Here is a 283,882-nt window from a genome sequence, read left to right as displayed (position 1 = left end):
GGACTAACTTGGCTGCAGGCTTGGGACACTCATAGGTACTAAGATGCTGTTGTTTGAAGGACCCCCCCCCAGAGTAACCCCACCCAGTCCCCCCACTGCCACGCCCACTCCCCCATCACTGGTTTGAGGGCAGTTCTAAATCAGTTCCCATCAGCTCTCAGACTCATGTACAATGGAGTCTTGTTTGTATTTGGTTTCTATTGCCAAGAATGTACATACACTTTCCAGGTTAATATGGGCTCAGAGAGGCTACAGTGTCGCAGTGGGATTTGTTAAAGGTAGTGGACCAACTCAACAGAGAAAACAATCTAACCATAGAACTAACCATAGAAATCAAATGAAACAAGAGCCCTTTGAAAAGTCCTCTGACATTTGTCATTATGGCAGTGCTAGTGCCACAGGAACTCTTCCACCTTCCATGAATCACAAATGCAGTTCAAATACACTGTGGGGTTTTTTGGTTCACAAATGGGGATTAGATGTTGCCACCAGAAAAATTTATAGGATCTTTGTTCTGCTCAGGGGGGTCAGCATGTGATAGCACAGGAACCTGAGCTGGCGATGACAGGATATGCTACAGCCTCAGTGCTGGAGATAAGACCGTAATCGAAAATGAAGACGCTAGTTAGAAATCGTCCCTGCAGGTGTGAACAAGTCACCTTTGAGTGGTAAGGAATATGAGCCTGTGTGCGTGTGCGTGTGCGTGTGCATGTGTGTGTGTGTGTGTGTGTGTGTGTGTGTGTGTGTGTGTGTGTGTGTGTGTGTGTGTGCGTGTGTGTGTGCACAGAGAGTTGACTGGTCTGCACTTTTCCTGTGGGTACACATCTTTTGACAGTATGTCACTCTCCAGGCCAAATCTGTCTTATCTCTTCAGAAGGATTTGGACAAACTGATTACATGAGATTACATGTGTTTGTGCCGTGCAATACAGAGTTCTTTGTATGATATGACAGATCTTGTTGCTGGTGTATTATTCCATTTCTAAAAATCTCTTTTTCTCTCTCACTTTCTTTGGTTTGTCCATAAGCCTCTAGCTTAAATGACTCATCTATGCTACAAAACTACTACCACAGAAATAAATACATCATATGTAAAATTATGCAAGCAAATAAAACAAACCAATGTAAAGTTGTCTACTTCCTATTATAATTTTTTCTTTTTAAACTTCATTAAGCAATGCCTGCTAAAACACGGTCTGCAACAGCCGAGTGATCAACGCCTGTGACCTAAATGGGAGGAGAGACATATGAGACACATGAGATGGGGAGTTGGGTTAGACCTGGGCAATCACTGCAAACACCATGCGCTGCTAACGTGATCAGGGGTCGAGGGTCGGCCAGGCTCAACGCCATGCGTGGAGAACGCAGAATGAACTGCAACTGTGGTAACCCACTTTTATTCACCAACTCACTTGAAAGAGGAGAAAAAAAGGTGGGGGGGTGAGAATCAAGCACCTCTGTTTGCATGAAAACACTTTTAAAATAATTCAGTGTCATGCTCCAGTTGTGAATGCTCATTCTGAAATTTGGAGCACTTTACTGAGGCTTTGGCAACAGCCTTGCTCCAAATAATGGCCTCATACTTGTATTCGCATGCTACAGCACAGGAACAGGAACACAGACACGTAAGCAAAGCCTTCGTGCAAGTTTGTAGGCTTAAAAAAATTACTTTGTCCATATAGTGTGAGGAGTGGAGTTTGGCCACACAGTGTTATTGACACTTATCCACCTGTATATTGAGCTTTCTGTCTGTGCCTTACTCTTTGTCAAGGAAGCAAGTCAAAGCAGAATTCTCCGAATTTAATCAGCAGTGAACTAATGCATCAAGGCCCCAGTAAGTGAATATCAAGGCCAGTTCTTAGAAGTGCAAAAGACCCCTAAAAATGCCATACACATGTTGACAATGCTGTGTCAGTATCAGGGCTCGTATCAGGGCAACGCCAAACACCTTTGCCAAGCTCGAATAGCCCTAATAAATAGCAGTTGTTTCATTTGCGCACTCATTTTCAGTGACAGATGGTGCCAATAACAATGTTTGTGTAGCTGACAGTTTTCCAGAACTCCTAGTATTTCTGCTAGATCAAACCTTAGTGAGTCACTCCTGTGGTGAAACAGACCCACCAGCTTCCTACTAGACTGCATGATCTTCCCAGTAAAAGTCATCTCCATTACTAGACACACTCACCTCCATACTTAGACCTGCCTACTCAAAGATCTACCTCCTTGAGAAGGCTGGTAGCTGTTTGTTTAAGACTTAGGGTTCGTGTTTCACAAGGCACCTAGTCTTACAGTAGGCGTGGTCTCGCGAGATGCAGATATACACCTGGCTGATTTTGGTTCACTTTCAGAAGCAAAAACCCTCTCGAGATTTCAAGTCACTGAGTCCAGTGGGTTTACAGTTTCATTTGACTCATTTGATGTAGGCCTGAGATTCGATGGAAAGGAGCATGTGGATGGGTAACTCACCAGACAGCTTCACTTAATCTCCATGGTAACTTAATAAGTTGCTTGTGATTCAGCCCTGTCTGTATCATGGGTTGAGACTGGAGTCACAGTCATAAAGGAACAAAACTAAAGGAACAAACGACATGGTCATTTGCAAACGATTTGTAACGGACAAAGCACAGAGTATGAAACAAGAGCTTCAAAATAAGGGACAAATTTTCCAGGGTAAGACAAAACCTGGCAAAGGACTACACTTTACTATTAATTCCCTCGATTATTCCAAAACCCTGTTAGTCCTGTAGGATTAGTTTATATCCAGAAACTCAACCAATTATGCTATAAATAGGGCACTTTGGATGAATTTGCATTGTGGCTTAGCAAGCACAGTTACACCAGTTAGTGTGGGAAAATGTACAATATCAGTACAACATTGAACTGACCATTACTGATTATTAAAGCAATACCAATTAGCCTAGGCTTCTATCCAAAAGACTGCACAGGAAACATTGGAGTGGACGAGCTGTGATCGTTAACAACATTGAAGAGATTTCCAGAACTTTACTTTGTTTTTCAAATGATGTACTGGTGTACAGACAAAAGTACAGCCATAAGAGTTTTTGTAGTATCGTCCTGTCACTCTGAAATCTTCCCACAGGTTTGTTGATGGTGCATGTGTCCTGGAGTCCCCATACTCTCTCTGCTAGTCTCTGATGCACCCTTACTAACTTGATGGAGCTGATGGAACCATCTAGTTAATTCCAAACCATATCCTTTGTTTGGTTCTGCACCTGGGGCAAGCTCAGCACTGAAGGAGATGTCCTGCTTGTTGTTCTGTTGGACCAGCCGACCACTCTGGACCCTGCAACCTGACCTAATTGGCTCATCTGTTTGCCTGGACCTATCTATACCCATGTGTGCTAGTGTACTGTCAAAAGGCAAGTTTAATACTCCATGGAATGCACAAATTAAACAGCCTCAATAGCCATATTACTGTCACAAATTCTTCTGCCCCAGTGACACCTTCAAGAAGGACTGTATAAGATCAATTTATTTATTCACCCAGAACTGATCTGTGGTGGCCTGTTGGCCTCCAAGCATCTGAGCTGGAGGTGTTTTATGGCGAGCGCTTGGTTAGATCACAGACGGCCAAATGCACTCCTTGTGAGATCGATGGCTTCCTTTCTCCTCTTCCTCCTCCTCCTCCAGGCATTCTACAGGGTATTTCACTGCCCCGAGGGCCTGATCTGCCTTCCCTTTCCACCTGTGCAAAAGAGAAACAAACTCTGGCCGCAGGTCAGGCTGGGAAGAGTGAGCTCAAATTTAGTCTGTGGTGTGCGGGGGTGGGGACTGCGTAGCAATTGGGCCCCCAGCACCTCCAACTGGGCCCTTTACATCAGGGCTTAAACTACACATCTATAATTCACAAACGGATCTTCTGCCATAAGAACATCCCTCACCAGCCAGCCCAAACAGACACTTATACAGTATCCTGATGTCATTTATACCCTACTTACTCATAATGTGTCTCATCCATGGTAGACAAATAGTTATTTAACTGATCATTCAACTGATCATTCACACTTCATGCAAGAATTATAACTCTGAAATCCTAAAATATGAGTGCAATTCCTTTAAAATATATAAAAAATATATATATTATCAAATGTGTATGTCTTAGTAACGGTTCTTGGGACAGTTCTTCATTGGGCAGAAATATGGCTAAATATGACAAATATTTATTGTGATCCAAATAGGTAGTCTACAGTAAAAGTGTAGTGGGAGGGGGAAGCTTTTATGACTTTGACTTTGACTATTTATGTATTATGTATATCAAAAAGCAAATGGAAAAACACAAGTAGGCTGAATTAAGCAGACTGGATATATGTTTTATATAAAACAAAGCACTTTCAGAGCAACTGACTAGTGGGAAAGAGGCAGTATATTGGTATTCCTCAGTGTGTCTATAGCCTTTTATGGGCCTTATGGCCAGCAGCCCACCAAAGTAGTGTTGGACAAAGAGGGTCCTCACCATGCCAAGAGCATAACTAGGATACACACTGAATCCACAAAATAAGGTGACCGTGGTGCACTGTGGGAAAAAAAAAACAGAGCACCATTTGTTCAGTGTTGTTTTGATAGCAATTTAGATTAATGATAACATATCCCATAGTAAAAGAATATAAATTAGCTGAATGATTTTTCGTGTTTGTGCACCATTTTTTTTTTGTTAAAGGATTACAGAGAGGGTTGTTTAATGAGCAAAGTGGTACGTACAATAACCAAAGAGCCAGTGGAGAACCTATGGTCTATGAGCAATGGGACTGTCTCTGAGGATGTCTCCCATAAGATAAAGCATTTCATTCTGTTGAACTTTCAACAACATTACTTTAGTGACACTAATTCTGACAAATTATTAACCAAAAAAAAAAGCCCACCTAATTCAGTGAACCTTTGAAAGACCAGACCTGCAGATTTTACTACCATGTATCAAAACAATGAAACATGCTTTTACTCTTGTCTCATGAGAAGAAGGGCAAAATAAAATAAATGCCCTCAAAGCAAGTCGCCGAGGTTTGCCAGCAGTGCAAAGGGCACATGTATGCTGGCCATCTCCTTGACATAAGGGATGAACGCAGAGAGATGCCACAGCTGAACCTGTTTGTGCAGATGAGAGCAATTTACTTTTTAAAACGTGATTTCATTGGCCTGACCTTGGGAGAACATTGCACATGGCATCGTAGCCAAACACAACAGAGAATGCAGAAATGTTCTGGGTGATAGCGGGAAGCTGGAGCCCACAGCTTTATCCTCCAATCAGAGTCAAGGCGATTCCTTACACAAGTGTTCCTGAGAACATGCGAAAGCTGGAGAGAAAGTGAAAAGAATCTGTGTTCGGCCTCCTCATCAGTGCCACATAAAAGCTAAATCCATATCTGCCGTGTAACTGAATGTGACTGTAAGTCCTCATACAATGTAAATGACATTACTCATCCTTGCAATATTATTGCCATAACATCTAGATTGACATGATAGTAGTAAAGGACCTCTTTAAAGTCCATGGGCGTTTCATAATCTTCAAAAGGAAAACGTTTTGCGTTTGTGTGACGCAGATGCTTTTTATCCACAGTTACGGCCTTCGCTACTAATTAGGCCAGATGCTGTGATACCAGAACAACATCGTTGCAGTAACACAGAGTCCTAGGAGGGGGGAGGGAGGGGGGGGGTGGGGGGGTTACTGGTTATGAGCAGTACGTTAATCAAAACCAAACCTCTCCTTTAGTAAAAAGCTGCCAGTTTCATGAGCTCCACCACCCCAGAGCCCCGGCGCCGTCAGGCTACGTCAGGCTCAGACCCGGATCAGCTCGTAACTTTCCCCACAAATGCAGCCACGACATGGGGGGACGAGAGGGGCCGGAGAGGCCCCCACACTGGGGACCAGCGGCCAGTGTCTGGAGAGGAAGGCAAAGTTAGGCCCAGCAAATGCGCCCCACCTCTGTTTTGCTCCTGTTTTGTGTGTGTATCGACAGGCCGTAGCCGAGTTCTCATCGGCACATCCGGCCCACGGGTACGTGAATGAATTCACTGATGGTAATCAGTGTTTAGAGAAGTGAGCTTAGATTTCACATCAAATGAAGCAGAATCAACCTGTTTCGTGCAGATCTGACTAGCACGACCCCATATAACCATATATGCTCACTTCATTGGTACATTACTAGACCAGCTACTCTCCCTCAAGCTAATTAAAGCACGATAACCTCTAGTGAATACCTGTTACCTTTTCTATTGGAAAGAAAAAATGTTCCATATCAACCTTAAGCAATTCCTCAGCTCTAAAAAATTCCATTTCAAGCTAAACTTTAAAGTCACTCTCAGATCAGAGCCTAGGTACCTAGGAACTATCTAGGACACAGTGAAGGAAGGAAGGTGTGTGGTCTGAGCTGTCTCTTCCTCTGCTCTGCTAAACACCCCCAGCAGCTCGCAGGTCCTGCGGGCTGTTGGCGCGCGTGTGCACTTGCGTCCACGCCCACGTGAGTCGGCACATGGCTTCCATTGTGGCAAAGAGCACATGCGAAGAGCTTCAAAGGGGCAGCGCGGCCCCGGGCCCCCGGGCCAAAAACCACATCGATGAGACCTCGTGGGCCCGCCACACACATGAGAAGGGGAAGAGTCAGCAAAACGTGCGCACACACAAAAACGTACACGCAATCATACACAGCGCCGCTGGGCCCCTGGCGGGGAGCCTCGCCTGCTGCAGAGTCAGCAAGTGAGGATGCACGCAGTGAGGTAAGCAGGGTTGTATCACATCCTCTCCTTATGATGTTTATGAAGGAGGATTATAAAGGGGAGATGGGGAGTAGGAGGGTCTTCACACACACACACACACACACACACACACACACACACACACACACACACACACGCACACACACAGACTCTGCAGGGAAGGAAAGAATGTTCTTGTCCAGCCAAAACAACTGCACCTAACTAACTCCATCAGTCCACTTCATAAAAATGACTGGTCGAGTATTAAAAAGACGGTTAGTCATGCAAGTAACAGCAACTGCCGTTCCACGTTAACGTCTTGATATGGCAAACGAATCCTGATCTACATAACGGTTTGAAGTGAGCAAGTCGTGGGAGTGAGTTCGACGTAAGTCAATAAAATCCCAGCGAGCGTTGTGTCTGTTGTGTCAGCAAGTCTACAGTGGGCGTGTTTCTCTCGACTGCTTGCGTGTGTGTGTGTGTGTGTGTGTGTGTGTGTGTGTGTGTGTGTGTGTGTGTGTGTGTGTGTGTGTGTGTGTGTGTGCGTGTGTGTGTGTGTGTGTGTGTTTACTTTGCTCTGTGCTGAACCAATGACATTCTCTTTGGGCAACACCTGACTGGGGTCAAGGGACATGAAGGACTGCAGTAAACTATTTCAACCTATTTCATTCAGAACAATCTCGAGTCAGAGTAAAGAATAGCAGACACATGCTAATGTATTTCACCTGGCACTCGTTTTAACAAAGCAAACAAACATGAATCTCGGCTGCTAATTCAGACAGGGCTGTTGCCGGCACCAGTCACAGGGCATTAGCTTGCGCTGAAGGGTACAGCACTAAAGCATCTCTCTCCCCCCACGTGCGCTGAAGGGTACAGCACTAAAGCATCTCTCCCCCCCCCACGTGCACTGAAGGGTACAGCACTAAACCATCTCTCTCCCCCCACGTGCGCTGAAGGGTACAGCACTAAAGCATCTCTCTCCCCCCACGTGCGCTGAAGGGTACAGCACTAAAGCATCTCTCTCCCCCCACGTGCGCTGAAGGGTACAGCACTAAAGCATCTCTCTCCCCCCACGTGCGCTGAAGGGTACAGCACTAAAGCATCTCTCTCCCCCCACGTGCGCTGAAGGGTACAGCACTAAAGCATCTCTCTCCCCCCACGTGCACTGAAGGGTACAGCACTAAACCATCTCTCTCCCCCCACGTGTGCTGAAGGGTACAGCACTAAAGCATCTCTCTCCCCCCACGTGTGCTGCAGGGTACAGCACTAAAGCATCTCTCCCCCCCCACGTGTGCTGCAGGGTACAGCACTAAAGCATCTCTCCCCCCCCACGTGTGCTGCAGGGTACAGCACTAAAGCATCTCTCTCCCCCCACGTGCGCTGAAGGGTACAGCACTAAAGCATCTCTCTCCCCCCACGTGTGCTGCAGGGTACAGTACTAAAGCATCTCTCTCCCCCCACGTGCGCTGAAGGGTACAGCACTAAAGCATCTCTCTCCCCCCACGTGCGCTGAAGGGTACAGCACTAAAGCATCTCTCTCCCCCCACGTGCGCTGAAGGGTACAGCACTAAAGCATCTCTCTCCCCCCACGTGCGCTGAAGGGTACAGCACTAAAGCATCTCTCTCCCCCCACGTGTGCTGAAGGGTACAGCACTAAAGCATCTCTCTCTCCCCACGTGTGCTGCAGGGTACAGCACTAAAGCATCTCTCTCTCCCCACGTGTGCTGAAGGGTACACCACTTATGCATCTCTCTCTCTCCACGTGTGCTGCAGGGTACACCACTTATGCATCTCTCTCTCTCCACGTGTGCTGCAGGGTACAGCACTTAAGCATCTCACTCCCCCCACGTGTGCTGCAGGTAACGGCTCTTAAATATCTCTCTCCCCATGTGTGCTGCTTAAACCCTCGCCTTAATTTAGGCAGAAAACAGATGCTCCGTGTTGGCAGGCCCAAATGTGTTTACCACCTCTACACAGCTAAGAAACACTGGCAGTCCATGTAGCATAACACTGAAGCAAGGCGTTAGAACGGTCCCTGAACTCCTGTCCCCAAAGAGAGGAAGCGGCAGAGATGGAGGGAACGTCTTTCTCATTTCTCTGTTCTGACTAGGGTTGCCAGGTAGTTCATTTATCATCCTAACACCTCCCTAAAATTCCACAAGCATAACTCTGCTGTCGGTGTTCAGAGAGGTGATGGATTGCGCACTCGCACCACAATGACCCAAAGAATGCAGGTGGTCCAAAGAGGGGTTTTGTGTCTGTGTGTGTGTGTGTGTGTGTGTGTGTGTGTGTGTGTGTGTGTGTGTGTGTGTGTGTGTGTGTGTGTGTGTGTGTGTGTGTGTGTGTGAGTGTGTGTGTGTGGTGCTGTGAACATTATAAGAAATTTGGCAATTTATAAATAATTTATGAGGTTACTGGAGACTTTGATCTTGGTTGGATAGAGAGAGATATGTTATTTGAGGTCAACAGCAGTCAAAGAGATCCTACTCACAAATAGCAAAATCTAGACTGCTGTTGTCATATTTTACTGTTTTTTTCCAAATATGGTATCAATAGGCGGTAGAAAACTTTTACCAGTTTCTAGACATTGTATTGCAAAAAGAAAGCTTGTTTGTCTCTCTTTTGTCAAAAGAAGGCTTTCTTTGGAGAGCTGAAGAAAACAGGTGAAGCAAAGCTGGAACATATAGAAAGCAAAACAGAACTGAATTTCACATCACCCATAGAAGTCATTAGTCAACTGTGAATGGCACAGAGGCCCTGCCTCAGGCTCTGAGAAGTGTTAGTACAGCCTTGTTATGCTATAGAGACTTAGCAGGTGAGGGGCTCCAGCCAGAAAGACTGAACACTGAACCCTCTCAGGAGAACCAGTGACACTCACAGAAAGGGGGAAAGTAACCATGGGAAGTGAGTCAACACATATATCTAATGTAAAGAGACATGGTGAAGGGGGAAAATGTGTTTGACAAATGTGCCCCCACAGTGATAAAAAAAAAAAAAAAAAGAATTCTGAATTTGTGGGGGAATACCGCTGCTTCTCATGAGGTGTGTTTTTATTTGAATATTATAAATGAAAAACCTTGAAAGATCAAATAACCTAAAAAAATATGACCACTGATTCAATATTGGTGTAGGTGTATGTATGAGACATCCCACACATCCATGGACTGAATGGACTGAAATGGGTTTGATTAGTCAAAACCAAAACAGGCTTAGAGACCAAATGTAAGTTCTGTGCCAAGGTCAAAGTCTACCTACTCTGTGTCGTTAAAAAGTAAACCAAAACAAAAACCTACCACGGTCTCAGAAGTCCCACCAAAAGATGCAGAAACATCCCGCACCGCTCTGGTTCAGCTTAATTACCTCGTTAACTGTCTGATGACGGGTGGGTACGGGACAGCAACTCTGCTTTGAACCTCGAGACAACTGCTGCATTTGCTCGGTGGTGTTATGATTAGACAAGTGTTGAGGTATGTAAGAGGAGGATTATAAAACCCTGCCTTTGCCATCATGTCTGGGGATCATCATAGTTACATTTGCAAACTTGAGCCTTATTTTTTCCACCATGTTTTCATTGCTCTTAATCAAACGGGTATGGTCTGTAAGTCTCTTACTTGGATAGAGTCATCCTGGCAGTATTCACCCTTAATTGATACAGTCTGTGGGTGTATGTACTTGTATGCATGGCTATATACATGTTGATCCACATGTGTCCACCCAGAAAATTGCGTTCAATAAAGTTCTCCTCTCTAAAAACATCTCTTGGATTTCATTCAAGATCTCAACAGTTATTACTTTAGCTGTTGTATCCACATGAGCAACAATAATTGTTGTACACATTAGGTGTAGGTTTTTTTGAGACACCAGATGTCTGCATTAACATTGTTCTGTCAGTTCAAGTTATCGTTTCGACCTCTGACCTTCCATGCACCCGAGTTTGCTGCCAGGTGACCTGATAGTTCCAGGTAGAATTTACGTGTAGCAGGAAGTCCATCTGTCTTTCTGCCCTTAAACCGAGTCTTTCTAGAATGTTTGGTGGAGCACATTTGCATTTCTTTGAAAGCCAGCAGCATTCATCAGCTGTTCCTCCCCTGTTGCTGCCAGTGAGGTTCAGTGTGACTCTCACCTCTGTCCATTCCATACATTCCTTTCATCTTCTAAGAATCTTTCTTCTCTCGGGAGAATTCTTGTGATGTTCAGAGATATTCTGCTGTTCTGGTCCAACTCTGCGGTTATGCACTCGTTTATGATCTTGTTTCGTCGTTTTCTTTCAAAGGTAAGATAGAGTCTCAGCTTTGATGTGGTTTTACACAAGCACGGAGCCAAGCGCGTGTAAAAGTCCGAGGAACAGCTGCAAATGAAAGACTGGACCCTGTTGTAATTCACAAAACCACAAAAACTGCTTTGGTTTGGTGGTTCATATTTGTTTTGTGACTCCGTGCAGGTACAGATTTGTACACTCTGTGTAAGCTTTACAGCATTGTGTCTGCACTGCATATTATGAGGATTCAATTAAAAGGTCCATATGTATTTATTGCTTGTTTGTTTTTGCAGATGTCTCAGATGTGTCCAGGACTATTCTGTATGGTTATAAATTGTCATCTGAAGCATTTAATCACTATAGTACTACAGATCAGTTTCTCCAAGTGAGAAAAACAGCAGGTACCATTCATCAAGCATGTTATTATCCTCAGCTGGAAAAATGGCAATATTAACCTGGGACATAAATCTAGTCTTAACCTTCAACTGAGATTATCACTTATGGGAAGAGGGAGACAAAACAAACTTGCTATATCACCCCAGGCCTGTATTTCAACATTCCCATTCATCTTATCCACCTTCTCAATACAAACCCATCCATCGACACTGAAGACTCCAGGAACTTTTTTTCACTTTCTAACCATGTTAATACCAAAACATAAATAAACATCAAAGATCACCGCAAACAAGTCACATGGTTTAAGTTATATCGTCGGTTTACCCATAAAGAGGTCTTGTGGTTGGTTTAAAAGTGAACTTGGAGGGGTTGGGTCTGGGACACCAGACCACTGTTGAGTCTTCTGTAGGAGTCTTGGGCTTAAATCAGTGAAACGCAGATAAAGGGAGGTGCCTACATGATGACCCCTGTGAAGAGCTTGTGGAGTCGTGAGGTTGTGGGTTCTTTCATAAAGTGAGAGGGCTGGGCCCTATGCGAATCTTTAATGGTTTTGCACATAATGTCTGACATCTTATGCTGTGTATAATTACAATTATCAGCTGCCAGACTGCCAGACAAGATGACCTGCAGCTCATATTGAGCAAATTGCAGCAATCTGCAATCGAACCATAAAAAAACCTCTACTGGCCTACTGTAATAAAATGTTCCACATTAAACTTGATGAAACCATAAATGTTAAATAAATAAATAAATAACATTTAAAAATGCAAATATTTCATTGCATCACTGAACACACGCAAAAACAATAATCACCTAACAGAATTTCCCATTGTCACGTTGAGGACCCCGGCCCCTCCCTTTTGGGCGTGAGTATACGTAGTCCACGTGCTTTGTCTGCGTCTGTGAAACTCCGTGGTGAGGGCTATGTCGCGTGATAATCTGTCTCACCTGTGAATCGTCTCGTAATCACATGGGGCTAATGTGGTCTGTCTATTTAATGTGCGGTCGCGCAGTGTCCTGTGCTCGTCGTTGTCTAATGTTGCACGTCTTTAAGTGTGTTCCTGTTGCTCGTGCGCTATTGCGCTATTCTGTCAGAGAGTAAAAGTGACGTCTGTTGCTAAAAAGGAGGATATTGTGTCTCGTCCTTCGTATCACGCCGAACGTCACACCCATATGCATGCAAGAAGGGCAAAATTCCTACATCTGATATATAATTCTGATATAATTTCCAGAATGCTAGCGAGCTGCAACTATCTTTCACCAAGAGCTGAATGTTACCCTGGCAGTAACATTCCTTTAGGGCTACAGTTACACAACATGCTAACCCAGTTTCTTCACATCATGCTAACCCCGTTTCTTCACATCATGCTAACCCAGTTTCTTCACAACATGCTAACCCAGTTTCTTCACATCATGCTAACCCAGTTCCTTCATATCATGCTAACCCAGTTTCTTCACATCATGCTAACCCAGTTCCTTCACATTATGCTAACCCAGTTCCTTCACAACATGCTAACCCAGTTCCTTCACTTGTCTCAGCCTGCCCCACTGCCTCCAAGCCACCCCAAACATGACATCCCAATCTCAAACACTAAGACGGACCTTCAGTTACTTCTCATATGCAATGCTGCTTGAAGGTTTGTGAACTCATTGAGTAGTTTAGATTTTTCTGTTGTTTTACCATGATTCTCTTATTTTATCATCACCAGTTGAAGCACCTAAAAAATAATAATTCGGATAAAGGCCAACCCACTCCTCATCTCCAGAGAGTTGCAGACCTCTATGGCAGCATCAAGGATAAATGTATATGCATTAGGGATGCAAATGATTAATCGACTTTCGATTAATTGTCGATTAAGACATTACTCGATCAAAATGTATTAATCACGATTAATCATTAGAGAGCGCTCCTGTATTAACTTGAACAGAGCGTAAGAACGAGAGGTGAACACGTGTCGCGAAAGACCAGAGTGGAAAACAAAATGAAGCGGGCGAAAAGACGTGCGGTGTGGTATGGTGTGATTTTTGTTTCAATAGTTCCACAAAACCAAAAGTAAATCCAAGAGCAGAAAGTATATGTTATGAATGCAAAACAGAAAAAAATATATCAAAAGTATATTTTTTTAATATAATTGGTTATTTGAAACTTATTTTCGTTTGCATTTTGACAAGTTTTTGGTTCCATTGTTTTTGTTTTTTTGGATTTTCCCAGTAAGGTCTTTTGCTTCTGGAATCTCTCTTTGCTTCTGCTTTGTTTTTTGCTTCTGGCTTTTGGAACACATTTCACGTGTGGGAGGGTCTTAGATGAAGGCGTTCCTCTGCAATCTCCATTGGTCACTGATTCCGGACTGACACAGAGCTCTGAGACCGCCTCTGGGACCAAGCCACGCCCACCCCACAAGCTTCCCAGCGTTTTCAAACATGGCGGAACGCAGGTGTTCTGTTTCACAGTAGCATGTAAACTGAGTTTTACCATTAAAGTTTATACAAAGGTTTTAGTTAATTGCTAAATGGTCTAGATATTGCAAATGTACACTGTATAATAACTACATTAAGCATGGCGGTTAATATTTAGCACACTTCACCAGCGCAAGCTTTTTAAAATTTTAGTGAACTGGATGCAGGCATGAAAATCTGTCACCTTGCGGCGAAATTCGCCGTTTTGAAGTTTTCATATTTTGCGGTAAAACAAACTCTTATGAAAAATAGGTAGATAGTTAACGGTAAAATAAGAAACAAGATTTTTTTTGTAGTTCTAAATGGTGAACCCTGGTATTTTTACACTCATTTTCGCCGCTATTGTTGAGCCATCTGGAATGGCGAAAGCGGCTTCTCGCATTTACGGATCTGGCTCCATACATTGACAAGACAGGTCAATATTTTTCAGCGCGATATTATCATGAGAGAAGACGACAGGGAAGAGCGTGTTTAAAGCTAGCCTTTAAATTATTTTTAATTTAATCGCTGCTGTAGCTTCTGTCACCGTTTTGCTACATTCACAATAGTAGCGACTAGTTACTCGCTCCTCCAGTAACGTTCGCTCGCGTCCCCGCGGGTCTAAAGTGAGAAGGAAACTAATCCGCACTCTGCGTTTCAATGGACTACTCTTCTTACTCCCACCCCTTCAAGTTAAAATCTTTTTTTTTTTATCTCTGAGTCAGACAGTGTCTGAATGTCATGTCTGACATGTATTATGGTTAGTATCGCTATGTTCAATGGTTCAATGAATATTGTTCACTTCTTAATAAAATATGGACAGCACAAGATGCATCTGATCTGTGTTTGTGTTTGGCATCTGCAGAACACTGAAAAACAGTGTGAGTGAACAAAGCTGGTTGTATATAGGGTGGCCACTTTTCAGTATTGCTTTAATTTTGGTATTTTTTACTATTATGTATTTTACTATATTTGTAAATTTACTATATACAGGGTTGCCAACTTTTGACGTTCGCTTGGAGTGAGATTTTAACCTGGAGCCGGTGGCGAGTGTATTTTGCTGAGCGGGGGGGGGGGGCTTGGTGGCGAACGAAAGTTGTTGGGGGGGGGGGGGGGGGGGGGTTGGCCCCCCCCTGTGTAAAATGGACACAGATTCAGTGTTATATCGCCGGTGGATGGCGCCAGAGCTAGCGAACTAGTAACGTATTGAATCATATATGTCAGGGGTGCCCACAGTTTTCAGCTTGCGAGCTACTTATAAGATGACGAAGTCAGAAAGATCTACCGGGGTGGCGGCGAACGTAATTTGTTGAGCGGGGGGGGGGGGTGGCGAACGTAATTTGTTGAGTGGATTGCAGATTGGCTACCGTGAATGTCAATCAAAATACAACCGTCAGTTGTGCGATTCATCTACTACTATTTTATGTGACGCGATCTACGCACATTCCTTCACGATCGATCGACGTAATGAGCACCCCTGATATATGTGGATCTGAGATAAATAAACTGGATACTTTTTTTTGGCGTGAGATATCGGAAGTGTGGCGTGAGAGCGTGTGAAAACGGTCAAATGCGTGTGTCTCACGCTCAATGCGTGAGAGTTGGCAACCCTGTATATATCCTACACCTGTCCCCATACCAGATATTGCAAATACTCATATTTCTTCCACACATCAATGTTCTCTCCATCCAGTTCACTAAAATTTTAAAAAGCTCGCGCTGGTGAGCATGCTTAATGTAGTTATTATGTACATTTGCAATATCTACAGACCATTTAGCAATTAACTAAAACCTTTGTATAAACTTTAATGGTAAAACTCAGTTTACATGCTACTGTGAAACAGAACCCCCGTTCCGCCATGTTTGAAAACGCTGGGAAGCTGGTGGGGTGGGCGTGGCTTGGTCCCAGAGGCGGTCTCAGAGCTCTGTGTCAGTCCGGAATCAGTGACCAATGGAGATTGCAGAGGAACGCCTTCATCTAAGACCCTCCCACACGTGAAATGTGTTCCAAAAGTCAGAAGCAAAAAACGAAGCAGAAGCAAAGAGAGATTCCAGAAGCAAAAGACCTTACTGGGAAAATCCAAAAAAACAAAAACAATGGAACCAAAAACTTGTCAAAATGCAAACGAAAATAAGTTTCAAATAACCAATTATATTAAAAAAATATACTTTTGATATATTTTTTTCTGTTTTGCATTCATAACATATACTTTCTGCTCTTGGATTTACTTTTGCATTTGTGGAACTATTGAAACAAAAATCACTCCATAGTGTGGGACCATTTTGAAGCGTGTTCGGGAAACGAGGCAGAAACTGCGTAATCCAGAAAATCCCAAGGAGGGAAACTTTATTTTCCACGCAACTCAAACAATAGCACTGTTCTCTTCCCCTCCCCTGGCGCGCGCAGGCGCCGCTCTCCCAGTGTCACTTAAAGGGCCATTCGCTGCGAGGAGTAGTAGTCGCTACAATTTCAACATTGTTAATTTAGGCAAAGAAGTCAAATGTTCTGTGTGTAATGCGGTATTGAAGTACAACAGTTCCACTAGCTCACTCAATTATCATTTGAACACCATGCATGCAGCTGTCCTGCATATCACCAGTGCACCTGATCAACATAAAATCACAGCTACACTAGGAAGGCGAGCGTTTTCGAAGCTCGCTACAAAAAAATACGAGTGAGCTAAAAACAAAGCTATCTACTGCTACTACTGTAGCCCTTACAACAGATTGTTGGACGGCTCTAACAACAGAAAGTTACATTACTGTGACGTGCCACTACACTGACGAGAACTGGCAGCTAAAATCTGCAGTGCTGATTACGACGAACATGTCGGATAGACACACCGCTGACAGTTTAACTGACAAGCTCAATGATGTTGTGGAAACTTGGGCACTCTCCGGTCGCGTTACAGCATGTGTTCACTACAAAGCTAGAAACATTGTCCAAACATGGGCTCAATAATATTCTGTTTGGCTCTCTATTTAATTTCTTCTTTTTTTTAAACATTTTTTTTAATGTCTAATGTTTCAAATTGAACTGAGCCAGTCCTTAATTTCTTCCTTTTTTAAAATGAAAGAATGTATTTTGTTATACCATAAAAATTTCCTCATGCATAATTACTTGAGCAATATATAATATAATACAATATAATTATCATAATATAATATATACTTTTTGAACAAAGTGTTTTAACTACACTGCTCAAAAAAATAAAGGGAACACTTAAACAACACAATGTAACTCCAAGTCATCCACACTTCATGTTCAGATAGGAAGCAACACTGATTGTGAATCAATTTCAACTGCTCTTGTGCAAATGGAACAGACAACAGGTAGAAATGAGAGATTTTCAACTGATTTCAAAGATTTTTATTAATTGAGATCTAGGATGTGTTATTTTAGTGTTCCCTTAATTTTTTTGAGCAGTATATTTAGCTGATATTTTTAAAAGCCCTATTGAAACACTGAAATTCAGGTGAAAAACGCAGCTTATCGATTAATCGAAAGTCGATCGATAAGATCAGTCAACTAACGATTAATGAATTAATCGATAATTTGCATCCCTAATATGCATCTACAATCAATAGTCATGGCATTCATGGGAGAGTTGCTAGAAGGAAGCCTCTGCTCTTAAGAAAGAACGAAATTGCAAGTTTAAACTTTGCCAGAGAGCACAGGACAAACCAGAAGCTTTCTGGAAGTCCATTCTCAGGACAGATGAGGAGAACCTCTTCCCAACAGTGAAGCATGCTGGTGGAAATGTGAAGCTCTGGGCCTGCTGTTCTGCCTCTGGACCTGGACGACTCCATATTATCCAGTGAATCATCCATTTCCAGGCCTATCAACAAATTCTTGACCAGAATCTCCTGCCATCAGTCAGGGAGTTCAAGCTGGGACGGAAATTGATTATGCAACAAGACAACGTTGGGTCGTTGTCTTGTTGCAAAGCTTTCCAGCAAAACTACCAAGGAATGGCAAAACTCACAAGAGCAGATGCGAGACACCCGTTTGTGGTTACAGGAGATGTTTGGTTGAGGTAACTACTACAAAAGAAGGTGCCACAAGCTTCTAAGAGTTCACATACTTTTGCACTTGGCAGATTTTCAGTTTTTGAAGATAGAAGAAAAACATATGAAAACATATTTTTTTCTGTGTCTCTTATTTGGAAAGTCTGCTTTGCAAATAGATATTTGGATGTTGTATAAGGTTATTACATTTTTTTTTAGAAAACAATGATCATGATTGGGTAGTCCTATATCCAATCATTTGGCCCAAGAATTCTGTTAACAATCGAAACAATGAAATAGGATGTGTTTCAAATTGGCCTGTAGAAATGTCCTGAACATTTTACAGCACATAATGTGGAAAATTTAAGCCTAAAACACCACAGTAGTTCTGACTACCCAAACTGCTACACAGCCAAAGCTACATACGTGTAACTCTGCAAATGAACAGTTTTCTAGAAACAGATTATCTTCCATACAAGGCAGCCCTGAACCCATTTCCCATACCCACGCAAATCCACTGCTGTGTGTGTATATGTGTGTATGCATGTGCATGTTTGTGTGTTTGTGGGTGCTTGCATGAGTATTTGTGTCTGCTTTCACACAAAGAAAAAACACACACTGGATGAAGACACTTCCTCAGGTACTGAGTGAGCTGGAAATACAGCTAATTAAACACAGGAAAAGTTCCACTACCTGTCATCAGTGCATGGTTTAACACTCCCGTTCGCCTAGGGTAATATACCTGAGAATGTCCCAGAGACCTGAGCAACACCTGTACAGCATGTGTTAAAACTGCATCTCCTTTCAGCAGCAGAGAAGAAGTGAAAAGGCTGTTCACTGACTGGTTGTGAGGTGACTTTCTTTTTTTGCTTGTTTGTTTTTTTTTTGGTATAATAAGATTTCGATGATTTTGTCATTTTAAGGGACTTTTGGATCCCCCTAATCCAATAAAAGATTTTCACATTATGTTACTGAATGCCTCAGTAATAAAACATGACTAATAAACTGTCATGAGGAGAAGTTACCCCTGGAAGCCAACATTCATATTAGATGGATGAAGATATGAAGGCTCACCCATGTCCCATGACAGCATGGCTCATCTGTCTCCTTTTAGAGTGGTTATTGTTCAAAAAACCTGCAGGATGAAAATAAACTAGCTAGCCAAACGTGTTAAACTTATAACTAGCAAGATCATAATTAAAATCTGTATACAGTAGTAAATGTTTATTGCCTTATTTATTAAGATATTAATCCAATTTGAGTGTTAAATCTGTTTTATACCTGCTCACCAAAACATTTTAGCCCAGTGATTAGCAGAGGGGCTAGAGGGATATAAAGGGAAGAGAAAGTGACGTTGGGGAATGAGAGTGCTGTTTGTCACTTTGTTGTCTCTATCCATTTTTAATTTACTGTTTAGAGTAAGCTTGTTTACTTTTGTATATATTGTCAACATGTTCTAATTACAGCCATTTTGCAATGAAAGAAGCTCAAAGCTTTCGGTCCAGTCTCTAGAAGTACACTAAGACACACACTGAATCACATTCATCATCACACTATAATTTTAAACAAATGCATTTGCGTGTTAAACCTTACAAATCTATCAAAAACATACTGCATGAACATCCATGCTTTACTGAAAGTGTTTTATACACATTATAATGAAGACGTTTATTATTATGCAGCATGTTTATTGGAATATAAACTCAAATGCATTCAACACCATCAAACCTCTCAGACTGGGAGTGAAGATCAAGCAGTAGCGAACCGTGACCATTAAAAAAATTGTTTCCTTTCCTAATTAACTGCAATAAATAAAAAAATTTAAAACTGAGATGACAGTACAGCTTTATAAACGCAATAAACAATAACATCTGTACTAGATAACTTCTTAAGCAAAATAAGGTTCCAACAAAATAAGGTTCACAGCTCCGTGTTCCTCGGGAGCGGAATATGTAAACAACGCGCACGAGGGCATCAAAGGAATGAATCGAAACTAGCTAGCGGTGGTACGCTAACAACAGCTAGCGTCGCCACAGCGGGCGGAAATTATCATACAGTTAAGCCCGCCCACTAAGAGGGAAGATATGATTGGTCAATTGTACTGTCATTTGAAACTGGTATTGCGCTGAATTATAACTGCCAGGCCCTCTGTAAATGAACAGCGGGCATCACAGTCCTGATAGGGGGAGACACAGGCTCACAGGCTTCCTCTTAACCCCTCACCTTCAAACACAGATTGAATAGACACAGGTGAATAATTTATTTGCTTATATTTCTGTAATTGTTTAGATGTCGATTGCCACACTGTAAGTAGATTTTAAAAATTGGATAAATTATATATATTTATATTTTAAGAATATTTTAGGCCCTCTGAGAGGGCGTAGAGGGCCCTGACGGTTCCCCACTGAGATCAAGTCCGTGATCGCCTGGATCACACACTACCCGTCTGACAGACCCCAGTATGTGCAGCTGGGAGCAACTGATCTGAAGTCAGTACCATTGGAGCACAAGAAACGGTACTCTCACCTGTCCTCTTCACCCTGTACACTACTGACTTCCAATACAGGTCAGATCTGTGCCATCTTCAGAAGTTTTCTGATGACTCTGCAGTGGTTAGATGTATCAAGGATGGTCAGGATGGAGAGTACAGCAGACATGTGAACAAGTCACTAAGTTGCAAGTAACAAGTAAGTCTCAAGTCTTCACAATCAAGTCTTGAGTCAAGTCCCAAGTCAATACAATCAAGTCTCGAGTCAAGTCCCGAAGTCTTAAGCTTCAATTTCAACATTTAACACAATTGATGCAGTTGATTAGTAGTATATTAAGTTAGTCAGACTAACTAACGTTAGGTTCTGTTCGCTTGAGTGCGATGTCGTCGCAATTGTCGTCGTAGTAACCTAACCCCCCCCCCCCCCCCCCCCCTAGCTCCACCCCCACCCCCGCTTTCGAATTATCGTTGGTGCGGACCGCTGACGCAAGTTGCTCATGTGGACTCTTGCAAAAGTTAATTTCCGACCCCTGAGTTATCACATCCCAGCTAGCTAGCTAACCGTTATATCATTATGTTAAATATACATAGCAGAGACTTGCTTTTGTTTGTGCAGCCTCAAATGTCGAACAACGTTTGAAGTGGTTGCATCTCCATCTCTTATCCTGACTCCACATGTCTTGCATGTCGCAGTTCTTCTTTTATTCACAATAGCATAATCTTTATAATTGAACAGGATCATTTTTGGGAGCATAAATTCAACGCTGCTGCCCCTCTCCCCCTCTCCCCCTCTCCCCCTCTCCCCGGATCGGCTGCAGAACTTCACCTGTGGCTAGATTACGGATAAACTGAGCTGAGCGGTTCACATTTTACAGCACCATTTAATACAAAATTATCCAGTTATGTGGTTCTATATTACTTATTTATTATGTTAAAATAAGGATTTCAAGTCTTTCAAGTCTTAAAGCTCAAGTCCGATTCCAAGTCCAAGTCAGTAAATGTAAAGTCTAAGTCAAGTCACAAGTCTTCAGTGATGTTGTCCAGTCAAGTCATCTGTTTAGTGACTCGAGTCGGACTCGAGTCCAAGTCATGTGACTCGAGTCCAAACGTCTGGAGTACAGCAATGTGGTGAACAGCTTTGTTGAGTGGTGTCATCTGCCTCTCAACATGAACAACACCAAGGAGGTAGCAGTGGACTTCATGAAGAAGATAACAATGATCAGCCCTATTACAATCAACGGTCAGGGTTTTGAGCAGGTGGAAACATACAAACACCTTGGTGTCATCCTTGACAACAAACTGGACTGGAAGGCCTACATAGAGGTCGAATACAGGAAGGGGATGAGCAGACTTTATTTTCTGAGGAAGTGTGCAGCAAGATGTTTGTGATGTTCTACCAGTCTAGTGTTGCTTCACAGCCCCTTCATAATCTACTGGTCAGACTCATTCAGCTCTGCTGTAGTGAGATTGTTTATACCAACTGTGATCACACAGTTCAACTTTTCTCCTCTGTTTCGGGACATTATTGAGTATTAGATTAGATTGTACCCTGTCCAGTAATATACACTATTATACCAATAACACCACTACCATTGTTTACTGCACTCATCATTTATACAGATGAAACCTGTATACATTGGTCACTGACTGCTTACACCTCACTGACACTTACCTGTTATAACTTACCTGTTGTTTAATCGTACAAGTTTAATCCTAATTTTTTACCTATATATATATATATATATATATATATATATATATATATATATATATATATATATATATATATATATATACATCTATCTTAATACATCTAGATTAATCTATATTAAAATGGCTCATATGCGTGCTACCCAAGTACCCAAGTAATGACTAAAAGTCAGTCATTGAGATAGGGTTTCTTAATACAGAGGGTGCATTAGACCAGGGGCTCATCTCCTGTTTCCAAAACGCATCAATGACTGCTTGAGGAAGCTGTTCTACTTTGATACTTGAAGAAAAAAAACATGCTCAATAAAATGTAGGCTACTCGTGTTCAACGGTTTATTCAGTTAAACATGAATTTGTAAGCCTACATACTGTACATTAAAATGGGTTGATAACATGTTTATTCAGCTAAACATGATATTTGAAATGTAAGCCAACATTTAGTACATTTAACCTCACGGACGTAATTTTCAAAAGTCAGTTTTGGTCCTCTGCAGTTTGAACGGTTAAAAAGAAATATTTAAATAGCGATGAATCTAGCGCTAGGACCATGCAGTGTGACGCTGTGGTGACGGAGGAAGAAGGAGACACTACCAGCGTCTTACGGTGCACACAGAACATTTATTTCATCCACACAACGCAAAGCCCAGCACAAACGGTGCAAGCACGCTGACGCTAGTGCTTACACGGGCATGAACTTTAGACAAAGACGAGCACAAGACACTGCGTGAACGCACATTAAATAGGTGAATTACACGGACCCACGTGACCTCGAGACAAGGCACAGGTGTAACAAACGAACACGCTCACAGACGACCCACGCCCACGGAAGCACAAACATGGACATAACGACACGCAGACAACGTAACGGCACGCCCACAGGGAAGGGTCCGGAGCTGTTCCGTGACATGCAGAAAACGACCGCTCCGAGCTCCGCTCCGGTAACATTTTACGTTCCTAAAAATGAGTTTTCCCTGAAGCAAACCTGGCAACTTTGTGGCCGCATCCATGTAAACACACATACGATTTGTAATTCACAGGTTTGAAAACTCGTTCTCGCCCCTACTGTGCAATTTGGTTAGGAATACAGCCGAGCTAAACTATCAAGTTGAAAGTCATCATAGTTTGCTTAAATAAAAGTCAAATTTCATTCAACAAATGCATGTAATTTGTTTTATAATGAAGTGTTCAACGTGTGCTAAAAAGTGCCCTGAGCACTTGCCCCCCAAAATGTCTGTGCATATAGATTTATATACACATACACACACACACACACTTATCAACCCTTGGGCATGGCACTTAGGCCACCTCCAACAAAGGCAGATAGCTTTTGAAATCTACTAAATAGAACACACTGTGGCTCTTCGTGCAATTCGTATTAACACACGAGTCTGTGTTTATGTCCAGCATGGGTTTACTTTGCTTCTCTGAAGTACTACATAAAGCTGGGATGGCTTGCAAAAGATATTTGTTTTCATGTGTTTATGGGGAACCTAAACCACATGACCAGTGCTAGCCTTATAAAACCTTCCTCTTGGGCAGCCATCTAGACAATGTTTTCCCCTGAAGCTTAATGGCTTAATGCATATTTGGAGGAACAACATAACATCTCTGCAGCCTGTAAAAGCCATCAAAAAACATACAAGACCCCAAAGAAGTGGCGTGGCTGGGCCATGCCCAAAAGCAGACGCAGAGTGTTCGTGTATCTGTGGAACGTTGGAGTATTATGGACAGTAACGAATGACCTGCAGGAAGTCTGTGATGTCATAGGTACTTTCCCCCTCCTTTCACCCTGAGTGCAAAAAGCCACAACAAAACTCAAGCAAAGCAACATATTTGGGACTGAAGACAATCATCTGTGTATGATTTAACTGCTTTAAGCTTTCCCATAAACGTTTTGGCAGCTGCAGTGAGAGACAGGATTAATGAGTGTATCTGAATTTAAGGGTGCTATTTACTTTGTTAGTGATTTTCACAGCCCCGCACCACTATGGTGTTGGACTGTCACGTCCACAAATGCATCTCCTTCAAGTTTAAAAGTCGAAAACAAAGCTGGTCCCAGGTGAAAGATACCAACACGCCATGTTTCAGTGATGTGAGAACAGCAGTACAGGACAGGACGAGGGATCCTAAGAGGCTGATTTTACGTCTTTGATCTTAGCAAAATAAGCAGTTCTGTACTTTGACAGATGTAAACTGCAAAAAATGTATTGCAGCCTGCAGCATTACAATGCTTTTCATGTCATAGGACATTATCTGGGAATGAGAGGAACTTTGTTTGAGAGCGTTGCCTTGGGAACAGCAGTAAATTCTGCATTTGGGCCCATGTATGGCACAGTGCCAGTGTAATTCTGGCTGGTGTGGGAATGTGGGAATGAAACTTTGTGTAGTGTCCCACTGAGAGTTAAAGAACACCAAGAGCAGTGGTGAAATGCCACAAAACCTTTCCCAGGTTGTTGTATGACATCTACGTCTTTTTTTACTTAAATTAAAAAAACTTCTTAAAATATTTTCTTAATTCCTTATATCCCCATTAGCATTCAACTCCCAGCATGCTGCAGACACAAGCTGTTCAGACCTTTCTGTATTCTGTGCAGAGGAACATCCCACCTTTGCACCATGAGAAAGTACCACCATGCATGCATTCTGCCCCACATGGGTCTCCAATTTCCTGACGTGAACTTAACGAACTGGTGTCAGTGCCAAGCAGGACCAAACCATGTCATATAAACCACAGGGGAAGAGGAAAGCTAAGGGTTTTACTGCACACACCTGTCACTTATAGAGGCGCAAAGCCCCTAAAGTTACACTGTTAATGAGTTAAAGGCAATCTTGACTGGATCTAACAAGCACATTATAGCAAACTTTATTGAAGTGATTATGCATACCTCGTTCATTAAGACAACACAGTCAGAGTCCTCTTACTCCCACCTTGTCATATAACCATTACATAACTACCAACAGCATGTAGATTTATACAGACTTAAATGTGTATTTTATAGATATATCCTGGGATACCTTGCATAATACAGAGAAGCAGGACAGAATACTTTTTTACTTTCAATTCTTTTTCAAATAATTATTAAAGTAGATTCCATGAAAAATACTGTATTTGGCTGTAACTCTCAACATATTCTTAAATATGACAAAGACTAGCGATAGACACCCTTAAAGACTTAAACCAACACAATACATGGCCTTCAGGTTAAGGCCTAAAGTGCCTCTTAGTGAAACAGACTTTAGACAGCACAGTCTTTTGTAAAATGGAGATAAATGCAAATGAAACCCATCGGTTAATCATGTCCCAGAGTGCCATGCAGTATGTGCAGTTGTCATGAGAAAGAAAACAAATGACATAATAAAAAATAAACCCAGCAATGTGTGTGGAGAACCAAGTGAACAATGAGATGGAACCATATAGCCGAATCCCATCTGGAGGCTATCAGGACAGACGACTCATTAAAAGAGCATCCAGTCAGACAGGGCTTGCACATGCGGGGGTAAGAACATACCTGAATCCAAGTTATGTTTAACCGTGTTTGGAGCTGACATCATCGAAGGTCTCCATGGCACCAGTTGCTCCAAACATGTGTCACAAGTCTCACTCATGTTCCTTGGTCATATTTTTTTATTTCTTTTATTTTCCCCAGTGTCTTTTTCAAGTTTAGAACACGGTGTACTGTATTTTTTTTACACCGTAATTGGGTCATTGCTAGACTTCCTGCCAAACGACAATAGGGAATCAGAGATGACCCCGAGAAGCAACCCATGAGGATTCTGATTATCAAATGATTGACGTCATCAATGTCACTGTTGCGGATATAAGTCACTATTGTACACCCACAAAGGGGACATTAAGAGTCTTATCACAACTGTTTTTCCAACATTACGTGGGGAAAAAAGACTCATGGTCTGCAGATGAAGTACTGCACTGAAGTTTAAGCATTCCATCAAAAATGGCCTGGTCAGTGGCTACACCGTGCTTATGTCCTGTTAAGACTCTCAACACCATTAAACCCAGATCTCTCGTGAGTGCTGGGCATACTCATTCAGTGCTCTCCCTCTCCCTCCCCCTCCTCCTGTCTCTCTCTCTCTCTCTCTCTGTCACTTTCTCCCTCCGTGGGGCTTTGCCTTGCGTTCCCGTGGTGACAGAGTAGCCACAAAAACAGGAAACCCACAAGCCCTTCCACAGGAGTCCCGTCTGGCTGGGGGCGCCAGCAGATGAGCCACAACGAGCGTGTCCCAAACCTCCCCCTCCAAATCACCCCCCTCGGGCGTCGTAGCATGCATAACCACCGCCCCCCCACCTCACTTGGGTGTCATAGCAAGGATAACCACCGCCCCCCCACCCTCAGGTGTCATTGTGAGCATGACTGCCCAGCCCCGCCCACTTACTCAGGTGTCGTAGTGAGCATGACTGCCCAGCCCCACCCACTTACTCAGGTGTTGTAGTGAGCATAACTGCCCAGCCCCACCCACTTACTCAGGTGTCGTAGTGAGCATGACTGCCCAGCCCCGCCCACTTACTCAGGTGTTGTAGTGAGCATGACTGCCCAGCCCCACCCACTTACTCAGGTGTTGTAGTGAGCATGACTGCCCAGCCCCACCCACTTACTCAGGTGTCGTAGTGAGCATGACTGCCCAGCCCCGCCCACTTACTCAGGTGTTGTAGTGAGCATGACTGCCCAGCCCCACCCACTTACTCAGGTGTTGTAGTGAGCATGACTGCCCAGCCCCACCCACTTACTCAGGTGTTGTAGTGAGCATGACTGCCCAGCCCCACCCACTTACTCAGGTGTTGTAGTGAGCATGACTGCCCAGCCCCGCCCACTTACTCAGGTGTCATAGTGAGCATGACCGCCCAGCCCCGCCCACTCACTCAGGTGTTATAGTGAGCATGGCCGCCCACACAACTCATATACTGTAATATGTTGGTTATAAATATAATATGTAAAAGTAATATGTAATGTATAAAAGGTGAAACAAAAAAGTGAAACATCACTAAGGGAGCCATCATGCTTGTTGCCATGCTACCAATGTCATCATCATCATCATCATTAGAGCCATGTTAAGCTCTACCAGGGAAACCAGGTAGAGGAACCAGGGAAAAAGGTCAACAATAAACAACAGTGTGCACTTAATGCAGCCCAAAAGCCAGTTTGACTGAACATGTTTATAAGGCACAACATTTATTTATTAAATAAACTAGAAGCTCAATCAGACAATTATTATTGGGGGGGCGGGGGGGGGGGGGGGGGGGGGGTAATCGATGACACCAAGAATTTTCTAGAAGATAAAAAACTCTAAGTAGCATACCAGTAATTGAACATATTGACATAATGGAATGTAAAATATGCACAGGTCTTTCAATTAAAGCAGTTTAATTTTCTATATATTCACTGCACTATAATTGACTTCAAGGACTCATGATTTAATTTACATGGAACACAAGAAAATGAGAATCAGTTTAGCATATGGGTACAACAATTACAGTTTATTAAAGATATCTGAAAACATCTGCAGTTTCACAATAGAGCAATAGCCCCAATCAGTCTGTCTATTAACACAAGATAAGAAAAAAACAACATTCTTGTAACAACTGAGAATAAATCCTGGAGTGGCAATGAATTCCTGTTAATCTGGATTTCGTTATAGACCTGGATTAGCAAAATGCCAGTACTGACAGCGTTTTTTCAAGGAATCAATAAGAATCTCCTAATACTGAGTGTTTTCTGAATCTTAAAAATCAACACACTGATGAAGTGTCCTGCTCTGCACGTGTGCATCGTGAAAACTGACCCCAATCGAACACAAAGTTCTCAGCACAGTACATGTATTGGCAGTAACATGTGTTCTGGCCTGTGGGTTAGGAACAACCATAAAACAATAAATTTTCTCTACCAACTAATTTGCTGAAAGGTCCCAGATGACCAGAACAATATTTGAATCTAAAGAATGAGGAACATGGCTGAAATACTTCCTCCTTTAGCGGTCACAGAGTTTCCATAAGAGCCGAATGACTAAGTTGTTTCATCCGTGACCCTAGCCGGTTTGTGCTTATGATAATACAAGTGAAAGATTACGTCAGCATTATAGCGGTTCCAAAAGACAGTCTCTTACAGTGCACTGACTTACATCCCTCGAATCCCTCTAATTTAATCTTTCTTTTATCGTCATAATTGACTTCCAACAGCTGATCTCAATTAAGCAGTAAAAGGTTGTTTCTTGACACCATCAATTTAAGAATCAGGACCTAAAGAGTCAAAGTGTGGCGTCACCAAGAAAGCCTGTGTGGTGTCAATCAGCCATGACAACACATAACAAGCAGATGGAAAATGAACCGTAAGCAGAGGCTCAAACATGAGAATGTTTTGCTGCACAATGACTACACCTATGACATCAACTTGGCCGAGATTCACTTCAACACCAAGATAACAGACCAAGAAAAAGAGCTATTATATCATAATGTCCTCACATAAGAAGTGTGCAAGCATTGTGAAGTTCAGTGGACACAACAAAGTGTAAAGAAATAAACAAAACAATATACCATTGTTGACATTTGTGTGTTTTTAGGGGGTTTTGTTGTTGTTGTTTTTTAGCTGTGGCTAAAAGAAATCTTGGTGTGGCATCAAACTATGCCACATGGGTTTGTCTTTTTCAGAATTTGAACAGAATTTGCATCTTTTGGGGGGTTCCCAGGACTGAACACAAAGGGACAGGCATGGGTATGGCTCCTTGGGTAATTAAAGAGTTATGCAGAGTTGAATAACCACGGCCAGAATTTTTGAGCTCAAATATTGAGAAGATTGTCCCTAATCTTGGGTGTTTCCACTACAGAGCCACAATGTGAAGCAAACAACAGCAGAGAAGAATGATCTCATTAAAATGTACATGAAACACATGCAGGAATCACAGTCCTCTATTCAGTCAGGTGGCCTGAGCATAGGCCAGTTCTGTCTTCTTCCGCCTTCACACATTTCTGTTTTGACAAGGCACTGATCCATCACAAACAAGAATCTGCTGCTGCCCTGCAGAATACCTTCACTTCACGGTATGACAATCAGTAAACCTGGCTCCTAGCTAAACTGTTAGACACTGTGCCTCAAAGCCAAAGGTCAATAGTGATTGAGTACAGAAAACATAAAGGGTCTGTCCCAATAGTGAGCTGGCTACATAGACAGCATTTTATGTCATAGTGTGCGCGCTCCCAACACGTAGCGTGCCCCAATTCTATTCTGAGGATAATTCCACTGCTTGAAGAATAAAAGTCCATACAGTATCTCCAGGGTTGCCAACTCTCACGCATTGAGCGTGAGACACACGCATTTGACCGTTTTCACACGCTCACACATCCAATTTCTCACGCGAAAAAAAAAGAATCTAGTTTATTTACCTCTGATCCATATCTATGATTCAATGAGTTACTAGTTTGCTCTGGCGCCAACCACTCTTAATTTGTGTCCATTTTACGCTAGTGTTTCATCAATGCTAATCCCATAGAGTTTCGAGCCTCATACTACTGTTGTGGATAGCCAGCTAACTAGCTAACAAGCTTCTCAGCACAAGTAGCTTATGAGGTGAGAATTAGAATTTTGATAAAAATGGGAAGAGGAGAATTCATCATACTAGTAACACCGGTTGCATACATAGGGTAAGAATAAATTATGATGAAACTGATCTCTAACTAGAGCATCTCAATAATGTGCTTTCTGAGGACATCGGTTAGGATGCTGCCTACATAAACAATGACTCAGACAGCTCACTGGATCTTGAGACTGACTGAGTGACATTACTTCTACTAGGCATAAAGTCACTGCTTTGGCGAACAACCAAGAAGCCAAATGACTGGATGATAGATGAACCCAAGATAGCAGAAGAAGCATCTGAAGAAGCTTGCCCTTCCTCTCATGTCAAACTACACTTACACATTAAAGGCATAGATAATTATTAGTAGTACAGTTTCAACAAGGTTTCAGATAAAGGCCATGGACATGAAAGACAGGGGAAAGAATATAGCTACTACTGTAGATCAGAAAGGGCATGTGAATGACAATCGGAGAGAGAGAGAAAGAGAGAGAGAGACCTCAACTGACCCTCCAGGGAAGTACACTGATTCTCCTTCTGAAAAGTCAAGGGCTTAATATAACATGGGACATAATACTCTGTGAATGTCAAACGCAGGGAAAAAAAAGAAATACCAAATGTTCAGTGGCCCTAAATACACTGTTGTTTGCAGCCCCACATAGCCAAAGGATGAACACGAGCTTCATCTGTGCAAACAATCTACTTCATACAACCAAAATAATGATTGTTGTAACACTGTGATTTGCAACCTCATGTTGCTTGCAGGCATGCTTAGCAGAATCTCTAAAAAGAGGAGCTTCATTTTTGTCATGTGTGCCTCCAATACACTTACTTCACGCATTGCGATAGGGCTAAAACTTTGGTTGTTTGTCTGGGTTCTCTGGGCCACGTGAGGAGAGATGGGGACAGAGCGATCTTTATTGCTCCAACAGGTACTGGAGACTAGTGTGGGGTTGTAAACGTGACAAATGAGGATGCAGACCCAGGACCCCATCATGGAAAAGTTCAATCCCCATTTCTTAAGCCCTATGGCTGTTCTTTCACACTTGTTTTTCTTGCAAAGTATTATTAACAGAAACACACACATATTCTCCAGAATGTTCCTGATGAGCATTTTAACTTCAAGTCTCCAAACATGTCCAAATGTGTACTTCATACAACTGAAGACCAGAGGAATTACCAAAAGGGATGATGTTCGAAGCATTTGGCATACTCTTGTGTGCTGTCAGGCTGAGTGCTAGCCCAGATTGCTTGTGACATTTTTGTAGTTCGAACTGAGCTCCACAGCATGGTCTATAGTCATGCTGTCAGCAGTGTAGGAGTACAGAAAAAACAAAACACTCCTTCAGTATTTTCAGTTGCAACGTAATTCCTCAAAAATCAAAAATATCTCAAAGTTTATTTTCACCTTGAGAACTACCAACAATACATCAGAGTGAATGAGTTAGCTTGCTTACAATCCAAACCGAACACAGCTTTGTGATCTGTTGTAGTTATGCATCTGGTTTCGCCTGAGGGGCACTGTGCATTTGCCCAAAATTAGCCTGCTGCCTGATATGTGGCAGGAGGTGTAATCACAAACAGCCCCAAAGTCTGCGGCCTTGTTCTTAGAGTGGACGTAATTGTACATGGCAAGGATAGGCCAGATCAATCACTAGTATGGCATGGGGGGGAAAGAGCCTGGTTCACATCCCTTTAAGGATGAACTTAGTATAAAAGTCCCCCTGGCTCCATTAAACAACAACAGATGAAGGTTTGAAACCATCTACTCAGAAAAAAAAAAGGAAAACAACAAAAAAAAACGTGGCCGGGGTTGCAAAACGGCCTTATTTGGCTGACAACATCAATTCCTGGACTCTAAGTTTATTAGGCAGTAAAACACACATGTGTGAGCGAATCTGCATGCGTGTGAGGCAAGATGTCAAGAGGCAGAGAGTGGGAAATTAGGAGTCTGAGTGCCGTCTCTCCCCAGGGCCTTTGGTTAGGTTTCTGTCGATATTGGGAGTGCCACAGGCTGGCAGCACTGGTCTCTTCCAAGTTCAATGCTGAAATCACGGACAATTCCAACATCTCAATGCACAAGTGCTGGACAGGCAAAGGACGAGGTCTGATCCTTTTGGTCTGGAGACGGCGTGCGAAAGATGATGATATACTCGCCTCTCGTGCCACAGCAGGGGTTCACAAACAACAGGCCCCCTTTTTCCGCCGCATTCTCTCCCACAAACTCACTCCGCTTGGTCTATAAATCCTTGGTCTTCGAGCTTACTCATCAGGGACCACACAGCTCAACATCCAGTAGGGATCCAGCCAAAAAAACTCCTACTGACAAAAAGCTCACAGCGATAGACACACACCAAATGTTGTCTTTCTCTGGAGAACGGGTAGACTGATGTAGGATGGGTTTAGGCTCTGGCTCAGGATCTCCCTTTAACCCAGTAAAGCAGAAAACCTCAGTAGGGAGGATTCATAGGAAAATGAGTTTTCTCGACATGCAAGTGCTTTGACCAAATATATATTGGTTTCCCTCAACCAAGTTCATGCTTAAAACTAAACCCTAAGATTCACATACCTGAAAGCCCATAAAAACCTTTAGACCCAAACCTTGAACAAGTGGTATGTGCGAGAATAAAGTTGTGCCACTCTAAGGATATTTTACAGGGCTTAAGTGTAAAAGAGTTAGAGATTGTTTTAGCGAGGTTCTAAGCCATTCACATGTCACCTTTCATAGCATATATGAGCTCAGCAATTCATATATGCAGCATGATTACAACATAAAACTGATACACAGTTGTTAGATAGGGCAGAATATGATTTACTTCTTCAAACAATTCTCATATACCCTCCCATGTTTGCAACATTGGCACATTCCATCCATTAGCATATAGTTTTACCTGACTTTAAGAACTTTAAGAAACATAGTTCCCAAGCTTTGCATCAGCTAACAGTAAACTTCGAGTTGGCTCCCTCTTACCATCACAGCCCCTGTGTAATATAATTACTTACTGTAGCACCACAGGCTTGCAAATAAAAAGTCTTTTCCCCTACATTCAACCTTATCGCACATTTGAATCTCTCCCCCCCCTTCCAGCTCCCGTCCTCACTTTAAATCGTGTGCTTATGGAGGTTTTATGAGCAAAAGCTTGCCGGCAAAATGTCTCCACACACCTGGGCAATAAATCAGGTGGAATCAGCAGTTTTACGCAACCCGGAGCCCAAGAGCAGAGGGGCCGAGATCAAATGAAAGAGACGAAGTAATAGTGATGTGGTGGTGAGGGGGGTGGCAGGGCAGGTTATAACGAGGATGATCTAGAGCTTAGCATGTATCCTGCAAGAGGGAAGATATGAGAATGGGAATGCACTGGAGAAGGCAACATGGGGGTGACGTTAAAAGCGGTGAAAGCGGTCTGATATTGGCAGTCCTTGTATAGGTGCTACCTTAAAGGATGTCTGAAGGTCATGTGACATTAGTTATGGGCCAGCAGACGAGTGGATGAAAGTCTTTCAATTGCCCACAGTACACTTCCGCACCTTGGGTGATGGGAAAATATGAAAGTCTTTGAGATAGTTCTGCAAGAAAATCTCTTGGGTTGATGATTTAGCCAAAAAAATTCTCATGCCAAGGTTTCGGCATGTATGATCTCTCCCATAAGCCTGTGAAACCTTCAAGGGGACCGTCTGGACATAAATCTCAACCACTGTAGGTGGAGGACATTGTATGCCTTTTCCATAACCAATTACATCAGTATTTTTAAGTTTCTGAGCATATCTGAATGCATGTAAATGTGCATGTGTTTCACAGGAGATCTGGGGAAAACAGAGACATCAGTCCAAGCCTTTGTTACTCGATCTGCATGTCAGCACCGAGTGCTGGGACCATTCTACACAAGGCAGTGAAGAGGTGGTGCTGCAGCCATCACCACACAGGGTATCTGACCTGACGGAGCAGTGTGGGAGAAAGGCAACCCCATCCCAGTGGATGGAGACAACTGGAACAGAGGGTATAAGTGAATGAGCTGCAGATGGGACGTGGTTTCTTGGAATCAGCACGAGTCTTTTTTGAGGTCAGAACAATGTTCATGAGGTCAAAACAGAGAGTGTACTGTGAGGACATATGGAAGTCTCTGACTGGGAGGCCTGCAGAGAACTTTGGGAACACATGGAAGTCGGCAGAGATAAACGCTGAATGACTGACCAAATGAGTGAAAGAAGGCCAGATATATAGATAAAGAAAGGATATCTAAGCAATTTCAGCCCTTCAGTTGCACCGTTCTGAGCAGCTCATTCCCCGTTTCCTTATCTTCTGTTTCATCTCTCGCCATGAAGTCTGAGGCAACCCTGCTGTTGTCCCTGACCGTCACGACCAGGCAAGTGAGCGAAGCGCTCACACACTGTGCCGCGAGCTGCCGACACATCATGCTGCTGTGTGGCCTCCACACCAAGAGTGGAAAGGTGAGAGGTTCAAATCCCAGACGACTGAGCACTGAAGGGCCAGGCATTGGTGAGGGGAAGGAGGAGGTTTCAATGTCCTTCAGTTCTTCCAGGGGCATGTCGAGATTGCTTCATGGGGGCTTCAACTCTTCAACTTTCCAATCATGACAGGACTTGAAAAAATTGTGGAGGCCGAACAATAGGTCTACTGTTGGAAGACTATTACGATATGCCTACGTGCCTATAGCCTCCATCTCAAGCTAAAAACTGGAGGGTTATTTTTGTTGAAATTTCGCCCAATACCAATTTTTAGACAAGATAAAATCAAACAAGATAAAAGTGCAAAGAAAAAAATAACGATGACTTTCCTATGATGAGACTGCATGTAGTGTTTCAGTATACAGTACGTCATAAGAATCGCTGCAGACATGTCAAGTTTTCTGTACCCTGAGGGCTAGGAAAACAAGAGTAAGCTCATGTAAGTCCACTAATGCTTGTAAAAATGGTTCAAGGCCAGCGATGTCAATCTTTTTATTTATACCCCAGAGGCTGAACAGGAAGTGACCCACAGACACCCCCATTTATGCTTCAGTGAAAACTAACATCCTGAAAAACTAATGTGGAATGTTAACATATAGACACACTTAACATACATTATCACGCACATACATATATAGATAGACACACACAGCCTTTAGTGTTGTGGGCCCTAAGTTGTGGAACTCTCTACCTTTATCTCTCCGCTCCTGTACATCATTGTCTGTTTTTAAAAAGCTCTTAAAAACACACCTTTTTGAATGTGCTTTTTAGAAGGTTTACATTGTTTCTTTTATTTTATTGATGTTAACTGTTTTATCAATTGTTGTTATTATTTTTTTATTTTTATAAATTTTTTAATTGTTTTAAAATTGATCTTTCGTTTGTCTCTTATTTTTATTCTGTAAGCGCCTTGGGTGGCTTGAAAGGCGTCTTAAATAAAATTCTATTATTATTATATTATAAATGCACATGAACAAACCTTTACCATTCTCTGTGTGGGGACCACTTACCAACTCAAAAGTGGATATTTTAATATGACAATTTATTATTATTATTATTATTATTATTATTATTAGTATTATTGTTACATATTGACATTTAACTATGAAGAAACCCAAAAGAATCCATTTATGAAGCAGAAACACTTTATTTAACACTTGACAAATGCATAATTATCTAATCAAGAAAAAAACGTATTTTTAAAAGCATACCACAACTCAGGGGGGCCAGTCTCTGCTGTAACGTGGCAAAACACACAGAGAGACAGACTGACCTAGAAAAACAGGCCCTCTTGTATTCCAAGTACAGCGGACGACCTGAGCTGATGGAGATATGCTAGTTTTCACAGTGAGCTCATATGCCCCTGAGACAGCAGACTGACATACTCGATGGGTCTTTCATGGGGCTCCGCCAGCTCATGCAGTGGCATTAGTAAACAAACCCACCCCTGGTGCATGCTCAGGGTTCTGGGTGCACAAAATGGGCTGGCTTCAAAAAGACTTGATGTAGTAAGAAAACAAACACCTGTCCCTGCAGCATGGACGTAATTTGGGGGGGGGGGGGGGCATGTCCCCACTTTTTCAAAAGTCCCCTCCAGTTTTTACGGTTAAAACCAAATATTTATATAGCGACGAATCCATGTCCCCCCCACTTTTTAAATCAAAATTACGTCCATGCCCTGCAGAACGTCGGAGGTGAGCTTAGTGCAGCTTACACGGTCCGCACACGTGCAAAACTCACACGTGTCCCTCTGACATCATCGCCACGCCGGCGGCGCGCATGACATAATGGAAATGTGAATTAATTAACTGAAGCTCGGCAAGGTGCCACACTACACGTGTGGTGGTGTCAATTAGCATGAGACACGGTTCACTCAAGCCAGGTGGCTCTGAATGGAGCAGGTCTTTAATGGACCTGTCGATGTCTGTTAAAGGGGAAGCGTTTCGGGGCTCGTAAAACTCAGCAATTTCACCTAATCCTAAATTGCCTCATCTCGTTGATGATCAGATGCTTTAGGACCTTCTTACTAGATCAAGAGGGAAAACAGCATTGTTCATCTCACATGAAAACGTGAGAGTGGGGATACGCAATGCGGAGAGACACCACAATTCATCAGTGTTGTTTGGCTTGTGGGAAATGTTTTGATTTGCGATGTTCACAAGCTTCTAAAGCCTCAACAACAACGACTCCATCCAAACCTCAGTGCATTAAATGAACCCAAACGTACAGTGAGCCTACATGTGAGGAACCCCTAGACCTGGCTGTATGTTATTAGAGATGTAGAGGATCTGTACTCTGATCAGTATTGACCTGGACAAACTAAGTGAAGTGGCATTTCGTATCCTATCCTTCCATTTAGCAGTTTTGAGGCCATATTGGCCAATTTGTTCACAGTGGATTATCATGAGACAAAAGAATAGTTAGGTGCACTGAAATGCGTGACATACGAAAGAAAGCTAACCAGGATGTGACGGCTTGGTTCAAGGCCAGAGATGTCAATCTGTTAATCTATCACTGGGGTTATGGATGTGCAGACATCTCCAACAGATGTTAAGAAAGCCAAATCCCTGGCACATGTTTGCTATTGGTCATGTAATTTCTTTCATTTTTGTGGTATTCCAGTCCTTTTCCATCAAAACATTTGTTTTACAACATTGGCAATGGAACAAATCCCGCTCTGGGGCAAAACTGATGTGTTTGAAAGCGTTCCCGTTTATAGAAACCTGGCCTTGTCTTACCTCTGCTGATAGCCTCTGCCCAGGTGTCCAGGAGTTCAGCTGTCACCCAGGCAGACCTGCTCAGAGGATTATTTTCATCTCTAATCATCTCCCACAGTACATATATGTGAGAGGAACCATGTGAGTTGAAACTCAACTGAAAGGTGAGGAAAAAGTATGAATTTTCACATCTCTCCACAGAGAGTACTGCAGTTTCTCGTATGACTTTCTTTAGTCATAATTCGTGAGGAACAGCATGAGCTAAACAAACTAAATGAGAACCATGTATGAGGTTATTGAAGTGCATGACCACACCATGTTTTACCTGCAAGAAAGGTTTGAGGTTAATACCCTCAGACAGGTTTCAGTAAAATCAGCCCTGGGAGACTCACAAGCTTCCAGGACAGACAGTTAAGCTAACATAACCACATTGAGTGTTCAGGATAACGTCCCAAAACAGAGTATAGCCAGACCTGTTTCACCCCACTAGAGCATCCACATTTCCACGTTACACACCTGAAGCCCACTCACATCACATGTCAGAGAAATATACGACTGGTGAGGTAATAGAAGAGGATTACTCATCAGGTTAATATGAATCAGAAGAAGAAACTTAACAAAATCTTTAGACAACACGTAGAGCACAGACAAGCACATTTACGTCACTGAGTGTAAGTTTCATGTTTTATTTCTGGGAAGCTTCGAAGGAACAATCATTAGAAATAAATCACAGAAACTTACACAAAAGTTAGGCGTCAAGATAATTAGACTCAAAATCCCCTCAAGATCAGTACACAAAATGTTCGCATTCACCTCCCTCACACCACAAAAATTACGAATTGTTTCTTCATAAGATGAACAATCCTAAGAAATAGGCATTAATTCCAGTAGATGATGAATAAAAAAAAACCCTCAGAAACGTGAAAACAAAACTGTAATGAGACACCCTCTATAACATGACGCAGTGTGGCCGGCACATCGGGCCGATCCACTGAACGTCTGGTTCTCACTTCTCTTGGTCAATCTGGAAGTCATAAAATCACTGGAGACCGATGACACGGCCTTAACACCACGGCAGAGACACGAGGCAAACAGTCAACCATCAAAGAGTGCATCTAGTGCAATGACAAAATCAGTTTCACGTGCAGCCAGAGAGCCAGGCTGAGTTCGTCAGGCCTGCAGGGCTCTTCTTCCATGCGGAATATCTAAGCTTTGCTCTAACAGACGTGGGCCATTGCACCAGGAAACCACAAACAATTAGCCAACGACTCCCCTGGAGCCCTGAGGACGAGCATTTGGCTACATGTTTCCAAGCATGCTGCAGTGGGCTGCATTGGGCTGCAGGTGGGCGTCACACGGGGTCCTGGTTACCAAACAAACTAGGTATGAAACTGTGAACAAATGAGATGTTGCAAGTTTTTTGTGAACAAAAACACATCCTTTTACACAAGGCTTTTCTGCCCATATAAGGCACCATGGCGAAACGCTCGGGATCCGTTTGCCGACTTGGAGGGAGTGAGGACATTCGGGCCCAGCCGGCCTATCAGTGCGCGCCTCCAACCGACAGGAAGACAAACGAGCCGCGTGGTTAATGCCGGCCCGTTGAACCCTCTCACTTTCCCTCCCTCCCGAGCTCCCCGCCGGTGCAAACGAAAACAATCGCGAGCCTTCCTGCGCTTGTCCCGTCTGGCTTCCCCCAGGCCACTCTAGGCTGCTTCGTAGCATATCTCCAGATTTATGACATGCCTAGCTGGACAAAGACCAGAGTACTCCCTTCACGTTTTTTTTCCAACTCAAACATGCTTTGGAACAACATGGTAGTATTATTGGGTTTCTGAAACACACCACCTTAGGGTTGGAAGGGGCAATTTGGTAAGAGAGAGACAGAGAGAGAGACAAAGTTGAGTGTTTCATCCTCTAGTGCTCCTATTCCATTTCACAGATAAAGGCCCAAACATATTTTCTGCATATATTTGCACTCTGGTGTGAGTGAGGTTGGTGTTTGTTTTGGAGAACTGGTCCTCATATCTCTTGTGAAGATCCAGGGAACCTTGTGAAGTGTGTTGGTGGTTTGTCTCCTCTGTGTGGATCTCCATTATGGTTGGGGAGGTGCTGGACCCCTGCTGTAGGCCCCAAAATAGTGAGCCTGGAACATCCAAAGAGCAACATTCACATGATCATCCAATGCCTCAGGCGCACGCACATGCACACACACACACACACACACACACACACACACACACACACACACACACACACACACACACACACACACACATCAACATCTGGCAGCTAGAATGTACACACCCTGCTGGAAAAGGAAACAACAGAGGTTTGAGGAGCCTGGACATATGCAGGATATATGGAGGATTTGTGGTTAAAGAGCAAAACTCTGTGTGTGTGTGTGTGTGTGTGTGTGTGTGTGTGTGTGTGTGTGTGTGTGTGTGTGTGTGTGTGTGTGTGTGTGTGTGTGTGTGTGTGTGTGTGTGTGTGTGTGTGTGTGTGTATGCGATTGAGTGCACGTGTGCATGTGCATGTGTGTACCCACACATGTGAATGTACAGCCATAATCAAACTCAATTTAAAAATCTTTTGTCAAAGACAGGCTTCTATCTTCCTCTAAAGTAAAGCGCAGGGCCTACGGTAGTCAACCATTTCAGTAGCACTGGGAACAGTAGACTGGCACGATGACCCTGCCCAGACAGGCCAGGCATGGGCCCCGGTGCCAGTTTCCTGGTGATGTCCTACTTTTCCGCTCAACACCCTTCGTGTCTCATTTTGGTCACTGTGAAGACGTTAAACACCTCCCGGACCGGACCCGAGCACCAGGGTCGAGAGCTGGAAGGGAAGAGTGAAGAATTAGTCCATATTAGATTCTCCCCAGCCAAGCTCAGCCATGCCGTCCTGCCAAAGCACATTTCCCACTGCGCTCAATTACAATCTGTTCCTGGTTGTATCCTCTGAACTTAAAACGCCATCTTCTTGCTCCGTAGCAGACTGGTGATACTGCTCTCACTACAGAGCGTTTTAGGTGGGCAAGAAAGTCAATACTGACTTTGCTTTGGGTCCCATAAGGACATACGGAGGCCTCTAAGAGATTTTGTTATAGTTTCATAACAGAATAAAATGTATATATTATTTTAATGTAAACAAATTTTGAAAATGTCTTTTTGTTGCAGAATTCATGAGCCTTTGAGCTTGGCAGTATGTGTGTAGAAAAAAAAGAAAGTAAGTATGTTGTGGTTATGAGGTTTATCACATCTTCTTCCCCATCAATCATGTGTCTATTTCTTGGCTGGTGGGTTTCTACCTGGCCTCCAGTACCATATATCATATTACAGAGTCTGGCCATCAGTAAGTTAAACCCAATGTGAAGAGTTCTGATTGACAATGGTAACTAATTTGAGTGTGTGCATGTCTATGAGTGTGTGGTATGGTGTGCAAATGAACTTTTAAAAGTTTATGTTAAATACAGCTACAGCTACAAATATTTTCCAACATACAATTAGTGCATCTCCACACTAAAACACATTTATTATGGAAAACATGCAAATTTTAAACACTAGCATTTGATAGTGATGTGGCGGAAACAACAGTGGTTGACTGCTGATTATTCTATTAACTATTATTATTATATTTTTATTCTGTTAATCTACAGATGCATAAAGAACCATGGTCATATGAAAACAAACAAGGAAGGCCATGACACTAATATGCGTAACATTAATAGACTCCAAGCATTTTTTTATGTGCAGTTGCTTAAACTTTGCAGTTCCAGCAGCCAATCTAGAGGCCAGCTAACCAGAATGCCTCAGTACTCTGTACCTCCCATGTCAGGTCAGGTGATGTTTCACGCCAGCCACATGTCAGCATCATTCACCCTCCCTCTCAGCTCAGGATTTCACAACAGCAGTTTAACTGGCTCGACGGACTTTCTCAGAAATATGTTTTCTTTTTCTCATTTAATCGATACTGAGTTTGCCTTCAGCCCGCTCGCTCTACCTGCCGTTAACGGCGAGACGGAATATGGATGCGCGGGACGTGCTGGGCTCGCGGCAGATCACGCACCCGATCAGAATGAAAACAGATGACATAATCCGCCAGCCAGCCCCAATTTTTCTCTTTGCCTTTTTTCCACCAGATTAATGGGAAACATTAATCCCACTGGGAGGTTTTGTTGAGCTATGCCCCTGGATTTCTCTCTCTCTCTTTTTTCTCTCCGTTAGTATTACCTCTCTTCTTTGGTATGCGTGTTTCAGTCTTCATGTACTTTGTTTTGTTTTTTTTTTGTTGTTTTTTTGTTGCTCTTTTATGTGGAGGGCAAAAAAGAGAAAGATGTGAAAACTTGATGGGTATCACCAAATATGGCTCTCACGCCCTTTGAGGATGGATTCTGGACTGCTTGTTTCTTCTTCTTGAGTGTTGCTTGAGCGTAGCTATTAAAGCGCTGAGTCTGGTTCTGTTACATGTCTTCGGTGCCACTCGGTGTCACAATTCAAATGGAACCAGAAGAGTGGGCTGCCCTATGACGTCATGACCTTCTCCAAACATCTCAGCTCCTAGTCTGCAGGCGTACGTCTAATCTTTCAACTGTGAAAATAAACATACAGTATCGACGGCATAGAGTACAATCCATGAATAACTGATGAGTGACACGGGTTCTGTTGTTTTGACTCTGTATGCATCGGATTGGAAATAAAATATTGACTGTGAGGTTAAAGTGCAGACTGTCAGTAATAATTCAAGAGTATTTATACCAACATTAGACCTGTCACTTAGGAATTATAACTGTTTTATACATGGCACCTCCATTACACCATTATTGTGTAACAATGCATACTGCAGCCATGGACTGGAATATATTCCTGTGTTTTTCAGTTTTCTCTCATCAGAACATCTCTGCGGCAGTCATCACACTACTGACAGCTCATCTTACGTTATGGAAAGTTGTGGCCACTTAGATTCCGTAGAAGCTTTGTGGGTCCAGACTCTGGTTCCTGTTTAAGAGTTTAAGAGATTACAAGGGTGACATGTTCTACTCTGTAATCATCACATGCATTAGGTAGGCATGTTCCATGGGGAATGTTTATCACCAAAATCTGCCTCTCCGGTTGAGGAGGGTCACGAAATGAGATTTAGTTTGAAGAGTCTCTGCTGCTAAGTGCTCTGTCCTATGTCTAGGATAGGATCATTAATGATGTTGCTGCATACCTGCTGGTTGTTTCTCTCGTTTTGGGGGTGATCTCATGTGTTTTGTGGGGACACCCCGCTGTGGTGGTATCTGCCGTGTGAGTCATCCGTATGGCTTAGCATATGCCTACATGTGTTTTAGTGTAAGAGAGGCATTCATAGACCTCCAAGGCAGAAATACATAGGCATTCAAGGCACATATTTTTGAGACACCTCTCCTCTTATTAAAAATAATAAAGCATTATAATTATAGTAATTAAAATAAAAGATAGCAGAACAAAAAAAAAATTGCTTAAGGGATAACAGAACATAAAATGTGTCTAAAGCTCAGTAATTGTTGACCTGATCATAGTTTCCCATTGGCTTTCAAAGTTTACTATATATATATATATATATATATATATATATATATATATATATATATATATATATATATATATATATATATAGGTTGATGTAAAGCTTATTCCGTTAGGTAGGTTGCTACCAAGAAGTATGTTAATTGGCACTGCAGCAGTGTGACAGCTCATATAAAGTCCTTGTGCGGTTTTAATTGTGTTGTGCGTTTATGCATGCATGACTTTGAATGAGAGAGAGAGATAGATAGATAGATAGATAGATAGAGAGAGAGAGAGAGAGAGAGAGCACAAATGTCATAACATATGTGCTTCCAGTTTCAATTAACATAAATCTATTATCCTCCATTATAAATAGCAACCGCTACCACAGCCAGCAAAGTCTATGAAGAACTGCAGGATGTTTAGCAAAGGCCATTTTCTTTGGCATTAAGCATGTGCAGCAGAAATCAATCTTACATGCGCGCATAAGGTAAACATTGGACAGGAAGAATGGGGGGAAGAGTGAAATCAGCAGGTCCTGTACAGCACAGACGAGTGCAGCGCAGGGCTGTGGGTCGGGAGGGATGACCACTTATCTGCCACATCTGGGCTGGTAGTCTGTCGTCCAGTGACGGACTATCTGAATATTTGAATAATATTAATAATAATCTGAATATATTATAATATGCAGAAAAACAGAGAAAGTCGCTAATGACGCACGCCTAGCAGAAGAAAACCCAGCTACCAGGAGTTTGTGGTGGGGATTTAGTTTTGATTCATATAATTAAGTACAGTTGATGATCCAGAAAATATGCCACAAGGTTTGGCATGACCTGTTACAATAACAAACCTTATTACAATTTGGTATACTGAAGATGAGTATTTAAACCAGTGCAATAACATTGGCCTCATGCTCCCAAAGACTTCAGTGGTACCGCTGAATAGTAAAATTTTTGTGGATGTGGCCCACCACAGCTCAAGCATCCAAAGAAAGACTTAAATTGGTCTTAGTAGGCTGACCAGAGAATGGTATCGACAGCCCTAAATTGAACACTGCAGTTAAGAGTGAAACCTCTGCCCCGTCGTACCAGTGCGTGGTGGAGTTCTGAGGGGAGTGTTGGAAGGCTCTCACAGATGGAGGTGGATGCCCTTCACCACCATGGTTTCCCCTGCTCCACCACCATCACTTTAACCACACAACGCTTTACCTACCCCAGCACCACATCCCCAAACACACATCCATGTACTGATGCAGTTACAGTCTCTCTCTCTCTCTCTCTCTCTCTCTCTCTCTCTCTCTCTCTCTCTCTCTCTCTCTCTCTCGCTCGCTCGTTCTCACTCCTTCTTCCCTTTCTGCCAACCCTCAGCAGCTTTGACATATAGCTCTAAACGCTCTAAATCAGAGCTAGGAAAATGGCAGACTTAGTGACTTAATTTATTAATGGCATTAAGAAGCTATTAATCTCTCAGAACAAATAAAGAGATGGGTTGTCTTTCACTATGGCGTAAATCGCCATGTCTCTCAGCAAAGGCTTAAGTCCACAAACCGGTGTGTCTGTGGAAACACTGACCCAATGCAGCTTGTCTGCACGTGAGCACAGGTGCTTACATGCAGGACCTCAACACTCACACTCATTGCTTTGTTTATAAAACCTGTTTTGGTCTGATGTCATGAGAAAACATGGCACATGGACAGCATTAGGCCAGCTTGTATGCCATACTACATAAATTCAAAACAAAAATCGCTCCAAACAGCTTTTAAGCTCAATTTTGCAACATTATATTGCCATGTCATCAATCTCGGCCTACAGTGGAGCTATTTGGTTTCTCTGAAATATTCTGTTTGCTCTGGACACTCTAGACTGCCGTGTTCTGCCTCCATAAAGACAACAGAGTGGAGAGACCTGAAATATGGGAACTGTACAGTTTCACACTGACACTCAGGAGCAGTGCTAACATGGTCTTACACCACTGGTCCAAGCTAACCCATGCACTTCTGCTTCAAGAGGATTTATGATACCATTCCATTTATCTTCTGGTTCTCTCTATCCTCTTTCTCATATCTCTCTCTCTCTCTCTCTCTCTCTCTCCCTCTCCCTCTCCTTGTGGTGTTTATCCTGTCCTCTGATCTAGTTCCCTAACAAGATATGAAATACAGATATCAGTCTGACCCAGGAACTTTGGCATAAATATTGCCAATTTATTTTCCTTTCCAGGTAACAAAACGTGAACATAACAAACAAATGAAAAGTAAAATAGGCTAAATTTTTTAAACTCTGTTTAAATTTGTAATTAAAGTAAGAGTTAAAAGCCACAAAGCACAGTTATGTCTACGTAACAGCGTACCACACTGGTCTGGTCTCTGAACTGGTGTGTTCACCTCAGAAATCCAGCTCCTTCTCTACAGGTCTTTTCTGCTGATCAGCCCTTCTATTCTCCGCACGCCTCTCCACGTACCCCCCCCCCCCCCCCCACCAACCACCCCACCCACCAATGGAGCCATTCTAACAGCCTAGCCACACGGCTGGGGGTTCAGCCCCACTTTGGCCCCGAGACCGTAAGTTAATGCGGGTTCTGTAATCAACGCCCCACTCTGGCCAATCCGAGGGGGTAAATGTGGTTGAAAATAAACAAACCTCACTCCATGTGATGCAATGGCCTCTGTCCTCGGTGCGTAGGCAGGTGCACCCGCAAGCGTCCAATTTTCCTATTTAATTACTTGAAAAATGGGGGCAATTAGTGGCTCAACGGTTATATTTCCTGACATTTTGCAAACCACAGGCAGAGCCAGCCGTTTATAGGGAGGGGTTGGACTTAAGCCCCGCAAGTTTTGGTACTGATGGCCCGAATTCCTGGGTATTCTAGGCAGACATTACTGCCGAGCACACATCACTCATCCCCCTGTTGATTCCATCCAGTTTCAAATATATCTATGACTCTTTCAACACCTGAGATTTTTTTCATATGAGTTGTGCATTTACAATTGTGGGTAATCACTGCTGCATTATGCTTGCTGTAAAATAATCTGATTATAATTCATAGTAAGTGATAAAGCATTGGTCTGGCTTTTAATAATACAAAGTCTCACATAATAATAATAATACACATTATTAATAATGTCTCACACACATTCAAGGCCAGACTAGCTTAATTATAGGCTTGTAGTTTACGATGACACAAAGGTGACCATAAGAGGAAAAGGCAGATGAAAAGAGCCAGAGTGGAAGAGGGAATAAGTCTTTGAATTTGACCAGAGTGAGAGAGATGGCTGGACCATTTATCAAAGAGTGAGGTGGGTGGGTCTAGTAATGATCAATGAAAGGTAAGTGGGAGGAGTAGTGATTAGACCGAGAGGAATGTGGGCGGAGTAATGACCAGAGAGAGAGACGGTTATGGGCGGAGTAATGACCACTGGGAACATGGGGGTCCCTACTGCCAAGTGTCCCATTCTCACTGCAGCTCTATTCCCATGGCGACACAGATGTGGGACAGGCCTTAATACACACCACCTGCCAACCCCTCCCTACCGTGCTCTCCTGCTCTCTCACGCTCATGTCTCTCTCTCTCTCTCTCTCTCACACACACACACACACACACACACACACACACACACACACACACACACACACACACACACACACACACACACACACACACACACAAACACACACACACACACACACACACACACAGTTTCCAATGCTCAGCTTCTCATTCAAATTTTTTTAACCTGACATATGGCTTGGTGGAATACAGTGTGGACAGCTGTTCAAGAGTGTTTAAGACTGACATTCCTCTTTCTCTCCCTCTCTCTCTGTCTCCAGTGCTAAGGATGGATCATTATAATCCCTCATTCCCACTTTTCCCCTCCAAATGATTTCAGGAATTTTACTGACACACAATCATGGTAACAAACAATCAAAAGTGATGACATATTTGTCTCTCCTGGGGAAAACAGTCACACTGAATTAATAGTGTAGACAGAAATGGCCATTACCACAGATCCTTATTTCTATCTGCTTCTCACTCACTCACACATGCACACATAGTCTTATTATGTCTGTGGGGTATTTCCATGGACTTGTGTAATAATGTTGCTAAGTGATGCTTAATAATGCTAAAATAAAAAGAAAGATGAAACAAAGCATGATAATCCCATAATAGCAACATGTTTCATGTTTTCATTATTGTGTCCTCGCAAAATGATAAACGCTTGTTTCAATATAAATGCTCAAAAAAAGTGCTCTGCATATATTTTGCTGCATGAAGGTCTGTGAACTCCTTGAGTAGTTTAGATTTTTCTATTGTTTGCCATGATTCTCTTTTATCTTCACCAGCTTTTGTCTAGGAAAATAAAGGTTTATGTTAATCAGTTCCATTCACTTGTTTTTAGGAAAAAGTTTGAGTTGCCAGCAGATTACATGAAACTTGGAATCAGAGAATGTGCAAAAGTAAATGAACCACAACTGCACTGGTAAAGTCAATTAGGTAAAAGACTCATGTGAGTGCTCAAGTAATTAATTGAGCAGACCAATCAAATGAGACATACTTGGGAAAAGATTTAAGCCACACTGATTAAAAGGGAGCTCAAACCAACCAAACCACTGTTGTGCCAGGGCGTAAAGATCACAGATCAACAATGCAGTGAGTAAAGGAGACATCCAAGGACATCAGGAAGAAGGTGGTGACAGCCCATCAGTCTGGAGAAACCTACAAGAACATCTCCAGAAGATTCCAGCACCATCCATCCACTGTAAGACAAATCATTTACAAATGGTTGTCACTCAGCACGACTGCAACTCTGCCAAGAAGTGGACGGCCTTCAAAATTTACACCAAGAAGCACCAGAAAGATAATTCACACATTACAGCACCTCCACAGAGTTGCAGCCCTTTCTGTCAGCATCTGGGATGTACATGTACATGCATCTACAATCAGGCGACATGGTATTCATGGGACAGTTGGTAAAAGGAAGCCTCTGTGCTCAAGAAACAACAAAGTTGCCCATATAAACTTTGCCAGAGAGCACTTGGTCAAACCAGAGGCTTTGTGGACATCCATTCACTGGACAGATGAGTTCAAAATTGAATTAGTTGGCCACAATCATAAGCACCATGTTAGGAGAAAAGTCGACACTGCATAAAAAGAGGAGAGCCTTTTCCCAACAGTGAAGCATGGCGGTGGAAATGTGAAGGTCTGGACCTGCTGTTCTGCCTCTGGACCTGGAGGACTCCATATTATCCAGTGAATCATCCATTTCCAGGCCTATCAACAAATTCTTGACCAGAATCTCCTGCCATCAGTCAGGGAGTTCAAGCTGGGACGGAAATTGATTATGCAACAAGACAACGACCCAAAGTTTTCCAGCAAAACTACCAAGGAATGTCTTAAGAGAAAGAAGATTTGCAATCTGGATTGGCCCAGTCAAAATCCAGACCTCAATCCCATAGAAATGCTGTGGCAATATCTGAAGAGGGTGGAGACCAGCAAGGTGGAGTGGGTAAAAATCCCAAAAAGCAGATGCGAGACACCCATTTGTGGTTACAGGAGACGTTTGGTTGAGGTAACTACTACAAAAGGAGGTGCCAGAAGTTTCTAAGAGTTCACATACTTTTGCATTTGGCAGATTTTCAGTTTTTGGAGATTTGGACGTTAATTTCACAAGATTATTTACATTTTTGTAGAAAATAATTACCATGCTTGGGTTGTTCACAAACCTTCAAGCAGCATAGATTATTGATCTTTTTTTGCATTGTACATTTAAAGTTGCTCATATAGGCCTAGAAAATTAATGGGACAAATTTGTAGCTTTGTACCACGTGTGAACTGCATTTACCCTTTAGATGCACACTTGCCAGCTGATTTATAACCACCTACCAGTTCAACACCATGTTAGCTGGTAACATCCATTGACCACTTTAAATACTGTACATCTGCTTTATTTGTGCATTTTATAAGTTTCCTATTACAGACGTATCAGTCACATGTTGTTCTTGTGCATTCCTGCTCAGTGTCTCACCAGCTGTTACCGAACAATAACTGCCATATCCTAAAAACTGACACTTGGTCTATTTTCACACACCTTAGACAGCACTACAGTCCATGACATTTTATGACGTTACTGTACTTCGCCGGCAGCTTGCCTAGGTAATAGGTGCCTTTTTTCCACTCAGACTGAGTTCATTTATAGAAGGGTTTACTATAGCTCAACTTGTTCTGGCACCTGACATCAGCCAGTCCTGCGTGACCCAGACCCAACCCCCTTCCTCTATGACATCACATAGCAACAGGCTGACTGATGGCCGCATGCAGAGCGATGACAGTTAGCCAGCGCTATGACGACCAGTCAACATTTTTACACAATAGGAACGTGGCTTGGCGGGACTGAGCGAGTCTTTAACCAACCCTCTTTCGGGGGTACTGCCTGATGATTCAAGCTTGCCCTTGTGAAAGTAATCTTGGCTCCATGGCACAAGACCTCGGACAGGTGGACCTTACGTGCCAGGCTAGCCTGAGGCTGCTTGTGACCAAGGTTAGAGGAACCCCAACGCTACGCCAAGTCCGTCCATCACGGAGAAGAAGCCTACAAACTGAACAGGTGCACAAGCGTGTGCCAACCCTGATTCAGGATGTGTAATATGTACAGGATAACAGCATCATGAATCATGTGGATGCTGAAAGCTCATTTGTCTGTGGTAAGCCAGCCCACGCGTAAAGGTTATGACGAAAGGTGCTCTGTGAAATCTGTATGTCAAAGCCCGCCCGCCACACGACTACAGAACTTGCACACTGAAAGAGCACAAAATGTTTCACACAAGACCAAATGGCAAATGTCATGCAACATATTATTCCAAACAATTATAGAATCCTCACATGTCCGTGAGGTGCCTAGTTCACTAGTGTCTAGTTCACTAGTTACTCTGTTGTCAGTTTGATGTTATTACACAACTTTGTTGACTCTCAGACATCTCTTACTCTGAGCTTATGAGGAAAAAGTTGATAACAAAGCTTGTAAGCTTAACATTTTCTGTCATTTTAGCTATACCACTTCATCGATCAAACCATGTGTGTCATCACATTGGGCTATGAATTATGAGTGCCCTGTTACATTCAGCAGCCCTTTCCATAAACACACAGACACACACACTCAAATAGGTCAAAGTTGCATTATACTGAAACCTTGAACACAATGCCATCTCCTACATGAGTTTGTAATGGAGCATGAACATACTTCTTACCTCATCTGCAATTAGCCTATAAATAGCTAAAAGTGTTCCCATAACACGCCCCAGTGTGCATGTAGCCTTCACTCACTCCCCGTGACCCCATTTCACACCACCACTCTCCTCCTGTTTTCCATGGTTTCATTCGCCAATGATCTGAGATCAGTTGAGCACAGATGCGTCTCGAGGACTGCATGACAACAGTGTGTGTGCATGTGTGTTTCTATGTGTGTGTGCCCATAAGACTTTACTGGAGTCATGTAAATCTAATCCAGAGAGCTTGACTCTGCAGGAATTCCCCCATGTGTCACTGTGTGTGTGCAGCCTGAGTGCCGCTCCAGTGCTGACTGCAGTTCTTCTCCTGATACCGCAACGCATCATCAACCCTCTGTTGCTCTTTTTCCGTCTCCCCCTCACCCCTCCTGCCCTACCTCTAACAGCAACGACATCTCCACCCTAAACACTCCATAAACTGGATAGCTGCTATGCTTTTCTTCTTCTTCTTCATGGGCCATTTCCTTTCCCATGATATCATGGGCCTTGGCCAGATACCTCTCTCCCCTCCAGACAGCATTTCGAATTTCTTCTCTTACATCGCTTGCTTACCTCACTGGCATCTTGACTATAGTTCTTCTTCTTCTTCTTCTTCTTCTTCTCTCTCTCTCTCTCTCTCTCTCTCTCTCTCTCTTTCTGTCAGACCCTCTAAGAAAAAAGAAAAGTAGTTATCAGGACATCTGTAATTAAGCATCATAAAATAGAGTTGCAGTTTCATAAGTGGCCATTGGTGGTTTGAGACATATGAGGGGGTCTAAAAGAAATCTTGACCCACCCATAACCAAATCCAGGTCAGCAGAATGTGGAGGGTGTACTTTCGCACTTAGCCACTGCTATTCTGGTCGAAGTACCATGTAATCCTTCAGTTTTCAAGAGACTTCCTGTTCATTTGTTATAGAAACCAACTATTTGGCTGCTGTTCTAGGCTGGGGTCTGGCTCATGCTTGTTACAAACATCTAACAGTTAAAGAGTCATGCATGGCTTAATACACATTGTTTTTTTTCTCTTTGATTCACTTCTATCAAAAGTTCAAGATCACCGTCTAGCCCAGCTGTATCTTGCACATGTAAATGACCCCAGCCATCGGCAAAAGGCCCTAGCAGACATTAACAAGGCTGGTGTCGGAATGACGTGATCAGAACCTGGAGATAGCGGACGCATAAAAACAAGGCATCTGGGCCAGTTAGATAGACTTCACGTCCGGATCCGTGCAGCCAGCCAAACTGAACACAGCGACCCAAACTCCTTTTTGCTGTGGAGTCAAAGACCCTAGTTGAGGGGAAGCACTCTTCCCCTTCGTTCTTCTGTTGTTTGAAATGCTTGACATCTTTATTACAGCTTATGACTTCAGGGGGAGTGCTGTTAATGAATGCTCTGCTTTAGTTGCTTGATTTATTTAATTCTACAGAATGCTTTGACTACAGTAGGCTGTAGTTTTTTCTAATGCAGGAAAACTAAATACTTATGACAAACAGTATTGAAATATATCTTGTGGATTATCAACGGTTTGAATATTGTAAAACTGCAAAAAAAAAAATCCTCAGCTATATTTTATAGATGTTTTCTTTCTTTGTTCAGTGGTGTAAGGTGTTGTAGGGACAGGTATAAATTTATCTGCTATTCTAAAGCTACTCAACAAGGAGTCTGCTGACTACACGTGCAGAAAACAACATACGGGCAGGTTGTGAGCTGGGTAGGTAGACCGTTAGGCAGACAGGTAGGTAGACTGTTAGGCAGACAGGTAGGTAGACAGTTAGGCAGACAGGTAGGTAGACAGTTAAGCAGACGGGTAGATAGACAGTTAGGCAGACGGGTAGATAGACAGTTAGGCAGACGGGTAGGTAGACAGTTAGGCAGACAGGTAGGTAGACTGTTAGGCAGACAGGTAGGTAGACAGTTAAGCAGATGGGTAGATAGACAGTTAGGCAGACGGGTAGGTAGACAGTTAGGCAGACAGGTAGGTAGACTGTTAGACAGACAGGTAGGTAGACTGTTAGGCAGACAGGTAGTTAGATAGTTAGGCAGACAGGTAGGTAGACTGTTAGACAGACAGGTAGGTAGACTGTTAGGCAGACAGGTAGGCAGTTAGATTTTATTCAGTCCAAATGAAATTATTGGATTTTTTTACAGACCTGTCGCTGCCATAGATGATGATCATCATGATCATGATCATGATGATTATCATGATGATGATAATCAGATCATTTGATTTACTGATGAGGAACATCAGGAGCGTGTGAAACTTTGGAGGCATTGGGCAGGGCAAATGTTTTTTGTTATATCTTTTACACCTCTGTCTAGAAGGGTAGCCATTAATAATAGGATTCCATTCTTGTCCAAACATATTTAGGAAGTGAAAGCTTTTTAATAGCTTACCTTTTAATAGACTTCATAGGCACATAATCAATTGTCTTAGTTAATATACGGTCCTAATTTTGACAAGTCCAGTTTCTTCTACAACAGATATTTGAAGGTGACCTGTGTACCCATAAAATTTAGCATTGGATGAGATATGAGTTTAGTACTGGACACAACAGACATTATCAACTCAAGCATCCTTATCCCTGGCAGCAAATACACTAACGAGAGAAATATCAAACATCAGCCTTGTAGATAAAGATGAAAACGTATTCTACTTGCAGACATAGTAGTTGTAAAATAGATTAGTATTGATTTAGTTATAATACTCACAAGTAGATCCCAGAGTGAAAGCATTAATTTCTAGCAAGATCTATTTCAGACCATTCCCCTCTATTGCTATAATAGTAATGTTCCACGAGGGGCTAACCGAAGGAGGTTTAAGACTCGCCTTCTAAGCGATTTAAGTCTGATAATAGGTTCTATATCACAGGTAATTTATTGGGAAACTATGATTTCCTATTCTACATGAAGATGTACAGAGTACTTTTGCATTCCACAGGATTACAAATAAACCAATCAGAAGGGTCCATTGTGCTTCAGAAAATGACTTTCTTTCTCCCTATGCACTTGAGAATGGCTGCCGATTAGTATAACACAATACTACAAGCATGACGTCAAGGCAATGGAGCTGCAAGCTTACCAGATACAGAGACTAGAAGGACAGTCACCACCATTAAACTTACAGATGGAACAATGACCAAGCACCATAAGATAAATCAGCCTTTGAAAGAAAAAGAAAAGAAAAAAATTCTTGAAGCTGCTACAAGTTCACCTACAGGCAGATCGCCTGGGCTAGACTGTTGTCCAATAGATTTTTATCTTCTTGTGGTTTTCTTTAATCTACTATAGTACATTTTTATTTGTATCATAGATGTTGATATATTGGAACAAGTTAGCAATAAATGTGTTGAAGGAAAATTACTTCTTACAACAAACAATAAACCCGTTACATTTCAGTTTTTTTTAGAAATTAATAAGCTGAAAATCTGTTTATTCCAAACACAATTTTGGGGCAGATACAAATGTTACTGGTATTTATAGAACACTCATTACATTTCTTTCTGTCAAAAGTATTGTAAATCAGGCCATGAACAAGCATAACTAATTGTTTCAGAGTAGTTACTACATTTCCCAGTGGAAGAATTTGTGGTTATGTGTAATCAACATAGTCAGAGTTTACAGGCCTTTTACTGTTTTGCTTTAGAATAAAAATGAATGGATAAAACTTGTGAACAATTCTGGTATGAATTTCTCTTGCCAGTCTCATTCTAATTCTCGTATTTTGAGAGTTATGATGCCACTCGGCCTGATCGGGGACATTGTGAAATATTTTAAATGTGGTCAAAACAAGTTGTTTTCTGTTGTTTTATGTACACAGATAAACATTGAAGTTTAGTAAGTGTATTGGGCCTTTTAGTTTGTAATTCTGTTTCGGATCTTGTAAAAGAGTCTGAATCTGGCACAAAAGGTTGCACTGCCATTTATGTTATATGTTCAGTTATATGATCATATAACTATGTTGCTATTTGTTTGACATGTTGTTTAAATGGTTCACTGTTTTTAAGTGCAAAATCACTAACCAACAAAAAGCCACACAGCAGAGTTCTATTATGATAAAAAATAGAGTAGGTAAAAGATAAAGATGACAGCATAATGGCATCATTTACAGTATGTGTTTACACATGTAGGAATGGTAAAAGACATTCTAGAAAACTGCGTCACTATGTTAACTGATGAACTTTCAAGATCTGGGCTGATATGACCTCTGACACTGATGACCTTACGACCTCACATAAGTCCCTAAATCGAGGCGAGCTGTTCATGAGTTATGTACATCATCATTACGTTCTCTGCACGCAGACATCTGGCCAGGTTTTAGGGCCCTGGAGCTTAGCTTCCGGAATTCTGTATGTGCTGCATGTAGAGGTGCAGAACCCAGCCGGAGTGAACACCAGGGAGCGGCGATCCAGAACACACCGTGGGGACTGTAGGGAGATCCAATGAGCCAGACTGCAGCTGCAGAGTGCATATGCAAACACACACACACACACACACACACACTTTAACACACCTCCAAAACAGAGCACTCACACCAGTGGAATAGCACACATTAATTCAAACAAATTCAAACATTTAAGCCTAAATGTGTGCATTTACAGTAAATGTGCACACATTCACATATGCCATGTTAGATACACACACACACACATGCAGACATTCACATGTGCCATATTAAACCAAAGTGCTGTAGCAGCAGGCAAACTCTCATGAGAATGCAAACACACACTGGGGAAAGTTGAACAATGACCTGGAATTCATTAAGGCACATTTACTCCCACACAAACTCAATTTACTCCCACACAAACTCCATCAACACACACAAACTCAATGATGCTTAATTGACAAGTACTACAACCTATCAGTATCTGACCCAAGACAGCTCCCTAGAGGTCACTAGTGAAACAGCTGCAGGACATACTCGTCTACACACACACATACACACACATACACAAAAACACAAGCCCCAACACACACACATGCGTGCCTGTGCCAAAACATACGCACACATGTGCCAAAATGCACATACAAATATACAAAGAAAGCCTGACCCAATATCTATTAAGAAACAACCGCACACACAAGTCTCTCTGGAAAACAAAACACTTCAATCACACTCCAGTTGTGCACACACACAAGCACGGCAATGAGAATGTGCTGTGGTGCATATTCTGGCTGGTCATTCTGTCCCAAGAGAGCGCACAACTGTTAGTCAGGCCGCAGCTGTGGGGAACGCGCGCACGCACACACGCACGCACACACACCAAGATCATATGAGCAACACACAGGCAAACTGCAGCTGCAGCTGGATGAGGAGATGAGGAGACGTTTCCATGTCCGTCTACAGGGGAATTCCAGCATGTGTGCAGGATCGCATACAATACTGCTTTGCTCATCCTGAAAACTGCAGTCATCATATGTCGAGAAATTCAACTAAATCAATCCCCGTTTGGAAAGGTTCAAACCCTATGCGTAAACCTGAAGTAATTCTCATTCATACATCATTATTATTATGTTTTGGATCACAACCGACACAAAATTGATGTGTGGGACCATTAATGCACTGACGAACATGAGAACATCTAACATAACTTCCACAAGCAGCCTCATTCTAGCCTTCAGTCAGTCGTGTCCAAACCTGTGCTAAAGACAGCAGCCAAAACACAGTGTCAAGCTGAGCTGGGATCAGTTCACAATATTCAAGAAAATGTCCATGCAGAACTATAGCAAAAAAAAAGACTGCAGAATCTTGGATCACGGTAAACCAGACTTGTATGACGAAACACTAAACTCAGCTTTGCTAGTAACAGAGAATGCATCTGGTTCATGTTAGTAATAGCATGTGTTCCTCTCAGACTGCGGACGTGCAAGGGTGTGTATACGTGTGTTCTTGTGTCCTAATTCTAGCTGCTTACATATTGGAAGAAATGTCTTTTGCAGGGTGTATGGTAAACCAATGATTTTTCTTCTGATAACAAAATGCCTTTATCCAATTATATGTCTCTCTCTCTCTCTCTCTCTCTCTCTCTCTCTCTCTCTCTGTCAGTCACTTGTGTTTGGACTGAGGGAGAGCAACGTGATGTATGTGTCCTGTGCAATCTCATAGCTGACTGTGAGGACAGATATTTATGGCATCTGGATAGGCTCCACTGCAGGCCTCTGATTAGGAGCCATGGGCCAAGCACAGGGGACTCGACCATGTCCAACATGCCGGACTCTCCAGACTCTCTGAAAATTGAGCCATGTCATACCACATTTGGCTCTTAGAGCCTGACCCTTATTATAAAGGAATGTGCAGAACTGAGGGAATTGTATTTCAGGGCAAAACAAATTAGTTTAATTTGGACATTTAATTCAAACTATTGGCCTAGAATACAAATAATGCTGCATTCAGATGTGAAACAAACCAAACCCTCTCTAACAATGTCTCTGTGTTTACAATTAGCCAGGGGTTTTATTGTGCTAAGTGTTTCTGTCAAAGTGGCTGCAGGTATGTGCAGAAACATCCTGTTGTAAAGCTGTTCATTTATTGGCCCTGCTCCACCTGCTCTTCCCCAGGGTTGGAAGAGGTCAAAAGGTTAAAAATCACGGGTCGCAGGAAGTTTATGCCTACGTGTGAAACGGAGGGAGAGACTGAAAGGGGAGCAGGACAAATTGCGCACACATACTCATCCAGACCTCATCAGCACATTTGGCTCTAATGGAACCCTGTGCCTTCGTCTTGACCTCCTGCCTGCCTTAACCTGTGTGGCCCTCACACGTCTATGCCTCTGTCACCTTCAGTAAGGCCTCGGAACAGTTCTTGCAATCATACAGTATGAGACAGCATCCCTTCCATTTGAATCTCTGCTGAAGTCATGCCCTAAGGCTCTGGAGAAATGTTTAAACCTCCCTGCTCACCGACTCTGCCTTCAGTCATGTACACACGCTGATCTATCGTAAGATGCATCCTCCCTGAATGTATCAGGCCAAGCATTTCTCCCTTTACCTCAGCTGTGGCCCTTGAATCACGGTCCGAATCGCTGCTGAGTACATCCGGCTGACAGAGTCTTGGCAGCAACCAGGGCTGGAAATGAAACATTTCATTTTGATTAAAGATAAGGTGGGAGTGTGAGGAATGGCAATGCACATTTTCTTGGAAAACCTCCTATGTTACATGGAGATGTACTTTGATTCGCCTTTCTGAGCTCAAGTCACTCAGATGGTCTCACTCTTTCAATCACACGCTCTCTCTCTCTCTCTCTCACACACACACACACACACACACACACACACACACACACACACACACACACACACTTCCATGTTGCTTTTCCTCCTTTCACAATATTAAAACGTGATCAAGAATAACGACTAGTTTTGCAGGATCTCTGATTGCAGTTCACTGTGTCCAATAGTGCTTGATATCAGCTTGGCTGACATTACTGGCCAATATTTGTACTTGTATTTACATTTACTCTAATGATGTTGCCAATATTTGGCCGGAAGGATTTTGCTGGCTTTGTTTACTCGTACATGTTTTTATTTATCTTTTGTCTTTGGCCCTGGTGTCTACTTCAGCAACAACAGACAGAAATGTAAATGAAGCCAACAATATCCTACTAATCTAGGTAGAATGTAACATTAGTAATGATTGCTATCATTATATTATCTTGATATAATGAATATATTGATTTACCTAATTAAACCTTTTGTTTTTTTTATTACACAACCCCTGGCAGATATATCAATGACTCAGTGAGCAAAAATCCAGCCAAAAAAAAAGCAGCACTGTGCAGTTCAGTAAAGGAGTTAATGTGACAACAAATGGCACCACTTTCACATGACAAAAGATGACTCAGCTAGTTGGGCTAACGAGCAGGAGGATTAGCTACCACAGAATACTCTCCAGTGGAAGATCCACAAGGCCTTTCACCTCCAGGAATGACTGGGAGAAGAGAGGCACGAGGAAGAGAGTTAGATACAGGCTACACACCATTCGTTTGTTCATTGGACTGCCACAATCCCTCAGCCTTGACCTCCGGTTTCATCTGATGTCCAACACAATGTTGACTGGCCATGCTTTACATACACAGGAAAGGATCTGAATGACGAGGGGACCAAACAACACATCAAGTCAACATTTTTCATTAATCATCACTCCAGGTTTTGCACTGGCTGGTAATGATTGGCACACAGACACACTCCAGGGTCAATGAGACAGAGAGAGATAGAGTGAGAGAGGGAGAGAGAGTGAGAGAGAGGGCAAGAGAGGGAGAGAGAAGGAGAGAGACAGAGACACAAACTGAAGACCTTATCTTGCATGCTCTAATGAAAAATGCTTTTCCTTAGAACGTCTGCACATGTCTGAAATATGCAGGGGATGGATTTTGAAAGATATTTCAAAAGTTATTATTAGAGTTATTTTGACTAAGCTGCAGCTGAATATATCACAAAGAGAAAAATGCCTGGCAACAGGCATCTTGGACTGATGGAGAGTAAATCTTCTTGTTCCAGTGTGACGAGCAAGAAGCAAACTGATCTGGTTCCAGACCTTTCTGAGAAAATCATGCCTGATCAAATCAGTATACAACAGTTGTTGTGTTCAACATGTGCATGAAACTGTGCTGTCCTTATTAATATGGTGTGGACTTATGCAGCTAGCAACACCGTATGAGCACACACAAAGCTTCACAACCAATACGTTTTTTGTGCAATTCAAATGCACAGACAAATGCTGGGGTGATGAAAAGGAAAATATTTATCAATCTCTGAATTGGCGTCCAGTTTTGCACTGTGCACTGTCACCAGCTTGCAAGTCATGAAAATGCTAATTCCCCCTGAACGCAAGCACAGAAATGAAATCCTCCAGACCTGAGAGTTCCTTCCTAGCAGGTTCCCACTGTAACTATACAACATTCCACAAACTGTACAAAGACATTTGATTTCAGGAAACTGGGATCGAGCATCGGATGCACAGACAGGCTGCTTCTCCATTCTAATCTGTTCACTTTCCTTCTCCGTCTTTACTTAAAGTCCAGCAAGGTGAATGATTCCGATCTGAATGGTGTTTATCAGGCTTCGCCTGTTGACTGTTGTTGTGAGAAACAGTGTGATTTTCATCAAGACGAATGGAAAGGAGTCAAACGCTCTTGACGTTCTCGGGTGAGTGAAAACTTGAAGTCCGGCCACAGGAGGTGAAGAGATGCAGGGTTTGTTCTCTGCTGTCCTGGACGTGTCCTGTTTTGTGCAGCTAAAGCAGGGACATGTCAGTAAACTCATCATATTAATGCATAAACCACCATCAACGTCAGAGACCACTGGTGCATCAGTGTTCCATATATATTTGACGAGTACATATACAAAAGTACTGAGTGGAATTATAATCCCTCAAGTACTTAACATGTCACTTTCGGGCCGACAATAAAACGCACGCTGTTTGGTCCAGTGAGCATGTATGACAGATATAGCGAGTCTAATAACTGTAAGTTACAACAGCTGTATGAAACATTTCCAATTGGAAGACATTCTTTTACTTCCAAAATTTTATTTGACTAAAAGAGTTTTAGACTTTAGGTACTGTGCTGATGAATCTGCTTAATCCAGCTATACCAAAGTTATCAAAATTCATTTGAATCTCTGCAGTGTTCTGTTGAGAAGCCCACTGAGTCTGACTAGTCTGACAGCACCATCTCCCGACTGATACATGGTACCATCAAGATTAAAAATAGTACCCACTGGATTTGAGGTAGAAATTAAAGCAACATTATCGCCCTCTGTGGGACTAACAGCAGTACTACACAAATGTGGTACTGCTTTAGCAGATGAACTCGCACAAAGCAACAAAATCTGGATAATGCTTAAATGTATTCCACAGGAAAATATATCTATGAATGTAACATTCATGTCATTAAAACCTTACAAACTCCCACTTCTTAGTAACAGCATTCTATTGCACCATTCTTTCTAAATATAAAAATACCAAGACAAATTAAACTTCTGCTATATATAATTTTTAAAAAGAGTTTTAGGCTTGGTGTACATTACACTGAATCACTTCTTCTTTTCACACAATCAATAAATAACAAAAATAATGTGCTGTACTCTGACCCAAAAGTGTTCTCCTTCTATAGTAAAAACATATGTGTGTAGATAAAACAAGAGAGGGAGGTAAATAACAAAGAAACATCTGGACGTTAAGGACTATATTGCAGGTGTCTTTCACTGCACATAATGTATTCCAAGACAGAAATGAGGTACATAAATCTACCACAATAAGCCCCTATCATTCACTCTATAATACCTGTACAAATCTCTTGAAGACTTAAGAGAAAAGTTGCATCTCAGGAATTTCAAGTATTTAAGATGGCCCTAAAGAAAGATGTGTGTGTGTGTGTGTGTGTGTGTGTGTGTGTGTGTGTGTGTGTGTGTGTGTGTGTGTGTGTGTGTGTGTGTGTGTGTGTGTGTGTGTGTGTGCGCGCACAGAAGAGTAATTTCAAATGGTCACAGGAACCAACTGACAGTACACACATTCTTAAATACATATCCTGCAAACCATCCATTTTAACCTCATTGATTTCTCATTTAATTAGTGTATTAAGCTCTAGTTTGTTCATAGGCTTCAAACCCTTAGTGTTGCGTTATGTTAAATCCAACCACAATATCCACCATTTTGTGTGGAGTCCGTCAGGGACATCCCAGTGTTCCCTAGTGCTGTAGTGTACAGTTAGAAGGAACCAGCCATGTTGGCTGTTACCTGTGTCTTCCTCATGGACGCTGCTTGTTTGGGCCTGCCCATGGCACAGGTACAGAACACAGGTGCCCCCTGGTGGCACCTCCCTGAAAAGGCATGAAAGTTTCTGGTGGAGTGAGAGATGATCAATGGAGAAACTGACATGAAGCTGATGGCTTTCTGACTTTTCATGTGAGAAAACCATCGGCACTTCCTCGTTCACGTTTGCAAGAAAGCAATGACGATAACAAAAAGGAGGAGAAAAAGAAGACCTTAAACAGAAGAAACAGAAGGCCTCAAAAGCTGAACGATGATGTGGGTGACCTGGTGCATGTTAGTCTGTCCAACAGGAGCTTGGGAGCTCAGTTGGCAAGGCAAGTGCCCTTTGAAGACCAGACCTGTGTTCCCTTCGGTTTCACCATTGGCATTCTGGGTATGTGGTGTCACGGTCGTGTTCATTCCTAAGGCCCATTTGAAATACTCTAGATAACCCAAGGGTCATGCTTGAATGTTAAAGCTGGCTCACTGGGCTATTGGGTTAATATTATTGGTTACTGGGCCCTCCAATAATGATTATAATTATATAATTATTATAATGATTATGATGAGTTCTAAGTCTAAGCTGATGGAAAGCAGCATCACAGGTAACACCAACACCCCGTTACCATTAGCCGGGTGGCGGATCATTAGATGAAAATGAACTGTTGAGTGGTTGAGCTGTCAATTTCCAAATTTCCCATTCATCTCGTATCAAATTGTGAAACTATTTCACCAGTCAAAAGTATCAGAGGATTCACACAAGGAGTGAACGCAAATGCATGCTGTTTTTAGTTTGCGTATTCATTGGCTTTGGTTTTCATTGTGCCTCACATTGAGGGTTATATTTTACTAGCTCATCAGTCAGTCATATAAAGCCCACAATGGATTTACAAGCTGCTGCTGCAAGGAGCCTCCAGCCAGTAAATTAGCTTCATATTGTACTGAGTGTTCCATAAGAATGGGAGGCGTGGCCAGTTCTTTCCACCTCTACCTTCCATATGATATGCCAGAGAAGGTCAGGGGTCATCTCTGCTCATGCTCTAATAGGCAGGACCAAGATGTGATTGCTCACATCCATAAAAGGTTTTTTCCTCTGAAAGCAGCGTAATACTCATGACCATTATGGGCATAAATGGAAAGAATGCAGTCTATACTGAATTTATGTGCTTCAGACAGCTCTGCTACAGCTCCTCATTTGGTTAAGAGTGAGTTTTGTCTGAGCACACGTGTGTGTGCACGTGTGTGTGTGTATTTGTGCATGGGAAAACTGGCTGCATGTGAGATACACGTGACATACCTGAGATTCTTCCCCTCATATGACAGCAATTAAAAACGATAAAAAAGTATGCTTCCTGCACTTACCATTACGTAAGAGCCGGGCATAGGTTGAGATATGCTCTCCTTTTGGGACTGTCCACAAGAGGCGTATGGTGCAACCATCGTCAAATGGCTCGGCCGGCCAGTTGGCGGGCCAGCAGCAGCCACAGGCTCGGACGACAAAGCTCCATGTGAACGCCAGAGGTCACGTCCGTGCTAACGCCAGAGGTCACCTTCGTGCTAACACCAGAGGTCACCTTCGTGCTAACGCCAGAGATCATCTTCTTGCTAACGCCAGCAGTCACCTCCATACTAACACCAGCGGTCACCTCCGTGCTAACGCCAGCGGTCACTTCCACAGCCCTCCGTCCCTACGCTCTCGTGGCTGCCATCTGCTCTTCATTATCCCGGATCCAGCATAAGGCTTTCGGGATAATTCTCCGCTCTGTTGAAGTTGGCCTGCAGCATTTAGGGGGGAAAGCTGGATCCAATCGGCAACCTAGAGTTATCCCCAACAGGATGATATTATTGTATGTAATAAAGTGCTTATTTTGCTGGATAAACTGTGCCTAAATGGGCTGTTTAAGTTTCCGCTGGGCTGATTTCAAGTAAAGATGGCAAAGTCCTTAAAATCACCTACCATCAAAGAACTTCAGACAGGGCAAATCTAGTAACTGTACTACAGCTGTACCGAGACATTGAAAAATAGGGTAGTTGCTAAACCATGAGGTCCACAAAGTGGAACACATGACTGCTTAATAATCAAATGACCAAAAGCACGGATGAAGATGAAATTCTTCATCAATTCTTCATCAAGAGGGCGACAAGACTGGAGCCAGAGCCCTCCATTACTCTTTATCAGCAATGCCCTTTGTCTTCCTCACTTCAAACACACCCTGTAGCACTGATTTACTGCCCTTCATTGGGCTTTGACAGCCAGGCCTGGTGTTACTCTCATCTCCTGTTGAAGAGCAGATCTCTCTCTCTCTCTCTCTCTCTCTCTCTCTCTCTCTCTCTCTCTCTGTCTGTCTCTCTCTTTCTCTCTTGCTCTCTCTCTCTACAGCATGCGACTTCTTGGAACTGCACCGTAAATTCCTGCTGAGATCTGCTAGCCCACCGCATGACCGAAAGGCTGATTGGGGCGTTGTTATCGGCTGACGTGCCATCGACCCTGAACGCGTAGTTTAGATTGAAGATTAAAGCCGTTACCAGGCAAAGCGTAAACTACCCTACTTAGCTCATACTCAGTTCCAGGAAGAACACAACTTTTACACGCACACACACACACACACACACACACACACACACACACACACACACACACACACACACACACACACACACACACACACACACAAACACACACACACACACACACACCTCCGTTTCCCACTCAAAACATGGCCCACCCTCCCCACATTCTTCCCGGCGATGGGTGGAGCCTGTGCTCACCTTCCCGACCCCGTGTCATACGGCATACCCTGCTGCATCATCAGTCACAAGGCTGTGTCATCTCTTGGTAAACATTATGTAGGAAACTTCTGTGAATCTGTACTACACAAGATATGCATAAGCAAAGCCTTGTTGAGACAATCAAATGAATTGTAATGAAGGAATGAAGTCTCTTTTAGTCTTTTAGTCTCTGAGGCCATGACTGAGGTGCCCTTGAGCAAGGCACCTAACCCCAACTGCTCCCCGGGCGCCGGGCTAGGGCTGCCCACTGCTCTGGGCACATGTGCACCACAGCCCCCTAGTAATCACTAGCGTGTGTGTGTGTGTGTGTGTGTGTGTGTGTGTGTGTGTGTGTGTGTGTGTGTGTGTGTGTGTGTGTGTGTGTGTGTTCTACCTGTACAGATGGGTTAAAAAACGGAGGACAAAAATTGCGGTGAAAAATCCACAATTGACAAAAATATGGCACATTTAAATATGGCACATTTATTTAAAAATGATGCTAAATATACACTATATTGCCAAAAGTATTCGCTCACCCATCCAAATTATCGGAATCAGGTGTTCCAATCACTTCCATGGCCACAGGTGTATAAAATTAAGCAGACTGTTAAGCCTGCAGACTGTTATTACAAACATTTGTGAAACCTTTGTTGCTCTCAGGAGCTCAGAGAATTCCAGTGTGGAACTGTGATAGGATGCCACCTGTGCAACAAATCCAGTCATGAAATTTCCTCGCTCCTAAACATTCCACAGTCAACTGTCAGCTTGTAAGAAAATGAAAGTGTTTGCGGACAACAACAACTCAGCCATGAAGTGGTAGGCCATATAAACTGATGGAGCAGGGTCAGCGGATGCGGAAGCAGTGTTTAGAGACCTATACTTGAGTAAAAGTACAAGTACCCTATCAAAAAATTGACTTGAGTAGAAGTTGAAGTGTTCTTGAAAAACTTTACTTAAGTAGAAGTACAGAAGTATTCAGCATTTTTTGTACTTAAGTATTGCAAGTATTTTATTCTAAAATGTATTACTCAAGTATTGAAAGTAAAAAGTACAAGTATTGTGTTTTGATTTAATTAAATAAAGCCGTTAAAGTTTGATTATCAATTGTTTTTATATATCACAAATGAAAGATGTCAAAGACCACAAATATAAGTGTTCTGTATGTACAAACACATTAACTTAAAAACTTAAAAAACTGGGCTTAACACTTCCCACACAAAAAACAGATAACCTATGTCCGGCTACGTCGTAGGTGTGACGCAGAAGTACATATTCGCCTTAATTTAGCTAAGAAAACGAGGTGTATTTTGAACGTAAAATCCGTCCGTCGCATTCTAAGGGTGAGCCTATTACACTGCGTTTACTCCCAATAAATACCCTTACCCTATAAAAACACTACACTATTAAAATGGGCACATGATTAGTCAGCATGAAAAGAGACACAGCTTACTGTTGCTAAAAACACAACATCACCTTTATGATCGCCAGCTAATGTTAAGTGAATACTGCAGCACGTCAGGAACATAATTAGGTTAGTTGGATAGCTAACTAAGATATCTAACCTAACTAGCGCTTACTGACAGCTAAAGCTGGTGTGTCTTCTGCGCGTTATATTTATAACTTACACTGATGTGTTTCATGTTCGAAGGTGAATTTTTGAAGGCCAATATTTCACCCTCTTTAGGGAGGCAGAGATGGCACTTCATCCTATAGGAATTTACTTTCACTCCAGCAAACGCAAGCACTGTCTCTAGGTAGGGCCAGGGTGGTCTCCTTCCTCACCCTCACCACCACCATCACTCGATGTTGAAGGTGTGGAAGGTGCCAATATATGTACATTAAAATGCCAACAAGCTTATTATGCAGCACTTATGCTGCTCTTCTGCTGTTACCAAACACGGTACCATCTCGTTTAATGAGATAAAAAACTAATTATTTGGAATAATTTCGAGTATATGTGTATTTGTTTAAATATGTCAATTAAGCTGAAGGTGCTGGAAAATACTGAAAATGGACCTTCAAAGTGCTGTACAAGTGCATGAATTCCACCTTGTAACTTCGCACGCACAAAAATCGAGAGGTGCACGACCTCGTGACGCATCCGCGGCCAACGTGCATGGGTGGAGCCACCGCGATTGCGTCATTTTCGCCTCGCGGGCCCTTGCGGCAGTCACGACGTGTCAAGTAAACCTAGATTACGAAGCTCAAGTGTCGAGTGAAGGCAGCAGCAAACGAGACGCGACCGGAGCATGCGCAATTTTCTCATAAGCCTGATCACTTGACCCGGTGACAGCGCCAGCTAACATGTTTATAATTGTAACGAGTAACTATACAGCACGTAAATAATGTGGCCCCTTAGTTCCAGTGAAAGGAACTCTGAATGCTTCAGCATACCACGACATTTTGAACAATTCCATGCTCCCAACTTTGTGGGAATAGTTGCTGGCCCCTTCCTCTTCCAACATGACTGTACACCAGTGCACTAAGCAACGTCCATAAAGACATGGATGGCAGAGTCAGGTGTGGATGTCCTGACCTCAACCCGATAGAACACCTTTGGGATGAATTAGATTGGAGACTGAGAGCCAGGCCCATTCGTCCAACATACTTCCTCACAGCACAAGGACAGTCACAACCTGTACCATAAAGTGCAAACAATTTTCAGTCCTATTGTCCAACGGACAACACTATGATAAGAATAAAGAAATTTAAATGACAAATTATTCAAAAAACAAAATGCACACAAAATTAAGTGTCCACAAGATGCCACAAATCAAACTAAAATGCAACAGGATTCCACTACTCACAATAAAATGCCCACAGGATCCCACATCAAAAATTAAAAAATGCTCATAGGATCCCACAATTTAAAAGTAAGTGCTCACAGGATCCAACTATTCAAAATACAGTGCCCACCGGATCCCACTATTCACAATAAAATGCCCACAGGTTGCCACAACTCAAAATAAAATATAAAATGAAGACAGGATCCCTCATCTCAAAATAAAACAAAATGTGCACAGGATTTGACTATTTAAAACGCTCACAGGATCCAACTATTCAAAATACAGTGCCCGCAGGATTCCACTTTTCACAATAAAATGTCCACAGGATCCCACAGAACCTGATAGATAGAAGATTTAAAGATAGAACAATCTCATCCTTTTGGAAAAAAAGTGCACCAGATTATGACCTGATTATGAGACAATGGAAAGGGCGTGCACTAGGCAAGGCCATGCAATTGGCCTTCAGTTCTGGGACTCAGAAGTTTAAATTTCTGCCCGCATTTAATTTTTCACCATCAATATTTTTTTACTCAGTAATGTGAGGGCGTTCAAATGTAGTGAAGTAAAACTACTTGGGTCAAAATGTACTCAAGTAAAAGTAAAAATTACATATTTCAAAAACTACTCAGAAAATTACAAATTACTCATAAAAAGTATTTAATTACAGTAATGTGAGTAAATGTAATTAGTTACTTTCCACCCTTGCTTAAGTGAGTCAAGGAAGGTGAGCGAATACTTTTGGCAATATAGTGTATATTTTGTCTGATATTTTGAACCATATTCCCCAATAAAAGTCGATTACCAGTAATGATATTAGATTCAAAAACTGGCAGCCAGAGGTGGAAAACATAATCTCTGCACATTTGCTTCCATTGTTCAATAAGACGTTCCCATTTTTCATCACAGACTAGATGAGAAATTTGGACGGTATCTCAACACAATGGAAACACGCAGTACAAAACACAAATGCTAAAATCCTATAATGTGCAAGTCTATGATACTGAGATCCTGAGCATAAGTTCAGACCGCACGGTACCGCTGAGGAAGGTACGAGTATACGAGTATATTTGACAGGCCGCTCATAAAATAATATTACGCCCCCCAATGGACAACCACTGGAAGTGCTTGGAGAAACTTCACTTTCAGGGGCAAGGATTTATGAACGGTGTTTGAGAGCTAGTAAAATTCAGAGAAGTAATGTACCACTGGACGCCAGATCATGACAGTTAAAAATAACGTAGCATCCAAGTGTGGGGTATCAACAGATACTCATATGTACTTACACGTGTAATGTGTGAAACAGCCTAATGGCCTGCACGCTGTATAAAACAGCTAACAGGACTTGAGACGGATTGTAAAAGCAATGAGGACGCAACAAAGGCCTCATACACACAGAAAGAGTTCTTGAGATCTGCGTGTGTGTGTGTGTGTTAATTGTTCACTTTTGTTTACATATGTCAGACGTGTGCGCCTGTTGCGCTGAGGTAATGAAATCACTTTCAGTACTGGTATTGCATCTCACTGTTCTGAGCTCCAGAATATCGTGTCCCGAGAGTCCTGAACCATCAAACAAGCAGCAGTACAGCCAGGGCTGAGGGGCTTTGTCCAGTCCGCTCACCACCAAACACACCGATGTGTTTACGCTGCGGAGTCTGTTCCCAACCAAAAGCGACTGGGACACACACTGGAACGTTCTGGTGCGTCAAATGGAACATAAAAACAGAAAAACAAAAACGCTTGGACGTGTGTGTGCTCAGTGTGTGTGTGTGTGTGTGTGTGTGTGTGTGCGTGTGTACTCAGTGTTTGTGTGTGTGCTCAGTGTACGTGTGCTCAGTGTGTGTGTGTGTGTGTGTGTGTGCTCAGTGTGTGTGCTCAGTGTGTGTGTGTGTATGTGTGTGTGTGTGCTCAGTGTGTGTGTGTGTGTGTGTGTGTGGTTCCAAGCGGTGGCCATGGGTGAGTTTTATGTTAGCCCCTTGTTGCCCATATAAGAATACCAACAATAATCGCAGCAATAAAAGCTTAATCAAATTTTACTCCGATCCAATGTCTTGGTTGAACATGCTTCGACAAACATTCTGGATTCATTTGTGGGTTCAGACCAGTTGCAGCAATAGACTTTGCAGAAGCCCTAATACCAAGCCATATGGAGGATGCAGTGTGCTAGTATTACATGTGATACAGAACACAGCCTTGTGTCTTGCTATGCTTGAACATAGCTATGGTGTCAGCTGAGTTTTTTTTACAGAAGACGTTCGATAAGCCCCACAATAAACCACAGGTGAGTGGTAGTCAGTGTGATCAAAGATGGCAGGGCATACAGCAGTATCTGGGTTAGAATCAGTAACAGCACACCTATAAGATACGCCAATAACACAAGTTTATCTATAGGTCACAAGAAAATGGCCAGGTCAGCTTTATAGGTGTGTCTAATAAAGTACAGTCTCTGTTTAAATGTGTAGGTTTAAGATAAACACACCAAATCCACACGTTCTGTATTCTGTAGTCATACTGAGCAGACATTTTGTAATACGGTTAACTTACTGTTCCTATAGCAGGTTTGCCATAACGGCACAGCAGTCTTGCCAGCAATCCAAAGAGACAAACCCCAATAACTACTGATGTTGCCAGTCACAGATAAATGACTTAGAGGACATTCTGTTTTGAATTTACGGGACTGAAAAGCGAGTTATTCTCAGCCTTGATGAAGGTTTTATTTGACAGGTGTACATGTGCCCAAAGAACCTGAGCGCTCGACAACTGTGCTGACGGGAAACAGTACATCGGCTGTGTCATCAACAACAGCGTCCCGACAAAGAATCGCCGGGACTCTCGCTTCAGCCATGGAGACGGGGTCCGAGAGCAATCGGCCAGGGTGGCAGTCGCCTTTGATCGCCAAGACAACAGCTGTCAACACGCGGTCTGGTGGGGTTCTGGGAAGACAGTGACGGAGGGCTTCGGGAAGCGGCGCGAATCAAATGCCTGCACAAGCCATAAGAGTTACCGAGTCTGCCTGGGGGAATTTACAAGACCAAATGTGGTTCATGAAGAATCGGGTTTCCTATTTGTGCATCACAAGAAGAGAAGGTGAAAGAAAGAAAAAAAAGAATGCAATCGCTCTCATTTCTTCATTTGCAATCTATGTATGCATCCTTTCTAATACAGAATATACCATGCAAATGAGCTTACATGAACATAAATGTAATCTTTAATTATCAGTTAATTATTTTTGGACAAAATATCTACACAACAGCTATTACTATCATCTACATTTCAAAATATGGTTAATATTCCATTAGTCTGAACACAATATTTAAATGTATTTTATATTAAAGGCCTGCATGTGACAGAAGAGTAAGGCTGCCTCTATGTAACTCCATTTAACAATTCCCATAAAGCCGTTTTTTTAGAAACTAGAGCCAGGTGTAAACCGCATGCAACCATTTATATCAGTAGCACCTGTATTGTCATTTGAAGAGGGGCTTGAACTGCCCTTCCCTGGCTAAAGGTCTGGAGGGCATGTCTATTGAAGCTGTCCAGACCATCTCCTTTTGATTTACTGTGCTGCCATGGGAAGGCCAGCTCTAATCACCATGGAATCAGAGTCCATTCAGTAACAACCAGGTGTGACGCAATGTCCAGCCAATTGCTGGTGTAGAGAAGTGCATCGTTATTCAGCATCAACGAAAGACAAATCAGGCGTTTCACTTATTTTGAAGGGTTAGAAGAAAAAGAAAGAAAAAAAACGGATATCAAAAAGAGAGAGAGAAAGTGAGAGAGAAAGTGAAAGAGTGAGAATGACGTGTTCGCCGACAGGTGCGGACATTCTCGCCACATCACCAGGGACACTGTGCAGAAGGCACCTGAAACACTTCTTCGGGTTCTGGATCAAAGAACGGTGAAGTCCCGATCATCTCATGAATTAGCCGAACCAAAATACACACATTCAGAACACATAAACACACATACAAACATGAGGTTGATATGCGCATGAAGTAGCCTATAAACAGACACAGCCTATAAACAGACACTGACACCTATGATTAAGGGATGACCTGGAAGTAGAATCATGATTTATGCTATTAGGCAGGCAGGAGTCACAGCTGCTGGGGCTCCACAAGGCCCGAGAGAGGTCAGGTGAGGGCGGACGGCTTTCCTGCCTTCCACAGACATGAAGTGCCACTCTGTGTACCAAGGGCCACACATTTCCTGCCTAATTATTTCATTTCAGCAAACTGTACTCTTTATGTCTGCTTACAGTTTTGCTAAAACATGTCAGAATACGGACATGATGGAAATGATAGGGCTCATCTTTAGTAGCTAATTCTCTGTTTTTAGCAGGTTGGGTCAATAGCACTACGTAGTGTCCTGACCGCAATAATAGCTGTGTGGCTTTAGAATGCCTCACTGCTTCAATTCAACGCTCTATTCACAGCACTGAGAAGTCGTTGAGGACAAGTACAAAAGTGGAGGCTGAATGCAAAGCAGAATATTCATTCAGAAAGATGTGCTGTCCTACCCACACGCTTCACTGTCCCTGCCCATGTTAGGTCATGTCAGTCCATCTACAGACTCTTCAAGTGTTCCGGGGGAACCCTCAAAGTCTCCAGGACGCTGTGTCCAAGGAATGTTCCAGTGAACCCAGATAGACATTTTAATAGACTACACATGCCAAAGCCAACTAAAGCTCTATAAAGCCAAATTAGTGGCAATAAGTCCACTTAAACATATAAAGTCGTCCAATTTACAATATGTTCATGCATGTTTTACTATTACCAGCCCATTACTGGCACATTTGATAAGACCAATGGACATTACAATAATGCTTTGCAGATGTCCTTAGACCACATGGAAAAGCCTATAGAAAAAACACGTTAAAAAATGAAAAGAAGCCACCCCCCCCCCCCCCCAGTCTCATCTCCACCTCCCAGCCTAACACACTGCCTGCGTATTTCAGAGTATCTACTCACAATTGCTCGCCAACCGTGTCACCCGTCTACAAATAAGTGGCTTCAAAACACTGCAGCTTGTGTAAAAGACACATTAAGGAAAAGAGAGGAAGAAGAAGACGAAGGCCGGACGTCATTCTGATCTGGTTTCCATTCTGCGTTTTCTCCCTTCTCTTTTTTCCCTTCCCCACAAGCTAAACGATGACAGGCAGGTGCTGGCGTCCAGACGTCTGCAAGCATACTGCCACGTCTCGTCTGCGACGGCTGTGTCCAAGGCCGAGGGGTACAGCCTGTCTTCCTTGAATGAGCGGTTGATAAGGTGATACAGTGTCACAGAAGTTCTTCACTGCCGAAAATCGGGATGCCCAAGTCATTCGATTTTTATTAACATCCATTAATAAAAGATCATGAGGAACAACATGCATATAGTGTCTACTTTTTATTCCAACATATTTTATTTTCACAAATGTAGAATTGGTCCTCCTGTCCAAAGCATTGCCTGAACACCAAAACGAATAGTATTCACTTAGTATTGCATGAGAGAATGGAAGTTTGTTTAATACTAAATTAATTTCCAAGCATCATGATTGCTGCAAAAGCTTCTTGGCAAAAGCAGTGTAATTGTTGTCCAGTTCAGTTTTGTCATCATGTAAATTTTCATTACTCTCTCTCTCTCTCTTTCTTTCTCTATTTCTCACACTAGCCCAATAAAGTCCAGAAGTGGAGGGAAGGACTTCAAAAGCCCAGCAGGGCATGCCATGTTCCACAACAAGCTGACAGAGCTCACAGCTGTTTGTTTTTCCAGCCCTCCACTGTGCTAGACACTCACTGCAGCTATAAGCGCACGTGTGTGTGTGTGTGTGTGTGTGTGTGTGTGTGTGTGTGTGTGTGTGTGTGTGTGTGTGTGTGTGTGTGTGTGTGTGTGCGTGTGTGTGTGTCTTTTTGCGTGCCAAACAGGGCTCTAGGGTCGCGTGCCTCTTCTTCAGGAATAGCAGCTAGCATGGAAGACATTTATTTTAGCCACACACACATACCAGCAATCATGCATAAACACACAAACAGAGAAGCAGACACACTTTAAAAAGACACCAATATGTCTGGGGTGGGGCGTTAGCCTCCAGGTCCACACCTGTGACACCCTACCCCTAAGACCTTCACAGCTACAACACAGCCCTGCCTATGCTATGAACTCATACGTGACCTCACAAGCTCACAAGGGACCACAACTTCTGTCTGGAAACTATTAAATATGCTAATCACACATTTTATACAAAGCAATTATTGATTATAAATCGCTTGCGAGCGTACTCTAAAAGCATCCACATCTCTTATTTGTCCTCTTACATTAATGGGGGCAGGTCCTAACAACAGGTCTGCTCTTCCTGGATATTTTTGGGTTGCCGGTCACTATCAATCCAACAGTGGTACTTGCTAAGCATCCAACAACACAGCTATGTAGCTAGTAATCATTACTAAGGGGGTGTTTCTGATAGTCAATGGTGAGTGTATGTTTGCATTTGTGGAAAGAGTGTGTGTGTGTGTGTGTGTGTGTGTGTGTGTGGGCTTGTATATGTGCGTGTGTGTACTTGGACAAGTTAGCATCCTCTAAAAGAATGTTAATTGGATCGACAATTAAACTAGAACTGGACTCAAGTAAACATGTCAAGTGTCAAGACAGAATTGGAGAGCAGTCACACAAAACGCTCAAACTCTACAAACTGCTTTTATTCTGGGCCCCGGCGCCTGGCGCGTACAGACCCATGGCACGCACTGCCTCATGAACACGCTTTCAAAACAAGCTGGCTGGTAGCTTCGCCGGACAGAGCCACAGGCCGCACACGTAGTCCCGAGGCGAGGTGTGCGTGACGCTGCGTGGTGTGTGGGATCATTCTCATGACAGGCACACATCTGCCTTTCTGCAGAGGTGGCGAGTTGTGTCAGATCCCCTGAAAGAAACACTTATGACCCTGTTTGCCCTTAGATGGGGCAGTTATGCAGATGGAACAGAGTTAATGGGCCAGATGGGGGGATGGGGGGGATGGGGAGCGTGATGAGGAAACCCGATCATCTGAAGGCACTGGCTGGTTGTCAGAGCGACGTTATCACGTTTTCCTGTGAGGTAATGGCATGGCAGAACGTGTTGTGCTGTGAAACCTTGAGTTCTGTTTTTTTCTCCCTCTCTTTTTCCATTGTATCTATCACTATCTGTCCATTCGCATGCCTCCCCTGTCTTTCCCTATTCCACTGCTAAAAACGAAAAGTTTTATTAAGTTTGATCCATGTCATGGTGCTTCTTGCCAAACGCATAAAAGAAAATATGACCTGACAGACCAACCTACAAAAATTAGTCTGAGCGTTGGGTTATATAAGCCTGTTCTAGCACAAGTATAAATAGAGGAATAGTAAAATGTAACCCTTCTAGCCACTCTGGCTGTGCCAGCGTTTTACCTACCAGAGAGAGGGAGAGAGAGAGAGAGAGAGAGAGAGAGAGAGAGAGAGAGAGAGAGAGAGAGAGAGAGAGAGAGAGAGAGAGAGAGAGTGCATCATATCAAGAGAAATCAAATGTAAGCATCCCTGTTTGGATTTTATTATTGAAGCAAATTTAATTTGACACTTCAATTGCTCGTACTGACAGTGAGGATTAATGATAGCGTTTCAGGGCTGGAGCGAGAAGAAAGATGCCAAAGAGTCTGTGATAACTCTGTTGAACAAGTGCAAGACAGGGCGGCCTGGCTAACAAACAACAGCGTTTCTCCGAGTAATCTAGAAGGATGTTTTTAACTCGAATGCGTGTGCAGGACAGATGCTGCCGATTGTTGGATTGGATTTAATTTGAAAACAATACTTCAGTTCCTTAGTCAGCTGCAACATAACTATCAGAAACTTTCTACATTTGAGAACAGAACACTCCAAAACAACCCGCGGAGAAAAGCAAACATGGTTCTACCCATACCGTTGAACATCTGTTTCAGCCCAGTTGTTCGTCCTGCCAAATTCCGTGTTCTTCCACAAGGGTATATAAGTCTGCATATATCTGTCTGTAATGGGTGAAGTATGCTTCCTTACTTTGGACAGCAAATGCACCCAAAAAAGGCCTGGCCGACAGTGACTGTACAACTACGACCTTCTTAGACCCATTTAAAGCAGAATATGTGTTCATGAATCCTATTTTTATATGCTTAGTAATAAGTACTCGGCTTTCCAAAATAACTAGCATGTGCAAATTCTAAATGATTAGCCAAATCCAGGATGACCTAATGCTATGGATTATAGGGATACAGGCTAGAATGATTCTGCATATCACACCAAGGACCACTAAGCAAAAAGGCAAAAGAGCCACAGCTATAGGGCCTACAGACCCAAACCATGAAGAGAGGGCAGAGAGGAAGGGTGTGGAGGAAGGGATCAAGGAGAAAGCCATGGAAGAGATGAGGGAAGGGTTGAGGGAGTAGGCCACAGAAGAGGCTACGTATGGACACAGCATGGAGCATCTCCACATGGCCTCAATCGCTCTTCAGTGGGTGCTGTTCCATCTCAGCTCCAGCCAGTGGTCCAGCTGGTCCAACTCCACCCTTTCATGGTTCGGAGAGGAATTTCAGCTGACAGGGGTCGGGCATGGAGGCGAGACCTCGTGAGCAGAAGGAGCGTGGAGAAAGACAAGATCCTGGGCGCATTTGAGCATCTATCACGTATTCCTTTGAGATAGCTGGGTCTGTTCAACGATGGTTTCAGAATGGCCCATTCCACCAAGTCACTACTAACTCATATAGACAACTCAAGAGGACTGAGAACTTTCTCTGTAATGCAAGGGCAGAAATATGCATTCACTATGTCAGCCAAGTTTATCAATTTGCCCATTAAACATTAAACTCTCTCCTACATTCAACAGAAGCAGGAATATTTAGCATTTTGTTCTCGTAAATTTCTTGAATTTAGGAAACAAAATCCCATGATGTCAAATGAGTTTGGGGATGGGAGATTTGTTCAAACACACAGCAAATGAAGGAGTCACCTGCTGTCCAAACTAAGCATTACACCCAGTAATCCAGCGCCATCGTGCTGTCTCTAAATCCTGTGTTACTGACCAAAAACTATTCAGGGAAATGGACTTAATGGAATTATACAGAACTATGATATCTATGGTTTACTGTGTATCCATCAGCATTGTTAGAGGATAATCCTAATCAGACCCAGAATGTAGGAATTCCTTTTCTCCTCTAGGACAAGGCTTATGAATATCTATGCACGTCTGGAATTGTATTGACACTGCCATGTGATTTTATTTCAGCTCTGTATAATATATGATTAAGCATCCTACATTAACTAATAACTGAAAAAGGGACAGTTTAGTTTAAGAGGAACACTGAATAAGGGCTTTCATATGCACACACATACGCATAAACATAAAACAGAATGAACCATGATGTCAAGATGCTTTTGTGGTACCATGAGGTCAGAGGCAGAAATACAGCTCTCCTTTGGGTGTTTGTGCCAAAGAGGGAAATGGAGATCTCTTCAGTGCTCCTGAACCACTTTTTGAACGAAACAGGAGCCGCACTGTATCGAAAATAAAGAAGCCTGCAGCCACATTGCAGTCACCTCACTGCTATGCCAGTTTGTGCAGTGGGACCATTTAGCGCATTCCTGCGGCCCGATTCAGGTTTCGTTTCCAGAGGGACCACTTATTCTCAAACACCACCACGCTGACATACGGAGTGTCTGCTACCTTTTGTGCAGTTAACGTCATCTAAATGGTGTTTACTAAAGCATAGCGTGTGTGTGTCTGTGTGTGTGTGTGTGTGTGTGTGTGTGTGTGTGGTGGGGAGGGGTTATTCTCAGATAGTGTAATTGCCCAAAGCCCAACAGTCCAGCTTAGACAAGTAATCCAAGTATTGATTGATGCCCCCAGACAAGCAGGACACAAGTTACCCCATGAGACAGAAGAATTCCTCCCCCTACCCAGGCTCCCCCCACCCAGGCTCTTTAATACAGCTGCATGATTTTTTCCAAGAAGAGTTACACTCCTGGGGCTTGTGGGTTGCATGGACACACAGGCAGAGGAGAAGGCCACAGGATAAAAGGGTGTAACAGGTTGCAAGATGTCACGAAATGATGTGCGTGCACGTGAGGGAACAAGCTATGAACCTCTGATCATAAATGTACTTGAAAATCCATTTGCACACAGAACCAATCCATCAGAAATGTGACATAGTCAGAAGAGGCTCTACCAAACCGGATCGCACAAAAACTCACACTCACTCCCATACATGCACATGCACATACGCGCGCACACACACACACACACGCATGCATGCACACACACCACGTGTTGGGCAGGGAGAGCAGGCATCTAAAGGTTTGTGACTGTTGTGTAATTGTTCCATTTTAAGATGTTCCATTCCCTGCTGGGCAAAGGTATGTGTTGAAATGGTGAGCTCTGTGTTCTAGTTCCCATACTTCTCACCTGCTGAGCTGTCTGTCATGCTCGTGCACCGACACACTCACACACACACACACATTCATACACGCCATGGAGATCCCCAACTCTGGAAGGAGGTGAAAACACAGCAAACGGCTGTTGGCAAGGACACGTTCCACAAGATCCCACTGCACTATTCTCAAACTCCGTCTTCTGAAGAAAACCCACTCGGGAACGATAACTCAGCAGGGAAGCAGCCGACTACACACACACACACACACGCATGCTTCGCCAAACGGAATAAACAGATTACTGTCGCCCGCGCCAGCTTGTCTCACCAAATGACATACGTTTCGGGCAGAGCATGGACAAGCATGTGGACAGCGCGTGGACAGAGGCAGACTGTCCCGAAGCTCTCCCACATTGGCCTGAAGTGTCCTGTAACCTGGGTCAGGGTCAGACCAGAAAAGAGGCAGGTTGGCCCAGGCTGTTTTTGCATGCACGTGCACACACATCACCACTCAGCCTGTGCTCTTGCACATTGCTGCAAACCAGGAGTGTGTGTGGCCGACCTGTCACGACCTGAGGAAAGCGGAGAGGGAGACAGGCAAGGAAGAGTCGAATATCCCCCGTCTGCTTACAGGTCATTAACAATGTCTGAAAGGTTATCAGAAGCAGGACGGGCATATGAACTCCACGGATAGTCCCCGGACAATCCATGGACACTAAAAAAAACACTAAAATTGAATGCCTTGTGCATTTAAAAAAGCAATAAACATGGGTTGGTCCAGTTTATGGGCAGGAGGTAATATAAATTATCCTGACAGCTCCCTGTCAATGAGCACCTCACATGCTGAGTTATGTTCAACACAGTGTGTCCAGAAAAAACAACAAAAAATAAATAACAGGTTGAAGCTGTGAGTACAGCAGTGAAGTGGAGCGCTGGCTGTTAAACCACCACAGCCACCGCGCCATGTTTCGTCCTGTTAAACCACCAGAGCCACCGCGCCATGTTTCGTCCTGTTAAACCACCAGCGCCACCGCGCCATGTTTCGTCCTGTTAAACCACCACAGCCACCGCGCCATGTTTCGTCCTGTTAAACCACCAGAGCCACCGCGCCATGTTTCGTCCTGTTAAACCACCACAGCCACCGCGCCATGTTTCGTCCTGTTAAACCACCACAGCCACCGCGCCATGTTTCGCCCTCCGCACTGGGCCTCCAATACAACATCACTGCACCCAACGCACACGTGACCTTATTCTAGCATGGAGCAACTCTTCAGAACACCTGCTTTCTCTGGATTCAGCTGGAGTCTAACTCCAGACTACATCATGGCCCAAAAGCAGATACACGCCCTCGAGCAAAGGAGCCAGCAGCCCAACACCAGCTCCAGAACATTCTGTGCCCCGGGCACCTTCTCCACCAGGCAGGGCCGCCTTTAAGTCATTTAAATCTGCAGCGGTGCTAACTATATGCAGCGCCTATTACCACTCCAAACCTCAAGCACACAAAGAGCCAGGCCAAAAAAGCCCGCCAAAATGATCGAGTGTGCAATGACGGGAACGATGTCATAACTAAGAATAGCGCAGCGGTGGGCCGCCACGAGCCGCCCGGTTTAGGTCCTCTCGCTGACATACATATCCTGTTGTGGTGATGTCATTCAGACAGCCATTCACTCTGCAGAACGAGTGCAACATTTAAGATCTTGCACCGAGGTCTCTGGACATCAACTCATGTACCTAATGACCCATTACACTGGGTGGCACCAGTGGTACTTGATTAGTTGATTGACAGTACAAGTATGTACAAGTGTGCTAGTGGCTCTTACCGCTTATCCACAAGCATAAAAACGATTCATTGGGAATCTTCAATAACACGGTGATTGAAGATTTAGTGCGGGTTGCTTTAATCATGTATCCAAAGGAGTCCATCTTGTTTTGTTTGTAATTCAATGTATATTTTGTTTGTAATTCACTGCTGAGGCCACTACACCGTGGACTTCAGTGATTGACAGTGTTGTAGAACTGTGTTGGGAAACTGTGTCACATTGAACCTGCGTCGTTGTAAATGGTGATTCTCCAGTGAAAATGCCACAACATCCAAGACTAAACGTATCTTGTCAAGCAAGGCACCTGTGATCCACCGATTTCAACACATTTATTTAGTAATAGTGTTGAAACTGTACATAGTAATACAGTTGGACTGCTATGTTCACCCTGAACCACATTATACACAGAAAGTGCAATTATGCTTATGTAGAATTATGTTTATAATTATAATTATGTCTGATCAGAGATCCTGTTAATTCCATCAAAAAATATGCAATTTAAATGACCTTTATAGCATTGTTATGTGGGCCATTAGTTAAAAACAAACATTTGTCTAGTAAAGCTCTTGAATATTACTGAATGATTGCAGCAATATTGCCTCGCTGCGTGAAGGCTTTTTTCTGTGTTTTTATTTTGGGTGTTTTTGTTTTTGTTTAGTTTTTTCCATGCTTAATAAATGATAACATGCCCTGAGGCTAATGGATTGCAAAGAAAGAGTGTGGTGATGAAGGGTGAGATTTAGGGAGCTCCGCTCCGAGACAGAGAGGGTGGCCCCTCTCACAGTGGTGCTGCAGAATTGGATGTCATGCATACAAACAAATATTAGTGTTTGTGGACAGAACCAGCATCCGTCCTGGGAAGAAACAGCACATGCTGTGAAAACCACATTATCTCAGTGGGGCACGTGGGCTCATACACACAGATACACACATATCCACACACTCTAGGAGATTCTGCTAATTCTCTCAGTTAAAGCCATTTTCATCCTCAGACTCGACCTTGCCTGAAAATCACATATCACACATGAGACCCCAGTGGTGTTTACCATTGTCTAAATTTGGAAATAATTGAACATCACATCAAACTGTGCTGCACCTTTACGCTAAACAGAGAACAAACAGCACCACTGGAACAGGGAAGTGATGAAGGTGGATTTAGAGAATAGCTCCACGAAACCACCATGTCAATACCAGGAGTCCCTTTGCCCATGTGTAGACCAGATACCCCGGTGCTACAGGTTTCAAATCAAAGGTCAGCCACAACAGCAAAACCCCAATGTGGCATGACCGATGATGACAACCACAGCTACCGGAGGGATTTAATCAGTCCATTATCACCTAGAGATACTGCAATCTTTTCCCACCAACTGCTCTAACACTCACTGAGAATTCACATGCATCTGGCTCTGATGGATGACGCAAGGCAGTGACGGAGACGGCCAATTAGCACGTCGGCCTGGCTGTGCTGGAGCTCTTCCCTTCCAATCGTGTTCTTCCACTCAACCCTTTGCTTATTCCTGATTGGACAGTCTAGGACACAGATGTTATGGGCCCAGTTTTTTTTCCCTGGCTACTGGGAGCTAGTGCAGCTCAGGCTGCAGCTGCTCACAAACACAGCGTGATGGAGGAGAGGTGGAGTCAATCTGTGTCCAACAGCAACAGCAACGACAAACCGTGACATGCGATTAAACACGGCCTTGCATAATTTTCCTCAGGAAAAGGGTCAGTTCAAAAGGCCCTGTCATGAAATGTAGTTCACAGAATGTGAGTAAATGGATCATTTGTGAGGAGCCTTCACAGAAGGGGACATATTTCAAAATGTTTTCTGTGTATTAGAAAAAAATAGGACAGGCAGGGTCATTATAGTCTGCAAACTACTTCAAAATTGATTTTAAAAATACTTTTAAAACATTATGCTTTCATATACTTAATTCACTTTTCATAACATAATTATCTAAAATTGAATTTATATAATTTTGAACATCATTCATCGGTTGTTCAAAAGTCACATACCTGTTTAGACTGGTTTTGTATTCTGGACCGCCAACCAGCCCCAGTGGTCATCAGTAAACTCGGGCCATCACCTGCACACACCCACCTCAACGGCTTAATGTCTCACCCTAATGCTCTATGGAAAATAGCTGTATTGATTCATTTGTTTAATTTTCTATGCTGCATTCATTCACAGAAGACTAGGGAGAGACTATGTAGAAAACCAGGTTAGAAAACATCAGGTTGAAAAAAAGAACCATCAGTGAATTCTGATGCTGCTATCCTTACACATATCTTCATAAGGTTGGTTTGTACTTCTGCAAAGGTCTGCGAATGCCTAGATGCGAACATGTGCGGCCGTCAGACGGAGATGTTGGTGTAGATGTCAGCCATCATACTGTAACATAATGTGAATGCGTGCAGATGAAATTTCGGTGGTCTGTATATCAGTGCATCTACAAGCCTTTATGTATGACTCCCTACCAGTTTACGTGGATCTTCGCAATAAGTTTAAACAGAGACCCTCCTCGTACACTTTACCAGGCACACCTCTAGCAGTGTAGTGGACTGGCAGCCCCATCATGTGGCTAATATGGCGTAATGCATCAGGCCTGAGACGATGTCCTTGTTACTGTTCTATACACAAATACTTCGAATTTAAAATCAAACACAAAGTGGAGACTGACAATTGTTAAACCAGATATTTTCACGCTTCTGGCATTTCACCTAGTTTACGAAGCTTGTTACAAAGAGTAATAATAATAATGATGATAATAGTTGTTGTTGTTGTTGTTGTTGTTGTTGTTATACGTGTTATATAGCCTAATAATATAATACTAGTAACATGTAAAGTTACTCATCGATACTATAACATTGGTCATACCTTACATTACATTTGAAAATCTTCAGAAAATATCTCAAATTAATGTGGTCATAAAATGTCTGCAGGTCCACCTGTCCTCTTCTCCTCCTCTCCACCACGTACTCATTCGTTCCACATGGCGCCTTCTGGCCACTCTCTCCATCCTCCTCTCCTGCCTCCACACCAAGTCCTCCATTTCCAAGGGACCCTTAAACACCTTTTATGATGAAAGACAGGTCACACAATGAGACACGGGTGCAATTGAGCAATTGAGAAAGACGACAAGTGGTGCTGCGGGTTGAACAACAACAGAAGAAAGTAGCATGGAATCAATCATTTCGGAAAACACTCAATCAGTGTATTTTAACGGCATTATGATAGCTGCAAACAAGAAGAATAACAGCAGACATTAACGTTCAGTTAAGCTTCGGGTGAGATGTGGCCTTGCAAGAGGCCTATGTTTAATTCACCGGAATAAAACATGTGCCAGCAGTTAGCAAGCCAACCAAGCACATTCATTTTCCTAAAAGCGACCCTCCGGAACTTTGAGATCCCGACCGATAGAGAACGTTTGGCTTCCCGTGCTTTCCTTACTGAATCGGTACTTGATTTTGGGCTGCACGGATCATGGCAGTTATGCTGGAAAACTTTAGTCGTGACCTGAAATAAATTCACAAGCGCGTTGCGATACCACTCATTAATTTACCGGGCTGGAACAGGGGAGTCATAACGCGCTCTTACTTCTTCCTGCTGTCTGGCGTTCTCTAGTCCACGTCCGGATCCCCGTGGTCCGTGGGGCTCAGAAGCTACGAGAGAAGAAAACTTCAGCGTGCCTACCGTGTTCTCCACCATCTGCACGCGCGCGCGCACCCACAAAAGATACATTCGTGCTGTGAACAAAACAACGTGCAGGCGAACCGCTCGAAGCACGATCATTGCATGCACACCATCGATCCAAGAATGACCTTCTCTGTGCGTTTTTTTTTCCTCTGGGGCTGCTCGTTCGTGATCAGGGCCAGGAACGCTTGGACTTCCTCGCTGCAGGCCACCGGGGTGACGCTGCACAGCTCCTGCGGAGAACGGATAGATATTCGAGATTGAGGCAACGCAGATATTTCATCCGTCTAACAGATGTCCAAGGTGCCGGATCTTACGATGACAAATGACTCTAGTTTGTCTTTTCTGGCCTTCACTTTGTCCGTGTCCAGACTTCTGCAATGGAGATTGCGAAAGACCTTTCTTAGGGCCTTTGATTTCAGAAATGCAGAAACGTGTGCCCTGAGAATAATATATTTCTATATCACATACTCATAACACTCTACATCATCCCATATCTGTAGGCTAATTGATACGATTATTTTTTACATGCATTTGCATCTACAAAATATATATTAATAAAATTATTTTATATACATACATATATATGTGTGTGTGTTTAGGACTCATTTAAATCACAAAATCACTTTAGTATCTGGAATCTCTTGTGAGTGATTGCCTTTGTAAATCCTTAGCTGTTTACTAACCCAGTAATTCACAGGTTCCGTTGAATAAGCCAATTACTGTATAAGCCAAGCACTGTACTGAATAAGCCAAGACTCTCCAAATCAAAGGGTATCAGGTACACCAGGACTGGAATTTGAAGCCTGAGGCAAACTTTTAGCAGAATGTTCTTCCATGGGTTCCTCATGGGAGAACGAGGGCTCACACACCAGATCCTCTGTCTGAAAATGCTTCCACAAAAGATCCAGGCTATCCTGGTCCAGGAACACCATACCACAGAAGTCAGGCTGGATGATACAGTCACAAACCGCATCATCATTGTCCACTTGGAGTTGTTCACATCCATGGGTTCACTGAAGAACAGAGTATCTCGAGTTCAAGTGAATGTTGTTGGTGAAGATGCCCCCACAAGGCTGTGTCCTATATGAGTCTCCAGGTGTGGGTATGAAACCAGCATTTGCAAAACCAGGCAAAATCTTTATGGCTTTCATCACTGGACTGCAGATCTTCCATTCCAGCCTCTTCTTGCTATCTCGGAAGAAGTGTGATAGGCAGAGCTTGAGCCAATAGCAAAATATTTTCCAAATGTAGCTGTCTGCTGATTTCCAAAGCTGTGCAATAGCCAGACCAATCGTCTAGTACCACTAACAGGCTGAAGACGATGTCCCATAGTCATATATTCAATATGGTATATTCATACATACCAACATGTGCAATAGAAGTGCAATCAGGACTGTATTTCCCATCATTCAATAAAGGTTCTGTATTCTATGTCCTGGTTTAAACATAACTCAGTAAAACTATAAAATGTTATTGAAGTTATTCATCTTATTTTTATTCTGTTTTCTCTGTGTGTATTATTCTGACATTTGACATGTAATGTCACCTTCAGAGGCCTGTGTCATATGCCATAGGCCTGGATAAATGTCTGGCAGACTCAAAGCTGGGATGCAGTGAAGCAATAGAGTCCTGTGAAGGAGAACACCTGTGGGCTATGTAGGGTGAGGGAAACAAGGTGAATGTGTAATCAAGAGATTGTCAGTGGTCCATATACAGTTTCTGTGTGTGTGTGTGTGTGTGTGTGTGTGTGTGTGTGTGTGTGTGTGTGTGTGTGTGTGTGTGTGTGTGTGTGTGTGTGTGCGCGTGTGTGTGGCAGTAAGCGTGTCCCTTGGGTGGAGTGCCTAGCAGACTGTGAGATTACTATTAAGAAAACATTTTAATAATAATAGTAGAAATTCATGCTCTGTTTAAATAACAAAGGAGCCGGTCCCGGTCCTTCAGAGGAAACGCCCACTCCCGGACACTCCCACACCGTGACATTCACCCGTTCACATTCCCCAGCCTACTAAAAACACACACCTGTTTTTAATTCACTCTGCCCTACAAATACCTGCAGGTCCACTCGTCCGACGCTGTGCATTCTGTGCTCTTATACTAACGTGCTTTGAGAGCGCCATTAGTGGTTTTTTCGTTGAGAGTTGTGTGTTGCTTTCTGTTAGTATGGACAATAAAGACTTGACAGCTCCAACCCCGCCTCCTGCTGCTTCTGCCTCGCGACAGGAAGTACATTCAAATATTAAAGCAACTCTAAAGATGTCCATATATTTTCCTTTTTTAATGTTAATGCCCATTATTATTAGGAATGCAGTCAGGTTATGTAGGCTCTCTTAAACATCACTCTTTATTTAGACTGTATCGCATATATTAACGGACCCGTAATCACTTATAGCTATTGTAGTTCTGTAATAACCAGACGATAACGTTTTTTAACAGCTTTTTACATAGATTTTACACTAATTCTTAAATATATAGCCTAACAGAGATACTCAACAGACGTCATACTGTGTCCAGACGGTGGCTAGTTCCGGTTTCTCGTGAGCATTTGGGTATTCCTATGTCGTTAGACTTCTCCACTTAAAATCGGAGTTCATTCTAAAATATGGTAGATACATTCAATTTGGAAATATAGTATTCGTTACTACATTGCATAGGTTTAAACAACACAATAGGCACATGTACAATTACGATCCCATAGACTAGAAGACAGTCACAGTTTACAGGCAGCTCTGCCGTTGTCATTTTACACATACATGCTCTTTTTGAAAAGGACAAATCCTCTCACTGCACTCCCAGCAGTCTTGGGTATGATGTGGCCCGTCAGACGTCTGTTGACCACACAGATCGCATTCGTCAACGCGCAACTGTTTGCGTATTAGCCGTCGGAGTTCTTGACGTTTGTTGTCGTCCACACAACATGCGACGCCGACCACAGTGATCCGGTTCGGGTCCCACACGCAGTCCTCCTCGCGGCCGGTTTTGATAGCCGACACGTTACTGTTAGGGGGAATCCACGCGCAGTCGTAGCCGTTCTGGTGCCATAATTTTTGCAGTGGATGATTGTCACAGTCTATCTTCTTCACTTTACCGACATTAACTTTAAGTTTGAACACGACTTTTTCACTCTTGTCGGTTTTTTGTGGATAACATTTCGCTTTGTCAATGTTGCGACTCACGTAGACTCCTTGGCCCAAAAGACCACCTGTGGAGGGCTTGAAGCCGTTAATGATGATATCTTTGGCATTATTTATATGTGTGCCGTGGTACATAGAGTATAGCCGGCCATTTCTTGGCTTCCTCCCCGATTTCAGAGTTTCTTCAACAGCCTGCCAACCTGCGAAATATACCACTGGCTCCATGTCCCTAGTCTGCAATTAATAATAAAGAGGTAAATTGACAACATTTTACATTTCCAAATAATATTCTGCTACAAATACAGTAAACGCTTACTCTTTTTGGTTTTCCGTTCCTCCGTTTTTACTTTCAGTATCTAGGAAATAGCAACCGGTACTTTAAAAGTAGTGAAACTGGATCACTTTTGGTACGTCCCATCAGTTCAAAAGAAACCGAAACCATTCGTCGGTCTAAACATTTATTTGACGCTTTTATCCGATTAGATTGAATACAACTTGAACAACTCAGGGTTGCTAGGTTTGCATTAGGGGACCAACAGTGACAATTTTGGTGGTGCTTGAACTATAACTTTACAATTTCTTGTCGAGTAGTTTATGCACCGACGTAGACAACCTATGTGAAACACAATGTCATCTGTTGGCAATAGTTTTTAACGTAGCCTACTGTCAGCCAATAGGCATTGCACTCCATAAAAAAGTCAAAATCCCCAGGCACATTATGAACAAAAAATCACGTCTTTGGACAACACCTCCACCAACGTACGTGAAGGAGCATTTATGACCTCGAGCAGTAGTTAGGCTGCATTAGGGCGAAGAGCATCTGTCAGTTAATCGCCGTTATAACTTCTGTGTGCAAAATCAACACCACTACTATGATCATCCTTGCCACCCTTTTCATTGCCGAATGTGCCTGTCACTTTTTTTCCATTTCTGCAGTCGTCTGTTCTAATCTAGCATGGAGGCCTGGATGCAAATTACCGAGAAACGTCCTCCGGCCTATTATTTGCATTTACACAAATCATAAGGACTTCACTAGTGATACGATGTGAGAGGTATAAATATGTGTGTGCGCACCTAGGTATCCAAAAAGTCCACAGAGGTTTTTAAATGGCTCATTGTATGATGAACGCGGTATGACTGTAACTGGACTATCATACTGACAAGCACAGTCGCCACTAATCCACAAAATATGATGGAGACAGGTGAGAATATATAGATATTAAGTACAATTTTTATATTTTAAGTACAATTTTTACTAAGTACAATTTATATATATATATATATATATATATATATATATATATATATATATATATATATATATAAACAAATAGGTATAAATTCGACATTCAAAGTTATCTTTCTTTCATTAACCATTCACAGAATACATAGCGGTAGCCTTATATACAAATGCCAAATGTAATTTTGTTGAGTGAAGGATGGGAAACTGTGAAACTGATGGCATCTCATAATTTTCTTTTTTTTTTCTAACTAGTCAAATTATTTCAGAAATGCAATATAAATTGTGTACAATGCATGTAAATTGGTGAAAACACTTTTCTCTACTTGTGTATTATTTGCTAGTTCAGGGCAAAATCTTAAAGGTTTTAGATTGTTTGACATTGCTCCTTGAAGTAGCCTCCTGAAGTCTGTGGCCATCACTCTGGTAGCCAATTCACACATCCAGTGTAGGCCTAAATGGTATACGAAATGGATTTTGTTGAAACATTTGACAGCTGTGGTGTGTTCATATGCCCACACTGTGCAGTAGCCTGCGCTTGTTCTGTGTACCTGCATTTAACACAGTGTAAATTGTGGAAAACGTGGAAAAGCAGTGCACTGATTGTCTTTTTTCATTCGCTGCAATTGAGCGTTACTTGTCAGCCCTTTTACTTAAGTCTGCTTAACCAGCTCCTGAGGGCTTTAAAAAAGCAAACCATCTGAAAATTAGGTTGTAAACCTCCTTGCATAATCAGTTATTTGTTTTTGGTTTTTTGGGGGTTTTTTTGGTAATTTCCACACATTTTGTGACAGGTCTACAAACATGAATATGGCATGTCAGCAGTCTTATAAAATAAGGATTGGGTCTGCTTACACGGTAGTGGCACAATATATCTGTGTTTACAGAAAAACCCTTTGGGCATTTGTTTTCTAAAATTACATTTTTTATGAATCAAGCACAGCCATCTTTGCACAGCATCAAAGCCACAACATTTACTCTCATACATCAAAAACCGGAACTGAACAAACAGTGCTTTCAAGGGCTTAAAATGTTTTCAAAAAATGATGTTCCAAAATACTGGCTCAGCTGTACCAGTGTGTGATAAAATGTGTGATATTAGATCTGCATACAGATAGTGGTACACTGAAAATTGCCACTGGCTAAAAGAATTAATTTTAGAGCATGTGAAGACTTTTAGGTTTACAATGGGAAATAATAAAAAAAATGACTAGTGGATATGACCAAATACCAACCATACTCATAGCATTTGCACTAAGGTACCAAATAATGATCAGTGAGTATAGCAAAGTGCATTGCCACCTACAGACTGCAATAAACATGAATTACCACTGGCACGTTGAATCTGATTATTGTTCCTAGCATCCCTGTTGAGTGTGGCCTGGTTAAATATGAACTGTTGGCATGTGTCTCTCTTGCCCCAACCAGGAAACACTGGTGCATGTTATCAGGTTTCCATGGAACAGTGCTGCACTTTATGGACGAACACTGCTGAGTGGTTACTGCGAACTAGGAATGAACACACGTGCCTGCTGGCTAGGCAGAAAACGTTAAACTGAATAACCTTTTACTTAGATCGACACTTCTATTCCCGTTTAATAGTCATACATTAACTGGGAAGCTGGGTAGAGTTTTCCCCTGTTGAATGTGTCACACAGAAATGTGCTCTCCCTCACAGCAGAGGAAAACACTGCCTAATTTCTTAGCTCCCCAGAGATGGCAAAAAGTTACAGGCCCCTTACTATTCACTTCTAAGCACTCAGAAATGATAAACGATGCAGCATATTTAAGACTCCCTTGAAGAAGACCTAATTATTGCCAACCCTTCCAGTAAGCTAAGTGGGCGAGAAGGCACTGTTTAGCTGGGTTTTCATTTTTGCTTGCTTTTTAGGAAACCATATCCAGTTACTCTCACACTGAAGTCACAATCCTTTTAAGTGTTTTTTTAAGAAGAAAAGAACAAAGAAAATAAAAGAACAACCATAACATTTAAGTAAAAAGCAAAAAGCTTTAGTTGCATGCTAAACTGTAGACAAAAAGACAATGTACATGTCTTAATTCGTAGGCTAGGCTCTTATAGTATTGTTGAGAACATGATGGTGGAACCAATCATTTTTATGCTGTTTGTCCCAGATACAGGCTAACAAGAGTCCCATACTAACCTATTCTGTAAATGAGGATTTTCAGTTGAACATCTGGCCTGGGACTAGGTTTAATCTGTACCAGAAACCGATCCTATGGGTATACTATTCACCTAAGTGTGCTCATTAATAGCTGTAGCTATAACTCAACTCTTGCCACAGAACAAAAATACTTTAACATTAGTCTTCTCTACTAACGAGTCAACCCTCAGTGCCTTCACTTCCCTTTAGTTTCACACTTTTACATTTTACACTTACCTTTATTTTCATTCTCATTAGAGTTTTCCAAGAGAGTGTACCAAGGCGTGAGGGTGAAGCACACAGTAAAAGACCTGCTAGCAGAAAAACGATCAAGGCAAACCAATACACCAAGACTCAATGTAAGTAACGGCAGACTCTCTTTCTGTCTCGTCTCCTATTCTTCTCCTGCTGGGGCATGGTCATGCCTTTGTGTTTCTACATCAGCAACATCTAATCCAAGCTATACACACACATTTCATGAGGAATCGTGAACTCTGGAGAGAGGTGTTGGGTCTCATCTCATACCCCATCACTTAAAACTCACTGCAGCTTGCTACTAGCTTGTTAATGTCACCCTGGAGAGATTGGTATCTGCACACCTGCTGGCATTAGCACCTTCCTGAAATGGTCCGGATAAATGATGCATTGTTACAGGGAGATGGTGGAGGGCAGCATTAGGTCATTAGCGAAGACCTGAACGAAGACAAACAGAACAGACCACCTTTATGCTGGGCGCTCGCTGTCGCCGGTGCGTGTGGACACCCCCTATGGCTCCCATCCCCCTCCCCTCTTTATATTAAACGAATGACTCTAATTGTGCCTCATGCAAATTTCTCAAGAGGAGAGAATAGTATTGCTCTGACACAATCATGTCAGAGCACAAAGCCAGAGCACCAATAAGAATGCTTAGTGCCTTCCTAAATATTTTTGCCTAATTTAGAAAAGGAGTTCATTTAAATATACACTGGGATAATGGACACCCCCCCCCAGAATAAAGTGAAGTAAAGCTGAATGAATACTATTTTCTCAACTCCATTCCACTATAAAGAAAGTCTTCTGTAATATGTTAATATATTTTTATAGTTAGTTTTCAGGTGAGGGATGAGTAAAATAAATAAATAAAAGTACAGTTGCACCCCACTGGTATTGTGTGCAGTGTACCCATATCTTCAGCACTCAGGGGTACTCTACATCTCTAAGCAGGTTGCCATTTGGGATGTGTTCTCAGTCATTCCATCACGTCTTTAGACCCTCAAGGCACACAAACCACCGCAGGCGAAGTGATCATGCACACACACACACACACACACACACACGGACACACACACATAGACACAGACACTGAGTCGCACATACAGACAGGGTGGGGGGTTGCTATTGTGACTCTGGCAAATTACATTCAAATATCCACCCACAAAATTTGCCTGGCTTTCAACAGAACCGGCTTGTGAGCTAAGGCCTGCCCGTCTTTGACTCAATACTCACTCTGACTTGAAAGCACAACTGACGTAAAGGAGCACACCAGGGACTCCATATTCTGTGCATCTGTGCTCCACAAAGCGCTCTTCCTCCAGAACACTGTGATGTTGTTTCCTGTGACTGTTTACACTTTCTGGGAATATATGGGATTCTGAGTCATCTGCAGGTAGGACATGGAGACCAACACACTGGCCTGAAGGCAACGAAAACAACATCCATAATATTTTTCTTCTGGTTTTCAGGCAGGAGCCAGCTCCTCCCAGCCAGCGTTTGTACAAATGCCAGGTGAGCTCACTCCTCCTCCTCCTCCTCCTCCTCCACGATCACCCGATAAAGCTCTTACAGTGCACACTGTAATTTAACCTCCGCACCCAGAAGCATTTTATGGAGGTGATGAGAGAGCTAATTCAGCACACACACCTTTCTTCCTGCTTCCTCCTGCAGGGCCTCACATGCTTCCTGGATACTATAGCATGCGAAGGTCCATCTTGCCGGATTCCGAGCTGTGCCACTCGATGAAGCAGTACTCCACGGATTCCTACTCACCAGCCCTGGGGGGGAAGGCCTTCCCGTATGACCACTCCTCCAGCTACCCCTCTTTTATTGACAGCTACTACCAGCCAGAATCGTTTGGAGACTACAGGGGTACAACTGCATATACAGCCAGTGGAGGGTCCTTGTTCCCGCCATCCACACTGTCCACACTACTACCCTCTCTGTCTGGGGAGACGTCATCACATCTGCTCTTGGTATTCATCTTTCCTGACATCTGAAGTTGTATTCTAAACATATTAATCAGTGGTTCCCAAAGTGGGGGGCAAGCTATTGCAGGGGGGGGAGCTTGGAAGTAAAACATGTGCACATGTGTCAATATGGGGGGGGGGGGGGCACGGCAGATTATTTCATTATTAACCACTGATATTAATAATGAAAGGTAACATGGCATATTTAAAAGAAAAAGAAATGGCACAATAACTGGATTAAAGGGAAAACAAAAAAATAATGTTTGTTAGAATGAAAATAAAATGAGTTATTAAAATAGTGGAAAAAAATAACACAACATGCTTTCTGTGATACTCCCAGAGGCAACATGGGGCACATGTCCCACAATGCCTTGTAACCTGATCTTTTATTCCCTTCATCTTTCCTTTCTTCCCACAGAGAGATCCATGGGATCAGCCATCAGACAACCACGTCAGCCAGCCAGAGGGCCTTTGTTCTGAGGGCCCCGCCCCTGCAGCGGACTCCCCATCCCTGGGCGGTCCTGACTCAGGCAACTCCTCCCCATACCGCCTCTCCGTGAGCCGCAGCAGCGGACCCGCCCCCTCCAACTCGCAGCCATACACTCTGCAGACCCTGGAGGACGTCCACTACTCCGCCGCCTCCTACAGCCCCGCCTCCAGCTACACCTGCCCCACATACATGACTGTTCCCGGTGATCTGGCTGTGGTCAAGATGGCACCTGCCTCTTCTGAGGAGCCGGGAGGAGGCATGACAACCCTCAACGATGCTACCAGCCAATCATGGGCCAAGGATGATGGGGCTGGGTCGTGGATGTCATATGAGACGAGAAGGGCTTTTTAAAAGACCCTGATACAACTTATGTGGACACCAAACTATGAATGCAGGCAGAAGATGAAGTCTGACACCAAAGACTGGTGAAGTCTTAGTTGACATTTGTAATAAGCTTAATAGCTTACAGGTAGCTACATTGGATGTATAACAATATTTGCATGCTATTTTCTGTAACTATGAAAATGGCTTCTAACTTACATTTAAACTTTTGTGCTATTAATTTTCCATCAGGATGAGCTCAACTAAATATGGATTCATGTTGGATTTATTGACAGTTTTATTATAAACAGGAATAGGATAGTTAGTGATGTGGAAGGGTTGAGTTTACAATTAAAATGAACGTGTTTTAGGAAGCCATTTTGGGGTTTTTTCATGCATTGCAAAAATAAAACATTGATAATTTATCATTTTATGCATTACATCCTAGCCCTGGGGGTGTAAGGATATTCACATGTGTAGGTATCTTTGACTTGTGATTCTTTTGATGGAGATCAAGATTTCATCATTTTTATTTTATGTGATAAAATATTATTCTACAGAGCTCTAATTATATACTCACTGGTTACTAAAAAAAGAAGCATATCACATGATACAGGTTGCATGAAATAGTGCAGTAAACTATAAACAACACAAATCTGAACTGCTAAATGTTAAAACTTATATAGTGTATGTGAGACTTCAAAAACGACAGATGGAAATATTGAAAATAAAGTTTTGAATTTCGATATATTATTTCGAACTTTCTTTGAATTGCATCGTTTATTCATATGTTTATTTTGCATTCATACCCTACAGACAATAGATCAAACAGACTCTCCTCTGTGACAGCAGCTGTAGGCTACACTTGATGTATCCATTGTGCCTCAAGTTTATCAGCTGTATAATACATTTGTTCAATGGACAACCCCAGTGTTTGGAATAAGCGTTATGTATAATCAAAGGCGTTAAATATTTGTCAAACCAACAAACATTACGACACATCTATTCTAATTACCTAAGTGCATTAGTACAACCGTACGTATATTTTAATGACTTGGTGCTTACGTTTGTGATGTCAACATTACAGTACATCCCAGCTTTTAGAGGAATTCCATTGGTCATAAATATTAATAACAACTTGAAAACTTCAATTATCTTATAATTTTGTGTCGAGAACTTTTAGATAACTTTTTAGAACTTTATTTAGATACCGTCAGTTAAATTTATTTGCCATACCATGTGAATATCCACGGTTTGTCTACACTTTCAAATCCAGACAACACACCGCGGTCCATATTATCAGGATTCAAGAAAATTTTTATTAATACAATGGTTCATACATTAAGTTTAAAAACGCAGCAGCCCTGGTTCGACCTCTGCACGTATGCACTTGACTTGGTCAGGCGACTCGTTGCTGAGACGCTAAAGCGTTGTTAAGCCCTTTAGTCGGAGGGCTAAAGCAGCTAGCGAGGAAACCTATGTTTCGCCTGTTATAATTTAGTGTGTATAGTAGTTTTACAAAAACGTATGAGAAACGTATTTTGTATACTAAATACTCAATGCTTCGAGGTCGACATATTATATTCAGCGAATATTTCTTGTTTGTTTGTTTCAAGGGAAATATGTAAGAGGGCTTCTATTTTATCGCTATGATGTTGCTAGGCGCTCTTCGTTTGTGTTTCTTGAAAGTGGAGCGTTGCAAGAACTAAAGTTTTAAACTTTGCTCAGGTTTATGTCAATAAGTACAGTTATTGTTATACATTTATTTTGGTAAACTGGACAACATGCTTGCTTTGTCTATTGTAATTCTTGGTTGCGTAGGACGGGAATATTTTGTTGGAAAAGAGCGATGGCATATCAGGTAGTGTGGCTAGATGGCTAACGTCTAGCTGGCTAGCCAGTGTAGCTAACTAATACTATCTAGCTATGTTAATCAGGCTAACGAGAGCGTTATTTACACGGCGGTTTATTCAAGCGATGTTCGGCCGACTGGGGAATGGGTTGAGTATATTACGTCTTTTGAGAAACAAACAAGTTACGAAGATCAGACTTCGCAAATGAGTGTGTTATGGTGTTCCCTATTTTTCAAACACTGAACATGATGCAAGATTAATTTAATTACATTGCTAATTAAGGTATCTGACTAGTTAACCGGACTTGCGTTGTTGTCGTCACACCAACGATGGAGCAGTATCACGTTTTGGAGATGATAGGTGAAGGATCTTTCGGGCGAGTATACAAAGGTCGCAGGAAGTTTAGTGGACAGGTTTGTACCGCTAGCTTTCACTTATAAGGTTTCTCACAGTTGTGTGTGTACATATATTTTGCTTGCACAGTCCTATTTCTCTGGAAAACCTGTGCAGCTACTTCAGTTTCACTACAGTACACTGGATTATATATTATTCATACATATATACATACATGCATATATACATATACACACACGTATGGGACCTTTATTCTTTTCCAGGTTGTAGCTCTAAAGTTCATCCCCAAAGTTGGCCGCTCAGAGAAAGAGCTGCGTAGTTTGAAGAGAGAGATTGATATAATGCGAGGACTGAAACATCCCAATATAGTTCTGCTGTTGGACAGCTTTGAGACAGAGAGAGAGGTAGGATCGTCACAACTGTTGCTATTTGGTGGGGAATCCAGTATAACAGCTGAAATGAAAATATCTGCCAGCAATTATTATTCATATGACATTCACATGTCTCAATAATGACCTTTTAAGGAAAAGTGTAATAATTGTTTCTTCTGATGGTGATGGCAGTAAAAAAAAAAGAAAGCCTTTGTAGTCTAGAGGTCATTTGTTAGAAGACAAAAGATACAAACTGCAAAACCTAGCCCAGACATGTAATTATTGCACTGGGCACCAGAGGGCTTTAAATTGTATATTGACAAATTAAACCTAGACTTCACCTGTTGGCTTGCCCTCATTGGAAACAATGTAAAAGTGTGTGTGCTTTTTTCTTTGCAATAATTGGGTCATTTGTATTTCCCTGGCAGGTGGTGGTTGTGACAGAGTACGCTGAGGGTGAGCTGTTTCAGATCCTGGAGGATGATGGGTGCTTACCTGAGAGCCAGGTTCATAAAGCAAATCGTGACATCACAGAGTACCCTCTGCACCCACTGACCCTCCCCCATTTATGATGTGTGTGTCTTGCACTAGCTGAGCAGTACAGCCACCCCTGCTGCGGTGGCCATGGCCCCCTCCGTTTGTCACGGGAGTGTGTGTGTGTGTGTGTGTGTGTGTGTGTGTGTGTGTGTCGTGTGTGTGTGTGTGTGTGTGTGGACGACCAGCCTTCTGACATGTGTCCTTTGGTGTGCAGGTGCGGGAGATAGCCTGCCAGCTGGTGTCTGCCCTGTATTACCTGCACTCTCATCGTATATTACACCGTGACATGAAGCCACAGAACATCCTTCTGGGCAAAGGGGGTGTGGTGAAGCTTTGTGACTTTGGGTTAGTGCTGCACAATGTGTTATGTAAAGCCCATACTGTAGAGGCTATTTAAGATCAGATATTTGACATGTAAGGAGAACATTTTGAATGTTATTAATTAATTAGAAGCAGTGTACATTTTAGTTAGGGTCTTGGTTGAATTAAAATTTCCCCTATTTTTATACTTAGCCCCTTTTTTAATCTAATCAAATGTTGGATTTAAACATTGTTTGACCAGATTACCCACTGCCCTGAGAGTTTACCTAGGCCTCAGAGTTTAGTAACGTTGAGCTGCCATTTTCAGCACCTCTGTCATTTGACCTCCATGCAGCTTTGCTCGGGCCATGAGTGTGTCCACCCTGGTGCTCACCTCCATCAAGGGGACCCCTCTGTACATGTCCCCGGAGCTGGTGGAGGAGAAACCCTATGACCACACAGCTGACCTCTGGTCTCTGGGCTGCATCCTCTATGAGCTCCACACGGGGGCGCCACCGTTCTACACCAACTCCATCTTCCAGCTTGTGCAGCTTATTGTGAAGGAGTCTGTTAAATGGCCTGAGAATATGAGCCAGGGCTGCATGGTACTGAGTCACTTAGTACACACACACACGCGCGCACACACACTTGCACATATTTCCCCTCTGTGTGCAACTGAGTTATGATGTAATATAGACTTGCAGATGACAAACTTACAGTAAGCCAACAGTAAATCATCAGGAGACCTACTGTGATGCTTGGCACTGATTGCATGTCCTTGTGAATAGTGTACAATTTAAGGGAACCTTAAAATAATCTGTTATGATGTGTCCTCAACTCCTTTATGCTCGACAGAGTTTTCTGAAGGGACTGTTAACTAAAGACCCTCAGAAGAGACTGACCTGGCCTGCATTACTTCAGCATCCGTATGTAGCAGATGGAGTCATAAGTACGTGTGATTTGCAATACTGTAACGGTCATGTTAGCTTAAACAGATGTGTGTACATATTAAACAAATATGCGTACATGAATAATGGAACAAAAACAGCCACACCCCCTGCTCAACTCCTCACACTAGAGTTACTACAGCAGTTTTTAAAAGGTTGCCGGCAAAGAGGCGTGTTACAAAAAACATTGCAATAAACATGCGCTACACGTTTGCCAAAGAAAACGGCATGATGGACTCGTGTTGCGACTTGTAGTGGGTGACTGTATATGTTGCTTTGCTTGAATGCGCAGTGTTGTCAGACGATGGCTCCAGCAGCCCCCTGACCGTGACGCCCAGTCCAGACGTGAAGGCCCTTAAGGACCTGCAAGCCGCGGAAAAAACAGCGCCCCGCAGTGGAGAGAGCAAGTTACTCCGCAGAGCCAAAGAGCACCGAGACAAGGGCCAGAGCAGACAGGTGAACTCAGTCCCCCCTCACCTGTTTACTACAGAGTTAATTAATCAGTGTTACTTATATAAAATTCTATACATTCGTAAACATGTGCAGATGTGGCTTTTAGCAGAACCACAGTTGTAGAGTGAGATGTGTAATCGTAGGTATCTGAATATTATAGAAGTCTCATGAGGGCATATGCAGTGCGACCATTCAGAACGTGTAGAGCTTGGAGCAGGAGTGAAGGCGTGGTGTGTTTTGACTCTACAGGCCCACTCAGAGAACGGGAAGGCAGTTTGTAGCAACCAACCGCACTCCAGAACTGCCCCGGCTGGAGAGGCCCCCACCGGTGGCCGTTCATTGGGCAGCACCTTTACAGTGTGTCAAAATTCAGCTCATCCACCAGCCAATCAGCATCAAGCAAGTGACATTGGTGTTGCCAGGTAGTATCTCTGTTCAGAATTTGAATGTGCCTCAGTAACATACTTTTAAAAAGGAATAACTCATCAAAAAGTCCATTTAGCTTGGAACAGAAACACTGGAGAGCTGTTTATTTATTTATTTGTTTATTTCGACACCAGTAAAGGAGGAATGAAAGGCTGCAGAACAATTGGAACTGCACTACGCTGCCAGGTGAATGTATCTGTTCAGTCATGGCGCGCTAAAGCCCGCTCTCCCCGCCCCACTCCCTCACGTGTTTACAGGCTGCTCTCGGCTCCCTGTAAGGGCCCTATCAGCACAGACTACGAGAAGGAGTTCCCGTCAGTGGAAGTGGGACCCAGACTGGTTCTGAGACGCTCTCGAGCCACTCACACCAGCCTAGCTTCTGTTAAGATGGACAGTGACGTTAGTAACCGGGTTCCTTTTAACATTCACTCTCTCAGTTTATTGCTTGTGTTGAAGAGTCTGGGGAATATCACTTGCTTGCCCTCGATTACAACACAGCCAAAAGAATATGCCTGATGGGCTTTCTGCCCTGAAAGGCTCATTACACCACTGCCATATTGCCAGAAAAGGGAATAAATACATAAATAATTAGCTTATAAAACATGGCAACAAAAATAAATAATTATATGCGTGTGATTAGGAGGCAGTGGTCCAAGACCCGCAACCATGACACTACCAACAGCGGTGTTAAGGCTGTCTTAGCATCTGGCCAGCAGTGGTCCTGTGATCAGAAAGGGAAGAAATGATGTCTGGCTCAGGAGGTGCCTGACAGTGTAACTGTAGTTGTAACATGTCTCTGTAAGATAGCTGTGTCTAATCAGGTGTAGATTTTATATTTGGTGTAGCACTGAGTTTGAGAAAGATTCTATATACATTAAATTTATTAGAAGATGTGAAAGCAGCTGCTACCCAGTGAGAATAATGAAGGCTTTCTTGCTTTGATGAAATGCCTCTGCTCTTCACACAGGAGCGAGACACTGACAGCGATGAAGAATGGCAGAGATTGGCCCGATTGGCAGACTGGGCCAATCACACATCAGCCCCTTTGGACCCTCCCATCCATCAGAAACTGAAGAAGAAGCTCCTTAGATGCAATGATCAGGCAAACTTCAATTACTCTGCATAATTCAATTCAAGTGTATAATATAACCGTGATAATGAATCGTATTTAGCGTTCAGGCCTATGTAGGTGTAGATGCCTACAGATGCAGTCACCTCAAGCTAAATTTATTCAAATCCTTTTCAGGTCCTGAGTGGGACTTTGGAAGATCCCTCTGCCATCCTTCATCCCATGATGGTCCTCACAAACGTGATCCTGACCTCTGACCCTACTGACTCCAGAAGAGTTGTTGAAGAGGTGGGCCTCCCTCATATCCTGGTCACTCTGCTGGAGGAGATGCTTAGAAGTCCAGAGTTAATGAAGGTAAGCAAGCCTCAGAACATACAGGTGTTCTCTTACACATACAAGCACATCTACATTCACAGCCTGTCAAAGGTTTGGAGGCACTTTCCCAAATGGGTTTAATAAACCAACCTATTGTGGTTTTGTTTTTGTTTTGTTTTTTTGTTTTCATTTTGTTTTGGATTTCTCGCGTTTGTTTTTTGCAATTTCTTAAGATATGAAAGATTAATTAGGTTCATTTTGAGGACAGCATCACTGTTTAACTAAAAACAATCTCAATAACAATTAAACCATTCATTTGAAAAACGCATTCAGCGGTTATTTCTAAACACATTTTCTTCATATTAATGATAAATTGGAAAATAAAAATACTATCAGATCATTATTTAGTCAAAGTCTAATCTTATACCAAGAACGATAAAAATTACTGCACTTTGATGAACATGAATATGTGCATTGCAAAATATAAAGTTTAAAAAAATAGATGTTCAGTGTTAACAAAAATCTTAACAGCTATGTTTTCTTAGTGAAAATCAAAAAATGCAAGGTGCCCCCAATCTTCTGATTTTGAAGGGCTGTGTGTGTGTGTGTGTGTGTGTGTGTGTGTGTGTTTTTATTTATATATTTGTATATATAAATAAACATGCATACATACCGACACACATCTTGAATAACAACATGCACCGAGCAGTTCTATATAGCCCATGCTTTTGGGAATACAGTGGATTGTTTCCTTAAAAAAAAAAAAAAAAAAAAAAAAAAAAAAAAAAAAAAAGACATTTACGTTTTCTAATATTTAATTTAAATAAATGTAATTTTATAAACATCTTAATAGAAGGAGTTTGAGTAAGAAATGTGTGCAACAATGCAACAATTTGTTCTTATTTTTAAACAGTCACTCTCAATGTAGTTTGGATTTTTCCTTTTTGTGCATGGCTTCTTAGTTTTTTTTTTTTTTTTTTTTTCCTTTCGTTGACTGATGAAACTGTGTAGATTTACACTGGTTTATCTCTGGGGGGTTGCAGGCACTGGCATATTGTTTAAACAAAAAAAAAAAAAAGACCCAACGACCGAGAATGTCCGATTACGCATCAGATGGAATCAAACTTCAGCTTGCAAGCATGCAGATAAGACAAATACGATGCAGAGATGAAAGCCGCTCCAATTCCTGTCTCAAGTATGAATCTAGAGACCCAGGTTATTTGCTCTTAATTTGGCTTGAGTGCAGAGGCCGTGGGGTGAGAAGGTTCTGGGAGAGACGATGGTGACACTGCTGACATTCTGGGAGTGTAAGCCTGACTGGGAAATGAAGGAGAAGAGGTCTGAATGATGATTTACCTTCCCCCACGATCATCACTTAGCTTTAGCTTCGGTACTTTAATTATATCTTAAGTTTATCTTTAGTTTATATATATATATATATATTTTTTTTTTAAACTCATTCAATAATAAAATCATGTATGGATTTATTTGAATAAAGGCTAGTTTTTTCTAGACAACTACATTTTACTCTAGGCAGATGACTGACATTAATTAGATGAACTTTGTTCATTTGATATCTTTGTAAATAATTCCACGTGTCTGCAGCGTCGAGGATCTGTGCCAGCTGTTTATGTCGGTGCTTCTCCGTCCTGACCCGAACCCTCTGGCTGTAAGTCTCTCCAGAAACGTCGTTTTCACTACGATTTTACTGTACTTATCGTTGGCTTTAGTAATTAAAGATGTTGGTATTGATCATCACGTAACTGAGCGTCTGCCCCCAAGCCATTAGCGGCAGCCGCCCTGAACCTGCTCGCCCGCCGTGGTGCGCGCGTGTGTGTCAGCGCACACACACTGACTGCTCTCCTGGAGTCCCTGCTCTCGGGTTGGGATGAGGTAAAGGCAGTTAAATCATCGCTCGGAAAGAAACATCATGCTCGTTAGCTGTGGATTTTGTTATTATTTGTTTTCCCTCTCAAGTTCTGAGTGTGACCAACACTGTAGCTTTCTCGTTCAAAGGTTTACCACCCCTTTCCTGCTGGCAGGGGCATATGCGATGGTGTCCTGGCCTTACTTGTTATACTTCTCTCTGAGGTAATTTCACACATGATATTTCCTCTAATTATGTGCTTGTAAGGTTGTCGTATAGTTCTAATAGTCATTACAGCGTGTTGCCTGTGGTTGCAGAGTGAAAGAGGCGCCCTCCCTGGTTTTCTGAACTCCGAGCTCTGGTGCCACCTCTGGACTAAAGTTGGCAACATGCTCGAAAATTCTTCATCCAAAACTGACTTTCTCTCTGTTACTGGTGAAAAATTCAAAAATACTTTAAATCCTACTTATACTTTTAAAAACAACAAAAATACTTTCAAACTACTGAAGACTACTTGGTTTATCCATATGAAAAGTTATGTCCTGCTGCAGTATAGGGTGAAGTGTTTTATATTTCTTATTAAAAGAGTAGATTTTTGTTTTTGCTTTTTCTAGGTCTCTGTGCGCTCTTGTCTCTCGCTCTGCTGGCCTTCTGTGACGAGCCTTACGACTGCGTGACCCTTTTCTTCACCAGCGGCAACGACCTCGGCCGCACCCTCAGCCGCCTCCTGACTGCCGACAGGTCAGCCCAACCCCCGAGCCTCATTTACCCGTCTGGCCAGAGATTACCGTGTGCGGTGTTAGGTGCAGCTCACCTCTGTGTTTTCCCAGCAGCCCGGTGGAGCTGGAGAGAGGCCTGTGGGGCTGTGGGGGCGCCAGCAGCCTGTCAGCCATGAGCTGCCGCTTGTTTTGCTTCCCTCTCGCCTTGCCGCTTCCCCCAGAGAAGATGGCCGACGTTCTCTCCTCGTATCGAAGCCTAAATGTGGTGACGGGCTTAGTTGAGGCAAGTAAGACCCACGTCGACTGTAAGGATTAATTTGCAGGATTTGGTACAGTAGGTTTCGCTCGGCGGGCTCCCTGTCAACGATGGGTCGCACGTGTCTGTGTTTTAGGTGTTGCGGAGTCAGCCCCCACCTCTGCTGGAGCTTCCTCTATGGCTGCTGTGGAGACTGTGCCTCTCGTCTCCTCAGTGGGCCGTTTCCAGCTTTGTCGCCGCAGCCCGCGCCTGCCGCTTCCTCCCCCCGAGCGCGGGGGCCCGCCAGACACTAAATCTCCTTAACCGGGCCGGGAGCACGGCCGAGCAGTGCCGCGGCGTCCTGTGCGAGGGCCAGGCGGCCCCGGCCAGTGGCGTGGGGGACCGGGCGATCAGGAGCACGGCCGCGCTGCCAAGGAGTGGCGGTAGAGCCAGGGCCGGGGGGGGAGCCGTCAGAGCTCAGGCACCCGTGTGCCAGGCTGGGAGGTGGAGGGAACAAGGAGATCGATGGAAGGTCAGGGCAGATCTGCAAATGCTCACACCGGAGCATCTTCAAAACAGCACAGAGTTGTACAGCATGAGCAATGAGCTTTTAGACAGTTTAGAACTTCATGAAGACTTTATAGACCTTAAATATCTCACGGCCCAAAACAAGAGCAGCACGAGCTGGCTTGTAGACAGCTTAGAACAACCTGGGAATGGAGAGAACGGTGATGGAGGAGATAGGGGATCGCCTGGCATCGCGGTGGTCAAAGGTCAGTCCCCAGAACCAAACGGTAGGACGGCGAGCTCTCTCCTGTCAGATCTCCTACAAAGTGAGTCGCTGTGTGGTTGTGCGACACAGCTTCTCACGCTGCTTGTCCAGATCGTCCCAGACAGCTCGGATCCACCTGTGGATCCGGCTGTGCTGAGCCTCGCCCTGGGCCACCGCGATGACGGTGTCCGGGCTGCAGCCTGCCAGCTCCTCGCTCACCTCGGACCGGGCCTGAGCCACGGCCCCACAGGAGTGGACGCGGGGCCAGGCCTGCTCCGGGAGCTGCTGAGCCACATGTCTGACCCGGCCCCGTCCGTGCGAAGGAGTGCGTGTAGGGCTGCGGTGAAGTGGCTGGGCCAGATCGAACACGGTGACCTCGGGTCCGAGGTGTCTGACAGCAGCCGGCGTGCGAGGGAAGAGGGCGCGGGGGGCAGGAGAGAGAGCGCCAGTGGGCCGCTAAAAGGAAAAGCTGAGCTGGAGGCTGTGGAACGAGGGGCAAAGCGAGACTCGGGCAGCACCGCACGGCCCGCGGACGCTCGAGCGGAGGGGTGGCTCGAGGTCGTCTTGGGTGCGGCTCCGACGGCGGTCTCTCTCCTTTCGGACTCCGACGCCGTCGTCCGTTGGCACGGCTGTGTCGTCCTGGGCACCGTGGCCGTCATCGGCGGATGCGGCCCAGTGCTGATCGACGCTGGCGCTCCACGTCAGCTCCAGCGCATCGCCCGCGGCGACTCCCATCATGCCGTGCGGCGGCGAGCCGAGGCCGCCCTGCGCTCGCTTAGACAACAGGACGTGGAGCAGCAGGTGAGGGCGTGACGTTTGTCAGGTGCTTCTCTACACTTGTATTACATTTTTATTACAGGACAAAAACAACCTGTGCTGATTTAAACAATTGTTATGCTTTACTCACACAGGCCAAATATCCAAGGCCACAATGTAATGTGCAGTGCCAATTAAATGCAACTCACTGTTGTACTGCCGCAGTTTATGGCCAGTGTGGCCCCATAACAATTACAGCTACCCCTGGACCCCTTAGCCAAACGAACTGTGTGCAGACTCGCTTTTGAGCAGCATTGCATCATTCTGACAATTGCGCTGAGGGACCTGGAGAACAACAAGTGAGAAGTCCTTACCAGCATGTCTCACTTCCGCATTCTAACTGCTCTTCCTCAAGGCCCTGAAGTCCATGGACGCAGAACTTAAACTTCACCACGGGTCCCAGAGTTCTTCACTTCAGAGCAATTACAAAGGTCTCGTCAGCCAGCTGGACAGGCCGAGCAGAAGGAAGCATGATGTGGACTCAAAGCCGCAGTCAAAGATGTAATATAATTAGTATAATGTTGGTGTTACAACTATGGGATGCTGAAGTGTGCTTTGGGGGACTCGGAAGAGAATGTACATTAGATGCGAACAGAGTAGTCATTCACAATGGCCTTAACGTCAGTTGTTGTGTCTGTACTGGTTTGTCATTGGATGTTGTTTTTCGTATTATTGTCTTCTTGAGATTTATTTTCAAAGATATGTTGATAGTTTAAGTCTAGTTCTGGAATGAGGATTCTCATATAAAATGTCATTTATTCTACAGCGTAAACTCGGCCTTGAAATTTTAATTTAGCAGTAGGTATTGTATGGCTATTTAATACTACACAGAATGCCAGACAAATAATCTCTTAGTAACAGGCTACTTGAGAAACACTGATTCTTATATTAAAATATGAGCTTTTGACTGCCCAGCCAATTTTGTCTATACGCTATAGTTTTCTTTACTTCTGTTTTTTATATTGAAAACATTTTAATAGTGATTTTGTAAACATCAAGTAATTTATCGATAATAAAAACAAAATAAAACGGTGTCTGTGGTGATTTTTATTGAATTAAAAAATGACTAAATTTTGTCCTTGAAAATAACCTATATTTGTGAAGCACTTATTTTGTTTATTTATTTATTTTCTGTGTGGGATGTCAATTTTTTACTGAAATTTAGTCCTAGAAATTTAAGAGCAGCCAGTACATTTCAGGCTTCAAAATCACCTCGACGACCCGATTAATACCAATTACCTACTACATTCAGTCTGGATTTATTTATAGGAAGTACTGAAATATCACCGAAAGGTGTTTGGTTTTTTGTTTTGATTTTTGTGATTGAATTATTTAATTTTCAAATACAGTTTAAATTTAAGAAGAGTCATACGGCTTCCTGAAGTCGGCTACCCTTAAGAGCGTGTGAAAATTATATATTTTGAAATTTTCATTCCATTTAAAATTTTGCAATGACCAAAATTTCACGTTTGTCTGTTTTTAAATGTGGTACGTTGTGCGGAGGTTTGTAGCGTAGATATGTAGCTACTGCCATATTCTTTCAAACTTCGACAATGTAAGGTGAATTTTATGAATGAGGCGCATAATCGTCCCGATGTCTTGTGCTCTTGGAAATGTAAGTCATTATGTCCATCGTTTGATGAGACCATCCCTTGGTCTAAATGCTGATTACATTAAATTACACTAAGAAGCAGACCATGGTCTGCAGTTTTCATCATTTTAATTGCTCACAGTCACCAGTAGACGAAAACAGCTCTTTGCGCTATATAGTCTGAACTTGACATTGCAACGGAATAATTTTTTTATTTTCGACATCTTACAAATCTAAGGATTTTTTTAGCTCAGTCCAAACAGTAGGGAATTGTGTGCTGAACGGCAACATGGACAAATGTATTAGGCAAACACCCGCATTAGCGCAGTGCGCGCTGTGTGAATTCTGTCTACATGATGTCCACCCCCGTTCTGTTAAGCACAATGTCCACACACTTTACTAATTTTACACCAGCTATTTTATGAATGAGGGACGTTTATTTTTATGAGGGACGTCTGTTTATTTGTTCTTGACTTTTGCTGACGTTCTTTCTTTCGGGCTGCAAGTGTCTGGAGTGAGAAAAGAGCGATGAAGTGGTAAAATAAAGAATGGCGCTTTACAGTAAGTAGGCTATAATGAACATAAACAATCTCCCTGTGAAAGCATGCGTACAGTTAGTTAAGGGAAATAAAATTACACTGATTTCTAGACCCATCTGAGTACACAACCTGGCTAAGAGTCTGAATAAATTACTTGCTCACAAACCTGAACTCTAACATTTCAATACATCGGCAAAGCGGTGTACTCAGAGACATTGCTACACCTGATCATTATTTCAAATTTATAGATATTTTTAATCCTGTGCCTGTGTTTAAATAATCGACCAAGCATGATTTACACAGACAGACGCAAAAAAAATATGTAGTAGTCTTAATACTGCTATCCGTGGTCGGCATCACAAGGTTAATTTTACTAGTAAATAGTAGATGCATTTTGATGGGAAATGAGGGCGAGTGACTTAAGGACACGCGGCGCATTTAACACAGGGAGGTGTGCTCGTCTCTGCCCAGCTGTGAGAACAGCCTGAATATCTACTCCCGTGGCAAAAAAACAAGGGATTTAGTCTATCCGTTACGATTAACGTTCCCTAGTTAAGCTTCAGAAATCTCACACGCAACCATTAGCTTCGATATGCATTACTGCTGACACAAATCACTTTATTTGAATAAAAAGAATGACAGGAAAACACAAAGCAATTAACTGGAGATGTTACATCGACATGTCTCATACGAAATGACTCGTCTTGGTATTTAAGCTGGTGTGAACGCTTATAAAATAATGTGGCTCGTTTGCGTAGCTCATAAATTCGAACATTCATATCTCAACTTCACAATGTGACACATACCACAATCGGCTATATTTCATAAACATGATTGTATACCGCCAAGAGAAAGCATATCTGGAATCAATATGGTGCTTAACTCTCTCTCAATATCTATACTAGCCTACTCCTTCAGTAGGATTAAAAAATAAATGTATTGCTAGGTCTTAAAGTATACATGAAAGTTCAGGAAAATAATTTAAAATCAACCAACAAAAATATTAGGGGAGTTAAAAATGGACTAATTGGATTAGACATTTTCCCTACATTTCTTTCTTTTCATTTTTTCTTTTCTTCTTTTTCTTTTTTTTGGGTGGTCCCTTGTGTGTGTATATATATCTCAAATCTCAATACCACCTGAATGATTAACTGGATACAGTAATTGACTAAAATAGGCCATAAACATGAAAACCCTAAGACTGTTCTGGTTTGTACACAACTGTATTTGCAATTATAATAAATTACATCAATGAAAATGTTGATTAAATATTGCTTGGAAGGAAGGAACTTGAGCTGAAGCTAAATGAAAGATCTCGTAAATCCATCTCAAGCACTCTAGTGGAAATATAAAAAAGCTGTTTAACTATAAAGATTTTCTGTTCTCCCCTCCAGACACAATTTGAAATCAGAGCAAACAATCCTTATAAAATCACAAACCCTGATTGTTTTCGCAATTACAGCAGAGACGTTGAGCCAAACAGTAGTTTGTGAAATTGAAACGTCACTCCTCCTATGAAATGTCCAGGCAAAAAGGATATTTAACAGGACTTTAAAACAGGTCTTCAGCAAGAGAGATGCTGTTGTGTTCAACATGTCGTTCAAACCAAAAAACAGAACAAAAAAAGCATTCTTCTGAAAAGCCAGGAAATCTTAGGCATGCAAGACTGAAACATGAAATCAACACGCATAACATTAGGCAGTGCCATATCTTCAGCATCAAGTTACAAACTGACATACTTCCGTGACTTTGGACATTGGTTGCATACCTGAGCTGCAGGACTAACCTAAATTGGGGATTTTAAAAACAAAACATAACACAAATAAAAATCATCAAGTTCATTCTTCCTGAGGGAACATTCATTTTGGAAAGACTGATTCCCCTGAAGGTCAATATTGGTTTTGATAGAGATTGCTATTTAATCAGTGCTTAATTCCTTTTTGAGCTGATGGAAGAATTGCGCTATTGCCAAGTACTGCGAGACTGCTTAGAAATAATAATATTACTAATAATAATAATAGTAGTAGTAATAATAATAAATTATTTGAAAAAGATAATTATCTGCATTGTTATAAATTAAGGTTAGTGCAGGTCATATTCTGACATGGTGTTAAGACTATAGCCTATAGCCTTGTGTAAATGAAAAATAGTGTGCTCAGTCTGATCTTGTGTATTCAGTGCTGTTTAACATCAATCCTGAACAGGACAGGAGAAGAGGACCCGTTTTAGCTAGTCTTGGAAAAAGGAGGCCCACCCAAAAAGCCAGCTGTCATTTTAGCCATGACAGAATCACAGTGCATATTTATTTGACTTTGAGTTGGAGCTGAAAACGTGGAAGTTTGTGCTGCAGCTGTTGATGGACTTGTCAGTTTGTAACAAAAATTAAATGATTGGTTAACGTAACGTGCAATAGTACACTCCCACCCACCCGCACACCCACCCGCAAACCCACCCACAAACCCACCCGCACACCCACTCCGCCCTTCAATCCCATCCAAAAACAAGGAAAAAATAACATTCGATCAGAAAACATTCCAACGTAAAAATTCCACTCTTGTTAGAGCACTATCAGATCTACTTGCAGGACCATCATCTGTTGTCAGGGCGACCGAGCTTCAGCTCAGGCACTGCTCTCCTGTTTTAGCCGTTGACTGCGGGCCTTGTAAACCTCGATCAGAAGGTCTTTGACGTACTGGATCTCCCGCTCCACCGACTCCGCCTTGTCCCGAAGTTCTCGGTTCCTCCCTTCCAGCCCGTGAAGCTGCTCTTCCAAAGAATCTAACTCCGCTCTCTTCCTCTGGCGATACCTGTGGAAGCAAAAAATGGAATAAAAATAAATACATTTTAAAAAAATCAATTCGGTTAACATCAGCATCGTTGGTCACTGAAACTCTTGGTTCTTTATTTGTGGTCCCGGAAAAGGGTGTGGCCCATACTGTCCACGTCAGCTGAAGCTTTCTGGCCTAAACAGCCAAAGATGTCTGGAAATGCGAGATTGAATTTTGGAGCCTGACAGCAGTTCCTGCTGACTGTACTAAAAATATGCACACCTGCTTAAGGGGAATTTCCAAAATGGAGATAGAGTATAACTACGTATAACTATGAAACACACACACTCTCATGAATGTAACGTACATTCCTATGCTGACTGGCTGGAAATATACCTGTGAGCTGCCGTCTTGTTCTGATCTCTCTTCTTCTGCTTGCGCTCTCCTTGACCGCCCTCCATGATCGAGACCTCCAGCTCCGGTTTCAAGATGCAGGGCTCCTCTTTGAGCGAGCGGACCCCTCGGGGGCAAGGGGCGCCCATGTCCTGGCCATGCCTGTCACCGCTCAAGCAGTCAGGGCCTTGACCCTCCAGAAAGCCACAGTGGAACTCGCCATGTTGGCGATGCAGCTCCGTGCCCTCCGCTTTCACCGGCTCGTTGATGGCCCCTAGGAAGTTGTGGTAGGCCTCTTCTTGGGGCGCTCCCTGAAGAAAGCAGGCTTCGCTGGACTCGGTCTTCCAGGGGGCGCCGGCTTTGACCGTGTCGCTGATGCTAGTCTTGGCCTCGCTCATCATCTCCATCTCCGCACCTCCGGCCATTCCATTTAGGTTGACTTCCCTGATGCCATACATCGCCATCTCTTCTTTCTTGTGGGGGACTGGAAGGGGCCCGCTAAAGCCATAGCTGCCGCTAACAACCTTGCTTATGCCGATGGCCTCTTCTGTGTAGCGGCAGGTCTTCTCTTCTTTGGGTAAAATGGCGCACCTTCTGATCTCCACCGCACTGCCCAAGCAGTAACCTTTGCCCACCACACGTTCATCCTCTATACAGCTGTAGCTCCCACCAAGCGCAACAGCTGGGTTACCTGAGGTATTTCCTTTGGAACTCCAGATGCTATTCTCATAGCCTTCACTCACCCTCACCCCATCGGAAACTCTCTTGCGGCCGCAGACGTTACCATTGGGGCGGCTGCAACTGTAAGGGGCGTGTCTAGGAATCTTGGCTCGGCCAATGGGACCCCCACAAAAGCTCAGCAGGTCTAGTTCCCCAGTTGCTAGGGTAACAAGTAGAGGGCTGGATTCTGATTGGCTAGAAGCAGAATATGATGCATAGGGCAACTGGTAGTACGATGGGGGACCCACTGGCGGTGGCCCTTTGTCGCATTTGCCCAGTTTGGAGGCTTTCTCTGGGAGCGGGTCAGACAGGAAGTAATCCTCCAGCTGAGCAAGCTCTTCCTGCAGCAGAGAGGTCATGACCTCCAAATCAGAGGGCACCTGGATGTCATGCTGAAGGGGCGAAGGGGGAAGGGATGCATTGGGGGAGGGAGAGGAGTGAGGGGTCGGGAGGTATGAGGAGAAATCCACTTCTTCCGTCATCCAGTCACTGAGACCATCACCTATTAGAAAAAGAGAAAATAAACAAAAATTGTAAATTTAATGCATTGTCTAAATTGCAAAATAGTCGTTTACAAAAAAATAATAATAACAACGATTGACAACATTCGCACGATTTAATGTTTTATATTTTAGTATTTTGTTAAAAATGAATACGCATGATAAATAAGAGTTCGGAAAGCAAAAGCGTTAAAATTCATAGCATCAGTGTAGCTCCAACCAGTTCAAACATACACCAAAACCAATTTAAAACACACACACATTGGTAGTTTTACTCACTGTTCAAGGAGAAGGAAATGTGCTGCAGTGCGGTGCCCACCTGAAACTGGGAAAAATAAAAAACTGTACTCACTGCAACTCACCAATTAAGTGCTGGCTCTCCTCTAGCCCCTCCCCTCTGCGCCTCTCCAATTGGCTGTGGTTAGCCTGTGGGTGAGAGAGAGCGAGGGGGTCTGACGGGCAGCCAAGTAGAGTCTTCCAAATGGGTGCTGACATTGCCGTCATCCTGTCGGTTGGTCCTACGATTCAAACGGCCGAGTTTACGGTGCACAATCGTGTAGTTTGAGAGTTGAGCCACGGAAGACAGGGCTGGGTAAGCATTATGAAACCTAAAAATAAGGAGGAGAGATCGATCAGTGCCGGCTAGCTGAGAGCATCACTTACGGTGGCACGAGTCAGAGATGATGGCACGATTTTTTTGTTTGTTTGTTTCTTTTAGTGTTTGTTAAACTAAAGCAGAAGAGAAAAATGGCGTTGTCGAGAGGAAACCCCTTTTTGCCAGGGTTTTCCTCTTCTGACCTACATAATTTCGTTCTCGATATTTTTTTTAAGCCACTGACAACCCAAAACAGTAACCACAATTAGACAATTGCATCTGCTACAATTACACACAAAATTGATGAGGTAAATCATAGTGCATTCATTCTGGCGTCACTCAGGAAACATCTGTGACTGTCATGGGACCAATTTAGACTACCACTAGACCTGTTCCATCCATCTCAGTCTCCTGTGTCCACTTAGGAACCTCAGCCGAGATCCCAAAGAACCAAGTGGAAGCTCGATCTGTGCCCAATAAACTCACAGCAGTACCCAAGACAGAGACTCTGCTTTAACCACCACTGACATTACTAGCAACGGATAAAATTACCATCATTACCAATTAAATATTAATAGCTTGAATACGATCATCCCCTATTAAATCAGTTGCTAGAGTAACACAATTACCCAGTTAAAGGAGGTGAGGGTGGTATTAGTGCAGTACTAATGCAAGTCCTCTTAAAACTGCTGATACAGCCTCTAAACACTCCAGCCGCCCCACACTCTACAGTAGAGTGTGTTTTTTGTTTACAGCCTAACCTCAGACCCCAAAGACAGCAGACTCTATTGTTAGCCACCATGCTTGGCTTAGCTCTGTAAACTGCCAAACAGCAGTTGCAATTCAGAGGGATAAAAAATCTAGCAACATTACATGCATTATGATTAGAGATAAGAGTGAAATCCCTCTAGACATATGGCAGGTGCATAAGCCACTGAACTGTATGTCGAGAATCTCGACGCGCACGTGGGATGCAGCCAATGACGTAATGCAAGGTGTCAGTTCCTCTACAATGCCCTAAACTGATTCTCCCTTTGTTTTCGACTTGATCAGCCTCTTTCTATTCTCGAGGGCAAGCAGCAAAAAATAAACTGTTAAAAATATAGCTAGCCATGAAACAAGGACAGTCACTTAAAAATATCACACAGAAAACTTTTTCATAGAATGAATAACGATGGCATCATATGGTCTCAGTGCTCTCAGCCGAGCTGTTCGTAGTATTACTGCTTTAAGAGGTCGCTAATATCATGCTGACAGCCTACAGACCACATTATATTTATAGCACACACACGCAAAATACTTTCAACGCAGGCGTTCTGCCATTACAAGGCTGTTTAGACAGTTAGCAACATCAATAATGAACTGATCTAATAAACTTTAAAAATAACTCTCGATAAGTAACAAGATAATCCGAAGCACCTAGTATGAAGTTGCTAAACAGCGCCATATATGTAGCAACAGTTGAATGACCTGGTAGGAAAGTACCTGAAACTTTCCCCATCGCCTAAATAAGCCTCCAGGTTCAGAATACACCAGCCTACTTCATATGGCAACAGACAGAGCAACACAAGAAAGACCCAGCAGTGTTCAATATTCCACATGCACAGAAAATGGAGACACCTGGCTAAAAACTCTGAACATGACACAAAGTAACAAGCAACTTTCACTTACTCCATTATTGCTGAAAATGGTTTTGAGTTTTGGGGTGCGTTGCTACAGCAAAGCACGTCACTTCTCGAGGGTCGACGATGTTGCTGAATTAAAAAGCCATTTCTCCTTCGGAGCGTCCCGGACAGAAGTGGAGCTGGTCCTGCTTTGTTGTGATGGAGTTGATGACTGAGAATCAGCTAATTGAGTGAAAGCATCAGGTCACCCACACCTAGCAACCAGCTGCGTCACGCGGTCAGCCTCCGGTACTGTAGATTCCTCCGCCTTGAACGCACTAGTCTTGGACGTGTTCCTCCCCTAGTAAACAACGCCCACATGATATGGGTTTACATTTGCAGGGTCCGGAGACGTATAGTGCCATGACAAGTCAAATGAGAATGGGTTTATCGATGTTATTATACAGCTTGTGAAAAGCAGATGGTTCTTGACATCCATAAAGTACGTAGACTATATAGTGCGTTAGCTAAGCATGTTCATCCATTCACTGTTTATTCAAAAGGCGAATACATTATCATATTGTGTGGTTTCAAAGGGACTATTTAATTTCCTACATCGAGGAAGAACACTTTTGCTACCCAGGAGATGCATGGCTATTGTTGCAGGTTAGTTGCATCAGCGCTGTAAGCCGTTCGCAGATTCGCCAGATGTAGTAAACCCGCCGTGCTGCGATTGGTTGGAGACCTTTCCTCGGCTTATCTGATTGGCTGGTGGGAGTCAGTGGATTTTCAGTTTACCGCTCTCTGTGCACATGTTCCACGTAAACATCCCGGGAGTAGACTAAATCAGCGCTGAAGTTTCATACACCCAACCAAAGTACAATAAGACTTGGGTTTTAACGCCTCTTTCTGATTTGATATAGCTTATACCTAAGTTAACTTTGTTTGGCACCTTGGATGTTGTTCTCATAGCAACATTTTAAATAAATGTTTTTATCGAACCTACACTTTTAATATTTGTTCATTTGATGCTTATTCGAGTATTGGTGGATTTTATGTTGCACATGAAGAACGTGTTCATTTGGATGAACCATTAACAATCGACAATCTACAGGGATGTTGTAACATCTTAAAACAGCGAAAAGTAGGAGAAAGAGTTTGCGAAAAAAAACACTAATGACACAAAATGGACCAGTTCCAGTTTCTGAATGTTGTTTTCCCCCCGTGGGTCTAACAGGTGAATCTTTAATTCATGGCATCAGCATGTCTACTGTTGCCTTCGGCTACGAGCGCTTGCACCCTTAACCCGAGTGCTTTATGTGGCACATAAACACGCTCTCCACATATAGCACTAATGTTAACTGAGCCGTGGGGGACACTAGCCACACCAGCAACTTTTCTCAGGTGATCTACCTTGCGCCGGCGTATTATTGTATAGGCTAGCTGAGAGCATGTATCTGTCCTTTAATAATGCTCCGTTCGCTTCTTTCTTGGTCATTTTCAACGTTAATATCAACGTCGCGTTCTCTGTTTCATCAGCTCAGTAGTAGTGTAGTAGTAGTAGTAGTGGCGCGTGCGTAGCGTGTTTCATTCAGTTTTTACTCAGTGTGTGTGTGTCACGCTAAAGAGACACTGGCACCGCTTTTCGGGTCGTAATCTGTTACAAAGTCTCAAGCCACGTTAAGTCTATACCCTATTAAACGCTTATAATTACGTTTAATAACGGTTATGCGAAGAGTCAGTCTTTGTTTTTCCCGTCTCAGCAAATCCTAAAGCTGATTGAAGGAGCTATGTCTTCCTGTTGCTATAGTAATAGCGAACACTGCCCCCTATTTTAGACATGTTTTCTGGTTGCTGTTGCCATGGGATTTGCAATGCGCGCGCGCGCTCCCTCTCCTGGCCTGTGTTTTTCACAGTTTTGTCTCTCTAGTCTGCCAAGTGACACTCCCTGAAAAGTTGCTTTGTTTTTAAATACATTGTTGCAACAAGTAGACTATGGAAATGTGATGTCGTGTTAACATATTTGACTTTATTTAGACAGTAATAGAGGAATCATTACGTACTCGTCCGACTGCACAAAAATTAGTGCGTAACAAACATTTTGAAAATGGAAAAAAAAACATCAGCAAGAAAAGATGCTGAGAGGAAAATGGAGATGTCATCCTTTAAGAAGAACTAAAGCTAGACGTTTAGTTTTATAGTATGGTATATAAAACTCGATCATACTGTTCAACCTGCACTGTTTCCAATAAGCATAAGAGACCTAACCCTTTGGTGTGAGGGTTAATGTCTTCAAGGCCACGACACTGATTTATCCAACTGAACCCCAATGGCTTAACTAAGCATACCGCGTAAGCAGACAACGGTGGGCTTAAAGCGATAATAAAAACAAATGGCATTTGCATTGACACCTGCGGAAGACAACATCGTTCAACACTGATGAGAATGTGCTTTTGTTTACGCCCGACTGCTCCTCACAAAATGAGGCGGCTTCTCTTGTGGCGCGTGCTGTCTCCAGGAGCAGTCAGGGCGCGCGGATCAAAGCGCGCGCTTCTGAAGGCGCTGTGATACTGTAATTCCTCTCGTAAGTCGGTTCAGCCTCGGAGTTGTAAAAGTGAGGCCTGATGCAATCTTCGTGACCGCGGTCGTAACGTAGACGGCAGTGAGATAATAATGGTTGTTGAAGTGTGGGATCTCTCCCAGGAAAGCGCTGACTCTCCCTTCTCGTCGCGCATTAATTGGTCCATAGGGGCGCCCTGTTTGCGCAAAGCGTGAGAGAAAGTCAGCAATACACACATGGGTACCTCGGTTATTGACGGCTCTAAGGTTAATGCTGTGGGTGCATCCGTATTTACTTACCGTGTGCATTGAGACGTTTTTTTTTACTTACAATGTTGTTAAACAATAGCTGATGCTGCACATGTTGCGACAGTTGTAGACGCGCTTGGAGGCCTACTGCACTTCGCCGTTGATTAATCGGAGATTGTAAAGGATTAAAATCACTCCTTAAAGGAGTAAATCTGTTTGTTCTTTTAAACCCAGCTGCCCATGCGATGATTGACTCAAATACACTCACGCACTTATCTAATGGTGAAAGAGTCTCGTTTTTCCAAGGGAGAGTTTACCATACATAGGAGCGATAAATAATTGAATTGCTAAACTTCACGAAGAGGCCCTCGGAGCCTTTTATGTATGTTTGTTTGTTTGTTTGTTTTATCTGGCCAATGAGAAGTGCCCCCTCAAGCTCAACGCGCGCGCGTTAGAACGAAAGTGAGGAGAGGGTGAGGGAGCAAGCGCAGCATGCCAAGTTCATGTATGGCACATATTAGTAGCGGTTACATCACAATTTCATCACCATCTCTCTCGGAATTCATCGTTGTCTCTAAGTTCTTTTTTTCTCACTCCCTTGCACATTCGATCAAAACATTTGAAGTTGGAGAATGACTTGATTCTGTATCAAACGGCTAACCATACAGTGTGTTTTTGGAACAATGGGGACCGGGCGAGAGAAATCTCAGCAGTATTTTCTTTTATTTCATTTCCCTTACTCAAGTAGTGTTTCTGGGGAATTTCACAAAATAAGCAATACGTCTCTTTACCCGAACTGCTAATTTTTATTTATTTATTTTTGCCCGCAAAGAGCACCCACAGATCACATTTCGAGTCTAAGGAGTCTATTTAAACAAACACTCAAGTTTGTTATAATGGGCGATTAACTAATGGCCCGTGTGCTGCATGAGAAGCACAGTCTAGTTTGTATGCAAGCATGGCACTGATTCTAACGGACTGTGCCTTGGAGAAGTGGAAAAAGAATTAAAGTCGGTTGATTCTGAGTGAGCCCGTTTGTCTCGCCGGTCCCGCGGGACTCGCCCGTCTCGCATTTCAAACTTAAACAGCAAGGTGAGGTAGAGAGAAAAAGGCACTCAAGGACAAGCTCGCGGTCTTTTTTTTGTGCGAAGCATTTTTGGTGTCGTTAATTATATTTCCCTAGATGGTTATTCTACATGTTAAAGGGTAACTTCACAGGTATATACACTTGAACGTAATTTGTTTGTGTGTCAGTGTGCGTATGTGTGTTGAGACTTGCTGTCTGCCTGGTGTTTGCACATACTGTACTTGTGGTCCAAAGCTACGGAGTCCCATCTTTCACTCATGTAGGGATGTTAGTCACTTGAAGATAGCTTCAAAGTCATACTTGACTCCCACATGGCCGCCAATGTCAAACGCAGCGGCTCAGCAACTGTCATATCAACTCCAGCTTGAGAGGATTGGCGGAGCCTTCACACTCCCCTGGGCCTTGAGGCATGAGTCACTGGGTAGGTTTATGTCCTGTAAATATCCAGGTTTCATTCACAAACTATTTTGCATTGTTTTTTAAACTGAGCTTTAGTTTATGACTATTTGCTACTGTGTGTTGTGATTACAGGTCAGGTTGTTTTACACTGATGTTTTTTACACTTAGCAGAACCATTTAAACACAGCACATTTTTTTTTTCTGCTCATCCCAGGGCACTGTGGTATTTGGAATTTCTTGTGTTACTGTTTCTTTTGGTAAGCGTGCTCTGTTGCAGTCACAAAGCAAAAAGATAAGGCTTAGCTGTAGACTTTTGTTCTTGGATTCTCTGTGTCAAGAGGACATGGCTGCCAGAAGTTCAAGTAAGGCGTGTTATTATGATGTCAAAAAGATTTAAATTTGGTGTCATATAGATGATGGTTAAAAAAAGACTGAATAAAACAGAACTGCTGTGATTGGGTAAAGCATCAACAAGAAGCATTATTGACCTTGGAAAAGGCATACAAGGTGATAGATCAAGAAAGACTGCTAGTGCATGCTAAATACTGCTATAGGATAGTTAAAGACTGCTAGAGGGTGTTTAAAGACAGCTAGAGAATGGTTAGAGGCTGTGAGTGCATGCTAAATGCTGCTAGAAAACATGTAAAGACTACTAGAGGATGGTTAAATACTGCTAGAGGATGGTTAAACACTGCTTGTGCATGCTAAATGCTTCTAGAAGATGGGTGAAGACTACTAGAGGATGGGTATAGACAGCTAGAGGATGGTTAGACTGCTAGTGCATGCTAAATACTGCTAGAAATGGGTAAAGACTGCTAGGGGATGGTTAAAGACTGCTAGTGTATATGCCAAATACTGCTAGAGGATGGTTAAAGACTGCTAGAGGGTGTTTAAAGTCAGCTAGAGAATGGTTAGAGGCTGTAAGTGCATGCTAAATGCTGCTAGAAGATGGGTAAAGACTACTAGAGGATGATTAAAGACAGCTAGAGGGTGGTTAAATACTGCTAGAGGATGGTTAAAAACTGCTAGTGTATGCCAAATACTGCTAAAGGATGGTTAAAGACTGTTAGAGGATGGTTAAAAACTGCTAGTGCATGATATAGACTGTTAAGTCTGCTAGACAATGTTTAAAGACTTCTAGATGATGGCTATTAAAGACTTGCTAATGACTACTTGCTAAAAGGAAAAGATAACAAGGCAATGGTAACAACTGCAAGGCAACATAAAAGACTGCAAGGCAATGGCTCTTAGAGTTGCAAAGAGAAGCACTTGAGCCAGGTGATGAATTTACACAGGGCATATTTAGATGCTGAAAAAGTAAACACACAAATCCCCAGAGGATACACAGTGAGATAAAAAACCCCACTAGATTGTAGGGACTGAACAGGCCACTGCAGTTTGCTCAGAAGAAAGACAGAGATTATCATTTAATAGCATGTTGGAAGATGCAAAGTGGGTAGAGAAAATGGAGCTCAAAAACAAATGAACACAGGATTACAATCTACCACTCGAGCTGAAAAAAGGCGGCACTTGGGCATGTATGATAGCCACTGGAGCTAACTAATCATCCCAGATGGTTTAATCAGCAAGATGAATGCTTTAAAAGTCTTGTCTGCTCAGATATGTAAATGACTCAAAAGTCCTTGAAATTCACTTTATCACACAGCAGGGTAATGACACTACCCTGGCAGCCAAGGAGATTTTCAGGGCCACAAAGTATTGTGTTGACTGGCAAAGTCAATTACTCAATCTAAATCAGACAGAGCATGAATTGCGCAGCCTGAAAACGAGCAGCCTGAAAGCTGTGAGCCCCCGAAACCAATGGTAATTAACGATGAATAAACAGTAACACATTATGATTGCCATACAGGCCTGAAAGGGCATCACTAGGGAAAACGTATACAAGAGGTTTCAGAGGTCATTTCATCCAAAGGACAGATACATGGATGTCACATTGAAAGTAATGTCACAACACAGCTCAAAATGATGCGGCTACAGTATAATTTCTAAATTGATTATTTATTTTAAGTTTAATTCTGGCAGATATTGTGTCCTTTCAGGAGTTTACAAACCAAGGATTTAAGGGTTACTTTACAAATAAAATATTTTCCCGTAGAGCCCATGGTGAAACATAGAATTTTCTTTGTACAACTGAACTGGTGAAAAGATTAATCATAGAAATAAAGTCTACAGAAATAAAGTCAAAATTAATTAACAACAGGCAAGATTATTTGTGTTAAATAGCACTCGTGCTTTATTTTATTCTTTCATGTTATCTTAAACTGTTCTAATAATAATTTTAAAGCAAGATTAAATTGTAACAAGTGATGAATTAATTGGTAAGGCTCCGCCACAGACAGATGGGAACGTTAGAGAACTGATGACATTTGTAGCTGCACATTTAACTATTGTGGTAATGATCGGGCACAACGCGATGGAGAAAACAAGCCCTGAGCCTCGGGGCCCCAGCCGAACACAGAGCGGAACGGAGATACAGCCTCCACATCTGGCGCTCCAAAACTTCACTCTGAGACGAGCAGGAGCGTGGTGTGGGAAATAGTGCCCTCTTGTGGCTTGATAAATGAATTATATCCTTTACAGATAGAAATCAATAGTCTGTAAACAAGAGGGTACGCCGTATATAGCGACATTATATTGCTTTTTGTACTTTTAACCCAGAGTGTAAAATTTAGCCTACAACTACGCAAAATCTAGTTTATATTGACGATAATGTGGCTCTCAAATAGAGGTCTGTGCCAATTATTTTTAACCTACAGGTCTAACACCTGTTGGATATTTTTATTCACAAGTCATAGACAGGCTAATGAACGGCTATTAACACCTATACCATCGTACAATTATTACAACGTCGTATTATTTAACTGTACTGAGATTAGCTCGAATGATTCACACCGTTGGGATTCGTTTTACTATTATTAGTTTTAGTTTGTGCCTTTGGCTAAAAGTCCACCAGAAACATTAGTTGGGCGGGAGAGACGTGTGTCCTACGAGAGCTCAAACGCTGCTGAGAGCGAACAGCTGAAGAATGACGCGCGGGTCTCCGAGCACGAAATGGCGCAGTAAAGTAAAATTCTCAGGACGATCTTGTTCATTTGTGAATTAACAAAACCGATTGAGCAGAAATGACAAAAGACTTTCCATTAAGTTAACAAATTACTGTAAAAATGAAACCTGCAATATAGACATCTAGCTATTATTTTCATATATTTTATATTACTTTTAATAATATTCTCAATTATTCCATCATGAAAAACTGATATTTGAACAAAATTTGAAAATACAAAGTATTTTGTTATGTGTTTTATTTGGGCCTGATGTACGCACAGTTTTCATTACAGCTTATAAGTATAAATATAGCCCTGTATGGCCTGTGTGTGTACTCCAGGAGATTATGTTAGTATACTGCTTTGGTCGAACTGAACGAAGCTGTAATCCAGAAATACTGTATATTGCTAGTGAAGTTACACAGTTATCAAGAAGCCCAAACATCTTTCATCAAATTATATATTATATTTCTATATATTTTATATGCCTTGGGAGGGACTATGTAATAAAGCATTAGCCTGTAACTTAGTTGTGGAGAACTGTAGTATTTTACAAACCCTGAAGAGGAAGGAGCTTCCTGGCAAGGCACATGGGGCCAGTTCCACAATGATAACAGCCACAAACGTTCATCTAACGGCTGCAGACTCCTGTCATGCATGGACAGAACGAGCTAGGAGACATAACGGTAACCTTTGGTAAGTCTTTTGCTGTAATTACAAACACTAATAAACAAAAACTGTTACCAAAGAACCCCAATTATAGAAAAAAAACTCAAAATTGAAAACAAAACAGAAAACCTGGTCCCCACCAAACAGATTTTGTATCAGCAATGAGAACAAATCCATCCGCAAGCATACTGCTTCTTGTTTCTAAATATAAAACATTGTATTAAAAAAAATAATTAAAAAACAGACAGACGACATACGTAACAGCAGTGTAATAACATATGGCCAAAAATCGATACTCTTGAGAACAAATACAGGAGAGCTGCAGTTTTTCAGTATCTCATGACCAAAATACCTGAATATATATAGAAATGTAGAAATCACCAGCAGAATTTTTTGTTTTCGTGGTATTTATTTTGTTATGCCAGTACAAACTGGTAACTGACATCCGCAGGTTTTACTGCATTACAATGAACTACTGCAGCTTTCTGTCAGTTTGGGCCCCTGATATTCATGAGGATTATGAGTTAATGCAGCTTGATGTGTATGATATGCAAAAAGACAAACAAACAAACACACTGTTAATAACCCGCAAACATAATGCAAAGTGTGAGTGTCAAAATGGCAGTAGAAAGCATCACTGATTTTAAATATTTGACAGAAGAAAATAAGATTTTTGTTTTCATGTGTTCAGAGTTCCCTTTGTTAAATGTTGAAGGCAAAGTCATACAATGGTAATGTAGGCATAAACAGACCCAAACTAACGGTGGAATACCTGTGATTTTGCTACAGAAATGGTAGAATAATAAAAAGATCAGGCTACATAATTATTTCTCTTGCACCACTGTTTTTGGAGCACCGTGACATCTGCCCAGCGATAGCAGAAGAGCGGACCCCTCCAGCCAAGACGCATCTGTCCAAATTCGGTCCCATCCAGATGACACAGAAATCTGTCAGCGCGGGCAGTCCTGGCGCTGCTGAGGTCCAGAAAAGGGCCGTGCGACTCCCACGGGACCGAGTCCCTGTCTGCTCTCTCGTGCCCGCGGTGGTCAGGCCCCTCCTCTCCTCAGGTCATGAACTGTGTGTAACCCTCGGCGCCCGTCACCACGACGTCCATCCATATGCGCATGGCCTCCGGGGAAGGGGCCACCATGAAATAGAGGCGGTCGTGGGTCTTCACGCAGAAGGTCAGGGCGGGATTGGGACTCTGTCGGGGACAGGGGCGGAGACACGGCGCGTGAGACAGAGCTGCGGACGGAGACGGAGGCGACGGGTGAATGGCGAGCGGAGCGGCCCGACAGAACCGGGCCTCCGTCTGCCGGCTGCCAGTGGGGTGGTTACAACGGGACGCCTGTGGTTAAACATTCACAGGGTCACCGGGGGTCACCAGAGATACTGCCAGGCCCCCATTAAAGCCGGAGAGGTTTGACCTCCTGGCACCGAACCTCAATGGCAGCATGTAAACGCAGTGTGGTGGTAATAGTGTGTGTGTGTGTGTGTGTGTGTGTGTGTGCGTGCGTGGGGGGGGTGTTACACACTCTGATTACCTTGGTGGCACTACGCAGATGGTCGTAATACACCTCCTCTATGGCCTGGAAGTAAATGACACCCTTCAGCTTGGTTTCGTGTTTATCTGAGAACAGAGAGATTTAAATGGTAAATGGCATGAATGGAACAAAAAAAGGCTCCATAGCCAAAAATAACCTAGAGGCTTTATTCCCATCATAATTTGTTGGATTTCAAGTGTTTTTAGAAATAGGAACAAGACATTTGAAAAGCACTGAAAACACAGACAGCTGGGAGTTCAAACGCAGGTCAGTAACTCAGTGTTTAATTACAGCAATTGCCAGCAAATTAGTTAACACCCGAAACCCGCGCGCCAGTTTATCAGTGGAAAAGGGGGCTGCTCCCTTCACATGGACGGAGTGACGACTACGACTCAATTAAAGCGGAGCAGCAAGGTAAAGACGAGCAGATGGGTGGAGGTGTGAAGGCCACCATGTTTACAGTTCACATTACATGTAGTCATTTGCATTTGCACTTGTGGTGCCACTGTGGAAGATGTTTTATTTACAGCCAACATAAATGTGTCAAAATCCGTGATGATGCAGGGAGAAAGCTTTGCACATACAGTATAGGTTAACATACATTATACACACACACACACACTCTACATTCACATATAGTATAGGTTTACATACACTATACATACACACTACATTCACATATAGTATAGGTTAACATACACTACACGCACTCTACATTCACATACAGTATACATTTACATACACTACACACACTCTACATTCACATACAGTATACGTTTGCATACACTACACACACACACACACACTCTACATTCACATATAGTATACATTTGTATACACTACACACACACTACATTCACATATAGTATAAGTTTGCATACACTACACACTCACACACAATACATTCACATATACGTTTACATACACTACACACATGACATTCACATACTGTATACGTTTGCCTAAAACACACACACACACACTACAGCCGCATACAGTATACGTTTACATACACTACACACACAATACGTTCACATACAATACACTCACATACATTACACACACACACACTCAGATATAATACACACTCAGACATTATAATTTCACATACACTACACATTCACACACACTATCCATTTACATACACTACACATTCACCATACATTCAAATACACTACACACTCAGTAAACATTCACACACACTATACAGGAATATATAGCACATATTCCTTCAGTCACTCTCAGCGCAAACCCAATGGCCGCCCGCAGGAAGCCATAATTCTAAAGAATCTCCTCTTGTTAAGCGGAAGCCAGATTTCTTCTTCTCAAGGGAATCTCATGGGCAGCGAGCTGGAGGACCTGTGAGGACCTGTGAGGTGCCACAGCTGCTAATCCCGCTCACACCTGTATCAGTGCTCGCGATTCAACTGCCTCCTTTCAAACCCGTCTCCCCTGTTTACGTTTGTTTGCTTTCACGTCCCCCATTTCATTACCCAAATGTGCTTAGTAACGTGCTAAATTGTTTGTCGTCCCCCCCCCCCCCCCCCCTCCCCCACCGTTTCTGAACGAGTTGTAAGTCTGGTTTTGTTAGTCACGACCAAGCCGGGGGTAAATCTCCCAACACTACCCCCTCTAAACCCCACCACCACCCCCTCCCCCTTCAAACGCATGGCTGGAGAAAGTATTGCAGTTTATTTCATCATCATCATCACTACTACTAACATGGGGAGTGAGGGGGTGAAAAGGCTACACACATGAGCTACGCGTGTGTGTAAGAAAGAGAGACCGAATGCAAGAAAGGCGGGACAAGCGTGTGTGTGTGTGTGTGTGTGTGTGTGTGAGTGTGTGTGTGAGTGAGCGTGTGTGTGAGTGTGTGTGTGTGTGTGTGTGTGTGTGAGTGTGTGTGTGTGTGAGTGTGTGTGTGAGCGTGTGTGAGTGAGCGTGTGTGAGTGAGCGTGTGTGTGTGTGAGTGTGTGTGTGAGTGTGTGTGAGTGAGCGTGTGTGAGTGAGCGTGTGTGTGTGTGTGTGTGTGTGAGTGTGCGTGTGTGTGTGAGTGCGTGTGTGTGTGTGTGTGTGTGAGTGTGTGAGTGTGTGTGAGTGAGCGTGTGTGTGTGTGTGTGTGTGTGTGTGTGAGCATGTGTGTGAGTGTGTGTGTGTGAGCGTGTGTGTGAGTGTGTGAGTGTGAGTGAGCGCGCGTGTGTGTGTGTGTGTGTGTGTGCGCGTGTGTGTGTGTGTACAGTGAGGAGAATGGCAGAGACGACGCGCGTGACCGTGATCCTGACTTCAATACGCGGCGGTAATGAAGGTGGGTCACGGGCTGTGGAGTTGTCGCGTTGCCTAGCGCCTGACCTCGGTGACGGTCACGGCCATTTTCACCACTGGTTCTGTTATTTAAAATTAAGCTGTATTCAAAATGGGATGCGGACGGAAAGGGACCGTCAACAAAATCCTTCACGTCTCTACATGGCATCTCTAATCCAGGCACCGATGCTGCCTTTGCCAGATCTTCTTTTGCTGAAAAACATTTGAAGCAACACAAACCGATATGCGTTTCTGGAACGCAGCAGTGAGATCTTTGTTAAATGAAACGAGGGAAATGGTTGCCATCCTGTGTTCAACCACAGTGGATGAAAACTTTATTTAACATTATCAGATCGGGGGAGGGGGAGGATTATTGGGGGAGGTTGCCAGCACGTAGACAAGAACTCCTCCCGGTTACTGAGATGTTCACTGGGTCGGTACTCACCCACGTAATAAGAGAAGGTCCTCTTTAAGCGGTCGAAGACAAACCAGCGCTTCTTCCAGGACTTCACCTTGCCGCCCATTTTGACCAGGTGGCCTTTGCACATCTTCTCCGTGACGATGACGTAAGGGCAGGTGTCCACACAGTGGCCTGCCGACTCCACGTGGGAGCGCAGGTCAAACTCCTCCTTCCGGATGGGCAAGTAGCGCGTCATTGGACGAGCCTAAGTAGAGCAGAGTCAAGATTTAGATGTGTGGCCAATCACAGAGGAGCTGCAGCAAGATATTTACATTTACATTTTTAATACTGTTAAAAAAAATTTCCCCAGGATGGTATAGGCATTAATTAATAAGAAATATACAACACATTTATTTCATACAGATGTACATAAATATTCAAAATAACAGCATATCCATAAGTTATTAATTTCATAATCAGAATTCATGAATTGTACAAGTGTTTTTGAACCACCCACATACAGTGATTTTTTAGTAGCAGTTTCACAAGCTCCTCACTAAACAGATTCCCCAAATGTCCTCTATTGTGTGGACGGCTCAGGACCCAATGGGAAGGGAGCGTGCGCACGCGTCCGACGGTATTGCCCTGCCCTCTGTAATTCCTCTCCTCCCGCCCCTCCCTCCTCTCCTCCTTTCATCTCTACCGCGCGTCTTCCTCCTGCCATCTGTGTGTGCGCGTCTCCTCTGCCCGCAGCACGCCGTGTTGCTGGAGCCGAGCTCCTCCTGCATCAGCGCGTCGCTCACCTTCATGTTACCCCCCCCATCCCCCAACTTTACTTCCACCCCCTCTGGCAACTGGTGGGAGGACCTGATAAAGACTTCCTGCTCCTGTTTCTGGCTGCTCTCCGTGTGAGGCCACTGACCTCAGGGCTGGAGGTGAGGGGGGTGAGGGGGGGTTTAGCCCTCCGGTTCACCATTTAAATCTCCGGGTTGCCCGGCTGGCTCTGCTGATCTGAGATCAGTGTTGCCAGCCTGCCTCTTCAGAGCAGACATGGCCCCTACAGGGCTGCCGTGCTCGTGTGTGCCCAGCACGTGGACCCGTGCTGACCTGGGAGCAGTGTTTCTCCCTCAGCTTGACCTCCTCGTCCACCAGCCTCTGCCGGTGCGCCGTCTCGTCCTGCAGCCTGCGCTCCACCTCCTCGCGCCTCCTCCTCTCCTCCTCAAGCAGCTGCCTCCGCACCAGCACCTCCCTCTCCTGCCAGACGGAGAAGGGGAAATGAAGAGAGACAGCAGAGACAGAGAGAGAGAGAGAGAGCACGCAAGACAGAGAGGAGAGGAAAAAGAGAAAGCGCCAGAGACAGACAGACGGAGAGACAGAGCAGCATTGAACTCACAGCGAGAAGATAAAACAGGCTGACGGGGAAAAAAACATTTGCAAAAGCACACAGTGAGAAGTGGCGGGGGATGTATGAAAAAATCATTTGGCGGGAGAAAGTCAATATGTGTATTACTGTAGCGGAGCTTGTTAAGAGCCCGGCTTTCATGTCACTCACTCTTTGTAGGTGAGGAACTATTGTCAGCGCCGAGGAGGCGGAGGGGAGAGCGAGAGGAGTTCTGTGCGTTTGAAATTCATGAGAGAGATTACATTGCGCAGACAATTAAAGTTTAACGGGACTCACGCGACTCTCCAGCAGCCGGGCTTTCTCCTGCTGTGCCTCCATCAGCATCTTCTCCATCTCCTCCAGCCGTAGAGCGGCCAGCCCGCCAGTGCCACCGCCGCTGAGACACACAAACACCCCGCGCCCGTTAGGGTTGTTCTTTTACCGTTGGGCCAGAGAGTGTGAACACGGCGCTGGCCCGTTGGAGGTACGGGTGTAGGAGAACACCCTCCACGCCTCCACCTTTCCCCTTCGGTTGGCCGTGTTAAGATGGGGCGCTGGGGCACGTCTGACCTCAGTTATGCTTGTTCTACCCCGTCAAAGACATGAAGCTGTTCGGGCCTCCAGGCCCGGCGGGGGCAGGGCCGACATATTCGAACCCGAAAAAGGATGAAAACACTGTCCGGTAACCAAAGGAACCAGACCTTTCTGGGGCTTCGCTTCTAACGACTGGAATTGAAAGAGAGGCTGGCATCAAGAGAGTGTCCTCTCACCGCTGACAAAATAGCCGAGGCCTCCCCAGCACTGGGAAATACATAATATGACAGTCTGCGCTTGTTCTGCCTCGGGACAAGACACGAACTCTGAACAGGTGAGGAATCTCTCGTCTCGCGCATGGTTGGGGGTTGTCATGGCAACAGGCGGGGGGAAAACTTTGAAGAGAGGAGCCGACCACGGAAAAGAAGTGTGGTGAGGGGGAGCTGGGGGATGCGGGGAATTCGGCAGGATGACCCGTTGTCAGGGGAACAGAGGCAGAAGAGGGTTCCCATGGAAACTGTCTCTCACCTTTCGGGTGAACAGGCAGAATTGTTGCCGGTGGACACGCTCGTCTCCACGCTGTCGGAGCTCTCCAGGCTCAGGGTGTCATACGCCGGGCTGCCTGCTGGGGGCGCCTGGTGATGCAGGACGGAGTGGTGCACCATGGGAGCTGCCAGGGAAGAGAAGGGGCTGTTTTGCTGGGAGCGAGGGCCCTGCGGCGCCCCCCAGTGGTGCTGGGTCTCCATTTCAAGCCTCGGTTTCAGATCAGTGGGTCGGATTCGGGAGTCATCGGATGTTTGGAATCCTGAGAGACGCACAGGAAGAACAGGTAAAAGCTCGCCAGGCGAATCAAAGGTTGACGCGGCGTTCCAATCAGAAGCCTTTATACAGTCACACAGTACGCAAGCCATGCAGCCTCAAGCCTCTATGTTCAGACAGCAATTACCAGTCATCAAGAGCACACCGAAACACAGGCGGCTTTATTCGCGCCGATCCCTGTCGAGCGAGACGAGGGAGAGACTAGCAGGGGAGTCTCGCTTCCACTGGTAGAAGGAAGCAATCTGGAGAGGAGCCAGACTCAAACAGGGACCACACCCTTGCAGGGCCACAGCAACTCAAACAGGGATCACACCCTTCCCAGGGCCACAGCAACTCAAACAGGGATCACACCCTTCCCAGGGCCACAGCAACTCAAACAGGGACCACACCCTTCCCAGGGCCACAGCAACTCAAACAGGGACCACACCCTTCCCAGGGCCACAGCAACTCAAACAGGGACCAGTGATGGCTAAGTTACCTTGAGAAAGTAATCCGATTACTGATTACTGATTACTCCTTTTAAAAGTAACTTAGTTACGTTACATATTACTTGATTTTAAAAGTAACTACGTTAGATTACAAGTTACTTTAGTAGTTACATTCAGCAGCAAAATAAAATTTTCCAATACTCACTTTATTGGAAGTGCATTTTTAACAGTAACAATATTGAAGCAGGTTCGGTAACCGAGGCAGAAACTGCTTAATCCAAAAATCCCGAGGAGGGAAACTTTATTGATAACGCAACCCTGGCGCGCGCAGCCCCCCCAGTGTCACTTAAAGGGCAAGACTCTCCTGACATTACGTTTGTGTAGCTGCGCGGTATTATTTGTAAATTTATTTGTAAACGTAATACAAGCGAACTGGGGTGGGTTTCCCGAAACGTTCGTAGCGCCAAGTACTTCGTAACCTCGTATGAAACGTACGAACATTTCGGGAAACCCACCCCTGTTCAGTCAGACAGCTTGTGAAACGAAATACCATTACAATTTTAAGCATTTTAAAGTAGGCGACGTTAGTCAAAATTCCAGCACTTTTCAAACGTGGAACACAGTGCAACATTAAAAATCTTCAGGTAAATGTTCCTTCCCCTGTTTTTGAGGGGTGTTTCTTTATACTACCACATATCGTTACGGGAGGACACTGCAAAAAATGACTTGTAAAACGCGCTCGCGCTCTCACAGGGTCGCGCGCAATGGTCGCGCGCAGCGTGCGGAGTCGAGCGCTACGGTCAGACGCAAAAGTAGAACTGACCAAGAAGAAAGCAAAAATATATATTTTACTAGGGATCACGCCCTTCCCAGGGCCACAGCGGAGAATGGAACTTTGATAGGAAATTGTACTCCCAAGAAAACTGCCATGGTTTCAGATTCTCATTTCTCATTCTCGGAACTACAAAGTTTTCATATTCTTTCAGTATAGTTACTGAGAAAATCAGTTATTATTCATTCAGTTACTGATTACTAAATAATTTCAGTTAATGATTATTCAGTTAGTTATTACTAAATAATTATTCAGTTAGTTATTACTAAATAATAAGCCCAAAGTTTAAAAGGGATACTTCAATATTAAATGATTTGTTCAGCATTCAGTTTTAAGGCAGAGCCTAAAACCTGCCCCCTACAGGCTTCTGTAGGACATGACACGTGTTTCTGCAGTATTCATTAACAGGGACCTCAGACCATATAGAGCACAGACCCATGAGACAGTGCAGTGCTCAACAACTTGTCTACAAAGTGCACTGAAAACACATAGGATACGAGAACTACAATGTACCAACCTCCAAATGCCCAAGGAAGGCCCAAAACAGACAAAAAGACCAAAACAAGCCCCTCCCCCCGAAGCAGGTCTGGAGGGTAGGAGGGGCCATGGGCGGGGCTTCTACGTCTCCAGCGCAGGCAACTTGTAAAACACATTCATGTCACTGGCGAGACACTTTACCTTTGCCCTCAGGAGCGGGTCTCTTGGTGTCCGTGTCCAGATGCGAGCTTGACAGGTCTGGCAGGCTCTGTGGGTTTGGGAAAAGGGCCATAATGAATGATAATTCTACACATATGAGTTGAAGGGAAAGATGCACAATGACAAGGCTGACAATTAGACGCTGTTGGCTGCCACAGGCGCCATGAACAGCTGTCATAACCGTAGCAAACAAAAAAAGGAAATTATGCTAGATACCCGTGACAGCTTGGACTCTGCAAAATGTGGCATGTGTAACCACTATGGCAAAAACTTTGGAAAAATTATAACTACTTGAGAACCAATACAATGCAGTTTGAATATTGCACGGATGCATTTTTGTGTCGTTTTGGCTCTGGTCCGGTACACGAGGAGACGGTGAGGTCAGAGCGCAGCTTTAATGAAAGTCAGCTTTCCCTTTTGATCTGTAGTAGTGACGCATAAGGAGAAGGAATTGAACATATGAACAAAATCTTTCGCCATGGCTAACAGCCTGAAGCATGTGGACCCATATGCATGACCAGATGTCTGCTCATATGACGGCTTCCTCCAACAAAGTAAACGCACGAGATGTTCTGAGATTCTGGACTTAGTCCATTATAGATGCAAACAACCCTAGATTAAAGCTGGCATTCTTCACTTTAACCTCACAGTCTCGGTCTCGCAACATTTCACCCTTCGACATGCCCACTCGCAGTGCATTGTGGGACGGCAGGCCGGGCGCATTACCTTGGTGGGTGTGTTTGTGCCGGGTGTCACGGCGACCGGCTGTCCGGCCGTGCGGGCGTCCTGGCCCGTCCCTCCATCCTGCTTGCTATTGTACGTCTGAGGAAACAGTTGCTAGCATGTCAGTCAGACACCATGACAACCACAGCCCCGTAAGCACGGTGGGCCTCAAGCGAGGACCAGTCACGCCATGCGAGGGATTTGAGAGGACTTGGCGCACGTAGAATTTTCCGAAGCAGTTTGAAATTTACAAGCGGCTCACGTGTCGCACCTCTAAAACACAGACCAGTGGGTCATGTTTTTGTCTGTCTCATTCGTTCAAATACGCTGATACAACAGTCAGAATAATGAGAACAGCGGCTTCATCTGATCCTCACGCACTGTTCTGTAGCGCATGCAAACACTACAAATGGACTTTATTAAGTGACAAATTAGCCTTCAACTTAAATTTACATCACTTGGCTGTTTGTGAAGATAGTAAGGAGAGTCGCTGTTCTGTTCTTTTTTAAATATGATTTCATATTAAACCTAAACAATTGAATAGTATATCACAATATAAAAGTATATATACAGTATAAAAGTGCTGTTCTATGACCACCATGACAATACACAACAAAAAAAGACAACCTGAAAAATTATTACGTGACACTCGAAGGATCCGGCGACATTAACCCTCACGACAGCAACGACAGGAAGGGGTGGGGCTTATAAAGACAGGAAGTGTGTTGGGAGGGGAGGGTGGTGGTGGGGGGCTTGGTAGACAAAGGGCGGGGGATTTTACCTGCGCAGGTCTGCGTGTGGACACACACTTAGCTGGGAGAGGGGGAGGGCAGGCGTGACCGGGCTCGCCGGCTGTCATGATGTCCTGGTACCAGCGCTCTAAGTCCAGCCGGGCGGCCGGAGGCCTGATCCTCTCCGCCTGGGCCTTGCCAGCAGATGCAGAGACAGGAGAGGGGCAGCCCACAGGAAGGAGAGGCAGAGGAGAGGAAGGAGGAGGAAGATCAGACTTGAACAGGCGCCAAACTTCCAGAGAAGCAGAGACAGGCGGAAATAAAGCCCCCTTTATCATCATATATGTGTGTGCATGTGTATGATATAGTGGAATGGCACATTAGAAGTGTAGAGAGCAAGCATCCAATAGAAAACAGGGAGAAACACACCTCGACCGGGGAAGAGTGGGTGGAGTCACACTGGGACGTGTGGCTAGAGAGGGCGGGGTCAGCTACAAGAGCTTGGAATGGTTGGCTGGGAGATGGTGGGGAGGCATCAACTTTGGCCATCCCGAAGATCTGGCTTAATTGGCTAACTGTCACATACTCCTTCACACAAAGTGATGCATGTACGCGCGCGCACACACACACACACACACAAACACACACACACACACACACACACACACACACACACACACACACACACACACACACACACACACACACACACACACACACAGGGAAGACAATGTGGTGAAGGTGCTTTAGGTGTTAAGAAGCAGAAAGAAACAGAAGGGTATTACATTTAAAAATACGATATGCGCTTGCCTGAGGGTCTACGTTCTATCAATAGAGATGAGGAAGAAGTCGAAGAAATGGCAAAGACAAAAAAGACAGCGAGGAATGAGCAGGAAACGAAGGGGGAGAACATTAGCAGATCGAGAGAGTACGAGCGAGAAAACAGAGACAACAGAGAAAGTAGTTTGCTTAAAAAGAAGCAAATAAAAAGCTTGGGACTAAGACCAGGGCATCGTGATGGAGTGATGACACAGAACGTGGAGAAGGGCCAGAGAGGGCCGGCCCGGCCGGAGAGGACCAGGGTCTCCTCATACCTCACGAGGGGAGTCTGGTGTTACGGGGAGGCTGAGGGTGGAAGGGGCAGGGGAGGGAGCTGGAGCTGGACCACTACCACTGCCATACATCTTAAACACATCTGAAAGTCTGAGGTACTCCTGAACACACACACACACACACACACACACACACACACAAGTACAAAATCCATCCACCGGTTCACATATATACCAGGCAGCATATACTATCAGATCAATGACAGAACAGCCAATTGCACCAACAAACACATCAGGACATGCTGTCACACAAACTCACACACCCCCACCATATTCTAAATATGCACAGTATATAGTGCCTTTCCTATGTGAAGACCCTCCCACGATCTGCAGAACATCTGAATGCAGCAGCAGACGTGTATCATGCAGCCGTAGTCCGCGGCTCCTACACGGCACACACACCCCAACAGCTTCAGAACCGGCGCCACCCCGACGTTCCCCCCCCACCCCGGCGTCTGCCACGGTAGCTGACTGAACAGGGAGCACGACAGGTTACATTAACGTCGCCGTCGCACCCAATTCCTGTCCCTTACGACTCCTGACCCCTACACAATGGAACTGTGGGAAAACCAGCAGCACCCTCTGTTCAGTCAACTACCAGAGATTATAAATCCCAGGAGGGAATCTGGAGTCCAGGTTTAGGACGGAGTATCACGGCTTTACACGGAATCCAAAGGAGGTGGTTAGCTGCACCCGCATTACAGATACACACAGCAAAGCAACGTCCCACAGGCCAGGAACACACAGACATGCAACCTCAAAACGCACTAGTGAATTTACTACACACGTATCTGGTTAGACCGCGACGCGCTCGCTGTGCGTCTGCAGGGATAAATATCACCACGGTTACAAGGATGATGCAGGAGGAGTCAAAAGGCAGCGAAACATCGTGCGGTTAACGAGCTCCAGGGCTCCACCAACCAACTCTCCCTTCACCCCGTCCCTCGCCACCCGTTTACCTCCTGAGGCCTAATGGGGGAGGAGTGGAGGGCGGGGCTTTGGCAGCGTGGAGCAGGGGGCGGGGCTCGCTGAGCAGACACTTCGCCGCCGAGGTCAGCTTCGCTGATGTGCAGCACTTCCTGTTTCGAACATCGGCAGCAGAATGAGCGACAGAGGTCGTGTGTTCCATCTAATGCAGCGTTAACGTTTCTTGAAACCGACACTCATTAGAATTCCGCTCCCCTACTCCTTTTACATATTTAATGGCCGAGCGGAGAGGCATTGCCATGGCGCTCATCGCCGACGGCAACGGGCGAGAGTGAATTTTTTACGCCACTGCCCAGAGACAGCGTGAAGCAGATTCCGATTGATATCAGTAGCATCACAAAAGTGCACACAAGATAAGGGAGGGTATTTCAACAGCCAGTACAAAGCACCAAACCACCAAACAAACAGCAGCTCATGAATATTAATACCGCACAACAAGAAAACAAGTTTGAGCCGTGCAACTTTTCTTGATGGTTGACTCTGTGGGGGAGTGGGGCTGTGTGTGGGGTTGTGGGGTGGCTGTCAGATCAGTGACAGGGGTCTGACATCAACAGACAGCGCTCGGATCCTTGGCCTGATGATTAGAGCTCGGCATGTTCTCACCTCCTTCATAGCGGAGGAGGACCTGGGGAAACTCCTCCCTCCTGTCAAACTGTGGTATCTCTTTTCCAGGGTAGCCAGCTTCTCCCTCTCCTGCAGGAGGCAAAATGGAGTATGTGAACTACATGAAGGTGAGCCAGACATACAAAGACTCCATGAAGAACTCTGGCATGGGGTATGAGGAAGATCACCACGGACCTTCTGTAGCGTCCGCAGGGTCAGGGTTCGTTCTTTGGCCATCCTCTCACAGTCCTGAGCCGCCTGCACGCCGAGCTGATTGGCCTGGACCTCAAGCGTAGCCATTTTCTCCTAAGGGATCATGGGAAATGTAGTGAGGAGCTCACGACCTGATTGGAGCGCACCTAAGCGCGTGGGCGTGGGCCTCACCTTCCTCCTGGCCACGCTGCGCTGGTACTCGGCCCTGTCGTGGAGGAGCTGACGGCACAGCGCCTCCTTCTCCTCCTCCAGGCTGCTCTCCCGCTCCAACTGCCGGAACTCCAGGTCCTCGTAGCGCTTGGAGGCGGACTCCAGCGCCTCCGTCTTCTGTGGACGGGGGACAGGACGGACGGACGGACGGACGGACGGACAAAAAGGCATGAAAAGTGTTGGTGAGGAGCTGGCGATGGTCGTTCACGTCATTGAAATGGCCGGTTTGTGGGGGTTACGTCATGTTTCCATATGGACAACGTGCAAAGTCACGGCCCTCTAAGCATCCTGCAAGGCAACCCTGCGTAACAGCATTCCCGCTTGGCTGGGGGTGAAGCAGGAAAGAGGGGCTACGAGTCTGTGAGTTCTGTGCAGTCTTAGTTGATTAGTGAAGTGCTTTAGTGAAAAGATACCAAGATACCAAGCAAACACTGAATCTGCTCTCAAATAACGTTCCACAATCACAAAATATCATGCAGAGACTCAAAAAAAAAACAAGGACATCAATAAGACAGTTTAAAGCTTTCATATACCACTGAGTGATTGCAGCTTTTGAAAGAACATCACCATGTGGTATAGAAATGGCAAGACAGCAGACGTACCCGAAAGCAGCACTCGCAGTAATGGGAGTACGCAGGCGTGTAGCGTTTGAATAAAAGGGCGCAAGGGTTCTGAAACGGGCTCTGGGAAACCTGAGAAACCTTCACATGCACATTCAACCTGACAGATTATATCTGTCGTGTTTTCGCCCGTCACGGAAAACCGCAACAGTCGTCGGTGGGTGAAGCGCGTCTCGCCTTCTTGTGGTTCGCTGCGTATGCAGTTTGCCACGTTCCTAGCTGCGTGTGGTTCCCCGTTCATGCTAGCTATTACCCCGGGCTGTCCCGCGTCCATGCTGGCGCCCGCGGGCGGGACTGACCCTGGCGATCTGCTCCTGCACATGCTCCCTCAGGGACTCAGGACATTTGTCAAGCTGGCTCCTCAGCTCGCCGCACGCGTCCCGCAGCCGGGTCAGGACGTCCCGCTCGGCCGAGATGTTAGCCCTGCCCTGCGGGACCACACACACACACACAGGCAGGCGCACACACGCAGGGCAAGCCGAGGGACAAGGGAGAAACAGAAACAACACAGGGCTCAGAAGGTCAGCGCGGCGGGGTAAGACAGCCGTGCTCCCTCTACCTCTTATCTCGTGTTGCGGGAGGGCAGTGGTATTGAGCGCGTGCGCCGCACGAGTCTTCGTCGAGACTCACTGCTGACTGCACCTCCTCTACAATCTTTCCTCCATGAGGAGGGCTGACAGCAGGACAGATCACGCCGTGGCCCCCTACAGCCACCATCTCTGCCTTATAGCAGGAGCCCAACATTTTCTAGACACCGATCATAGAACGACTTGTTTGTTGTTGGTCAAAAGTAGCAGTGCTCCCTGTTTAACGGATCACTAATTCAAACACCACTCAGACCAGAAACGAAGTAGTCTTACTTGTAGAATGCATAACGAGTTAATTTGTTAAGGGGTTAGCAATAAGCACCCAGGAGCGTCTTTCAAGAGGACACTGCAGGATACAGGAAGTTTTAGGGAGGCAAAACTCATGCTGACGATGTACAACGTTCTAAAGTAAGAAGGGATGCCTTATTACACCTGTACGGGAGACTCCATTACCTTGTCTTTCTCTCTTTGAATGGTTTTCTCCACATCGCTCAGTTTAACATGAAGCTGATTGATAATCTCTAACTCCGCCTCCACTTGATCTAACTCCGCCCTCCTCTCCCCATGGAGCAAGGCCCTCTCCATCTCAGCCTGCAAATAAAGCAAAATGCCCCAGACATTCTGATATTCTGATGACAGCATATTCAAAATCAGTCTAATAACATTCAAAAAGCTGTATAGTATACCTAACATTCAAAGCATTCTGCGCATCTGACCATATTCACAAAATTATAATTACTATGTAATGTATTATTCCCCAGTTCCCTACGTTTCTGCTGACTCTTATTAAATCTAATATTTATATCAGTCTCCTCATTAATATTCCACACATAACATTAAGCATATCCAACAAGTAAACATCCACTTCGTATGTGGTGCTCCTCGAAACAGATAAGTGGTCCAAGGTTGTTTACACTTTAGCAGAATCCTAAAATTATGTTTTAGAATTTAGATGTTTTAGTGCTAATTATGCTGTGATAGCTCTTCTAAAACCACCACAAAACACTACAGGAAACCAGTCCAGCGCTTCACAGACGAGCTCAGGTCTGATTCCAGCTTGGGTTCTAGCTTAGGTTCTAGCTATTAGTGGACATCCGACCTCCTGCCTGGCGTCCTGAAGCTGTTGCTCCAGCTCGGTGACACGGGCCTTCAGCTCATCCACATGGGCCAGAACCCTGAGACGCTCCTCCAGCAGATACGCGGCCTCCTGCTGACCCAGACTCGCAGTCTCCTCGTGCTGAGAGACACAGAGGGAGAAAGACCAGCAGAAAGGTTGTGAAGATTTGAATGAAAGGATTTAGTGTTCTACAGTGGAGAGACAGCAGTGAGCCGGTTGGACACTAGAGATGGTTTTAGCTTTTGAGATTTTAGGTCTGAAGCAGTATGAAGAGCATATGTGTATTTTGTTTCATGTGTGTGTGTCTGTCTGTCTGTCTGTTTGTCTGTGTGTGTGTGTGTGTGTGTGTGTGTGTGTGTGTGTGTGTGTGTGTCTCACTCTGTCTGTGCGTGTGTGTGTGTGTGTGTCTCACCTCCTGGTGCTGGCTCTCAGTGCTGCTGCACTCCTCTGTCAGGTTCTCCTCATCGCTCTCTCTCGGTCTGTGTGTGAGAGCGTGTGTGTGCTGGGCTGCCCCACCCACAGGGTCAGGGCAGGGTCTGTGGCTAGGCCCCTCCTCCATGCCAGAGAACTGAGACCCCCTCCCAGTGTCCAGGTCCCCCGGAAGGTCCCCCTTGTTGTACTCTGCACACAGACTTAAGATTGTCTCCAGTCTCTGTCTCTCCTGTATTCAAACACACACACACACACACACACACACACACACACACACACACACACACACACACACACACACACACACACACACACACACATACACACACACACATACACACACACACACACACACACACACACTTGGAATCAGGGTGGTCTTCAAATGGCGTCCTGTGTAAACACACGTCAATACAAACTAACAGAGAGAGGCACTCTTCAGAATCAGGCCAAGAAACATCCCCATAGACACAGCCAGACGCACGCCGAGCCTGTTGTGGCTTCAGAATGTCCAGAGCAGTCGGTCCTGTCCTGAAATCCGATAAGAGCAGCACTCACCACTCCAGGGCACTGACAACTTAACGTGCACGTCCCCCCTCAGAAGTGTGGCGTAAAGACTCCCACCAACAGCAAGCAAACAATGTCACACATTACATTCACACATACAGGTAAACACATACTTGACCACCTTGGGTGAACTCAGGGAATTCTTGGGCCTCGTGAAAGCTATGAGAAAACATGGCCACACACACACACACACACTTGCACACACACACACACACACACACACACACACACACACACACAGAAACGCACGCATGCTTGAAGGCCAACTCCCTCCACCTTAGTGACAATCAATGACCCCCCAACTTGTGAACTCACGTGACCTCTCACGACTGCCGCAGTAGCCAGCTGCTACTGCCAATCTGCGTGTCGTCACCAGCAGTGACCATATCTGTGTGTGTGTGTGTGTGTGTGTGTGTGAGCACATTTTATTTAATCTCCACCGCTCCCTTTAGAGCTTCACGTTCCTTCCAGTTCTCTGACACCGTTGAGCCTGCCTGCCTGTCGGTCTGTGTGTGTGTGTGTGTGTGTGTGTCCCCTACCCTCTACCCATCTCCCCTGCCCGGCAGTCTCTCTATAAAGTGCAGCTACATTATTACGCCTCACGCGGTCAGCTGACGACAGCCGGAGCTCCAACACGGGTGCGGCGCTCCGGTGCGCCTGAAAGAACATGGCAGGCCAGCCGTGCTCTCCCAGGGGCAGCGGAGACCCTCACGGCTCACCTAATTAAAGACAGAAATGGGTGGAGGATTCGTTTACACGTGTTTCATTAACAGGGACATGTAGCTATTTAAGAGCGAAGGTCCGGGATTAAATGTCATTGCGCTTCTTCCCAGTGTCCTTGTGGATGGCGGCCATTTTTAAAGCCGCGATATACGTGACTGTAGTGGCGAAGAGTGGCCGTAGAGACCGCTGGAGCGTTTTGAACCACGTCTCTCGCCCGCAGGACCACCCAGAGACACGATGACGACTTCGTCCCATTTGGCCTACAGACCTGCTGGACCTGGAGCGGACCAGAAGCGAAGCGCCGTCCACAAGAGAGAAGACGGAAAACGGTGCGGACGACACGACCGTGGTGTCCCGGCGGACCGCTCACGCTGCTGGCTCAACCGCCGAGCACGCAGGCTGACCGGTTCCGTCCAACCCGTGACTGGTTTTAGCGGCGGTAACTTTGAGGTGTACACACCGCTAATTAAAGCTGAGCGTTTCATACAAGAACAAAGAGCAGCTCTGGAGCCCGGAGAGTTAAAATCCACAAAGGCCACAAAGAGATTCACTGTGTCAAACCGTCCAATTAGATTCGGACGGGCCCGTCTGCCCTAGACGCTGTTGTTGAGGAGAATCCGCCGCTGCTGTGAACATTGCACTGTTGTACGATATTTATATATTTCACTGTGATCATTTCTTTTGTGACCTGGAATTTTGAGATCTTGAGATCAAGCGTGCTGCGGTTCGAGTGTTTGGATTGTGGCTTCAGAAGAGTGGAGTCTGGAGGGGCCGCCGGTGGCACAGGACACGGTCCCTGCGTGTGTGAATATTCAAATGTGTAGCTTCGTGAAGCGCAACGTTGCTCTGCATGCAAACTCCCCGGGCTGCCTCCTCTCCTTCAACTGACAGCTTCTGCTGAAACGTCACACGTCCAACTGATGTGCAGTCAGCAGCCACCCCGCTGCTCGGCAATAACCACACCGCTAGCCTCTTTATTGTTAAATGAATAGCGCTTCGTAAAAAAACGAACGCTTGGATTCTCGCGCGCGCTCTTTCGTAAGAGGTCCTCCCTGTCGCGAGGGCGGAGTGCCGAGAGCCCCGTGCTCGTAAACGCTGACTGTGAAGGTCGCTAAGCAACAGCATTCCTCTTAACAAAGAGCGTGCGAGCTCAGCTGGCGAGCCCCGCAAATACGGCGCCGCCCGGGGAAAAAAATATATATAAATACCGGCGGCCGGCGTGAGACGTGGCTCGCATGCCTGGCCCCGACACGTGCACGGGCCCCCGGGCTCCTCCGACAGGACACGCAAGGAGGGTGAGACGCCGGCTTTACACCCTCAGTGCACTCCGTGAGCTCGGGCTCCGTCCCAATCTCCTTAAGTATTAAGACTTTTAGTGTGGGGGGAGAGGGAGCCTAGCTAGTCACTAAGGAGGAGTGAACGCAAGGAGGATTTGAGATACTGCTTTTCTCCAAATGCTTCTAAAGGGTGAGGCAGTGAACGGCATGCTTTCAAATTGCCCTCTAATCTCTTACAAACACGGCATGCAGAGACACCCGCACACGAGCCCGGCTACAGACGAGCAGGCGGAACCACCAGGACGGAGACGCACGTGTGCGGAGCTGGAGGTGTCTGTGGAAGACGCTGAAGGGGGAGGACAAGACAGATGCAGTCTGTCCTCACAGGACACTGATCAAGAGGCTCTTGGAGTATTATAGTATATAAGATGACTATACTATACTATACTATACTATAACATGACCTTTTTTCATAAGACAGGTCCTGGCTCAGCTGTGAAAAACCTTTCAGTAAAGGCAAACACGGTGCAGCCATGACGCCCCATGTGTAACGAGAACATGATATAAAGGTGTTTCAAGAGCGCATGTTTCAGAGGAACCTGCAGCATCAAATATCAAATTATAAGTCAAGTAACTATTAAAAACAAAAACAAAAGCAAGTAAACAATGAAATGATAGGCACCTATATCAGGTACAAGGAAAACTGGTGACAGGCTGCCCTCTAGTGGTCTATATAATGACCCGCATTCAGAGGCAGTCTTCTCAGTTTCCACGGTGACAGTCAAGAATAATAAGCAGTGACCTCCAATACCAAAGCTCCGTCTTAGGGCACGGAGCCACCGAGGGACAGAAGTGAAAGAGGGCAATGCCGTACTGGACTTTGATGTTGGGAGTGTGTGTGTACATATGTGGGTGTGTGTGGAACTTTCATGACAAAAAAGGCGGGGCAGAGCAGATGAGTGTCGCAGCAGAGTGGAGAACATGGATGGCTCAGAGCCAAGTGGGCCGTGGCCCAGAATCTGTACTGACGCTGATCACACACACACAGGCACACACACACGAACACGCACGCACATACACACACACAGGCACGCACTCACACGGGCACACACGAACACGTACGGATACAGGAACGCACTTACACAAACACGGGCACGCACATACACACACACAAACACGGGCACGCAAATACACACGAACACGTACGCACACAGGAACGCACATACACGAACATGGGCACTCACACACATACGGGCACATACACACACGAAAACAGGCACACACTCACAGGCACACACGAACACGTATGCACACAGGAACGCACCTACACGAACACGGGCACTCACACACACACGGGCACATACACACACACGAACACGGGCACGCACACACACACGGGCACATACACACACATGAACATGTATGAACACGGGCACACACACACACACTCGAAAACGCACGCACATAGGCACACACACACAGACACGCACACACACGAACATGCATAAACAAACACATATGGACACACACACAAAAAAGCAGGCGCACGCACTTGCACACGCACGCTCGCACATGCACTATCGCACACATTCACGCTCACGTGCACACACTCACACACACATACACACAGAAAGACACACACTCACACACACACACACACACACTGGACGCCTTATCCCTCCCATCTCCATTTCATGGCTGCCATCTGCTTGCCACCATCACCGTCCAAAATCACGGTGGCGGTGGCCCCAAACCCTAGCGCTGCCGAGCTTTTCTTTGGCTGTTTTCCTTTGGTTCTGATCTGTCTATTTCTGCCTCTCTTCTTCTCCTCCTCCCTCTTCCTCTCTGCCATCGTCTCTCTCTAATCCAACAACCAGCTTACCCTTCATGCTGTGACCTCAGCACCAAGGCGAGCCGTCAGAAGGACGAGCTCGGATGACTTTATGGAACATCTCGTACGATGTTGACAAAACACAGAAAATACTCTACAAACAAGTGGACCGAAATTACAGTGGCACGCTTGAATCACGGGGCAGGTCTACATGTGAATGGCTCAGATTGAGAACCATGACAAAACCGACTGCTGTCCCCTTATGGGAAGAGGAAGGTTGCCTCTTACTAACCGCACGAGCGCCACGTAGCCTGTTTAACTAGGTTACTGCCTCTTTATGGCTCTGGTGTGTTCGGTGTAGCATCGCCCTATAAAGAGGATTCTAGTGGCGGTTGCTTGGATGGGAATATGGTTACATTATCACCATGACAACAGTGACAGGCATGCCCCAAAGGAGCATAGAGGATACAGCCTCCTGCAGTAAACTGAAAAGGCCTGTTGGGCATTACTGTGAAATACCCCGCTCTTTAAGCAGAGGGCTAGCCAGCCGTCAAGGCGGCTTCCAGAATGCCGATGCTTCTTCACGGAAAATTACTTCCTGCTTGTATTAATTTGACTGTTGTCCTGAAGGACTCGTGTCCTAAAATAGCTTTTCTAATGGGAATAAGAGGAATGTGTGTCTGCAGTGACAGCTGCTCCACTGTACATAATTAGGGCTGTATGCATGCGCACATGCATGTAGACACGTGTGTGTGCGCATGCGTGTGTGTGTGTGTGTGAGTGTGTGTGTGTGTGAGTGTGGGGGGGGGGGATTTTAGAAGTGTATGGCTGCATTTATAAACACAGGTAGAACAGCAGGCATCAGAAGTAATAATGCTCATAAATATTGATGACCACATTTCTTGAGGTGAAAAAAAAGAAAGTATCAAGCAGGGTGGGTTTGGCGCCCCCTCTGGCTGGAACTGAAGGGACATCAGTGTATATAATGTGTGGAAAATTACAGGGTGACTGTTAGGGTGAGTGTATTTAAATAGATGAGAGAGGTGTGTGTGTGTGTGGTGTGTGTGTGTGTGTGTGTGTGTGTGTGTGTGTGTGTGTGTGTGTGTGTGTGTGTGTGTGTGTGTGTGTGTGTGTGTGGTATGAGACTTGAAGACTGTTGGGTAAATATAGCATTAAGATAGCCCCACCCTGGACCCATGCTCTTTGCAAGAGACTCAGGAATTTCCACCAATGTGTTAGTCTTGTCTGTGTTTTAGAAGCCTTCCTCACCGTTCACCATCAACTACACCACCTACGGCACGGAAAACTCCACCTAAGCACCTCCACCATCAGCTATTCACTTTCCTCTATATGTGCATAACTCACACAGCCTACAACACCCTGCGTGCGGTTGTTACTCGGCCTGGTAAAAACCTCCTCAGCTCAACAGAACAACTCCTTTCTCCTGACACTTGTATGGGTTGAGGTAACTATGAGACGCCCACACCCAGAGCCCCACCCACACATCTCCACCCATCCCCACCCGCCCCGATGCTCACACACCCACCAGCCTCTCCATCTCCTGCTCCCTCATGCGCTCCTCCCGCTGCCTGCGATGGTACTCCAGCAGCTCGTCCTCGTTGTCGCTGATCTCCGAGATGCTGTTCTTGCGTTCTCGTGGGCGTGGCTGCACGGAGCTCTTCCTCTGGTTGCGGGGACTGCCGAGGGGAGAGACCCCGGGCTGGGTGCTCTGTGGCAGGCTAGGCGTCGCCCCCGGACGGCAGGACACCGGGGAGGGGCTTCTGGCCCTACGCCCCCGCGCCCCGGCTCCACCCCCTTCGGACACGATTCGTCGGTGAAGCCGGGGGCTCTCGGGCACGCTCTTCCCCGATTGGCCGCGAGCGGTCACACCCGGTAATGGTGCGGGTAGAACGGGGACCCCGTGCAGCCCACGGCGCATTGCGGAGGGACTGGGAGGTGGACGCTCCCGAGTGGGAGCTCCGGGATCCAGGCCACGGCGGGCGGACTGAGGGCTCTCTGGGGGGCAGAGCGTACGAACGTGGGTCTGGGACGGCTGGGTGCCCAACGCTGCTGGAATGGCCTCCTGCACAGAGGAGCCCGCGCTGGATCTTGGGCTGGAGGAGACGCTGGAGGAGACGGCGAGTCTCGTGCCATTCTGCCTGAGGCCATCTATGGATACCGGGGAGGAAGAGCCCGAGGAGGAACTGAGAAGGGTCCGCGGGCTTTCAAGTCCACCCCGAGCCTGGACGTGGGCTGTGGGGTTCAGCAGAGTCTCTGCCAAGGCCTTTCTGGGAAGCCTGGGACTTTCCTGAACTTTTGGGCCGCCGCCACCGTTGCGGGGTGCTGACTGGCGTGGGTGGGGAACCGGGGCGTGGGCAGGGTGGTAGTAGCTGGTCGAAGGGTAAACTTCAGGGGGATTACCGGGGTAGCTGGCTACAGAAGGAGACGACAGGGGAGAGAAGGGAGGAGTGGCATTTTCGTAGCTGGAGCCGGCCGACGTGGTACCGGGGCTGGCGGGAGGGGAGGGGAGGTGGGGTCCGGCCCCGTTGAGCAGCGGGGAGAGGGGGGACTGTGGGATGGGGCCGTGTGACAGCTTGCCAGACTCTGACGAGGAGGTCTGAGAGTCACTCATAGACAGGGAGTCCATGATGTCCTGGAGGTCTTTCTCTATGGAGTGGACCAGCTTGCCATGGGCCGCGTGAGCCCTCTCCGGGGGAACAGGCTGGGGCTTCCCGTTCTGCAGCCCAGAAGGTTCTGTGGGAAACAGGGATACAAGGAGGGATCATTAGGATACACTCCTAAGGAAAACATGCTTAGCACATAATACACACGCACGCACGCACGCACACACACACACACACACGCACACACACACGCACACACACACAGTAAATATGTAACATAATTTAGTTACTTAAGTGTCTCCTTTAGTTTAATACTATACTTTAAAATACTATATTTTCTGTAAATTTGTTGTAAATTTCAATTTTTTTCACTTTGGTCTGTCAGAAAGAGCCAGTACCAGATCCAGCCAACCCTCCCTTTCCCCACCTCACACTTCCTCACCCCCTCTCTCTACCTCACCCTTCCTTTCCCCACCTCACACTTCCTCACCCCCTCTCTCTACCTCACCCTTCCTTTCCCCACCTCACACTTCCTCACCCCCTCTCTCTACTTCACCCTCCCTCTCCCTACCTCACACTTCCTCACCCCGCTCTCTCTACCTCACCCTTCCTTTCCCCACCTCACACTTCCTCACCCCCTCTCTCTACCTCACCCTCCCTTTCCCTACCTCACACTTCCTCACCCCCTCTCTCTACCTCACCCTCCCTCTCCCTACCTCACACTTCCTCACCCCGCTCTCTCTACCTCACCCTTCCTTTCCCTACCTCACACTTCCTCACCCCTCTCTCTACCTCACCCTTCCTTTCCCTACCTCACACTTCCTCACCCCTCTCTCTACCTCACCCTTCCTTTCCCTACCTCACACTTCCTCACCCCGCTCTCTACCTCACCCTCCCTCTCCCTACCTCACACTTCCTCACCCCTCTCTCTACCTCACCCTTCCTTTCCCTACCTCACACTTCCTCACCCCCTCTCTACCTCACCCTCCCTTTCCCTACCTCACACTTCCTCACCCCTTCTCTCTACCTCACCCTTCCTTTCCCTACCTCACACTTCCTCACCCCCCCTCTCTACCTCACCCTCCCTTTCCCTACCTCACACTTCCTCACCCCCCCTCTCTACCTCACCCTCCCTTTCCCTACCTCACCCCCTCTCTCTACCTCACCCTTCCTTTCCCTACCTCATACTACCTCTCCCTCCCTTAAACTACCTCACCCTCCCTCTCCCTACCAAACCTTCCTCCCTCACCATCACAAACATTCAAACAAGCACACACCAAGGCACCCACAATTACCCTACCTCTTTTTTCCCTCTCTCTCACACACACACACAGCACTGGGTGTGGTCAGGAGGCCCTCGGTACAAAGGTCAGAACGAACAGAAGAGAATGGAGCCTAAATTACACCATGACTCACACTGCCACCCTCCACTACACACACACACACACACACACTCCTTGCAACACTCCTGCCTTTGAATCTATTGCTAAATCAAGTCTCTGGACTTTCTCCTGTTTTCAAAAGTCTTCATCTAAGAATCATATTTGCTGATTGGCGTGAGGGCTTGGTGATAAAGTTGACAGTCTTCCTCTTTAAATAACAATGATCGTCATCACCCACGTGATGCACTGCATCAGCAAGAAGCTTAGAATCTCAGAGCCTCGACACTCTAATGACTCCAAACTCTATTATCACTGAACAAAACAGCAGACGTTTGAACTCTGACCCTGCACCTGCCAGGTCGTGCCCTCAATGGCCTCATCATCTTTGCCATGGTGATATCGGCAGACGTTCTGCGAGGCTTTTGAGTCAACAGTCAAAGCCCAAGTGGGCTGAAGGGGTTTTCCGGCGAGTCCTCCCCGAGCCTGAGGCCCGGACCACACTTGCGCATTCCAGTACAGCTACTCCAGTCCTTACACACTCACTTCCTGTCCCTGAATGGGCAAGCAGTCAGTCAAACAATTAAACTAATTAAATCTGAGTCAGTACTGCATTAAACGAGCCAAGTTAATTCTGGAATCCCCCCCCTACACCCACAGCATTTCTAAATGAGTTTGGTTTTCAGTTTGGGTATTTTCCAGTCATCTAAACATACGCCATAACTAGATCCCTCCATTCTGGGACCTTCTGCACCTCCGCGCTTCCAACACAGCAGTGACGTTTTTCCACTCTCAGTTCAGGCTTACGTCACTGCACTGTGCTGGAAACCCGGGCGATGTGCGCCCCGGTGACGGGGCTGTAGTTGGGGCTGTAGTCGGGGCTGTAGTCGGGGCTGTAGTCGGGGCTGTAGTTGGGGCTGTAGTCGGGGCTGTAGTTGGGGCTGTAGTGGGAATCTGTACCCGGGTGTCCTTTGTAGGTTGCGGCTGGACCCCTCATTCCCGCAGGCATCATGCTCTTCATGCGGAGGGCCTCCTCGGGGTGGTTGAAGCGGAAAAAGGCAGACTGACCAAAACAAAGCATACACCCTGTAGGACAGAGAGGGGCAGAGGCATTAGGCCATGAGGAAGGGAACCTGCACCCTAAGTTCAGTCGTCACTGTGGTATTGTGCTGAAATTGCCAAACCCAAAGTGGCTGCAGGGTTTGGTTTGTAATCGCAACTAAGAGATAAAATTGTGAATCCAAAGTTTTGAACGGGGAATGTCTAAAATCAAGAGAAAATGTCACAGAAATTTACATATTGGGGGATGTACCGTGTTAGGCATAATTCTGCAGACCTTGAGCCAGGAGCAGGTACCCCCCCCCCCCCCAACACACACACACACACACACATAATCAGAAGGCCTGGCTTAGAATAGACTGGGAGCAGGTAAAGGTTAATGAGAAGCATTTCCCCGTCAGATGGACAGTGTTTTGGAAACAGAGCAGATGTGCCATTGTCACAACCTCGTGTTCATGTGCACGTTCATGTGTGCACGTGAGAGTCTACGATAACAGCTAATCCAAACAGGAGAGCGAGGTACACGTGCGGAGCTGCCTTCAGCATGGCGTACGTTCACGTGAGCCCAGATCCTCACAGAAGAAGAACATTATAACTTATAATATGAAGAAACCGGGACATGAAAAAGATACACAACTCACAGTTAAAATGTCCTCCAACAGACTTATAAGGACTTATATAAAAAAAATTCTGGAACATCATTAAAATAATTATTATTTATATTTTTATAAATACTTGTATAGACACACACACATCCATGCACACATCCACACACACACACACCCATAACCCCCACCCCCCTACACAACACACACACACACCCCTCCTTTCACTCATGCCACTTAGGGCTGTGCTGTTTTGTCTGCGTTGTAAATAAGGTCACAGCTGAGTCGATACCGCATTTGTCAAACTGTGCGTAAATTATGAAGCCAGTCTCCATTTCATAATGAATCCTGGCTTGGAATGGGCAGCGGTCGGATGTGCACTGACCAGACATAAATCACACTGTAGATTTAAAGAACACCAGATATGAGCGTTCACACCTACACAAACCATAAACCACTTCCCTTTAACCATGATGTACAAGAGGGATAACTCTACAGCCCTGAATCATTGGATTAATTTTGCCTTGATAACAATGCAATTCATATTCAGAGCATGTCCTGACCTATCTCTGCATCTCAGTGCAAATTAGAATAGATGTAGTCTTTCTTTTGATTAATTATTTCTAAAAATATGCTTATATTAGGCCTATATATCTAAACTGTATCATATTTATGACAGCAAGGTCAAAATCAAACCTACCAAATGGTGAGTCAACAACACAGAGGGAGTTATGTGTTAAGTTGTAAACTTTCTGTAGCCTAATACTTGTTACACAAACACTGTAATAAGGTCATGTCTCCTAGAGCCTCTGCTTTCACACTAGTAGAATATCCATTTCTCTTCTGGGCATTCTGAAACACACAAAACACCTAAAGAGAGGCCCACCACCAGGATGCCACCGAGTGTTTAAGAGCCATAAAGACACACTGAAAATATAACACACCAGTCCCCGTTGGGTGGGGGCGGCCATCGGGGTCTAATTGTAGATTGTAGGCATTGTGTATTTTGATAGTGGTGGCAGAAAACCAACAGCCTTCGGACTGAAAGGATTTAGAAACGACCCTTTAAACAACTACTTTAGCACTTACTGTGTAGGCTATACTTCATATTTCACAGTCACAGACGTTTCACAGTCACAGACGTTATATGACCCAAAGCAAAACAGACCAAAAACAACACCAAGCACAAGTAAAAAAATGTGACATTAACTAGTTATAAGCAACGCAATAAATCCCCAAATCACCAGTCTAGTAATTAAGCAGCACGAACATAAATAAACCAAAACAATGTTATTCCAGTAAATACATACCTGCCGAAAACGATAATCAAAATACTACATTGGAAAACAGTTTTAAGGCTTTTAAAAACGCATAAAAACAACAAAGGATTCAGGAACCCGAAGTTAAATTAGCCTACATTTCACTTAGCAGTTAAACAGTTATCGAAAGACTTACATTTATACCCTGTCGTTTCTGATATTATCCAACGTCAAGGATGCTATCGTTTAAGAGCGAAATATTCAGTGTTTCTTCTCAGTTGTCCTTGATGCTTGTGACTGAACGCCCTGATGTGGGTCTTTGTAATGGTAATGTCAACTGCTGCGTCTTCGCGGTCCACTTATTGACTTTTCTTTACACAGAAGTGAGCAGATGTCCACCTGCTGATCTCTTACACGAGTCAAGCTCAACTGAGAAGAAAGCAGTCGAAAAGATGCGGCTTCGTGTACACGTTCCCACAATATTAATCCACCGGCAACAACTTCGGAAAATAAGTCTATCCTGGTCTGAAGATAGACAAACAAGTTAAGTCGAATGCGGGGAAAAAAAACAATTCGGTTTGTCCAAAAAGAGTCGCTTTACTCTCGGCCTCAGGACCAAAAGTCCAGTGTGACGGCGGCGCGGAGGACAGCTGTCCCGGCACCGGCTGTCTCTGCCACCAGCGATATTATTGTCGTGCACAGCATGAGGGCGAGGGGCGGGTTACAATCTGTTGAATACGATTAACACCCAAAGTTTGTGTTTCTTGTTCGAATTGAACGAACCTATTCAGACAACTCAACGTCGAGGAGGATTTGTTTATTTTATGTTAGCGACACAAGCTAATAACGAATGTACATGAGACGAGGACAGGCACGACAAGAGGACATGTGAAGGCTTATCACGTACTATGTAAACCACCCAGCTATATTTGTAGTTCCACTGCATCGACAGTCTGTACACACCAATGACATACCAAACTGAGCAGCTTTACATAGACACAGTAAAGTCTGTAAAAGTCAAAGAAAGAACAAACACTATTATCATGACTTGTCATAGATTACAGAATGTTTTCTGTTCCATATTTGATACAAAACTACTACATTAGTGTCAATTAATACAAAGAAATGAGCATTGCTAATCTCTGATTAGAACTGGTATTGAAGTGGCAATATTTTGTCTAAAATTAATTTCATTTGACTATAACTATAAATTTATTCTCTTCAGCATTTATTCTCTTGATTGCAGCAAAATCAAGACTCAAATACATATGATCATCTTTCTAGATGAGGTGATGTCAGTGTATTAATGAAGCAACATAAAACAACTTTATTTATACAGAAGGACACACCCACATTTCCATCAGCTGTTTTGAAAATTAAGTAAGTGAATATCTAGTAAAAGAAAGACCAATATAAATAACATCTTCCTCACGCTCAGATCTTCTCCCAGATGCCTGTGAGTTTGAGGGTGTGAGACAGTGTTCTTACTCATCCTAAGACTGCGCCCTTATGAACTGATGTGATTCCTGGGACCTGTTTGAGCCACCTCTCCACCTCATGGGTCACAGCCAATTAACACTCCTCTCTTAACCTTCCATATTCTCTGTTTCTTCTTTCAGTCCCTGGTATTTTTACAGCTTATCACTTCTATTCTGTATTATGGTACATATTGTATATTTTTAGAGTTCTGTTTTAGTCTATGACATCTACTGACGCCATAATGTGAACCAATTAAGAACAGACTATTTGTAAATGGTGAGGGGGGGAGGGGGGTACCTTGTGAGAGTCGCGTGGGCTTCGTGACAGCGAGGCCATCAACAGAGCACATATTGCCACAGGGGAAGAGAGTGATGGCTCCTGCCTGGTTCTCAATGTAGCAGTGCAGTTCCACTACTCCAGGACCCTGGATATCGATGTCGGTCTTTCCATGGCCAAGAGTTGTTTTCCCTGTATTCAGGAACAATGAATGACCTTTGTGACTGATTGGCACAAGTAATTTATAATAGTATTGTCTTATATACAATATAATTTACAAAATGCTTTTCCTCTGAAAACATGCTTGTGTATGCTAAATACTTTCTGGCAAAACATTATGGCTATTGGAGAGAGTTGTAACTGGAGAGGGAGGTTGTAATTGGAGAGAGTGGTTGTAATTGCACAGAGTTGTCATAATTGCACAGAGAGGTTGTAATTGCACAGAGTGGTTGTAATTGGGGGGAGAGGTTGTAATTGGGGGGAGAGGTTGTAATTGCAGAGAGTGGTTGTAATTGGGGGGAGAGGTTGTAATTGGGGGAGAGGTTGTAATTGCAGAGAGTGGTTGTAATTGGGGGGAGAGGTTGTAATTGCAGTGAGAAGTTGTAATTGCAGAGAGACGTTGTAACTGCATAGAGAAGTTGTAATTGCAGAGAGAGGTTATAATTGCAGAGAGAGGTTGTAATAGCAGAGAGAAGTTTTAATTGCAGAGAGACGTAACTGCAGAGAGAATTGGAGACAGAGGTTGTAATTGAAAAGAGGTTGTAACTGCCGAGAGAGGTTATAATTGGAGAGAGTGGTTGTAATTGGGGAGAGGGGTTTTAATTGCAGAGAGAGGTAATTGTAATTGCTGATGCATTACTCTTGCTCTTCTGTATTGACTTTAACTAGAAGAGAAAGACAGGTAAGATCCCCTCCTCTCCTTGACCCTCAACCATGTCCACCACTGCTGCGTCTCAGCCTTAGTCATGTCCACCGTGTCTGTGCCTGGCTAGACTGACAGATGTGCACAAGGAAGAGCCCACTGTGTAGATGATGACATCAATTGTCCGGTAGTCATGTTGGGTTCATGTGTGAGAATGAGCTTGAATTGATTTTCCCTCAAACTATACTTTTTGTATGTATATGAGTGTGTGTGTGTGTGTGTGTGTGTGTGTACGCGCTCTTCTCAGGGGTCATCAGGTAAGCACCTCTGATCATCCGTGTTGTGTAGAATTAAGCCCATGGCACCTTTAGAAGGCTCAACACCACTTTAAGAACATCGCCACTGGCAAACACAACCCCTGAAATCTATTCATGGCCTTCCCAGCGACTAGGCCGTACCAAGGTCCACTGGCCCCGTTAATGTGTTCTTAGAGTCAGCAGTACCACATGGATTTGACCTGTTATAACAGCATGCATTCTCCAACACAGCAGAGCCATCCTGGCCTCTCCAGTGGCACCATTAACGCGTGCCGAGTGCCACCGGTTCCGTCTGGATCGACCACATTACACAACAACACCAAACTTCAGTCACTCCACATTTATGGTGCATTTCACCAACATGTCTGCGCTCTCCTTATCCACAACCACTGGATAATATAATCTAGCATAATCTAAACAGATCAACCTGCAAAATACCTGTCAAAGACTACTCCCCTTAAAATTCAACAAGTCCTTTTGGCAGAGGATGTCTATTTGTCTGTCACTAGGTAATTGTCTGCTGTATGCATTTATTTAACAGACGAGTTTGAAGGTTTAGCTTTGCGGAACATTAATGGACAAGTCAGTTACGTGACAGCACATTTGGCATCTACGGGACATCTGTGCTTTCCACCTGCATGCTCCATTCGAACCTCAAAGGGGGAGGGAGAGTTCTCCGTTTGTCATTGTTTGAGTGATGAGACGCTGTTCAGCTGAGCTATGAATACAGCAAAGGCAGCCTGACGCTCTCGTAGAGTCCCTCTCTCATTAATATCCATGCACGCACACGCACACACACATACACTTCCATCACCAGCTTGGCCAGATGCCAAGGCACGTATATGGCGAGAGCAGAGTCGGAGTAATAATGGAAGTGCAGGGGTTTTTATTTTAGGTAGGAGTGAACATGGAGGCTTCTGCTGAATGCATTGAAATGGCCCCCTCATACTTTGCCTAATGGAACGAGTGCGTATTTCATATAATCCTTCTACTCGAATAATCAATAGATACATTATTGAAACATTACAGTGGGGTTGACCTAAACTATACAGACTGCAGCCTGTGTAGGTAAAAGGCAAAGGGACTGATGTGATGATTGGAATCTTTCTAAGGGCGTGTTGTATTGAGTCAGTGTAAGCAAAGCACTCACCGTCTGGTAAGGGCAGCAGTGTGATGGCCGTGCTCAGACGTCCACTTCCCAAACTGACCAGATGGGGGCGCTCTGCTTGGACTTTGAGGGCCTTGCCTGTCTCAATCAGGTCCAGTGGGGTACTCTGGGCAATGTGTGAAAGATATATTCATGTTTATAATAGGCCAAGTGATACGAGCAGTTAGATGCAACCGTTTCAGTGGTGAAGAATGCCACAAATCAACAATTCTGGCAGTTCAATGTACCGACACACACCATTGTTTTGTTCTTAAATGATATAGCCTACACCACAGGCAGATAGTCCACTCTGCCATTATAACGGTGGTCCGGAAGCCATTCCAGACTGACCAGCTCTTTTGGACGACTACTCTCAGGGCCCTAAATTGGATTAAGCCCATTCCATTAGGGTTATGTATTAAAGCATGGCAAGGCTAAAAGGCTAACATGTTTAGTTCCACCAGGTACAGCTGCACATGCAGAGAGCCTAACAAGATTTAGCCACTACGACAGGCATAGGAGAGGAAATCCATAATTCAACATTCACAAAGACACAGCCCAAGGTTGTCAAGGGCAGCATGCTAATGATATCCACAAACACACCAGGTTAATGAGATAGTATTTTAATGGAGAATATATGCACAAATACAAACTATCAGTCAAGGTTTAGACATACATGAGTAAATGCATGTTCTAAATGCTTTTTAATCTAATGGATCATGCTTAGATTTCTTTGTAAGACAAATATAATTTGGGAAAAGTGTTCATATATGAATTAATTTTCAAGAAACACACAGACACACACACCATTTTAAATGCACCCTCAGCAAACAGTTTTATTTCAGAACTTTAGTTCCTCACTCTACAAGCGCTCTGCATATGTGAGAAGGTCTTCAGGACTGATGTGAAATCATCATTGGTGCTGCTTCTTCTGGTCAACAGAACACCAAGTGTGTGCAAAGCTGTCATCAATATACAGTTACTTCAAAGAATCGAACATGTAAGTTAGTCGATATTTGTTTATTAGAGCATAATAACGTGTTATTTGACTGGTTTGGCATCTAACCTGTTTTTTTATGTAAATAAATACAAATAAACAGTGTGTGTCCAAACCTTTGACTGATAGAGTATATATATATTGTGTTTGTCAACGAAACATTTAAATATGTTGGTTTATATAAGACAGTGAAAGCTCATGTGAAATGAAGTCACCTATAGGGAAAGTTCTCCTGGTTTTTGGTCTGGAAACATCTCAGTCTCTGCTCTCCCTCACAGATGGAACAACTGGTCTTTATGAAAGAGCATTCTGTGAGGTTACTTATTCCATGTCATAACCCTACTCACTCCTACAAGTGAGTCAGGATGATGGGACGAGCCAAAGCTCTTCAGGACCTACTGCCTCTACTGAGACATGAGTCTAGATCTAAATGAAAGGAACCAAGGACAACTGGGTTTGGACTGAAGACAGTTCATGCTGATCTAGAACCTGCTCCCACTATCCAATAATGACAAAAGAAATGGCAAGACTGGTCTCAGTTCAGTGTGAGCTGCAAGTAAAATATGAACCGGTCTCCGTGGTAAGGCAAAAGGCCAGAGGTCTCTTAGAGTTCCCATATCTTCCCGTGTCATCTCACTAACCCTGGTACTACATGTAATGCCATTTAAATTATTCTATTGTCCGCTGACATTTCTGTCACCAGGCACATTGTTTCTCACATGACCACTGGCCACATTTAAAGAGCTTGAAGTGGACACTTTGTCTAAAACTGCATTCATTCATCTGTTTTATCTGGCCAGAGTCAACACTGCACTGGGAATGTCAGGTAAATAAGAAAATCCGATCTCGCCCACCACGTCTGTGAGTGATGGTGTCAAAGCGGTTTAAGACTTAGGACAATGACCCGAGACTGTGTTTTGGTTCTGCTAATAGTTGCATGCAAAGTCCTAACCATAAATTCTTGGTGACCGCTGTGAAGAATAATAATTTCATTCTAAAACATTCTTTCCTTGCTGCTCCAAGACTGATCTGAAGCTCCTCTTTGGTATCATGTGTTTAAGACGCAGTTAAGTGTTTTAAAGTATTTTTCATTAATACGTGATTGCTATGGCATTAGAGATATCTGGTGCCCCTGTAGGTTACTCACCTGTAGCACCTGATGGGTCTGGCGGCCATGTTCAGGAATGTTGCAATTCTGCCTGTCCATGTCTCTCGGGTCACTGATCACTTCATCACACTCATACGAATCCTGCTGAACATTCAGGACAGTGACGAAAACAGAGAGAGGTAGAAAAAGAGTGTACATATGTTTCAGTAAACATTTTCCTCATAAAAAATACAGATTTACAAAAAATATTTAAAAAAAAACAAACAACGGGCAATAACTCATGGATGACGAGAGATCCACATTATGTAAACTTCATTATGATGACGCAGTTATCTGAGCACGCTCGATTCTGAGACAAGCAGACACTAGACCAAATGGAAAGAGCCATCTGGCATAAGTTCAGTACTTTTATGCATTCGGGATCTTTGATCATCTTTTTTACTGGGTCGTTTTAGAAAAACAATGCCACACAGATGACTGCTTGCTTCAGACCACGGGCCATGCTGACACATGTGCTCTCAGACTAGACTGGACTGGACGGGTCAGTGCGTGCGATTCAGATGCTCCGCGCAGCGTGACTCGGTGTGAGTCATCTCAGGCACATATGCCTGGAGCAGCCTGGGTTGATTACATGCGGTGCGGACCTGGGCACACGAGGGTATAAATAAGCAGGTGGATCCCCTCAGGTCAGTAGATAATTCAGCAGACGCATCACAACAGATCGGTCATCTCAGCAAATCACCGAGCAGAACCTGCCCCCTCCTCCTTCCACAAAAGCTTTTCTCCGAGTTATGAAAATGTCTAGGAAAAAGCTGAGATATCACAGACTGGCGACATTCTATATGCGTGTGTGCGTGACAACATCCAGCAGCAGGCAACAAGAGCGCGGACAATGACACTGACTTACAGGATGGTAAAATGACTATTACCTGGTCCAACTACCGGGCGTCCCACTGCCCTCCGTCACGCCTGGCAGTGGCAGACACACGCACCGATCCCTTTGGCGACTTGCGAAATCTTATCCGAAAGTTCACACAAGAACCAAGAAAAACTTTCGAATGGCACGGAACCCGCGTGTCGTCACGGGAGATGGAGGAGCGTGACGCGGCCGCTTCCGAGTGCTGGCAGAGACAGGACGGCTACGGGACGGGAATAATAAGATGTGGAGGTGCGGGAGAATACCATGGAAAAAGGCACCTGTTAAAAAACCCACACACAACACTTCCCACGCCAGCTCTGCCGGTCTGGCTGCTCCATCACGTTCCGCTATCCTTGCGCTTCGTCCCCAGGTCTGCTCGGGACAGGCGAGGAGTGCCTTGTGCGCGTCTCTCGCCCTTGATCGTGCGGTCTCAGTGAGCCAGTGAGACTGAGCAGAAGGAGGAAGGGGGAGCTAGCCATGCCGGAGGTGCTGAGTCTCAGCAGTGCTCACACCGCCGTGTGAGATCTCAGCCAGACTGCGTGGCCATGCGTGGTCTAACACAGAGGAACGGATAAGGATAAATACAAGAAGCAAGACTCACTCACTTTCACACCTTTACTCACAGAAACGCAAACACGTACGGCCACACACACACACACACACACACACATATATACACAATGTATATTGTGACACATCTGACTAAATGCATGTTCTTAATAGTAAAAAACGGCATTTAAATTAATTATGCGTAACTGTCTTTATAAGACAATCTGGGAATTTGCAAAAGGTGTCATCTTATATATGAATTCATTCTCAACACACACACGCAATTTTTAATGCACCCTTTTATTTCAGAACTTTAGTTCCTCACTCTACAAGCGCTCTGCATATGTGAGAAGGTCTTCAGGACTGATGTGAAATCATCATTGGTGCTGCTTCTTCTGGTCAACAGAACCCCAAGTGCGTGCAAAGCTGTCATCAATATACAGTTACTTCAAAGAATCGAACATGTAAGTTAGTCGATATTTGTTTATTAGAGCATAATAACGTGTTATTTGACTGGTTTGGCATCTACCCTGTATCATATATATACACATATGAACATATACATATTCATATACAAACACACAGAAATACCCTCACACCACACAAAGACACACAAACACTTTCTCACAAAAACATAATCACACACAAAAACAAACACAGGAAAATACAGTACAGGCCAAAAGTTTGAACACACCTTCTCATTCAATGCGCTTTCTTTATTTCCATGACTATTTACACTGTAGATTCTCACTGAAGGCATCAAAACTATGAATGAACACATGTGGAGTACTTAACAAAAAAGTGAAATATGTGAAAATGTTTTATATTCTATTTTCTTCCAAATAGACACCCTTTGCTCTCATTACTGCTTTGCACATTCTTGGCATTCTCTCAATGAACTTCCACTAATTAACCCTAAAAAGGCAAACCTTAAAACCATTTCAGGTGAAGCTCACTGAGCGAATTCCAAGAGAAAGCACATTGAATGAGAAGGTGTGTCCAAACTTTTTGGCCTGTAGTGTACACACATGTAAGCAAATAAATACACACATACACACACAAATATACACATTGTGAATATGTCTATGAACATACATATTCACATACAAACACACACTCAAAAGAAAACACAAACACACACTTTCACACAGAAATGTAAACATATACACTCACAAACACACATATATACACACAGCAAAACACACTCACATACACAATAATGGTTGTAATCTGGGTGGGAAAGTAGTCCGTGATTTACTCGACTTGTTTATCTCTGCGTGGCTCTCTATACCAACAAGTAAACAAAACACACAAGCACAGTCCTGCAGTATGAAGGGGCTGAGGGCCGAGGGCTGGCCAGGCCAGAGGGAGTGCCAGACCTCTGAAACGTGTCATTAAGTCGTCAACTATGCCACCGTGTCCTGGCCCTTGCAGGAGAAAATAGCCTAACCACAGTGCGTTCTCCACAGGGCTCCTCTTACATGGGTTATAATCACACACACACACACACACACACACACACACACCAACCAGTATATTAGGGTTACGGGGAAACCGCAGTGGGAAAATATAGCAAATGTAAAAGTCAGAACGTGGCACGAAGAATCCCAGTCAGGGAGACTGGAAAGCCGACGGGATGAATGTGAACTGGTGAAGAACTATGATAAGCACGCAGATCAAGAATACAGCTGAAGACTGCTTTGGACTTTGACATAAAAATATCCTTGGCATTTCGTTGCTACCCACTTGCTAAATAAATTCTGACACTGTATTTCAAAAGTGAATCACTTTGTTAATTCAACACAATGTTGACCTAATTCCACTAGTTGTAATCTAATAAATTGTACAGCCACATTGTTGAAATTATGAATACTGTTAATCCAAAGTACAGGAATACAACTGAAAAGACCACTGAACATCCCACCAGAACTATTTGACAGGAAGTCTACTCACCATCTTTTTAAACAAGAACGGTCCAAATGTTGATCCATACCCTTGTCTAGTTTAAATATTATGTGCTGTGTTTACTTCTTGTTTTGTGTCGTCCTACGACTTCAACTGGTTGTGTACCGTTCCATTTCTCTGACTAAACACTCTGGAGTTCCAGAGCAAAAAGTTTCGACTACAGTCACCACAGCTGGGGGCCAGAGTGTGAGAGTGTGAGTGTGAGAGAGCGAGAGCGAGAGAGAATCTCTGTCTCTCCCACCTTCTCTCTCCTCTCTGACAGAGTGTGAAGGAGGAGAGGACTTTCAGAAGATTTGAGGGATTCTCCTAAATATAACATTCCTAGCACCATCTCAACAGCCCCGAGGTTAGCTGCTAAAATTAGCATGCTATTCCTGTGTGAAAGTAGGAAGCACAAATATTGAAGAGATGCTGAGGTCACACATGTGGAACCCATGGAGCATACCTGAGCCACCTACTAACACTTGATATGAGCCCTTTCCCCCTTTCACTTCCACTGAGACATAGTAAAGATACTCTAAACAAGTCTGGCACACTCCAACTGAAGGAAGGCTCACTGCAGCCTACTGCAAAGTTCTCCAGTGGAGTAAACAACCAAAAATATTATCAAAAGCCTCTGGATAAAACAGCTGTATAATAAGGATTCTCTCTTTGCTTCATATCTGAGAAGAATGACAGATAGCTCTGACCATCACTGATGGCTTGGGGTTCGGAAAAATGAGACTCCTTCCACATCTCCTGCTGTTTGGGTGGAGGCGGAAGGATGGAAAAGGTCTTCATATTCCACAGGGAGCTGACCCGATGTCTTCCTGTTCCTCTGACCCTCGCTCTGGCGAACCGACATGGTGTTTTCCCAGCCCAGCGTCAAGCAGCTGCCCGACGCGCTGAACTACTCGCTGCGCGTGAGTCACGTGCAGACTGCAGCGCCCGTTAATGAGTGACTCATTTTAGCCAAAGAATCTTGTAGGGCTTCCACGTGCAGCGCTGTTACCATGGAATCGAGGTGTAAACAGTGGCGGGATTCCGAGGCACGTAGGAGAACGAAGCGGTTGTTTACTAAGGCGAACGGAGGTTGCGTTGGACAAGGACGACGACCACTGGGGAACTGATTCAGAGACGTAACAGGGCGCGAAACGAAGGAAAAGATGAATCTTTAGCCGTAATCTCAATTTTCTTCCCCTCCAGATTATTTGCGATAAAACTGGAGATAATGAAAAGAGAAACGTCAATAAAAGCACATATAAACTACAAAACACAGACACAAACAACGTCGAGTGGAAACAGCTGGTTCTGAAGATGGCTCTTCCGCCAGTGCATCCAGGGGTGCTTCCTGTGGACTGACCCTAGGACAGAGCCGTTCGTATGGGGACCAGCAAGGCCCAGTGGCCCTCCCACTCTCTGGAAGAACTCTCAGCAACAGCAACACTCCAAACATGTCAATGTGAAAGATACATTTCCATAAAAATCTGATTTGTTGATCTAGATTTCATCCGTGGCTTGGCTTCTAGATCAGACGGATTCAAATGTTGTTCCTCATGATGATTTGTAGAACATTTGGGGGGGGGTTGTGTGTGTTTTTTTTTACTCAAATCAATTCACGAGGGAAGAGTGAGTGATGGGAGAGAAGGGATTGGCTCTACTTCACTGGCATTGCACAACATGGCAAAAACGTTCTTGCTGTCTGGCTGAGAGAGAGAGAGAGGAGAGAGAGAGAGAGAGAGAGAGAGAGAGAGAGAGAGAGTTCCTGCCTCATCAGTTTGTGCTTCAATTAACAGATCTTTACCTGTAAATACACATGCAACTCACAGTCAAAATGTTCTCTCACACACATGCACACAGCTCCAGGAGATCTGTTCAGTGCAGGCTGTGGAATTTGGAATTAACTGTGGGTTCTGCACACCTGCATGCATGCAGGCACACACACACGCACACACACATATTTCATTCACTCCTGCTACTCCACACATTCAATCTTCGGGGCAATTTAGCAACCCTATAGAGGGCTGTGGGAGCGTGCATGGCGTACCTTCCCAGGTGTTACTGCGTGACAGCCTTCATCACCACCTCCACCTGAAGGTAGGAAGCTACATTAAAAAACAGTCATTTAGTTGGACTCAAGTCCAAGCTAGATACATAGTTTAAGATCCCCCCCCCCCCCCATGTTCTTCATCAAAACCGTGTGTGTGTGTTTGCACTCGCGTTTGCAAATCCAGCTGCCATTCTGTCACGACCTGTTTCCAATTCTCAGCTCTCAGACAGACGGATTAAAACTGTGTGCGTGGGCGATGGGCGAGAGAAGCCACACGCGAGAGCCAGCCGGGAACGAAACGGCGTGAGCGGCGAGCAGCCTGGGAACCGACGAGAAGTTGTGAAGGAGAAGAAGCAGCAACCAGATGTTGTCGGTCCGAAGGAAGTGCCGAAAAGAAACTCACGCCTCAAGTGTGGCCGACACTTGTGCCTTCGCTTTGTTTTTCGGGTGGTTTTAGTCCCAAATCTGGGCTCAACTGGGGAAATCCTGCGTGGAAATTTGAGTTCACACCTGTAGAAAGGGAGGAGTGCGGTGGCTGGCGTCTCACGGCAGGTTTTAAGCACCACCTGTTGTTGGATGCAGTATGAACAGAACTGAACGTATAACCTCAGACAGAGAGCAGGAAACCCCTGAACACCCGAAACCCTCCCGGCCTTCTCACACCTGCTCCGTCCCAGTGTTAGGTTCCAGCCTTTTGTTCTCCTACACACACACACACACACACACACACACACACACACACACACACACACACACACACACACACACACACACACACACACACACACACACATCGATGCTCCTGCTACTTGCTGAAGTGTACCTATAAGAAAGTCCTATACAGCGCACATCAAACAAACATATACACACACACACACTCGAACATCAAAACTCACACACTAGTGAGATCACAGATCCTGCTGCCCCGTCTCAACACCATTCCATTACAGTCCAGTGAAACAATTCATTAGTGGAGCACAAAGCTCCCTCACAGCACTAGTTCATGTGGCCTGATCTCCCTCATATGAAGGCTCCCATTCAGACCTGCTGGGAACGGCCCGTCATCTTCCACACGCTCTCCCTGCCCCCTCACACACACACGGCACACAGAAGGTAGGAGTGTGTGGAACGTGGCTCTTGGCTCATATCTGTGTTACAAGTACAATCCCCAATCTTATCTTTTTCACATCTGAAGCTCTGTACCTTGGACACCATGTGCGATATTTCCTTCAATGTCTCTCACACACACACACACCTGCTGTGTGCATCCTGTAACTTTTCGGACACGTGGCACAAGAGCGCAGCCATGCCGTCTCTCCTACACACACACAAACACACACACACACACACACACACACACACACACACACACACACACACACACACACACACACACACACACACACACACACACACACACACACACACACACACACAGGGTCTCTTTCTCTTCTTTTTTTATGTTTCCAGAGAACTTGCGCTCTGCCTGGAGCTGGAGGAGACAGGTGCGTACAGCGCTGGGAACACCTGACTGACCAGAGCTCTGCCATCCTCGTGGGGACAGTGTGCAACGCAGCTGACGGGCTCCTGCGAATGTGTGTCAGTGGACCAGTGATGCACACAGACACAAGCGCACATCTCCAGCGGCGTCTCCACGGAGACAATACACTCATTGTTCATGCTGAGGTCAGGGCTACGATCTACAGACAGTGTTGAGTCTAACGCAGTCTAATTTCTCCCATTATATATGCTCACACACAAAGTACTGTTTTATGAGTTTAAAACCATGTGCCACAAATATGGTTATCTATATTCTCTAAAAACATCAACTACTGCGCACATTTCCAGTTTATACAGAGTTACCAATGCACAGACATAGCCACTATATTACTCTTCTATAATGTAAAGTGTTCGGTGCCAGCCAGTATTAAGTGTGCTGCTTCCTCCATAGTCCTTCTTTCCTGTTCAGCTCTTCCTCTTTTACTATTTCTGACACTGACTCATGAGAATTTTTTCAAATCTGCAGTTTCACAGATTTACTGACAAGTACTCACTCCATTTCTCTAATGTTTGAGACACTGAGACACACACACACACACACACACACATAAATGCATATATATTTATATGCACACACACACACACACACACACACATATATATATACACACACACACATATATACACACACGTTGCACGCATTGTTGTTTTAGGTTCTAGAATGCAAAATTAGGCAATTTAATCCAAAATCATTGTAAGTGTAAATCTACGTATTCTTTTAGCCTCTGGCCACAGCTGTCTGACAGAAACTTCCCACCCTAATGGCACATTTATACAGTGAGTCCAGCTGTCAGTCAAGTGCACCTTACCTATTCGAGAGTTCCTGGAAGAAAACATGGAGTGACAAGGGGAGCTCTTCAGTGTCAGCCAATTATTCCACAATTGAATCCCTGAAGCACAGGGATAATAATCCCAAATGAACCTCTCCCTGGTTATTAAAGTTACCCCTTCTCTAGCATAAGGGCTGCTCAGAGGAGTCCAGCGGAGAACCAGGACTGAGAGGAACATAAGTTACTTGCAACTAGTGAAGATAAATACTCTTCCTTCCTCTTCTCTCACTCTCTTTCTCTCTCTTCGTCCCTCTGCTCACACAGCCCCTCTTTCTTTGGGCCCACCCCCTTTTACTCGATCCCTCTCTCCAATTCAACCTCAGCCACTGTCTCCCTCTCCACCTCCCTCCCTCCCTCTTTCATTCTGGTGACACAAGGCCTCCTTTCATTCTTGCGTCTGAAGGGGTCTACACTTGCTCAGCCTCTGGAACGGCGGGTCCGGCGCGAGCTCGGCCGGACGGTCGGACAGACATGCAGGCGAAAGTCGTTTGCGCCGAGCAAAGAACCGCAGGGTACAGAGGGGTCGGTTGAGTCAGGTCCAGGAGACGCCCAGATGCCAACACCTGGGTTCTAGGGAAAGGTGCCGTTAGAACCCACGACAATGCTTACATCTCAGGCATAGGGAACCAGCACAGGAAGATGAGCAGGAGGAAGAAAGACCCAGGGTGGTTCTCGACTACACAGCGCTCCGAGGCCCTCCACTTTTACAAGCAAACCTGGACAGGTAAGAAAAGGCGGAACCCTCAAGGTCCTGAGGTCCCGGCCGAGCCGGGCACGGCATTAAACTTCGATTAACTTCCAGTCAGAGGGCAATAAAAGTTGCTCTCTAAAAAAAGCTTTCTGTCATCTGTTCGTTGGAAGAAAAGAGGACACAAATAGACACTGCAGAGGCCAGAAAATACCACAAGCATCTTTTTTCCCCCCCAACTCTGAAGAAGGGAAATGACGAACATGCTCCGTTTTTGGACGTGCAGTCTCTGCTGGAGTAATGTGCTCAAGCTGTGCTGGGGTTGGTTTAGCCCATGGGTGTTGTAGCATAATGTGGAATACACCACCACCACCACCACCACCCCACCCCCCTCCCCCCTTCAAGTGAGACATTCCACCCACCAGTGTCTGGAGCATATATTGCGTGGGACGAACTACATGGAGAGGCAGGGTGGGGGAAAACCTTTAAAGGATTAACAGTCTGGATTGTAAAGTTAATAAATGGTTTTCACTTGCCAGAATGAATCCAAGTTTTAAATACATTTATATTATATAATATTATTCATATTAACGAATGAATGAATTTAAAAAGAGAATGATGAGAAGCTTTGATCCTTTGAAGGTACAGGGAGGCTTACGTGCTATGAGATAATGAGAAAACTATGGAGAACGCATTAAACTCTCATCAAGTACAGGTATCACTTTAACAAATACTGGTAGGTCTCCTTCATACAAGCTGTGTTCATTAAACTGAAAGATTTGCGTGGGCTGGGTCATTTCAAAGAACTCTTTGCATTAAATCAGTATGTGAGAAACAATATGATGGTCTTTGCGCATCAGTACAGATACAGTCAGATGAATAAATCCCATTCAGCTGGTACTGTTCCTTCCCCATTGTTAAATGAGTCAGCTCTGATGTCAGTCTGCATGCGACTCATAATGGAATTGCTGAGGCTGCGATTCCCTTTAACACAGCAGTGGGTGGCCTGTCATTTATGGCCACAGCCCGAGTGTGTTTCCTTCTCCACCCCACGATGTCTCCCCCTCTGTCTCCCCCTGCTCATCCTGTCGTCCTTATCCTGCAGCTGTCAGGAACAGTGAAACCCAGACATACTAAAAGTTGGGACTTTTCAAACTTCTAATTGAGCTCTTCACTTCCATTTACTGAAGCACAGGCTGTTATGGCAACATTTTAGCAGATGTTACTTTGGTTTATATTGTGTACAACTGGTTACACTGAGCCTTCGTGTCATAGATTTGCAATTATGTTCACAAATATCCAAATGTGTTTCCCGTTGCAGTCCTCATTTGACCCCCAGTCCCTCAGGACTAGCGTCAAGCACGTGTCTTCATTCTGTCCTTTTTTCTAAATGCTTGACTAGGCTAGAGCAACACCTGACTAAGACACATTTGTACGTGCCTTGAGGGCACTTTTAAATTGAAAGACCAGTCTAAACATGCAATGACGAGGAAGTTCTTTCATCTTTCCAAAACAACACTTATTTTTGCTCGTTTTCCTCACTTACTAATGCCATGACTTGAAAGTATTCAGTACATTTATACAGGTACAAAGCGCTCATTAAAACTTGAAAGGCTTGGTTCATGGGGGGTGGAAGCAACTGTCTACAGTTAAAAAGAAAGTTTATTGCATTCTTGAGACCAAAACAAATTTCCAACATTCATAAGACTGAATGGCAAACACACATGGTGGCGAGGTTTCCTACTAAGTAAAACAAAAATATCCTTGCAAACATGCCCCCAGGCAATCGGCTGGGGTAATGCGTTAACAAGCACTCCCCCTTGTGGTCAAGAAAAGGTACTTCCCTGACGCGTTATTCTTCGGAAAGGTTTCTTTTAAGGCACACGTGTACACGCTAAATGCATAACTCAGTAAGTTAAATACAAACGGGAGCGTTAATTGTGTCAGTAATCTAGAACATTATATACGTTTTAATTAGTGTCCGAAAATTAGTAAACTATGAAGTAAGTTTTATATATATATATATATATATATATATATATATATATATATATATATATATATATGTGTGTGTGTAAAATAAAAATAATGGGGGGGGGGTTGGGGAAAAAAAATCACTTACTTGAAAGCGGACCTTCTTTGGGGCTGTCCTGTGACTCCGGCTCCTGCCAGGGTACACATTAGGGACCGGTGGCAAATTCATACTGGATTCAGTTAAAAGTCCCCGGCTCCGAAGCACCTCCTCGACAGAATTCACCACCATCCTAAGAAAAACTCAAACTGGCAAGCATCTCTCTGTCATTAACATGCCTTCATGGTGGAGTTCAAACTCAAAGCAGAAGCCATGGTAAAATGCTTCCATTGGTCATGACTCTATCCTTTGCCACGATGGGGGAAAATAAATGTGTGTGAACTGTGCAGTTATTCATTCACAACTGGAAGGAAAAAATGAAAGGGCAGACACACCTTGTGCTTCCTCTCCTCCCAAACTCCAAATAAGGACATTGGTAATGAGCTCCGCGTGCCCACTGATTTCATAAACAAACCCCTGTACTCAGAGTTCAGAGAACAGAAAGTATTGCTCATGCTTTGTATGTGGCCCTTCGAGCTCTAGTTATATAAATAATGCGATTTCCAGACATGAGGACTGTTATTGTGACACTTCCTGAGTGATTGGAGTTCCCTAACATTCTCTCTCACACACACACACACATCTCACTCTATTGGTTGCATGCACACTCTCATTCTTACCACACAGACATATGAGGAATGAGGAAACGCTCAGATACTATAGCTGAACGAAAGTTTTATACATTCCCACCACTCAGAACACACTTTACCCCTTAACATTTATTCACAGTAATAATCAGATTCTTTTGTGCCTTTTATATGCAATAGTAAAGAGGCTAACTTGGTATTTTTATACATTTTGATAATTTCTTTAATAAGTTTACACTGGAATGTTATTCATAATGACCCTATTTCATTATTTTACAGGGTTACAAAAAGAAATAGCAGAAACTCAGATTTATTTTCCTCTCCCCACCTGCAATACGATTCCAACAAACACAAAATACAAAAAAGAAACAATAACTCAAAAACCAGAAAGTGTAGTATTTCATTTTCCCCGCCGAACTGTGGAGTTGAGGCGTTACTGGACATGGAGACAGGAGGGGGAACCTCTGGTGTTTCCCCTGTACAAGTGTGAGGGGGTCCAGACTGAGGAACGGGCCAGTTCGGCCATGCGGTGTCCATCACTGATCTGAAGCACCGCCAAGAGTAAACCAGGAGCAGGAGCTGCCCATGGAGCTGCACTGGCAGGGGTCCAGGGGTCCGGCTAAAGGAGGCCTGGCTGGAGCAGGTCCACTCTGGGATGTGCTTCCACCGATCCAGACACAGCAAGAAAGGAGGTTTTCCTTCGGCGGTTGGACGTCTTGCCATCGTATACAGGAAGATGTCAGGCGGTTCTTGCATATCCTTCTAAATCGTTTTACACGAACACTTGAAAACTAACACGTCCACGTCACAGCTGAATAAAACTGTCAGTGAAACAGGCCCCAGAGCGGAGTGGTGTCTTAATTGCAGGTATGCCCAGTCGTTCAAAAACACCACCACTTATGTATTGCACTCTGTACAACAGCACCAGTCCAGACACCTCGGATGGTTGTGGATCTGACCCCTTCCACTGGTGCGAAAACCGAATTCAGAAATACACTCAAGATCAAGCAAAGCTCAAATGTACGGAGATTGGCTACGTAAACCATTTGAACTCTCTCTACGGTGACTTCATATCAGACTCTGAATGCATCTATGCACTTCAGCATGCTTCAAGAATGACAGAATAAAGCAAGAGGAGGAAGCAGACAAAACAAACAGGAGACAGACAGCAACACAAGCTTGGGCTTGTGCAAAAGACTTCACAGCCAATGAGAGAAACAACAAAAATATCCCAGCAAAAGATAAATGTGACGAGGGCTACACAGACAGACAAAACAACGAGGTCCATTTCGTAACATGGTCCTGCTGATACAAGCAAGGAGTAGATAGGTCAGTGGAGGATTGTTCAGACAAAGGCTGTTAGAAAGAAACGTCAGCCATCCAGTGCAGTGTCTCTGAAGAGATTTCGGACAAACTCTATGGCGCAGAATCATAGCACAGGTGTAAGCAACAAACCCAAGCAGGTTTTAAGATAAGAAGAAAACATCACACTAGCAAATGACTTTTATCCTTAATGCTAAGTTATATAAACCTTTAATAAAATGCCATCATCTATACAACCGATTCAAGACAAGGTGGAGTCACATAAGTTATCCCCCCCCCCCCCCCCCCCCAACCCCCCTTTTCTTCTCTAGAATGGTACAATGCATCGTTTGGCGTCTCCAGTTAAAACCGCGATTGTTTTGGCTTTGGCGTTCTTTTTCCTCAAGTCAACAAACCCGTACCCTTTTGAGCAATATTCGCATTTGTGCGAAGGTACCAGTACGGCCGGCGCTGCCCGCGAGGTGGAAATGGGCCGTCGTTTTGGAGGGGGAACAGAAAAGCTGAAGATGCAGTAGTGCTGAAGGTCCTCAACCACCTCTCTGTGCTCCATCACTGTTTCTCTCTAGCCTGCACTGTGTTTAGGTGTGTGTGTGTGTGTGTGTTCGGTCCACTGAACTCTTTTCTCTGAAGTTGGTTGTAGGGTTTTTGTTGGTGAGGTTCTCTTTTTTGTGTGTGTGGTTTTTTTTTTTGTTGTTGCTGTTTTGTATTTGATTTTTTTTTTTATAGTATCTCGTATTTTTCAACCAAGAATGACGTTTCTGTGGAGTACCGCACTGGACTGCTCCCCTCCACCTGAGACACTTTAATGACCTGCGTGGAGAGGGAGAGAGAAGGAACTTTAGACATTGAGTACAGAAAGAACAATACCACTGGATAAAGTGTTTTTTTTTTTTAAGTGCACAGAGCCAACTGGGCCCTGTTTCAGTGAGCAACTAATCTGGATTTTAAAAATCTGTCTAAAAAATGTGTCTGAAAGCACAGTAAAGAAAGCCTTTAGAAAACAGCTTAACCTTTAAACTAATTCCATGAATCCATCACCTGACTTGACTCTTTGTGGCATAACTCAGATATTTTCCCTTAGTTTTTGTACCTGAATGTCACAGTAGCTGCCCTTAGAGACAAAAGAGACATTGACGGGGAAGAAGTCGTTGGGCTGTCCAGCAGTACTGAACTCCAGACTGCCCGTCTTGTTCTTCACATCCACCACGGGCAGATACCATTCCAGAACGTTCCGCCTGCTGTCGTGGCGATATTCTCCATCCAGGTCACCGATGACCGGGGCCCCCACACCGGACCTGAAATGCACACGCGCTTGGTCAAATGTGGGGGGAAACGCAGGAGGGTGGTAGAACACAGTGATACTACAGTAGCGGTACGTATTGTTAACTAATTGACAGCGTTCAGAAAAGGCCTCCAAACAAAACATCAGTGCAGACGATGCTTCAGACGCCTTCTAACGTGGGTTAGACAGAGGAAGTAAGCGTGCGACGTGGCACTAGGCAGACGTACGGGATGGGGATGGTGATGACCACGTCGTTGAGCTCCAGCGAGTCCTCCTGCAGCTCATACTCTATGTTCACGTCACAGCCAGAGCCGCTTTCTGACGGCCAGCAGTTTACTGTGGTGAGACAGACCGGAGGGTAAATACAGCTGGTCTCGAACAGCACACGCGAATGTGGTCTGTTGGCCAGATGTGAGGAGAGGCGCGTACTCGTCAGTGGGATGAGGGACTCGTCTGTGGACTGCAGCCTCCACTTCAGTACACCCACGTCGTTGTTCAGGGGGAACGACTTGTCCGGGTTCTTCAGGCCGATCACGGACTCGGCAGTGAACAGCTTCTTGTCCACGTTGGGGTGGGTCTGTGGAAGGAGGCGTGGCTTATTTCACTGTGCAGCGACTATGCCGTACCCACCCCTCCCCCATGGCCCAGAAGACCTACACTCTACACCCGTTAACCGCTTTAGCAACTGGAGCTCTCAATGCATCATTCCAAGTTATATTACAGCACACAAAAGGCCCAATATACAGAATTCGATAAGAGCTGGATGGAATACTGCTACCATACATCTGTGGCCTTAGATAAAGCCCCGCCCCCCAGTCCCCACCCTTCTAGGCCCCGCCCCTCCTGTGCCACCTGTAGCTGGACGCCGCGCTTGTCGTTGTTGTTGATGAGCAGGCGGATGCGTCCGTTCTTCTCGTCGGCCACGCGGAGGGTGATCATGCCCAGCACCTCCATGTTCTGAAGCCCTCCGTCACGGCCGCACGTCAGCGTGATCTTCTCCTCCACCCGCAGGTGCACACTGAGACCACAAGAGGGCGCAGGTGAGGAACATCACAGAGACACCACTCAAACAGGACAGGAAAATACACAAGTTTTACAAGATTTTGAAATTTTTATATTGTCGCAATTAAGAATAATTATAGCAGAACTGCAGCTAATCTCCATAGACCTTTAAAATTCAGGGTTATACAGAATAGGTTCTGTTTTCCCTTGACAGCCTGAAAAACCTAAAATATCAGTATACCACAACAAAATACTGTTATACACAATACCTCAGTCACCACCCTCTAGCCAGCTAAAATAATCTAATGATCCCCCAATTCCTCCCTCACACATACAGTCACATACAGGCCTCAGCCAAGGATCTCCTACACGCCAGGTTCATCAGCCTTAGCTGCCCATTTTCTAAGTGTGGATTAAAATTCATCAGCCAGCCTTTTTTCCTGTTCATCACTAGGGTCTGGAAATTCTCCATGTGTCATAACACCCTCAACACAGCACTCACACGGACACCGCAGTGCCACAGCTGTGGGTGTGGTGTTGGTGCGTGGACATCAGACATGGTTGTTAAGCTGGTGGAGAGATTTTACAGGTCAGTGTCACTGCTGGGGTGAGAGAGGCTTGCCAGCCAATCATATGCTGCTGACAGCATGAAGTTAAAAGACAGTTAACAAAATGTGGAGGGCAACAAGGGCCTCCGACACCTACGAGGTGTTAGAGTGCCTGGTGATATTTGTTTCAACAAAATATCAGATATAGATGACACAGATGGCAAAGCACTTTTGTAAGCTGCTCTGAAAAGCAGAGAAAAACCCCAACCCCCCGCACCCGCCCAAAAACCAAACAACACACACACACAATTACCACTCGTCCAGCAGGATCTGTACCCATGGCCTACCTCTCAGTGTTAACAGGCGCGGGCAGAGATTTGGACGCCTCCGAGGGTCTTTTGCCGGTGCTGGGTAGGATAATGTTCTCGCCCTCTGACTTCAACTTGTCCACAAAATCGTCCACCTCCTTGCCCCTGGCCCCCAGTTTGAGGGCTTTGCTGGGCCCGCTGGACCTGCGGGGGAAGACGGGCACAGAGAGGGTTCAAAGGTCAAGCATCACAGTGGAGGAAAGAGGAAGACATTAGTGTCAGAGACTCAGTGATGGTGTTCCATAGCTATGAAATGGGACCAGTGCCTTTGATGAGATCATCTGAACCTCCTTCAAATGAATTTTACACCAAAGCTTTTTTCTTTACTTTTTTTTTACCTCAAAGTTTTTATGCTTTATTTGGTTTTTTAAAGCGGTTTTGAAGTGTGAACAGGTAGAGCACATGTAGATGATTTAAATTTTTCTGCATGCCTGTGGCTGGCAGCACTGCATGTGATATCGCCGGGCAGGAACCAACTTCCAGTGTTGACGTGCGGCTTACACACCCACCGTGTCACTGGTTCCTTATTGTCAATAAAACACATTACACTACGACAATGACGCAACGTCACTCTTCCTGAACCTGCAGTCACCTGTGTGTGTGGTGTGTGTGCGCGTGTGTACCTGGCGGGCGCCGGTGACGGTTTGGGCTTCTCCGCCTCCACCAGCGTGTCTGTGATGATGGCTGTGCCCCCGCCGCCCCCCGCGCTGTTCCCGAAGCCGCCGAAGCCCGGAGTCTTCTTGCCCCGCTCCGCGTCCCGCCGGGCCTGCTGCAGCTCCTTGGCCTTGCGCCGCATCTCCGCCTTGGCCTCGCGCTCCTGGGTCTGGGGGAGGGGCGGGGGGAGGGGCATGGGGAGGGGGCGGGGGCAGCACAGGACCAGGGAGGTGGTTTAACGGCGCGCAGGCAGAAGTCAATACAAGCGCCGGCCTGTCTGTAGTGTTTGGAGCTTAAGGCTCTGTGCGTTGGAATTCCCTCCCTCATGACCCGAGGACTCTTAATCTGTCCACACAAGAGCAGCGCAGGTTGCTGCCATAGCCATCAGTTCCTCTCAGGTTAATGTTGCCATTCATTTTGTTTTGTTATTATACATTTTTTGCTTCATCTTATTATACTTTACTCAGTTGCTATTGAAGAACATGTCAATCTTTAAACACTACTGAAATAAAGCTTCTTTCCCCCCAAACTTATTATAAGTCATATGATTATTATAATATATTGCTTTATATACAAGACATTATAATATATTAACATATTCCAGGATGGCCAGAGCCATTGCTGAGAATGGCAAACCTGCAGCCCCAACCCTGCAGCCCCAACCCTGCAGCCCCAACCCTGCAGCCCCAACCCTGCAGCCCCAACCCTGCAGCCCCAACCCTGCAGCCCCAACCCTGCAGCTCCAACCCTGCAGCTCCAACCCTGCAGCTCCAACCCTGCAGCTCCAACCCTGCAGCCCCAACCCTGCAGCTCCAACCCTGCAGCTCCAACCCTGCAGCCCCAACCCTGCAGCTCCAACCCTGCAGCTCCAACCCTGCAGCTCCAACCCTGCAGCCCCAACCCTGCAGCTCCAACCCTGCAGCCCCAACCCTGCAGCCCCAACCCTGCAGCTGGACCCACACTGAGAACAAGTGGTCTGCTGACTTTGCACGTCTGCTCCTTGTGCAAAGTCGAGTGAGGCAGACCCAGGATTCTGCAGTGACGCGCACCTCCACAGCCCCTCCCCCCACCTCCACAGCCCCTCCCCCCACCTCCACAGCCCCTCCCCCCACCTCCACAGCCCCTCCCCCCACCGCCGCTCCTCACCTCCCTGACGGCGCGGAACACCTTCTCCTCGTGCGAGTCCATCTCTGTGAAGGTGCGGATCTGGGCCAGGTTGACGTTCTCCCGGTAGCCGAGCGCCACAATCTCGTCGAAGGCGAAGATGAGGTCGAAGCAGTGCTCGGAGATCTCGCTCTCCTCCAGCACGCGGCAGTACTCGGGGATCTGCAGGGCAAACCGCCAACCAATCAGGAGCGGAAGGCGTGGCTGACGCGTGTGAAGGTGCGTCTGAGCTGCAGCGGCGTGCTGAACAGGCAGCGCACACAAACACTGAGCCAGCAGAGAAGAGCAGGCGGGCTGCACTTGGCCTTCTGGAGAACATCAGGCCTGCACGAAGCATCATCTGCTAATTGCAACACTGGCCTTCGCAAGGACGATGTCGCAGGAGCCTGAAATCCTCTTCTGCATTGTGAGCATCCTGAACTAACTCAGTCACTGCAGTATTCTGCTCTAATGAATCGTAGTATTCGCATGAACCGACCCATAAAAATGAATACAAACTGGACTTCATCCACGTCGCATTAAACGCCCATCGCTTCGTTATAAATACATGTAAAGCACAACATATAACAATCACATTCAAAATGACTAGCCTCTATACTGTCCCAAGGACACATTTGAGCACGTCGGGGCTCCAGTCACGTACCACGCGTGAGAAGAGCCGCAGGGTCTCCAGGTCCTCCAGGATGTTACTGTTCTTGGTGGTGACCAGCACCATGTAGAGCTTCTCCAGCGGCTGGTAGACGTAGCGCACGCTCTCCGTCTCCACGAACGTGTGCTGCTTGCCCGTGTTCATCAGCTTGGGGAAGGCGGCGAGCAGGCCCTCCACACGCGTCCGCGTCATCTCCACGAACTGCCGCGACACCAGCGCCTTGCCCGCCTTGGTGCACACCGCTGCCGCCAACAGCACCTGGACCAGGGCGACAGGTCGGGCACTGTTACTGCCACTACCGTCCGTGTCTCCGGTTAGACTGACATAGTGGAACGCAATACCAAAACGAAGCGCTCCGACCGCCTGACGGATTAGATTCAGGGTCTGGAAGCGTCTCGGTCGATCTCATATGTTCTTAATGAGAGTTCTGTTGCATTGCATTTGTATTTGACAGACAAAAAAACGGGTCACGGTAATGAAGGCTATCCTCCGACCAGGTCTTTTAGAGCTCACCAAAGAAAATCTTACATGATATTGTGTTCATTAGGAGGCATTTGCAAAGTAACAGATTAGTGTATAGATTCCATTAATGTGTAAAAACTGAGCACCGTTAAAGATTTAGAAAGTACATTTGACAGAGACCATTTCTCATAATTATGGAATCCTAAGGCGGTACACAACCTCATGTATACAACCCTAACCAGTTTTTTAAAGTCATTACTTGCGGTCATTGAGTCAACAGCCCAACTTGGAGGCACACACCTACACACTCCCTATATGTACACTGAGGCTACAACAGCAGCTCAAACTAATTACTGTGTTGTTAATGGGGCCTTGATTAGGTGACATTCTTGGAAAGGAAAGGCACAGAGGAACGACCCTGAAGCACCACCTCAGAGAAGACACTCAGCATGGCCATACTGACCTCTTCCTCGAACCACCATTCAATCAACCCCACTCAAAGACAGAAGTATATTGAAACATATTTTGACAGGACATGCGACAATCAATCACTGGTTATAAAAAGTACTCTTGGCTAAAGTTGCGTGCGTGGGCCACAGTCTCCTTTTATGAAAGTAATGGAAGCTTAAATAGAAAAATTTACCCTCAGAGAAACAAGAAGAGGACACACATGATAACTACACTTAAAGAAAAAGGTTTGTGCTGCCAGTTGACTGAAAGCAAGCGAAGATCTGGAACGCTAGCTTATTTTGCATGAATTATTTGTAATTATTTAATATTATTCATTGAACCTCGATCAGGATTACACTGCAGTATTCTTCATTGACAAAAACATTTTATATTTATCGGTCAATATTAGAAAACTCCTCTACAATGCCCACAGAACAAAAATTAACTTGTTTCTCTTTCTAAAAGACACTTATTCAAATAACCAGTTGTCTTAGTTTCTCTCCATTACATTTTCGTAAAAGAGAGCCGAAAGCTAGAATTCCAGTGCTGAATACAGCGGGTATGTGTCTTGTTCGTGGCACAGCAACACAAAACACTTAAGCTTCATCAACTTACAACACAATCAGTCGGTACACCTCATACATCCATAAAGTACACAGTGAAATGATAACGTCCAAAATCAAGTCATCCTATGACTGGACCAATTCACCCATTAGAATGACACCTGCAAGATGAATGAGCTAAATGACGAATAACCAGATAACTACATCTCCCTCAGCCAAGTTAAATGGGACATTTTACAAACTGCCCATCTAGGCGACATCAAAACAAGCAGTTAATCGATGCTAGGGGGTTAGAGTCATCGGTCTGCTCGTACGTTTAGCTCGCCAGCGTTAGCTACAGCCGGACACTGATGTGGGCGCTAGCAGGTAGCTATCAGCTAACAGACTATGTTGACGCTTTTCAGTGTGTACATTTGTATTCGAGACAGTAGACGAAAACAACATCTTGATGTTTTGCGATACAGTTACTATGTCTCACAACAACCAAGCAGGATAATCTAATTTAAACGCCGTGTCGGGTTATTGTTTAGCAGCTAGCGAATAACTAGCGTTAGCTAGCTTAACTACTCCAATGATAGAGGCAGCTGTCGCGTCTGAGAGAAAAACCGGAACACGTCGCTTAGTTTAACGGTCAATTAGGCAACAAATTAAAGTAACTCACCATTTTCAGTATCTGTTATTTTTACACGTTCGCGTTCTTGACGACGGCTGTCTTGTCTAATAAAAACAGCGTCGAGATAAATAAAAGAGGTATTAGTCTGCGGCAGTCCGCCTGTGTGCGGCTCAATATGGCAGCGGTGCTAAGCCACGTCTCCAACCGGAAGCAGCCCGTCAGCCAGTCAGCGAGGTGAACGGGCGGATCAGGTGGTGGAGATGTGGAGGATACAGCATCCACACCACTGATCCACACCCGGCCTCTCGGTACCCGTGGAACACGACACGTCCCAGGCACACACTGTGTACACACACACACAGGTATATACAGTCTATGGTGTCAGGATAAGGCCCAGGAAAGTACATGAACGTATAAAAACAGCAAAGAATTATAGAATTATATAAACACGTCTCATCTATATATGTTTGTCGATTAGGCTATGACTGCGTGATTCATTTAAATATTTATGAACCTCATATATACACTAATATATATATATATATATATATATATATATATATATATATATATATATATATATATATATATATATTAGTGTATATATGAGGTTCATAAATATTTAAATGAATCACTATATATATATAGTGCATGATACAAAAGTAATAATAAGATGCCAGCAGTATGCGCTACAGATGACTACCATGGCGTCCTCCAACGCTCTTAAATACATTTTTTTGTTGTTATTGCAGGAGACGGAAGTGACGTTTCTATGGAGGTCACAAGCAATAATCTTGGCGGCTGAAGAATGAAAAAAATATCCAAAGTCAGTTAGCTATGTAAAATAATCGGTTACGTCGTTTAAACTACTGTACATTCTTGAGTATTTGTATCGTTGTGTGTTTCATTCGTCAAGAACCATGTCTCACGAAGCCAGCGCTGCTCAAGTAAGTCAGCTAAAGCGGTTAAACTCGCGTGAATGAGCGCGTGCAGCCTCCATTGCACACCCACCGGTGTGAGCGTTTGATGAACTTCCCGGACAGGAGAGCAGCGATATAGAAATAAACATGGTCGAAACAACTATTTTCCATGTGTCATTCTAGCGTTAGTTTGTTAAAATTATTAAATTATGTGAACACTTTCAGTACTTAATCTGAAACGGTTAGTCCAGTGCTAATTTAATCACTACTGACGGGAGAGATTGGCCAGTGAAAGAGTCTCCGTTTTAACCTTGACATACAGTATCTACTCACTAAATACATGTCAAATGAGTTCTTAATGTGTGAAAGCATTCACGTATTGCTTGGATTACATCACTGTTTACTCTGATGAACCTGAAAAGTTAGAACTGGGATTTAGCCACTAAGTATCACATCGCGTTGGGTACTACAACTCGACACCTGGTTGCATCTAATGTTATTTAGTCATTTGTGTGGTTATTCGTGGGTTTATCTTTGATCATTCCGTGGATGGGTGAAGCCTGTCAGTCCTACCGTAGCTTCAACTTCAATCGTAGCTACATACATGTCAGATAAAAAGATTGAATAGCTGGGCAGTAGAAGTTTCTGGAAACCAGTGAAGTGTGTGAGTGTGTATCTGACGCCACACACACACACACACACTAGCTAACTAACAATGAGTTGGTTAGCTGTTAGTTTATCAGCATTGTCCAGAAGATGCAGGGCGTGGGGACCTGCCCAGTAGGAAAAGACACTCTTCTTCTCTGAGCCCTTCATTCATTAGACAGGCGTTGGGGCGCAACGTCTTTAATAGTCGAAACATTTCTACTGTCGTCGCCCTAACCGATAATATGGAGGGACCTTTCAAGTACATAAGAGTGAGTTGGAGGAACTGTGTTAGGCTGTGCCAGGCATGGCTGTCGAGGTAGGGCACAGGGGCACCTGCATGAGAGTTCTGACTTCTCTGTGTTTCAGGAAGGAAACGGAACGGTCACTCGGGTTATACGCATGGGGACGAGGAAAAGCCAGGTTGGAACACAAGATGATTTTCGTTATTACATTTATGCATTTTCTACTTTGGCTCATGAAGCAATGCATATATATCTCAGCCTTATTTAATTACTAGTATTAATATGTGAAAATAATATTCTAGCACAATGTTGTTTCTACTAAAGCACCAAATGTTATAGGGATTATGTAATTTTACATACCTAATGTATACTAGGTCTGCTTCCCCTTTGACGTTCATAAATGATCGTTTTTTTTGGTCCCCGTTGAACTGGGAAGAACGCACAGAATTTGTTCTGTCCCATTTGAACTTTCATTCACGGTTACGTTTGTAGGAGCCAAACTGAGCCGACACAGCCTGGTCAGGTTGATACGGTTGTGCGTGAAGGTGCATAGCGGCGTGAGAGCGGGTGTGTCCGCCAACGTGCTGGGTGCGGATAAGAACCGGGGCTCATCTGTCTCCCAGAGATTGCTAGAAGCGATTACAGCCAATTTACGTTTAACAATATCTTACGAAAGCCTTAAGCAAAATCAGCTTCGTTTACCTGGCACGGAAGTGTAATGTGTCATAACGTGTTTAAATTACGCAGATGACGGCTGTTTGTAACACTGAGGATTAACCTGCATTTCTGCGCCATCTTAATCATTTGGACAAGGGAAAAATCGTTCTTAACCTCTGTCAGTGGACCTGCAAGATTTTAGTTTTGGACCATTTCTGCAGGTCCAGTCGTCATGAAATGTGGCCAAAATATAAAGAACAGCTAACGTTTTTTTTTCTTTTTCATTTTTTAAAGGTTTTTAATTAAGTGACCAAAATGAAGTTCCAGTCTTCTGCACAGGTGTGCAGGTCTTGCATTAAGCCGTGTGTGTGTGGTGTATCTGCATTAACTGGTGCATTCTCTGACGGAGCTGTGTGTCTGTCCCAGCTGGCACGTATCCAGACTGACAGTGTGGCTGAGAAACTGAAGGAGCTGTATCCTGACCTGCAGCTGGAGATAGGTACGACACGTCTTTCCATCGTCAGTAAGACGCCTGCTGAGGGCAGTGCTTATGATCTAGAACGTTCTTTGTCTATGCCTGTGTTACAGTGCCTTTGCTTTCTTTCCTTCTTTCTTTCTTTCGCATTGAGACAGTCCTCTCTCCCCTCTGCTCCCTCTTCTCCTTTCTCCCTCCCTTTCTTTTCTCTTTCTTGTTGTCTCTCTCTCTTCTTCTCAGCCCCCACAGACACTTGAGTGATTGTGCTGTAGTGGGACTGTGTAATCCACACCAGTCTTCTCGTCTCCTCCCCCAATGAATCCTCCTGTGTCTGTGTCGAAAGCAATCAACGCTGATGTCAGAAATGCAGTCGGTGGGCACAATTACATTTTTGTTAAACATTTCCTATGTGTGTTTCAGTTGCCATGTCGACAGTCGGTGACAAAATCCTGGACACGGCATTATCAAAGGTACAGTTCGAACAGAACATTAAAATATTTGAATGAATTTTGTAATGTAAGTGAATCGTACGGCTGTTTTAGCAGGTAAAGTTAAAGTTCGTAGCGAAAGTGTCCTGCTGTCTTTTCTCCTTTTATAGATTGGAGAGAAGAGTCTGTTTACCAAAGAGCTAGAGAACGCCCTTGAGAAAAACGAGTAAGCCTCAACCGACGTTTCCTCTCTGAAGCCTTATTGAAGTGTCCAGACCCTAGCAGCCAAGTCGGATCAACCCTGGCTTAAAGCGCATTGTTCCAAATCACCACAAGAGGGCAGCATATATAGCCTTTGCTCAATTGATTATCGTTTATAAGCCCCTTGAGCCAAAGCTTCCATAGAAGAAACATTTTGTTAGGGCTTTGTTGAGTGCCAGGCACCATCTGCTGTTAACACTGGTACAGCAGTACATACTGCTAAACTAGCACTGTTCAAACTTCAAACTTGTTGTCTACACTACAAGATTTATATACATAACATGGCATAGTGTGATTGAATGTTCAGGTTTTCAGAACATAGTAAGTTTAATTCACTGAACTTTTTTTTCCTTCTTCTTCTCTTTTTATCCTTTGTCAGGGTGGACCTTGTCGTGCACTCTCTGAAAGATCTGCCTACCTCACTTCCTCCCGGTTTCACTATCGGTGCTGTCCTTCAGTACGTTTCTGGATCTCTGACTTTCCCAGTCACTTAAGATTCAGCTCCTGGACTGCAGTATCTACTTGTATAACAGGGGCCTTGCACAAACTGCCTTTCTCTGATGTCATTTGTGCAGTCTGTGTGCTTTTACATGTAGCCTACTGATGTTGTCAATACCGCAGGCGTGAAAATCCCCACGATGCAGTGGTGCTTCATCCAAAGAATGCCGGATTCAGCCTGGACAGCCTCCCGGAGAAGAGGTAGAACTCTTACAGACAGCATTTCCATTTTTCATATTCCGAGTCTAGCATAGGAACTTTGATGTGGTTTTAAAGTGCGCTGGCCACTTTACTGACTCTTACCCACCGTGACCTCTGCCTCCTCTCTCAGCGTAATCGGCACAAGCTCCCTCCGCCGCGCTGCCCAGCTGAAGAAGAGATTCCCGCAGCTGGTGTTTGAAAACATTGTATCCTTTCCCAGCCCACGTGTGCCTTTATGGTTGTCACACGCAGTACTTCCGTCACACACGTTACTCATTCCTTCATGACGCTACGTTAGCGAGGCAACCTCAACACTCGCCTCAAGAAGCTGGATGAGAAGGACGACTTTGCCGCCATCATACTGGCCGCCGCTGGGCTCAAGCGCATGGGTTGGGAGAGCCGCATCGGACAGGTACGGGTCCACGGGCCCGCCGGGATGTTCGGGAATACCAAAAGTGGTCTAGTTTGTACTTCACGTTTGTACTTAATCAGGCAGTGACTGCTTGGATGGAATGTTTTTGCTTTACTTAAGCAAAACTAGAATAACAAACTGTTAAGTAAAAAAAACATTCTGGAAATTGAGCTCAGTGAGCTTAGAGGGTATGGGAAGATATTTTCCAGTCTGCTGTTTACAAAACTATTTTCTTCCCAAGCTGCTGTTCTCTGCCGAGGGCTAAACTCCATGTTTGTCCTGGTCTCTCTCAGGTCCTGGGCCCTGAAGACTGCATGTATGCTGTTGGCCAGGTGCGTGACCGAACGCGCCAACGTGCACGGCAGGCCTTGTGACCCTACACAGAAAACGCATGCTCTCACTATGGTGGTAAAACAGAGTTGCAAGTCTGTTAGGCTGTTTGCCATGTTCAAGTCACGTGTGGCTTCATCCTGACACAGCTGTGTTGTTATGGGCCAACGTCATAGGAAACACCTGCTTATCCATGTGTGCCAACGGTTGCCAAACGGAGCGAAAACCCTGTTGTTTTGTAGGCAGATGCGGCACGATTCTTAACGAGGGCTCTATCGCAACATGGCCAATGCACATGAGTGTGGAAATTAGTGTCCTTAATTACTTCAGTCGAGGGTAAACTTACAAAATGGCCGCCTGGCAAGCGCCATGACGTGACTGCTCAGGGTTTTACTGAAGTCTGCTTCACAGGGAGCCCTGGCGATTGAAGTGAGGGCGCGGGACCGCGACATCTTGGAGATGGTGTCCGTCCTGCACGACCCAGACACCGTACTGCGCTGCATAGCGGAGAGGGCCTTCCTCAAACAGCTGGTTAGTCTTCGTCACCCGCTCTGGCCTAAAACAGCACGGCTGCAACAAGAATGCTGCCATCGCATTGTTTGTGCACGCATACCCAAAAAACAACTAAATAACAAGTAGGTGGCAGAAGGATCAGATAAATGAAACGTGTGCTAATGGTTTTGCTCCCGTTAGATGAAGTCTTTGTCTCTCAGACATCGCTGAGGTTAAAAACGTTCTTTAAATGGGAACTGAGCATGGTAGAGACTCTTGGGCACATTTTCCAAGAACCCCTTCTAACATCAAGTAGCACTGATGAAATTCAATTGTTTTAGATGGTTGTAATTTGCATACGTTGTGAACCTCGTCCTCCCCCTTCCCTGTGTGCAGGAAGGCGGCTGCAGCGTTCCTGTTGCTGTCTACACACAAGTCAAGAACTCTGTGGTAAACACTCAGATACTAATAAACACAGAACATGTTGTTTGAGAACATTCAAGCCCCAGCCACAGAACCGTAGTCCTAGGCGTCGGACGGAATAACTCGTTTTTTATTTCCATGTTTTATGCTTTCAGCTCTATTTGACCGGTGCGGTTTACAGTTTAGACGGCGTGGACTGCCTAAAGGACACTATGCAGACCAACGTAAACCTTAACGACAAGGTTAGAGCTCACACCCACAAAGAGAAGAGACACTACATTCTGTTTTGCTGTTCACCTCCACCGTGTGTGTGTGTGTGCGCCAGGTGTGCGAGGGCGCAGGGGACCGTGCGCACGTCGGGGTCACAGCGCCCAAAATACCCCTGCTGGCCCTGGACGCTGCTGAGAAGCTCGGAGTGGACCTGGCTAACCTCCTGCTTACCAAAGGAGCCAAAGACATCCTCACCACGGCCAGGCAGCTTAACGACGCCTGCTAGGGGCCCTGCTCAACGCCCTCAACACCGTGAACCTGAAAACCGCACACAGCTCCCACCACCACCACCACACACACAGTGTGAAAGTTCTCTCTATAGGCCAGGTGTCTATCTGTTGGTGCACAAGGCTGCACCTGCAGCATAGATGCGCTGCTGTTTGACTAGATGCCACAATGATTCTGTGCCTGTTTACCAGTGTGACCACAAGGCTGTTCTTTGGGCAAGGAAGGCCCTAGTGTTGTTTTTAGACCACGCTAGAGCCTTTTCGGCTCAAGACAGTTTTGAGCTAAATATACATTCCGATAAAACTGAACTAAGATGTCATATTGCTGTAACAGTAGTAATTGACTATCATCAACAGGCCTTAACACCACAGGATCCGGTATCTGTCCTGGGGAGCAGTTTCCCAGTACTTACCTTGTATATTTTCCTGCTCTAGCACCCAAAACAAATGTTTTGCAAATTAGCCTGTGCGTTGAAGTGCCTTAGCAGTAGATAACGCACCAAAGTGGCCTCTAATGGTTTAGCAAAGCATGGTCTGGTTATGAACGCCTAACATCATACATGCCTGTAGAACAGTTCACATTGTGAAGTCCTTTATCTGTGTGACCTATAGCTGAAGTGGTTTGTCAGGTCATAACACTACCGGGTGCCACTTGGTCTAAATGGCCTCTACCACCACCAAGCGCCAGGTGTTGCCGTGACACAGATTAAGCCGCGTGGAGAACTAAAATATTTTCAATGGAGAACCTTCATTAGCACGGGTAATTCAGGTCCTGGCTTAATTCATATTCAAGAAATCGCCCATCATTGTTAACTCTCTATATATAACCTAAATACAAAAGGTGTAGGAAATAAGTTATACATTGTTCAGTAACGGATAGCAGTTGGGGGTTGGGCCGTCAAGTCAAAGGCTAAAATCTTGGGCTAAATACATGTATATTCCTACACCTTTAACGTGCCTTATTGTGAAAATGCAATCTTCAGCTTTGTTATAAAACAATGAAATAAACACTTCCTAAATCACTTGCGTGTTATTTCTCAGATACGGATGGTTTCAGCCAACAAAGACAAGCAGGTTGTTTGTGTGAAGGACCTAAACTACGTACGAATTTGATCTGTTTGCGGCCGAAACGCCTCGAACTGCATGAAGTTTATTTACCAAGAACTGTTGCATTTCTCAGCTACTCCGCCAAAAACCCAGTACCATTAAGCTATCCTCACCTTCTCTACAAAGAAATTGTTATCGCATTTTTTGGTTTAGTAACAGAAAACACATTTATTCTGTATCGTAGAAAAGCAGACAGACAAAACGAACGTGAACAATGGGAAGTTGCTCTTTTTCCTCAAGACTTGGGTGGCCCTTAAAAGGGCCTTTGGTGTTGTTTTTAACCAGCTAAAAAGTCAGGAGTCCGAGCCATCGTTTAGTATTCTTGAGACTGTGAAGACCCTTTCTTTCCCGCCTTGCCGGAGCTTGGAGGAGCCTGGCCCGTCTTCTTGGGCAGGAGCACGGCCTGGATGTTGGGCAGCACGCCACCCTGAGCGATGGTCACTCCTCCGAGCAGCTTGTTTAATTCTTCATCGTTGCGGACGGCGAGCTGGAGATGACGAGGGATGATGCGGGTCTTCTTGTTGTCCCGAGCCGCGTTGCCCGCCAACTCCAGGATCTCAGCGGTGAGGTACTCGAGCACCGCGGCCAGGTACACAGGGGCGCCGGCACCTACCCTCTCGGCGTAGTTTCCTTTGCGCAGAAGGCGGTGAACACGGCCGACTGGAAACTGCAACCCGGCACGGGAGCTGCGAGTCTTGGCCTTGGCGCGGGCTTTTCCTCCGGTTTTTCCTCTTCCAGACATGATAATAGTTTTTCTTTTCCTTCGTTTTCGTCAGCTAGAGAAATATAACTGATGCAGCTCGGGAAACTTGGTGCAGTATTTAAGGACAGGCTGAAAGGGGGCTTTTCCGTCCGCCCCAAAATTTCATTGGTCTCGACCATCTCAACGCGGATTCCATTGGCTTTTGTGACAAAAGACTGACAGGATGTTAGTTCTCATTGGTTGAACATTGTCGTGCATAAACAGCGCAAACCAAAGCGCCAATCAGATATTTCCTTGACTATACCAGATTGATTGGTTGCGAAAACCTAGTTGATTTACCATTGGTCAATGCTATAGTCAATCAAGTTTAGGCGGAAAATTCAAACCAATTATTAATACTCCCTCTGAATTTTAAGCCAGGGTCATTTGGCGGAAATATAGCGCTGGCATTACAATTTTAAACAAAATAGCGAGAAAATAAAATTAGCTTAAATTTATATTAAGACGTATGTTAGAAGACTGAAAAGCATTTTCTAGTATTCACGTGAGATTTTAAAAATGGTTTATGGACCACGTCAAATCTCAACTATGCATTATATTTTAACTGGTTTATTGCCAAAATCTGAACATTTCATTTAAGCATTTTAAGCATAGGTTTAAGTAAAAAAGAAGTACCATTGTACCATGTATTATTTACAGTGCATTTTCTAATGGGAATATGTTGCATTTTAGTATGTGAGTCTGCAGTGTGCTTGCTGTGTTTAAAAAAATTAAAACAAAGAATGCATTTTAAAAAATAATTTATTCAGAATAAATTAAACATCGAAGTAGCCACACAATAATATAAAGCTCCAAGTATCTGAGAGACATTCCATTCATGACTTACTCTTTCTATCAATGAGAATAATATTCAGGGCCTGATAATAGTATAACGCTGCATAGGGTTTTGATTTAGGCTCTCAGAAGAGCATTGGAGCAAGAGATCTAATCCAAATATGATCAAAATTATAATTCTTAGCCTGTGAGTTCTCCTTTGCCACTTTGACACATTTCTTTATTTAAGACATCCTCTATGATGAAGTTGATGCAATGGAATGTATGTGTGCAAGCCATTGTTAGAAGAGTGGAGTGAAGGTTGAGAAGACAACTACTTCACACATCTGGAGGAGGGTTTTCACACAACCAGGTTTCAGCAGAGATCACAGCACTTAACTGATGTCTGAGATGTGCCATTAGCTAGGTCATCGGTGGCTGAATTAAAGAAGAACTGAGTGATCTCATGCTCTGAAAGGGCAGGCATTCAGGCTTCTATGCAGATTTGAATGTTAATGGGAGCACTGGATTCCTCCCCAAGACCTCTTTTCAATATTTACACCTTTTGATTAAATGGTTAAGGTACACATGCAAGATATTTTGGGTTTATTGCAGCAAAGTAAATGAGAACAAAGTATTCAAGGGAAATATTTTGTAAGATACTGTCTGGGATAGCTTCTTTCTTTGTGTGAAGTTATCTTCACAGCACTGTTTGTAGAAACCGTTATGATATCCCCTGAGGTGTCGTTTTCATATGCATGAAAACTGAAATACATTTTAAACTTAACTAGATATCATTTAAAGAACTTACACAAGTTTAAGAATAAACAGTTAAATTTGCCTTGTTAATTTCCATTCATGTAGTTCATAACTTACCTAAATTCACTCAAAACTTAACTGTAGGATATGCACACTATTCCTGTGTATCTGTGTGTGTGTGTTTCTAACAAATGAATATTACAAAAGATGTGCCACACGGTCAGAGTAGTACCACTATCTGAAAAACAGGGATAAATATTTGTTGATCTAAATTGCTATAAACTACAGCAAAACAACAAAGCACACAGCATTAGCCTCACCATAATTCACCTAGTAAAGTCTCCAAGTTGGTACCCAGTAATAATTTAGTGTCAGTGACAGTAAACAATACAGAAAACAGTAAATCAGATGAAGAGAAGCTCCCCAGCGCTGTAAACAACCAGGTAAGGTTCCAAAGTGCATCGGGTGAAAATTAAATAAATAGTAATTTAAAAAATGTAAAAACCCAAAACACAGCAACATGATGCAAGAGTTTTTGAGAAGTACTGGGTCACGTCGCCCCCTCTGCTGAGTCATTCCACATTTCTTCCTCCTCTATTTTCAACCCATTGTTCTCCCTTAACATGAGCAGCCATTTTGAAGTTATTTGTTTTTTTTATATATATACAGTTTAGACAATCAGCAGGTCTTTCTTAAGTCCTCCACCCACCCAGACAACTTAGTGTTTTCCTCCCCAAGGGTGCCGTTAACTGGAGCAGACGGACGGTCCACCTGGGACGCCCGCCGGTCACGGCACTCTGGCGGGGCGGCGGCTGCATGGGTCACCTGTGGAGGGTCCAACCACCACCTGTCTGCCCATCAGCCCCGAAGACCACGAAGCCTGTCCACACTCACCCTCCGTCAACCGCTTCAAACACTCCGGCCGACCCATTATTCGTTCGACTGGCGCCCGCACCACGTCTCTCTCTCTCTCCCTCACTCTCTCCCTCCTCACCACTCTCGCTGCCTCCCTCTGTCCGCGGCGTCAGTCGTCGGAGGCGGGCCCGCCGTTGGCCGTGCCACCCTTGCCCTTGCTCCTGGAGGAGCGGAAGGAGAAGCGCTTGATCAGGCGGCGCGAGAAGCTGCCGGCCTTCTTGCGGCTGCTGGGCGAGCAGGAGGCGGCGGAGGAGGCGTGGTTGCCCAGGCTGCACACGTCCTCGTGCGACTGGCTGAAGCTCGGCTCCTTCTGCTTGTGTCTGCGGCGGAACAGCAGCTTTGTCCCGCTGCGCAGGAAGCCCACTGCAAGCCACGCCCACAACAGACCACACAGGGCCAATCAGAGACTTAGAATTACAACCAGATTACGTCGCATTGGCTCAGATTAGATCGGAATAAACAGCAGCAGGAATACAAGTAGTGCAAAGTAGCTAAAAAAAAAAAAAAGAATATTACGACGTATATACACCATAAATTATGAATAGGAATATTGCACAAAAAGTGTATTGCACTGGAATTCCCAGGTATGGAGCAATCAAAAACAACTGGAGTGGCATTTTAATTTGAATTCAGCAGTCTTATAGCAAGTAGGAAGATGATGTTTTTTTTAGTATACATACTGGTATGTGGAATGTTTCTGTGTGTGTGTGTCTATGTTTATTCCTTGCATTTAAGTTGTGTACATAACTACACTAACCAGTCATTCAGTCACAAGAGAACCAAGATACGAGTGTAGCATTCTGTGTGACTCAAGTATGTCAGCCGTTGCTCTTTCAGCTGGATAAGAGCGTCTGCTAAACGTCCTAAATGTAAATGTAGTCAGAGGTACGCTGGCCATACAGCTGCATGTTAAATTGTATAGTGGGAGTGTTTGTGGGCGTATGCGCTCCCTCATCTGCCCCTCATGCTGATCCTCCCTGGCCACAGACATTACTGTGGTGTCAGACCCTCCTCTGCGCAGCCTTAGCTCTGAAACTATAGTGGCGTGACTGTGGGTAGTGAGCCTTCGGCTGTTCTCAGGTCAGTCACCTTTATGGTCTTTGAGGCTGCGGGTCTCCAGAGCCCCCGTGGAGCCCGTCTCTGACTCGGCGTCGTCCACGCTGGGCCGCTCGGACGCGTCGGACGGCGTGGTCTCGTCCGCGTCCTGGTGGGGAGTGGCCGCGTGGTGGTTCAGCGTCCCCGCCACGCAGGGCTCCCCCTGCAGGGCGGCGTCCATCGCTGCCGCGTAGCCCACAGAGAGCGGCGAGTCGTCTTCCGTGATGGGGACCTGGAGACAGAGGGGACAGAGAAGGTTATTTCTAGTCATCTGTTAGGACGGACACTGAACGGGGCTCCGATTACACTGGCATGAAGCAATTAAGCACTTTACCCCCCTGTAAACCATCCCACATGGACCATGATGCATTATAGGGGATAATCAAGATACATTTGATTACAGGATTCATGTATCAGGCCATCGGTTTAACATGTAATTAAAATCAGAACTAGAGAAAATTCTGAAAAAACTTGTGACTAAAGTAAAAAAATATTTATAATAAACCTTTTAGTCTAATGGTTCAATCTGAAATATTCACAATTGAATTCACAATTCATGACAAACTGGCATACGTAAATGTCCAGAAAAGAGGGAAGAGCTAAAATTACTGCCCCTTGACAATTCACAATGGAATAAAAAAATTAAGAAAAATTAGATCCTAGATGGGAACTAGGCCTGTGTGTGAGCTCACTCTACCGCCTACATCACCACCTGACCTTGGACACTCCAGAGATGATGAGGGTACTGCGTTTGGTGGGCGTCTTCTTCACCGGCTTGCTGGCCGACTCGGTCAGCTGCCGAATGGCGGTCTCTGCAACAGGGTCCAGCCCATTCGAGATGGGGCTTTCTGCTGGGATACAGAATGTGAAAGTACACGCACACACGCACGCGTGCACACACGCACGCGTGCACACACACACACACACACACACACACGTGACATTCATTGCCTCGTTCAGTAATAGCTGCTGTAATAGACACTACAAGATATTGCAGACCATAGCACTTTATAAAGCTCCATAAGCCTTAATAAGCACAGTTTATTGGAGAACTGACTGCTGGGGGTGGGGCTGATGCTGTTCCGGCTCTGAAAACTCTCCGTCAGCATCGTGGGCCGTTTCTCCATCACCTCCACCTTCGAGGGAGACCTGGAGGGCGAGTCTCCTACACTCACACGCACAAAAAAACACACACGACAAGCACAACACAAGCAGAGAAGAGACCAGGAAAGGGATTATATAGGGTGTTGCTGAGCTCTGTGAATCCAGGACCTGCTCTAATTATTTACAGGTTTTTCTTGCTTTTTCAGCATCTGCACAATATATTTCTACAATATAAATCAGATGAATCAGCTCCCGCACACTCTGGTAATGTCTGTCCGGGTCAAGCAGTGCCCTTATTTCACCTGCCGCCATGCCCTCAGTGTGTCCTCTCCACTAACACACCGTTCGGGCCCCAGGAGGCCGAGCGCCAGCACCTACCGGGCTTGCGGTCCAGTTTCGGCCGTGACTGGATGGTGGTGACGGTGGTGACGATGGTGCCGTCGGGCATGACGGTGCGGTCCACGTCCACCTTCTTGGAGGGCGTGACCGCGGGGCGGAGCGGTGCGGCCGGGAGGGTGTCGTTAAGATCCACACACTGGAGCTGCGGAGGGAGGAGTTGGTTAGCATTGGGGGGGGGGGGGGGGGGGCAGAAACACAACCCACCGCCTGGTTACACCCGGAAATCAGCAGAGGTGGGTAACGGGGCCGTTGGAAAGTGACGCGCGGCTATCAACTTCAGTCAGAACTGGTGGTCAAGTCAGCCAGGTCAACAGATGTAAAAGGACACACTTCTGATAAATAATTCACATAGACATTTGGAAGTAGCTTATCACAATTCCTATCAGTGTTCCTACACATCGACTGAAGCTTAGTGTAACAATGAACAAAGTTTTAAAATTAGTTCTTTTACAGAAAACATTACATTACATCATAAAGTGCAGAAGAGTCATGCAAGTCATAAAAAGCTGCATTAATGTGGGGTATCACCCCTCTGGGTAAAGTAATACCATCAAACATCTGCTCGGATTTCATCTGCTCTTGAGAGAGGGGGCGCCATATCTCCATGTCACTAACCTCCAAGGTGATGGTAGCTACTGGTGGCAGACCGTGGCCAGGCGTGACGGACAGCCTGTGCTGCCCACTGGGGCTCCTCCCAGCAAGGCCCAGGGATAAGCAAGCGTGGCCAGGCAAGAATTCTGTACAATGTGAGGTAGGTAGAGGTAAAGAGAAAGAGAGAGAGAGACACAGAGAGAGAAAGAGAGAGAGACAGGGACAAAGAGAGAGACTTGATTGCAAAATCCCAAGGCCTTCCTTTGTATAAAAAGGGTTAGTATGCAAAGTGTTTGGAATGACAATGCCCCACACGACTAACATGGGTAACATTACTGTGCTGTGTTGTGTACAGCCATTAATAGCCAATAATAACAGCCATTAATCTATCTGATATGGTCCAGATTTTAGTCCAGCACATGATGACCAAGTTCCCACTTACGTTCTCCTCTGCTATTGCGCTCCACAAGTCTAATTTTGAGTTCTTTGGTTTCTGGTTGCAAATCCCTAAAAAGGGGAGAGAGAGTGAGGGGGAGGGACAGAAAACCTGATACACATTTAAGGAGGTCTTTGCACATAATTATCTAAACAAAGTCACTGCAAAAAATAAATAAATAAAAATAAACGAAGAGAAATTGCTGAGTTTGTGCACTACAGAATGCCTTAAGTGGGCCGTAGTTGGGGGATTAGCCAGGGCTTAAGCATCAAGGGAAGGCTGTGATACTCTGAACATTCTGACTGCAGAGCTCTGTGACTCTGTGACTCAGAACAGGAGAGCAGGCGCCTTCTGTAGGTTGATTAAAGCCAGCAGCCCGTGTGCAGCGGCGTCCATGAGCTCACCCTTAAGGCTGAAGGGATTAGCTGCCGACACTTTGCACCGCTCTGTTCTGAAAGCAGCCTCCCGCAGAGGTAGGGCTGCGCTCTGCTGGGGGTCGGAGGTCGTTTGAGAGCATTTGGGAGTGTTTAAAGACGTCCGGGTGGCACGTCAGGGGTCTCGTTACCTGCTGCTGACGGGCGGTTTCAGGACGAGAACAATGCGAAGCCAACAGCCCGAGATCCTGCGGCCAAAGCCGTGCTGTCCCTGTCACTGCAGGATCAGGTCTCCAGATCCAAGCTTGCCATTATTACATTCTGCACTTTTCTATGAGCTCTCCGGAGAGGCCAAGCGCTAGGCTACGCTCCATCTGCAGTCCTACACTAAATGGGATTTGCAAGGCAGGATCTCGCTTGCCAAATTCCATGAGCTATTTGTGGCAAAAAGCTCAATATAGGCCAGCAAACTCCTGCTAAAGCGGCAAGGAGCAGCAGGGTTAGCCTGCATGTTCCCCTCATCCTGGTATTTCATCCTGTAGTGAACACGATTATGTAGGGAGCTGTGAATGGTCCCACGCTCGTCACTGTCACAGAGAGACTGTCAGAAAAGGCTGAAACCACATAAAACCTTTGGCACACTTGTCTTTCGCTCCTCAGGAGCCACGCTCATTTTCCCAGCGATCGCATCCTAGCTGGTCCGCAGAGTCAGCAGGGACGAGGTCTCCGCCAAGCATGCGGCCAGTTATGGGGGGGGTGTCGCGGGGTGGATGCTCATTGGCCGGACGCGGCGCACTCACAGCGTAAGGTCCTCCGCCCAGTCCAGCGTGGCGACGGAGCTCGGCGCCGGCGCCAGGAAGCGCGTCCTCTTCTCCAGGGCCGGCACGTCCAGGCTCAGCACGCAGCACAGCTCTCCCGCGTGACCCTGGCAAGCTGAGGACGAAACACCAACGTTAGGGTCACACGCGTCACACCCGTCGCACGCGTCACACCCGTCGCACCCGTCACACCCGTCGCACCCGTCACACGCGTCACACCCGTCGCACGCGTCACACCCGTCGCACCCGTCACACCCGTCGCACCCGTCACACCCGTCGCACCCGTCACACCCATCACACGCGTCACACCCGTCGCACGCCCGCAGACTCTACTGCCCACTCGGTGTAAGACCAGCAGACCAGCACGGGGCCACGGTGCTTTCCTTCTTTTTGCATTGCAAATTCAGTGCTGCAAAGAGCACTGCTTGGAGCAACAACTAAATCTGTCTGGCTACAAACTGCCACTTTGACGAGCTGTTTTATACATGACATAAAAACATGAGAAAGAAGAGGCCCAAGCTACAGCGTTTACAGAGCCCTGCTATGTAAGAACCGGCCCTTTGTAAGGATACGGTCTGTAGGCGCGTGATTCATCTGAAGAATGATGTCACAGCATGGAAGGTGTAGTTTGGACCCAAATACCATGTCAGCACTTAAGAAACACACTGTCTTTGGCATAAATGCTTCATAAACTGTCTCCATAGTAATTGAAATAAATTAATAACACCAGGCTGCAGGCAGAATGTGACCTTTATTTTTAAAAGGCAATGTGCGTCATGGCACATGAATGAAAAGGAAGAGCCAACTTGACCCAAGTAGATGTGCTGGTGGGCTGAGGGGGAGGGGGGGAGGGGGGAGGGGGGAGGGAGGGAGGGAGGGGAGGGAGGAGGGGGGAGGGGGGAGGGGGGAGGGAGGGAGGAGGGGAGGGGGGGAGGAGGGGAGGGGGAGGGGGGAGGGAGGGAGGAGGGAGGGGGGAGGGAGGGGAGGGAGGGAGGAGGGGGAGGGGGGAGGGAGGGAGGAGGGAGGGGGGAGGGAGGGAGGGAGGGGAGGGGGGGGAGGGGGGGAGGGAGGAGGGGGGGAGGGGGGAGGGAGGGGGGAGGGAGGGAGGAGGGAGGGGGGAGGGGGGAGGGAGGGGAGGGAGGGAGGAGGGGAGGGGGGGAGGGAGGAGGGGGAGGGGGGAGGGAGGGAGGAGGGAGGGGGGAGGGAGGGGAGGGAGGGAGGAGGGAGGAGGGAGGGAGGAGGGAGGGAGGGGGGAGGGAGGAGGGAGGGAGGGAGAGGGGGAGGGAGGTAGCGCTACCTTTTCTCACGCCGGACGCTCTGAGCTGGCGCACCAGGAGACGTCTGACAGCGCCACCCTGCAGTGGAGAGTTCGTCCTCGGCTCAGACTTCTCTCGGGGAAACTGCAACGTTCGGAGGCCAAGAAGCTCAATTTCACGATGAGGCATGATGCACACAGTCATGGTAATCAGCTCGCCGTTTCACCCCGGCTAAGCGGCGCAGCGTTTTAGAGCGGCCGTGTCTGGTGCGGGGGGGTTCGTGTGTCAGCCCAAGCCGATCGGCCCATGTGACGAGCATGGATATGAATTTCAGCGGGGATGCGGGAGCTGTGTGTGCGTGTGCACGTTTACAAGCGTGCGTACATGCGTGTGGGCGTGTGTGTGTGTTCTTACAGCAGGGCTGGAGACACAAGCTCTCAGGTTGAGGATCATGGCGGGCTGCGTGGCGTACAGGGCGTCCTCAACCAGCTTGGCTATCATCTCCACATCCACCTCTGACTCAGATCTCTGTGTGCACACACGCACACACACACACACACACACACACACACACACACACACACACACACACACACACACACACACACATACACACATACACACATACACACATACACACACACACACACACACACATACACACACATACACACACATACACACACATACACACACACACATACACACACACACATACACACACATACACACACATACACATATACACACACACACACACAGTGTCAGTAGCCAAAACACACACATCAGCATCAAAAGAAGATGGGTCAGCCCGTTAGGCGCAGCGAGGCTTTGCATTCCACATTACTGCCTTGACAGCATTTCAAGGCCTTGAAGGAAAAGAACGAGCCGTCCTCTGTTAACAACCCCAGCACTATAAACTTTCACAACAAATCATTCTGATCAATATGGCTGCTGGGATCTGGTCCCTGGCTACCATAGCGCTGCAGAGTTTAGTGTCCACACCTCCCACCAATCACCACTGCATCACACCCATCACACTGGGGCGTCGACCTGGGATGCTGACATCTGATCAGAATAACCCGCTTTCTCCAATGTAAACATGTTGGTGTGGAACTCAGATGGCCCCGCCCACCCTGCATGCCCTGACACGCCTCTCACTTCTCTCTGGACCTTCTGCCGTGGGGTCACGGTTAAGGACAGCAGGGGTTGCTTGGAGAAGGTCCAGGACACCAGCAAACCTTCCTCCTCCACTTCCTCCAGACAGACCTGCAACTGCAGCAGCAGAACGAACACACACACACACACACACACACACACACACACACACACACACACACACACACACACACACACACACACACACACACACACACACACACACCTTTTTACAACTAGCTATTAGTATTCGCATTTTGATTACACTCGTAGCACAAAAATGATAAGTAGAATACACCAGCAACATCATGTGATGGTAGCATCATGTGTATCTAGTAGTAAATACTGATTCTCTGTTGTACCATGGTAAAGCATGACTAAGCACTTTGAGGATATGATAAAGTTTGAAGTAGGGATCAACTAATAATCGATTCCCACCAGTAAACCGATATTCAGCATCTTCCTGCTTATGGGAATAGGCAATTGATCATGTTTTTTGTTTGCTTGTTATGTACATTATTAATTTTTTATTACACACATATCTGAAGCAACCATAAAAACGCACACTTCTTTAGTCTGGTCCAGTGTCCCACCCACAGTGTCACTGGATTACTTGAAATGTGGCCCAGTATCCCACCTACTAATGGACTGGCAGTACCACCAACCAACACCTTGGTAGTCTCTGTCCCACCCACAGTGCTAATTGGTTTGGTAGAAATGTGGACCACCTGCCAAGTAAACCCCATAAAACGGGTTTCAGCATTTGTAATAAACAATGAAGCAGCACCTGCATTAATGTTGAGGTTAAGGTCATCTTGCACTCGCTCTCTCACACACATGCACACGCGCGCGCACGCACACACACACACACACACACACACACACACACACACACACACACACACAGGGTACACACACACAGACATACACACACCCACACACACATTCAGGTGATGGCTGTTATCAGGATGCCTTTTGCATAGTTTTTGTTGTGGGCTACAAATACAAGCCTGACTCGTGACTGCAGCACAAACCCTGCCTGACATCTCAGTCACATTCCTGCACATGGGATCAGATACTGTGGACACAGTTTGTGGAAATTCTACTGTCTAATGCTCAAAGCACTTTTTAATAATGTTCTAATATTTATTATGTTAATGTGAGCTATAATTTGCATGCTTGGAAATTTTCACACTTCAAAATTCAAATTGATGTTAAATGCAAATCAGCCAAAAGTAAAGTTTATCAACGTTAAAGTAACAATCCGCACCGGCCCTGAAAGACACATACAGTACATCGGTCAACACCTAATCTGAAGCCACTGTTACAGGACACCACAGATTCCACTGATAGCCCTTTATGATCAAAACATCTCTGGTTCATGAAGGGTTACATTCAGACTATTTTGTTACCCGTGACAAAAACAACTCTTATCACCACTAGTTGATCGGTGCTTGGTTATTGAAAAAAAATAATAATAATAACTTCTGTAACAACAGCCCAAACGCTCACAGGTGATCTATGTGATCCGCTAGCTTCTCACTACTGTTCACGTCTATTGTGAAACACCCGCCGCTGATGACGCAGCCTTGATTCCAGTTCCAAACACGGGCCAGTTCTCAGAATGGCACCAAGATTCTAAGAAGTGTGAACAGAACCTCAAGACCCAGAGTTATTTTGGATGAAAAGGCTTCCAGTGACCATTCCACTCAGGAATAGTCAGTGTACCAAAACCTGTTTGTGCACAAATATATTCTCCAAATATCCTTTAACGAGGAAGAACTGTGCTAATAAGAAAAGCTCTCATTTTAATCACACCACTATTTTCCATGTAGTGTGACGGGAGCTTGCCAACGGGCTGCTGACCTTAGGGACAAAAGCCGTGTGCACAACTGCGTTCACACGTCTGAAAGAGCTGTGAGTCTCCAGCACACTCATCCCCTCACATTAAACCTCACATTCCCACTGATCCCCTCACATTAAACCTCACATTCCCACTGATCCCCACACATTAAACCTCACATTCCCACTCATACCCTCACATTAAACCTCACATTCCCACTGATTTCCTCACATTAAACCTCACATTCCCACTGATCCCCACACATTAACCCTCACATTCCCACTCATACCCTCACATTAAACCTCACATTCCCACTGATCCCCACACATTAAACCTCACATTCCCACTGATCCCCACACATTAAACCTCACATTCCCACTGATAACCACACATTAAACCTCACATTCCCACTGATAACCACACATTAAACCTCACATTCCCACTGATACCCACACATTAAACCTCACATTCCCACTGATCCCCTCACATTAAACCTCACATTCCCACTGATCCCCACACATTAAACCTCACATTCCCACTGATCCCCTCACATTAAACCTCACATTCCCACTGATCCCCTCACATTAAACCTCACATTCCCACTGATCCCCACACATTAAACCTCACATTCCCACTGATCCCCTCACATTAAACCTCACATTCCCACTGATCCCCTCACATTAAACCTCACATTCCCACTGATCCCCTCACATTAAACCTCACATTCCCACTGATCTCCTCACATTAAACCTCACATTCCCACTGATCCCCTCACATTAAACCTCACATTCCCACTGATCCCCTCACATTAAACCTCACATTCCCACTGATCTCCTCACATTAAACCTCACATTCCCACTGATCCCCACACATTAAACCTCACATTCCCACTGATCCCCTCACATTAAACCTCACATTACCACTGATCCCCACACATTAAACCTCACATTCCCACTGATCTCCTCACATTAAACCTCACATTCCCACTGATCCCCACACATTAAATCTCACATTCCCACTCATACCCTCACATTAAACCTCACATTCCCCCTGATCCCCACACATTAAACCTCACATTCCCACTGATCCCCACACATTAAACCTCACATTCCCACTGATAACCACACATTAAACCTCACATTCCCACTGATAACCACACATTAAACCTCACATTCCCACTGATAACCACACATTAAACCTCACATTCCCACTGATCCCCTCACATTAAACCTCACATTCCCACTGATCCCCACACATTAAACCTCACATTCCCACTGATCCCCTCACATTAAACCTCACATTCCCACTGATCCCCTCACATTAAACCTCACATTCCCACTCATACCCTCACATTAAACCTCACATTCCCACTGATCCCCACACATTAAACCTCACATTCCCACTGATCCCCTCACATTAAACCTCACATTCCCACTGATCCCCTCACATTAAACCTCACATTCCCACTGATCTCCTCACATTAAACCTCACATTCCCACTGATCCCCTCACATTAAACCTCACATTCCCACTGATCCCCTCACATTAAACCTCACATTCCCACTGATCCCCAAACATTAAACCTCACATTCCCACTCATACCCTCACATTCCCACTGATCCCCACACATTAAACCTCACATTCCCACTGATCCCCTCACATTAAACCTCACATTACCACTGATCCCCACACATTAAACCTCACATTCCCACTGATCTCCTCACATTAAACCTCACATTCCCACTGATCCCCACACATTAAATCTTACATTCCCACTCATACCCTCACATTAAACCTCACATTCCCCCTGATCCCCACACATTAAACCTCACATTAACCCTGATTCCCACACATTAACCCTCACATTCCCACTCATACCCTCACATTAAACCTCACATTCCCACTGATCCCCACACATTAAACCTCACATTCCCACTGATCCCCACACATTAAACCTCACTTTCCCACTGATCTCCTCACATTAAACCTCACATTCCCACCGATCCCCACACATTAAACCTCACATTCCCACTGATCCCCTCACATTAAACCTCACGTTTCCCACTGATCCCCACACATTAAACCTCACATTCCCACTGATCCCCACACATTAAACCTCACATTCCCACTGCTCTCCACACATTAAACCTCACGTTTCCCACTGATCCCCACACATTAAACCTCACATTTCCCACTGATCCCCACACATTAAACCTCACATTCCCACTGATCCCCACACATTAAACCTCATGTTTCCCACTGATCTCACTCAAACATCAAAACCTCACCATTCTTACTGATCCCCCACACATCAAACCTCACATTTCCCTCGGCCCTCCCTCAGTACTGATGACTACAGCCTCAACGCTGTCCTCCCCGTCCTAACCACCCGGCCCTCCAAACGGAGGTCCACACCACAGGGGGACGTAACCTCATCTCTTGACACTGTGAACTCCATGGACTGTCCCCTCACTCGCATGAAGACTGCATTCAATTATTGAGACAGTACAAGGAGAGATTATGTAAACGGACACTGCAGGCAGTCCTCCAACAAGGCACGGTTTCTAAGGCTTCACTCGGACCGACAGACACATCAGATATTTGGAGCGTGTCTGATTTCATCCTGTGCCTCACGGAAAATACAGCCGTACGACCTCCAGTGCCTTAACAGATATCTTCATATTTGAAGGGTCCATCAAGATGGTGGCGACCAGTGGACAGTCTTCACGCAGTGCATAAGAGATTTAAATGCGGATGTGATGTGACTGTCCAGTCTAGAGGCCAATCCAGTAGGAACCCCCATCTTGAAATGATGAAGCGGTTAACAATGGTACCATCACTACTGCTACTGTACTGTATAGTAAAAACAGATCATCGCTTTTCTAACAGCAAATGAAAGCCTGGATCTCAGCTGAGCTTGGAAATTCTGCACTGACTGCACTTTTTTTGCAGCTATACACACACACACACACACACACACACACACACACACACACACACACACACACACACACACACAAGGTCCTGAATCCAGTCCCACATCATTTGTAGGTTTTTACCTGAGCCTGCATGGGCTCCATGGTAACCTGGTAGGTATCCATGGAGACCGCCGCTGGTGACTGCTGAGTGACAGTCACAGGGAATGTTACCGTGTCAACCGAACAGTTACACTGCAGAACCTGGGTGGACAAGATGGCATAACAAACAAACAAACAAACCTCAAAATTACAGTCAATATGGTGATTATGTAACACGGTACAGGCTAATACACTTCACACATGTTAAACACGTATGTGTAACACTTTTGTGCAACGATTATGTGACAATACGTTTGCCTCAGTGAGGCCTCACCATGCTGTGTGCTGATTGGTCAGTGCAGGTCACATGGTCGATGGCTGCAGAGGCAGGCAACTGGAGCCGGTCATCGAAGGCGATTTGAATTGAGCTCTTTGGAGAGACGGAGAAAGAAACCAAGGCAGGCAGTGAGTTCAGCGGCGAGAAAGATGCTGGCATTGCCATGAGCCTATAATCACACAACCCTGCCATCTGTCTGCTCTGCTGTCAGCAGAACGAACATAAACACGCTGCGCTAATGTATCTATTTATGCACATGGAGGTGCTGGACTCAAACTGCTCATACCAACTGACATACAGACAAAAACATACTGAGCTGCTTTAGAAGAACATGATGCCATTTGTCAGTGAACAGCAAGAATTAAAACCAGATCTGCTCTAAACAAAACTGATCATTGGGGTTGTGGGGTGTTTGGGGTGTAGGGGGCAAATCCCCCATCATCATAGCGCATGTGCATCACCACTCTGCAGCTGTGCGCACATGGGTCCTGAACGGGATGCCCAGGCTTGGGGGGGGCACATTGGCGCCGGGCAACAGGCTCTCAGGGGGGCGTGGACGGAGCTCCAGCTGCAAGAATGGCCACGTTCATCCATCACCACCCGTAGAAGACGGTGTCTACACAGCACTGCAGGCTACTCCTCCGGCCAGCACTTTACATGACACAATCAACCCACTGCATTTCCATCCAGGGTTTGCATGGTGACCACTGAGTCGTTCCTCACATTTGTTTGCCGAGCCCATCAGTCCAACGGCAACAAATGGCAGGAATGAGATCAAAGAATTGCTTACGGTGTTTCGAATGACTTGTTTTCTTGTTGCAGAACTCAAAACACGTTATAGAACATAGTGAAACCTAGGGCTTGTGTGTGAGGAAGGAGGAAATGTGTGTGAGCGTAAGCATAAGTGTGAGTGTGTGCGAGAGACGGAAGTGTTTCTCGTGACTGATATGATGTCAATCTATGATGTCACTCCCCTTCTGACGTCCTCAAACACACAACCAGCTTACCGCCAACCAGTACACAGAAGTAAAAAAAATCTAGAAAAAACAGAATGAGTTTTAAAACAGAAATTTCCCAGCATGCCATGGGACGTTCATGGGAGAAGCAGAGGACTAGCACGCGGCCGTCTCCCACTACCCAGCACAATTTGGGGCATGATCACAAAGGCGGTAAAAACAGCGAAAGAGAGTGGGGGTCCTTAAAACGCCGTCCCCCTGCTCTCCTGAAGGAGAAGGAGAAGGATGTTGTGGTCTGTGAAACACAAACCTTCATGGGTGCAGCCTAATTACCCCGAGCATTCACCGTCAGGAAAAGGAGGCATGATCACGAAAACAGATATGGACAGCGAAGGAGAGAGAAAGGATGAAAATGAGAGAACAGGTAAAATAGAGGGATGAAAGTGTTAGGGAAAGGGTGAGAGAGAAAGGCAGAGAGAGGGCGCGAGAGAAAAAAAAGAGGGAAGGAGAGAAAGGGTTGACTTTGAACCCAGTCTGTATCTAGGTTGCCTCCAACACAAAGAGACATTCTGGACACCGGAGACATGTTACTGTGCCATCCTCACACACACACACACACACACACACACACACACACACACACACACACACAACTACTCTGGTGGATCAAGCCAGCACTGTGGAGTCTGATAATAAGGGATAATCCTAATGAGAGCAGTGGAAGGGCTGGGGTCTGATAACAGAAAGAGGGTTGTGGGCCTCGGGCCAGCGGGGGCTGCGCTGACGCAGTGTGCAGCCTGCATGTGTGTGGAGACGCAGCTGACGAAACGAACACGTTTAACGTTCGTGAAAGTGACTTATTTGAAGGCCACCGGCTGAGCCGTTTCCACGCAAGCCACCTGCGTTAGCCAATCAAAAAACATGGAGGGGCATGTAGCACACGCAGAACAAGAGCTGTGAAATATGAAATGGATGGAAGGGGTGGGAGAAGTAAATATCAAAGTATTTTGGGCCTATATCCTACACAAGAATGATGCCACTTTCACGCTGCCTGCGCTGTGAACTCCTGCTCCCCCGGCACGACATCTGTGCCACGCAAATTCCTCCCAGCTTGAGAAGCGTTCGTTTAGCTGGTCCTGCGGGCTGGAAGAGTTTTGGATGGTCGGGGGCAGCAGGGAGGGTTAGAGAGAGACCGAGAGGGCAAACAGCAGTTGGGTTATGGGCCACATCTGCAGAGCTGCTCACTAATGCCCCAGATTCCCTTAGTCACATGACTACTGCACTCAGTATCTCCTCCAGGTGATGGAATGACTCACACTACCACACTGGGTTACTACCTTTAATCATCCCTATTCAATTACACTCACCACTAATATGTTCTCCACCCGTACTTTGTATTTGAGTTTGCCTGACCCCACCCGGCCTCCTGATTGGCAAGTGATAAGCAACCTCACCAATATGATGTAAGGCTTGATAAACTGATGTAATAATGTTTTGTTTTTTTTATGTGGAGTGTGTGGAGTATAGTGTGTGTCTGAAATATTTGTGAGGATTTATTCAGCAGGCTGCATGCATGTTAAAACATTTGCATCTTGCAGACTCCCAAACACGCAGTGCATTAGTCTGAGTACTGTGCATGAATATGCATACAAATGAGTTTTCACTAAAAGGTCAAAACCAACTCGCCTCATTAGCTGGTGACCGATTTACAATGAAAAGTTGAATGCAAGCGCTTACCTGCAGATTGGCCTGAGCAGATATTAGCCTGCGGATAGCTATATGACACATTATTATGCTTTGATGCCATGCCAGCATTTGCATGATTGCGTGCGTGTTTATTGGTGTTCGATGAATGAACACCTTTGCGGGGGATGAATGGCGGCTAAACTGATCGTTGGATTGCTAGGTGTGTCTGGCTGTGTCCTGGAGCAGTGAAAACACTTTAAAACTCTAATTAGTGCTTCCTTTCATTTCTCAGTCTCACAGCAAATATATTTTTATAGACATAATATGTCATATTTTATAGACATATACAGACAGTTTGATAGCTCCTGTGTCTGCTGCAACAGTGCTTGAATGAGGGAACCCCTGACCAGTGGTAAACCCCAGAAGGTTTTTATTTGTTAAAACTGGGAGGGTAAGCAGGACTTTTTAAAAAGTTGGTGGGTCCTTTAACATTTCCTTCTTGTAGAAGGTTTCACAGTTAAGGCGCGCCTGTGGTTTCCTGGGTACTTTTCTTCCTTCCCCATGCACTCCAAACACAATTGTACTGTAACTGTTTTCAAAAATGTTCCATCAAGAGGACTTGTGAAGTCTGATCCAAATATGTGAGGATTACTTTTAATATTGCTTAACCTGGTAGGGCATTTATATGACATGGCAGTCTTGAAGAAGGCTCTGCGGCTCTTTTGTGTATCTGTATATGGTTTTTTGTTTCTTTTTGTTTCTTCCTCTATGTGCCTTTCAACATTCTCACCATTTCCTTTTAATAAACCAATTACTGCAATTTTGGTTTCCTCCAAACATCTTCAGCCAGTAGGTGACTCTCTCAGCTGTATGCCCTGAAGCTAATGCTAGTTCGGAGTTGAATTAAACACACCTAATGCACAAATTTTTATTAACTAGTATTATTATTTTTAATGATCTAGGAATATTGCTTGTGGGTTGCCTTGTTCAAGCATATTACAGACTTGATAAAGAGGCTTGACTGCTGAAAGTGTAGAGACAGAGAGTGAGGGAGACAGAAGGACAGAATTAGTCTCTCTTTTTCTCTCTCTCTCTCCCTCCCTCCCAACCTCCAGGGGTAATCTGATTAAACCGCTGCTGGGTGTGGAATTGCACAGAGAAGATGTACCACTGGTAAAATTCCCCATTCTTCACAAGAAGCTGCAGAGAGCGGTTCTGTACAGAGTGGATCTGTGGTCCACCATCACCAACAGAGGACATTTTCGTTGTAAGGCAATGCTGCTTTCACTGTCCAGGAGTCAGTCTCAATTTATCCAATTATCAATTAGCCGTCTGTTGCGCGCGCGCATACACACACACACACACACACACACACACACACACACACACACACACACACACACACACACACACACACACACACACACACCTGTCCCTGACCTCTTCACCTCCTCTAACTGTAACTCCTCAGACACAGCACCACTACAGTGCAGGAGCCATGGTGACTACTCATGCTCCTCTCTTCACTTTATCTTTACCAGATCTGTACAGAAGGAGCAGGAGACGTCTAGTCCTCCTAAACACTCGTGTCTTACTGCATGGGCTCTTCAAAGCAAATAGGGATGTTTGCCAAAACAACATCTCTAACCTGATGAACAAGTCCACATCTCCATTACTTCATCCTGCCTGCTCAGTCTCTTCCTTCCCATCTCTGTCTCTCTCTCGCACGCACACACACACACACACACACACACACACACACACACACACACACACACACACACACGTACACAATGAAAAGGTGGTCACCATGGCCAGCGACAGAGCCTGGGTGTCAGTTGTCTTGTAGCTATGACAACAGATGGGTTACCATGTGTTAAGGGGGCCGGGCATGACCTAGTGTAAACGATCATTTTTCACTCATACACAAGCGCGCACACACACACTCTCACACAACACGCACACACACTCTCACTCACACACACACTCACACGTACACCACATGCCAATCCCACTAGCAGGTTTTTCAGGTCAGGTGTTTGGGGGTTTCCAACAAGATAGAGGCTGCATGCAGCGATATATACGGAGCTGCCTAGAGTCTCGGGTCAAGGGCACGTCACACACGCTGCACGTCACACGCGCTGCACGTCACACGCGCGCGGCACGTCACACGCGCGCGGCACGTCACACGCGCGCGGCACGTCACACGCGCGCGGCACGTCACACGCGCGCGGCTAGATGGCCAGAATTGCTGTAATGGCACTATGATGCAGAGTTTAGGTGTGTCCCGGGTCCTGTTAACCAAAAGCGTCACAGTGTTAAAATACTTTAAATGAGTGCAATATGATCTATGTGCTGGGATGATTCTGGGGAAACAAAAGGGTAAGAACAAACAGTACCTCTGTACGACACCCGTACGAAACAGTAACACCCCTCTGCACGGCTGCTCTGCTCTTCCATTCACACGGTTGGAGCCAACAGGCACCAGAGTGAGTGATGGAGGAAAGGACGGGTGAAGCTCATAGAACAGACCAATCTGAAGACGTGCTCCTTGATCTCTGCACTGGAGATCTTATACGTGGCTCCTGCGTGGAGCCCTGAAAATAGAAAACCTTTGTCCTGTAAAGGAGGACAGACTGCAGATCAAAGCTTCCAAAACGGGAACCTCTCCTTGAAACGATCCAACCAGCACAGAGGAGGAGGAACCTCTGAGAGACGGACCATCAGATGGCACCGTGCTTAGAGGACGGGAAACGAGAGAAGGATATTCAACCGTGCACAGGAGGGGAGGAAAAAAAGAGAGCAAAAATAGGCTTTAATGGTACAGGCAGGAGATACTGTCTCTATCCTGTTTCAGGCCCCAAGATTCCTAGCCTCAGCCTAAAAGGTAGGGCAAGTTTGATCAACTAGGTTACTTCTTTAAAACATTCATCTATTTACTCTATAAAAAATACTTACTTCAGGATAGTAAAAGGGATATTCTCATTTTCAGAAAGTCATTTAGTGGATGAGAGTGAATTGTTATCGGGACAGCTGTGTTGGGCTATGGCCTGGCGCGTGTGCCAGCAGAGCGCCTCATCCTGGCAATGCCAGCGTTCTTCCAACAACCAGGGAACATATCTGCAAGATGGGGGGGGTTTGGGCAACAGAGTCGGGGACCTGGCAACGGCGTGCAGTGTTGTGCCACACTAACATGCCGCAATACTGCCCTCCTTCTTAAAGGAACAGCTCTCATCCACAACAAAAAAAAACCATCTAATTCACGTAATATTCTTATCATCATGATGAGTCATATCTGGATTCCCAACATTTGCTTTTCAGTGTGCGTTTTGAATGCAGATTGAGATTAAGGAAACGCGAGAAAGGGATTAGTGGATTAGGGATTAGTGGAACAGTCTTCTTCTGTGCTTCTGCCTTTGGGGAGGTTTATCTGCCTTTGATGCTTCGCAACTAAGTGTTTTGTGGCATTGGCTTTCTTCTTTGCCTTCCTACTATATTTTACAGAGCCTGACAATTTCATGTCGATCATCGTTATTAGTGACACGCCCACATTACAGATTCCAGACAAAGTTTTAAGGAGGAATTGTGTGGTAACTTAGGCGTGATTTGGATAAGAACACAGCTCAGTGTATGATGATTTTAGCATGCAGTTTGCGCTGTGCTAAATGGCAGGGGTATGTGCTCGTATCCTTCAGTGTAAAACTATAGTAGTAGAAACTGGTAAATCAGGTATGTCTTGGCAGATGGACTACACGTAGCACAAATGGAACAAATGTGAATGAATGGAATAGTGTGAATCTGCTTTGCCGAACGAAAGTGTAGCGGAGCCCTTCGTGGTTTAAACACCTTAATCTAAACACATCTTTACTTGTTTGCCTGGGCAGTCACACGAGAGGCTCATCCGTTAAGAAAAACCCTGACTACACCCTGACTCTATCACATTGGGCAGAATGTTACGCAGACCAACATGGCTGCACGCTCTCCACATCCCTGCTGAAATAACTAGGTTGTTGAAGTGGCACAAGTATTGGCTGGAGACCAGGGACAGGACGGAAGAAGACACCGCACTGAGGGAGACCTCGCTCGCTATCTCACCGACAGCTTCGTTGCTGGGGGTGGGCAGCGCGCGAAGGCAGCCGAAACGCCCGGAGAAGTCAAGGAATGTGGAGCAGAACGTCACGCACTTTCACCCCATGTCTGCGCAGGGATGCAGGTAGACAGATGGTTCACATTCCCAACATGCCGACATTGTCTTCCACAAGTCATCTGCGTGACTAAAGAGATGGCCATCTCTCCAGAGTTTCACGGGGCACATCTGGCTAATGGCAGCGCTGTATGGGGGGGGGGGGGGGGGGGGTCCATATTCCCTTTTTTTTTTTTGCCAGACACCGCTTGCCACAAATAAAAGATTAAAGTAATAGGTGTGGGCACTACCAAGTGTCATCTTTCTCCCCCTGTGGAGGAGGAGTTGAGTGTGGGGGTGGGGTGGGGGGGGGGGGGGTGTTGGGGTTAGTAGGGCTCTGCTTGACCACCTTTAAACTGACCCACCACGTAGAAAATGAGTCCAGGACAAGTTAAAAGAGCAAAGGACAGAGAGAACAGAGGACATCACTCACTAACTCATCCTGTGCCCAGAGGGACGTCTATGGCACAGAGCTTTGACACCCACACAGGGGACCTTTTGGACACACTGGCCATCTCACACACTATTGACCAGTCTGAGGGAATGGGCTGAGTATTTTTGTATTGACCCGAGTTCAGTTTCAATGGCGGACCATGTAATGGTCATAAAAATGAGAAGCTGGTCTCAGATCGAAACAAAAATTCATCATACGCTAAGGACCATCTGGAGCATTAAGAATAAAAGGGAGGTTTCCCCTTTGGTGGAAGGAGTCAAAGACTTCACAGCTTGCTCACGGTGGCTGCCATATTAAAATTAAACACACATGGAGCAAACATCTGTGAGGTGCTGGAAGTGTTATTACCATGAGTTACACTGCATAACAAATTAAACAAAGTCTGTGAATGCCAGAATTAACATCTTGAATCTGAAAGAGTGACCACAAAATCCATTAAATATGCGGACTCCATGAATCGAAATAAATAAAATAAATTGGCCTGTATATATCACATCTACAACATAAAACAGGCCTCATGAGATGTAGTGTGGTTCAGACAGAGAGAAAGAGAGAGAGAAAGAGAATCATTATAAGTCTTGCATTTCCTGAGACTCAAACTCCCACACACTGACTAACGAATAACCCTGCCTCACACATTACTCGCCTACATTCTCCCTCAAACAAGGTCTATAAATACCTTCACCTATTTATAAATAGGTGTGAATAAGGACGTGGACACACACAAATCAGTGTCCAAAAAATAAGGAATAATGTCAATACACTTTCGTTCTCAGAGAAGCACAACATACCACCACTAGTGTTTGAACACGTGACAGTGCTGTGCAGTGTTAACTCACCCCTTGTCTACATCCTTGCTCGTTGAGTGCTCTCACCCATGCTCTCTGCCAGTGCTCCCTGAAGGACTTGAATGCGAAGAGTGAAGAGAGTAGCCCTTTGACCCCGGCCTGCACGCCACTTCCTGCTCCGTCCCGGCCTGGCCGGAGCCTCATCAGTGACCCCCACACTCCGCCTGTCAGGGTCTGGTGGGTGAGGCTGAGCGGCAGCTGCCACGTGGCCTCCGCGCTTCCCTGGGCCGCTGCACCTCTTCTGGGCCTCAGCAACGCCAGGGAGAACTGGACGAGCCAGGCAAGCACGACCAGCAGCGAGACGCAGAAGAGCGCCACCAGGAGCAGCCAGCTCGCATACTGGAAATCCATCGTCTCTCCTCACGCCCCACGATCACTCCAGCCGCATCTCTGCCACAGCTTGCAAATACGTATTCATGGAAGCGAGACTGTGAACAGAAACAAGAGAGCAGAGCAAAAGCAATATTTTGTTAGAGATTTTGTTGGATTGAAAACTAGATTGGGTGGATGAGAGAATGACTAACATAGAAACACCAAATACAGAATACCATGTAATTAAGGCGAATAAGAAATGGGCAAACAATAGAGCCTTTCAAAAAGCAAAGATAAAATAACTATGTAAACTAAACGGCTACAGGTAACATGTATGCTCAGCAAACAAGAAACTTCTAATACACTCATTCAAGTAATGAGCTGCTCGTTTTATATATATACAGTATATATACAGTATATATACAGTATATATATATATATATATATATATTGGGTTATCCGCTCATCTGAGGAGATACACCTCACTTGTCGGTTTATTTCACACGCCTCGCCAACGTTTGGCAGCTCTGCCTGGCGTACATTACATCAACATTGGCCAACTGTGGTCTGGGTCGGTGCGGCATCGTAACGCACGTCGGCGTGGCGTAGCTGGCTACCCATATGTATTATAAAGACGCGTTTATAAAGACTATGTTGAATTAATACGTCCTATAAAGACGTCCGTCTCAAGTGATTTAGCTACACTCAAGCTATGCGCGTTTATTCATTTACTGGTGTTTACCACAACTACGCGTTAGCCAGTTCACGTACTGGTAGACAGCTCGCTAGCTAGCCACACGAAGCGTAAACACGGCCACTTGAACGAGACTGAAAGATAAACGCACAATTACCTTTTTAATACGGAGGATACGACAAGTAAATACAGTAGTGTGCAGAATATCCAACAGCAGAACACAAGTCGGTCGGTACCGGACGCTAGACGTGTTGGCTGGTAACTAGTGTTAACGGTATTGACAACTAGCCCCCAGGGCTAGCCGCGGCTATTCTCGCTCGTAATCCCAACGAGTAGTTAACGTTACGTTTTTCTCGTTCGCGGTAGCTTTTTTTTAGCTTTCTCGCGTCCCCTCTGTGTAAGCGAGTGTTGAATCAGAGCGTTTTGATCCACGCCGCCGTGTTCAGTTCGCTCCGAGACGTTTGTTTATGTCCATGTTGGAGCTACCTCAGGTCCGCTGTGGCAGTGGACGCGTCCCCCTCCCACCGCTTCTCTCGGTGTGCGCGAGGACGCGCCAACTGTCAAATCGCGCCACGAACAGCGCGCGCACACATAGAACGCGTTTAAAGGAAAACGTGCCAGTTTTTCTCGGACACGCGCATACTTTTGCTCTCTCTCCCCAAACGCCTTTTTTTTACCTTCGACTCTATCAATTGTGTCAAGGACACCATGTTAGAACATGTTACAGGTTGTGAAGCGGATAATGTGCGATGATTACAACTCACTCATCGCTGTTATCAGGGGTTAATAGTGCGACTCGTTTACAACTCATTACAAAACAGCACTGAATGTACAGATATTAAGCGACATTGAAGAATGTATTCATTCTTCTCAGGAAATATGACAATGTTTTGTCAAACATGACACTAATATTCAGTGCCGTTACTTAGTATTGATAAACATGTATATTGCAATGATATGCGTCAACGTGAGCGGGGAATACAACCTCAGTGGGTTAGTGTAAAGGCTTATTACCTCGGCGACACCTCTCTGCCAAAAGACGCAGCTACCCGTAAAAGTGGATGTGCTGTGTATGTTGTGTGTGTCTAGAACTAATATTACGATACATAAATATATTCCGTGTATTCCGTGTTTAATAATAAAAAAGACTTCCGTTTATATTTATTCTATTAAGGTGGTAATGAAAAATGTTTAATCGATCTATTTGCTCTAAATCGATTTCGTGAATATGAGATTTAACTAATATATAGAGAATACCTAGTAATTCGCATACTATTTGTCTGAGTCTGTTAAACGTCATCAGCGCCACCAAATGGGATATTTTAGAGTCAGACCACCCAGTCCCTTCAGAAGTGCGTTCATGTTGACGGAAGTAGACGTGGAGGTTTTGCGAGGTCCCACAGCTCGGCTGGAAACATTGAGCATTCTGCACATTTTAGTTAATACGTATTTCTCTAAGCGCTAGATTTACTTTTTAGGATATATGATCGATAATTCAGCTTTACAGACTGCCTCATAATTTAGCAATGCACTGTCTTTAAACAGGAATATTGAGCTAACAGTGAGCTTGGATAGCTAGCTAGCTTGCTGGCTAAATGAGCTAGCTAAACTGTCATTCATTGAGCTGTTGTGTAGTTTTAGGTTTTAACTACAGAGACAGAAAGGAAAAAAAACATGACACACGGGTCGTCAAATTAAACAAAAACGTCGTATCTAACCGTGTGTTTCTCTAAGTAACCAGCTAAGATGCCTTTAGAATTAATTGTTTTACATTGTGATTTTGCTAGCATAACTAAACTTGCTAAGTCAATAGACTAAAGACAGTGAAGTTAGGTGACTTTATGTGGACAGAAGAGGCTGAATTGGCGGAGTGCGAGATAAGCAGCCGCACTGGAAACTGACTAAAAGTTAAATCTAGCTGAGGAACAACTTGTCAAGGGATCTTTGAGGTCATTAACACTAGCTAACTTTCTACAAGGTTGCACTGAACGAACTTAAACGTGCCTGGTCTTTTAGAAGTATCGCACCAAATAGTATAAACATTGAAGGTAAATTACAAAAAAGAAATGTCACCGATCCCTACTCTCCCGCTCATCATCAACTGTTGCATGTCTGCTCTTGGGTGTATTGCAACGGTCAAGCTCATTCCAGCCTTCAAAGAACATTTTATTTCGGCCAGACTGTATGGGCTGGATATGAACAAAACCACCAAAAAAGAAGTGTGAGTTTTAGTATCCTTTTGACGGCATACTTCTCTTTCTGTGACGATTATATTATGTGAATATTAACACTAATGAGTCTCGTGCTCAGGGTTATAAATCCGTATTTCCGACTCTGTCAGGCCGGAATCGCAAGGTGTGATCAGCGGCACGGTGTTCCTCATCATCCTCTTCCTCTTCATCCCCGTGCCTTTCCTCAGCTGCTTCGTTGGAGAGCAATGTCAACGCTTCCCTCACAATGAGGTAAGAGGAGAAAGAACTGGTGATGCATTTATAACATATACTTTATCAAAAACAAAAATAAGGTTTCTACATTTAAATAGACTATTAAGTAGGGCCTGCTTAATTCTGAACAGTGAGGGTTTCCAACAGATGTTTTGTCCACACTTAAACTTCTATCTACTTTTCCTACCCCAAATGCTTTCATCATATCTAAAGCAATGCAGCCACTAAGGGCTGGAAGTGCAGCCTCAACTGTGTTTTGTGATTCAGTTTGTGCAGCTGATAGGTGCCTTGCTGGCCATCTGCTGCATGATCTTCCTGGGCTTCGCAGATGACGTTCTCAACCTACGCTGGAGACACAAGCTGCTCCTGCCCACCATGGCCTCCCTGCCCCTACTCATGGTCTACTTCACCAACTTCGGCAACACCGTCATAGTGGTGCCCAAGCCCTTCCGGGCCCTGCTGGGGATGCATCTGGACCTGGGTAAATTGGCCTGGGTTTAAACATCCTTGATATAAATAGTAGAGCCCAAAGTCCATGAGCTAGGGCCTGATCGCATCGTCTTGAATATTTTTTTGCGCACTGTGTACTGCTGCGTGAAAGTAATGACATTTGCATTTGCCATGTCCTTCCAGGTATTCTGTATTATGTGTACATGGGAATGTTGGCTGTGTTCTGCACAAACGCCATCAACATCCTGGCCGGCATCAACGGCATCGAGTCCGGGCAGGCCCTCTTCATATCTGCCTCCATCATCATCTTCAACATACTGGAGCTTAATGGTGAACATTTTTTTATATCACTTTCTATCACTAAGATCCAAATCTCTCTTGGGAGCATTAGAGCTTGCAGAATATATATTACCAAATTAGTACAGACCCAGGGGAAACAAATTATTGGAGGGTCTGAAATTCTCCAAAGTGTTCCCCAGGGTAATATTGTCTTTAGATTTGGCTTTTAATGGGAAAGCCCTCCTGCAATGGAAAAGCGTTGTCTCTCATCTGTTATTTTATTCATCAGTCAAAAAGCCTCAGAGGTTGTAAGTTCTTCTCTTCAGTTATGGCAAGTTCATAGAGGGCCTAGTTTTATTGAATTCCTCTATGAACTGGACATAACTGAAGAGAAGAACATATGTTCATAGAGGAATCAATAAAACTATGCCCTTTGCACAAGTTGAACTAACATGTGTTTTTCCATTGCAGGAGACTATGGAGATGACCACATTTTCTCATTGTACTTCATGATCCCGTTCTTCTTCACCACCTTGGCCCTCTTCTACCATAACTGGTTTGTCCCATGTCTCTTCGTGTCGCATGTAACCCAATGATGATGTGTTTTCTCTTTAAACCTCACCAAAGACTTAAAAAAGAAACAGCCCACTAAGCCTCAACCCCACACATGTCGTTGTGATCTAGTATAGCTGAACATAATGGAAAAGATCCCATGATTTTAAATATCGCTTCATCAAAACATGGACCGCTCTCAGGGGGTGTCACAAAATGTGTCTTGGGTCATCGGTCAAGTGCCTCCTAATGACAGCCGTAACACTTCCTTCAGGTACCCGTCCTCGGTGTTCGTAGGGGACACGTTCTGTTACTTTGCCGGGATGACGTTCGCAGTGGTCGGGATCCTCGGCCACTTCAGCAAGACCATGCTGCTCTTCTTCATCCCCCAAGTGGTGAACTTCATCTACTCCCTACCTCAGCTCTTCCGTGTGGTCCCCTGCCCCAGACATCGCCTGCCCAGGTAGGGCGCTTCTTTGGCTTGTCTTTTTTATATATATTCACAACGGTCTGTTTGCTTATTGGCTGGTCGAGGGAACTCAAGCACATGGGCCGTCATTTAATTTCATCGACTGCATTTATTTGCCAACTGTGTTGATGCACCGGTGTGATGAAACTGTGTGAAACTGACTGGTGCAGATTGCAGCCGGACACTGGAAAGCTTGGGATGAGCTATTCCAAGTTCAAACAGAGGGACCTTGGCAAGTTAGGACAGCTTGTGTTAAAGGTACTGCACAGCAGGATAGGAAATGTGTTTTAAACACATTTTTTTTTGTTTTAAAACAGTTATTCTTACTTTATTTTCGCTTGACATTAAATGTGTTGGATAGTACAATAAATTAAACTAAACTGCAGTTCTTCTATTGTCCTGCAGGTGGCGGAAACATTACGGCTGCTGGATGTGCAGCGGGGCCAGGAGGGAGATGACGAGTTTATTGAGTGCAGTAACATGACACTAATTAACCTTGTGCTAAAGATACTAGGACCCACACATGAGAGAAATCTCACAGCCATTATGCTATTAATACAGGTGAAGACACACTCTAGAGTCCCTGTATCTTCTCTACTGAAACAGACGCCTTCATTCTTCATTCAGTAATGTTCAATGTCTCCCTTTTGCCATGTTGTTCTGGTTAAACTGAAATGTTGCCTGTTTGTTTGGGTGACATGTCTCTCTCCCACAGGTCTTGGGGAGTGTGATCGCCTTTGGAATCCGGTACCATCTAGTTCGACTGTTCTATGACGTGTAAGGCCTCTGTAAACTGGATAAATTGGGGAGCAGATTCCTTCTGAGATTTCTCCTCCTGGAACAATGTTAAACCAGCTAAGAGACCTTTTTGGACAGATATGAATCTGCCTGTCCTTTACCTCCTTTACCAAAGTGTACAATTCAACTACTGTGTTTACACTTTAATTGTGTGAATTACATTATAGATATTTGGCATCACTGGGTTATTAGAAATTGTCTGTTTTCTTGGACAAATTGGGCAGCATGTAAATGAAAACGGATACAGTAGAATAATGGCTGCCAACGCTGCTTAGTATAAAGGCTGATTACTAGCTGAGGTAGAAAGAAATTTGAAGAAATACCTTCAGTTGAAATCATTGCTATTTCAGGGAGAAACTGCTGGTAAGAGTAAGTATTTAAATGAAAGAGGAAACACATACTTGCATTAAAGACACTGAAGTAAAATTACTTTGGCTTTACTGTCTTTTGCCTGGAGCAATTTATTTTATGTAATTATTCTCCTTCATAACGTTACTGAATGTCTATAGTATATTCTACATACTTGTATATATTTTATTCATATCATACCTAGGTAAAGATAAAGATACAGGTTCTCAATAAAAACTGTTACTTCCCAACGTATCATTGCTTTGACACAAAGCAATACAATTAATAAATAATACATATATAATTTATCCAATGTAACAATGAGCATGTCTTTCCTAGACATGCATCAGTTTGGTCCTGGAAAAATGTCATTACTGTTTATATATGCTCTCCTAATAGAGAGCCAAGTTAAAAATAAAATGTTTTTTAATGAAGTTAATATTGCCACCGTTTATTTCACCACTGTATACTGCATGCTTAAATGTGTTATAAATATGTTTATGTAGCAGTAATTAAGATATGTTCATTGGCCGATATTCTTCATAACCTGGGCTTTCAGTTGCTGCTGAAATGTACTCTGTAAACCTTGTAAATATGTAAACCTTGTAGCACCCTTCCAAGCAAAGCTACAGTGTGTAACTTTTGATATTAAGGCACTTCATGAATAAACAAAATAATGAGTAAAATACATAAAAACCCAGACCAAAGGTCAAAATAACATGAACATCCCAGCATTCTGACAGTGTCCTAGCCTCAACAGTCAAGGTATGAGTTTTAGTCTTTTTTTTCTCCTTCTTTTCTTAGACCCATTGAGATGGACAATAATGTTGAACTGCTCGTAGCAATGACTTGCCTTTCATAGGAAACGGAACATTTGAGAGGAAACGATTGTCCAGAGGAAATATATTATTAACGGACTAAGCAAGGACAATTTGATTGGCTGGGATTTCGGGGGGCGGGATATGAGTGATTCGTTTGTTTTTTGTGTGGGAAAGAGTAAGGAAATGTCAAAAGTAGTCGCATCAGGTGGGTTACTTTTGTACGATTAAAACATTTAAATAGGTAACACTGAAAATGATCACGCTGGCTAATAATTTAATTACATCAACACCATAAACGCCAAAAAGTTGCCACCAGCCAATACACCGAAGACAACTTCAGTGCCTATTATGCTAATAGCTAGCTAGCACATAGCTAGCAAACTAGCCATTTTGTAAGGCACGGGACACTAGACATTCAGCCACTAGAAATGCTTCATGTTGCCTATTAAAAGTATTTGATAAACCGGTAATACTTTTCAAACATAATTCGTTTTCTATGAATCACTGGCTGATGTTAATACTTAGGTAGCTATGTAGCTAGCTGTCACCACATACATTAGATAGTCGTAAGGACTACATTAGACAGGACGTTAGCTACGTTAGCTGGTTACCGTGTGTGTTGTAGAGGCTCCTGCAGGTTAGATCAGCTAGTCTCGTATGATGGCCCCATCGGGCAAGCGCGCTCCCCGCAGAGAAGAGTTCGCCTTGGAGCTGGAGTGTGAGTGGGGCTCGTGTCAGGAGTCCTTCGATGGGATGCAGGAGTTCTGCCAACACGTGGAAAAGCATTACACCGCCATCACCGTGGGGAGTGACAATCCGGATGTACCAGGTGCATAGGCGTTCGTGTAAAAACCAAACTGTGTTGTTGTCATCTCTGCTGGCTTCTTATTGCGACCCGTCCGCGACTCTTTTTCAGATGACGTGCATAGCTGCCTGTGGCGGGACTGCGGGTTCTGTTCGGTGGAGTGGGACGGGGAGCTGCTCAGGCACGTGTTCTTCCACTGCTACCATACCAAGCTGAAGCAATGGGGGCTGGCCATTCTCAAGGACCATCCAGACATGGGTGCCTGCTCGGTGGGTCTCCAGAACCGCAACATTGTTCCAGAGGTCCAGGATGGCTTCCTCTGTCTGTGGGAGCACTGTGAGGTGAGAGGGCCTTCTTGAGGGGGGGATTCAGAAATGTTGATGTACTGCAGAGGTGCCCAGATCTGGTCCTGGAGTTTGGTTTAGCTCACCTAGCTGATGTATTCAGATGCTACTGAGGGCCTGGAGTAAATGGGTCAGATTAGTGTGTTAGATTAGGGTTGGAACTATGTTGTGCAGGGCAGTGCATTTACATTATTGAAAGGTTATTATTGGATAGTGCACTGATGTAGTGCCTTTTGTGTGTAATTATTCTGATATCAGTATTTGTGCATTGTATGTATAAAAGGAGAAATGTTGATGGAGGTGCTCATACTGCAAAAATCATTTGGGTGTCATCACACTATCAAGTGATTGTGTGTTGTTTTTCACAGACAACCATGGATAACCCAGAGTGGTTCTACAGGCATGTGGAGATGCATGCCCACTGCCTTGAAGCCAATTCAGAGAACATACTGTTCTGTGCTTGGAAAGGTACTTTATCAGAATCATAATGTTTAGTTAAGATCATCATAAGATTGTTTAATCATAAATTACCATGTTTATCATAAACGATTGCGTCCACAATCCTTAGAAATGCACTACAATATTCCCAAAATCATATATTCAAGAGTATTTCATATACTCTGGAGGAGTGGGTCTGTGGCCGGGCTCCTCCCATTTACGGTAACGTGTATCTCTGTCTGACCCTCCAGACTGCGAAGCTTCGTTCAAGGGCCGCTTCAAACTGCGGGAGCATGTGCGCAGTCACACGCAGGAGAAGCTGGTGGCGTGCCCCACCTGTGGAGGCATGTTCGCCAACAACACCAAGTTCTTCGACCACATTCGCCGCCAGACCTCCATCGAGGGTGAGGACCCCTGTCTCCGCCCCTGCCGGGGCCCGACTGGCTATGTGTCGCATGTATAAAGTCGCAGCTGAAATACTCACCTGATTAGCTGTTGCATGACATTGACTGGCAGGGTGCCACTTACACACTACAGATGAACTGCCTCAACTTCTCATCTCTCTCTGACTTCATTAGCTTTTGAGTGGTACTAGCTAGCAAGGTGTAAATGAGGGACTCTTTCTCTCTTCCTCTCTCTCTCTCCCTTTCTCCCCCATTCTTTCTCTCAATCCCACTCTTCCTCGTTTTCCCTCCCTCCCCCCCTCTCGCTCTCCTTACTGCTCTCTTGTCCTTCTGCGTGTAGGCCAGAGGTTTCAGTGTTCTCACTGCTCCAAACGCTTCGCCACAGAGAGGCTCCTGCGTGACCACATGAGGAACCACGGTAAGAGTGTCAGTGTGTGGGTGGGATAGTTCATCACAGTCCCTACTGATACATTTAATTCACTGAAAGATTAATACAAAACTTTAGGCTGAAATTAGCTTCTTCTATGCCAGAGGAATATTTGGAAAGATAGGTGATAAAGTTTGTATGACTATTTCTTTAGTGCAGACAGCCTGATCTTTTTTTTACATTCATAAAAGAGGGTTGGGTCTGCGATTGGTGAGAGATGTGCGCTCCTCACTGCCGGCGTTCTCTCTGTGGACAGTGAACCATTATAAATGCCCGCTGTGTGACATGACGTGCCCCTCGCCGTCCTCCCTAAGGAACCACATCAAGTTTCGCCACAGCAGCGAGAAGCCCTACAGCTGTGACTACTGCGAGTACAGGTAGGGGCGGCAGGGGCGGGCCTTTGTTCTACAGAGAAATGACACGACCTTTGGGGGTCAGGGCTTCGTCTTTGCTGGGGACTCCGGTCTTGCACCCGATTGGGCATTACTGCTGAGGGGAGAGGAGGTGTGGGGTGAGAGGTTGGGGGGGGGCATTGGGGATTTGTGGTGAGCACTGGTGCTCTTGTTTGTGCCTTCAGCTGCAAGAACCTGATCGATCTGCGGAAGCATCTGGAGACGCACAGCAGCGAGCCGGCCTACCGCTGCGACTTCGCAGACTGCGACTACTCCACTCGCTCCTTGCATTCCATCAAAAACCATTACAAACGCATACACGAGGTGAGCCAATGAGATTGCATAACCGCGAGGGCACGCACAGGCTGAGCCAATAAGATGAGAGAAACACAGGGGCATACACGAGGCGAGCCAATAGAAGGCATGCGCAATAATAAACGAGTGTCTTTGTGTTGCTGTAGGGAGATGACACCCCTCGCTACAAATGTCATGTGTGTGAGCAGTGCTTCACTAGAGGGAATAACCTCACTGCACACCTGCGCAAGAAACACCAGTTCAAATGGCCTTCAGGGCACCCCAGGTTCAGGTATGGAGCTGTACTCCCTTTCTTTAAATCTGGTGCCTTACATTTGACGTCGTCATTAACTGGGTACGCCTATCTGTCTCACGATGTCGTCCGCATGCCCGTCTGTCTCACAATGTCGTCCGCGTGCCCGTCTGTCTCACAATGTCGTCCGCGTGCCCGTCTGTCTCACAATGTCGTCCGCGTGCCCGTCTGTCTCACGATGTCGTCCGCGTGCCCATCTGTCTCACAATGTCGTCCGCGTGCCCGTCTGTCTCACAACTCACAATGTCGTCCGCGTGCCTGTCTTTCTCACAATGTCGTCCATGTGCCCGTCTGTCTCACAATGTCGTCCGTGTGCCCGTCTGTCTCACGGTGTCGTCCGCGTGCCCGTCTGTCTCACGATGTCGTCCGCGTGCCCGTCTGTCTCACGGTGTCGTCCGCGTGCCCGTCTGTCTCACGGTGTCGTCTGCATGCCTGTCTGTCCGCCCGTCTGTCTCCCAGGTATAAGGAGCACGAGGACGGCTTCATGCGGCTGCAGCTGATCCGTTACGAAAGCGTGGAGCTGACGGAGCAGCTGATGCGGGAGAGGCAGGGCGAGGGGGGCGAGTCCGTCCCGCAGGAGCAGGGCCTCCACGGGGAGGAGGGGGAGGAAGCCCAGACGATGGAGGACGGGGGGGAGAGGGACTGCCATGCACGGGGGGAGGAGCAGCGCGCAGAGAGCGTGCTGCTCGTCCTCGAGGGTGGAGCTTCCTCAGAGGCGGAGTCTACGAGGGAGGAGTCGGTGATGCGGCAGCTGCAGGACACCGCCCAGCAGCTGGGCATGGAGGTGGTGTGAGCGCACTGAATACCGCGCCGTCCCGCCTAGTGTCTGCAGGAGGATCGCAGGAAGCCCAAAAGCTCTGTTCAACGCCAGAGCTGCAGCAGACGTCCTGTGTGGTGGACTCTCTTATGCACTAAAAGGACAGATTGAAATTCAGGTGGACTATGTTTTCTAAAAACCTTTATTATTGTGTCTTTAAGAATGGTGTATGTGTGTGTGTGAGAGAGAGAGAGATATTCTACTGAACACCCTTGAAAATTACAGCTAAAGCTTGAAGGAATGTGGCAGATTAATTTCTGGCCCTGGTCACTCTGTACAGTTGCTGCAGTGTTTAATTTGTCTTTGGTATATAACACGGGATAATGCTGCTGATGAATCCAGATTATACTGCTAAAACACTTTTATTTATTTATTGCCTCCTTTGCCATCTACTCTGTTCTTTGTGAATGGAGTTTAACACCATCTTGAATAATTGGCCCTTCATTCCCATTTTCCATTTACCATTTTTTGTTTTGGCTGAAGAAACAGAATCTATATTTAAATGTGATAACGTTGCGTTGGTGTGACTGAGCTGGTGTGTATATTTACTCATGCTTAGGCCACAGCCATCAGTGTGAAAAGTATTTAGTGGCCTGTCGACTGGTGCTGTTGTAATGACGGGTGAGCCCAGCCCAGCTACTTCTCCACATCTGGACAGTCGTACGTCACTGGACCGTCTTCTTTCACACTGGAGACAAAACTGAATCTTTATCATTTTTTAAATCCCCCAGCATCCTTAAATGATCGGTTGGACGTGAGCACTGCAACAGTTAATTCCGCACTGCTTATGTGAAGGTGGGAATGGCCTGGTGTCAGATCTGGCCTCTGGGTCCAACTTTGAACCGCTCGCATTTCTCACTCGTCAGTTGTATTGTAACACACTCCCTGGTCTGAAGGGAATGCAAATGTTAAATTTTTCCAAAATGAGGATGGTTGAATGTGATTTGAAATAAATTCTGATAATTAATGAGACGTGTGAGTGAGCTACTTTCACTGAATTTTGAAGTTCGAGGTGTGTGTGTGTGTGTGTGTATTAGAATGATGTGCAATGATTCTGCACTGCATAATCTACTTTGTCCTTCAGATGGGGATGAAACTAGAGATTAATCGTTTGTCCATTATCTGGGAATGAGACTGCAGATTAATCCTTTTTGTGTGGAGGTCATGCTTGTCGTGCGTAGAGGGTTAGCTATGTGGGTACTGGAGATGAGCTGAGCGGGGTGCGTGCAGATGTAGAGAGGAAGGCTTTTTCTGTCACCCTCATATGGGACGTTCTTTCTTGTACCTTCTGTGAAAGTGACTGAAATAAAATGAATGGAGGAAACGGGAAGACCAACTTAGCAAGGTGTCCAGAGAAGACCTGCTGGAGGGACATTGTGTGTAAAACCCGCAGTTAGAATTTCTGCCCTGAGAAAATGTCCTTCGTATAGAAGTTGATGATTCAGATCCATTTGCTATTATAATGTGGGTGATGGAGGCGGAGAAGCAGGGCTGGAGGACACGCCCCCTGGTCAAGCTCGGCCATACTTTGTTTCAGTGGCTACAGTCAAGAGCTCTGGGAGAGCTTAGAGCTTCTCTAAAACATGAAGTAATGATTTGTCAAGACATGATGTAATGATTTGTCAAGACATTTTCGATTCTTCAATCTGGTCCTGCTGTCTGGACCAAATGGATTATTTTAGGGCATGTTAATTCTCTCCTTGATGCACCTCAGTCTTAATAAGTGCTCTTTTTCTAAGCTTAACCTCATGCAGTAAAATACTCGATACCATTCGCCCTTCGGTACACCCCTCCCACACTTATTGGCCTCGGCTTCTTAGCCATTGGTGTCCCCCGCCATCACACACCTGTAGACTATTGCCACGACCACGACGGACCCTTTAAAAGCTGCATTCACAAACAACTCATTGCGAGATCTAAGCCTAGGTAGGAATATTGCCTGCATGCCGTTCACTACTTTGGGCTGGTCTTGACGGTGCCTGACCCCGCTGCACCCTGGGGATCGTTCTGCCTGGTTTTCAAGTTTCCCTGTCTGCTAGCGTCTGCGCTGATTGGCTACGCGCTCCCTCACTCCCCTACCCATGCTTACCGTTTGAATAAATACTGTTTGAATAAATATTGTTTGAATAAATACTGTTTGAATAAATATTGTTTGAATAAATACTGTTTGAATAAATATTGTTTGAATAAAACTTGAACCATTGATTAGGGCAGTGGCCTTTTGGCTTGGAGTCATTGAAAGGAGAGAGATGGTCAAGAAAATAAATATGTGAAAGGTGATATTGGGGGTGCAGTGTGGAACTTCACATCACCTACATCTGTTTGATGGTTCATTCTCTTTCATTTTTGCTCTGGTTGGGGTTTTAATACACATACTCATAAGACAGAGATGCTCTTAGCTCAGTCTTGGTGATTTGGTGAGCATACATACTCAAACACATGATTCACCTTTCCGTTACTTACCAGATTTACTTATCATGAGTGTTAGAATACTAAAAAGGTCCACACACACATGAAGGCTCACAATAGCATCATCATGCTTCAATTGAAGCTTCTAGAAATGCAAACTACATCCTACAGTCACGCCCGTTCACCTTCGCCAAGAATAAGCATTGTTGGAGTTCCCCTACGGATTCTGTTGCGATTTGGCGGTTAATTGTGGTCTTTGGGAATATTCTGAGGCCACATTGTATGAAGCCCTGATGTTAATTAATGACCTCCCTGCCGGTTGTGCAGTAAAGTGAATGGGGTCTTGATGAAGTTTCAGAGGAACTGCCCCCATGCACACACCCCCACCACACCCCGTACCTCTCCATGTCACTGCTTCCTCTTAGTAACAAAGCAATAGAACTGCAATCTTTACAGAAGTGGCCCACAATTTACAACGGTCACATCTCGGCGTCCACGGCAGGACATTTGGTCCGGCTGTAGAGCAGGAGCACCTAATAAAAAGGATCGGTGCGTTTGTACTGCTCTTTGGGCCGTTCTTGTCCTCTCTACCTCAGAAGTGTGTTTTGCTGTGATGGGCACTCTCCTTGTGCAAAAGGAGCATAAACGCTTGATCCTGAAATAGAGTGGGTAGGGTGGCCCAATGGATCAAGGTACTTGCTTGTCCTCTATGATATACAACATATCAAATAAATTGCTTTACATAGAGAAATCATGTGGGGAATGGTTAGATATTTGTACATGTCACATCTACACAGTCTTGATGCGTCATTAATCAGAATATTAGAACAAGAGATGTAGCATGTGTTTTATGTAGCAAGTAATTTGTGTTTTACTGATGTAGACTGATGCCATTTCGTTTTTATCCTCATGTTAAACTCGTCGTTATAGATACCTTTATATACGAGAATTTTCTAATATCTAGCGCGCCTGTGTGGTATTTGCGCGCGCGTGCGATTGGCGCGCACGTCGTGAACGTGCGTGAACGCGCTTGCGTAATGTTTTTGTTCCAAGGAGGTTAGGTTAATCTACCTAGCACTTAAGCCTGCTTTATACCTCCGGACACGGACGAATTTCGTCCGTCCGTACCAAACGTAGCCTCCGTAGGGGGCCACTATACCTCTTTCCGTTTCCAACGTTGTTATGATTTTTTTAAATACATCCTCTAGAGGGCAGTATAGTCAAATTTCCGGCACCAGCGCACCAGCAATCTCCTCCCAGCTGTTTTTGCATCGCTGTTTATCGCGATGACCTGGCACCGTAGCAGAATGTAGCCTCTAACCAACTCGCAAAGTTTCTCTTCTAACTCGAGCGTCATTTTTTAAAGTCCAGTACTCTTCTTCATTGATTTTCCCGAATTGGTGTACGCCCGATGCTTCTGACTCTCTACTGCCCCCTGATTTGCGGTTTATATTGCTCCGTTACTACGGATTCGTAAGCGCTCTGGCAACGGACCCACTGACGGATGAAACGACCTCCGGAACCGGACGAAAGGGTCCGTATCCGTAATTACCGTAGGGTGTGAATGGGCCTTTACACCTACGCGAGCAACGCTTTCTCGCTAACATTTGATATAACCACTAGATGTCGCAAGACCAGGTGCGTACTTGAGAATGTCGTCAGACCGGTGACGAGTTGCTCGATATATCCGGTGTGCCTCTGAGTGGTTATCGATATCATTATAAGAAATGGCAACACTAAAAGAGTGTGATCTTTTATTGCATTCTTGTGTAGATAACATATAAGTAGGCTATAAAATGCTATTTAGCCATGGCCAGTTGCTCTTCACAGTATTAACGTGTCTATATAATGTTAGATGGGACAGAAAAGCTTTTATGACAGTAGCCTATTCTTTTAACATACTCTAAGTTAGTCCCACAGCCCTGTTTGTTGTTTATAATTTAATTAAAGATATATAATTTATATATCAGAGGTGATCTGTGTGGAACAGAAAAATACGTCATTTTACAATGTCACAGATGACATTTCAGAACAACATTTCTGGATGTTTACATGTATTTTGGTTTCTGTCCACGGATGGCGTAGGGCGTCGTTTGAACGAGAGTAACCTCGCTCGTTTCACCGAAAATAACCCTTCCACTGCAGCATCAGCACCAGCGGACGCGCAGGTGCGGTCTTAAAGAGCCCGCGCGCTCATTTCAGCCCGTGCCTGCTACTGTCTGCATGCCTGTCGTTTCTGTTTGTTTACGATGAGCGTGTTCTTCATGTGTTCGTCCGATTCACCTTAACTGAACATCTTACACCATGTATGCCCGCGGCACATGCTTGTAGGTAGCAGTAAGTGTTATTACATGGCGCTAGTGTGTTTTTCTGAAATTGCAGTGTTCTCTTGACAATAGCGTGCATTTACACAGACACATGCTAGTGGCATATCCATTTGCAGTATGAAGTCTATTGCAATTTCAATGTCAAATGACGGAGAAAACTAATGGAACTCTACAAAAGAGCGCTGTGGTTTAACACCGGACCACATGGTTGGCTCGCGCCAACTTGACTTTCAACTTGAATCGTGGGTAAACTGAGATCCATCACCTGTCCCGTGACTGTAGAGTGGCACCTTGCCAACCCATCCCTGAGTTTTCTGCAGCGATGACTGTAGACTACTCAAAAAAAAAAAACCCAGCCAACGCAAGCATGTTGCCTCTCTGTCTTTTCACCTAGCTACTATCCGGACGGATTCTAATTATTTTATCCTGAGTGATAACTGTTTTCAACCTGCGAGAAACTGGGCCTGTAATTATCCAGAGTGTAGCGAGATCAACGTCAACACAAGAAAAACACATCTGGTTCTTTAATATGTGCGTTCAGCACGGGATTGTAAAGGATCGGACATTCTCTCGACCTGCCAGTTACGCCCCGTATCCCAGACCGACGGGCGTGCCAGCGAAGAACTGACCGGCAAGACAACGACACTGCGTTCAATCGAACTGCTGCGGTACAGTCCTGAAGGGAAGAGGACGGGACGTTGACAGGAGAAATGAAACGAAACTCAGCCATTCTCTATATGATCGGACGTGTGCGTGGTTGACTCGTCTACGAAAACACCGGTGCGAATTCAAACGCAGACTTGGGTGTCCGAAATGTAACTCCTACTTCGCTCTTTGAGGATACTGCATTTAGTTAATTATTCATAACTGTCATGTTTGTTTTGTACTGAAATCATTTCGATCGGGATTGTAATATTTGAGATTTACGATATGAATGACGGGCATAACTGTTTTCAAGAGGAGAAGACCGTCTCCGCGAATGGTGAGCGGAACCAGACGTTTTACCGTTTCTGAAGCTCACTGGACATCTCGTCTCTGCACGGGACTGGCACGGGCCCCTCTCCTGTTGCTGAATCCGGTGTGCATCCTACTTCTATGGTGCAATTGAGCATGACAGCATGAATCGGACATCTACGTAAACAAGCACATAAACAGCTGGAGACGTGTCGCTTGATCTCAACTGAACAAAAAGTAGGTTTCACCACTGCTCGAGCTGACATATGTGTATGTTTGTGTGTGTGTGTATGTGAGGGGAGTATAAACACACACTTGTGGATGATCTAAACAAATCCATCATGGTAATTTTGCCTACCTAAGCACTCGGGGATGATGTTCTTAGATTACATAATAGGATCCTTATGTAAAAAAAAAAGAACCATCCAAAAGGCGAGATTTTAACATAAGTGATTAGAGAATAAATAGGACGGAAACAGACTCGACTTAAATGCCGCATAGGTTACATTCAAGCAACTATCCTAGCGTGCTGATATATCTCTGCTGTAGTATCCTCTAGAGCACTGGGGCTGACCGATCTCACTGTTCTCACATCTCTAGACTGCACCGCCGCGGCGCGCTATTCCGTGGTAGCGCTAATGGCGGGTGAGTCTAGCCCTCCGCACACACCTGCCCTCCCTCCTCACCTGTGAATATGAGTGATTTAAAAAAAGGTGTATGGAGCTGTGAATTTCAAATGCAAATTACAAATTGCGATTCAATATATGAAACATGGTTCGGTGACCCCGGTCGCCATTAGCGGCCATCGGGATGTCTTGGTGGGTTTATTGCTCTCCTTTCCCTTATAATTTCACCTAAATTGGTGGCCGTTGTTCAAGACTACATTTTAACCAGAGCTACCTCTTTATCTCGCGGGACAAGCTCGAGAGTGACATAGCTTTTGTTTGCCTCAGTTACCGCTGCCTGAGGCACCGCTTACAAATACAGAGATACAGGCTTGTTCATGTATTCCATACATCTTCCTGGTCATCACATTTAAACAACCCGATTGTCTGCTCAGCACCTCCGGATTTATGACCAAATCTTAAAATAACCACGTGTCTCGGAGGAAGCCTGTATAGACAGTGAATGAATGAAACGCGCAGCCCACGCCGCACCCTACGTGATTGGTTGTCATATAAAAAGGGAGCAAGCTGGTGGGAATTGGCATAAAGTTGGCAGAACAATCTTAATTCAAAAACGGGTCTATGTGACGTGACAACAGACACAATTAAAACCTCAACCTATCTAGCTAACTAACAGCAATTTAATTTAGAAAGCTGTAATGTAAATTTATATCTTTCTAACCAAACATGGCAACTGCTTGCAGTATGGCACAAAGCACACAAGAGTCTGGAACTCTTTCCTATTCTTCAAAAAGAAAAGATGTGTTCGGCCAAGTCCTGCTAGAATGTCACTAGCCTTTAATGCCCTGTTATTATTGTTGCTGTTTGCTTGTTTGTTTGAGTGGAGGGAACCTGGTAGCCCGGATAATCACAGTGTTATAGGATAAGGTACTGGATACAGTGGGTACGAGGATGTGTTCTTTAGCACAGGTAGCAGGAACTAGTTTAGACCATGTTGGGAGTATTATAGTGACACTATATGTAACACTATAACACAGTTTGCTGCGATGGCCTCTTGGGGATGGTCAATAGTGATTCCCCTCTGCTGCTCCTGCATTCCTTTTTCCACGGCAGTTTGATCCTATGCAAGCGCATCACTGCTAGCTCTCCGGACACCAGTCTCAAAGATAATTACATGGGCTTGAGCAGAGAGCAGATCCTGTCGTGGTGGCTCTGAATTCTTCAAAGGCTTTGCAGTGTTGCTCTGGATCTCTCGTTTTTATGTTCTGCTGTGTGTGTGTGTGTGTGTGTGTGTGTGTGTGTGTGTATGTGCTGTCCAGAAGGTTCTTGCGAATCAGCATTCTGTAATCATGTGGGGCTGTAATCGAATCTGCACTTCCTGCAGAGTGCTTCCGGAATGATGGCCGCCAGATTCCCACACGCAGGGTACCGACACCTCTGTCTCTGCGGCGCAGAAAATGGCTTTTCACTTGTCTGATTCATTCTTCTGCTAGAAGACCAAGACCACAACAGTTTGCTACTCTAAAACTATAAATTACAGACTGACCGACTCCAGAGGCGCTCTCTTGCATGTCTATGCTCTTAAATTTGGCAATAAAATCAAATTAATCCATTTGTGTAATTGCAGAGCAGGTACTGCCAAGAGCTGGCAACCTGCAGGTCACGGGTTCAACTTCCACACAGCACACATGCCTTCTACTATATGCAAGTTGCTCTGGGTAAATATATGTATGCCGCTGTGTGTGTGTGTGTGTGTGTGTGTGTGTGTGTGTGTGTGTGTGTGTGTGTGTGTGTGTGTGTGGATACGAGTGTCTGCCAAAAATGAAATGATAAAATGAAATCGGAGAATGCTTCAAGCAACAGTGATGTGCATTTGCCTAGCCTTCCAACCATTAAAGATGAGTAAGGGAACCTATAGTTTAATGATTGGGCACTTATTCTATTCTTATTTAACATTTATACTGTAATTAGCTGAACAGTTAATTCAATTGTATTGGTTCAATTGTATACTATGTCCAATGGCTTTAACAGTACTTTGAGCAAGCCATGACAAATATATCAAAATGTTTGAAACCAATTATTTTTATTACTCAAGAAATTGTTATTGCTTTGTTGTTTTGGTGGAAATGAGAAAATCTGACAGTGGCTAATGCTGCTCTTTTACAAAGTTGCTTGTTAAGTGTTTTCTTGTGTTACGGTTAGACACACTAATAATATAGACAAATGAAAGACACTACTAATAAACAATGACAACAGATATTTTACTTGCTGTTTCTGGTGTTGTGTTGTGAGATATTCTTCGTGAGACCAAGAATCAAATCAAGACCATTTTAAGTGAAGCTTACAGGTTTTTCGCTGGAGTATGAACATTGAGTTATGGGATTGTCATGAGAGTAAAGTAAGACAGAAACAGAAACCAAAGCAATGCTGTTACTTCACCGTGACACAGCCTATGATATCATGGTGTTAGCTCAGGCAGCTCCTACACTCCAGTGCTTTATCTTCCCAGTGTGATCTGATTAGCTGCTTCTAAGATTCTAGCCTCATACTCACCAGACTTAGACCCTATATACTGCCAGACTAAGTGCCAATAGCCAATTCTTATTAGTGTCCTTAGCGTCTAAGACTGGGCATTAATGGGGGCTGTTGAGAAGAGGAACATTTCAAATTTCAATCAGGCCATTTTCTTCCACTCGGAGAGCTTCGCGTTTAGAAGAATCGCTGCAGTAATTTAATTCAGCTCAGGAGATGTTCGACTCAGCCTGACCAGGGCTGTCTTTTATCTTGGAAAAGTTGCAGGCGTCTCTATATGATTCCCTTATCTCCTTGATCCTACTTCCTGTTGGATCCCTTGTGACCTTGCAGGTGTTGTGTAGTGTGCTTAAAAATGTGTGTGTCTCTGGGTACATGTGAATGCATGTTTGTTCCTGTGTCAGGTATCCCATGAGGTTATAAAATGCATTTCACATTTGCTCTTCGATCGAATTCAAGTGTACTTCAACGGGCAAAATTATTCAGAGGAAAATGTTATTGTTCAAATGATTCTCTTTGATGTCTCTGGACACTTACTTGTGATTATCACCTATGTTTCATTTAGAGAACAATTAATTACCTTTTTAACGCTGGCTAATTAACCTAATCCAGGGTAACTAAGTTTAAAAAAAAGCTAAAATATGGTGTCCATTTGTTGTCGAGAGTCACCCTGTAAAGCCTAAAACATCAAAGGTCAGAGCAGTCAGGTTAGTTTTGGTGTGTTTTTAAGACCATGTCATACATCTTTAGTATAAATCAAAATGCCTGAATACAGAATGGTTGACTGTAGTAATGTGTAAACATGCTCTCGTTTAATGCTTTTCTCTAGAGTCTGTATGCAGAGCTGGCAACTGTGTGTTACTAGTGACAAGTTTTTAGGTATATTTTTTTATCGCATAGAAGCATATGACTTCATAAAAATGTCAGCAGAATGGCTTTACTGTTTTACAACATAAATTTTCTAATTTATTGGTTGTTTGTTGTAGTCACAAGTATGCTGATTTGCAGGGCTTGACATACTGTGGAACAGTTTTGTCTAAAAACATCATTATCCTCAAGCAACCCAGCTCACTAAGAAAATATTACCCATCTGGCTACATGCTTGTACACGTATGGTTATCGGTAACTAGTAAAGATAATTCTTATTTGTGTTTAGAGCATATTAACAGTAATACATTTGTGACTAAATAAATCCGTTTACATATCATTGATATGATGGAGGTTCAGGTTGCCTTATCAGATTTGAGCTAAACCAGCTCGTTAACCAATACAATACTAATCCGATGAGGACTCATTGTCTCTGAGTATTTTCTCCTTAATGGACACGTTTACGATCCTGTTAATTTTAAACCATTAAAACGGAGTTTAACTGCAATGTCTATATATTTCCCATCTGATTTAGCTAGCTAGCGATTTCAATATTCATATAAATTGTTCCTAATCTAGAGCCTGTATGCATTTATACATACGTTTCATGACTAGATGCACATACTGAAGAATTTTGTTTTTCACAAATTACCAGGCTGCCAGGCATTTTGTGATACACTGTTAAAACTGTTGCTACTGCTAACGTTAGCTTATCAACACCACTAGCCTGCTAGCAAACAGACCGTTATGCTAGTTAAGATATGACACAGGACTAATAGGTAGCTGGCTAAAACATGCCTGCTATTGCAGCATATGTTGAACAAAAGCTAAAAACAATACACATACAATTTCTTAATATGTATATGTGTGAGCGTACAATTTGCTCTACAATATCTACAATGTTTCCGGCTACTTGCCTTCTATTTCAACTGCTGTATTTTCGACGTTTTGCGAGCGTCCTTCACTGACGCTTCTAGCAGCAACACGTGAGTTTATGACGTCAAAATAGGTCCTAAAGTTTTGAGAATCTAAAAACAGAATCCATAACCAATAAATGACATTTTGTAATTGAGAAAACTGTTGTTAATATTGAGAGTTAAAAAAGCAGGTTTGTAAACAGAATATTTATGTTTTTAATTGTCTATTTGGAGTTTAACATTCTTGAAGAATCCGTTTTCGTTTTCATTGCGCCTTTTCTCGCTCACGCTTCTCTGAGTCTCACTCTCGCCTCCAGAAGTTTCTCACTTTTGACTTTTAGGCCTGACTTGACGGGTGGGCGGGATTTACACAGTCATTGGCTGATGGAGTTAAGAACCCCGCCCACCCATCCCATGGTAACATTAACTAAACGTTAATGTGGGAAGGTAACACTCTATGTAGATTAACCAATTAGTAGTCTGACTTCAAGCCTCTATGATGAATTGTGGGTTAGTAAAATAGATAATCGTTAAAAATAGCTGATGTGAGAAAACATAAACACACATCTTACCTGTGTTTGCCGGTGGGCCCTTTTCCAAACAGGGTGAGATTGGCGCACTTTCGCTGACGTAGCAAGGGCTCTGTTCGAAATAGACTACTACATACTGGATACTGCATACTGGACTCAGTATATACTGGATACTGCATACTGGTCCTCGTAGTAGTATGCAGTACAGTTTCCAGTATGCGACAAAAGCAAAGCATACTACGGGGTCACGTGAACGTAGCGTTGCATGATGGGATGCAGTACACCACGAAGATAGCTTTGTTCGCGTACTGGAATATTTTGCGGAAGTAGTAGGTCATCCGGGTATGTTTTGCGTACTGGAAAATTTCATTTTGGTCACATACTGCATACGGCATACTGATTTGGGGCTCGATCAGTACGCCAGTAGTATGTAGTAGACTATTTCGAACACAGCCAAGGTGTGTCGCAGGGTGTGTAGAATGGGATGGGTGGGCGGGGCTTAACTCCATCAGCCAACGACTGTGTAAATCCCGTCCATCCATCAAATCAGGTCCAAAAGTCAAAAGTGAGAAACTTCTGGAGGTGAGAGTGAGACTGAGAGAAGCGCGAGCGAGAAAAGGCGTAACGAAAACGGATTCTTCAAGAATATTAAACTCAAAATAGACAATTAAAAACATAAATATTCTGTTTACAAACCTGCTTTTTTAACTCTCAATATTAATATTAATATATGTTTTTTGAATCTCAAAACTTTAGGACCTATTTTGGCGTCATATGAGTTTGACTAATCAACAGTTCCGCTAGAACGTTCGAATTTTCTGACGGGTTCACGAAACACTGGGTTCACGAGACACTCCTGTTTTCTTTGATCGGAAATGACAGATGACAACGAAAGGCGCGTTCACAGAACTTTATTTTAGCTCGGAACTGGTATAAGATTATCAAGGGATAATCATCTCAGGGGACACATTTGAGCAGCAGGAGACATTATGCTAAAGTCCATTAGATCATTTTCATTAGATCTCGTTGTATACGAGAAACTACAGAGACATTATGGATATATCCTTTTTGATTTTTCTTTCCTCTGGGCACCAAGCCATCAGACATTGCATTTCTGGTGTATTCTCTTTCAAGAAATTATGGGCCTTATTTTTATTCTCATGATCCCCCTATTTTTCAGGCTGTTGGTATGGCTGAGAGGGCCTTGGAGCAGGGATCGGTCTCCATCCCTATGGAAGAGACCAAGCGGGCAGTGGGAGCCCCTCCAGATGCTGCCCTGCTAACCCACCTGAAGAAGGTGGAGAACCACATCACAGAGGCGCAGAGGTTCTCTCACCTGCCCCGACGCTCGACGGTCGACTTGGAGTTCACCGAGCTCTCCTATACCATTCACGAGGGCCCCTGCTGGAGGAGGCGAGGTACTGCGGGAGCTAGTTTATAATGTAGTCAAGGATGCTAACGACTGCTCTTAAAATCCAAGTCAGGAATTCGTTTTGCAGCCACACTGGGGAGTTCGGTAACAGGGACTATGATCAATTTTCATAATGCAAAGTTTATAGTGATCCATGCTTGTTGCCGAAATGTCTTTTAGAATCAGCATCAGCAGATTTGTGTGTGTGCATGTGTGTGTGTGTGTGCGCGTGTGTGTGCGCGCGCGTGTGTGTGTGTGTGTGTGTGTGCGTGTGAATTCTACTCTACCTAAATCTGTTCATCTAATGTCAGCCTTACAGCTGTACACCCCCCCCCTCCCTTCTTCAGTGACCTGTCTTAGTCGCAGTTTTGTACTTTGTGTGCAGGGCAGAGACTCTGGAATTCCTTGGCAGATGAAAGTAGGTGGTAAAACAGCATTTTCTCATCATGACAAACAGCAAAGGCAGAACTTTCTTTTTCTCCCTCTGCTGAGATCAATACAGATGATTTATCAGTATCTCCCTGTTCACAATTGTCTTATTCAGGCCTCCACTCATCTCTCGCTTGAGTTTACACGTGGGCTCACTCACCCCCATGCCACCCCCACCTCCACCTACACATCCACCTGCACCCTCTCCCTCACCCTGCTCTTTTGGGATTTCACACTTCACACTCTATTCACTCCCTCCACCCAGTGCCCTCACTACCTCAGGGCCTGGTAATTGCTGGACTCAGCAGACTTTAGACATGGTAAATAACGCACTACTGTACACCAGTGCAATGCTGAGCTGTCTACTGTGGTGCTTAACTAACCCAGCATGGACCACCCTGGACCATTAGTCATTTACACCCCCCACCCCCCCCCCCCCCCACACACACACACACACACATACATACCTAGAGGTCTGCGCTATGATATCTCACTGGACAATGCATTAATCTGTCATTTTTGTGCTGAATATATGGCCTCGTTATTGATTTGTGTACATGTAGACACGTTAAAATCCACACACAGTATAATGCCAAACAGGATACACACACACTCAAAGAAATTCATGCTTTGATAACAGCAGCAGTACTGTGATTGGTCAGCTCTGAATTTGTGACTGAGAGGATCAGTGTGTGGAGCAGTAGCAGTAGCCGCGTCTCTCGTCCTGCAGCACGCAGAGACCACTCGCCATGAGGGGACACGTGTGCATACGCCGACGCACGCACATCACTCAGCAGTGGGAAAGAATACTATTTCACTATGGCCTGGACATCCACTCACATTTCACCTTTCACTCTCTCTCTCTTTCTCTCTCTCTATTTTTTACAGCTCTGCCTTGTGATAAAACACAGACTATATGCCTGTGTATTATTAGCTTGCGAATATATTGTTATGAGGCAGTTAAGGTAAAGTATCCTTACTTCAGGAATTTGTCAAGCAGTGCTACACACACACACACACACACACACACACACACACACACACACAGGCACGCGCACAGCCTCTGGTCAGCTGTCACAGACTCCCACTTTGCTCCATTTACCCAGCATGACTTTGGGCTACCTGTGGGCATGTGCTGGCACATGTGCTGCCCACAGAGATGCCTGTGTGGTCCTACTGCTCACTCACTCCCACTGGGGCCACTTTGTGGGGACCAGACTGGATGGACTGGAGCTGCCACCCTCAAATGGTTCAGAATTGGGGGCGGGACATCAGACAGCAGGTAGAGCCCAAAGTCCAGCCAAGGCAACGCAGGTTCTTGGTATGTGCGTGTGTGTTGTCTAAATATCACGTAGTGGGACAGGCGGAGAACGGTACGTAAGCGATATGGACATAACCAGGGCTCTGTGGGCATGGTTGACAGGTGGGCGTATGACAGTTGGAACTGCATTCTTAATCATGTCTTTGCAAATGTCATGCAGTATCCCTGATTTTGTTGTCTGTCTTCCTGCCATAGTGAAAGGACGACCTCTTTAAATATGTCTCTTCTGCTTTTCCCTTCCCCCTCTCTGCGTCTTCTTCATACTCTTCCTCTTCCTCTCACACATACACACACTCTCCTCTGTCCCTGTCACACACACATGCACACCACTCAGACAGACACTCTCTCCTCTTTCTCATACACATACCATGCACACATACCTTTCACTCTTTGTCTCACACAGAGACATACACATACACTACCTCTCTCTCTTTCTGTCTGTCTTTCTATCTTACACACTTATTGATACTGTATCCTTGGCACGACACATTGTTGAATCATCCCTTTAATTCATAAAACTGCTTTAGGCATCATTAGCAGTTTTGAGCCAGTGCCTTATCTTAAGCCACAGTATCCCACAGACACAGTCAGCTCCATCAGCTCTTGTGTGTTATTGTGTAACACACAAGAGCACACACACAGACAGCTCCACACTGATGCTGTATAACACATATGACCATGTGTGTACACACACACACACACACACACACACACACACACACACACATATATATATATATATATATATATATATATATATATATATATATATATATATATATATATATATACACACAAACACACAGACAGACAGTTCCTTGGATGCTGTATAACACATATGAACATATGCATAGAGACACATGCATACACACACACACACACACACACACACACACACACACATACACACATATATACATACACACAATTAGCTCCACTGATGGTGAATGGACACACATGAACATGTGCATCACACACACACATGCACAACACATGAACATTCTTCAACACCTACTTATCCTGAAGTACCCTGAAGTATCCTGAAGTATCCTGTAATTGAATTCAATAAGACATCATATCATTCATTCAAATTTTAAATTATTCCACAGAGCAGCTGTATCTGATTATCTCTATTCATTTATTTTATTACCATGAAATGGCATTCATGAGATCTCTTCATGAATTCATCTCAAGATGAGGCAATGATTATTAGCCCTATTCAGAGCCTCAGACTGATAGGGCTGAGAATGGTCTCATTGAATCATTTGTTCATCCCCTTTGGATCCTTTACCTGTGAAAAGTCCAGATGTACATTTACATTTAGCTGAATTGTTATACAAGACGAGACTTGAAGGGTTTACAGCTAGCCTAGTTAGACGTTTCAAACTTAGAACCTTCACAGGCTGGGTTAGGGTTAGCCCTTCAAATCACTGTTTTTGTTTGTTTATTTGTTTATTTCTTTGTAATGAGGTCCCTCGACTCTTTCCCATGCAGCCCTCAGCCTGGCACGCTAGCAGCTTCCTCTCCAGCAGGAAACTGGAATGCTAATGCGGGTGTATTTATGGAGAAGTGCCTTCTCTTGGCTCCGCCTCACCCGTCATGAATATGCATTTGGGAAGCGCAGAGAGGCGGAGCCTGAAGAAGCTGAGAGGCGGAGCCTGGTAAAGCCTAAGCGTGCTGTCGGGAATTATTATGCACCGTGGTGTCTGTTCTCTAGACAGAGATGCTTTGCCCCTCTGAACCCTGCTGCCTTGCCAGAATGAATGTCCCGCACTGTCTCTAGTGTGTCTGTGTGTCTGCTCTCCCTGTCCAGATATATGACCTGGAGCAGCTGCACTACAGACAGACTGACAGACAAACAGACAGACAGACAGAGAGAGTGTGTGAGAGAGAGAGACATGAAGTCACACAACAGCAAGGAGTGAGAGCAGGCTGTTCTGAACACAGTCAGCAGGGCAGCAGACCGAAAGTGCAGGGTGACATCGGGATGAGACAGATCTTTAATTAGGATAGCATCATAATCCATCGGTTACTTCAGGAACGGGAGACGGGGGTGGGAGCATGTGACGCACCTCCCGCACCGTGACTCATAGCCGTCGCAGGGGGCCACGTGGGAGGTCTGGATCCCATCTGACGGGTACGTGCCTCTCTCCGTCCCTCCCTGTCCTGCGGGCGGAGACGTGTGAGGACAGGGCATACCCAAAGTGGCCACACACATTGCTGGCAGTGTATAAGAAAGAGGAGAGTTACTAGTTTTGAAGGCTTCGGGCACATTCATCCGCTTGAACTTAACACCGGGGTCATCTGAGGAGTCCTGTTTCAAAATGAGTGTAGTTACGGGACAGTCATACCAAATACATTTTTAATTAGCAAAGCAAAAATCCCGACTTCCTCTCCAGAGGGAGCAGGGGAAACTCTCTTCTCAGGCATCGCCGGCCGATTTGAGTGACAGAAACACTGATCAAATACAGCTTCTACAGAAAGCTTGTCTCATTAGAGTGTTTTGGTCCACCCTGCTGTGGTACATGCTCGCCCATTAGAGCAGCGGGCTGGCGGTATTACTCACAGGCGTATTACATACTGGAGACACACAGCTTTGAACAGCCTTACTCACAAGAAGGCCAGTCATGGCCGTGCGAGGCTCTTGCGCTAATGTTTGTGACCGAGTGGGTTGTATGGGTAGATATTCTGTATTATAGATTATAGGAACACACCAAGATCAGATTTTGATTCTTGGGAACTCACGGCACACACATCTCGTCGAATCCAACCTCTCCATATCCATTTTCCGTTTCCATAGTCATAGCTGGACGACATTCCATGAAGCAGCATCGGGCTGTGCCATGGTTTTTCCGATTTCTGGGAATAACCATCACAGCAAGCATGTGTCCATCACGGGTGACCCTGTTTACTAACGGTGGTTCCGGCTGACTGAGGCTGGCATCTGATTGGACAGTGGATACCATCTGTATAGATTAAAAAAAAGCTTTTAATGCTAGGGCCAGTTTCCCAGACATGGATTAAGTCTGGATGGGGATTAAGGACTAAATTGCAGTGCAAGTGGTAAGGTGTTATTGGAAATGTTATTCTGTCTAGTCTTATGCTTAATCTGGGTCTGGGCAACGGGCCCTGAGAGATGCCAGGAAGTGTCAGGATGCCAAGACGGAATGATCTTGAGTGTGCAGCTACTGTGGTGCTGTTGTGTGCAGGTTGTAAGGCTCTCCTGAAGTGCCTGTCTGGGAAGTTTTGCAGTCGCGAGCTCATTGGGATAATGGGACCTTCAGGCGCTGGCAAATCAACCCTGATGAACATCCTCGCTGGGTACAGGTGTGTATAAGTGATGGTGAGAGGCGGAGACAGGGGAGAACGCATTTTTTGAATGCGTGTTCATGGCTTTAACACCCACTCGTCCCTCACCACACTCCCACTCTCGTGCACTCCCTGCCACTGTGGTGATCGTGTCATTTGTTTTCCTTTTCAAGACTTTCTTTTCTCTTCCATCCTGTTTTCTCCATTTCGTCTTTGAGAACATGTGCACAAATACTGTTTCTGTCAAATGCAAGAGGCCAAAGCCTTACCTCTCTGTCTGTCTCCCTCTCCCTCCCTCCCTCTTTCTGTCACTGTTTATCACTCTTTCTCTCACTGTCTCTCACTGTTTGTCTCTCAGAGAGACAGGCATGGAAGGTCAGATCTTGGTAAACGGGCGACCTCGTGACCTGCGCACCTTCAGGAAAATGTCCTGCTACATAATGCAAGATGACATGCTGCTGCCAAACCTCACCACGCGGGAGGCCATGATGGTGAGGGTCACCATCAGTCACCCACCACACACGGTCACCCGCCACACACGGTCACCTGCCACACAGAGACTATCCCACTTTTTCTGTTACGCTATTAAGCACTCTGATGTTAATAACTGCCATCTTGCAGGTGTCGGCTAACCTTAAGTTGAACGAGAACATGGAAGTGAAGAAGGAGCTGGTGAGTCACATGGCCCCGCCCCTCCGAACCAGATCACTCAGTGTGTGACTTAATCACCCTGTTCTACTTAATCACACTTGCTTAAGCAGACCGCCAACCTGTGTGTGTGTGTGTGTGTGTGTGTCATAGGTCAATGAGATCCTCACTGCTCTAGGCTTACAGGAGTGTGTGCACACTCGTACACACTCTCTCTCAGGGGGGCAGTGCAAGCGGCTGGCCATCGCTCTGGAACTGGTCAACAACCCACCTGTCATGTTCTTTGACGAGCCCACCAGGTGCTCCAGCATGTTGCCTGACTTGTTCAGATACATTTGTGTTATGTCTTCATTGTTTCATTCCACTGTTCTTATTAGTAATTACCTGAAACTCTGTATGTGTGTGTGTGTGTGTGCGCGCCAGTGGTCTAGACAGCGCTTCCTGTTTTCAGGTGGTCTCTCTAATGAAGTCTCTTGCTCAGGGTGGAAGGACCATCATCTGTACCATCCACCAGCCTAGTGCTAAACTCTTTGAGATGTTCGACAAGGTAATAACTTCCTCACCTGTTTAAGTCCAGACATTTATATTTCACTACATACGAGGCTGCATCTGGCATGGATCACGTGGCCGGTGATCTTATTGAGCAGTCTAGACAAGGCCTTGTTTCCTAGGCAGAGATTGAGTCCACACTCCGCAGTGTAGGACTAGCTTTTAGCTGGTGGGCCCAGAGTTATCCAGTATCTGTAAAACACCGGCCCACGCTGCACCTGCTTGAGTTTCCTTAACCTGCTGCATGCGGTATCAGTGCGGAGGGGCAGAGGGCCGGTAGAGCCACCGCCATGTTAGCGTAGCAAGGTCCAAAGTGGCGAGGCCCGTTGAAGCCGTTCTTGTTCTCCTGTGTTGCAGCTGTACATACTGAGCCAGGGCCAGTGCATATACAAGGGCACGGTTCCCTACCTCATCCCCTACCTGAAGAACCTGGGCCTCCACTGCCCCACCTACCACAACCCCGCCGACTTCAGTACGTCACGCACGTGTGTGTGTGTGGGTGTTTGTGTGTGTTTGTGTTATAGCTGAAATATAGTGGTATACTGTGTACTGCATACTGTGTACAGTACTGCATACTGTGTTCTGTATACTGTGTACAGTGTATGGCATGCTGCATACTGTGTACTGTATACTGTGTTCTCTGTACTGTGTATGGTGTACAGTGTATGGCAACAAAATTGTGTTCCTCGCATTATGTTGCTTTGTTGATTTGAAAAAGCTTCATGAGTAGTGTAACAGTTTTACAAGGTTAAAGGTTTCATCCTAGCTCAGAGTACATTCTTTTCTGGCACCAGTCATCGAGGTGGCGTCGGGTGAGTACGGCGACCTCAACCCTGTGCTGTTTGAGGCGGTGCAAGGCGGCTTGTGTTCGGAGGGCGGCAAGAAGAACTCCAGTGACAAGAGCGACCCCACGTCATCCTGCCCCACCCAGTGTAACAACGTGAGCGACGCCCCCCAAGAGCTCATGCAGCAGACGTGCGGCACACGCGTGCACGTGTGCCAGCATGTGTTCTGACCACTTCTCATGGTTCTTATCTTGTGTGTGTCCTGCACAGGAGTCGGGATATATTGAGAAACACACATTTGCCACCAGCACCCTCACCCAGTTCTGCATTCTCTTCAAAAGGACCTTTATCACTATATGCAGAGATATGGTGAGAGGTCTCCTATGATCTTTTAACACTGCTGCCTGATTTTTTTATAGAAAGTAGATCTCTGTACGCCATAGGATTAGGTAAATGGCCCAAAATCTTTGTGGTTCTAATATTTTGCCCTGATTGTGGGTTTTTGGTGGTTAATGTAACACACAGGCAATGGATGAAAATGACAGGTAATTTGTGCAGGGTTTAAGGCTGTGTGTGTGTGTGTGTGTGTCCAGGTACTCACCCACCTTAGGGTGATGTCACACCTGTGTATTGGAGTGCTCATTGGCCTGCTCTACTTGAACATCGGAAATGATGCCAGCAAAGTGTTCAACAACACGGGCTTCCTCTTCTTCTCCATGCTCTTTCTCATGTTTGCTGCACTTATGCCCACTGTCCTGACATGTAAGACACACTTGTGTTTGGAGTGCTACACTTTTGAGGACCAACATGTGACAATGCTAAGAAACCTTTTTCATGAGGTCTTTTGGTGGTCCTTATATTTAGCATGGATTTACGTTGGGCATAACAATTACTCTCTTGTGTTTGTGGAATTGTGCTTGTGTCTGGGTGAACATATGTATGCATGGTTTGTGTGTGTGTGTGTGTGTGTGTGTGTGTGTCTGATGTTCTCTGAAGGTAATAATGTGATTATAGCTAAATCTCATAGTGGATGTAGTAAAGCATTTTATTTGCAGCAAAGATTTAATGAATGGAACTTCCTATCACTCCTCCAGTTCCCCTGGAGATGTCCGTATTTATGAGGGAACATCTGAACTACTGGTATAGTTTGAAGGCGTACTACCTGGCGAAGACTATGGCTGACATTCCATTCCAGGTGTGGAAGTATTACTCTCTTATAGATTCAAATTGTTCAAATTTGTGGGAAGTGTTATTTCACATCAAAATTCATCTGGCTTTCTTCTTTCCCTCCTGCTCTCTAATCACCTCTTTTCTCTCTCTCTCTTCCTCTCTCGATCTCTCTCTAATACACACAAACACACACACACAGGTCTTATGTCCTATCATGTACTGCAGTATAGTGTACTGGATGACGGAACAGCCCCCTGAAGCCGGCAGATACCTACTCTTCATGGCTTTGTCCACCTCCACCGCGTTGGTGGCCCAGTCACTGGGGCTCCTCATTGGAGCTGCCTCCACCTCCTTACAGGTTCAACACACACACACACACACCTCCACCATTACTGTGTATCATGGCTTCATAACCAGCCATAGACCTTGAATTGTATATTGCATGTTGCCCCCCCCCCCCTCCCCACCCCAATCGAGTCGACTCCCTGAGACACTCATTGTCTCTCCTCATCTCTCCTCGTATCTCCAGGTAGCCACGTTTGTCGGCCCGGTCACAGCTATTCCAGTCCTGCTCTTCTCTGGCTTCTTCGTCAACTTCGACACCATCCCCAAATACCTGCAATGGAGCTCCTATGTCTCCTATGTCAGGTCTGTGTCATACAAAATTACAGCTAAACAGATCAATGTCGGCCAATACAATCCATATATGTGACTGAACTCTTTGGAGCAAAATGAAAAATGGAATAAATTTGGCTCATGGTTAATTTAGTGCCATGCTTGAATTCAATAACCTAATGTGCTGCTCCCACTACCAATAACATTGCGGGTATGAAAAATATGCCTATAGCAACCTCAAAGCCCAAACATGAACTGAGGCTTATGTTACTGTACACAGGCTGACATGTCAAACATCCTGTGCCAAACCAGTAAGGTTTCACCAAACTCAGACCACTCACAGGGTCACAGACACCTCATTGGGCCCCGCCTAATAATACTGAAAAAAATAACCTTGTAATTTGTTTTTGTTCACAGGCCCATAGAATCATCCTAACACCCCCAACCACCCCCTCCACTCCCATTACGGCACCCCGGCCCCTCATTTCACTCATAATAAACCTCTAAGAACCCACTACCTCAAAAGCTTTACACAGGGTTCATCAGGTAGGAACCTCCCTTTTCAGTGTTTGCTGAACTAATCCCACAACCTCTGGAAGGCTAAACAGTGAGTTCTGGTGTCCCAGACCCACCCTCCTTCAAGCTCATTTTTAAACCGCAGACCTATCGATTAACAAATCTCTAAACGTAACCCCACACCGGCCTCTCTGAGGACTACGGCTGTACCCAGCCGCACTGACACCATAAACGTCTGTCCATTGCCACTATTTCCATATGCATTTTACACCCTACACCAACAGCACACGCTGAACTAACCTCTTTACGCTTATCCACTACACCGACTTCACGGAGCCAACCACTGCCTAAACAGGCCTCCCTGTTGACTGAGGTTGTTCTTTCCATACTGGCACCCCCGGTCCCTCTGGGATCACTAATGCATACTCAGCGTTCCCAGATCCATACTAGTTTTACCCGCTATGCCATCAAACACTCCTTAACACGTCAGAGCGATCCTCCCTGGTGACTAAAGCCATACCCAGCCACACTGGCGCCATTAGCTACAGATGTCTACTGGCATAATATACGCTCACCACTCGTTTTCTCTCGCCTAAAACTCCAAATCTCTATATTTCGGCTTCTTTCTTTCGAGAGCTTCATTAACAGAATGCTCGAATGGGATCGTTTACCCTGTACAAAAAACCACAGGCTTACTTTCTGAGTACACCATAACTATCCTCAGTGCACTTCATGCAGTAGATGGTGGGACCCATAGTTTAAATCCTCACATCCTCAGTTTGGGGCTTTACCTTTACCTGCTTGTTTTTAAATGCTGAACATTAACCACTAATCCAGCCTGATCCTCTGATCACACAGGTACGGCTTTGAGGGCGTCATCCTGTCCATCTACGGTATGAACCGCTCGGAGCTAGAGTGCCCAGGAGTCGTGTGCAAGTTCCAGAAGCCCGAGGAGGTGCTGCAGCTGCTGGACGTGGAGGACGCCAAACTCTACGTGGACTTCATGGTCCTGGGGGTCTTCTTCTTCACCCTCCGGCTCGCCACCTACCTAGTGCTGCGATACAAAGTCAAGTCGGAACGCTAGGGACCCCCGCCCGCCCCATCCGACCACCATATTTGCTTTTCTTTGCACACCAACGCACACGTTCACGTAAAGGCCTAAAAAGAGGCAAACCCGTGCTCCACCCGTGCTATGTCCTCCATCCAAAAATCAATGCAAACCGATTTTGAGTTTTTTTAGCGGCGCTCTCATTCCTCATAGGCTGAAGAACTCAAGTCCTGTTTGAGCGTCCCCTCCGATCGGTCTCCCGTCATAAGAGACGGACGAGGGGCCACGGCTGCGCGCGCTTAAATGATCCGCTGCATCTCTTCTCAGAATCTTTCCGTGCAGTGTTGTTTTATAGATGCATCATAAGATGATGTCCAAACTCTGTAACAAAGAAGCATGATGGGTCAAAGTGAAACTCAAAGGAGTCGGAGCACCCCCCCCCCCCCCCCCGCACCCCCCCCCCCCTCCTCCCCCGCACCAACCCCAGTCAGTCTTTTGCTCTGTGCACTGCAGTCTCAACTGTTCAAATGTGAACAGCCTTTTAGTATGTGGGTCACGTCTGCGTTCGAGTGACCGCTCTGAATGTCGGCTGTTCTCCGATGGCACTTTTCACTGATTTTACACAAGCAGTTACACAGCTGCCCTGTGCTGTAACTATATCTTCCTGCTCCGGCCACGGTGGACTGTGGGACAGGTATAACCAGCACATCTACAATCCGAGGCCAGCCTGTCCGAGGCCTCCCTGTCCGAGGGCGTCATCTTTCCAGCGTCCCGGAAACACGCCATGGGGTCTGTGCACCACGTCTCTCACCTTGACCTACTCTGATGACGTCTAATGCACCACTAGTTGCTTCTGGGCAAGGGATCCACAATCGTGTTTCTTCCCACATTCTGTGTGTGATAAATGGATATAAAGCAAGTGTGCTTCATGTCAACTGCCTGTGATCTTTTTATCCTGTCAGGGGCAAACTGGGAGGTTGGTTCTTCTGGCCTGTGGATAAATTATTTTTGCCGCCCCCTTAGGCATGAATGACTTGCATTTTTAAAAACATTTTCTCGAGTTTCTGGATGGATCGACAGCACCATATGATGCGATTTTTAGTATGCAACACGTGACTGGCCTTTGTATGATTGCAGGAATACAATTCAGAATTTTAGAATACAGGTGCAACAAAGTCTGTACGCAACTTTTTTTCTTGAATTCAGAAACGTGAAAGTCAGTCCGTCACCCATCGTGTGGCGAAGTACCGTCTGCTGAGTTATTTCTTTCCGGAAACGAGGAGTGTGCTAATCAAACTTTTCCTCTGTTGGGCGAGTACACGATGTGTCCGTGTGGGGTCAGGGCTCTTTCTGGTTCTGAATCTTTCCGTTTGACGTTAGACTGTTCAGGCCATCTCCTTCTGAGGTGGAGTTCATGCAATCCAGTCATGCGTCGTTTTTATTCTGTCAGCTCCGCCGTCAGGGCACACGCGGACTGTCAGAAACGTCATGTCTGTTACAGTTGCCCCGATAGAAGCAGGGCGGGCAGCTTGTGCCTCGGTGTGGATCGTTGTAATCTCCTCGACGGGCTCCCACTGCCTATCGTGAGCACGTGCACTTCGCTCTAATCGTTTTCACGTTAGTCAGCCTTCGAAATGCTGCAGTGCAATGACGTCTTACTCGAGGACGGACTGAATGCTACTATGAAAAGTTTTTTTAATTATCCCTGTTTCGTGATATGTCTGCTCATATGCTGAAATATTATAACCCAAGTATATATACAACAAAAATAGATGTGCAATGCTGTACGCGCAAATAACCTTTTTTTTAAAGATCGGTTTGTATTTCGTTTTACTTTTATATGAACTTGATGTGCAATGCGTGTGATGTGTAAATGTAACTCGCATGGTGAATATGGACTCAAAAACGTGTAGGAATCCATGTTACTCTTGAATTATATTCAGAGTATATACTTCTTAAAGCTTTATTTCCTTCCCAAACTAGTTTTATTTAAGCTTTATCCTCCTCATGCAAATCGACCCCAAAGCCCCATCGCCATTGATTCCGCATAGTTTTAAGGGTCGTCTCTGGGGAACACTGAGAGGGAGTGAGACAAGAGTGAGTGAGACGAGAGTGAGGGGAAACGCTGTTGAATGTATCTTGGTGGAGTCAGGGCCACCTTGCTCCTCCATGTCTAGTTTTGGGCGAGGGAGAAAGAGGGACTGCGAATTCAGGGCCAGCTCCGCTACCATGTCACAGGCGCTGTTCTTTTCCATGGGAATAATGCTATAGAATTGGGATAGATTGGGATTTTAAAGACTGTAAATGCATCTTATTACTCTGAAATCACGTCATACACTAGTCATTACAGTAGGGGTTCCAGTTGACTAGTGACTTTACCCATTCCGTATTCTTTAATATTATTGGGCAGAGCTAGCATCGGGAGAGGTCCGTAATCGAAATGTAGTCTTGCCCGTAGGTTTAAAGAGATTAAGGAATAAAGATACCTTTAGAATCTCTAGAGTAGAGAGTTGGGTAATACCTGTTTCTAATAGCAATAGTATTGTTCTGTGCCTAGCCCGTGTTATTATCTTCTCCACGTTTCATGGTCTTTCCAGTGGTTGTCAGCCATTTCTGTATTGGCAACATCGTACTCCAAGTACCGCGGTGTCGTACTGTGCGTGATTAGCCTGTGTGCGATTACATGTTCCGAACAAAAGATGCCAGCCTGGTTGCTTATTTCTGTCACCATTGAACATCCATCGACTGATGCATTATTAATGATCCATTTTATTTCTGTTTGTTTGTTTACATCACATCAAAGCCGGTTCTGTTCATTTTCAAATCCAGCGTGCATGCCTTAAAAATAGACAAACTGTTCAAAACATATCTCTTCAATTAGAAACACATATGCTGCTGATTGCTGAAATAACCAAATTTGGAAAGTTCGACTTTGTGGAGAGTGAGAACCAGTCTGGTTTGCAGCTGCTCGCTCTGCTGCCTGTGCAAAAACTACGCACAGAAAACAGGGATCCTCGCGGTTCTTTCCCAGCTGTTTGTCTTTGTTTTCTTTGATAATGTTTGTCTCACCAGGAATGCAAGATATATGTACTGGAATCTGTTCAAAGTATTATAATAAATGCATTTATATATTATATATACACCAATTTTCTGTGTCTGAACATACGTTCTATGGACACATACACTTGAACAATTCCCAGATCTATAAAATCTCACATACAATATGGAATTTTGATAGCTCACCTTTTGCAAAATCGTACAAGGACATTTACACTTTCTCTCGTGTCTGGAGTAACGTGGACTAACGACTTAGAGCCCAGAAGACCTCTTGTGGTGACATGTCGCAACTACAGCGAGGAGAAGCCGCAGACGTGCGCGTGGACCCCATAGATCACGTCAGGTGGCGCGTGTATGTTCTCTTACTGCTTCGTATTGCCTACAGTAGTCACGGCATGTTTAATTTTCCCATCATATGGCATCTCATAACGTAGAAAAAGGAACACTGCGAAATTGGAACCAAAGACCAAAGGTTTTACAGCTGGGTCCCACGATAGTGTTACAGTAAAGACAGGAAATAGAACATAGCTCACATTTCTTTCAGTCGTTTGTCTTCTTCTGCTTGTCTCATCAGCAGGGCAGGTTATGGGCACCAGAGAAAAGGTTACACTTAATGGATTATTTATTATTTACATGTATTTGTTGAGTCCAGAAAGGCAATCTATGGATTTTGTCATTCCTGGACCCAGCAATTAAATCTTTATCCTAATGTAACTTTAATGCTCAACCTCCGAATATCTAGAACTTTAGGAAAATAAGTTTACCTAAGTGTGTTTTAAGTGTGTTTCTGAAAGCTAATTTACAAAAGGCCGGTTTGTCTGGGGCTTGGTGTACTAGGCAGCCTTCAGACACCATGGGAGTGAATGAATGATGGAATGTAATGGAATTCTACCTCCTCTCTCTCTCTTTCTCTCTCACTCTCTCTCACTCACTCACTCACTCACTCACTCACTCACTCACTCACTCACTCTCTCTCTCTCTCTCTCTCTCACTCACTCACTCACTCACTCACACACACACACATACACACACACACACGCTACTTGTTACTCGTATGTACCCTTTCCTTATTATTGGCACACACACACACACACACACACACACACACACACACACACACACACACACACACACACACATTCTCACTGATTAACCATAAAATTGAGCTCGGTGTGTACGACTGGAAAGAGGAGGTGCTTTAGCTAAATTCAAGCATTTTGTAAATGCCCCTGACTGCACTAATTTCCTCTACACTGAGGTGCGGCAGAGCACACAAACATACACCAGCCACCATGAAACAGCGGCGGTCCACAGGTAACCTCCTTTTTTAAATCTTTCTTCCTCTCAGCATTCTGTACTACAGGACTCACACTTATTAGTAGTGGTTCACTCTCCTGATGTTCTTTGTTCCTCAATAACAACGATTCATATAGACTGTATGTAAAAATGCTATTAGGTAAAACTGATCAAAAACTACAGTATGCATGTTACTGTGAACATTTGACAAGGATAATTAAAACAATTAAAGAGCAAGATTTGCTAGGTGATAGCTTATGAATTTAAAAGAATTGCTTCTTTGTCATTTAAATGTAATGTTTTCTAACCAAAAGAAAAACAATAATCATTTTGATGGTCAAACCTTTTATATACTGTACAACCATAACCCTGATTTGTCATTTAGGACCAAACTGGAAGGTGTTTTATGAGTTATTATTCCCAGGTTTGGGTAAACACACTCCTCAGACTCTTGCTTGCTCCCTGGTTTGGCAGGATTGCAGGGAGTTGTCTGTAACTCTTGGGAACATTGTGTTATGAACAGGGCCTTTCCTTTGGACATAAACAGCATGTCTGTGGAACCACTGAGGGATTAGTTGCTGAGCTGACTTCTAAATGTTACCTTGAGATATATTTGTGCAACTCTGTGTATTTCTGTGTGCCTGTTATCATACAGTTTACAATGGACTGAAAACAGACATTATTGTTATATCTGGGACTTATATACTTTTAATGCTTTTATGAAAATCCTGTCACATTCCAAGCACAGGCAGCTGTTGTACCCCATAAAACTTATAATTATATATATAATGCATATATATATTAAACACACAGTAAATGTGCAGTTAAGAACCTGCATTATTTACTGTGAGACAAGACCAAGGTGTAAGGATGCAATATACTAATATTGTATATTACAGCAGGTAATATTTTCATCATGTTGGAGCAGGTTGGGGTTTTAGGCCTTTGAGTGACAGCATGGGATCCAGTCTGATGGATTAGTGAGGAAGTTACACTTCGGGTTAGGGCGATGGAGGTTCACGCAAACTGATTCTCGTTCAGGACATTCAAGCAAAAGCTTCAGACAAGAATGAATAACACAGCTGTGATCCCTGATCAGAAGATAAAAAGTGTCCCTTGTTTGAATGATGTCGAAGTAAAATCATGTGGTTAGTGCAGCCCTATGTGTTTTTCACTACTTCACTGTTCAGATTCTATTAATCATTTGCTTTTATCCTTGCCAGTGCTAGGAGACACTGTGGAAATGACTGAGTAAGTGACAACTTAGTTTGATACTCCTTTTATGCCTTTGTAATTTATTTTTTTACTGGAACACTCACCCACACACACTCACACACACCCGCAGACACTAACTTAACCCTTCAGCTATGAACACCAAGACTTTGCACCCACTGCTCCTGTCAGAACACACGCGCACAGACGTCTGTAACGACGTGTCGACCGGCCAACATCCAGTCAACCGCCTGCTGGCATTAGAGTGATGACAGCTCACTGGTTTATGGCTTTATGACACTGAACTGCACCTCAGGCTCTTAGTACGAAGGCTGCAAGGGCTTATCAAGTGGACGAACTCTTCTTTCTGTGTGCACGAAGTAGATTCGTCTTCAATGCGAAGGAAGGAGTCGATAATCCAGTCATGGTCAATACTGAAGATTCAGGTAATGCTCGGTTTGCTTTTCTTTGTTTATTTGTTTGTTACTCATTTGACCTTTTAGGGATAGTACATTACATTTTTTATACAATATGAAAACATATATATAGATTTTAAAAATATATAGATTAGCTTTGCTCCTGAGTTGAGATATTTAGATCCTGCATTTGACTCAGCAGAACAAATCATTATAAGGTAATAATGTCTCTAAGAGTAATCTCCATGTGTAGTACATGTGGCCGGACCCTCACCCCGGCTGTGTGTACTGAAGAAGGACCACGGGGAGCATTTCGGATTCCACCTGCGCGTGGAGAGAGGGCGTCCGGGTCATGTGATCCGGCATGTGGAATTATGGGGCGTGGCCGGACGGAGCGGGCTGAGGGACGGGGACCGCCTCCTAGAGGTCAACGAACTGTTTGTGGATGACATGGAGCACATGGAGGTGAGACGTCAATATTCCCAGTGAACACCGAAAAATCCCTGCTGAGAAAGACACATGGAGACGCGGCTACTATGTGATACAAATGAGCTTTTGTGTGTATGTTGTATTTCAAGGTCACTGTTTTATCAGTAGTTTGGAGGCCAAACTGCATGGCTGGGCTTTTCACTCTTCTGCTCAGTGGCCCCTCCTCTCTTATCTCAGTGGCCCCTCCTCTCTTATCTCAGTGGCCCCTCCTCTTTTCTCTCAGTGGCCCCTCCTCTCTTCTCTCTGTGGCCCTCTCCCAGGTCGCCCGCAGGATCCTGGTCAGTGGGCCCCTGTTGTGTCTCCTGGTTTTGGGCAGTGAGGAGTATGAGCAGGCAGTGGCTCAGGGATGGAACCTTCGAGAGGTGGCCAGAGCCCAGCGGGGAGACGCCTGGAACCCCCCACGTCTCTGCCACATCACCAGAGACCCCGTGGCTGGCTTGGGCTTCAGCATCCAGCCTGTGCACGGTGGGAATCAACCTGCTCCTAGCTCCACCAGACGGTCCTATGTTCCTTTGGTCGGTTCTAAGTCCTAACAGCTGGTTCTGTGTTCCATCAGCCAGTTCTATCTTCCCTCAGGAACCAAACACACACACTTTCTATCAGTCAGTGCATTAACCTCCAGTTTTATCTCAATAAATGGCTTTTTTCCCTCGCCTATCACGCTTCTGAGAAGCAATATGTGAAGATCTTCTGTGATGTACTGTAGTAGTTTCTGCCATGTGTGCCCCCTGTAGGTGAGAAAGGGAAGTTCACTATAAATCCAGTAAGCGGGGGACCTGCAGAGAAGGCAGGAGTGAGAAAAGGAGATCGGCTTGTCTGGATCAATGGAGCCATGGCTAGTGAATTCCCGCATTCTGCTATTAACAAGATGGTGGGCACATATAATGTTTACAATGAATGTAAATCTCCAGGCCAGCATTGTTGTAGCTGATATATCAGCTGCGATAACCACAAGGTTTCAAATAATGATGCTAAATACTGTTCCAAAGTCTAAAGCATAAAGCTTATGGCAAGGTGTTGCTGTTTCAGCATATCCACATAATATATGTATTATTTATCACTTTGTATAGTATTTTATTTATTTATTTTTTCCAAGTGAAAATTAGGTACAAGAAAGTGAATGTAATCACATTCTTAACCCACTGACGTTAGGGTTAGGGTTATGGGAGCATCAGGTCAATGAAGCGGTGCTGGTTACCTTCTCAGGTGAAGAAGTGCAGCGATCACATGACCGTGCTGGTCATCGACAGCGTGAGCGAGGAGAGCTACGTCCGCAGGAGGATGCCCGTGGTGCCGGTGTTGGCTGACGCACGAAGCATGGTGCACAGGCCCCGGAGGCTGTGGCTGGCACAGGGCCGCTCGGGCTACGGCTTCCTGCTCCGGCGGGAGAGGGGCGTGGCGGGACGCCTAGGTGGGACACAAGTGCACGGGCACGCGAATCCACACTCGAGTCTCGCAAGGCCAGCAGCGAGCAGCAGTTTTTAAGGCATTTCAAGGGCTTTTTGCAATTATTTTTCCAAGGTTTTGTGGGATTGAATTTGTCACACATGACTTCACAGAACCAATGCATCCAGGACTGGCATGCAGTGGTTCAATACCACGGGTGTGTGTGTGTGTGTGTGCAGTCCACATGCTGCGGGAGGTGGAAGCAGGAAGCCCTGCAGAGGCAGCAGGTGTTAAGGATGGAGAACTGCTACTGGAGGTTAATGGGGAGACCACTGAGAGCTTGAGCCATGATGACGTAGTCAGCAAAATCAGACAGAGCGGACAAAACCTCATCCTCACCACTATGGCTGTCCACGGCCAAGACCTGTACACCCAGGTGGGTGAGGTGGCTGTATTAAGACCAAGACCTGTACACCCAGGTGGGTGAGGTGGCTGTATTAAGACCAAGACCTGTACACCCAGGTGGGTGAGGTGGCTGTATTAAGACCAAGACCTGTACACCCAGGTGGGTGAGGTGGCAGTATTAAGACCAAGACCTATACACCCAGGTGGGTGAGGTGGCTGTATTAAGACCAAGACCTGTACACCCAGGTGGGTGAGGTGGCTGTATTAAGACCAAGACCTGTACAACCAGGTGGGTGAGGTGGCTGTATTAAGACCAAGACCTGTACACCCAGGTGGGTGAGGTGGCTGTATTAAGACCAAGACCTGTACACCCAGGTGCATGGACGTAATTTTGATTTCAAAAGTGGGGGGGACATGGATTTGTCGCTATTTAAATATTTGGTTTTAACCGTAAAAACTGGGGGGGACCAAACCCGGCTTTTGAAAAAGTGGGGGGGACATGTCCCCCCCGTCCCCCCCCCCCCCCAAATTACGTCCTTGCCCAGGTGGGTGAGGTGGCTGTATTAAGACCAAGACCTGCACACCCAGGTGGGTGAGGTGGCTGTATTAAGACCAAGACCTGTACACCCAGGTGGGTGAGGTGGCTGTATTAAGACCAAGACCTGTACACCCAGGTGCATGGACGTAATTTTGATTTCAAAAGTGGGGGGGACATGGATTTGTCGCTATTTAAATATTTGGTTTTAACCGTAAAAACTGGGGGGGACCAAACCCGGCTTTTGAAAAAGTGGGGGGGACATGTCCCCCCCGTCCCCCCCCCCCCCAAATTACGTCCTTGCCCAGGTGGGTGAGGTGGCTGTATTAAGACCAAGACCTGCACACCCAGGTGGGTGAGGTGGCTGTATGTCTCAGAATCAGAATTTTAAATCAGAATTTTTCACAGCAGTTATTCAGCTTTTGCCGATTCAGTTACTGATTCCTTGTCATTCATTTGAAGGCACATATTAAAGTGAGATACACTCTGCCTCAACATGCACTTACGTGCTTAAGGGAATACTTCATCCATGAATAATAGCTTTAGTAGTTAACAGAAGCTTATAGAGACTGGTTAGTATTGTGAACTGAAGGTCATGCTTAGAAGCCCCTGCCAGCTGCCATTCATTTGAAATATTTCTTGTCTCCGACTAATGGTCTCCAGCTAATTTGTTCTGTAATGTCTGTCTCAGCTGGGTTTGCCTCCTCTGCTCTTCTGTGAGGACCTTTCCTCTAGCAACGAGGAACACGAAAGTCCAACAGCTTTGAAGTCGCTGGCGCCCTCTGCTGAAAGTCAGGAGGAATTGCAGGAAGAGCCCAATCCTAGACTCTGTCTGCTACAGAGAGGCCCCATAGGATTTGGATTCCATTTGGGCTGCAGCCAACAGAAATCTGGCACCTTCATAAACCAAGTAAAGAACAGGCTCCTGGTTCCGGGTTCTCTTTGGCCTTTAATGACAAGTGATAATGAACATGGTAATAAACACCTTATTGTGTAATCGGTAATCACAGGAACCTCAGATGAATTTCAGCATGTTTTTAACTGATAATTACACTGGTAACAGAACACCCTTACACTGTTTTTTGTGAAAGCAATGAATTGACTTGCCTTCATTTACAGTATATTATATTATATTAAATTATATTATATTATATTATGTGTAGATCGCAGCAGGAGGTCCTGCAGAGAGTTCTGGCCTCCTGCAAAGTGATGTGGTGGTGGAGGTGAATGGACAGAATGTAGAGGAGGAGAGTATGGAAGACGTGATTTTACTCATGAAGAAAGAAGGAAGCTCTCTTTCCTTGTTGGTGATCGACAGACCAGGTTATGAGTGGATGAAAAAGAATGCAAGGCCCATCACAGCAGATAAAGCTTCTGAGGTATGATATACAGGCATGCTCTCTCTCTCTCTCTCTCTCTCTCTCTCTCACACACACACACACACACATACAAACACCACCACTACTACCACACCATACCACACCACACAAATATTAAATCAGCTTTATTTCTGGTAGGTAAAGGAAAACACCAGTCCATCTTCTACTCAGCAGATGCCTTAATCCTTACAAATAATGCAAGGCAGCTTCTGAAGATTTGTGAAAAGCTTCTGGATCCATAGCACAGCTGGTCCTAGAAATGCCCAACATCTCTGGGACAGAGTGTGAGCAATCAGGGGACTTCACTTCCGCTCCAGGACAGTGGTACTAAAAGTGGTACCAGGATAGTGTTTATATATATATATATATATATATATATATATATATATATATATATATATATATATATATATATATATATAAAGATTATACATGTTACAAGATGTATTGTGGTCAATAATGTTATATCACATGAAGTATTGATGACGACAGTAATATCTGATGGGCTATAAATGAACCTAAGCAATTTTTCTTCCCTAACAAAGTGCTATATCTTTATTTTTTTAACATCATGGGCTCAGAATTATGCTCTTTAAATGAGCTTCAGAATCACTGTTGCAGCTCATCACAATCTTGCAGATTCTCAATGTTTATTCTCATGCTTTATCATCAGCTCATTTAATTTTTATGGTTGTTTAACTTATGTTCTTGTTTTTTTTCTGAATGTGCAATAAACAAATATCCTGAGCAAACCTGATTTTGTTTCTCTGAGCAGACCCTTTACTCTTAGTTAAACGGCCGAGTGTTACAATGTCTCTCCCATTATTTCTCTCTTCATTTGAAGGTATGTGCTCATAAACATTTGAAGGGATATGCTCATATAACTATTACTTTATATAATTGATCTTCATATATGGTGCACATGCTGTACCTTCAACTATTACTTTATATTGAAAATAAGGCACAAATGCAAATGTATTGATTATATGAAAATATAACGTGAAGCCGCCAACACTGTTCTACGTTCTACTGTTCCCCTAATAGCAGGCTAATTATACGCCATTGGTCTCTTCCATGGCGTTAGTTTTCAACTGAATGATACGTTAAAAACGATTTCCTTTTCTAAAATAACTTCCTTTGTGTGTGCACTTTTGTGTGTGGACATTGGGTCTACTTTGTTGTATTTGTCTTTTGTAGGCATTTTCTGAATTTGCGTCAGGCATTTATTTAGCCTGATCTTCGTAGAGGTCCTTCGCTGTAGGTGACATTCAATTCGGAGGGGCACCAACTGCACACAGAGGAGTCGAAAATAGCCTTTAAATCAAGAAGAGATGGCACAGGCGGTACAGAAACTGGTCGCTAAAGTACCAACTTTGGTTGGCGGTAAGGTGTTTTGTATATGCTAAACACATTTATATAGTAAACAAACGCTTATGTTAAATTGGGTAGCCAGTTAGCTTCTTCTGGCTGTGCTTGATAAGCTTTGGCCGCATCTTGTTATAAAGTCAAGCGCTAGTTAGCAAAGAAGCTATCGGCCTATCTAGCCAGTCAGTGTGCATCTGTGTGTCAGTGTGCACGTCTACACTGTTATCCTACACTGTAATTTGCTTTAGTTAATTTTATATGATATCTAGCTAGCGTGTCGTTGCTGATACAATTCTGCCGGGCTAAGATAAAGCTAGGTAGCGTTAGCCTTATGCATCATCTCCCGAACGACAGCGCAAATGTCGCAGTTCACCCACAACCGCTTTCTAGCACATTAGTGCTTAGTACTAAGAAAACTACTTATCTCGTGTGATTTTGCCGGTTTTGCAGCCGCTGTAACCTACTCCAGGCCTCGGCTAGCAACATTCTGGCATTATGCCCGTGTTGAGTTGGTGCCACCTTCCCCAGCCGAGATCCCACAGGCCATTGCCAGTGCCAAGGAGCTCCTCAAAAGCTTCCAGTCTGGACGTCTCGGTCAGACCACAGTGAGGGTGAGTACGCCTAATCAAAAAGGTTGATGGCCATGTAACTACTCTTCTAACTGTAACTACTCTTCTAACTTGATGCGTACGTTCAAGTCATGCTCGAGTCAGGCAGAACCATGTACCATAAATCTTATAAAGTTATAAAATAAAAGTCCAAGTGCCAAGGACATATCAAACATTTTCATTTTTGTTAAGCAAATCGTTAGACACCTAATAGCACTGGTGTGTTTTGCTTTACAAAGTTACAATTATCATTTTTAACTTAAAATTGCATAACATTGTTTTTACAGGATGCATTAAGGAATGGACTTGTTGCCACAGAAGTTCTGATGTGGTTCTACATTGGCGAGATCATTGGAAAGAGAGGCATTATCGGTTATGATGTATAAATGTAAACTGTCCTTGTTGCTTCTTTCCTTTGTCTAAGCTGTTGCTTTCCCTTTTTGAACTTCTTGGAATCCAGGAACGAAATAAATGTCTATCAAACAAAAATGCCTGTTTGATTTTGTACATTCATGTTAAGATTGCACCGATACAATACATATTTCATAATGGAATAAATATCTACATTGTGGACTTTTACAAAAAACAAGCAATATTTAAGGTCTCAATGATTTAATAATTCAAGTGAAATTTTGGTTACTGAGCCAGTTTTGCATTCCTGATAAGGTTGCACTGATTTAATACAAGCTCAAGTAAATTCTACAATTGCACAATGCACCTTTACATGACAACCCTGTTTAAACAGAACTGTTATGAAGTTGTGTTTTAGGTAATGAAATTATGGATGATCTGGATATGTGATAGGAATATAAAAAACCAAGGAGCATTTTAAAAAGTCATGTTATAATGGACATTTCTTCCCGCTCTTGGCTTTCTGACAAGGTTTGTGCGATGTTTCCCAAATATTTGCGAAAACTCTGCCGTACCCCTTCAGGGTCTTCTTCCAGATTGGAATGAATGAGGGGCAGCTTATTTAACTGAGGAGCTGTACAAAGAAAAGGAAGGAAGAAAACAAGGATTTCTTATGCTCATTTTGCCAGTATTTCATTTACTGTTTTAAAGTAATAAAGTCATCTCTCCTGACTGGTAACTTGTATGGGGCAGTGGTGTCGCTTGGCATTTTCACCTTTGCTTTTTGGTCTTACCCAACTGTGGACGTGACGTATCTGCTCCGTCCCCGGGCTTGTGGTGAGCTATGAGCAGGCACTGGCTGACCTGCAGGCCTTGTGACGAGATGAATGTGGTGTGCCAGGATTCTATTTCCCTGAGATGGCTTGGCGTGTCAGGGTTAAAAACAATAACTACCCCACTGGAGTCTTTCATCACAGATGGCCAGCATGCTTCAAACCTATTTCAATTTCCAAAGCAGTCAATGAAAGATTATATTTGAAAATCTACAGTTTCAGAATTTGAAATTGCATTAACTACATGACAATCATCAATATATGGGAAAATATGAATAACTGAACTTAATCCAGTATCCCTGCATACCATTACCACCTAAAAAGACCACTGAAAAAACAGACAGCCATTAAATGAAAACAAGGGACAATATTTCAAGATTTCTTTCTTTCACTTGAAATGTAACGTCTTTGAAATTATAGTCATGTATACTGAACTCAAAAAATTGAGAATGTTTAATTATAATCCCTACTTATTTTTTTAATTGGAAGAAAGCTAATTATTTCCAATTCACAATAATAAAAATATAGAAAAACAATACAAATGTACTGGAATCTTTTGAACATCTTACTTAAACTATTTGAACATTTCGACTAAATAAAATAGATTTTCTGTTTTTCCAGTCTACTTTTTAAGCAGTGTTAATGCTTCATACATCGCAATACAACATATATTGAAAATGTACAGCATTGTGATCGGTAGAGAAAGGCTTACAAGTAGTAAGGGTTACCAGCAAAATGAAAAGTACAGAAGAGTACGACAATCATACAAAACTGAATGAAGGTCTGTATGAGTGTGTCAAGAGAGCAAGCAAATGAAGATCAACTAAAAATGGAGGCAACTCACTTAAAATCGCCAGCACAGTCCCACAGTTCCACCTCAATAGCAGTGTCTTTGGTGCCACTTCCCAGATTTTGTGATTCAAACTCCAGTATCCTAACACCGTGTAAAACATTTGTCAAAAACAAACCAGCCCACTACAAGAACCTATTCTACAGTATTCGATTACACTGCATCATAGTTCATTTAATATGAAGTTTTCACAGTTCGTACCTCACACCCTGTGTCGGGCTGTAATCTGACCCAACTGTCTCTACTGTGTCAGAAAGATAATTTGCCAGTACAGTCTTCCCGCACTGTCAACAACATTATTGTTTTAAAGTCATATCGAACAAAAGCTACTTGGATGACTCTACTAAACACTACTACAATTAATAAGAACTAAGACCGAGCTCACCTCCCTGGGTCCAATTAAAAGTATTTTCGCTTTTAACATTTTGAGAAGTTAGCAAGGCAGCTAGTGAGTTATAAATTATAGGTGAGTTATTACAGACGGCTTGGCAACAGGATAGCCAACTAGGTTAGTTCGGTCTGTCCGTTTTGATCTCTCTTACTGGAGCAGGGACTCCAACTCTTTAAAATATTACTCGTGAATACTTTAGAGACATAACTACCGATCTTGTCACTTACAATGGCAGGATGGTATTAGAAATAGGAAAACCGTTACCTAACCTAGTTAGCTACATAGCTAAACATCTCGTTGTCAAGGCGCTGTAGGTAGCTTGTGTGAAAATAAATCTCATGTTTCACAGCTACAGATTCGCGAATATGGACTTGTACCTGTGTACAAAATTAAATGCAGATTTTGTCTAAATGTGACTGACGCAATAAGTACCAGACATATGTAAGCACATTATTAAATTAATGTGTATTTAAATATAAAGTATAAAGGTTTAATCTTAAGGGGCAAGATATAGCTTGTAAAACTACTTTAGTACAGCCAGTAGAGGGCACACGAGAGAAATTGTAATATTTCTTATACGGTTCTCCTTAGGGTCCTCTTTACACATTAGCTTTTTCTTATTTCCTGCTCACAGTAGTCATATGATGTGTTAAGTTGGGTTGTGTGAGTAGTCGTCGTCTCTCCCCCTTCCTGTGTACTTATTAGCGTTCACAAAAACTCAGTTTTAAATTGTGATCCAGGGGTTCTAGGGATCATCGGAACAGTTTATACAAGCCAAGCAGCAGCCCCTGCTGCATGGCAGATAGATAGATCAGGAGTGTGATCCTTAACAGAACAAACCCATTTCAGTTTATTATCAATGTCTTCATTATCTAAATCAAATTTGTTTGGAAATTTGTAAAACACAAAGATGCACAGTGTCTGGAATCCGAGACTTTGGCACTGTTCAGATTATAAGTTGTCTTGCAAATCTACTTCTTGAGAGATTTGAGAGCTGTAGTAGTGTTTGTGTCTCACTGTAAAGGAAGGGGTTGGGAGCATGCTTCCTTCCTAATGGCTCTGGATACAAGAACACTCATTGGCAAACAGCCACATGGAGGTGATTTTTGCTTTGTTTGCAAATGGTTCTATGGCTTCAGTGATTTTCATTCACAAAGTGACTTTAAAATCGCCAGTATTATAGATCTTCCAGAAATCTTTTTACTAGTACTCAATGTATTTTCAGTCACACGTTCAGAAACACTTTTTCATAAGTGATTTGCTCAGACAAAATTATGATATGCTTTATATAGATGTCTACAAGTAAAATTGTATCATTTATACAAGCACAATACACATTTGATAGTACAAATTTAATTTGAATATCAAGAGGTCATTTTTCACAAATAGAGTACTTTGTTTATCAGAAAGAGGACTGTGGCACATGGTGTTTGGATAAATACAAGTTTAAGTGTTAAAAACAATATTAATAGACAAAGAACAGCTTGGCATGTTTAACATTTTGATGTGGGATTAGGCCTAAATAAACTGTAGCAATTTATAAATCAAATGTATTGAGGTTTTCTACACAATGGCTTCAATGATAATTGAAAGCAACTTAAAGATAAAACATGATGTAGAAAAATAAAACATCAATAAAAAAACACTGAGGATATTCGTTCCTTCATTTTGGGCTCTTTGTGAAAACGCGAATCCTTCATTTCAGTTGGCAGATCTTAACAGATGTTCCAACGCCAAAGCCAGGGTATAGGGGCTCGGTGAAGGTGGCCTCGAAGCGATGCAGGCACGTCATGGTCTCAGCGATGGCGTAGAAAGCCAGCACCCCTGCGCTGTGGTCCAGGTACACTCCAATCCTTGGGGAGTAAGGTGCACTGATGGGTTTGTCCACCTTGTTGTGCCAGGCAGAGTATCCCGTGTCAGAGCACAAGAGGCTCCAGGATTTATCATTGTACCCCAGCAGGCACAGGGACCCTTTGCCCTTGCGGCTAATGCCCCGGTAGGCCACGCCCACCGAGAACTCTCCGCTCCACTCGATTTCCCAGTAGAAGCGCCCGCCAGACAAAGCTTCACGACACAGCACCTGCGCAAAGTTGTCGAAACGCTCCGGGTTGTCAGGATACGACTGCAGGTTGCGGGTCCGCGATACCTTCTTGTTGCCGTCAGACAGGTAGAGCTCCTTATAGGCTGTGCTGGGATCAAGGCGGAGTTGGCAGAAGTCTGTAAACATGGACGAGGGAATCTGGTTACTTCTGGTAGCCGGCCAAATGTCAATATCTATACCACTTGGGCCTATTGTATAGGCTACGTATTAGAGTACTACAGGCAGAGGATGTCAAGAAATCAGTGTTGAAGTACGTGTGGGCTACAAAAGACAGGATGTTATCTGAGAACAAATGGAGTTCTTCAGCTTAGAGAAAGCATTCACGGAAATGATTAGATAGGCGTCTTACATTTCAGAAACTCTGAACGGCTCCTGGGGTGGGGAGCAGGGGCACTGTCTACTGTATGGATCTCTTTGACTGCAGAATGAGAAACAATTGGAACACAGCGTCATTACAATTGTTATGTATCCGACTTGTTTTCTTGTCTTTTAACGAGGCCATATGTTTGAGTGTCTGAATAGTGAAGCTTGAATGTAATGACCGTTGGCCGAAACCTCACCTCGACTGCTTTTCTCTCGGAAAGTACGATTCTCCACTGTGTAAACCGGGACATCATTCACTGAGAAACGCACCAAAAAAATTGCAGTTCATGAACCCTTGAATGGCAATGTCTTTTCATTATACAGACATGTGCAGACTGTAGATTGAATGCCGACTGGCTTAGTACGGTGCAAGTCGGTTAGATTTATTTATGTATTTTGTCTTGAATTGCGTAAGCGCCTCTGTCGCATCACGATATCATACACGGTCATAATTCGTAACAGCGAGGTGGCAGAAGGAAGTGTTTCAACCCCCATTACGTAATACGTTCCCTGGGAATAAGAACGTGTGTACAAACCTTGCCCCGCCCAATTAGAGACGTGCCCTTTGTGTACTACTCACTAGTCTCGCCATGTACTATTTAACCTGCTCCTTCGATCACATGACCGCTCCAAAGCAGTTTGTACCCTGTGGTCATGTACACTGTCCAGCTGGCCCAAGTAACCGCCTCACGTTATTGGCATGAAAGAGCAAACAATTCTATGCTAAAATTAAGAACTATCACTAGCGTTCTACCTTTCAGCAATGATAGATATTTTGTAAATATCTGGTTGGTTGTGAGACTTGTCTTCATACCTGTCTTTGAGACCTTCAGCAGTTCTTCGCGCCCCAGTTCCTCGAGTTTCTCTTTGATCTCAGCTACTGCTTTCCTGGCAGCGCTGAACGAGAAGTCGGGATTCAGAGACACTTTGGGGATGAACCCGTCGTCGGTTGGAGTGCAAAGATAGTTGAAATTCTGTTTGGAAAGTACACAAAAAATAGCATAGAAGTAGAGTACACTGCAAATTACTTATTCACAGGTGGTACAGGCTTGGCAAAGTATTAAACTGCATGATAAACATGGAAATGTTTCTCAGCAGGGTGTTTTAGGGCCCAGTAGTGGTTTGGTATAACTGGGATTGAGCCAGTGATCTGTGTCTACCTGTAAGAAGTGAATGTGGTCCTCAGTACTGTAGAGCTGCTTCAGGCCCGTCTCCTTCTTCTTGAGCTCATCAATCTCTTGCTCCAGGCGCTCCATCAGTCCCTCAGCCTGGCTAAATGCTGCTTTTTCATTGATGTTGATCAGCTTGGTAACCTCTGACCTCATCCTCTCGATGGAGGTGATCATCTCATCAAACATCTTTTTGCTCTCAGTCATGGCCCTTTGAGCTGAACTCTGAAAACATATTTGCATTTTGATAAGAAATAGTTAGATTTAAATGAAAACTAAACTAAAGTTCAGGTGAAATCTGTCATGGAGAAACTACAGAACATGTCTAAATTGTACAGTGTCACTCGTGATGTGACACTTTTTTGTGTCAGGATATGTTCACCTGACCTTTGAAGTCATGACCTTACATATTAGACCAGCAGTGTCAGGCAACAGCCAGTTTCTATTTTATCACATAAAAAAAGATAATTATGGCCAAACCTCAAGGTTTATTTGTGTTCCCTTAGTCGAGGCAGTTACAGAGTTACTAAAAGAGATAAGAATTCTACCCTAGGTCACTGTCGCTTGGGTTGGATAGTGATATGCCCTTGGGCTTTGTAGCCCAGTGTGACATGTTACAGTTTGCTTTTCATTGATGCCAGCTGGGGCCATTCTGTACTGATACACCGAAATGGTGACCTACTTTCAGAGAGTCGACAGCTGTCTTCAGTTCTTCCAACTCTTTGGTCCTCTGCTGGCATTTCTGTTTGATCTCTGCTTGGGACACTCCAAGAAGTTTCTGTCAGAGAAAGACACACCCCAAAAAATGCTCCTTGTACACTGGTTGAATTACACAAAGCATTTATGTGTTAAATCATGTACTTGACCTTTCTATTGTATTTCATTTTTGTAGAAATTTTTACTAAGGTGGAAATGTTCATGTGTAAAGTAAACATTTCTTCATTGGTAATCTTTATTATTTGGACATACTGTTTAGCATGGATTTCTTTATCCTCAAATACAGAATAAAGAAAGGAGCGTGCCGGTATGCCAGTCATGCCAGGAATGTGAAACTAGCAGCGCTGCACTGTGGAGAGGCATTTCAAGGTGCACATGCCCCTCAGCCCCTCTGAGAACTGGGAGGGAGGCCTAAGGGCAGCATTTCAGCGAGCCCACCGGACCATTCTTCAAGATAAGCTTGAAGGAATGTGGAGAATCTGGGAAGGGGTGAATAAAGTGTGTGTGTGTGTGTGTGTGTGTTTCTGTGTGAGAGACACAGAGAGATGAAAAACAGGGGTTCTTAAATCTGGGATATGGCTGAAAGAAAGGTCTCTCTAGTCACAACTGAATAAACAACCCCTTCATAGTACCTGCTGGTTCTTCTCTGGCAGAAGATCACAAGAAACATTAGAGCTACTCCACCATGTACCAAAACAATGCTGAAGGCCAGGCTTTCATCAAGTTAGAATGGACATAAACACATCAACCTTTATCAGGTTTTCAAGTAAGACTGCTATCACTCATCTTGGATATATTCTGTGAAAGCAGAAAATGCTAGGACTCCTATGTATACCTTTTGGTCCTTTCCTCTCACTTCTAGCTAACTTCCAGCTCAGCCTATGAAACAGAGGCCACAATATGGTCAGGAGACTAATGCAGTTTAATAACGGAAGAACTCTTAAGGACTAATTGTAGGCCATTCAAACATCTCCAGCTTGTACATGTCTGTTGAGGTGGACGATGGGTTTAGCAGGAGGTCAAAGTACAGAAACTCTCTTTCCTGTCTCTCTGATAGTTGCGGGGGTGTGTGCTAGTGTGTAAGCTCTCACCAGATCTCCCTAGACTCACATTCCTTTATCTGTGGGATCTACCTCTCCCTACACCCCAAGCACTGACCAACCCTTTCCCATCCCTACCCTGACAGCGCCAAAACTATTCTCTTCTAAGGAAAAAACGAAAGCCAAAAATATTTTCAGAGTGAAGCCCATGCAGGATCGTTTAACCTTCGGCTGTGGAGACACTCCCTGTGTCAAGATGACCACTAGGGTGTGATAACTCTGTTTGCCTATGAGTCTCATTCATTTTTGTTCTTTTAGGTCTGTACCCATTACATTATTTATACACATACATTATTTTCTTCTTTTCATCTCCTACATTTTCAGCATTTTTGTCTCTGCCATAGTGTTCTCATCTAGCTTGTTTTAGATAACACTGAACTGGTTTGAGAAGTTTTGTCAGACCTTTAGACACAGTGGGAGATGTGGCAATGTTTCAGATAAGCCTTAATGGAATGGTTCTACACTGGTTGGTGGGATTACTACTAAATTACACATGGATACTTTGACAGATCTCAACCAACACACAACCCCTCCTCCCACTGTCCTGCTCTTGTAAATAAAGCACTCTTGAACATCTCAGTGTCAGCTTCCACCACAACCATGCAGAAGTATTGAAGGTTCCTCACCTGCTTCTCGCTCCTCTCCGCTTCAGCCGACACAATGTCGTGGCCCTTGTGCTCGCTGACCGTGCAGATGGCGCAGATGCACATCTGGTCGGTGCGGCAGAAGAGTTCCAGGCTCTTCTGGTGTTGCGGGCAGATCTTCCGGTCCAGGTTTCCCAGCACGTCCACCAGCTTGTGCCTCTTGAAGGTGGTCGACTCGTAGTGGGGCTTCAGGTGCTTCTCGCAGTACGACGCCAGGCAGTTCAGGCACGACTTGACCGCCTTGAGCTTCTTCCCCGAGCAGAAGTCGCACGGCACGTCCGAGGGGCCGGCCAGGCTGCCGTTGGCCGGCGGCACCAGGTTCAGGTTCAGGTTCAGGCCCGTCTTCTTGATCTTCTCCGCCACTTTGGTGAGCGTGGCGTTGGGCCTGAGCACGGGCCTTTGGGTGAACGTAATCCTGCACTGCGGGCAGATGTAGATGCCGGTGTAGTCCGCCTCATCCCAGTAGCCACTGATGCAGTCCATGCAGAAGCTGTGGCCGCAGGGGATCGCCACCGGGTCCCTCAGCAGGCTCGCGCACAGGTGGCAGGTGAAGTAATCCGGGGACATGGGCTCGGCCATGGTTGCCTTGAGCACCAGCACGCACAAGGACAGCGGTATCCAGACGGCAGAGTAAGTACGGGCAAGAGTGTCCCTGGGTGCGAGGGCAGGAGAGTGAGAGATAGATAAATAGATAGATAGGGAGAGGGTGAGAGAGAAAGAGAGAGAGAGAGAGCGTAACGTGAAAGAGGAGAAGCCCAAAGACCTAGAGGCTGTGTTCGGTGTGAGTGGAGCAGGCAGGACTTACTTGTATTTCTGAATTCCACAAGTTATTGATTAAAAACTGGATGAGCCCTCCCCTTCCTTCAGAAAGAGAGAGAGAGAGAGACTACAGACGCACGAGAGAGAGAGAGCGCAGACTGGTTCAAACAAACAAGTTAAGCCAGGACTGACAGAGCCTTATGAGAGAGAGAGAGAGCGAGAGAGAGAGAGGAGGGCGGGGAGAGAGAAAACAGGGCAGGGCTGTTGAGAGTGAACTGTAGAATGGTGGGAGTTTCAAGATGAAACTAAGTGCCTTACTAAAGACAGAAACACACACACACTGATAGCCCTGGAGAGGTTCAGCCAGCTTCCCTTTGTTCAGTATTGAACTGGCAGCCAAAGGACTTCTTTCATAAACTGACACAAACCAAAACCGCAACTGGTTAATTATTTCCTAATGTTTGCAGTGCACTTCTGGGCTTATCAGTGATGGCCACATGCCCAGGTGAATGCTACAGTCTGTGCACACTATCACAACTCTCCATTCTCTCTTCTGTGATTTTATGACATAATATTGGATTTCATAATGTGTAATGAATGATAATTAATTGCATAATTCATACTTTGAAAATTCAGGGGTTATGTGGAGATGACAGATATGAGTAAATACACTGACAGGGTTTCTTAGAAATGTTCCACTTTAGATCATCAGAATGCTGCTAACAATATCAAGGTGTTTGATTAATCAACTTTGCGACATGATAATAATAAATATAAGCTAACACTGTCAGAACAGAGCTCCCTGAGGCCAAATATATTGTGAGGGGCTGCACTAGTTCTAAGTACATTATAGTTAATGTAGGTGACTAAGTGATGTTTCACACCGAGACTGCATATGATTTCAAACTGGTAAAACTGGTCTCATAATGTGGCTGCTATGCAGGAATGTGTAAATATAACCCATGAAATAGTTGCAGAGACAGCAGGTGGGTTCATCTTGCTAGGTTGGCCTTTTTCTCTTTTAGATTTTCAGAAGATTCGATTTCCCCACAGGCTCACCTAACAAATGTACAAAAACTGGATTAATAGTAAGAAAAAGCCATTCTTCCCACTCCTGGCTTTAGTGTCCACACACATGATGAAACATTATCTGTGAATTTATTTCATTGACAGGATGATGTATGAACCAAAAATAAAAGTGAAATTATTTGAAAATCAAGTCTAAAACCAGAAACATAGATGCTTTAAGATAGATGCTTTAAGAATAGATGTAGTGTCTCCTGGTTTGGGATAACAGTTGTGCAAAATCCTTAATTTTAATTGTGATGTATTCATAAAACAAAAAATATAAATAATATATGTAAAATCATTTGTTGGTCAAATGATACTCAAATCATCTACCCATTTTACAGAATGTTCCTTACAGATAAATAAATTAACTCTGGACCCATTTTAACTCATAGGAACCTTTAATGATATGCAGCACACACAAACTAACAAACTGACTGTTATGCACCTTGCACATGATATTTGATGCACTACACCACTGAACAAAGATGCACAGCAAAACTGATACACATTTATACCAATACTCAAAGATATTAACAATGAAAATTCAACTATTTAATCAACTGTAGTGGTATTTTTACTGTCTAAGAGTCTCTGGGGACTGTGACTAAACAACAATATTGACAGTTGGTATCTGGAAAAGCTGTGGACTGTGGAGACATTTGTTTTCATTTCTTCATTTGTGGACAGTTTTGGGCCTGGGGATGAAGCTGAGGTGAGAAGCTCCTCGCTGGTGTTACTACACATTCCAACATCGTACATTCTTCTTGTGTGTGGGCCTGAATTCCAATCATGTCTGTTTATCTCTCCTCATTGTCATACAGCACACACACACACACACATGCACACACATTCTCACACACTACACAAGAATGGCAGAGAACAATAACTCACACATCCTGTAGACACGTGGCAGGTGGGAATGTCCACGTTTGTGCTGCGGTGACAGCAGTCAGAGCTGGGCGGTATGTTCATTTGTCTGACATTACGTTTAGTCTTTGGCCACTTTGTAGATGTCGCCCTCTCCCTGTGGGACAGGCCCAGTTTCTTGGTCTGTCACATTCCCTTTTGGTGAAGAAGGAGATGAATCACTCGCTCTTGCTACTTTGTAGGTTGAGTAATGCTCCAGTGCTTCAGTGATAATTAGTTTCAATGTTTCACCACTAATTTGCATAGACATCGCGACCAAAATGCATTCTCACTTAGGGGAGACCAGAGTGCCCCTAGTTTTTTTTTTTTGTAAATGAAACATTGAAACTACTCAGAGAGAAAACTGCAATGTAGCTGGTGCAAAGTTCATGTTTTGATGGCGCAGTTGTAGATGGCGCTGTTGTAGATGAATGGGTGTGTGGCAAAATGTCACAGTGGATGTGCTGCTTTTCCCAGAACACAGGTGTGCGCATAGTGACACTTGTTGAACTTTGACTGGACGCACAAGGCTGGTTTCATTGGGTCCCCTCCCCGTGTTTAACGCTCACCCGTTCACAGATGGTTTCACCTCAGGCCTTATTTGGTGTGCTTTCTGATAAGCCTGTTTTCTCCTTCCTTCCTATGTTTTTTCTGAGCTGATCAGATTCCAGGAAAGGGCTACTGAGCAGAGACCTTCCTGCGATTGTCCGTGTGTGACTAATAAGAAGTGGACTCTGTGCATGGTGAAGCCTCCTCGGGGTGGGGACCCTTCCCTTCTGCCCCGAGACGTGCCTGGCCAGGTCTGCGCCGTTTGCAGAAGGTTGCGTCTCACGCTGGTGTCAGAGGGCGGTTTGTACCTGGAAAGCCAGGCACCCGCCGCAGTGACTTTGGAGGTCCTGCAGCTGGAGCAGACGCGTGTGTCGGGACGCGGGACGTGTTGTGGCGTCCGTGCGGGGGACGTTATGGCGTGTGAACCAAGCGCACGACTCCATTCACTCGCACCGCCGCTTCGATCTCATGCAGTCGTAGCGCGGAGCTACAAGCTCCTTCCTCCGAGACCCATTCTGGCCCAGCTGCCAGGAAGCCCCGCGTTTCCTTGCGTGTACTGCAGGTCAAAGGTCGTGTTTCGGTGGGTTAATGACTAAGAGGGGTTTGTGCACGTGCATGCGTGCGCGTGCACATGCAATGTGTGCGTCTCCACCAATGAGCGGTCAAACGAAGAGTTAGTGCTAGCGTGCATAATGAGGCTCTTGATAATGTAGAAGAGCAGGGCTTGCTCTGTCCTTTCCACTGGTCAGTGCATGGAGCGTTTCCTGCAAACAATGGACACCTTTGTGTGTCTTGGCCGAGATGCAGAAAGCAGGGTGTGTGTAGACATCTGGAGCCACGCCATGTGGGAGGGAACAGGTCAGCAGAGAGCGAAACTGCACGGAGAGCTGAGCTGGGAGGAAATGGCTCTCCAGGCACGCCGGCCCCGCCCATCTCGCCTCGCCTCAGGTGCACCAATGTGCAAGACAAACGCTACCCGGACGGATCGTAAAAAAAAAATAAAACAAAACAAAAACATTTTGTGGAAATCACTGGAAAATGTGCTGCTGTAGTAACAAAGAACATTTTGCTTTAGGGAAAGGTCCTTAGGACTGGTCATTGTGGGTGTAACCAAGATATAACTCTGCTATTCTGTGACAAATGCGTCGGGGGCCTTCACCACTATAGTAGATTAGATGCAAGACTGTTGTTGCTTGACAGAAATGGCTTAAGATATGCAATCAGGTACATCAGCAGGTTTGTTATCATGGTGCAGTCACCTCCGCTTCTGAAAGTGTTGCAGCAGGACAAAAAACAGATCCTGTTACGCTGCAATCTGGAGAGAAGAGACATTCTAACTATAAATACTCCTTCTTCATGTCAATTGCAGTACGCTCGGAATATATAAGCCTTGGTTGATAATACAAGACTTAGAATAACGCACTTTGAATTTGTGTGTTGTTTTGGATGTTTGGTGACACCATAACTTCCAGAGCAGTTAATATTTTTCAGGATTGGAAAAGGTTTACAAGTCAATTACCAAAAAATCTCTTTGTAACTTATATCCCAGTAGGACTCAGTAGGAATATACTAGGCAGCCTATGAATGTCATCATAAATATTTGGTTCACAGTATTCTTTAACACTTTGCAAACATACAGACAGACTGCTTATTGGGAGCTTTACAGAATACTGAACACAAGAAAAGTTTTCTTTCTTCAGACATCCTGTATGGCAGCGTGTGGCTGTATCGCAGTCTCGTACGACAGTATCAGATCGGGATCGAGCCACGCGCCGGGTGTACGTCAGTTGCCTGGCCCGAATGGGCCTGACAGGTTCCAGACTCCCCCGTGCTGACAGGTTACAGAAGGAGAAAGCCAGCGTCACCCGTGGAAAAACGTACCTCCGCAGGGCCCCTCTCCCCCGACCTGCCCTTATCTACCTTATCAGGCCGAGCCGCATTCCTGCCCACATTTCTTGGGCTGAAACTGAAGAGCCGTCGGCCATGTTGGATAAAGGCATCTGGACAGGAGGTGGCATGGACGTGGGGTCTGGAGGATTCCCACTGTTTCTCACTCTCCAGGGATTCGCTTGCTGCCCGTTTATAGATAAGAGAAACTTAATACTGAGCAGAATATTGCACTATAATGTCATACAATACAAAATTAGCTTTATGCTACATCTTTGACATGATGAAACTGCAGTTGTGATCAGTTTGCAGCCACAAACACACATTTCCACCTTATTTTTAACAAGGATAAAAGCAAGAACTGCCAAAGGACCAGTTATTGACCACTCACTATTAATCTGTCATACCAAAGCCTTTTTCCAAGACTTAATAATCATTGAATGTGCCTTTTAGTCTATGATTAGCATCAATTTAGTATCATTACTCAAAATGGGTTTTTTTAGAAACTGCTAGAACAAAATATATTTTCTACTTGTGATTTGTACATTTCTTGATTTGAAGCTTTTAACCGAGGATAAATATATATTAGTCTTCCTCCCTCCTGTGATTTAACTTCAATGTCTGCCAAAAGGTCATGACTTCTCAGGCTCTTAAGTGGATATCCATCGTGGAAGCCCCAACATGGTACAACATGATGCCTTGCATTAAGACACATGGGGCCCCACGAGAATGCAACTCCCAGGAACTGTGCAAAGATGTTAGTGCGGTGGAGGTAGAATTAGTCACCATTAATAATGATGTCATAATGGTTCCTACCTAGTTCCATTTCATTGTTGTTTTGACTATGCAAAATATATGGAAAAAAGGGAGGGGCACTTACTGGACACACAAGTAGATTAAAAGTAGTACAGCTCATAGATTTCATGATTCGATTTTATCCTTCAGTATTATCTTGGACTAAGTCATGCAGTACAGACTGGGCGCAGTTCTCACACACTAATTCTCATTGGACTTTACAGTGGCTAAGATTAAGAACTGTGATGGTGTCACAGATGATGCAAACTCAGGGGTGGGTGCTTGTTTGAGCAGCACAACGCTGACGGACACGCATGCTTAACATGCAGGACTGCAACCTATCAAAACAAAAATGTGGCATCACACATTTCATTCATTCCTCTGACCCTCAGTAGTCAGTCTCCTTGTGAATGATGACTGGCATTCTGTCTATCTCACTCTCTCCCTCCTTCTCTCTCTCTCTCTTCCTCTCTCTCTCTCTCTATCCTTCCACCTGTCTCTCAGCCACTCCCCTACAAACTTACTAGTTTCTGCTCAACCAGTTTGGCCTCCTTTTCTGCCCTGTCTGTTTACTATATAAACGATACTGCAGTGGCGTCCAATCCTCACTTTGCTCGAAGTCTGTCACAAACACACACACACGCCTGCTCCAAGGACCTAACCTCCTGTGCCGACTAAATAACAAGGTCTTCACAGGGACTGCAGCCAACGCTACATTCGAAGGCCATGTCGCTCGACCAGGACATCTGCTACCTCTGCAAGGAGGACCTGAGGGACCCGGTGTCCATCCCGTGCGGCCATTCGTTCTGCTCCGTCTGCCTCAAGACCTACTGGGACCACACCGACCCCTCGGGCCAGTTCGCGTGTCCGCAGTGCCGCGTGACGTACAACAAGAGGCCCACGCCACGGCGCATGCAGTCCACCCGCAGCAGCACCTCGGGGCCCAGGCAGTCGGAGGGTCTCCCGCCGCCTCCGCCGTCCCCCGACTACAACTACGCCGGCCCCCGCGACGTGGCGTGCGACATCTGCATCGGCAAGAAGCTCAAGGCGGTCAAGTCGTGCCTGATGTGCCTGGCGTCGTACTGCGAGAAGCACCTGAAGCCCCACTACGAGTCGGCCACCTTCAAGAGGCACAAACTGGTGGACGAGATCGGCCACCTGGACCGTCAGATCTGCCCGCAGCACCAGAAGGGCCTGGAGCTCTACTGCCGCACCGACCAGATGTGCATCTGCGTGCTGTGCACCGTCAAGGAACACAAGGGCCACGACATGGTGGCAGCCGAGCAGGAGCGCAATGACATGCAGGTAGGGTAACCCCGGGGGAAGAGGGGAGTGTGGGTAGTGTAGTGTTATCGCCAGTAAATGTGTGTTCTTGATATCTGGATTGATGTAAGTCATTTTGATGATTTAGGTTATTATTTGAGATGTAATAAACTGAGTAGATGTTGTGCACTCTGTCAAGATGGCTTCTGTTTCTGTCTACCGTGTGCATTGAGGTATTTGTTCGTTATGATTTCATGTTACTGCACGACTCCACTCCTATGCAGTCTAAAGGAACGATTGTGGAATAGCTTTGATGATGTTTTAGCACATTAGAGCGGGCTACTGTGTAAAGAGGATGTGGGTGAAGTGACTTCTTCCATTTGTCAAGCCCCTAATGTAAATATAAGGACCAGGGAGTGATATCCCCCCGGCAGCGCAGAAATAAATGGTTTGTGCTGTATTACTGCTGAGGGAAGAACTAAACTGTTTGTGATGGCAAAAGTCCTCCATTGTACTTCAACAAAGCCACTGTGGTGCAGCCAACTCAGTTATTTCTCAGCCGTGTCTCAGTTATTTCTCAGCTTTCATTCATGCCGTTTAGAGCAATGCTTCACATATTACTGCCAAGTCGTTGCCAAGTTGAAAAAAATGCTATCGTAAAGAAATGTTTGCTCATTTGCATGTAACGTGTTATGCATATAATGTGAATGACCTCTAGGAAAGAGAGAAATGTCAATTAGAGATAAAAGGATGTCAGTTAAGAGTTAGGAGTCATTAATGCTAATCCCCTGCTCAGAATGTCCTGCGTGTCTTTCCATAGCAACGTTTGGGAGCCACACAGGCGGAGATTCAGGAGAAGATCCATGACAGGGTGAAACAGATGGAGGAGCTGAAGCAAGCTGTGGAGTCACTGAAGGTGAGGGGACGGAGATTCAGACTGAACACAAGACTCCGATGGCAGAAGGCATTGCAACACTACATGTGCCATCTCATAAACTCAACCACCAGGGTTCAAAGTTTTAGTTGGAGTGCAAATGTTACTGTGTACTCTCTGATTTTTACAACCCTGCTGCAAAGGTTTAAGAATAGGGCCCTGGGCCAAATGGACCACGATGCTTTGCATGAACAGGAAATGTTTGTAGGCACACAGTAGTTCTTGGGTGCAATATTGTATTGTGTAACCTGTAGGGTGCAAAGTAATTTTGATTAAAAAACGGTAAAGCAGAAGGAGATTGAGTGAAGCAAAACCCTGAATCGTTTTGTTTGTTTGTTTTTTTGTTTGTTTGTTCCTAGAGCTCTGCGCAACGTGCCCTGCAGGAGAGCGAGAAGATGTTCGGAGACATGCTGCACTCCATCGAGCGCATGCAGCAGGAAATGGCCAAGCTGATCTCGTCCAATAGGAAGGCGGCGCTGAACACGGCCGAGGGCCACATGGACCGCCTGGGCCAGGAGATCGCCGACCTGAAGCGCAGAGACAACGAGCTGACGCAGCTCACTCGCACCCAGGACCACATCCACTTCATCCAGGTACACGGGCGGAGCTCGAAACACCTTCACATTATATTCAATCAATACGTTTTGCCAGATATTTCTCTCTAGGCTTATTGTCGGCCACCTCTCCACTCTAACCAATGGAACGAATATCTGAATTCCTCTTGTCTTCTCTGCTTTTGAAATCCACCTGGAAAATAAATGATGTCAATGTCTGCGGATGCTTCTTCTGCAGAGCTACCACATGCTGTTGGCCCAGACAGACGCCGAGGAGTTGCCCTCAGTCAGCGTCAACCCCTACTTCACTTTCGGCTCCGTCACCAAGACGGTCTCAGAGATGAAGCAGCACCTGAATGAGTACGCCAACGAGGAGCTGGTGAAGGTGGCCACCACAGGTGAGTGAGCGCACTTCCTCTAGGTCAGACAACATAGGCCACCTGGGACATTTACTATGGATAGTCCACCATGGAGAAGTTAGTGCAAGGCAGCTAGTATATTTAATGTATGACAGCCAGCATAGCTGAGCTAGTCCACTTACTGTGAGTAAGCCACTATATGTGAGTTAGTGCATTTAATGTAAGGTAACCTACATGGAGAAGATGTGAATGGGTGTAAATATTGCAGTTAAGAACTGCAGGTGGATCAGTATTACGCAGCCACTTTTAGATTCATTTACTCGGGTCGGGTTCCATTTGTTAGGTTGGCAGGTCATACAGCCTCATCACACGCTGTTGTTGGGTTGGTTATTCTTTCCATCGTTTAATGCCAGTTTCAGTAACTGGCTCTATATTCTCTTCCAGTGAACAAAATGCCCTTCTGTCAGCTGGATGACCAAAAGAAGAGGAAGACTATGAAGGGTGAGTGTATAAAATAAGAAATATTTGACATCCCACTGATTCCTTTGCAAAAACTGGCAGGAATGTCAGAATGACATTTCTCAAAGTCAACATGAGAGTCCAAGAGTTTTCTTTTTCTGCCTAGTTGCTAGGTGACGGTTTGTGTTTAGATGGATGCAATGTTAATGAATGTATTAGTCTATTGTGAAAAGGCATGTGATGATGACAGCATGTCATTATGACTCAAAGCTATGAGCAGATCATAAAAATGAGTGTTAGCCTTGTCTCTGATTGACAAGAGTGCACTGGATTCTCCAGAGGGCTTCTTTTTTTTTATTATTAAAAAACACCTAGTTTCTTCTATCACCCAAGAGGCCTTTGACACATACACAAGTAGATACTGATTTTCAAGGACATAATTTACCAAAGTTTTGTCTGAAGTTGATAAGCCATTTAATCACAGTTTCCTGTGGAGGGGAGGGGAGGGTAAATGTTTGGCATGATTGGCATGGCTGAGTCTCATTTCCCTCTTCTCCCTCCATGTTGTGTCTGCAGCTGATGAAGTTGATGTGTACAAGACCCAGCGGAGCTTGAGTCAAGCCCCCCGCAGCCACGCTCCACGCACCAGGGATGAATTTCTCCAGTGTGGGTTTTTACTCTTCTGTATCTCCTGATCCCTACGTGCATGCGACATAACAGCAAAATTATTCACTAGGGTGACACACTATAAGCTGAGCTTGAGTTATGAAGATCAAAAGCGATAGTCTTCACAAGATATGATTACGCAAAACTGGTTAGTGGGAGTAAAGGAAGTGGAGCATACTTTGACCATGCTATGCATTTTCTGGAATTAGATATGTTAGGTCAGGTAAACATCTTAATCAGATATTTAATGAAACGTTGAAATGTATGCTGGCCTTTGGCCCACTCCGGGTCAGCCCGTTCTGGGAGTAGTCTCACAGCATTCCTCAGACACGTGACTTGTACGTGAGCAGTCTGGAAGTAGTATACTGAAAGAACTGGCTCGCTCTGTTGGGTAAGTAGGCGTTGGGTTTGCTAAAGGCGGGTGGACCTTCCAAGAACCAATGCGAAACATTTTTGAGTAAATAGCATAATTTTCCGAAATATCGGACTGTCCCTTTACACTCTAAAGTACACGTCTCGCAGGAGAGGAGCAACAAACATGTCAGTTTTCACTGAACTGCTTGTTGTTCTTCTCCAACTGGAACTGTTTAGCCTAAATGTTTGCTGCTCCTGTGAGGCTGAGAAACTCACAATAAACCCGTAGACAAAGGAGAAGTTGAGTGTTTCATCTATTGTGTACACTCTGGGTAACGCCCTGATTGGTGTCCACCTCTTTACTTTCCACACAGCTTAGGTTTACTACAATACATTGCCATCAAACCATGATCGCCACGGCCGTCCAAACGCCTGCGCTATTTGCTAAGAAATATTTTTCATGTTAAACTTCAAATTCACTACAGTACTATGTGCAGTGCTTGTAATTAATAAGATATGAAGTACGCTTTTTATATTAAATGTAGCACAGCTGGTAAACTGCAGTAATAACAGTTATATAGCAGGTGTTAAGTCTAAAGTATGTATTGCCACTCTCGGCCCTCTAGATCAGAGACGATCACGTGGTTCCTCTGGCAGCCACCTCCTCCTAATGTCCAACCAGCTATGAGAGCCGACGAGGTGGGCAGACTCTAGACTTTACCCGCATGCTGGGCTTGTACCATCTCAGTGCTCCTACAGCGGTTCTGACCAGGGATCAGCTTTCTTCCTGTTCGCACTGATCTGAAATCACTATTTACTGCTGAGCAAAATTGTTCCTAGGTTTTGCCCAGCAGCTCCAGCACTTCCGCTGACGTCCTGGTCTCCAACTTTAGGGTCTGCTCTTTTTTCCTCTTCCATGAAAATGGACTTTTTGGCAATGGTTAAATTTTGAGGTTTGCTGTTTGGAGATCTGGGGACAGGGGGCTAAAATTTGTGTCGATATTATGACCTATGTGTTTCGGTCCCATTCTATGTTTCAACCTGATCCATGCATCTGTGACAAGTCAGGCATATTTCACACGCCACTAATGGCCCATACTTAATCGTAAGGGAAATATGCTTTTTAGAGGTCCAAAATGTCATCTGAAGCTTCCACATGGATCTAGGTTCCTGTATCATTTAGCACATTTTGCTCACGTCTTATGTTCATTAACTACCTTGGTCAAATGCCAAACCTGCTCTTTCCCTTTACAAAGGCGTCTATGAATGACCTAATAATGATTAACCCCATCCACGATTTGTTCTGCTCTGATCAACAGACGCTTGCCAGCTAACTCTAGACCCCAATACAGCATACAAACAGATCTACCTCTCCCGAAGCAACCGCAAAGCAGCGCTGAAGAGAGATGCCCAGAACTACAGCGACAGCGCCCAGCGGTTCGATTGCCTGCCCCAGGTGCTCTGCATGGAGTCTCTGTCGGGCGGCGCCTACTACTGGGAGGTGGAATGGAGCGGCGAGGGCGCCTCCATCGGCGTCACGTACAAAGGCATCAAGAGGACGGGCTACGGCGACTCGGCCCGCATCGGTTACAACCGCAAGTCCTGGGGCCTCTTCTGCTCCGACTCGAGCTACTCGGCGCGGCACGGCAAAGAGCAGGTGGAGATCACCGCCCCCTACACCTCGCGCATCGGCGTCTTCCTGGACCACGCCGGCGGAACCCTGTCCTTCTACAACGTGTCCGAGGCCATGTCGCTCATCCACCAATTCAAAGCTTCCTTCAGCGAGCCTGTTTATCCCGGCTTTTGGGTTTGGTACGAGTCGGCTGTTAGCATTAGCCAGCTTTAGGTCTTTTGCGGTGTTTGGTGCATGAGTTGGGTGGGGAGGGAAAGTTTAATGTATTTTTTTATAATTATGTTATAGCTTGAAACATGATTTTCTAATCTTTAAAAGTCATTTAATAGCCTATCTTGTCCAAGAAATGTGAATGTGAGCCGTAGAATAAATACTGGAAGGGTACGTGGTCATGTCAGCACATTTTGTAATATTACAACAGAGCAAACTCTACGGTAAATATGCCTTATATCTGTCAAGTGTAATTATAATGTGCATACAAAATCATTTTTTATGAATGCAAAAGCCAGTAATCATAATATAGAGTATACAATATTTTTACATTTGAATGTTTTCTGTTCACTAATAAAAAGCAATAATTTTTTTTTATTATTTCATTGTCTAATCACTCGTATTTGCACTAGGCACTTTCAAAGTAGCATTCTGAACGCGTCAGACCGATGGGTTTCTTGAGGACACGTACTGATCTCATAGATAGATAGATAGATAGATAGATAGATAGATAGATAGATAGATAGAAACAATTGTTCAGAATAACGATTTAAAAAGTTACGTGTCAAGTTCTCAAACAACAGGAGCGCCACCTACTGGCTCCATAATTACTGACGGTAAAAAGAAGAACCAACCGCCAAGTAACACTAATTTTGTTCAACTTTAGTCAAGTACGGAACATACACACGCACACCTTAACCAGTACAATTTAACCGGTGCAATTTCATAATTTCAAAGATTTTAGGTTCTAGTGGGCTTATGGTTCTAGTTTCTAGGTTCCATTAAAGTGAAAAGAAATAGTAATTGTGAAATATAATAACAAAAGTACTAAATTATCCCAACGATCCTACGCAATAACTATAGGAATATTTATTTGTTGCTTTATGCCCTACTTGAAGGAAGAGCTGTTGTTTTTGGCGAAGGGAACCATGTACGTGGTTGTGTTAGCTACTCGGATGTATTTCAACGTCCCTCCCATTCAGAAACAACCGCCGCCGCATTTGAGAAAACATGGCAGCCCAGGTCTGAGAATTGCGTGTTGCTTTATTTAAGTGTCTCCACTTCTCTTTTTTGGATGCCGAGACTTTAAGCGTTATAGTATTATTGTGCTATTTTAAAAGGGTGGCTAAAATGACAAAATTATTATTTTCTTAGCTTGATAAGTTACTGAACTAGTTAGCTAACGGTAGCCTCTATAGCCTGCTGGCTAACCGGGTATTTTCTTAGTCGCACATGTCTTTCACAGTAACTAAGCTTGCTAATTGTTTCTTTAAATTAGTGTTATGTGGTTAGTCAGTTGCCCAACCACAAGAAACAGACACGCATTTGTGTTAAACTAAAGACTCTAGCACATCATTAACTACAGTAATTGTTTCTGTTCATAAACTAGGGAGGTTGCTAGCTAGCTAATGAGCGTAGCTGTACAGCTAACCCTAAACAAATTGCAGGTGTTTCACTGCGTGAAGTGAAATAAAACGTATTTCTTCGAACCGCTTGGTTTATATTTATGTTCACATTTTGCCCCTGTATCGGTACTTTACGGTACTTAACTAGTTAGTTAGCTTTTGCTAGCTAACTTGATACACTGAACATTGTTGTGCCTGAAGTGTCACTATGGCAACATGCACGGTGAGGCACGCGCTTAACTGCTTCCCGACAACAAGTCACATTTGTGGATCATTTCTTCTTTCGCTCTTTTTGTCAAGATGGCAACCACAAAAGTACCGGAGGTGCGTGACATCACCAGGATAGAAAGGATCGGTGAGTGATGTAGCTGCTTAGCAAGTTAACCTGATGGAGACATTGAGCCTTTTGTGGTGTATTTGATGTCATTTATACATATAGTGTAATGTATTGTAACTGCTGATTGGACTGTATATTTTGACAAGTGATTTACAAAAAGTGTTTTTGCTTCCTGTTGTCTAGGTGCACATTCACACATTCGGGGCCTTGGATTGGACGATGCTTTAGAACCACGACAGGTAATGCTCATCTGAACACTTTACAGTGGTATTAATGCTCCAGGAATTGAATAGGCTTGCAGTGAATTACTGACATACTGACTGACGTTTATATACATTTAAACACATTAAGTAGATTCCAGGGAGTCACTGCAGTCTGCTGTAATGAAAGCTGTAGAAGTAGTAAAAATTGCAGTGTAGTACTACACAAGTCTAGAGAAACACAACCGATGTACTTCACACAGCAAAGTGCTTCATCCTGCAGTCAATTGCTCCATAACACATCCGTCTGTTTGTTTTTAATTGTCATCATGCAGGTGTCTCAGGGGATGGTGGGGCAGCTGGCATCTCGGCGGGCAGCCGGCCTGATCTTGGAGATGATTAAAGACGGGCACATCGCAGGACGGGCGGTGCTCATCGCGGGACAGCCTGGAACGGGCAAGACTGCCATCGCCATGGGTGCGGCTTCTTCTTTTAACATCATTTTGTTCTGTATTGCATTGGTTCACAAAACTCAACACCTTTACAGCAACGCCCCACTTGGCTTACCAAACATGTTGTCCATTGTTTGTGGTTTATTTTAAATGTTTGAAATGCTTACCGTATGCCAGTGATGGTGAGCTTCAGTAACAGCATGTTGTTTGGGATGTGCAGGCATTGCTCAGTCGCTGGGCCCAGACACGCCCTTTACTGCCCTGGCAGGAAGTGAGATCTTCTCTCTGGAGATGAGCAAGACCGAGGCCCTGAGCCAGGCCTTCCGCAAAGCCATTGGGGTCCGAATCAAGTGAGTGAGCCTGGATGCCAGCGCCGATTTACCTGCTGTTTAGATCTCACCCACACCTGCTCTGAGAATGCTGAACACTTAGATCTCACCCACACCTGCTCTGAGAACACTGAACATTTAGATCTCACCCACACCTGCTCTGAGAACACTGAACACTTAGATCTCACCCACACCTGCTCTGAGAACGCTGAACATTTAGGTCTCACCCACACCTGCTCTGAGAACACTGAACACTTAGATCTCACCCACACCTGCTCTGAGAACGCTGAACATTTAGGTCTCACCCACACCTGCTCTGAGAACACTGAACACTTAGATCTCACCCACACCTGCTCTGAGAACGCTGAACATTTAGATCTCACCCACACCTGCTCTGAGAACGCAGAATGCTTTTTGTTCAATGTGTTCACTTCAGTGTTTAATTTATATTAACACTCCTGCACTTCAAGTTTTTTGCATTGATTTTTATCTTAAGTTCAAAATAAATAAAATTTGGTTTATGCTTTATATTTTATAATATTGTATTTATTATATTTTTCTGAGTTATATTATTCCTGTTGTCTTTTTTTTAAGCAATGTCCTAAGCTTGTTTAAAAGTGCTATGTAAATAATGCTCTTGTTATTAATTATATTTAAATGTTTGTGTTTCTGAGAGAATTGAGTTATGCTCAGTGTTTATCTGAATATGTGTGTCTTGTGTAGAGAGGAGACTGAGATCATCGAGGGAGAGGTGGTGGAGATTCAAATCGACCGGCCAGCCACAGGAACGGTTCGTCTCTGCCTCTGTCGTCCACACCGCCCTGTCCCAGACTGTTACTGCAGGTCACTATGCCCATGATCCTTGGATTGGACATTTTTAGTATTATTTCTTTAGGGTACGAAAGTGGGCAAGCTGACCCTGAAGACCACAGAGATGGAAACCATCTACGACCTGGGCAGCAAAATGATCGAGAGCCTGAGTAAGGAGAAGGTGCAGGCCGGGTAAGTTGCTGCACGCACACGCGTGACTCCTGTGGTCACGCGGTTAGAACCGATCTACGTCACACGTGAACATTGAACTTGCTTGCTAACATTAATCTAAGTAGCGGGACTGATCTGAGCTGCCGGTTTCTCTACAGGGATGTGATCACCATTGATAAAGCCACAGGCAAGATCAGCAAACTTGGCCGGTCCTTCACCAGAGCCCGAGATTATGATGCTATGGGGGCACAGGTAAGCAGTGTATGACCACACAGTACACCAGCAGTGTATCACACAGTGTGGCTTACATATTCCTAGATTTCCTTGCACAGGTTGGTTACCTGTGGCTAAAACTCAGACATAATAGTTTTTTTCTTGGTATTATGTGTTGTTGGTCTTGGAAGCAGGAGGATGAATCTGGCTTGCATAAATGCAGCTCTGAGTTGGTGCTACAGTGAAAGGCTGTGGAGACTTCATCCTCCGTTAAGACATGCCACGTGTGCCTTTAACAGACACTGCCTCTGTTGGCAGACAGCGAGCTAGTTCTTAGGCCATCGTGGCCTGCGTTTTGATCCTCCCCGGTGATGTGACGTTTTTCACCTGCCTTTCAGACGCAGTTCGTGCAATGTCCAGAGGGGGAGCTGCAGAAGCGCAAAGAGGTGGTCCACACCGTCTCGCTCCACGAGATCGACGTGATCAACAGTCGCACGCAGGGCTTCCTGGCGCTTTTCTCAGGTCCGCCACCTTCTCTACCGGCTCCTAAAGCTCAGTCATTCTGAACAAAACAGATCTTGGGTCAGTTTTTAAGGGAATGTGAATGGCCTTTACTGTGGTGTTGGATGGAGCGCTGCTGCTGTCTGAACAGCTTGTGCTAACTGTGCAGGAGACACGGGCGAGATCAAATCGGAGGTGCGAGAACAGATCAACGCTAAAGTGTCCGAGTGGCGTGAGGAGGGCAAGGCGGAGATCATTCCCGGGGTGAGTGTCTTGTGTTCCCCACAGTCTGGGTCCAAGCCCCCTCCAGCCTAGAACCCAAGTCGGGGGAGAGCACAGGGTTCCTTTTGCAGGTCTGGAAGTTTGGAACAAATTGTGGAATTTAAATCCAGATCTTGAAAAGTATGGGAAATGTAAAAAGGTTTTGGCTAATGGTATTGGTATTCTGTAGCTGAAGAAATCATGTGAGTAGTACCATCGTTCTTTGTCTCCATACGTTACATCGCATTTGCTGTGTACTCCTTACGTTTCATGGCCTTCCAAGGAATACTATACATGGAACGTCAGGTGTTTTTACAAGGTCTGGCAAAAGTGTGGTTCTGTTCCTGGAAAGGGCAGGAGTCCTGCGAGGGGCATGACTCTGTGGATCTAGTCTAAAACTGCTTGTGAAGGTTTTTGAGTTCTGAAGGGATGTTTGAGTTGATCTTTGCTCTCGAGTTGTTTGAGAGCATGCCTCTACTAATGCAGTTAGAAGGTGATGATCTCATTTCTCTGTTTAAGATGTGCAAACTATCTTTAAAAAAAATAATAATAATTTTGTCCCCATGTCAGGAGCATGAAAAATTGTTCTACACTAGACTTCCCAAATCATTACTGCGCTGTTCTTTTAAGCAAACATTGTTGATTTGCTGGTGGTTATGCATTTATTTTTCTCCATAGGTCCTTTTTATAGATGAAGTCCACATGCTGGACATTGAATGTTTCTCCTTCTTAAACCGAGCCTTGGAGAGCGACCTTTCACCTGTACTCATCATGGCCACCAATCGAGGCATCACCAGGTTCGTGGGTGCTGGCCTGCTCCGTGCAGGAGTGACGGTCTGCTTTGTCCCGCCGGCACCGTTATTCCCGTTTTCCTGTTTCACAGGATCCGAGGCACCAACTACCAGAGTCCTCACGGCATTCCTCTAGACATGCTGGACCGGCTGCTCATCATCGCCACGTCTCCGTACACTGAGAAAGAGACCAGGCAGATCCTCAAGATCCGGTGAGAGATGCGTGGAAGTGTGTGAGTGTGTGAGTGTGTGTGTGCGTGTGGCAGCGTTAAAGCCGCCTCCGTCCTGCAGCATTAGGCCGCTGCTGCTCATCATCTCGTTTGATGCCCACTCCAGGTGTGAGGAAGAGGATGTGGAGTTGAGTGAGGAAGCACACACCGTACTGACACGGATCGGCCAGGAGACGTCACTCCGCTACGCCATCCAGCTGATCAGCACAGCAGGCCTGGTGTGCCGCAAGCGCAGGGTAACGGAAACACACACACACACACACACGTGCGCACACACAGAGTCCATAAAGCTCAACTGTCCTCGTTTCAATGCAGTTTGCATGTGTTTGCAAGCCCATGGGTGTCTGGTGCACGTGGTCTGGTTCACGTGGTCTGGTTCACGTGATCTCTAATGCCGCCTGTTCTGCTCAGGGCACCGAGGTGCAGGTGGAGGACATCAAGCGCGTCTACTCCCTCTTCCTGGACGAGTCGCGCTCCTCGCAGTACATGAAAGAGTACCAGGACTCCTTCCTCTTCAACGAAACACGTGAGTCAAATCCAGTGCAGAAGCTGCAGGTCAGATGAGCAGTGAAGGGGTGTGGTTTAATGGAACTGGGAGGCGGGAGGGGAGGAGCAGCCTGTCTGCCATTCAGCATATTCAGTCACTGCTTTGTTTCTCCTTTGTAGAATCCGCCCAGATGGACACGTCTTAAGGAATGCAAAGGCTCTTTTATAGTGTCCCTGTGATGTTCGGCGATGGTTTATGTGAACTTGACAGTTTTCTGCCGCCTGTCTCACATGCTTCTCCCGACTTCTCCGTTTTTCTTTGTGTTTCACAAGCAGTTTGTCAGTTGTTAAATTTCATGCCCATTTAAAAGTTTGGTTTAATTGCAAATTCTTAATTGTACTTTTTTTTTACAACAAGAGATTGCAAGGATGGTTTCCTACTAATATGGTATTATTACATTTTAAACCCTAAAATATTAAAGAGGGATTAAAATGCTGATTTGTTGGTCTGGGTTTTTGTTTAAGGCTTTCACACTTGCTCCTCTCCATCTGTTTGTTGTTTAACCAGTTATTACAATACGTTCACTTACCAAATTCAAATTCTATATTTTCACATAACGTTCTGCCTATACAGAGGTTATTGGTAAAGGTTATTGGCAAATGCAAAATATTAATGAAAAATAGCTTTGAGCAAGTATGGTGCATTGCTACAGTAGAGGGTTTTCCATCCACCGAGTTTTTACGCATTTTGAAAATGCGCATGAAAAAAGCTGGATGGAAAAAGTCCAAAATTCGAAAAAAGCCCAAAATATCGCAAAAAGATTTTTACGCTAGGAGGAGGTGGAAAAGTTAGACTATCGCATCGCCAAAATTCGGAAAAATTGGGTTTTTCGCATAAACGATGACGTATCATGCCTCAAGTCATGTGGTTCTGTACATGATCGCGATGTAAAGATGGCAAATGCATATAAAAACAGTTCTGGAGAGAGCAAAAATTGAATTTAACTTCATGTATAGAAAAGAAAAAAAATGTTTCAAAACCTCAACGTGCAAAAATGCGTAACTGCCAGATCGACGTAAAACCACTATTGTTTGGCGTCCTCTCACGTGATCTAAAGTTTATTCGCATAACTGTAATGAATGGAAACAAGGCTTAATTCGAATTTTTTTTTCTGCCGAAACTTGGAAATTGCGCATTATTTTTTCGAAAGGTTTGGATGGAAACCCGGCTAGTGTCTCACTAGGTGGCAGTGCAGCCTCACTATTCAGATCATAGATAATCGTAGCGTTTCTGGGTAAGACTGCTAAATGTCACAAATGTGAAAAATATATATCGCTTGCTCTCACCTGAGGAATATTGCTTGTACATTTGACTTGCGTTTGGAATATATTATAATGTTTTCTAATGTTTTAGAAAGTCTTAAATAGTCTTGATGTGTGGTGCATGTTGGGATTAGGCTTGGATATGGGATTAAGTTTGTCTTCCAAATAATCCCCAGTGCCTAATATTTTAAATACCTGCAATTTATTTTTGGCATAGAGCTATTTGTATGAATAGCAGCCCCATTCACATTCAATATACCACATTTTCTGACCTTAAATAATTTTAGCTCTGCTGGTCACAAATCACAAAATGGAACTTCAACTAGCGTAGGAAATATTTGTTAACATATGGGTCGCATATGTTACGTGTGGTATCCACTCGCATTGTATGTGTTGGCACAAGCAGAAACCAGAGCAATTTAGAGCGCACCCCCCCCCCCCCCCCCCCCATCCACTACAGGGAGCCAGTCAGCACATAGGAAGCAGTTCAGCTTGATCCCACCACAAAGTGAATATGGTGTAGATGGATGGACAGTAGGTCTTTTCTCAGGGGACAGCTCTGGTTAAAGGGCCTCGCAGGGCGAGTCGTCACAACGTCTGAGGTTACAAAGCCGACATTTCCAAACCGACTGCCTGGGTGGACACAGCTCCCCGTTTACGGCTAAAAAAGAACCAGTGCCAACAAAGAGACTGAGTGCGTTCAGGTGCGGGAGAAAAGGGTATAGCAGGTAATCCAGGACTCTGCTACTGGTCCGTCCATGATGGAGGACTGAGTTTACTGCAGTGTGTGTGTGTGTACATTTTCTTCCCTCCGGTGTCCCAAAGATAAGGGCTGTAACTCAAAACCGGCCATTAACGTGCCTGGGTAAATGGTTGAGAATGAATGGAAGTGAAGTGGAGAAATCTACTGAAGGATGTACCAGTGATCCTCTGGGATGCTTGAAGACTAGTATCACCTCTTCCACGACACTGGAGCATTTGTTAGGACTAACATGGGTGTTATTTAGGTCTGTACAGTGTCATTTTGGGGTCATAATCTTGCTTGGAAGAAAAAACCATTCCAGGGGGTTCTGTTTAACCCAGTTTTATTTTCAAACTTATAAAATAAGACATTAATGTGGTTTCAGTAGAGTGTAAACTCCCTTTTCACAAGCTCAAAACTCATCTTAGACTGACCTTTAATTTATATTCAAGCTTGAGCTAGTATGGTAATATTTTACTGAGCTGGAAGCAATCTAGAATGTTTCATACCACTACAGAGCTCTTCCTCTCTCTCTCTCTCTCTCTCTCTCTCTCTCTCTCTCTCTCTCTCTCTCTGTGTCTGTCTCCGTCTCCGTCTCTGTCTCCTGCCATCAATCTCCCACAGCTCAACTGCAGGCCACCTTCCCAGCATCCTCTGTTCGTCTGAAGCCACAGTGCCTGCTGCAGCTGTGCTAGGGAGGCAGACCAGGGCACCGGTGGAGCTCGGGTGGAGCGCCAAGGCGGGGCGTCGGATGAACAAATGAAACGACCACGGGGGAAGGAGAGTGCGAAAAGCACAAGCATATTAAAATCTGTTGGGTCAAACGGACAAAGGTTATCACCTCTGTCAGCTGAAAAGACGGTAGAGGGTGCATGATGACCCTGAAATAATAATAATGAAATAAACAAGGACTGATGCAAAGACCCTGCAACATTTATGCAATCATTCAGATTCTTTGCAGGGCTGTCGGAGTGGTGATGGGTGTGAGGCCAGTTAGGGAAATAGCAATCTGTTGGAGAGCCTAGTCCATCTGTGTATTGTGTGGCACAGTAGTGTACCAAACAGCCATGACTGGTTGTTTTGCAGAGTACTTCGGCCATGCGCGCACACACACACACACACACACACAGACGTATTTCTAAATTCCCTGGACAACCGTGTGCCTTTCCTGCAGTGTGTGTTCCTATACAATGCGTGTTCCATCAGCTATTTTGCTGAAGAGCAGAATTTCAAATGCAAATAACAGCCCTGAAGTCCCTGCCCAATACACAGCACAGGCTTTGGGATGCATTAGGGATCAGCCTTCCCCTATTCTTGCCAGTAACAAGTGGCCTCGTGGCACACTGCCGGCCTGGGCTTATCCTGCGTGTCTCGCCCTGTCTCGCCGTGACTGGCGACAGGCCTCGTGCCCTACCTCTCCAGTTACTTCTTCACCTCAGACCTTTCGTCTTTCTTCATCTACTCCCCTCCCTCACCCCCTCCGTGTCCCCCCCGCTCTCTCTCACTCACTCTCCGTTCCCCTGTCCCCCCGTCCCCCACCCTGGGTCTGGCTCGCTCGGTTCTGCCCCAGCCTGGGTCTGGCTCGCTCGGTTCTGCCCCACCCTGGGTCTGGCTCGCTCGGTTCTGCCCCACCCTGGGTCTGGCTCGCTCGGTTCTGGCCCAACCTGGGTCTGGCTCGTGGCTGCATTTAGCTACTCTCCGCCCACGCCTCCATTTCCTCAGGCACCAGCGTGCATCGTGTGTGGGTGGCAGTGATAGCAGAACTCTCCACATACCTAAACATGACAGGCAAACACTAACGCTCACACACACACACACACTCACACACAGACACTCACACTCACACACACACACACACACACACACACACACACACACACACACAGACACTCACACTCACACACACACACACACACACACACACACACACAGACACAGACACTCACACTCACACACACACACACACACACACTCACACACAGACACTCACACTCACACACACACACACACACACACACGTGCGGCACATCCAGGGACTGCCAGGTGTGCCAACGCGGTACCCAGATGGTATCAGTGGCGGTGCTTCCCAATCCGTCCCAGTCTGCCCCTCCCTCTTCAGGCCCGTCGGCCTCGGCGAGCTCGCGTCAAACCGACGTTTCACACCAGGATCCCGCCAGAGTCTGAGCCTGGAAGCCCCGCCCCACAGCCCTGCAGCCCCGCCCCCTGCCTCGGCCAGGCTACGTGGGCAACGTGGCTCCTCTCTGCTGCAGTGCGTGGTGGATACGCCCCTCTGTCAGATAACCCTGGCTCCCGAGAGGTCCCCACACCCGACCGTCACTCAGACGGGTGCTAGGGTGCGGATTATCTTCCCACGCCACAGAGGGGAAGGAGATTACCAATATGCGAGTGGCTTCCCCCAGTCTAATCTGCTCCGGGATCACCACTCTTCTCTGCACACTCTGAAGCTCCAGCGTTCTCCACCACGGCCCACTACCTACTAATGCTGCGTACTTGACTTCTTTGGATTAAGATAAGACAAATAAGACTACAGAGCAGCACGGCCTTTACTGAAGTGTACTCTTTACTGTGAAGTGTACTCTTCATACGTCACCCAGGCATTTAGCAGCTTCTCGTTCACCCTTTTCTTGCCTTTAGCCTTTTCTCTCATCTGGCAAAAGTGTTTATGGGGTCGGTAGTTATAACAAACACAGACACAGACGCTTGATATGCCCGTTAAAGACAGAGAACGGTTTTTTAAATTATTATTATTATTCATGGTGAGTAATTGGGCACTCGTATGGGTCTTTTCTTTTAATTAAGAACATCTTCAGTTAAAGCTGTCATCTCACCCAGTGTGTGTGTGTGTGTGTGTGTGTGGAGAGAGAACAGAGGCTGATGACACACATTTCTGGAGCTCATGTGCCATCGGTCCGCTGGGGACTGAATGCTGGCACAGCAATGTAAGCATATGGGCTAAATTTGCCATGCACAGTCAATCTGCAAGACCCTGCCAAAAGGTCAGAGTTCACAGTTCAGCCAAAGACCCAGAGCAGGCAATGTTGAGTCTGCTTTCTAGATTCTTTGATTTCCAGAAAGTTTTACAAGTGCTCTGATGGTCTTAAGCATCCGACTCATTAAGATGTCGAGATGGCATACTGAACCATGCAGGATACCATCATATTGCTAAGCAACACTATAGACGTTTATGCTTCATTGCTGGTGAAATAATAATAATCGCACTGGAGAATATGATCCCAGTACACATTTAGCCCACTGCAACTGGTGTACGAGGCCCATCTTCAAAACTGGAAGCTGGTGTGTCACACACGTCTCCTGCACAAGACATGTTGTACTTCCCATCAGTCTCATCTAGACATCAGTGGTAACACTTCCTCCCCAGGAGGAACTTTATACATCTCCTTTCCTCCTTCTCTGGGAAGCAGAAACACACACACGAGAGGAACCAAGCTGGGGTAAAGGTTTGGACAATGAGATTCAATCTGAACTGGTTGCCTCCTACGTTTGCCCACACGGCTGTGTGGGAGACCAAGCAAACGCTGGTGAACGCTGTAGTCGTAGCTTAAGGAAACCGTGGCAGAATCAAGAGAGGAAGAGGCACAGAGGAAGTGGTGTGAGTGGTTATCATATGAAGGGCCACTTCTTA

The 283,882-nt window shown here is 44.9% G+C and overlaps 18 protein-coding genes and 1 long non-coding RNA gene across 59 annotated transcripts; 10 read left to right on the top strand and 9 right to left on the bottom strand.

Moving 5' to 3' along the window:
• Positions 1 to 53,038: 53,038 nt before the first annotated feature.
• LOC143518947 (uncharacterized) lies at positions 53,039 to 81,976 on the bottom strand. 2 transcript variants are annotated; one of them, XR_013132313.1, is made up of 8 exons: positions 81,855 to 81,976; positions 81,649 to 81,713; positions 81,000 to 81,124; positions 80,334 to 80,442; positions 80,067 to 80,137; positions 57,529 to 57,636; positions 56,542 to 56,619; positions 53,039 to 54,011 (listed from the first exon to the last, which is right to left on the bottom strand). It is a non-coding gene; the product is annotated as an uncharacterized LOC143518947 (long non-coding RNA). The 2 variants fall into 2 exon arrangements; XR_013132312.1 differs by having other exon boundaries at positions 81,649 to 81,976.
• Positions 81,977 to 84,070: 2,094 nt separating this feature from the next.
• On the bottom strand, positions 84,071 to 85,103 carry gig2o (grass carp reovirus (GCRV)-induced gene 2o). The gene has a single exon (XM_077011852.1). It carries the CDS (start codon positions 85,101 to 85,103, stop codon positions 84,483 to 84,485), a length of 621 nt encoding a protein of 206 aa, XP_076867967.1. The 3' UTR covers positions 84,071 to 84,482.
• Positions 85,024 to 92,015, top strand: LOC143518928 (POU class 2 homeobox associating-factor 2). 3 transcript variants are annotated; one of them, XM_077011850.1, is made up of 5 exons: positions 85,024 to 85,132; positions 88,539 to 88,639; positions 90,002 to 90,044; positions 90,204 to 90,508; positions 90,921 to 92,015. In XM_077011850.1, exons 3-5 carry the CDS (start codon positions 90,038 to 90,040, stop codon positions 91,341 to 91,343), a joined length of 735 nt encoding a protein of 244 aa, XP_076867965.1. In that variant the 5' UTR covers positions 85,024 to 85,132; positions 88,539 to 88,639; positions 90,002 to 90,037; the 3' UTR covers positions 91,344 to 92,015. The 3 variants fall into 3 exon arrangements, with proteins under 3 accessions (XP_076867965.1, XP_076867964.1, XP_076867966.1); XM_077011849.1 differs by lacking the exon at positions 85,024 to 85,132 and adding an exon at positions 85,962 to 86,080; XM_077011851.1 differs by lacking the exons at positions 85,024 to 85,132; positions 88,539 to 88,639 and adding an exon at positions 89,754 to 89,925.
• A 544-nt stretch (positions 92,016 to 92,559) lies between these two features.
• stk36 (serine/threonine kinase 36 (fused homolog, Drosophila)) lies at positions 92,560 to 103,371 on the top strand. Of its 6 annotated transcripts, none has more exons than XM_077011847.1 (21): positions 92,560 to 92,565; positions 93,461 to 93,579; positions 93,784 to 93,924; positions 94,320 to 94,397; positions 94,643 to 94,773; positions 95,084 to 95,333; positions 95,584 to 95,677; positions 95,968 to 96,131; positions 96,378 to 96,550; positions 96,812 to 96,953; positions 97,522 to 97,656; positions 97,801 to 97,977; positions 99,185 to 99,276; positions 99,544 to 99,607; positions 99,721 to 99,831; positions 99,955 to 100,029; positions 100,123 to 100,240; positions 100,420 to 100,546; positions 100,636 to 100,807; positions 100,917 to 102,332; positions 102,443 to 102,845. In XM_077011847.1, exons 2-21 carry the CDS (start codon positions 93,496 to 93,498, stop codon positions 102,593 to 102,595), a joined length of 3,897 nt encoding a protein of 1,298 aa, XP_076867962.1. In that variant the 5' UTR covers positions 92,560 to 92,565; positions 93,461 to 93,495; the 3' UTR covers positions 102,596 to 102,845. The 6 variants fall into 6 exon arrangements, with proteins under 6 accessions (XP_076867962.1, XP_076867957.1, XP_076867961.1 ...); XM_077011842.1 differs by lacking the exon at positions 92,560 to 92,565 and adding an exon at positions 92,730 to 92,937; XM_077011846.1 differs by lacking the exon at positions 92,560 to 92,565 and adding an exon at positions 92,730 to 93,313.
• A 3,582-nt stretch (positions 103,372 to 106,953) lies between these two features.
• atf5a (activating transcription factor 5a) lies at positions 106,954 to 111,564 on the bottom strand. The gene is made up of 4 exons (XM_077011841.1): positions 111,125 to 111,564; positions 109,221 to 109,466; positions 107,642 to 108,860; positions 106,954 to 107,284 (listed from the first exon to the last, which is right to left on the bottom strand). The coding sequence occupies exons 2-4, from the start codon at positions 109,360 to 109,362 to the stop codon at positions 107,098 to 107,100; spliced, it is 1,548 nt and encodes a 515-aa protein (XP_076867956.1). The 5' UTR covers positions 109,363 to 109,466; positions 111,125 to 111,564; the 3' UTR covers positions 106,954 to 107,097.
• A 7,095-nt stretch (positions 111,565 to 118,659) lies between these two features.
• On the bottom strand, positions 118,660 to 163,842 carry phldb1a (pleckstrin homology-like domain, family B, member 1a). Of its 20 annotated transcripts, none has more exons than XM_077011807.1 (26): positions 163,528 to 163,842; positions 152,905 to 153,009; positions 150,764 to 150,887; positions 148,456 to 148,626; positions 144,717 to 144,842; positions 141,300 to 142,507; positions 135,336 to 135,584; positions 134,906 to 135,043; positions 134,260 to 134,397; positions 133,519 to 133,647; positions 132,561 to 132,716; positions 132,372 to 132,482; positions 132,177 to 132,266; positions 131,546 to 131,665; positions 130,569 to 130,688; positions 130,285 to 130,299; positions 129,904 to 130,062; positions 129,525 to 129,668; positions 128,747 to 128,842; positions 128,003 to 128,069; positions 125,774 to 126,050; positions 125,009 to 125,108; positions 124,438 to 124,584; positions 123,376 to 123,595; positions 120,630 to 120,715; positions 118,660 to 120,289 (listed from the first exon to the last, which is right to left on the bottom strand). In XM_077011807.1, the coding sequence occupies exons 1-26, from the start codon at positions 163,666 to 163,668 to the stop codon at positions 120,149 to 120,151; spliced, it is 4,578 nt and encodes a 1,525-aa protein (XP_076867922.1). In that variant the 5' UTR covers positions 163,669 to 163,842; the 3' UTR covers positions 118,660 to 120,148. The 20 variants fall into 20 exon arrangements, with proteins under 20 accessions (XP_076867922.1, XP_076867923.1, XP_076867934.1 ...); XM_077011808.1 differs by having other exon boundaries at positions 152,905 to 153,006; XM_077011819.1 differs by lacking the exon at positions 163,528 to 163,842 and adding an exon at positions 160,697 to 160,950.
• A 1,884-nt stretch (positions 163,843 to 165,726) lies between these two features.
• Positions 165,727 to 175,519, bottom strand: arcn1a (archain 1a). 2 transcript variants are annotated; one of them, XM_077011833.1, is made up of 10 exons: positions 175,372 to 175,519; positions 171,108 to 171,371; positions 170,447 to 170,626; positions 169,270 to 169,469; positions 168,626 to 168,790; positions 167,581 to 167,746; positions 167,158 to 167,305; positions 166,956 to 167,064; positions 166,537 to 166,741; positions 165,727 to 166,256 (listed from the first exon to the last, which is right to left on the bottom strand). In XM_077011833.1, exons 2-10 carry the CDS (start codon positions 171,303 to 171,305, stop codon positions 166,167 to 166,169), a joined length of 1,461 nt encoding a protein of 486 aa, XP_076867948.1. In that variant the 5' UTR covers positions 171,306 to 171,371; positions 175,372 to 175,519; the 3' UTR covers positions 165,727 to 166,166. The 2 variants fall into 2 exon arrangements, with proteins under 2 accessions (XP_076867948.1, XP_076867947.1); XM_077011832.1 differs by lacking the exon at positions 175,372 to 175,519 and adding an exon at positions 173,250 to 173,500.
• hmbsa (hydroxymethylbilane synthase a) lies at positions 173,957 to 180,701 on the top strand. Of its 3 annotated transcripts, none has more exons than XM_077011836.1 (14): positions 173,957 to 174,148; positions 175,136 to 175,189; positions 176,095 to 176,167; positions 176,564 to 176,613; positions 176,742 to 176,797; positions 177,212 to 177,289; positions 177,454 to 177,531; positions 177,662 to 177,737; positions 177,830 to 177,943; positions 178,237 to 178,275; positions 178,685 to 178,804; positions 179,162 to 179,215; positions 179,344 to 179,430; positions 179,514 to 180,701. In XM_077011836.1, the coding sequence occupies exons 1-14, from the start codon at positions 174,122 to 174,124 to the stop codon at positions 179,682 to 179,684; spliced, it is 1,077 nt and encodes a 358-aa protein (XP_076867951.1). In that variant the 5' UTR covers positions 173,957 to 174,121; the 3' UTR covers positions 179,685 to 180,701. The 3 variants fall into 3 exon arrangements, with proteins under 3 accessions (XP_076867951.1, XP_076867952.1, XP_076867953.1); XM_077011837.1 differs by lacking the exon at positions 173,957 to 174,148 and adding an exon at positions 174,848 to 175,038; XM_077011838.1 differs by lacking the exons at positions 173,957 to 174,148; positions 175,136 to 175,189 and adding an exon at positions 175,676 to 176,007.
• Positions 180,702 to 180,924: 223 nt separating this feature from the next.
• On the bottom strand, positions 180,925 to 181,639 carry h2ax (H2A.X variant histone). The gene has a single exon (XM_077011840.1). The coding sequence runs from the start codon at positions 181,532 to 181,534 to the stop codon at positions 181,106 to 181,108; it is 429 nt and encodes a 142-aa protein (XP_076867955.1). The 5' UTR covers positions 181,535 to 181,639; the 3' UTR covers positions 180,925 to 181,105.
• A 639-nt stretch (positions 181,640 to 182,278) lies between these two features.
• Positions 182,279 to 212,447, bottom strand: c2cd2l (c2cd2 like). Of its 3 annotated transcripts, none has more exons than XM_077011831.1 (15): positions 212,315 to 212,447; positions 204,528 to 204,964; positions 196,407 to 196,502; positions 196,115 to 196,234; positions 191,217 to 191,330; positions 190,470 to 190,583; positions 190,097 to 190,199; positions 188,782 to 188,914; positions 187,614 to 187,678; positions 187,196 to 187,317; positions 186,560 to 186,722; positions 186,135 to 186,242; positions 185,795 to 185,928; positions 185,072 to 185,309; positions 182,279 to 184,345 (listed from the first exon to the last, which is right to left on the bottom strand). In XM_077011831.1, exons 2-15 carry the CDS (start codon positions 204,885 to 204,887, stop codon positions 184,092 to 184,094), a joined length of 2,124 nt encoding a protein of 707 aa, XP_076867946.1. In that variant the 5' UTR covers positions 204,888 to 204,964; positions 212,315 to 212,447; the 3' UTR covers positions 182,279 to 184,091. The 3 variants fall into 3 exon arrangements, with proteins under 3 accessions (XP_076867946.1, XP_076867945.1, XP_076867944.1); XM_077011830.1 differs by lacking the exon at positions 212,315 to 212,447 and adding an exon at positions 206,029 to 206,140; XM_077011829.1 differs by lacking the exon at positions 212,315 to 212,447 and adding an exon at positions 205,700 to 206,100.
• dpagt1 (dolichyl-phosphate (UDP-N-acetylglucosamine) N-acetylglucosaminephosphotransferase 1 (GlcNAc-1-P transferase)) lies at positions 206,890 to 210,979 on the top strand. The gene is made up of 9 exons (XM_077011806.1): positions 206,890 to 207,763; positions 207,884 to 208,004; positions 208,254 to 208,467; positions 208,620 to 208,766; positions 209,187 to 209,271; positions 209,542 to 209,730; positions 209,907 to 209,994; positions 210,142 to 210,297; positions 210,452 to 210,979. Exons 1-9 carry the CDS (start codon positions 207,609 to 207,611, stop codon positions 210,515 to 210,517), a joined length of 1,221 nt encoding a protein of 406 aa, XP_076867921.1. The 5' UTR covers positions 206,890 to 207,608; the 3' UTR covers positions 210,518 to 210,979.
• On the top strand, positions 212,361 to 216,907 carry hinfp (histone H4 transcription factor). The gene is made up of 9 exons (XM_077011835.1): positions 212,361 to 212,532; positions 212,620 to 212,849; positions 213,221 to 213,320; positions 213,542 to 213,694; positions 214,035 to 214,112; positions 214,378 to 214,498; positions 214,699 to 214,837; positions 214,975 to 215,099; positions 215,580 to 216,907. The coding sequence occupies exons 1-9, from the start codon at positions 212,361 to 212,363 to the stop codon at positions 215,911 to 215,913; spliced, it is 1,452 nt and encodes a 483-aa protein (XP_076867950.1). The 3' UTR covers positions 215,914 to 216,907.
• A 2,522-nt stretch (positions 216,908 to 219,429) lies between these two features.
• On the top strand, positions 219,430 to 239,328 carry abcg4a (ATP-binding cassette, sub-family G (WHITE), member 4a). 4 transcript variants are annotated; one of them, XR_013132304.1, is made up of 17 exons: positions 219,430 to 219,984; positions 228,280 to 228,517; positions 228,896 to 228,928; positions 233,470 to 233,587; positions 233,928 to 234,060; positions 234,191 to 234,241; positions 234,371 to 234,516; positions 234,641 to 234,764; positions 235,124 to 235,238; positions 235,561 to 235,706; positions 235,822 to 235,920; positions 236,145 to 236,313; positions 236,646 to 236,746; positions 236,921 to 237,079; positions 237,251 to 237,369; positions 237,754 to 237,882; positions 238,711 to 238,829. XR_013132304.1 is itself a non-coding variant. In XM_077011803.1 (16 exons), the coding sequence occupies exons 1-16, from the start codon at positions 219,970 to 219,972 to the stop codon at positions 238,934 to 238,936; spliced, it is 1,992 nt and encodes a 663-aa protein (XP_076867918.1). In that variant the 5' UTR covers positions 219,430 to 219,969; the 3' UTR covers positions 238,937 to 239,328. The 4 variants fall into 4 exon arrangements, 3 of the variants coding, with proteins under 3 accessions (XP_076867918.1, XP_076867920.1, XP_076867919.1); XM_077011803.1 differs by lacking the exon at positions 237,754 to 237,882 and having other exon boundaries at positions 238,711 to 239,328; XM_077011804.1 differs by lacking the exons at positions 219,430 to 219,984; positions 237,754 to 237,882 and adding an exon at positions 220,514 to 221,864 and having other exon boundaries at positions 238,711 to 239,328.
• Positions 239,329 to 242,902: 3,574 nt separating this feature from the next.
• On the top strand, positions 242,903 to 249,832 carry nherf4b (NHERF family PDZ scaffold protein 4b). 2 transcript variants are annotated; one of them, XM_077011797.1, is made up of 11 exons: positions 242,903 to 243,271; positions 244,477 to 244,504; positions 244,850 to 244,911; positions 245,135 to 245,346; positions 245,631 to 245,835; positions 246,105 to 246,241; positions 246,577 to 246,781; positions 246,996 to 247,192; positions 248,388 to 248,606; positions 248,860 to 249,075; positions 249,214 to 249,832. In XM_077011797.1, the coding sequence occupies exons 1-11, from the start codon at positions 243,181 to 243,183 to the stop codon at positions 249,256 to 249,258; spliced, it is 1,617 nt and encodes a 538-aa protein (XP_076867912.1). In that variant the 5' UTR covers positions 242,903 to 243,180; the 3' UTR covers positions 249,259 to 249,832. The 2 variants fall into 2 exon arrangements, with proteins under 2 accessions (XP_076867912.1, XP_076867911.1); XM_077011796.1 differs by having other exon boundaries at positions 244,847 to 244,911.
• Positions 249,833 to 250,232: 400 nt separating this feature from the next.
• Positions 250,233 to 251,914, top strand: atp5l (ATP synthase, H+ transporting, mitochondrial F0 complex, subunit g). The gene is made up of 3 exons (XM_077011802.1): positions 250,233 to 250,458; positions 250,891 to 251,051; positions 251,336 to 251,914. Exons 1-3 carry the CDS (start codon positions 250,407 to 250,409, stop codon positions 251,432 to 251,434), a joined length of 312 nt encoding a protein of 103 aa, XP_076867917.1. The 5' UTR covers positions 250,233 to 250,406; the 3' UTR covers positions 251,435 to 251,914.
• On the bottom strand, positions 251,644 to 253,805 carry ift22 (intraflagellar transport 22 homolog (Chlamydomonas)). Of its 3 annotated transcripts, XM_077011798.1 has the most exons (5): positions 253,468 to 253,805; positions 253,284 to 253,366; positions 253,077 to 253,166; positions 252,194 to 252,396; positions 251,644 to 252,033 (listed from the first exon to the last, which is right to left on the bottom strand). In XM_077011798.1, exons 1-5 carry the CDS (start codon positions 253,504 to 253,506, stop codon positions 251,885 to 251,887), a joined length of 564 nt encoding a protein of 187 aa, XP_076867913.1. In that variant the 5' UTR covers positions 253,507 to 253,805; the 3' UTR covers positions 251,644 to 251,884. The 3 variants fall into 3 exon arrangements, with proteins under 3 accessions (XP_076867913.1, XP_076867915.1, XP_076867916.1); XM_077011800.1 differs by lacking the exon at positions 253,284 to 253,366 and having other exon boundaries at positions 253,468 to 253,803; XM_077011801.1 differs by lacking the exon at positions 253,284 to 253,366 and having other exon boundaries at positions 253,701 to 253,719.
• Positions 253,806 to 254,810: 1,005 nt separating this feature from the next.
• Positions 254,811 to 260,527, bottom strand: ftr82 (finTRIM family, member 82). 2 transcript variants are annotated; one of them, XM_077011794.1, is made up of 8 exons: positions 260,373 to 260,527; positions 259,550 to 260,219; positions 257,789 to 257,884; positions 257,098 to 257,331; positions 256,752 to 256,911; positions 256,135 to 256,194; positions 255,924 to 255,992; positions 254,811 to 255,690 (listed from the first exon to the last, which is right to left on the bottom strand). In XM_077011794.1, the coding sequence occupies exons 2-8, from the start codon at positions 260,144 to 260,146 to the stop codon at positions 255,170 to 255,172; spliced, it is 1,737 nt and encodes a 578-aa protein (XP_076867909.1). In that variant the 5' UTR covers positions 260,147 to 260,219; positions 260,373 to 260,527; the 3' UTR covers positions 254,811 to 255,169. The 2 variants fall into 2 exon arrangements, with proteins under 2 accessions (XP_076867909.1, XP_076867910.1); XM_077011795.1 differs by lacking the exon at positions 260,373 to 260,527 and having other exon boundaries at positions 259,550 to 260,289.
• Positions 260,528 to 266,096: 5,569 nt separating this feature from the next.
• ftr83 (finTRIM family, member 83) lies at positions 266,097 to 272,339 on the top strand. Of its 2 annotated transcripts, XM_077011793.1 has the most exons (8): positions 266,097 to 266,839; positions 267,618 to 267,713; positions 268,091 to 268,324; positions 268,524 to 268,683; positions 269,089 to 269,145; positions 269,680 to 269,769; positions 270,750 to 270,822; positions 271,443 to 271,580. In XM_077011793.1, exons 1-7 carry the CDS (start codon positions 266,261 to 266,263, stop codon positions 270,809 to 270,811), a joined length of 1,278 nt encoding a protein of 425 aa, XP_076867908.1. In that variant the 5' UTR covers positions 266,097 to 266,260; the 3' UTR covers positions 270,812 to 270,822; positions 271,443 to 271,580. The 2 variants fall into 2 exon arrangements, with proteins under 2 accessions (XP_076867908.1, XP_076867907.1); XM_077011792.1 differs by lacking the exon at positions 270,750 to 270,822 and having other exon boundaries at positions 266,105 to 266,839; positions 271,443 to 272,339.
• A 561-nt stretch (positions 272,340 to 272,900) lies between these two features.
• Positions 272,901 to 278,652, top strand: ruvbl2 (RuvB-like AAA ATPase 2). The gene is made up of 15 exons (XM_077011791.1): positions 272,901 to 272,989; positions 273,673 to 273,727; positions 273,893 to 273,948; positions 274,245 to 274,386; positions 274,582 to 274,711; positions 275,414 to 275,480; positions 275,586 to 275,692; positions 275,830 to 275,923; positions 276,283 to 276,406; positions 276,555 to 276,649; positions 277,325 to 277,443; positions 277,530 to 277,649; positions 277,774 to 277,903; positions 278,079 to 278,193; positions 278,334 to 278,652. The coding sequence occupies exons 1-15, from the start codon at positions 272,978 to 272,980 to the stop codon at positions 278,357 to 278,359; spliced, it is 1,392 nt and encodes a 463-aa protein (XP_076867906.1). The 5' UTR covers positions 272,901 to 272,977; the 3' UTR covers positions 278,360 to 278,652.
• Positions 278,653 to 283,882: the final 5,230 nt, after the last annotated feature.

Source organism: Brachyhypopomus gauderio, chromosome 7, assembly GCF_052324685.1.
Source record: "Brachyhypopomus gauderio isolate BG-103 chromosome 7, BGAUD_0.2, whole genome shotgun sequence".
Classification (NCBI taxonomy): domain Eukaryota; kingdom Metazoa; phylum Chordata; class Actinopteri; order Gymnotiformes; family Hypopomidae; genus Brachyhypopomus; species Brachyhypopomus gauderio.
This window is presented reverse-complemented; position numbering and strand designations above follow the sequence as displayed.

Bases quoted from the DNA above. Each gene is read 5' to 3' on its own strand.
- ftr83 (XM_077011792.1), top strand. From the start codon at position 266,261: ATGTCGCTCGACCAGGACATCTGCTACCTCTGCAAGGAGGACCTGAGG. The intron at 267,714-268,090 runs GTGAGGGGACGG...GTTTGTTCCTAG, and splicing joins AAGCTGTGGAGTCACTGAAG to AGCTCTGCGCAACGTGCCCT. The intron at 268,325-268,523 runs GTACACGGGCGG...CTTCTTCTGCAG, and splicing joins ACCACATCCACTTCATCCAG to AGCTACCACATGCTGTTGGC.
- atp5l (XM_077011802.1), top strand. From the start codon at position 250,407: ATGGCACAGGCGGTACAGAAACTGGTCGCTAAAGTACCAACTTTGGTT. The intron at 250,459-250,890 runs GTAAGGTGTTTT...CCGGTTTTGCAG, and splicing joins AGTACCAACTTTGGTTGGCG to CCGCTGTAACCTACTCCAGG. The intron at 251,052-251,335 runs GTGAGTACGCCT...TTGTTTTTACAG, and splicing joins TCGGTCAGACCACAGTGAGG to GATGCATTAAGGAATGGACT.
- ruvbl2 (XM_077011791.1), top strand. The intron at 275,924-276,282 runs GTAAGCAGTGTA...CCTGCCTTTCAG, and splicing joins ATGATGCTATGGGGGCACAG to ACGCAGTTCGTGCAATGTCC. The intron at 276,650-277,324 runs GTGAGTGTCTTG...TTTTCTCCATAG, and splicing joins AGGCGGAGATCATTCCCGGG to GTCCTTTTTATAGATGAAGT.
- dpagt1 (XM_077011806.1), top strand. From the start codon at position 207,609: ATGTCACCGATCCCTACTCTCCCGCTCATCATCAACTGTTGCATGTCT. The intron at 208,005-208,253 runs GTAAGAGGAGAA...TTTGTGATTCAG, and splicing joins AACGCTTCCCTCACAATGAG to TTTGTGCAGCTGATAGGTGC. The intron at 208,767-209,186 runs GTGAACATTTTT...TTTCCATTGCAG, and splicing joins CAACATACTGGAGCTTAATG to GAGACTATGGAGATGACCAC.
- gig2o (XM_077011852.1), bottom strand. From the start codon at position 85,103: ATGGAGCCAGTGGTATATTTCGCAGGTTGGCAGGCTGTTGAAGAAACT.
- ift22 (XM_077011798.1), bottom strand. From the start codon at position 253,506: ATGTTAAAAGCGAAAATACTTTTAATTGGACCCAGGGAG. The intron at 253,167-253,283 runs GTACGAACTGTG...ACACGGTGTTAG, and splicing joins AGCCCGACACAGGGTGTGAG to GATACTGGAGTTTGAATCAC. The intron at 252,034-252,193 runs GTAAGACCAAAA...TTCTTTGTACAG, and splicing joins TACGTCACGTCCACAGTTGG to CTCCTCAGTTAAATAAGCTG.
- stk36 (XM_077011842.1), top strand. From the start codon at position 92,841: ATGAGAAACGTATTTTGTATACTAAATACTCAATGCTTCGAGGTCGAC. The intron at 95,334-95,583 runs GTACTGAGTCAC...TATGCTCGACAG, and splicing joins ATATGAGCCAGGGCTGCATG to AGTTTTCTGAAGGGACTGTT. The intron at 100,547-100,635 runs GTCAGCCCAACC...GTGTTTTCCCAG, and splicing joins CGCCTCCTGACTGCCGACAG to CAGCCCGGTGGAGCTGGAGA.
- hinfp (XM_077011835.1), top strand. From the start codon at position 212,361: ATGATGGCCCCATCGGGCAAGCGCGCTCCCCGCAGAGAAGAGTTCGCC. The intron at 214,113-214,377 runs GTAAGAGTGTCA...CTCTGTGGACAG, and splicing joins TGACCACATGAGGAACCACG to TGAACCATTATAAATGCCCG. The intron at 214,499-214,698 runs GTAGGGGCGGCA...TTGTGCCTTCAG, and splicing joins TGTGACTACTGCGAGTACAG to CTGCAAGAACCTGATCGATC.
- atf5a (XM_077011841.1), bottom strand. From the start codon at position 109,362: ATGACGGCAATGTCAGCACCCATTTGGAAGACTCTACTTGGCTGCCCG. The intron at 108,861-109,220 runs GTGAGTTGCAGT...TTTTTCTAATAG, and splicing joins GGAGAGCCAGCACTTAATTG to GTGATGGTCTCAGTGACTGG. The intron at 107,285-107,641 runs GTATATTTCCAG...TTGCTTCCACAG, and splicing joins AACAAGACGGCAGCTCACAG to GTATCGCCAGAGGAAGAGAG.
- abcg4a (XM_077011803.1), top strand. The intron at 228,518-228,895 runs GTACTGCGGGAG...CTTTGTGTGCAG, and splicing joins CCCCTGCTGGAGGAGGCGAG to GGCAGAGACTCTGGAATTCC. The intron at 235,239-235,560 runs GTACGTCACGCA...TTCTGGCACCAG, and splicing joins CCACAACCCCGCCGACTTCA to TCATCGAGGTGGCGTCGGGT.
- LOC143518928 (XM_077011849.1), top strand. The intron at 88,640-90,001 runs GTAAGTAACGGC...TCTGGTTTTCAG, and splicing joins CCAATACACCAAGACTCAAT to GCAGGAGCCAGCTCCTCCCA. The intron at 90,509-90,920 runs GTATTCATCTTT...TTCTTCCCACAG, and splicing joins CGTCATCACATCTGCTCTTG to AGAGATCCATGGGATCAGCC.
- arcn1a (XM_077011832.1), bottom strand. The intron at 168,791-169,269 runs GTACACACGCGC...CTTCCCCCGCAG, and splicing joins CCGTCACCGGCGCCCGCCAG to GTCCAGCGGGCCCAGCAAAG. The intron at 167,306-167,580 runs GTGGCACAGGAG...CTCCTTCCACAG, and splicing joins AGCGCGGCGTCCAGCTACAG to ACCCACCCCAACGTGGACAA.
- hmbsa (XM_077011836.1), top strand. From the start codon at position 174,122: ATGTCTCACGAAGCCAGCGCTGCTCAA. The intron at 176,798-177,211 runs GTAAGCCTCAAC...ATCCTTTGTCAG, and splicing joins AACGCCCTTGAGAAAAACGA to GGTGGACCTTGTCGTGCACT. The intron at 177,532-177,661 runs GTAGAACTCTTA...CTCCTCTCTCAG, and splicing joins GACAGCCTCCCGGAGAAGAG to CGTAATCGGCACAAGCTCCC.
- h2ax (XM_077011840.1), bottom strand. From the start codon at position 181,534: ATGTCTGGAAGAGGAAAAACCGGAGGAAAAGCCCGCGCCAAGGCCAAG.
- phldb1a (XM_077011807.1), bottom strand. From the start codon at position 163,668: ATGGTGGTGAATTCTGTCGAGGAGGTGCTTCGGAGCCGGGGACTTTTA. The intron at 153,010-163,527 runs GTAAGTGATTTT...CTGAATGTTCAG, and splicing joins CAAAGAAGGTCCGCTTTCAA to CAGGATTCGTATGAGTGTGA. The intron at 130,689-131,545 runs GTAAACGGGTGG...GTGTGTGTTCAG, and splicing joins CCCCCATTAGGCCTCAGGAG to GAGTACCTCAGACTTTCAGA.
- nherf4b (XM_077011796.1), top strand. From the start codon at position 243,181: ATGCCCCTGACTGCACTAATTTCCTCTACACTGAGGTGCGGCAGAGCA. The intron at 244,505-244,846 runs GTAAGTGACAAC...GTGTGCACGAAG, and splicing joins GACACTGTGGAAATGACTGA to TAGATTCGTCTTCAATGCGA. The intron at 246,782-246,995 runs GTGGGACACAAG...GTGTGTGTGCAG, and splicing joins GGGCGTGGCGGGACGCCTAG to TCCACATGCTGCGGGAGGTG.
- ftr82 (XM_077011794.1), bottom strand. From the start codon at position 260,146: ATGGCCGAGCCCATGTCCCCGGATTACTTCACCTGCCACCTGTGCGCG. The intron at 257,332-257,788 runs GTAGGTCACCAT...ATATGTTTTCAG, and splicing joins CAGCTGTCGACTCTCTGAAA to AGTTCAGCTCAAAGGGCCAT. The intron at 255,691-255,923 runs GTAAGACGCCTA...CCATGTTTACAG, and splicing joins CCGTTCAGAGTTTCTGAAAT to ACTTCTGCCAACTCCGCCTT.
- c2cd2l (XM_077011831.1), bottom strand. From the start codon at position 204,887: ATGGATTTCCAGTATGCGAGCTGGCTGCTCCTGGTGGCGCTCTTCTGC. The intron at 191,331-196,114 runs GTAAAAACCTAC...CTGCTGCTGCAG, and splicing joins TGGAGCCCATGCAGGCTCAG to TTGCAGGTCTGTCTGGAGGA. The intron at 188,915-190,096 runs GTAGCGCTACCT...TTTCGTCCTCAG, and splicing joins AGCGTCCGGCGTGAGAAAAG to CTTGCCAGGGTCACGCGGGA.